This window comes from Oncorhynchus mykiss, chromosome 1 (assembly GCF_057628025.1).
Source record: "Oncorhynchus mykiss isolate SJ-2025 chromosome 1, ASM5762802v1, whole genome shotgun sequence".
Lineage (NCBI taxonomy): Eukaryota > Metazoa > Chordata > Actinopteri > Salmoniformes > Salmonidae > Oncorhynchus > Oncorhynchus mykiss.
In genome coordinates this window covers 86,841,785-87,114,284 of record NC_143022.1, presented here as the reverse complement: position 1 = coordinate 87,114,284, position 272,500 = coordinate 86,841,785, and the positions used below count along the sequence as shown (strand labels likewise).

Below are 272,500 nucleotides of genomic sequence, written 5' to 3'. Positions count from 1 at the left end.
ATACCCTCCCTATCTCTCACAGTGATCCAGACAGACATACCCTCCATCTCTCTCACAGAGACCCTGACAAACCCTCCCTTCCTCTCACAGAAACTCAGACAGACCAACCCTCCCTCCCTTTCACAGAGACCCAGACAGACCCTCCCTCTCACAGAGACCGACAGACCCTCCCTCCCTCTCACAGAGACTCAGACAGACCCTCACTCTGTCTCACAGAGACCCAGACAGATCGACTCTCCCTCCCTCCCTCCCTCTCTCCCTCCCTCTTTCCCTCCCTATCTTTCACAGAGACCTACACAGGCCCTCCCTGTTACAGAGACACAAACCCTCCCTCTCACAGAGACCGACAGACCCTCCCTCCATCTCACAGAGACCCAGACAGACCCTCCTGCCGTCTCACAGAGACCAGACAGAGGTACAGTGTCCCTCTCACAGACACCCAAACAGAGGGACACTCATCCTCTCACAGACACCCAAACAGAGGGACACTCACCCTCTCACAGACACCCAAACAGAGGGACACTCACCCTCTCACAGACACCCAAACAGAGGGACACTCACCCTCTCACGGAGACCCAAACAGAGGGACACTCACCCTCTCACGGACACCCAAACAGAGGGACACTCACCCTCTCACAGACACCCAAACAGAGGGACACTCACCCTCTCACAGACACCCAAACAGAGGGACACTCACCCTCTCACAGACACCCAAACAGAGGGACACTCACCCTCTCACAGACACCCAAACAGAGGGACACTCACCCTCTCACAGACACCCAAACAGAGGGACACTCACCCTCTCACAGACACCCAAACAGAGGGACACTCACCCTCTCACAGACACCCAAACAGAGGGACACTCACCCTCTCACAGACACCCAAACAGAGGGACACTCACCCTCTCACAGACACCCAAACAGAGGGACACTCACCCTCTCACAGACACCCACTGCCTTCAGTGAATCAACAGATTAACCTGTTGACTGAATACAAATCTACATATACATTTCTCCAATGTATCCCCTCTCGCTCTCTCTCTCAATTCAATTCAAAGGGTTTTATTGGCATGGGAAACACATGTTTACATTGTCAAAGAAAATGGAATAGACAATAAACAAAAGGGAAGTAAACAATCAGTAAACATTACACTCACATTACAAATGTTTTAAGAGAATATAGACATTTCAAATGTTATATTATTGTCTATGTACAGTGTTGTAACACACACACACACACACACACACACACACACACACACACACTGTTGTAAATGGTGAAGGAAGTCTGTTGTGATTTATTTTACCACACCCTCCCAGGGCCTCTTCTTCTTTGCCTTTGTGTCGTTGCTGGGTTTACAGGGCTCCCTGCCACACCCTTTAGTGTGTGTGTGGTGTGTGTGTGGTGTGTGTGTGTGTGTGTGTGTGTGTGTGTGTGTGTGTGTGTGTGTGTGTGTGTGTGTGTGTGTGTGTGTGTGTGTGTGTGTGTGTGTGTGTGTGTGTGTGTGTGTGCGTGCGTTTGTGTGTGTGTTTACGAGCAGAGTGTCTGTGTCTACCATGGAGAACACAGATGTGGAGCCAGCAACAGTAACCACAGACCCATAAAGACATTGAAAAGAGTCCTTCTACCAGCCAAGAACACACCAATGTCACCCCATCTCAGTCTCTCTGTGGGGCCCTTGGGTTCTTCTTTTCTCAAAGACTAAAGGCGCATCTCAAACATCTGAGTGACATCCTCTCCTTTTTTACTGATGTGAAAGAGTAGCTGAATAGCTGAAAGCAAAATCCCAGTAGACATCATCCACCATACTGTTTTCACTAACCCTGTGTTTTCAGATGACATTGATACACTATTTCTTATTAAGAGTGCAAAAAAAGTGCAGAAAAAAGTGCAACATTTAGTTAAGGTGAAACAGTAGGAACCATTGCTGGAATGTCCATCTACACCAGGGATGTTTTTTTAAGTATTTTATTTCCCCTTTATTTAACCAGGGAGGCCAGTTGAGAACAAGTTCTCATTTACAACTGCGACCTGGCCAATATAAAGCATAGCAGTGCAACACAAACAACAACACAGAGTTACACATGGAATAAACAAACATATAGTCAGTAACACAACAGAAAAATAATCATAAAAAAGTAGCAAAGTAATTACAGTTTAGCAGATTAACACTGGAGTGATAGATGAGCAGACGATGATGAGCAGATGATGATGAGCAGATGATGATGAGCAGATGATGATGAGCAGATGGTGGTGTGTAAGTAGTGATACTGGTGTGCAAAAGAGCAGCCAAGTAAATAAAAACTATTTGGGGATGAGGTAGTAAGATTGGGTGGGCTATTTACAGATGGACTATGTACAGCTGCAGCGATCGGTTAGCTGCTCAGATAGCTGATGTTTAAAGTTAGTGAGGGAAATGTAAGTCTGCAGCTTCAGCGATTTTTGCAATTCGTTCCAGTCACTGGCAGCAGAGAACTGGAAGGAAAGGTGGCCAAAGGAGGTGTTGGCTTTGGGGATGACCAGTGAGATACACCTGCTGGAGCGCGTGCTACGGGTGGGTGTTGTTATCGTGACCAGTGAGCTGAGATAAGGCAGAGCTTTACCTAGCATAGACTTATAGATGACCTGGAGCCAGTGGGTCTGGCGACGAATATGTAGCGAGGGCCAGCCGACTAGAGCATACAGGTCGCAGTGGTGGGTGGTATGAGGCGCTTTGGTAACAAAACGAATGGCACTGTGATAGACTGCAACCAATTTGCCGAGTAGAGTATTAGAAGCTATTTTGTAGATGACATCGCCGAAGTCGAGGATCGGTAGGATAGTCAGGTTTACTAGGGTAAGTTTGGTGGCGTGAGTGAAGGAGGCTTTGTTGCGAAAAAGAAAACCGATTCTAGATTTGATTTTGGATTGGAGATGTTTAATATGAGTCTGGAAGGAGAGTTTACAGTCTAGCCAGACCTCTAGGTAGTTGTAGTTGTCCACGTATGGGCAACTGGTGCCTTTTGAAGGCCCGCAGATCAATATATAGAATTCATCTGTTGACAGGTAGAATAATAGAATACACAAGGTGAAATTTCGAAATTTGGTTGTGCATTAGCAGTTTCTCTTGTTACATTATGTCAGTCACTGACAGTCACTTAATTAGCCCATCGAGAGCTTGGGACTTTAAGGTTCGATCTGGATTTTTGTCCATTTGTTACTGACATGGCCTTGTTCTGTTCAGTGTTCTCTACCTTCATAAAGTATTCAGACACCTTGACTTCTTCCACATTTTGTTACTTTACAGCTTTATTATATATATATATATATATATATATATTTTTTTAATCCTCAGCAATCTACACACAATACCCCATAACGACAATGCGAAAATAGGTTAGTTGATTTTTTTTGCACATTTATTTTAAATAAAAAACAGAAATACCTTATTTACATAAGTATTCAGTGGTAAATTCAATTGATTGGACATGATTTGGAAAGGCGCACACCTGTCTCTATAAGCTCCCTCATTTGAAAGTGCATGTCAGAACAAAAACCAAGCCATGAGGTCGAAGGAATTGTCCATAGAGCGCCAAGACAGGAGTGTGTCGAGGCACAGATCTGGAGAAGGGTACCAAAACATTTCTTCAGCATTGAAGGTCTCCAAGAAAAGAGTGGCCGCCATCATTCCTGGAAGCCAGCTCACCACCTCTCACCAGCTCACCACCTCTCACCAGCTCACCACCTCTCACCAGCTCACTACCTCACCACCTCTCAGCAGCTCACCACCTCTCACCAGCTCACCACCTCTCACCAGCTCACCACCTCTCACCAGCTCACCACCTCTCACCAGCTCACTACCTCACCAGCTCACCACCTCACCACCTCTCACCAGCTCACCACCTCTCACCAGCTCACCACCTCTCACCAGCTCAATACCTCACCACCTCTCACCAGTTCACTACCTCTCCAACTCTCACCAGCTCACCACCTCTCACAAGCTCAATACCTCACCACCTCTCACCAGCTCACCACCTCTCACCAGCTCACCACCTCTCACCACCTCACCACCTCTCACCAGCTCTCACCAGCTCACCACCTCTCACCACCTCACCACCTCTCACCAGCTCTCACCAGCTCTCCACCTCTAACCAGCTCACCACCTCTCACCTCTCACCACCTCTCCACCAGCTCACCACCTCTCTACCTCTCACCAGCTCACCAGCTCACCACCTCTCACCAGCTCTCACCAGCTCACCACCTCTCACCAGCTCTCACCAGCTCTCCACCTCTAACCAGCTCACCACCTCTCACCTCTCACCACCTCTCCACCAGCTCACCACCTCTCTACCTCTCACCAGCTCACCACCTCACCACCTCTCACCAGCTCACCACGTATCACCAGCTCACTACCTCTCACCAGCTCACCACCTCTCCACCTCTCACCAGCTCTCACCACCTCTCACCAGCTCACCAGCTCACCAGCTCACTAACTCTCACCAGCTCACCACCTATCACCAGCTCACCACCTATCACCAGCTCCACCACCTCTCACCAGCTCACTGCCTCTCACCAGCTCACCAGCTCACCACCTCTCACCGGCTCACCACCTCTCACCAGCTCACCACCTCTCACCAGCTCACCACCTCTCACCACCTCTCACCAGCTCACCACCTCTCACCAGCTCACTACCTCTCACCAGCTCACCACCTCTCACAAGCTCACCACCTCTCCACCTCTCACCAGCTCACCACCTCTCACCAGCTCACCACCTCTCACCAGCTCACCACCTCTCACCAACTCACTGCCTCTCACCAACTCACTACCTCTGTTAAATAAGACACAGACTACACAGTGAGATCAGATGAACCTTCACCACAGGATGGAAAGGGGAAAGGTCATTAAAACAGCATACAGGGGCACTGGGGAGGGTGAGAGCCACCCAGATTGAATCCTAAGAAGGCCTTGCTGTCATGGAGAACACCAACAGACAGACAATGGGAGCTTGGGCATAGCCTATCTGTCAAACTGACAGAGACACCCACAGACAGCTTTGGCTATCTGAGAAAATAGTGAATAAACCAGACTAAAAGATTAGAAACCAGACTAAAAGATTAGAAACCAGACTATTTCTATGGATGCCTGACTCATACGCTACATCCCTTTCAGATTCAAAACATCACTGAATCAAAGGAACATTTGAACTTTTGCCAAAAGTTAGGTACATTTTCTTTAGCAGCAGCTATTGGCTAGTGGCTAGTGGGAGAGAGCTAAAGAGAAACATGAGAATTACATTTCCAGGGGAAACCACCGTCACTATTTTTCTGGATGTGCCACTCTTGGCTGCAATGACATCACAGAAGTTGGTACATTTCACACAAGAGTTCTGAGTCGGAACAGAAGCACGCTTTGTTAGGAGTTCCATCACCATAGAAACACATAGAACTACGCCACACACTCTGACTTCAGGTCAGAAATCAGAAGGACCCGGTGGTACAGAGAAAAAAGTCCCAAAATCAATACATTACTTTCATGTTTTGAAGTTTAAAAGATAGGAGTCTGTGAAGTGAACATCTAACCACGTTTGATGACCAAAGACCCAGACAAACAGACCCACGGTTGTATTGGGATGCCAAGGTTGCTTTACGGAATAAATAAGAACATTGTGTGAGAACTGAAAAAAAAGCATAATCGTGACATGGACACTCCTGTGCCTTCAGGATAAGAGCTGTGAAGATGCTGACCTAGTTAGACACCAGGCTTACTGTCCATTCGTTTACTCCAATTAGGGGACTGGTAATAGGGTTAGGGAAAATAATAAAGGAGAATATATTAAAATATATACAGTAACAGTCAAAAGTTTGGACACACCTACTCATTCAACATCAACTTTTCAGAGGCGACTGCGTGAATCAGGCCTTCATGGTCGAATTGCTACAAAGAAACTAATACTAAAGGACACCAATAATAAAAAGAGACTTGCTTGGGCCAAGAAACATGAGCAATGTACATTAGACCGGTGGAAATCTGTCCTTTGGTCTGATGAGTCCAAATTTGAGATTTTTGGTTCCAACCGCCGTGTCTTTGTGAGAAGCAGAGTAGGTGAACGGATGATCTCCGCATGTGTGGATCCCACCATGAAGCATTGAGGAGGAGGTGTGATGGTGTGGGGGTGCTTTGCTGGTGACATCGTCTGTGATTTATTTAGAATTCAAGGCACACTTAACCAGCACGGCTACCACAGCATTCTGCAGCGATACGCCATCCCATCTGGTTTGGGCTTAGTGGGACTATAATTTGTTTTTCAACAGGACAATGACCCAACACACCTCCAGGCTGTGTAAGGGCTATTTGACCAAGAAGGAGAGTGATGGAGTGCTGCATCAGATGACCTGGCCTCCACAATCACCCAACCTCAACCCAAATGAGATAGTTTGGGATGAGTTGGACCGCAGAGTGAAGGAAAAGCAGCCAACAAGTGCTCAGCATATGTGGGAACTCCTTCAAGACTGTTGGAAAAGCATTCCAAGTGAAGCTGGTTGAGAGAATGCCAAGAGTGTGCAAAGCTTTCATCAAGGCAAAGGGTAGCAACTTTGAATAATCTAAAATACATTTAGATTTGTTTAACACTTTTTTGGTTACTACATGATTCCATATGTGCTATTTCATAGTGTTGATGTCTTCACTATTATTATACAATGTAGAAAATAGTAAAAATAAAGAAAACCCCTTGAATGAGTAGGTGTGTCCAAACTTTTAACTGGTACTGTATATACAGTATTTACAAAAAATGTATATGGGGGATTGGAAATGACACAGCCATTGATGGAAGCCACAATCTATCTGCAATATTAAAGCTGATCTACCCGCTAAAAAATATATACAGTATATAAAAAAATATATATATATATATTATGCGATATGATAAGGGGTGGAGCATGGGTTAGGCCTAGTCGTTAAAATGGCATGTTATGGTTCTAAAGCACAGTGCCTCTGTCCTCTCTAGCATGGCCTCCTAGTGACCACCAAGCACTGAGGAATACCCGTCTTCCCTTCCTGGGAAGTGTGGAAGTTCCATGTGTTTCCAGCTCCACCCAAAGAGCCTTAACCCCACTGAGAATTAGTGATGGTTCACACGCACACACAGGCACGCAGATGTGCGCGCACACGCACACACACACACATAAACGCATGCACTCTCTCACACCACACACACTTGCGCACACATACACGATCATGCTCGCACAAACAGGCACGCAGACACACACACAAACATAAAAGCATGTACACATGCACACACACACAGTCCTAACCTTACCCCTGGGAGAGATGGATGGTTTACAGTACTCCCACCCCCTCTAATCAAGAGTGAGCTAGTGTGGCGGGTGGGTCATTGAGCCCAGATGAAACCCATTTCCTCTCTAGTCTAACCCAACATGAGCTACGGCAGATTCCTGGTCTTGTTACTGTGTGTATATGTAGGCTAGCAGACAGCCCTCTAATGCTCCAACCAACTGAGCCATCAGAACCAAAGACAAAAAATTGTATTTTTCAATAAATTCTTAATTCATAATCTGATAATATCAAGCTGTGTTTTTATCTCTGTGATCAGTGTTTATGAAGCTAAGACAACCTCCCACCAGGAAGTTGACGCTTCAATAATACCAGAAATACTGCAATATTACATCACCCGAGGACCTGTCCTTAGTGCTGAGTGATTTGCTTTTTGAGGTCGGTTTGGATTCGGTTCAATTATTAAAAAATAATAATGGTTTCTATTTTGATCTTTTTTTAAAGATTTTTACATTAAATGCACAATGCATTATGTGCATCTGCTTATCACTTCAATACACTTCAATACAGATGCACCAATATGACATTTTTGGCCGATACCGATATCCAATATTTTCCTTGCCAAAAAACCTGATACCGTTAACCAATATTACAAATTTTAGCAGCCTTTTAAGCATTCTAGTACAGTTAAATAGTAGAAACACATACACACACTGACCAACAAGTTATTTTGTTGGCATATACGTATGTCCATCTTGTCCAGCTGTGTCTGTAACATTTCACGTAAACCCTGTTTCTTGTCTGCATGGAAGTAGCGGTCCTTGTACCTAGCATTGAGCATGTAAGTAGCGGTCCTTGTACCTAGCATCAAGCATGGAAGTAGCGGTCCTTGTACCTAGCATCGAGCATGGAAGTAGCGGTCCTTGTACATAGCATTGAGCATGTAAGTAGCGGTCCTTGTACATAGCATCAAGCATGGAAGTAGCGGTCCTTGTACCTAGCATCGAGCATGGAAGTAGCGGTCCTTGTACCTAGCATCGAGCATGAAAGTAGCGGTCCTTGTACATAGCATTGAGCATGGAAGTAGCGGTCCTTGTACCTAGCATCGAGCATGGAAGTAGCGGTCCTTGTACCTAGCATCAAGCATGGAAGTAGTGGTCCTTGTACCTAGCGTCGAGCATGGTGGCGACACAGTAAAGAGGCTCAGAGAGAATGCCACCGAATCGCTTGTTCACAGCCTCTAGTAGAGTACTTTTGCAAGTTTAACCCCACAGTCTGTGTCGGCAGTTTTGTTGAGCAGGTGTTTCAATGCCACGACAGAGGGTATCACGTCTGCTGCAGACGGAGTTGATGAGCTTATTTCTCCAGTCAGTTGTTCGAATGGAGCTAGCTAGTGTGTTCATGTTTCCAAGTTTAAAACATGTTCTCAAATGCTATTGAAATGGCAGCAGCGGTATGAGAACCAGCACATTCTTTAGCATGCAATATGGCTTTCCTCAGTATGAAATCCTCGTCGACCCACTGTGCTGTCAGGCTCAGCATGCTCATTGGGCTGACATCGCTGGTCCAGATGTCAGTCGTGAAGCTAATAGCAGTGACGCCCATAGCAAGTAGCTCATGGATGTGCGTTCCAAGAATACTGTGTAACTCCGGTAGCACAACATCTGAAAAAGAGTGCCTACTTGGTAGTGTGTACCGGGGCTCGAGGTGCTCGGCCAGTCGGCGAAAGCCAACATCATCCACGACAGAGAACGGTTGATTGTCAAGGGCAATGAATTCCAGTATCTTGGCGTTAATGGATTTCGCCTTTGATTGTCTCGCTGAAATGTTCTTACTCTTTCAAATGACTGCTCATCTTGAGCTTGTTTAGTTGTTGGAGGTTAGTTTTTTTCTGCTTTAGTTCTAAGTAGTCTGTGGGGGATGCACTTTCAAATGAGTAATTAGGTTTGTGGTATTGAATGATTTCACTTTCTCCCCTCCCCGGGAAATAATAGCAACACAAACGTTGCATTTGGCCTTTTTGTTATCTTCCTTTGAAACTTCCAGATAGATCCACACAGCAGACATTGTGGGCTAGGTTAGGAATGCTGTGTTGCACGTGTAGCGCAATATTTTTGGTGACGTCGTTACGTCATCTACCTACGTTATATAGGTATGCATGTCAGCTTTGACATCGGTTTTGTACATTGGGGTTAATCTCGACATCAGACCGATGCCGATGTTGGCATTATTAGCTAATATTGGTCCGATATATTGTGCATCCCTACTTATTAACCACCATTTATTCACATTATTTTACTTTATTAAAATATTTCAGTTGTTGTGTATATTTAATTTGTTTTTTGACTTTATTATTATTATTATTTCATTCCAAGTCATCATCATCTCATCTCTATAGAGCTGCTGCCTGACAAAATCAATACTTTTGTGATTCTTCAAAGTAAAATAAGACATACTTTTATGACTGCTGAATACCTCTAATCACTTAGATCATATATTTTCAGGTAGAGATACCTCGCAAAGCAACTGCCCTCTACATCTATTTTCTGTCTCTTCTGTCCCACTCAGTGTCTGCTCCGCACTAACCCAACATAGCAGGTGTAATAGAAACACACAGACCTGACCAGTAGGCACGCAATGGATTATGGTCATTGTAGTTAATTACCATGTTTGACACTAAACTATGTAGAATATCGTCCTGTTGGAAACAACTCCCTACTACACCGCATAGTTCGGGCTTGATCTGATTTATCTCTAGAGAAACTGCACATTGAGCTCACAGAAAATAACAAAATGGAATTCTAATAATTGAACCGACATCGGTCAATTAGTTGTTTAAAAAAGAAAAAATAAGCGGAATATCGGTTGATAGCAGTACCTATCCTCCATCTCTGAACAGCAGTGAGAGAATAATGTTACAATCTAATAAAAGCAGTCGACACACACACGCACGCACACACACTCTTACGCACACACACACACGCACACACACACGCACACACACACGCACGCACACTCTTACGCACACACACACACACACACGCACGCACACACACTCTTACGCACACACACACACTCTTACGCACACACCCACAAACACGCCAGTGTGAATAAGCTGAGGAGTGCTGGTTGATGTGGTATTGTTGGCTGTGATCCAGTGCTGTGGGTAAACTCTACAGGTCAATAAATGGGCCAGTCTGTGTGATTCTCACCTAGGGAGAGTTTCCTGCTGAATGGGAAGAGGATGTAGCTAACAAACGATCAGGGACAAAGACAGAAGCATGCACACACAGCTAGAGAGTCTCACAGCGAGGGGTCATGTTAGAGAATGGAGGGCGGGGTTGTCTCCTCTCTGGACTCATAACAAGCAACTGAGGAAATAGCTATCAAGACACCACACACAGTCATGCACACACACTGTTTCCTTTCTCCATTTCTCACACTATGGGTCTCCATGACCTGTACTGAGATTAAGTCAGATAGAGAGAGAGACAGACAGACACAGACAGATGGGCGGACATGTTTACGGACATATTCAATCAATCCTTATCCCAGTCTGCTGTCCCCACATGCTTCAAGATGGCCACCATTGTTTCTGTTCCCAAGAAAGCTAATGTAACTGAACTAAATTACTATCGCCCCGTAGCACTCCCTTCTGTCATCATGAAGTGCTTTGAGAGACCTGTCAAGGATCATATCACCCTAGACCCACTTCAATTTGCTTACTTCCCCAATAGGTCCACAGACAATGCAATCGCCATCACACTGCACACTGCCCTATCCCATCTGGACAAGAGGAATACCTATGTAAGAATGTTGTTCATTGACTACAGCTCAGCATTCAACACCATAGTACCCTCCAAACTCATCGATAAGCTTGAGACCCTGGGGCTCGATCCCGCCCTGTGCAACTGGGTCCTGGACTTTCTGACGGGCCGGCCCCAGGTGGTGAATGTAGGAAGAAACATTTCCACTCCGCTGATCTTCAACACTGGGGCCCCACAAGGGGGCGTTCTCAGCCCCCTCCTGTACTCCCTGTTTACCCACAACTGCGTGGCCATGCACGCCTCCAACTCAATCATCAAGTTTGCAGGCGACCCAACAGTGGTAGGCTTGATTACCAACAACGACGAGACAGCCTACAGGGAGGAGGAGAGGGCCCTCAGAGTATGGTGTCAGGAAAATAACCTCTCACTCAATGTCAGCAAAACAAAAGAGATGATCGTGGACTTCAGGAAACTGCAAAGGGAGCACCCCCATCTCCACATCGACAGGACAGCAGTGGAGAATGTGGAAAGTTTCTCTGTGTACATATCACCGACAAACTGAAATGGTCCATGCACACAGACAGTGTAGTGAAAAAGGCACAACCGCGCCTCTTCAACCTCAGGAGGCTGAAAAAATGTGGCTTGTCACCTAAAACCCTCACTAACTTTTATAGGTGCACAACTGAGAGCATCCTGTCGGGCTGTATCACCGCCTGGTACGGCAACTGCACTGTCCACAACCACAAGGCTCTCCAGAGGGTGGTGCAGTCTGCGCAATGCATCACCAGGGGCAAACTACCTGCCCTCCAGGACACCTACAACACACGATGTCACAGGAAGACAAAAAAGATCCTCAAGGACAACAACCACCCGAGCCACTGCCTGTTCACCCCGCTATCATCCAGAAGGCGAGGTCAGTACAGGTGCATCAAAGCGGGGACCGAGAGACTGAAAAACAGCTTCTATCTCAAGGCCATCAGATTGTTAAACAGCCACCAACAGCACAGAGAGGCGGCTGCCTACCTACAGACTTGATATCATTGACCACTTTAATAAATGGAACACTAGTCACTTTAATAATGCCACTTTAAGAATGTTTACATATCTCGCATTACTCATCTCATATGTATATACTGTATCCTTCACTATCTATTCTTTACTATCTATTGCATCTTAGCCGCTCTGTCACTGCTCATCCATATATTTTATACTTACAGTTGAAGTCGGAAGTTTACATACACTTAGGTTGGAGTCATTAAAACCCATTTCTCAACCACTCTACAAATTTCTTGTTAACAAACTATAGTTTTAGCAAGTCAGTTAGGACGTCTACTTTGTGCATGACATGTCATTTTTCCAACAATCTTTTACAGACAGATGATTTCACTTATAATTCACTGTATTACAATTCCAGTGGGTAAGAAGTGTACATACACTAAGTTGACTGTGCCTGTAAGTTGACTGTGCCTTTCCTCTAGAGATGAACGTACTTTGGTGCGAAAAGTGCAAATCAATCCCAGAACAACAGCAAAGGACATTGTGAAGGAAATAGGTACAAAAGTATCTATATCCACAGTAAAACGAGTCCTATATCGACATAACCTGAAAGGCCGCTCAGCAAGGAAGAAGCCACTGCTCCAAACCCGCCATAAAAAAAGCCTGACTACGTTTTGCAACTGCATATGGGGACAAACATCATACGTTTTGGAGAAATGTCCTCTGGTCTGATGAGGAAAAAGGAGGAAAAAGGGGGAGGCTTGCAACCCGAAGAACACCATCCCAAATGTGAAGCACGGGTGTGGCAGAGTCATGTTGTGGTGGTGCTTTGCTGTAGGAGGGACTGGTGCACTTTACAAAATAGATGGCATCATGAGGTTTGAAAATTATGTGGATATATTGAAGCAACATCTCAAGACATCAGTCAGGAAGTTAAAGCTTGGTCGCAAATGGGTCTTCCAAATGGACAATAACCCCAAGCATACTTCCAAAGTTGTGTCAAAATGGCCTAAGGACAACAAAGTCAATGTATTGGAGTGGCCATCACAAAGCCCTGACCTCAATACTATAGAAAATTTGTGAGCAGAACTGAAAAAGCATGTGCGATCAAGGAGGCCTACAAACCTGACTCCGTTACACCAGCTCTGGCAGGAGGAATGGGCCAAAATTCACCCAACTTATTGTGGGAAGCTTGTGGGAGGCTACCTGAAATGTTTGACCCAAGTTAAACAATTTAAAGGCAATGCTACCAAATACTAATTGAGTGTATGTAAACTTCTGACCCACTGGGAATGTGATGAAAGAAATACAAGCTGAAATAAATCATTTTCTCTCCTATTATTCTGACATTTCACATTCTTAAATTAAATTGCTGATCCTAACTGACCTAAAACAGGGAATATTTACTGGGATTAAATGTCAGGAATTGTTTAAATGTATTTGGCTAAGGTGTATGTAAACTTCCGACTTCAACTGTATATATTCTTATCCCATTCCTTTACTAGATTGTGTGCATTAGGTTTTGTTGTGGAATTTGTTAGATATTAAGTTTGTTTGTTTGTTGTGAAATGGTTAGATATTACCTGTTAGATACTGCTGTCAGATCTAGAAGCATAAGCATTTTGCTACACTCATAATAACATCTGCTAACCATGTGTATGTGACCAATAAAATGTGATTTGATTTGACACAGATAGACACACAGACAGTGTGTTTGGTTACCTCTAAAAAACATTCCTCTGGTGCCATTGGTGGAAATCAGATCCAGGTCGACTCCATGAGAGACATAGATCCAGTCATACAAACCTCAGGGTGCCTCTGGGTTCAAATGTCAAACAGCATCCATATACGGTCACACTGGACTGGTTGCACAAAAGATGAAGCTTCATAACAAGGCCTATTTTCATTGTCAGAACTCCACTGACCCAGCCAGTCTGGCTGAATCTGTATGGAACAACAGGGAATAGCTAGGCCTGTTCTGACAACTCCTGGAGGAAAATGGTATGTGTTACTTCATTCACATTTCAACGTTAAGAATCGTCCTCAGGGTGCTTGAACGTTAGAGAAGCCATGCCAAGCTAAGCCCGACCTACCTTATGTTGCATGCTGTGTTGAATGAACAGCCACGGCCACTTGAAATAACATGTAGTTTGGAGCTCATCAACCCTCATCTCCACTCAGGAACACTCCCTCTGCACTGTACTAATGGGAGAGAGAGTGCTCTGCTACAGGCATTGATGGTGGCTGAACTGGGCCTCCTCTGTGTGCGAAAAACACCTAGAAACTAAGCTTGTGCAGAGACACAGAGAGCTTCTTCAGTATATAAGGAACACCTAGAAACTAAGCTTGTGCAGAGACACAGAGAGCTTCTTCAGTATATAAGGAACACCTAGAAACTAAGCTTGTGCAGAGACACAGAGAGCTTCTTCAGTATATAAGGAACACCTAGAAATTAAGCTTGTGCAGAGACACAGAGAGCTTCTTCAGTATATAAGGAACACCTAGAAATAAAGAACACACACAGAAGTGTAAGGATGGAACACCTGGAGACGCTGAGATTATGTGTGCCGGTTGCCTTAACAACGACCCCTGTGAAGCCCGGTGATTAGCCCAGAGGTCACAACCTTTGACCTTAGCCAGTTGATCATGACAAGCTGGCCGTTCAACACCCCACCGCACACACACTTTCTCTCTCTCTCTCACACACACACACCAGAACAACAAGGTGGACAGTTTAACCCCAGTAAGTCCCAGTGAGGGGATGTCGTGGCTAATAAACTAACATCTGGGAGAGTTACAACCATTAGTTGAGCTCTGAGACTCGGACCAAAAAACCCAATGAAATCAGACTCCCTATGTCTTAAAGTGTACAAACACTTTCATATCCAAGATGTGAAGGAGGAAAACACGTTGTCTGTATTGAGATCAGGATTCAAGGGAAGGGAAGCATTTGAGAAATGGGCTGGAAGCAACGTAAACCCTCTCACCATATCAAGTTATAGGTCTAACACAATATTTCTCCAATTACTTTTTTCTTTATCTATTTTTTATTTTAAAAAGGTATAATAAATTGACAACACATTCTAATTTGTTGAGAAGAGTTTCATTAAAACAAATGCTTAAATTGAAAGCTCCACATTTAAAATCAATACCACATCAATGACAGTGACAACATCCAGTCTCTTGTTGCCCATGATGGTGGAAGAGGAGGGCTCAATTGTGTAGGAGGACACAGGATACCTCATTACACCACAGGGCGACTCAGCGTAAATGTTTTACCCTGCGTATCCCTCCGCCTGACTTAGCCTCATACCAGGAACTATATCCACAGCGAGTGTGCATCCAAAATGGCACCCTATTCCCTACCCTATTCCCTACATAGTGCACTACTTTTGACAAGAGACGTATGAGCCCAGAACAAAAGTACTACACTATAGAAAATAGAGTGCCATTTAGGATGAATGTTATCCTTCTCAATTATGCAAAGGCAGCTAACAGACATTTTGATGGTTGAGGGAAGCCTCCTATTTCACCTGTGGAGAAGAGTAGAACAATAACTATATCCTTCCACAGTGGAGACCCATCATTCAGACAGAGCCCCACCTGTTTTGAGCCCCACATTTTTTGGATGGGAGGCTTTCCTGTTTTGCATGTTATTTTGGCATTAATAGGTGTCACATATCAGTTTGCAAACAATGTAAAACAAATATATAATTGAGTTAATAAAGCCGCATAGAAACATGGTCTCTTTTTTTGTTTTCTTGAGTAAGGCAGCTCCAAAATGCAGGTGTTTCAGCCTAGCGCAGTGCTTTCTGTGTTGGTGGGGCAAGCAGAAAATATGGAGCATTGCGCCGTGATTGGCTCAGTGTTCTGTCACTCATGGGGACACTACTTCACCGCCAAGAGTAGAGATAGAAATTTCAAGCCCCTTGGGTGCTGCCATAGAGTTACATTAGAAGTGCGCATCCAAGAAGGCTCAAGGTCAATGGCCACAGATAAAGTGATGTCAAATCATGTTATATGTACAGTGGCTTTGATTGGACATCATACTTTCAAAATCTTAGCTATCAGTCATCATCATGAATCAAGTCGACAATCTAATGGCAAATTCTTTTTAATCCTTGTCATGTGAAGATAAATAATGGAGAGAAATTATAGATAAAACGTATCGGTGCTCATCGGCCATTGAACAAACACTACACAACAAGTTGGAAATAGTAAATTCAACAATGAGTGGGTTGGACGGAATCAGTGGCTAACTGCAAGCATTGAAAAGCAATCATTAGCCTGCTATTCAGTGGACTGTCTGTATGGTCGCAAGTCCAAGATTAAGGGTCTCTTTTCCTAGTTAAAAATTATAAACATTCAACATTGGCCATGCTGTCAATAAAGCATGATTTTTGCCTCGCTCAAAACAACTGTTAACTCGGAACTGAAAAATGTGACTTTAGTGAGTTCAAGACAACTGGTATCTCGGGAAAAACGAGCTACGACTGGGAAAATACATTTTGAACTTTCATCCAACTCGGAATTGTAAATCCGGAACTCTGACCTCTTTCTAGAACTACGGCCTGAAGATCACTGACGTCATCATGATTAAGCCTTGTTTTTTTCAGAGTGTCCAAATCCAGAGATTGCCAGAATTTGATGACAAAGTTTGATGACACAATTTGCTGACGAAGGACAGCCTCGCCCCCTAACCTGTTCAAGTGAGCACAGCACAACAAGGTGAGTCCAAAAATGTATTCTATGCTGCTACATAAATTATGTAATATGCTAGGGAGATATGTATACTGTAGCTAAGAAAGTAATACTAAGGGTATGTTGTGTAGTAAGCTGTTCGTATCACATGTGCCTCACCCTAATAATTTGGTCTATTTTCACCTCTTAATTTCGTCTACTGTTCTGACTTGGTAGGGCACATGTGGCCTATAACCTGTTTTTGAGAAATGTAATCATCGAATATTGTAAGAGCTTTCATTGTCTGCTTATATGCCCCCTTTATTTATCCTAAAGTTCTGACTTGGTGTACCGGGAGTACATTGTAAGAACGGCCCATGCTATGAATTCTGTCGCTGTACATTTCAAAAGTGCTGAACAAATAGTTATATTGAGTACGTCCGTCCTAGCTCGCTCATTAATGTCTTAATCTAAATTACGGATTGCCTTTTATCCGCTTGTTGTCCCATTATGCCATAGTTTGTACATCTCAATTGTCAGTAGAAACCACATATTTTTAAGCAAGTCAGCCATATCAACTATGTTTTTTTAAAGGCAGTAAATGAGGCTGAATGAACTGTTTCTCTGCCAGACAAGGCTCCGCTGATAGCCAGGTGTAGCAGTGGTAAGATGTTGAGACTGCTGTTGGGACAGCTTTATGTAGGCCCTAACAGTTTGTCGACACAGTTTGTCACCGTTATAGTGCAATTAATGTATTGTTTAGTGTTGCGTTGTGTAGTGGCTTTGCTGGCATGCATCCCATATATTTTTCTGCCCCACCAAGATGTACATGCTAAAATCACTCCTGTCCTTCCATGACAAGGCTATTAAGACATAAGACTCTGATTAACAGTATAGTTACACCATATTCTATTTATATGGTGTACTGGCACCATTCTCTCAAAATACCTTCTTCCCTACAACTTCATATCTTAACTTGAATACAGTTCAGGATCCCTGAGGTCTAGCTAACACCAGCTCTAGCCACTCTTCAGCACTCTCCCGAAGTTCTGCTCTGATAAATATAGATGTCCATTACATCAATCATTCACTAGAATGATCTAGACCAGTGTCGTTCTCTAAAGCACCAAACACTGCAGACTAGCCTATATCTCATCCTTATCCAATTTCTAACAATCTTTCTTCAACAACTCTATTAAAACCCTCTACAGAGTTTGTACCCCTTGGAAAGAAAAACCTCATGATTGCATACGCCTCTAGCCTGAATCTATGAAAGAGAGAGAGACAGACAGAGAGTGAGAGACAGAGAGAGACAGAGAGAGAGAGAGGGAGAGAGGGATAGAGACAAACAGACAGACAAAGAGAGAGAGATATGACATTTGAAATGTCTTTCTTCTTTTGGAACTTTTGTGAGTGTAATGTTTACTGTTCATTTTTATTGTTTATTTCACTTTTGTTTATTATCCATTTCAATTGCTTTGGCAATGTTAACATATGTTTCACATGCCAATAAAGCCCCATAAATTGAATTGGGTGGGAAAGAGAACGAGAGATTCCAGTGTGAGAGGTCAACTCCAGTATCAGGGGGCCCATTCCCAGAAAGGCATAACAACAGAGCCTGTTCATCCTCCTAGTCTCACAATCCACCCCGTCTCCCTCATCATTCCTTCACCCAGTGTCTCCCTCACCTCATCCCCTCCAAACACCCCACCTCCTCAATTCCACTCCACATCCACCCCAAGCCCCTTATCTCCTCACCCATTCCCGTTCATCGTCCGTCCGTCCCCCCTCACTCTCTTCCTCTCCTCCTCTCTCCCCTCATCCAAAGAGTGTCGGCCCCATGAACCATCAGTCTTCTCCCTCCATTAGCACTGACACAGTGATAATCAGACAGACAAAATGAGGAAACTAACGCAGTCTTATAAATGACTGTGCTCATAGTCTCTATCTATCTCTCAATTCAAAGGGCTTTATTGGCATGGGAAACATATGTTTACATTGTCAAAGCAACTGAAATTAACAATAAAAAAAAGGAAAATGAACAGTAAATGAACAGTAAACATTACACTCATAAAAGTTTTAAAAGACATTTGAAATGTTATATTATTGGCTATGTAACAGTGTTGTAACAATGTGAAAGTAGTTGAAGTATGAAAGGGAAATAATAAACAGTTGGTGTTTGTGCTCCCTGTTTGGGTTCTCTCTCTCTCTCTGACAGTTCGGCATATCAATTTCTACCTCTCCCTCCTTCCCTCTCAACCCCCTTACCTCTCCACCTCCCCCCTCCCTCCCCACGACCTCTGTCCTGCCCTCTCACCTTCACCTCTCTCCACCTCCGTCCTTTCCTCTCCACCTCTCCTTCACTCCTCCCTACCCTTCCCTCTTCCCTTCCCTCTTTCCCTTCCCTCTCCCCTTCCCTCTCCCTACCCATCCCTCCTTCCTTCTCCACCTTTCCCTCCTTCCCTTCAATCTCCACTTCTCCCTCCTTCCCTTCCCCTCCCTTCTTCCCTCTCTACCTCTCCTTCACTCCTCCCTACCCTTCCCTCTCTACCTCTCCCTCCATCTCCCCTTGTGTGGTTTTCTCTCCCTTTTCCTCTAATTCCTGTCCTCTACCTCTCTCCACACAGTGCACCTTGACATACAGACTGAAATGGGGAACAGCTCTGAAGCACACACACACTGCTGACCTGTGACCTGCCACCTGACCATGTGTCCAAGGCCAACAAAGCAGGCTGTATTGAAAGTGACTATACTTTGTGTGTGGGTGTGTGTTTTGGACCTGCATGCTGCATAAACCTTGTTTCAAATCTCTCAATTCAATTCAAGGGCTTTATTGGCATGGGAAACATATGTTTTCTCTCTCTCTCTCTCTCTCTCTCTCTCTCTCTCTCTCTCTCTCTCTCTCTCTCTCTCCCTCTCTAGTATCTTCTGAGCTTACCATAATTAGGTGTAAAATCCACACAGAGCTGTCATTTACACCTACTAGAACCAGTCTTCACTGACATTGTACAAGCCATGAGATCATGTTGTCATAGATACGGTATGGATGTTGCACAACATAGCTGCTTGAAAAGGATCAAATGATATCTTTCTGAAACTCATAAGGGCTTTTTGAATATTGACAAATTGCAAATAAGTACAAAATTAGATTTAAACACCTGTTGTTCATTTAATTTGACTACCTAGTTAGTTTTTACACCAATGTGCACACTGTCCACAAAATGAGGTGGAGACTGAGCTGCACTTCCTAACCTCCTGCCAAATGTATGACCATATTAGAGACACATATTTCCCTCAGATTACACAGTCTCACAAAGAATTTGAAAACAAATCCAATTTTGATAAACTCCCATTTCTATTAGGTGAAATACCACAGTGTGCCATCACAGCAGCAATATGTGTGACCTGTTGCCACAAGAAAAGGGCAACCAGTGAAGCACAAACACCACTGTAAATACAACCCATATTTGTTTATTTATTTTCTCTTTTGTACGTATTATTACAACACTGTATATAGACATAATATGACATTTGAAATGTCTCTATTCTTTTGAAACTTTTGTGAGTGTAATGTTTACTGTTAAATAAAAATGCAGAAATTAACTTTAGTTTATTATCTATTTCCCTTGCTTTGGCAATGTAAACATGTGTTTCCCATGCCTATAAAGCCCCTTTGAATTGAGCAGAAGAAGAGAGAGAGGTCTAATTGTAGTTGTACAGAGGTTTGTAAACAGGCTTTGCCAAACAGACAGAACGTGTCAACATGAAAGACAACACTGACTGGACTGGTCAGTCAAAAATATGTGTGAGACCACCAGGCGAATGTTTGAGCAAGCCGATGTTTATTGGACATCGCCTCTGAAGCTTTGTGACAAAGCCAATAGATAGTTTACCAAGGCCTGCATTTGAAAGCTTCGACTTCTACACCAATCACCACATGAATGAAACAGGCACGGTATGTAGGCCTAGACTTGAACATCCTCTAGTACTGAAGACAACATTCTCTTGTTGTTGGATAATGTTATATCACAAAAAAAATTATATGGTAGGCCAGGCCTATTTCTTATCATGTTAATAGACCTACTGAGTAATAAACCTCTAAATACAGTATTGAGGACCAATAGCCTAACTGCATCATATAATATTGAATATAATAAAATAACCTTAGGCTATCTTTTCTACAGGGACTATGAGCAATACATGCTCAATCTCAATGTTGTTCTTCACGTGTCCAGTGCAATAAGCTTTGAAAAAAGTATAAATTCTTCAGGAACATCGCAACAAAAAAAGGCTGACCCGAAGACAGGATCAGATCACATGTCATTGACATTTTCTCAGGCTTTTATTTTCATTATCTTACACATTTTCTCTCTCGAGGCTGCTAAGTGCTGTGTAAACAAAGCATTTCCCAAAGAGTCCCTAGAAATTCTGTCTAGAAACTCAAGTCCATACTTAACAATACTTAAACCCATTATGGGGTTTGATCATTTCTCATTAAATAATATCCTAATTTATTGTGTGCCAAGATGGCAATGAGCATTCCATTATTTATTGTTGCACGGGCAGCATGTTCTCAGACATGTCAATAAAAATAAACACATTAAAACAACTATAAATAGTGACGTTAGAATAATCATTCGTGTACATACCGACTGCTTTGATGACAAACCCTTTGGGTGACCTCAGCGCTCGGCGCATCCAAGCTTCCCTCAGCACCTCTAGGTTGTTGGCATTCCCATGGACGAACAATACCAAATTCTCCATCCATCCTTGAAAGTAAACTTCAGCTATAGCTTTCACAAGTCTTTTATTCCAAAAACTGCGCAGATTTTGCGCTTTAAAATCGGCAAAAATCTCCTGGCCGCTTGCAGCCTTGTATTTCTCTCCACCCGTGGCTCTCGAGCTCTCCTCGTCCTTGCCGAAGACCAGCGCGAGCGAGGCAGTCGACAGTTGGACGACCCGTTGTTGTGACATTTTCGTTATCTCGGATTTGCGCGATTCCAGGTGAGAAATATCATGCTACAGACACTATCAAAAAATTGAAGCTCTTCTTCCAACTCGTAAAGTGATGCTATTCCACCATACTCTCATTGGAACGCTAGAATTTGTAAAACATTCCGACAGTGGCTGTGAGCTGTGCCTGTAATTTAGCGGAGCGCAGACTGGGGTAGTTTCTCCTGCTTCCAAGGTAACCAGTGGTGACACTGGCAGAGGAGGCGGAGGGATGCTGATAATCAGCTAGTTGTGACAGGGCCAGTGGCGACCCGTCATTCAAGGCAGGCAACACATATTTAGCATTAATAGGTGTCACATATCAGTTTTCAAACAATGTAAAAAAATAAATATATATTTAATAAAGCCGCATACAAACATTCGCTTTTTTGTTTTCTTGAGTAAGGCAGCTCCAAAATGCAGGTGTTTCAGTTTAGCTCAGTGCTTTCTGTGGCGGTGGGGCAAGCCAGCAGAAAATATCGAGCGTTGCGCTGTGATTGGCTCAGTGTTCTGTCACGCATGGGGACACTACGTCACCGCCAAGTCTAAGGGTAGGGCTAGACAATTCTAGACCCTTGGTTGCTGCCATAGAGTTACATTAGAAGTGCCCATTCAAGAAGGCTCAAGGTCACTGTCCACAGATAAAATTACAAAAAAATCACATTATATCTAGAGTAGCTTTGATTGGACATCATACTTTCAAAATCTTAGCTAGTGTAGCCGATTTGGAATGGCTAGCTAGTTAGCGGTGGTGCGCGCTAGTGGCGTTTCAAATCGGTGACGTCACTTGCTCTGAGACCTTGAAGTAGTGGTTCCCCTTGCTCTGCAAGGGCCGCGGCTTTTGTGGAGCGATGGGTAACGATGCTTCGAGGGTGACTGCTGACGTGTGCAGAGCGTCCCTGGTTCGCGCCCAGGTCGGGGCGAGGGGATGGACGTAAAGTCTATACTGTTACACTAGCAGTCATCATCATGAATCATGTGGACAATATACTGGCATCATATTTAATCCTTGTCAAATGAAGAGAAATTATAGATAAAACATATCGGTGCTCATCGGCCATTGGACATAAACATTACACAACAAGTTAGAAATCGCAAATTCAACAATGAGTGGTTTGGAAGGAATCAGTGACTGTGGCAAACTGCAAGCAAGGCAATCACTAGCCTGCTATTCAGTGGAGTGGCTGTGTGGTCCCAACTCTGGGATTAAGGGGCTCTTTTCCAAGTTTAAAATGATAAACATTCAACATTGGCCATGCTGTCAATGAAGCATGATTTTTGCCGTGTTCAAAACATCTTAACTCGGAACTGCAAAATCTGACTTCAGTGAGTTCAAGACAACTGGGATGTTTTGAACGGTCATCCAACTCGGAATTGTAAATCTGGCCTCTTTCTAGAGCTACGACCTGAAGATCAATGACGTCATCATGATTCAAGTTCCCAGTTGTTTTGAAAGCACCATAAATCCAAAGAATGCCAGACTTTGATGACATAATTGGCCCATGAAGTACCGCAGGGCAACCTTCCTATTCAAGTGAGCACAGCACAACATGGTGAGTCCAAAAATGTATGCATAAATTATGTAATATGCTAGGGAGATATGTATACCATAGCTAAGAAAGTAATACTAAATGTATGTTGTGTAGTAAGTTGTTAGTAGCCCATGTGCCTCACCCTATTAATATTGTCTATTTACCCCTCTTAATATGGCCTACTGTTCTGACTTGGTGGTGCACATGAAGCCTAGAGAAATGTAATCATCGAATATTGTAAGAGCTTTCATTGTCTGCTTATATGCCCCCTTTATTTATCCTAAAGTTCTGACTTGTGTACAGGGAGAACACTGTAAGAACGGCCAATGTTCTGAATTCTGTCGCTGTACATTTCAAAAGTGCTGAACAAATAGTTATATTGAGTACGTCCGTCGTAGCTCACTCATTAATGTCTTAATCTAAATTACGGATTTCCTCTTATCCGCTTGTTGTCCCCTTATGCCATAGTTTGTACATCTCAATTGTCATTAGAAACCACATTAGTTTAAGAAAGTCAGCCATATCAGCTATGGTTTTTTTTAAAAGCAGTAAATGAGGCTGAATTAACTGCTTCTCTGCCAGACAAGGCTCTGCTGATAGCCAGCTGTAGCAGTGGTAAGATGTTGAGACTGCTGTTGGGCCAGCTTTGTGTATGCCCTAACAGTTTGGCACCGTTATAGTGCAATTAATGTATTGTTTAGTGTTGTGGCATTCATCCTACTTCTTTTTTTGTTTTGCCCCACCAAGATGTACATGCTAAAATTGCCAATGGACAGGGCCAATAAAATGAGTCTCAGGTTGGCTATTGAATAGGCCCTTGCTATCCAGGATCCTTGGGAGTTGGGACATCCCTACCTCATTGAAGTTAAAATGATTAAAGTAAGGGTTAGGGTGGGGTTTAGGGGCAAGGACGTCCCAACGATTGACTATATCACTATCCCTATTGAATAGCCATTCAACTGGAACCTGACAGACAGGTGTGAATCTCAACTGTTACCTATAGGCCTAATACGGTCACATTGCCATTCAAGCATAATAATGTGCGTATAATGCGTGGCTAGTCTTACACGCCAACAGCACACAAACCCAATTAAACTTGCCATGTTGTATATAATAAATAAACCATTAAATTATTTCACACGTATTACATAATAACACATGTAGACTATGTCTATTTAAATAGGGCTGGTATCAAAATTATATTCTGGATGAGATTGAAATACACATGGGCCAACCAAGGGGCTTTTCTGAAGTCAATATCCAACAGTTCTTAGTTGGTATGTAGAAATTAGACAGGCCGAGCCATTTCATTCTGTAGGCTCCATAATTAGATCATGAATGTAAGACTTTATGCAAGAAAAAATATGTGCAAATGCCCTTGCTCACAGAAAACACAAGACAGATATTGTTTGTTGAGTATACATCAGTAGTAGCAGGTTAGGGTTTGGAATCAGACCAGCTCCAAGGTTCCTGTTCAAGGTTTCTCTTATAAATGCTTCCTACGTCAGAAAAGCACACGGGATAGCTCATAGAGCCTGGTTTGAAAGCAACTTTTGTTGAGGGCTAGGGTCTTTTAAATGAGGGCACCTCTTTCCTCTCTCACTAGACTGTGTTGCTCTGGGTTACTTCTTCGAACAGCCAAATAACTTGATGCCAATAAGAACATTTTAGCAAAAGGTTGCCATAGGTCTCTAGTTGTGGTACATGGAATTGACATGCAATGCCACAGGAAAAATATACACTTGAACACTGGCTCTAAAGAAGGTTTGGTAACCAGTAACCACTGCCCTTTATAGATAGGTAGCTATAATGAGAACCATTCCCTCCCATAGGTTTTTACTACAGACACCTCATTACACCAGGCTTTTTCTGCAGCCATAACAGACAGACAGACAGACAGACACCTAATTACACCAGGCTTTTTCTGCAGCCATAACAGACAGACAGACAGACAGACACCTCATTACACCAGGCTTTTTCTGCAGCCATAACAGACAGACAGACAGACAGACAGACACCTAATTACACCAGGCTTTTTCTGCTGCCATAACAGACAGACAGACAGACAGACACCTCATTACACCAGGTTTTTTCTGCAGCCATAACAGACAGACAGACAGACAGGACACCTCATTACACCAGGCTTTTTCTGCAGCCATAACAGACAGACAGACAGACAGACAGACAGCTCATATATCATAGTCTCAGAGAGCCCCTCAGGTCTATAGTTTCAGGAGCACTCAGAGCCCTGTACAAGTCGAAGGGCCACCCTGACTCCTTGTGGTATTAAGCCCAGTGCTTGAACAGGATATTGCGTTTCCTCTGTACATGAAAATAATACATCACCCAGACTACATGATGAATTATATGCTGTGTTTAACCGGTGGTAGAGGAAGGGGGGGGAGGGGGGGGGGGGGGAGTCTGTTACTCACTTGTTGGTATTGACGTGGTGAGATGTAATTACAAAGTAATTACCTAATGAAAAGGGGAGGGATCTGTTATTCACTTGGTATTGATGTGGTTAGATGTAATTAGAAAGTAATTACCTAATGAAACGGGGAGGGGTCTGTTATTCACTTGGTATTGATGTGGTTAGATGTAATTACAAAGTAATTACCTAATGAAAAGGGGAGGGGTCTGTTATTCACTTGGTATTGATGTGGTTAGATGTAATTACAAAGTAATGACCTAATGAAAAGGGGAGGGGTCTGTTATTCACTTGGTATTGATGTGGTTAGATGTAATTAGAAAGTAATTACCTAATGAAAAGGGGAGGGGTCTGTTATTCACTTGGTATTGATGTGGTTAGATGTAATTACAAAGTAATTACCTAATGATTACCCTTTTATTTCTATTGGGACATCTAAAAACAAGTAGCATTACCATTTGGTAACAGATAGTTAGTTACCAATTACCCTGAATTATTTGAAGTAACTAATTCACTGCTACCAGATCATTTTAGAAAACAGCATGCAAATACCAGCTGAATAGGAATGTTAATTAAAATCATATTTTCCCCTCAATCATTAACCCGTGATTCAGTATCTGAAATGCTTCTCTGGCTGACCCAGTACGAAACATAAACACTTTCTTTACATTGCACTGACATAACGTGTTTTTCTTAGTTTTTTACAAAAATATCACCAATGTCCATCCAATTCAATAGAATCCCTGATGGACAATTATTGTGTAGCGTGAAAAATATGTTGATGTTGAATTCCCTGATAAAGATAGTTGGCAGACTGGGGGTAACTTTGTGGGAAGGTAACAATGGTAGTTGGAAGCCCCTCCTGATTCTTATTTAGAAGTACCGGTGGAACTGATTATCGACGCAGACTTCAAGTTACTAGAATGAAATACTACGTGGGTGCGTGCGTCATTGTGTGTGCGCATGTGCGTGCGCCAGTGTGTGCATGTGCGTGCGTGCGTGAATCTGAAACAATTTCGCCTGAGTCAGTGCCAGTTGTCTCTCCAGGTTTGTGCATGTCAGATATCCCAGATTATATTATAGCCTACTGTATGTTTTCAACCAGATGTGTCAATGAAGTGAATGTTTAAGCACAATGTCTGAATTTCCCCTTGCATGCCAATACATCGGTTACCGCTACAGCTGCTCTGGCTTTGGGAAAGATTCGGACTAAACCCCAGAAAGGATTTCCCGAATCCCCTATCCCTCCCTGACCCGATTCATTCCAAAACCACAGCAGGACTCATCACATATGGAACTACCTCCCACAAAACCACAGCAGGACTCATCACATATGGAACTACCTCCCACAAAACCATAGCAATATGGAGACACTCAATTGCGAGTTAAGCTGAAATGGTACCCAGAGCATTCATTTTGGCCAGAGATACTTGAGTCCATAGAAAAATAGAGCACGACATAGGAAACAGGGAGCCATTTGGCACAATGTCAACCTATTTATTGTTAATTGGACTCCTTCATTCCAAATCTCTTCATTGCTGGTTGGGTTGTCTCAATATGAATCAGGATTGACCCAGCCCTTGTCGTGGGCAGTGACCTGGATGGAAAGGAGCTGTCAGAATCGGAATGTTGGAGTTAATTGGAAGGGGCCATAGAAGAGAGGGGTCAGGCCAGAAGAGGTCAGGGTGAGGGTTAGAATGTCTGGTCTGAGCAATCCATTCTCCTGCCTGCCAGAGACCACGATAGACAGCAGGATGTCTGTCTGTGGGGCTGGAGTTTTTCCTGGTCAGGACACAGGGTCAGTGTCCCTTGACTCTCTTTCCCTTCACAACCAGTCAGAACAGAGATTCCAAATGCATTTAATACACCTAGATATTTACAGAACATTAGTAACATGAGACCACAGGCATATACCTTTGTAATAGTGACCAGATAATAACACCCTTTAGTGGCCTATATCCTTCCAGATGGGTTCTATACATGTGTAGACGGACTCCCTGTGGAGAAAATGACCTGGAATTCATGGTCTTTACAGGCTGGACACAACACTGCAAGGCTGGTGGGGGACCAGTAATGTATACAGTTTATTGTTTTAATGTAAGAAACGTTGTTAGTCATCACCACATACATCAGACAGAGTTGACTGGATTATTACGTAGAATCGTCCCTCAATTAGTATAGAAAAGTATTTTCATTACGCCTTTGCATTTCCAGTCTTCTTCATATAGAATATTGGATTCCATATGTCAGTGTTTAGACTGTTGTCTGATGTATCAGCATGAGGAGAGGTGGTGTCCCAACCCACAGGCATTCTCTATTCTAATTACTGTTCTATTCTTATTACTATTCTATTCTTATTACTATTCTATTCTTATTACTGTTCTATTCTTATTACTGTTCTATTCTAATTACTGTTCTATTCTTATTACTGTTCTATTCTAATTACTGTTCTATTCTAATTACTGTTCTATTCTTATTACTGTTCTATTCTTATTACTGTTCTATTCTTATTACTGTTCTATTCTTATTTCTTATGAAAGATTACTCCTCCAGCCCACTCCCTCTGCTACCAAGATCAAAGCAGCCTGGACCTGGTTCCTATTCAATCCTAACGGTGTGTATTGATGTTCATAAGACAGAAACGAGCATGCCCGAGTGATTTAGCAGGAAAAAAATCTATTCACTTCCTAATTCAAGTCTGGATTAGGCTTTGTTTCATTTTATCACACACACAAGGTGCAGACAGCCACAGACAGGTCGTAAAACTTGATTGCTGAAGTCAGATCCTAAATTGGGTCTTGTTTTAATAACTTGTGGATAGGAGAAGGTTTCCAAAACAGAACTTAACTCTGAGCATTATGTTCTCCCTGCTTTTAGATTCTCCTGGGTGGTTTTTACACAGCAAAGAAAATACATGGGGATATATGGCCCATTGAGGAAATCAATCTCACTGAGAAATCTATTTCAGCCAAGTCTCATTAAGAAAAGGAATGTGATGGTCACGTCGATGCGTGTTGAGGGATTTGTGTGTTTGTGTATGTGTGTGCGTGAGAAAGGAAGATTCAGGAAGGTCCATACTGAGCAGAAGGCAAGAAGCCAGGAATTCTCTTAGAACAGTTAAGTTAACAACGTTCCCTGAGAAAAGCTACAAACTTCCAGTCAGATTCCTGTCATTATTCCCAACGATCTGTACAGTCACTCACCTAAAGGGCCATACCATCTCCGACTCCTATGCACACAGCTCAGAGCCTAGTGCGAGGTGTCCACAGCTCAGAGCCTAGTGCTAGGTGTCCACAGCTCAGAGCCTAGTGCGAGGTGTCCACAGCTCACACACAGCTCAGAGCCTAGTGCTAGGTGTCCACAGCTCAGAGCCTAGTGCGAGGTGTCCACAGCTCACACACAGCTCAGAGCCTAGTGCGAGGTGTCCACAGCTCAGAGCCTAGTGCGAGGTGTCCACAGCTCAGAGCCTAGTGCTAGGTGTCCACAGCTCAGAGCCTAGTGCGAGGTGTCCACAGCTCAGAGCCTAGTGCTAGGTGTCCACAGCTCAGAGCCTAGTGCGAGGTGTCCACAGCTCAGAGCCTAGTGCTAGGTGTCCACAGCTCAGAGCCTAGTGCGAGGTGTCCACAGCTCACACACAGCTCAGAGCCTAGTGCTAGGTGTCCACAGCTCAGAGCCTAGTGCGAGGTGTCCACAGCTCACACACAGCTCAGAGCCTAGTGCTAGGTGTCCACAGCTCAGAGCCTAGTGCGAGGTGTCCACAGCTCACACACAGCTCAGAGCCTAGTGCGAGGTGTCCACAGCTCACACACAGCTCAGAGCCTAGTGCTAGGTGTCCACAGCTCAGAGCCTAGTGCGAGGTGTCAACAGCTCACACACAGCTCAGAGCCTAGTGCGAGCTCACACACAGCTCAGAGCCTAGTGCGAGGTGTCCACAGCTCAGAGCCTAGTGCGAGGTGTCCACAGCTCAGAGCCTAGTGCGAGGTGTCCTCAGGTGGGTGGGTCTCCTTCCTCTCATTGCCATGGGCAGCACTGAAACTATCAACGTGGACAGAAACCACCATTGTGGAGCTCACAGCACAGGTGCACTGTCAGGTGGTGCAGTGCAGATAATAAAATGTGATTTCCCAATGTCTAAGGACTCGGTGTTATCAAGTTGTCCTCTGGTAGTCTGTACTGTGCTACAGTACTCAATCAAATTGATTTCATAACGCACTTTTTACATCAGCAGTTGTCACAAGCTGCTTATACAAAAACCCAGCCTAAAACCCCAAACAGCAAGCAATGCAGATAAAGAAGCACAGGGGGTAGGAAAAACTCTTTAGAAAGGCAGGAACCTAGGAAGAAACCTAGAGAGGAACCAGGCTCCAAGGGGTGGCCAGTCTAGTCGAAAGGGTTTGAACGATACACTGATTCTTTGGATTAGTGACATAAAGTAGAACAGGAGGATTCAATATGTGGAATCACAGTGACAGTCACACGTGGTCCTTCTGACAATGTGTACTGGGAAAGAAAACCTTTTATACATGTAAAAAATATATACATCCGTCTCAGTATGACTGAAACCTGAAGACATCGGAGTGATTGGCTAACTACACAAAGATGAGCTGAGAATCAGCCCTGAGTAGATCTGTTCTCCATTACATGCCGTCTGCATCACCTGTCACCATGTTACCACAGGGCTTACTGCAGAGCCTTAACTACATTACAGCCCAGGTCTAAATGACTGTTACAGGCTTTTGGTTTATCCATTTATATTTCAAGGTTGGACTTTTAGCACGTTAGCAGAGTAGGGCGCACCGACTGGTGTCACCTCATTAGTCAGTATGTGTTACAGCTCTGCTGGCTTGACCATCTCGTTAGTCGGAAGGTGTTTTACCCGTGCTAGCCCAGGTGATATTTAAGAGTGGCTGGGCCAGTGCTTCAGTTGTCTTGAGAGATGTGGAGGGCCAATAGTTTTAGTTGGCTCTCCCTATTTGATTTCTAGAAAAACATCCATCTCATCTTCCCGTTTTGCTCTGCTTCCTGTCTAAGTTTGGTGTGGGTTTTTCTTTTGTTTGCCTCTTAGTAGGCGCTCATGGTGGGTGTCTTTCAGGGTACAGCTATTATTGCTAGTCAACTTTCAGTAGACACCCACATGAGTGTCTTTCAGAATCCCTCCTAAAACCCCACCTGTTTTGTTTTAGTTGTTGTGACTCTTTGTTAGTTCCCCTTTCTGTTTGAGCAACATTTTTCTTGCTGGGGAACGTAACAATGACCAAGGCTTTGTACAACCGGAGCCTGAAAACTGCTGTGGCAGCGACATCAAACATCAGCCACGGGTTCAATAAGGGACAAATACACACACGTCCTGACACACACCATGATCGGCAGAGAAGAGAACCTTCCCACTTTTCCCAGTGACCCCTGCACCAAGGTGAACTGAAGCATACAGGAAATACCTTGCTGCGACTTTCTGGTTCGGGTTTAGAGCCTTACACTTCAATGTCGGAGCGGGAGGGACAGGGGGCGAGAAGGAGAGAGAGAGAGGAGAGAGCTGTATTTGCATTATTATACCAGCTGATAGAATGATAGAAGAAAAGTGAAATCTGAAAAGATGACTGAGCTGCAGGTTGTTTTTAATCAGGCTAGTGGCAAGATGATGCGGCTTTAAGATTTGTGAATGACTGACTAACAACTGGCGTGAACGGAAATGTGTTTTCCTGCGTTTGTTCTCGTAAATGTTGCTTGCTGTATGTTTTGACCCGTTTGCATGCAAACCACAACTAAGGCAAAGCCAGCTATGTAGTTTCACAATGGAGATGTTTGTTTTTTCACATTGCAGGCTAGTACTGGCTCACTGTATGATTATGTTATTGACTGAAACGCTTTCCTTCAGGCCAGCTTACTGCAGCGCAATTAAACCAACATCTGCTTTTGCCCCAAAGTGTCAAACACAGATGAATGCTAAGCTTTATGTGCATATTGTCTGTGAAATCTGAAACACGCTATTAAATTCACTACTAGCGCTTTATGTCAGGTTTGACTTTGAGTTCATTTTGAAGGAGATTATAACATGTCAATTGTGGATAAGAAATGTTTTGCAACCTCAATGTCTATGTTTAGTAAATGGTCCATATCTATAGCAATGCAGGCACACAGAGAATGAAGTCACTCCTGTGTAGACTGCTTGTTATTTAGGTAGAGGTCGCCCAGACGACAACTCAGGGGCGTTCCGACATTCCCAGTGGGATTCTACGCCCCCAGAGGGAATGTTGTCAAAAGCAGCGGTGAAACGTTCTCACACTGTAACCCAGTATTGCCAGGTCCTCCAGGCCAGGAAAGAGCATCATTTCCTCAACAACCACACCACTCTGTCCCGCTCAGGAGAAACCAGGGGTGCCGGATCGGCTACGGAGGAGCTGAACATAAAGCCCTTATACATAAGGGTGTGTGCATGTGTGCGTGCATGTGTGCAGGGGGCCTTGGGTGTCGATAGGACAGGGAGAGGCCAGGGAGGACTAAATCAATGGGACCACTCATGTATCAATTACTTAAAGTATCAAACAGCACTGAAGTGGACGGTTCACCTGTTTGACAGGCGTCTTCAGGTGTGAGTGAGTGAGAGAGAGGGGTAGAGGGGTAGAGATAGAGAGGAAGAGAGAGAACCCAGAGAATCCCTCCAGTTCAATATGCTCCAACAAAATTCTGTGCGAATATGGTTTCGATTTCTTAATGCAGGCAATACAAGGTGCAGATTTTAACTATACAGGGCTGTTACAAGTGTTCTGGGGAACACCAAACTTCCATTGCCAATCTAATGGAGTCTCATACCTCCTAATCTTGCATGCCAGCTTTAACATAAAATATTCACACACTCGTTTGGTTCAGCAAGATGGCTTCCCCAACACTGTCTTGCCATAACTACTGGCAAGAAATCAAGATGACAACCCAAAGTAAACAGACAGGAAGTTGGGGCGAGTTATGAAAAGCAGACACATCAGGCCACTAACGGCTGTGAGCGAAGCTGGGGGGGGCAGACTTTGTCATGATAATCACCACACTGAACTTTAGACAGAGAGAATGGGATGCTTTGGGAGTCAGGGGGAGAGATCAAGAGTGGAGGGAAACCTTCTACAACTGTTGCATTATGTCTGTGTGTACGCGCGCATTAATGCTCTCCCTGACATGGGGGAGGTGTTGATGGTTGACGGGGGATGTGTTTGACTCCCAGACTGACACAGAGGGGACAATGGACCCCCATCAGGCCATACAACTCTACACAGCATAGCTGGAGGACGGCCATCAAGCCCTATAGACAACCTGCCAGTTACTATACACATCTATAAGAACTCTGACTGAGCTGAACACAGGAGACAAAAGAAAGGGTAATGATAGGCAGATCAGATGTCAAACTTCATAAAGCATGTTCTGACTATATCCAACCATCAATGGAACCAGTGTAGCACCATACCCAGATCAACATGTTTATCCCCTGGAACTCTAAAGTCCTCCATATTCACAACAAACATCAAGGGAGACGAAAATGCAACTTCATCTGTAAAAAGGCCTGCTCCTCTCCTCTCCCAATTTACCCTCACAACTTGATCTGTAAAAAGGCCTGCTCCCCTCCTCTCCCAATTTACCCTCACAACTTGATCTGTAAAAAAGGCCTGCTCCCCTCTCCCAACTTACCCTCACAACTTGATCTGTAAAAAGGCTTGCTCCCCTCCTATCCCAACTTACCCTCACAACTTGATCTGTAAAAAAGGCCTGCTCCCCTCTCCCAACTTACCCTCACAACTTGATCTGTAAAAAAGGCCTGCTCCCCTCTCCCAACTTACCCTCACAACTTGATCTGTAAAAAAGGCCTGCTCCCCTCCTCTCCCAACTTACCCTCACAACTTGATCTGTAAAAAAGGCCTGCTCCCCACCTCTCCCAACTTGATCTGTAAAAAGGCTTGCTCCAATCCTCTCCCAAGAGTCCCCTTCCCCCATGGGTAAAACCTACGGGGGAGGCAGAGAATTCTAAACTTGACCCTACCAGAAAGGAGGGAACTCTGACCCTACCGGAAGGAAACTCTTGACACTGCAGGCAGGGAAGAGAACTCTGACCCTACCGCAATGTAAGTTAGGCTTTGTATTGTTGGAGATTTATTATGCTGTTAAGTGGACTAATTACAATTGCTATTTTGCTACATTTGTAACTTATTGGTAATGCCATTAGCTTGTAGCCTTGTTGACTAGTTAAGTTCAGACATGTCATCTCCTAATTACTGGATTGCCAACCCCTGTAACTGTCGCATGTTTGTAGCTATAAACTCTCCCTTTATAAACGCAACCTGGCTACACCTGAAAAACTCCAACCCTGCATTGAAATGGACTGATTGTCCACAAACTAGCTTGTGTGTGTGGCCCTTTGATACAGGGGGTTAAAGAGGGGAGAGGGGCAGAGGCCACAAAGGTACTCTGTCTGAGTCTGGGAATGTGGTTACCTGCATCACTCTGTGGCAGGGGTCTGATTTCACAACACGCACGCATACATGCACGCAGAGAAGCTGGATGTGATGGGGGTGTCCCTAGGGGGAATGGGGTTTGTGTGCTACCCATTCAGACCAGGACAGAAGGGACAAAAGCCCTGACAGGCAGTCACATAATATACTGATGAATTTAGGATAGTTATTGTTCCTCTGACTGTTCCCTAGGAAATTACATAGAGCTGTTGAATAAATGGCAACAAAATGTAGAGACATTTCCTGCTAAGTCATAGGTAAAAACAAACAGGTCTATGGTCTTGTTAAAATAAATAAAAATGTCTATCTTCTCGTGACCCACCATGTAAGAAATACAACTGTTCTAGGCAGGATACAGTCTGTGACTAAAAAGGAGTCAGCTGCAACCCCCCACCAGTGGTCTCTTCCCACCATTTGGGAAACATTGGGTGAAATCCTTCATACAATATGAGCTTATGCAGTACAGAGAATTTTCTGAAATCCCGAGCATCCGAAAAGTTCTGTGTGTAAATATCTGCGAGACGAAACAAAAAGGTCATAGTTTCAGTTAACAGTGGACCCCTGAAATGTTAAGATTCCTGAGAGGTCTGAGGTGACCTTCGTGAATGGCGGACAGAGAGAAGTTCAGAAATGTCTCACTGGCTTCCCAGAGAGCTGACCACTGGCCACACCGACAGGAAGACAGGAAACAATCCTACACGTGTCACTGTATTGTCTATTCCCAGAGGTAGACTTTACCATAGACCAAGGTTTCCCAAACTTGGCCCTGGAGCCCCCCCCCCCCCCGGTGCCCATTTTGTTTTTTTCCCAAGCACTACACAGCCGATTGAAATAATCAACCTTATTATTTGAATCAACAGTGTATTTTTTTATTTAACTAGGCAACCATGTAGTGCCTGGGCAAAAACTAAGAAAGTGCACCCCTGGAGTTTGGGGTTACTCTGCCATAAACAATGAAGCTGAAACCAATGTCTTATTATGTGTTCTCGGTTACACCTGGAGTCCTGACCTCGAACCTCCAGGACACCATTTCTGATTGATTCATCTAAGGACATGCCTGACAGCCAAACTGATATTTCAGGTTAACGAACGGTTGGTTTAAACGTCAGCTGTGTCCTTGTAGTCTTTCCTTTCTAAAGCAGTACTATGGGTCAGGGTGAGCCACTGCTCACATGGTTCAAAAGTGGAAAAACATCTATGATTATCTACTGTTGCCTCCTGGTGGTTTATTCAGTCTATTACATTTTTCTAGATTCTAAATCTCTTAACACAGACATCACACGCAGAATTATAATAATAGTTTAAATACACTTCCAGCCAATAAGCATTTTCCATACGTTTCTACCTTTCATTGCAATATTAATAAGCATTTGTATATCAATGTTAATCAAAATATCTAGTACACGTTTGTTTTTGTTTTTATACACAAAAGGGCTCTAAAGATACAGGACAAAAAGGCAATAAAACAATAAAATTGACCACTTTAATTCTGCAAAGGACAACCATAGTCAATTTTCAATAGAAAAATTAAATGCACTAGGCTGCTTTGGGCTCATTTCTCAAGTTTCTCTCTCATCCAGGAATTCATCACCACCATCATCATCCCTGTTGCACAACCTTCATCTGAGAAGAGAGGGACAGAATCATAGCTCCTCACAGTTCTACAACAACCCAATAACAGAAAACACAGCACTTCTAGAACATCCAGAATTTTACAACAGAACTCTAGAATCATTATATATGTGGTCAAAAGGCAGGACCAGACCTGAGGCTGCATTTCTTTTGATGTTAGTGGAGACAGTCAGTTTATGGTTTGGCTATGCATTTACTTCCCTTAACAATAAACAAAAACACTAAACAATCCCAACGTGGACTTAACACTTACTACCATGGTCTCACAACTCCTGGGATAAAACAAGCTTGTTACTGGAATAGGCCTCAGAGACTGAGGTTTCACATAAGGAGCTGCATGCAAAACTATGGTCGTATTTATTGGGCACCAAACGGAAGCAACCGGGCTGAAACGGGGAGATACTATCTGAACATGTACAATAAGAATCGCATTCTCGTGTTCCGTTTCAAAACGCTTTGCTACGTTGTTCCCTAATGAATACGACTCATGTCTCAGAACAATTGCAGTCAGTCAGTTACAAAGAATAACAGTAGAAAATACAGAATAACTCATGAGTTTTATGATCAGCCGTCAGTAGAACAGAGTTAAGAGAGAAGAGGAACATGTGATAAAGCCATTCTGTTGACTCATCAAAAACAGTTTCTTCAAGGTCCTAATCCCTGAAACCTCCCCTTCAAATATATCATTGTTTATTTATTTTAAATATATTTTTTATGAATCCACTTGAACATAAATAACACCATTATTGCTAATTAGAAGTACGTACAACCAGGGTTCTCCCCTAAGAATGTAAGAGGGGTGCTGTGCCACCTTGTAGACTGGTTGCGCCATTATGTAAATTCTCTTTATTTGTTGTAATTTAAGCCAATTTTTTCTCTCTTGATTACAGAAAATGGCAGTTCGAGGTGTTAAAAAAAGCAAAAATCTGCCCCCCGCCACCATACTCAGCAGTACAACCTTGTTCAAAAATCATGGAGAGAACCCTGTAACAAGTCACACATACTGGGATCAACGTTGTGGTACTATTTGGGCAAGGCAATGAACGGGCAATACAGAATAAAACAAAACATTCAAATGATCATCAATTGAGGAAGCGACTGAAATCTAAAACGAATACCGTAAACAAAGAAGCACTTCACAACGCCATGCACACAATTTCTAACAAAAATCATTTTTTAAATATCACTTTTAGAATGCATTATAATAACAGAGAATCAAACTGTAATTGATATCAAAACAATTAAACATATTTCTTATTTTCAGGTGAAAACAGTGAGGTTACATGAAAACATTAGAACCAATTAAGTGAATGCCTGTCCCAAATGGAACTACATTCCCTATAGTACACTACTTTTGACTAGAGCCCTATAGGTTCCAATCAAAAGCAATGAAATACAAAAAGAATAGAATGCCATTTAGGATTCAAACAATGAGAATCTATACATGGTCCTGGTGGGGGAAAACAACAACCATGGGTCCAAATGAAACTCAATCAAATTATGCTTGTTTTTAGCGCATATTTACAAGGTTGGTAAGAAACGTGTCCGATTAGACAACTCACTCACTGTCCAACTCCTTCATTAATTCATCTGAACCATTGGTTGTTTGGGATATTTGGTCAGGGGTGGCTTCTGTGGGAACCTCCTGGAATGAGAGAAACAATAATTCCTCAGTTCATTTCAACATACAAAAACACAACAGCATTTGGCGGCATTGGACAAGCTAATGATTTGGGGCGAAGTGACTATGCATAGATAATAAACAAACAAACAGCGAGTTTGAATGGGCAATACAGAATAACAGCAAGTAGCAGCAGTGCACAAGAGGGGGGGGTCATTGTAAATTGTCCAGTGACGACTTTTATCAATTGTTCAGCAGTCTAATAGCTTGGTGGTAGAAGTTGTTGAGGAGCCTTTTGGTCCTAAATATAACTTGGGTGACTGGAGTCTCTGCCAATTTTATGGTCTTTCCTCTGACACCGCCTATTATATAGGTCCTGGACGGCAGGAAGCTTGGCCCCAGTAATGTACTGGGGCCGTTCGCACTACTCTCTGTAGCACCTTACAGTCAGATGTCGAGCAGTTGCCATACGGTGATGCAACTGGTCAGGATGTTCTCGATGGTGCAGCTGTAGAACCTTTTGAGGATATGGGGACACATGCCAAATCTTTTCAGTCTCCCGAGGGGGAAAATATTTTGTCGAGCCCTCTTCACGACTGTCTTGGTATGTTTGGACCATGATAGTTTGTTGGTAAGGCGAACTCCAAGGAACTTGAAACTCTCGACCAAGGCTCCACTACAGCCCCATCGATGTTAATGGGGACCTGTTCGGCCCGCCTTTTCCTGTAGTCCACAATCAGCTCATTTGTCTTGCTCACATTGAGGGAGAGGTTGTTGTCCTGGCTCCAGCCTTCCAGTTCTCTGACCTCCTCATATCATCGTTGATCAGGCCTAACACTTTTGTCATCAGCAAACTTGATGGTGCTAGAGTCATGTTTGGCCACGCAGTCGTGGGTGAACAGGGAATACAGGAGGGGACTAAGTACACACCCCAGTGTTAAGGATTACCGTGGCAGACGTTTTGGTGCCTACTCTTACCACCTGGGGGCTGGATCCAGTTGCAGAGGGAGGTGTTTAGTCCCAGAGTCCTTAGCTTAGTGATGAGCTTCGTGGGCAATATGGTGGTGAACACTGAGCTGTAGTCGATGAACAGCATTCTCACATAGGTGTTCCTTTTGTCCAGGTGAGAAAGGGCGGTGTGGAGTGCGATTGAGATTGTGTCATCTGTGGATCTGTTGGGGCGGTATGCAAATTGGAGTGGGTCTAGGGTGTCCAGGAGGATGCTGTTGATGTGAGCCATGACCAGCCTTTCAAAGCACTTCATGGCTACCGATGTAAGTGCCACTGGGCGGTAATCATTTAGGCAGGTTACCTTTGGGCACAGGGACTATGGTGGTCTGCTTGAAACATGTAGGTATTACAGACTCGGTCAGGGAGAGGTTGAAAATGTCAGTAAAGACACTTGACAGTTGGTCCGTGCATGCTTTGAGTACACGTCCTGGTAATCTGTCTGGCCCAGCGGCTTTGTGAATGTTGACCTGTTTAAAGGTTTTGTTCACATCGGCTATCGAGAGCGTTATCACACAGTTATCCAGAACAGTTGGTGCTCTCATGCATGCTTCAGTGTTGCTTGCCTCGAAGCGAGCATAAAAAGGCATTTTGCTCGTCTGGTAGCCTCGCGTCACTGGGCAGCTCGCATCTGGGTTTCCCTTTGTAGTCAGTAATAGTTTTCAAGCCCTGCCACATCCGACGAGCCTCAGAGACGGTGTAGTAGGATTCAATCTTAATCCTGTATTGACACTTTGCTTGTTTGATGGTTCATCTGAGGGCATAGCGGGATTTCTTATAAGTGCTCGGATTAGTCTCCCGCTCCTTGAAAGCGGCAGCTCCAGCCTTTAGCTCGATGCGGATGTTGCCTGTAATCCATGGCTTCTGGTTAGGATGTACGGACAGTCACCATCATCGATCCACTTATTAATAAAGCAAAACAGTCCAGTAGTGTAGCATCCGCGTCATCGGACCACTTCCGTATTGAGCAAGTCACTGGTACCTCCTGCTTTAGTTTTTGCTTGTAAGCAGGAATCAAGAGGATAGAACTGTGGTCAGACTTGCCAAATGGAGGGCGGGGGGGAGCTTTGTATGCATCTGTGTCTGTGGAGTAAAGGTGGTCTAGGATTTATTTTTCCCAGGTTGCACATGTGACATGCTGGTAAAAAAATTCTAGAACTGATTTAAGTTAGCCTGCATTAAAGTCCCTGGCCAATAGGAGCGCCGCTCATGTCTACGAAAAAATCAGTTAACCAGTCAATCAATCGTACCTTCTTGAGGACTCCCTGAAGTTCATTCATGGCATTGCCCAGGTTGTTAAGTGTCTTGCTAAGCTGGTTGTAGTAGACCGTGTTCTGTTCCTCTGTGGTCCTGAGGTTGTTCTCTGTCTGGCCCAGGGTTCCCTTCACCTCCTCCAGATCTTTAGACAGGACTCTATTAGCAGATACCAGCTGGAGGATCTGCTTGGTGTCCTCGACTGGAACACACACACACAAATTAATGAGAAAATGTATTTAAAATCTCAATGTCTAGGCTTACTTCAAATTCAAGAACCTTATGCATTGTCAATGTTTATTTACATTTCAAGACATTTCTACAAGTAGTTTTCCGAGAGCGAGTGAGCAAGCGAGAGAAAGGAGTAGTATTGCCACCACCTTGAATAAAGGAGCAAAATGCTGTACTTCTAGTTGAACTACTACAAATATCAGGTCTGAATCCTAACTTAAGACACACTACTGACGTCAATAAGGGAGTTGATTAAAGTCTGAATTTTGTGTTTTTAAGTTGGGATTGTGTTGGAGATAAGTGGATTGTCCTACCCATTTTGGAGTCCTGCACCATTAGTTTCTGCTCAATCTCCTCCCTGGCCTTCTCACTCTTGTCCAGTTTCTGCATCATGCTGCCCACATCCACCATGGCTCCATTATACACTATCAGACTGCTGCCTCCTCCTGACTCACTAGCCTCTGCTAGCGCTGCCTGGCCACGAGAGACAAACATGGGCAGCAACGCACGGTTACCTGAGGGAAGGGAGAAATAGGGAAAACAAGGGGAGAGGTAGAAAGGAAGAGAGAGAGGTGGAGGGAAAGAGTCGAAAGTATAGGACTCAAAATAAACCACACTCCGTCAGTTCTTACTATGTTAGATATTCACCTAAATCACTGGTGAAGGAATAGATTATTCTGTTCAACATTAGTGAAGATTTAAAATGCTTTGAGACGAGTCATAAAGAGAACTATTAACCCACTCCAGTGTCTCCTTCACTCACCTAGCAGGTTGTCCAGCAGGCCTTCACTGAAGGAAGGAGCCGCCTCGTCTTTAGCTGCGTCTGTTAGTTTACGGTAGTAACACGACTCTCTTACCACTGGCTTGTTCAACAACTTCTTTACCTGCAAATTAATCAACATTATAAAAAGGGCTAAATATCACTCGTATATATTGTGACAAATATATTTTAAAAAAGGGTAAGACTGGCGTGTGTAACCTTCAGCTCTAGACAGGTATAAGCCCCTGTGTGTGTGTGTGTACCTGAGCTCTGGACAGATGTAACCCCAGTGTGTGTGTGATATATATATATCTATCTATATACACTGCTCAAAACTGCTCTAAAAAATACACTGCTCAAAAAAATAAAGGGAACACTTAAACAACACAATGTAACTCCAAGTCAATCACACTTCTGTGAAATCAAACTGTCCACTTAGGAAGCAACACTGATTGACAATACATTTCACATGCTGTTGTGCAAATGGTATAGACAACAGGTGGAAATTATAGGCGATTAGCAAGACACCCCCAATAAAGGAGTGGTTCTGCAGGTGGGACCACAGACCACTTCTCAGTTCCTATGCTTCCTGGCTGATGTTTTGGTCACTTTTGAATGCTGGCGGTGCTTTCACTCTAGTGGTAGCATGAGACGGAGTCTACAACCCACACAAGTGGCTCAGGTAGTACAGCTCATCCAGGATGGAACATCAATGAGAGATGTGGCAAGAAGGTTTGCTGTGTCTGTCAGCGTAGTGTCCAGAGCATGGAGGCGCTACCAGGAGACAGGCCAGTACATCAGGAGACGTGGAGGCCGTAGGAGGGCAACAACCCAGCAGCAGGACCGATACCTCCGCTTTTGTGCAAGGAGGAGAAGGAGGAGCACTGCCAGAGCCCTGCAAAATGACCCCCAGCAGGCCACAAATGTGCATGTGTCTGCTCAAACGGTCAGAAACAGACTCCATGAGGGTGGTATGAGGGCCCGACGTCCACAGGTGGGGGTTGTGCTTACAGCCCAGCACGTTTGGCATTTGCCAGATAACACCAAGATTGGCAAATTCGCCACTGGCGCCCTGTGCTCTTCACAGATGAAAGCAGGTTCACACTGAGCACATGTGACAGACGTGACAGTCTGGAGACGCCGTGGAGAACGTTCTGCTGCCTGCAACATCCTCCAGCATGACCGGTTAGGAGGTGGGTCAGTCATGGTGTGGCATTTCTTTGGGGGGCCGCACAGCCCTCCATGTGCTCGCCAGAGGTATCCTGTCACTAGGTACCGAGATGAGATCCTCAGACCCCTTGTGAGACCATATGCTGGTGTGGTTGGCCCTGGGTTACTCCTAATGCAAGACAATGCTAGACCTCATGTGGCTGGAGTGTGTCAGCAGTTCCTGCAAGAGGAAGGCATTGATGCTATGGACTGGCCCGCCCGTTCCCCAGACCTGAATCCAATTGAGCACATCTGGGACATCATGTCTCGCTCCATCCACCAATGCCACGTTGCACCACAGACTGTCCAGGAGTTGGCGGATGGTTTAGTCCAGGTCTGGGAAGAGATCCCTCAGGAGACCATCCGCCACCTCATCAGGAACATGCCCAGGCGTTGTAGGGAGGTCATACAGGTACGTGGAGGCCACACACACTACTGAGCCTCATTTTGACTTGTTTTAAGGACATTACATCAAAGTTGGATCAGCCTGTAGTGTGGTTTTCCACTTTAATTTTGAGTGTGACTCCAAATCCAGACCTACATGGGTTGATACATTTGATTTCCATTGATAATTTGTGTGATTTTGTTGTCAGCATATTCAACTATGTAAAGAAAAAAGTATTTAATAAGAATATTTAATTCATTCAGATCTAGGGTGTGTTATTTTAGTGTTCCCTTAATTTTTTTGAGCAGTGTATATACCTGGGCTCTGGACAGATGTAACCCCAGTGTGTGTGTGTGTGTTTGTGTATATACCTGGGCTCTGGACAGATGTAACCCCAGTGTGTGTGTGTGTGTGTATATACCTGGGCTCTGGACAGATGTAACCCCAGAGTGTACATGATGTCCTCCAGGTCTTTCTCCAGTAGGTAGCCACAGTGGCTCTGGTCAAAGTAGACAAAGGCCATGAGCAGGTCCTTGTTGTAGGTCACCATCTGCTTCTTCTCCTTGTCTTTAGAAGACCCCTCTTTGGACTTCCTGTCGTCTCTCCTGTCCCTGTCGTTAGAGTCCTCATCGTCTTTATCTGAGAGAGGGCAGGAAAGGAGCGCGTCAGTGGAGAATGAGAGGAGAGGAAAGTGTCAGTGGAGAATGAGAGGAGAGGAAAGTGTCAGTGCAGAATGAGAGGAGAGGAAAGTGTCAGTGGAGAATGAGAGGAGAGGAAAGTGTCAGTGCAGAATGAGAGGAGAGGAAAGTGTCCGTGCAGAATGAGAGGAGAGGAAAGTGTCAGTGCAGAATGAGAGGAGAGGAAAGTGTCAGTGGAGAATGAGAGGAGAGGAAAGTGTCAGTGCAGAATGAGAGGAAAGGAAAGTGTCAGTGCAGAATGAGAGGAGAGGAAAGTGTCAGTGCAGAATGAGAGGACAGGAGAGGAAAGTGTCAGTGCAGAATGAGAGGACAGGAGAGGAAAGTGTCAGTACAGAATGAGAGGACAGCAGAGGAAAGTGTCCGTGTAGAATGAGAGGACAGGAGAGGAAAGTGTCAGTGCAGAATGAGAGGAGAGGAAAGTGTCAGTGCAGAATGAGAGGAGAGGAAAGTGTCAGTGGAGAATGAGAGGAGGAAAGTGTCAGTGGAGAATGAGAGGAGAGGAAAGTGTCAGTGGAGAATGAGAGGAGAGGAAAGTGTCAGTGGAGAATGAGAGGAGAGGAAAGTGTCAGTGGAGAGGACAGGAGAGGAAAGTGTCAGTGGAGATGAGAGGGCAGGAGAGGAAAGTGTCAGTGGAGAATGAGAGGGCAGGAGAGGAAAGTGTCAGTGGAGATGAGGGCAGGAGAGGAAAGTGTCAGTGGAGATGAGGGCAGGAGAGGAAAGTGTCCGTGCAGAATGAGAGGGCAGGAGAGGAAAGTGTCAGTGGAGATGAGAGGGCAGGAGAGGAAAGTGTCAGTGGAGATGAGAGGGCAGGAGAGGAAAGTGTCCGTGCAGAATGAGAGGGCAGGAGAGGAAAGTGTCAGTGGAGAATGAGAGGGCAGGAGAGGAAAGTGTCAGTGGAGATGAGGGCAGGAGAGGAAAGTGTCCGTGCAGAATGAGAGGACAGCAGAGGAAAGTGTCCGTGCAGAATGAGAGGACAGCAGAGGAAAGTGTCAGTGCAGAATGAGAGGAGAGGAAAGTGTCAGTGCAGAATGAGAGGAGAGGAAAGTGTCAGTGCAGAATGAGAGAGGAGAGGAAAGTGTCAGTGGAGAATGAGAGGAGGGGAAAGTGTCAGTGGAGATGAGAGGAGAGGAAAGTGTCAGTGGAGAGGACAGGAGAGGAAAGTGTCAGTGGAGAGGACAGGAGAGGAAAGTGTCAGTGGAGAGGACAGGAGAGGAAAGTGTCAGTGGAGAGGACAGGAGAGGAAAGTGTCAGTGGAGAGGGCAGGAGAGGAAAGTGTCAGTGGAGAATGAGAGGGCAGGAGAGGAAAGTGTCAGTGGAGATGAGAGGGCAGGAGAGGAAAGTGTCCGTGCAGAATGAGAGGGCAGGAGAGGAAAGTGTCAGTGGAGAATGAGAGGACAGGAGAGGAAAGTGTCAGTGGAGATGAGAGGGCAGGAGAGGAAAGTGTCAGTGGAGATGAGAGGGCAGGAGAGGAAAATGTCTGTGCAGAATGAGAGGGCAGGAGAGGAAAGTGTCAGTGGAGATGAGAGGGCAGGAGAGGAAAGTGTCAGTGGAGATGAGAGGGCAGGAGAGGAAAGTGTCAGTGGAGATGAGAGGGCAGGAGAGGAAAGTGTCCGTGCAGAATGAGAGGGCAGGAGAGGAAAGTGTCAGTGCAGAATGAGAGGACAGGAGAGGAGAGTGTCCGTGCAGAATGAGAGGACAGGAGAGGAGAGTGTCAGTGCAGAATGAGAGGACAGGAGAGGAGAGTGTCCGTGCAGAATGAGAGGACAGGAGAGGAGAGTGTCCGTGCAGAATGAAAGGACAGGAGAGGAAAGTGTCAGTGCAGAATGAGAGGACAGGAGAGGAGAGTGTCCGTGCAGAATGAGAGGACAGGAGAGGAGAGTGTCAGTGCAGAATGAGAGGACAGCAGAGGAAAGTGTCCATGCAGAATGAGAGGACAGGAGAGGAGAGTGTCCGTGCAGAATGAGAGGACAGGAGAGGAGAGTGTCCGTGCAGAATGAGAGGGCAGGAGAGGAAAGTGTCCGTGCAGAATGAGAGGACAGGAGAGGAAAGTGTCAGTGGAGATGAGAGGACAGGAGAGGAAAGTGTCCGTGCAGAATGAGAGGACAGGAGAGGAGAGTGTCAGTGGAGATGAGAGGACAGGACAGGAGAGTGTCAGTGGAGATGAGAGGAGAGGAAAGTGTCAGTGGAGAATGAGAGGACAGGAAAGGATTGTGTCAGTGGAGATGAGAGGAGAGGAAAGTGTCAGTGGAGAATGAGAGGACAGGATTATCATGTGTACCATCTTCATCGTCGTCGTCTTCGGCCTCAAGAGGGTCGTACTCCTCAGCATTGGTGTTGTTGCTCTCATCCTCCTCCTTCTCCTCTATAGACTCCTCCTTTTTCAGCACCTCCTTCTCTTCCTTCTCACCCCCCTCCTCGCCCTCCTTCTCACCCCCCTCCTCGCCCTCCTCCTCCTGGGTTAGGAAAAGACATAACAGGAACAAGTTTGAACTAGCAGACCGTTTGAAAATCCAAGCATTTGAATCATGGCGTAAGCTTGTATTTTAAGTAAGCTACAATGTAAACTGCTTCATGATCTAGTAAAACTGTCAATATAAATACAATTCATCTTCAAGAGCTATGAGCCACCCACCTTCCTCTCCTGTTCCTCTTCCTTTGCCTTCTTCATCGCCGGCTCTCCGTTCTCCTCCTCGCCTTTCTTCACTTCCCCCTTCTGCCCCGCCTCTTTCTGCCCCGCCTCTTTCTGCCCCGCCTCTTTCTGCCCCGCCTCTTTCTGCCCCGCCTCTTTCTGCCCCGCCTCTTTCTTGGCCTTCACCTTCTTGTCTTTCTTGTCATCCTTGCAGGGCACAGAGGCCAGGGCCTTGAAAATCCTGTAGCCAAAGTCTCTCTGTAGCATCTCATTAAACAGCTCCGCAAACAGAGACACCTGGAAAGAAGAGAAGACAGCAATATTTGATGCAAATCTGTACTTCTAGGCATCTAAATGAGTGTTCAAGTGTGTATGTCCTGAATGTGTGTGTTGTCTCACCTCGAAGGAGTGTTCCTTGTTGTCCTCCAGTCTGTAGTCCAGCAGCACGCTCAGAGACATGACGCTGCAGTCAAACTTTCCGCTCTTGGCCGCCCAGTTGGGGTGAACGATGATGGTGGGCTCGTCTGGCAGGACGTACCGCTTCTCTCTGCGCTGGCGCTCCAACTCCTCCTGCTTCTTCCTTTCCTCCTCCTGATGGACAGACAGACAGAGGGAAGGAGAATCAGAAACAAGTAATCAGTCGATCCATTCTAGTAAACCAGCCATAGTGATGCTGTTGGTAAGTGTGTTAACTGTAGCTAAGTGCATTAAAAGCATACCTCTGTCCAGCTTTTGTGCTTCTGTCTATAAGTACATACACTAGCCGAAGTGCCCAAACCTCCTGTACCTCTCTGTCCTCCTCTATAAGTTGAGGCGCCTCCTCCTCCGGGGCCTGGCTCTCCGGTAACTCGGGCTCCTTGGCCTCCTCCACCTGCTCTTCCACCTTCAACTGCTTGGTGAGACGGGCAATCAGCTGGGACTTTAACCCCTTAGAGCTCAGGGAGCGGGACTCTAACTCCTTACGAAGGTCATTCACCTACAGCGGAGAGAGGTGGTTGGTCAGTTCAACATTAAGCATTATGACACATTTTGAAAAGTTACGAACTTGCCCATTTACAATGTCTCTTGCATATGGATTGGATATACAATGTGATTCAAATTATTTTGTGCTGAACAAACGTTGCAAGTGAGCAGTATGCAGATTGCGGAAGCCGCTTCTTTTGTATCACTTTACGACGCAGCAACACGTCAGTCAACACGTCAGTCAACACGTCAGTCAACACGTCACTACATCAACACAGGAATGAGCCACACAATACATAAGTGCATAACAAAAAAATATATGCACACCAGGGAACTTCCTGTGGAGAAGCTAATTATATACAGGAATGTACCGTCATGACTTGTGATTAGTCTATTGTTACGATGGTTGTGAAGTTGCATGGCTAGAGAGATGAGGATGTGGGTCCTGCCTCTGACTCGCTAGCAGTGCCACGGTTATGGTATTTCCTGCAGTGATCATCACCATACACATACAAAAAACATGTAGACTATGTACTTACACTAATGTAAATCTCTTTAAATATAAATATCTGCTAGGTGTCTTTGAAAGTCAAAGTAATTCACTTTATATTGACTGAGTAATATTCAGTCATTTCTCAAGTATAGGCTATTCAACAATCAAATACTTGAGAACCCTACCTTCATTGATTTCGGATCAAGCTTAGCCCAGTGTGTTGGAGTGGTCACCTCCTTCGAATCTTCTTCATCCTTCTCCTCTTCCTCCTTTGAGAAAGAACCATCCAACCGAGACAGAAACAAAGAAAGAGAGGGACAGCAAACCATTAAATCACCACTTCTTCTGTCGTTTTAAGTAGTAAAAAAAATAATAATTGATCCGTGCAAGAAGCAAGGTTCACATCCTGTGTCTCTGATAGTTTCTCTGGTCCTAGTGAGTAGCTCTGGGATGATAAAGTAGTCCTCTGCTACTGCAGGGTGGGTAGGTAGGTAACACAGGGATACCACCCTCTAGTTCTATATAATAAAACCTTTATCAAACCAACGGAAAACCAATGCCCCCGCCCCCCAGCGGCCAATCAATCACGTTCTGTGGAACACAAAAAGGTAAATCAATGACAGTGGGTTCCAAAGGGGCTGTGGTCTGTGTAGTGGAAGATTCATCAGGTTCAACTCAAAGCTGGTGCCCCCAAACTCAGTGTGTAGCTTAACTGTCTGTATGGAGTTCCCTAGCTAGCCATCCTAATCTAACATGAATTCTGATTAGGGATAGTTCTGGATTCTGCATTCTTTTGGTTCAGTTTAGGTTCTAGAACATCATAGAAAACCTTATGTCAAACCAACTGCCCTGGAACAAACCAAGCTCTAGATACAGTCCAATCAAAAACAGGGACAGACAAGAGACAGAACTTAGGGGAGGGGATTTTCTCTCCTTTCGAATTCAGCAGATGTTGAAGTTAACAAATTATTATAAAAAGGAAACAAAATCTAGAACATACACACATCAACGCAACTGGCTCTGCAGGTTCCAGTAGAATCCTCAGTGGTTCCAAGCAAAGAATCAAATGTCATTTTAACCACCCCACTTGCAAGTAGACAATTCCAAGCAGGGTCATTTTTGATTAAATGTGATAATAACACAAGCAAATTAAAACTTAAGCTATATCCAGTTTGGTACCCAATTATGAGACATTTCTAGAGCTGGAAGCTGATTGGCCAGTTGCGGCGGTATCGATCAGATACAACCTAGTCTCCTTCCACTGTGTGTCTGCCGAGTGTGAGGGCAGGGAGGGGTGTAGGGCGGGGAAGGTGGGGGTAGGAGCAGGTAGCAGGACGGTAGGAGAGGAACTGAACCTAAAGGGGGTATGGTAGTTCAGGATTCTGCCTGCATTGTGTGTATTTAGGTGTGTATAACATATGTAGTGTGTGTATCTGGGGTTGTTGTGTCTAGTGAATATCCTGTGCCTGTGTTGGTCCTGTGAGAAGCAGGGGAAATGAGAAGAAAGGGATTAGCGGTTCAGTGCCTGTTCTCCATCAGCCTCCTTCCTCTCGGCGGACAGCTTCTCAGCCAGCTGCTCCCGGAGTCCCCGCGACAGCCCCTCCCACTCTGAGCGGGTAGGAAGACAATGCCAAACATCCGGGAGAAACAAAACCACTGTCTCCACATGTGCGGGCACTGTCCGCCCCTTGTGAGTCTCCTCAGGGCGATGATAGCGAATCTCTGCAAAACGATACCTGTCGCAAAGGAAGAAGGCGCATTGGAAAGAAACATTCCAGTCAGGGACACACATCTCTTAAAAACAGGGCTAGGGCTAGCCTAGGCTACATTCCCCCAAATGACTTTTGAACTTGTTACAGTATCCCCCCAACACACAGAACACACAATTAGCATAACGGAACCCAGTCCGCAGCTCTCCATTGGTTGTCAGGGGTAACGGTGGCCATTTTGGTCAATTTAACAGAAAAACATCACCCCTGGTAACACCCCCAAAACCGCCCCAACCCTCGCCTTCAGCCAATTAAAGCTCAGTATTTCTCTGTTGCGACTTCGCGGAGGGGAGTTTTTGAGAGAAGACACAGAATCATAGGACAGGACAGTGAAAGCAAGAAGTTAAATATGTAAGATATTTAACAGAATGAAAGGGGGAAAAAAATCAACACAAAAAGGTTATTGTGGTGTCTTCTGGTCCGGGAGACTGCTCTTTGAGCCACAGAATCAATCACTCATTCATCCGCCCACATAGATATACAAAGATGGAGAAAAGCAGGACGTCATCATACCGTAGCCAACGGGACATATTGCGAAACAAAAAATTATTAAGAGGCAAATCAAATGACAGAATCATAGTCATTAACGTCCAAAAAACAAACCAACAAAAAAAAGCACCCATCCAAAGTGTCAGATATCGATATTAAGCGTTGGAAGGTGAGAAAACCATCACGGACCGTCACCATTTGTATTTTTTTGGTAATGATATTACCACAGGTCTAGTTATATAGAGAAAAACCACAGAGACAGAAAAGAGAGAAGGGAGGTTGAAGAGGAGAGCAGGACTTACCACTGAGTGCAGAGACTCAGGTCTATGCCTGTGAGGGCCTTACAACAGCGTATGGCTGTCTTTATGAGCACAGCCGGGTCCTTCTCAGGGTCCACTCCATCCAGGGAGGGGGACCAGTGGCCCCCGATGGCCATAGCCTCGTCCTTACCCCGCATCCCCACCAGGAACTGAGAGAGAAACAGAGACAGAAGGACAGAGAAATTGGAAAGAGAAACAAGAGAAGTAAAAAAAAAAAGAAGCCTAAGCTATGCAACTTACTCATAACTACTACGTACTGTACGAACCAGTGGTTGACACCTAACTGACCTTGATGAGGCGGGCGGGGTGCTGGAAAGAGTCTCTAAGTTCTTGGGGGTCCTCAGCCAGAGCACAGGACTTATGGTAGAGCTCCTCTAGACTGGGGTTGGCCAGCAACATCACCTATTCAACACAAGACAACAGACAGGACAAGTCAAGGTGTGAACGTTTGTGTGTGGACTACCTTATTGCTGTAAGTGGTATTAGGTGTGTGTATCACAGCATAGCGCTGAACAGGTGTGTGTGTCGGGGTTTCCGTTAGCCAGTAATAGCCGGCTTTCGTCCGCATAAAAAAAAAAAAAGCAGATAAAATTGCTGCCGGCGAATTGTCTGGGAGAAGAAGACTGCTTTATATCCTCTTCATTGATGGAAATAAATTTGACTGGTCATGCTTATCGGTCTATAGATTAATTTGCATTATTTAGTGGAATTAAATTAGAGCTTGTGTACAGTATATTGGTTATGCATCTTATTTATCACACTCGTACAGCATACAGATACAGAGCCTTTTAGTGGAAAATCTGTCAGACAGCGTAAGAGCTGCTGCTGCATCTTGTGGTGCTTTCAAGACAACTGGGAAATAGATCAAATCATGATGCCAGCGATCTTCAGGTCGGAGCTCTAGAAAGAGGCCAGAGTTCCTGAGTTGGATGACCGTTCAAACAGATTTTTCCCAGTAGGATCTCGTTGTTCTTTTCTCCAGTTCCCAATTGTCTTGAACACACTAAGGTCACAAGACTTCAGAGTTCTCAGTTGTTTTGAACGTGGCATCAAATGGCAACAGAAGGCAAGCTTCAGCGGGTCACACCACTTTGCAATGAGCTGGAGGCAGTATGCAATTAGAAAACATTTAATACATATGAGGCATGTCTTACCTTGCTTCAAAGTAGCCTATTAGAGCTCCTCTCTTTCAAATCAAATCCAATTGTATTGGTCACATACACATGGTGAGCAGATGTTCATGCGAGTGTAGCGAAATTCTTGTGCTTCTAGTTCCGACCGTGCAGTAATATCTAACAAGTAATCTAACAATTTCACAACAACTACCTTACACACACGTGTGTAAAGGAATTAATGAGAATATGTACATATAAATATATGGATGACCGATGGCCGTGCGGCATAGGCAAGATGCAGTAGATGGTATAGAGTACAGTATACACAGTTGAAGTCAGAAGTTTACAAACACAGAGATAGCCTTGAGATTGAAAAACAGCTTCTATCAGACTGTTAAACAGCCACCACCAGCACAGAGAGGCGGCTGCCTACCTACAGACTTGATATCATTGACCACTTTAATAAATGGAACACTAGTCACTTTAATAATGCCACTTTAAGAATGTTTACATACCTCACATTACTCATCTCATGTAGAGGTCGACCGATTAATCGGAATGGCCGATTAATTAGGGCCGATTTCAAGTTTTCATAACAATCTGGACACAATTTTTTATATATTTTTTTACACCTATATTTAATCTTTATTTAACTAGGCAAGTCAGTTAAGAACGCATTCTTATTTTCAATGACGGCCTAGGAACAGTGGGTTAAACTGCCTTGTTCAGGGGCAGAATGACAGATTTTTACCTTGTCAGCTCTGGGATTCAATCTTGCAACCTTACAGTTAACTAGTCCAACGCTCTAACCACCTGATTACATTGCACTCCACGAGGAGCCTGCCTGTTACGTGAATGCAGTAAGCCAAGGTAGGTTGCTAGCTAGCATTAAACTTATCCTATAAAAAACAATCAATCATAATCACTAGTTAACTACACATGGTTGATGATATTACTAGTTTATCTAGCGTGTCCTGCGTTGCATATAATCGATGCGGTGCGTATCGTTGCTCCAATGTGTACCTAACCATAAACACCAATGCCTTTCTTAAAATCAATACACAGATGTATATGTTTTTAAACCTGCATATTTAGCTAAAAGAAATCCAGGTTAGCAGGCAATATTAACCAGGTGAAATTGTGTCACTCCTCTTGCGTTCATTGTACGCAGAGTCAGGGTATATGCAACAGTTTGGGCCGAATTTTCATTTTAATTTGCCAGAATTTTACATAACATTGAAGGTTGTGCAATGTAACAGCAATATTTACACTTATGGATGACACCCGTTAGATAAAATGCGAGTGTAATAAACGTCTTGTTTTCGAGATGATCGTTTCCGGATTCGACCATATTAATGACCTACGGCTCGTATTTCTGTGTGTTATCATGTAATAACTAAGTCTATGATTTGATAGGGCAGTTTGACTGAGCGATGGTAGGCACCAGCAGGCTCGTAAGCATTCATTCAAACAGCACTTTTGTGCGTTTGCCAGCAGCTGTTTATGACTTCAAGCCTATCAACTCTCGAGATTAGGCTGATGTGAAATGGCTAGCTAGTTGGCGGGGTGCGCGCTAATAGCGTTTCAAATGTCACTCGCTCTGAACCTTGGCGTGGTTGTTCCCCTTGCTCTGCATGGGTAACGCTGCTTCGAGGGTGGCTGTTGTCAATGTGTTCCTGGTTCGAGCCCAGGTAGGAGCGAGGAGAGGGATGAAAGCTATACTGTTACACTGGCAATACTAAAGTGCCTATAAGAACAGCCAATAGTCAAAGGTTAATGAAATACAAATGGTATAGAGAGAAATAGTCCTATAATTCCTATAATAACTACAACCTAAAACTTCTTACCTGGGAATATTGAAGACTCATATTAAAAAAACACCAGCTTTCATATGTTCTCATGTTCTGAGCAAGGAACTTAAACGTTAGCTTTCTTACATAGCACATATTGCACTTTTACTTTCTTCTCCAACACTTTGTTTTTGCATTATTTAAACCAAATTGAACATGTTTCATTATTTATTTGAGGCTAAATTGATTTAATTGATGTATTATATTAAGTTAAAATAAGTGTTAATTCAGTATTGTTGTAATTGTCATTACAAATAAATAAATAAAAATAGGCCGATTAATCGGTATCAGCCTTTTTTGGCCCTCCAATAATCGGATTCGGCGTTGAAAAATCATAACCGGTCGATAAATTGAAAGAAATTGTGGACCTCCACAAGTTTGGTTCATCCTTGGGAGCAATTTCCAAACGCCTGAAGGTACCACGTTCATCTGTCCAAACAATAGTACGCAAGTATAAACACCATGGGACCACGCAGCCGTCATACCGCTCAGGAAGGAGACGTGCAAATGGGTCTTCCAAATGGACAATGACCCCAAGCATACTTCCAAAGTTGTGGCAAAATGGCTTAAGGACAACAAAGTCAAGGTATTGGAGTGACCATCACAAAGCCCTGACCTCAATCCTATAGAAAATCTGTGAGCAGAACTGAAAAACGTGTGCGAGCAAGAAGGGCTACAAACCTGACTCAGTTACACCAGCTCTGTCAGGAGGAACGGGCCAATATTCACCCAACATACTGTGAGAAGCTTGTGGAAGGCTACCCGAAATGTTTGACCCTAGTTAAACAATTTAAAGGCAATGCTACCAAATACTAATTGAGTGTATGTAAACTTCTGACCCACTGAGAATGTGATGAAAGAAATAAAAGCTGAAATAAATCACTCTACTATCATTCTTACATTTCACATTCTTAAAATAAAGTGCTGATCCTAACTGACCTAATACAGGGTATTTTTACAGGGATTAAATGTCAGGAATTGTGAAAAACTGAGTTTAAATGTATTTGGCTAAGGTGTATGTAAACTTCCGACATCAATTGTACATATGAGATGAGTAATGTAGGGAATGTAAACATTATATAAACTGGCATTGTTTAAAGTGACTAGTGATACATTTATTACATCCAATTTTTTATTATTAAAGTGGCTAGAGATTTGAGTCAGTATGTTGGCAGCAGCCACTCAATGTTAGTGATGGCTGTTTAACAGTCTGATGGCCTTGAGATAGAAGCTGTTTAACAGTCTGATGGCCTTGAGATAGAAGCTGTTTTTCTTTTTTTTCTGCCTTTCTAACGGGTATATTTTCATATTCGTCACATGAAACCGCTCGCATGTGCAGTGCCCTTTTGACATTGACGGTTTCCCGCTAATTGCATTATTGAACGAACAGTCGCGCTTATAATGTGTAGAAATAATAGTTTGAGCTAAACATTGTGATCTGTTGCATCAGACTCATTGCTTTTTAACATTTCGTTTTTTAATGTAGCCTAGGCATACTGGTTGGATGAATTTGGGATTTATCATCCCATAACTGTCCCAGAGTCTGTTTGGAATAGGCTATTTGTTTCTCGACAAGCTGACAAATAGATTAGGTAGACTAAACATTTGTACTTTAGTAGATTGACATAGGCTAGTGATGCATGTGTGTCCGTTAAATTTCTCAAATGTCTGGTCAATTAAAACGCTGCCGGTCAAATGTCCGGTCAATTAAAATGCTGCCGGTCAAATGTCTGGTCAATTAAAACGCTGCCGGTCAAATGTCTGGTCAATTAAAACGCTGCCGGTCAAATGTCTGGTTAATTAAAACGCTGCCGGTCAAATGTCTGGTCAATTAAAACGCTGCCGGTCAAATGTCTGGTTAATTAAAACGCTGCCGGTCAAATGTCTGGTCAATTAAAACGCTGCCGGTCAAATGTCTGGTCAATTAAAATGCTGCCGGTCAAATGTCTGGTTAATTAAAACGCTGCCGGTCAAATGTCTGGTTAATTAAAACGCTGCCGGTCAAATGTCTGGTTAATTAAAACGCTGCCGGTCAAATGTCTGGTTAATTAAAACGCTGCCGGTCAAATGTCTGGTTAATTAAAACGCTGCCGGTCAAATGTCTGGTTAATTAAAACGCTGCCGGTCAAATGTCTGGTTAATTAAAACGCTGCCGGTCAAATGTCTGGTTAATTAAAACGCTGCCGGTCAAATGTCTGGTTAATTAAAACGCTGCCGGTCAAATGTCTGGTTAATTAAAATGCTGCCGGTCAAATGTCCGGTCAATTAAAATGCTGCCGGTCAAATAAAACGCTGCCGGTCAAATGTCTGGTCAATTAAAACGCTGCCGGTCAAATGTCTGGTCAATTAAAATGCTGCCGGTCAAATGTCTGGTCAATTAAAATGCTGCCGGTCAAATGTCTGGTGCCACATTTTCCTAACGGAAACCCTGGTGTGTGTACACTTGCATGCAGCCCGTCTGTGTGAATACCCCACCTTAGCGCTGTATGTGTGGTTGGCATCAGGTGGGTCCAGCACAGCAGTGTTCTTGACCAGAGAGTCCACCTCCTTGTGCATGATGTGGAAGTTACAGTAGTTGCCGAACTGGAAGGGACGTTGCAGGGGGAAGCCATCCACCCAGGTGAACATAGCATTAAAGAAGTCACTGGGGATGTACAGGCTCTGGTAGCGTCTCCTCAGCTCCATCATGTCACAGTTAGAACTGGAGGGGAGAGAAATAGTTCTGTCAGAACAGGGAGAGAAAATAGTACCTTTCTCCCTAATGTACAGTCACTGCAAATGGTTCTAGAATGGACGAAGAGCACCTGGGATCCGCTTCCATGCAGCTACAACACACATTGTTTGTTTGATCAATTACCAAACATATTTTATACAAACTTAGTTGACCTCATATGCACTTTCTTTATAACTATCAGAAACAGAATGAAAGCTGTATGAAAACTGTAAGAAAGGCCCAGAGAGGTTTCCAATACCCCTTGAATATATACAGTTCACTAGACACAAAGTTCTGAAGTAAACTGACCCCTGACTCAGAGATAGTATCAAATCAAAAGCTGCAAGTGATCAATCATCATAATGAATGGCTGACCCACCCGTCCAGGCTGAACTTGGAGAACTGGACAGTATAGCGAGGCACCACCTTGCGAGGGCGGCGGGGGGAGCGGTCACGTCTCGGAGAACGGTCCCTGGAGCGTTTACGTGTAGGAGAGCGCTCTCTGGACCTCCTGCGCTCACGGTCTCTTTCACGACTGCGTTCATCCTTGGTCCTGAGGATGAGTTCAGGGCGGTCGTTGCGGTTGGGGAAGCGGGGGGAGGGGTCCAGGCGCCTGACTGGCTGAGGCATCATCCTCCTTGGGGGCTGGAGCAGACCTCCTGAGAACACATCTAGAGGGACGGGCAAACACACATTAAAAATCCAAATGTCTTTATTTTCTGCAGAAGTAGCAAGCTAGCAACTCAAAGCAAACGCAAGGGAGAAACACTAATCGTCATCATAGAGCCCACTACCTTTGGGTGGTGGCTGTGACAGCAGGGGCGGAGGGGGGTTCAGGAGGAGCGGGGCCAGGGAGGCAGCAGAGAACTGGGCCTGGAGCAGGGGAGGGGGTCCCTGGGCCTGTACACTGAAAGTGTTGGGGGGAGGCAGAGACTGGGGCATGTTGGGACCCGGTTTCATCATGTTGGGGCCTCCAGGCTGACTCTGGAGAGGGGGGGGAGAGAGGAGAGATTAGCATTATCCCAGGGCTGTTCCATGACGTATGCTGTTATCAGAGTAAGGTTTTTTTGTTTTGATTTCTTGTCCCAAATAGGAGCTTTTAGTTTAAGAAATATGCTTCATTATGCATAGAGGACATGCACCAAATGAACCAGAGGTTTGTGCCGCTCCCAACAGGTAACCAGGTGCTAAAGCAAAACAGAACTAGAGGAGTGAGGTTTGGTTAGACGTCAATGAAGTACAATGACTAAATTCTGTCAAAAAACGAGAAAACTTCTGCCGAAGTAGCATATTTTCGGTCAGCATTATCGACAAGGACAAGTTCCATGAAGAAACAAGGCAACAGTAAACATGTTGTCTCCCACAAATGATGTAGCGCCCTACCCTCCCTTGGGCAAATTAATGCTATTTTCTAAATGGCGGATATCTACGGCAAGACTCATCATTCACGTTTTGTAAAAATCGGGCCAGTGGTGTCAGATATAGCGTGGGTTAGCATCACATCTCCCTGAGCATGTGTTGCCAAATTTCTGCACTCCGAGTCAAATAGATTAAGAGATATAATCATGTGCCCTTTATATAGTGCCACCAGGTGGTTGATATGAATATTCTTGCAATATGTTGAGTCTTGACAACATGTGTACCAAATTGTGTTACAATACGAATACCCTTGACTGATTTATATGCCAGACCACACTCACGTGAATGTTTATTGGTTAATAGCGGCCTTCTTGTTTTAGGTACTAGTCTGGAAAATATTGAGGTGAGAGACCTTTGTCCATAGATGTCACATATCAAGTTTTGAGTAGATCATTCGGTGTCAAAAGTGTAGCGTTTTAAGTGTATTTCTCAAAATACTAAATGGTGAAAAATCCTGAGGCAAATGTATTTATTGTGAGGAAAGGGACCTATGTACCGAATTTCATTGCTTTAGGTCAAACGGTGTGATGGTGACCTTTCAAAGTTAGCATTTTCAATCTCTTGTCATAGTGGCACCATCTGGCCAGTCAGTATACTTTTTTTATATGCCGGATCTTTATCGCAAGACTCAAGTTCCATCAAAATCTGGCCAGTGCTGTCTGAGATATTGTGTGTGACTAACATACAAACGAATGTATGGACGGAGACAGATCCACTGTCCCCTCCCCGATTTCATGGAAGGGGACAACTACAAAATGGTCAAGTTCTAAAACATCTGTGAGATGTATGGAGAATCTTTCCAATTTTGATAGGTCGTTCCTACCCTGTTCGTATGGTAAAAAAGTGCATATCATGTATGAAAATCATGTATTGATCATAACATTGAGAAGGAAAGGGTTAGAAGCGAAGAAAAAGTATGTCAAAGTGCCTTCTGTAAGAAATCCAAGAAATCTTAGTATTTGTTCCTTTAACTACTGTAAAGTCTCAAAATGTAAGAGAAAAACACAAAAAGCATTACTATCTCAATGGGACTCTCTCATTAGCCTAAATGAACAATGACAGGACATCTTATGGATAGCACCTTGAAAAAAGCACTCTCCCCCGTTGAGAGATTGACGGACGTCACCGTTAGAGAAGCCCAGTGTAAAGAGAAATGTAGATTGGGATTAATTTGTGTTTCTGAAAAATGTTCTGAAAGACAATAGGCCCAAAGATAAAAAAGAAAATGTATTTCTAATACTATTCAACGATATATCATATGCACTTTAAAAGATCAGGAAGCCATCCTGGTCCAAAACAACAAATTAATACTCAGAGAGAAGACGGAAGAGAAGAGAGAGATAACAGAAGGAGAAAAGAAGAAGATGGAGAAGAACGGGCATCAGAAAGGACAGAAGAGAGGAGAGAGAGAATAGGAGGGGGCAGCCCATAGAGAGGTGTGTGAGACAGGACGAGGGTTACATTTTGTCTGCTGTCCATGCCAACGGGGTGCATGTCTGAGTAGCGCTGATGCATCCCCGGGTCAGCATAGAAGCTGCTTAGCTGTGGGGGAACTGGAGGTAAGGACTGGGGCTGCTGCTGAAGCTAGGAGAGGAGGGTGGAGAACAAAATGGTTAATAACAGATACACAACCATAGGGCTGGATTCCAATCTGATCACTTTCAAACTTCACTTCTGCACTAATTGAGGCCCCCCCTCTAAGATCAGGGGGTGAATACAGCAATGGTGCCATCTATACTGTAGGCTTACATTACATTTCCATTTGAGAGATGGAGTCAACCAGGGCAGACGGGAAGACAGACAGGGATGCAAACTGGCAAGGGCCCAAAAAGTTGACATGGAACATGTAGGTGCAAAGGTGCAAGCAGGACTGTCACTGCTCCTACTCTGTTCAACCTTTATGGAAGTCAGAGGCTGCGTAACAGCGAAGTCAGACTGGACTGTGCTCTTACAGGTGGAATTACAAGATAGTGTATCTACTTCACACGCACTGCGAGCCACTCCAATAATTAAATGTAACAGAAGTATTTAAATCAATGTCTGCATACTCCAGATTGTCATTACGGCTAAATGACATATTAAACCTGATGGATGCGGACGGAGAGAAAGAATATCTGAACTCTGAAATTCTCATTGTAGGAAGTGTAGGGAAGCAATCTGTGCTTAGTCAATGATTTCAATATGAGAAACATACAATCCCCACCCACATTCGCGATTTACGTGGATTACCCATCGCCGAAAAGTGATGAGTTTGCATCCCTGAGAGAGAGCTAATGATCAAATTGGAACCAAACCCTGGAAGCACTCAAATTGAGGTGTAAGATGTCACTGGCTAAGGGCCACCAGCATCATGTTCAGTGGGGTGACAAAAGTTTTCTTCAGTTTCACTTCAAGTCTACTGAATGTGACCCAGGTGGCTGTGGAGGCTAAGGTGAGGCTCACCGATTGGTTGGCCAGCTGAGGTAAGGTCTGAATGCGCTGGGCATTCCATTTGAAGGGCATGTTGGGGTTATACACGGCCTCCACTAGGACCCTGTCGCCCACCTGGGGGGTCTTCCCCTTCACCGCACTGTGGAGACAACACCCATTATTCACCCACTTGGAAATGCTTTAGAAACTGCAACATATAGAGGCTTGAAACAAGACATTTATGCTTTGAATAATGGTACACAAATTAGGGATGCAACCAGCAAAATATAGGAAACCCACCAAAAAAAAGGAAACTATTAATGAGACACTTGATGTGAAACATCTAGCTAAATTTTCTGTGGCCCAATCCAAAATGGACTTCTAGACCCTATGGACTTGTGGAGATCTGAGAGGAGTTGGGCTAGAGGCAGAGACTGGACACTTACCTGAGCTGGAAGAAGACGTCCTCGTCCACAAAGCCAAAGGTGTCATGCAGCTTGTTGACCACGCCGGTGAAGACGCGCTGCTTCTGGGGCTGGCTTTGCTGCTGGCTCTGCTGCTGGCTCTGCTGCTGGTGGCTGGAGCGAGGCGTGGGATAGGACACGGTGATCTGGGCTGTCTGCTGGGGGTTGGACAGAGAGAGGCTGGTGGGGAGAGCCACAGGGGGCTAGGGAGGAGGAAAGTTATAGGTCAGAATCAACTTCACCCTACTCCTACTTTCTCTATGGCTGCGGTCCAAACACTTAAAAGACACACCCTCGCCCACTTACCCTCGCCTTATGCCCTTGGGCGAATCCCCACCTCCATCTTGGAGGGCGGTCCAAATGATTAGCCAAGCAAGGGAAGTTTGTAACGTAAGCCCCTCAGCCCTCTTTTTTAGTCGGCTTTACGAGTGTACAATTATGTTCACGCCAGGGCCTGAAACTCCCCATAATTCAATTTGCGACGATTGTACATCCGCTAAGAAAAGTCAGCGAAAATTTCAAAACAACATCGAAGGAGAAGTCGAAAGAAGTAAAAACGAATGTAAATAAGTTAGAAATGGTGCTACTAATGCACATAACGGCACAAACACGTCTCGTAAAAAGTATATATGTTTTTGTTTGGTTATCTTTTGGAAATTGTAGAAATAAAACATTTCCATTCTTCAGAAGTTCCAGCTGGACAGGCTAACGTTAGTTAGGTAATTAATTATCTAGCTGTCATGCAATCACATATTTAATATTAGTAAACATGCACTGATAATTGACTGTAGAGCATATAAAGCACCCACAAGCTACCAGTGGCTGAAAACACAATCATTGCGGGATCAAAGAGTGACGAATTTCAGGCCAAGAGTAGTCCATTTAAAAATAATTCCTTCCTCCCTCGACCTGCAAGTGTATACTCATCAGACGTCATGATACGTCATCAGAATTGTCCACTTAATTTGAGGGCTGAGGGGATAGGGTGTTTGGACCGCTGCCTATTAGTCCTAAATGTGTGGATTGTATCACGCCAGGACTGCAAAACTATGCTAACTTTCCAACATTATCAAGGTTTTCCAGAAAACCTGGTTAGAAGATTCGTGGAATCAGGAGGGATTAAGCAGAAAAGCTGGAATCTTCCAGCCAGGATTTCTCATAAAACTGGAATTTTGGGTAAGTAACCAGAATTTTGCAACCCTAATCAAGCCCACTAAATTCAAAACGTGTGTCTAACAATGGAACTGCTGGAAGTGTCTATTCTAATCAAATGTCCCATAGCGGGTCTTCTCATTTACCAGAGGTGTTAATTATTACTGTGGCCATACACGTCCCATTGTATTTGGCTGTATGCTATGAAGAAGGTCCATGGGGCGACGCACAATTGGCCTAGCGTCGTCCGGGTTAGGGAGGGATTGGCCGGTAGGGATATCCTTGTCTCATCGCGCACTGCGACTCCTGTGGCGGGCCGGGCGCAGTGCACGCTAACCAGATCGCCAGGTGCACAGTGTTTCCTCCGACACATTGGTGCGGCTGGCTTCCGGGTTGGATGCGCGCTGTGTTAAAAAGCAGTGCGGCTTGGTTGGGTTGTGTTTCAGAGGACGCATGACTTTCGACCTTCGTCTCTCCCGAGCCCGTAAGGGAGTTGTAGCGATGAGAAAAGATAGAAACTACTAACAATTGGATACCACGAAATTGGGGAGAAAAAGTTTTTTAATTTAAAATAAATAAATCAATAATAAAATTAAAAAATGGAACTTGTAAAGTGATGCCTACCGGGAATTTGTTTTCACCACTCCAGTTCTTTCAACATCAGCGGAGGCATCAGAAAAGGAGGCAAGGAGAGAAGGTGGCGTTAGGATGTTGTCACAATTCTTTCCCCAATAGCTTTGGGTTGTATTGTATCGCATTATTCCAAAATCACCACCTACGTATAACAAGAGAGCTCTTGGAATTTTCATGACAAAATGGCATCTTCTTAGACCTATTATGTTGGACTAAATAATTACCCTCAAGACAAGCTGACGTCAGTGGCATTACTTTAGCTAAAAGCTGCAATAAATGTACCAGAGACTAGTTTGTTCCTAATTATCCTACCTGTGAAATCAGCGCTTGCTGGGGCTGGGGGAGCTGTGGAGAAAGGAAGAGAGAGAGAGACAGGAGAGAGGAAGAGAGAGAGAGACAGGAGAGAGGAAGAGAGAGAGAGACAGGAGAGAGAGAGACAGGAGAGAGAGAGACAGGAGAGAGGAAGAGAGAGAGACAGGAGAGAGGAAGAGAGAGAGACAGGAGAGAGGAAGAGAGAGAGACAGGAGAGAGGAAGCGAGAGAGACAGGAGAGAGGAAGAGAGAAACAGGAGAGAGGAAGAGAGAGAGACAGGAGAGAGGAAGAGAGAGAGACAGGAGAGAGGAAGAGAGAGAGACAGGAGAGAGGAAGCGAGAGAGACAGGAGAGAGGAAGAGAGAAACAGGAGAGAGAGGGCGAGACAGAGGCAAAGGAGAGGAGAGTGAGAAAGAGGAAAGAGGAGAGAAAGACAGAGGTTGAGAGAAGTCGAGAAGTTAATACTGACAGAATCTGTAGAACAGAGTACATTCCCCATCCTAGCACCAAGCATGAAGGGCATTGTGATTTGACTGTGCTGCGGCTGTGACCTGCTGCTGCTTACCCCGTATAAGTCTGTGTGTTGTTGATGTTGCTAAAGAGATAGGGTACACAAACAAGACTTTCAATGAGTCAACAGTACAGTGTTGATTGATACACATAATGATTATGGCCTTTCTCAAATCAAAGCGATTCAGAGTTGTCTGTGTGAATTGCAAACATCAATTTACCCCGTATGAGTCTGTATGTTGTTGATGTTGCTGAAGAGACGGAGTACACACAAACACGTAGAAATTGCAATAAGTACTTAATCGAGTAAACAGTACAGTTGATTGATACATATGAGTATAGGGCTGGGTGATATGTCCACACTATCATATCACTGAATTTCTTATTTTTGACTGTATTTGATGTTTCTGAATAATAAAATATATAAATATGCATTATGAATAATATAGACCTGACAAGAGGGTAAAATACACAGATGCGAAACAAAATATTGGCACCATTCACAATTTTGTCTAAAATAAGTAACACTAACTGCACAGGACCATTAATTAATTTTCCTTTCTTGTCTATCTGTCCATACCAGTACCTGCTGAACGTATTGTACGTCTGTCTATGTTTTATTTTGCAGGTTATTGTTTCGTTTTTCTGTTTTTTACTCCAACTCACATCAGGTTAATAGGTTTGAGTAGGTTAAGCCAGGGAAGCAGTTGGCCAGGGATGGAGATTAAGATGGGGGTGTGGGAGGACTCAAGGGACAACCAAGGGATTGTTGGCTAGTCGGAGCAGCTCCACTTCTGTTGCTTTCAAAATTTCAATCATTTTTTTGTAAAAATAATTATACCAAAAAGAACAAGACAAAGTTGACAGTGAATCCTATTTGTAGAACTTTACATAGGAATATAAATGATATTTTGTAGCCTCAAACTCTGGTACACAACCAACGGTTTCTATTTGCATAGAACATTTGATATAGTCCAGCATTTTCATACAATTCTTATTTTCTTGGACTAACTTGTTTTCATTTACACACTGTTCCACATTTATTTTGTCTTAGCATGCCTATATTTCGTTTTAAAAAATCTTTAATTATTCTCACTCTCCTCTTATACCCTGACAATACCGCTCACGTCGCATGCGAGAGCGTTGCAAAATAAATGTAGAAAAATATGTTATTCAATTATTGCACCCACACTGCTCACAAGCGTCTGAGTTGCCATGGGCTAAAATAGAAGTCCTTTCTATTTCTGACGCAGACCGCGCTGCAAGTCCTGCATCTCCAATCTCCTCATTGGTTTATAGAAGCAGGTACCCACGTGCCATCTCGTCATTGGTTATACCCACGTGGGTGACTGAAAGACGAACTGTGTTGCCAGTCGTTGTAGTAATACTATGAAAGTTTAGATGCCAATCACCATGTACATACAAATAAATTCATTAAAAATCCTACAATGTGATTTTCTGGATTTTTTCCCCTCATTTTGTCTGTCATAGTTGAGGTGTACCTATGATGAAAATTACAGGCCTCTCTCATCTTTTTAAGTGGGAGAACTTGCACAATTGGTGGCTGACTAAATACTTTTTTGCCCCACTAAGTTCAAAGATGAAAAAGCCTGGAAGGAGAGGTGACTAGAAACGATTCGGTTGACCGTTTTATGTGTAGATTAATTGGAGGAGTAGAGGACCTTGTGCATTTCAGGTAAAATAACTCAATGTTTATATTCCAGGATAAATTAGCTAGCAACAGCAAGCTAGCTAAATAGGACAAATTAGCTAGCAATTGTAAGCTAACCAGCTAAATTGCCATAAATGTTTAATGCTTTTCGACCTATCCCCAAATTAATGGAATTGGTTCAGAGTTTGTTTTGATATTTTAACCTGAGTGTCGTGATCGCGTTTGGTGTAGGGGGACAAAATAAATGTATGCACGATGGCGCACGCACGCAGCCGGTTTGGGTTCCGTGTTAGACTGTATTATCAGCTTCAGCTGCAGTTGTTACTTTCACCACTAGGGGTAGTCGGACAATTTCCGAGGGTATATTTGGCACGGTTGCCCTCCCGAAGTTGTTGACTTGTTATGCTAGCAAGTTAGACAGCAGTTCTCAGCTGTCAGAAGTTTCTTACTGGTGCTTAAAACAGATTGGCAAAACAAAATTTGAGTGATTATGTAAAGTAAAAATCCAAAAAGGTCCGTGAATGAAGTGGCGCAGCGGTCTAAGGCATCTCAGTGCAAGTGGCATCACTACAGTCCCTGGTTCAAATCAGGGCTGTATCACATCCGGCCGTGATTGGGAGCTCCATAGGGCTGCGCACAATTGGCCCAACGTCGTCCAGGTTTGGCCGGGGTAGGCCGTCATTGTAAATAATAATTTGTTTTTAACTAACTTACCCAGTTAAATAAAGATTACATTTATAAAAAATATAAAAAAATAAGAATACCGGTATCTTTTTTTACTGTTTGTCGTCCAGCCCTACATGAGTATGACCGTTCTTAAATCAATGCGATTCAGAGCTGCACATAAATAATTTACCCCGTATAAGTCTGTATGTTGTTGCTGAAGAGATGGGGTACACACAGATATTGCAATAAGTACACTATATATACAAACGTATGTGGACACCCCTTCAAATTAGTGGATTTGGCTATTTCAGCCACACCCGTAGCTGACAGGCGTATAAAATCGACCACACAGCCATGCAATTTCCATAGATAAACATTGGCAGTAGAATGGCCTTACAGAAGAGCTCAATGACTTTAAACGTGGCATCGTCATAAGATGCCGCCTTTCCAAAAAGTCAGTTCATCAAATATCTGCCCTGCTACAGCTGCCCTGGTTAACTGAACGTGGTGTTATTGTGAAGTGGAAACGTATAGGAGCAACAACGGCTCAGCTTCGAAGTGGTAGGCCACACAAGCTAACGGGGAAGGCCAGGTAAAAAGGGTATGTTCTCGATTGCAACACTCACTACCGAGTTCCAAACTGCCTCTGGAAACAACGTTCGCACAATAACTGTTTGTCGGGAGCATCATGAAATGGGTTTCCATGGCCGAGCAGCCACACAAAAGCCTAAGACCACAATGCGCAATGCCAAGCGTCGGCTGGAGTGGTGTAAAGCTAGCCACCATTGGACTCTGGAGCAATGGAAACACGTTCTCTGGAGTGACGAATTACGCTTCACCAGATGCCAGGAGAACGCTACCTGCCCCAATGCATAGTGCCAACTGTAAAGTTTGGTGGAGGAGGAATAATGGTCTGGGGCTGTTTTTCATGGTTCGGACCAGGCTCCATAGTTCCAGTGAAGGGAAATCTTAACGCTACAGCATACATTGACATTCTAGACAATTCTGTGCTAACTTTGTGGCAAAATTTTTGGGCTGGCCCTTTCCTGTTTCAGCATGAAAATGCCCCTGTGCACAAAGCGAGGTCCATACAGAAATGGTTTGTCGTGATTGGTGTGGAAGAACTTGACTGGCCTGCCTGGCTCTGACCTCCACCCCATTGAACACCTTTGGGATGAATTGGAACGCTGACTGCAAGTCTGGCGTAATCGCCCAACATCTGTGCCTGACCTCACTAATGATCGTGGCTGAATGGAAGCAAGGCCCAGCAGCAATGTTCCAACACCTAGTGGAAAACCTTCCCAGAAGAGTGGAGGCTGTTATAGCAGCAAAGGGGGAGCAACTCCATATTATTGCCCATGATTTTGGAATGAGATGTTCGACGAGCAGGTGTTCGACGAGCAGGTGTCCACATACTTTTGGTATTTCATTGAGTAAACAATATATTTTTTGATTTGATACATATCAAGCGACCAGCATCATCAGCAAGGTCTTTTTCAAGATAAGTTGGTGATTCAGAGTTGTACATCAATAATTTGCCCCTATAAAAATATATCAAACAAATACTACATTGGACGAGGTCAAAGAGAATAAAAGGTAAACTGTGCTCCAGCCTAAAACAAATCTGATTTAACAAAGTGAGGCAAATGTATTTTACTTAAGTGAAACCCATTGAGTGAGTGAGTGGTCTACCTGACGTGATATGAACTGGCTGCTCTGGGTTAGAACATTCAGTGTTCTTAAAGTTCTGACACTGACAGTTTTGCTGACAAGCTCTAATTCATTTACAATCCAAGCAACAGTATTTCACTTGGTGTATTGGCCATGTCTCACCTGATGGGGTACATTATAGAGCTGTTGAGGAGGAGGCTGCTGTGGAGGAGGTTGTTGCTGCTGCTGTTGCTGCTGCTGCTGTTGCTGCTGCTGCTGCTGCTGTTGTTGTTGCTGCTGATACTGCTGCAGGGCCGAGTTCATTTGAGACTGAAACAATAGGAGAGACGAGACAGAGAAAAAGTTCAATGACAGGAATGGCAGGCAGCCTAGCAGTTAAGAGCGTTGGGCCAGCAACTGAAAGGTCGCTGGATTGAATTTGTGTCGACTAGGTGAAAAATCTGTCTGTGCCCTTGAGCAAAGCACTTAACCCTAATTGCTCCTGTAAGTCGCTCTGGATAAGAGCATCTGCTAAATGACTAAAACGTACATGTAAAATGTTGATGCTCTGTCTGGATAGACAGACTCAAGAGCGTAAGGTACGACTCAGATGTGACAGGTGATACATCGATAAAAACACTAGCTAGTCTAAATGTGTCAGCTTTTTCTTTGAATTCAATTTCAGGAAATGGCCCTTGAGTTCTGTTGTGGTTAATTTGAGTGATGTCAATTTGAAGGGAATACTATTTACTGAACAGTTAAGTGACTCCATGCTCAACTACATGTGATTTCAAGATGGTGTAGCAGTCAGGCGTCTTTGTCTTGTGTATATATCTTTTCATATATATTTTTTCCTCGCAAATATTTATATTTTCTTAACCTCTTAGAGCTCTAGGGGCGCTATTTCATTTTTGGATAAAAAACGTTCCCGTTTTAAGCGCGATATTTTGTCACGAAAAGATGCTCGACTATGCATATATACTTGACAGTTTTGGAAAGAAAACACTCTGAAGTTTCAGAATCTGCAAAGATTTTGTCTGTAAGTGCCCCAGAACTCATTCTACAGGCGAAACCAAGATGATGCATCACCCAGGAATTAGCAGAATTTCTGAAGCTCTGTTTTCCATTCTCTCCTTATATGGCTGTGATTGCGCAACGAATGAGCCTACACTTTCTGTCGTTCGCCCAAGGTCTTAGCAGCATTGTGACGTATTTGTAGGCATATCATTGGAAGATTGACCATAAGAGACTACATTTTCCAAGTGTCCGCCTGGTGTCCTGCGTCGAATTCGGTGCGCAATTGCCAGCTGCTTCCACTTTACCATTTGATTCAGGGGAGAAAGCATGTGTCCAAGAACGATGTATCAATGAAGAGATATGTGAAAAACACCTTGATGATTGATTCTAAACAACGTTTGCCATGTTTTCAGTCGATATTATGGAGTTAATTTGGAAAAAAGTTTGCGTTTTGAGGACTGAATTTATGGATTTTTTTTGGTAGCCAAATGTGATGTATAAAATGGAGCTATTTCTAATACACAAGGAATCTTTTTGGAAAAACTGAGCATCTGCTATCTAACTGAGAGTATCCTCATTGAAAACATCAGAAGTTCTTCAAAGGTAAATGATTTTATTTGAAGGCTTTTATGTTTTTGTTAATGTTGCGTGCTGGATGCTAACGCTAATGCTAACGCTAAATGCTAACGCGAAATGCTAACTCTAGCTAGCTACTTTTACACAAATTATTGTTTTCCTATGGTTGAGAAGCATATTTTGAAAATCTGAGATGACAGTGTTGTTTACAAAAGGCTAAGCTTGAGAGATGGCATATTTATTTCATTTCATTTGCGATTTTCATAAATAGTTAACGTTGTGTTATGCTAATGAGCTTGCTGATAGATTTACACAATCCTGGATACAGGGGTTTTTTCATAGCTAAACGTGACGCAGAAAACGGAGCGATTTGTCCTAAACAAATAATCTTTCAGGAAAAACTGAACATTTGCTATCTGAGAGTCTCCTCATTGAAAACATCTGAAGTTCTTCAAAGGTAAATGATTTTTTTGAATGCTTTTCTGTTTTTTTGTGTAAATGTTGCTAGCTGAATGCTAATGCTAAATGCTACGTTAGCCATCAATACTGTTACACAAATGCTTGTTTTGCAATGGTTGAGAAGCATATTTTGAAAATCTGAGATGACAGTGTTGTTAACAAAAGGCTAAGCTTGAGAGCTAGCATATTTATTTCATTTCATTTGCGATTTTCATGAATAGTTAACGTTGCGTTATGGTAATGAGCTTGAGTCTGTATTCACGAACCCGGATCCGGGATGGGGAGATCAGAAAGGTTAACATCAACTTCAACCCGCCTCACCCAATGTGGTATGGATCTGCTATTTTCTTTACTTTAGAACCGAAACCCCCCAACAGAAGCTAACTAGATACTAGTCAGCTAGCCACTGCTTGCGGTCGTCAGCTAACCTTTAGCCCGGACAACTGTCTACACAGCGCGATTCCACATGTCTGATTTCTTTCTCTCCATATCTCCAGATTCCTACCATAAGCTCTGAACCTTTTCACCTGGATCATCACCGCTAGCTAGCTGCTATCCGAGTGGCTACTCCTTGCTAGCGTCTCTGTCCCGAAGCAAGCACCAATTAGCCTGGAGCTAGCCTATGCTAGACCCATCTCCCGGCTAGCTGAAGAGGTCCATCAGCTAGTCCCAAGGGCTACATTACCGATTTTGCCAATTGGCCTGGACTCCTTTTATTGCCGATACGGAGCACCGCCGATCCATCACAACTGGACTACCGACGTAATCCGCCCGAGGGGTTTTTTCAACAGGCACCTCCGTTGCGACGTCCCCTGAATGCCCATCTGCTATCCGCGGCCCGCTAGCCATCTAGAGCAGAATGTTAGCTGAAGAGGTCCATCAGTCAAATTCTTGGGCTACTAACAATATTATGCCAATTGGCCTGGACCCTTTTACTACACGGACCCCTTCTGATCCATCAGAACTGGTCTGCCGACGTAACCGCACGAGGGGGCTTCTTCCGTCGCGATGTCCGAGTAAGGCCCTTCTGCTAGCCCCGGCTCACTAGCTGTCTGAATCGCCATGTCCCCAGCCCGCCTAGCTACTCAGGTCTGTGCCCAAACAGAAGCTATGTCGCTCTTGCTGCTGGTGATTCTCTGATCCACCTTTATGCAGACACCATTCTGTTTACTTCTGGCCCTTCTCTGGACACTGTTAAACCTCCAGACGAGCTTCAATGCCATACAACTCTCCTTCCGTGGCCTCCAATTGCTCTTAAACACTAGTAAAACTAAACGCATGCTCTTCAACTGATCGCTGCCCGCACCTGCCCGCCCGTCCAGCATCACTACTCTGGATGGTTCTGACTTAGAATATGTGGACAGCTACAAATACCTAGATGGTTAGACTGTAAACTCTCCTTCCAGACTCACATTAAGCATCTTCAATCCAAAATTAAATTAATCTCATGCTGCCAAACATACCCTCGTAAAACTGACTATCCTACCGATCCTGGACTTCGACGATGTCATTTACAAAATAGCCTCCAACACTCTAATCAGGAAACTGGATGCAGTCTATCACAGTGCCATTCGTTTTGTCACCAAAGCCCCATATACTACCCACCAATGCGACCTGTATGCTCTCGTTGGCTGGCCCTCGCTACATATTCGTCACCAAACCCACTGGCTCCAGGTCATCTATAAGTCTTTGCTAGGTAAAGCCCCGCCTTATCTCGGCTCACTGGTCACCATAGCAGCACCCACCCATAGCATGCACTCCAGCAGGTATATTTCACTGGTCACCCTCAAATCCAATTCCTCATTTGGCCGCCTTTCCTTCCAGTTTTCTGCTGCAAATGACTGGAACGAATTGTAAAAATCCCTGAAGCTGGAGACTCGTATGTCCCTCACTAACTTTATGCATCGGCTGTCAGAGCAGCTCACAGATCACTGCACCTGTACATAGCTCATCTGGAAATAGCCCATCCAACTACCTCATCCCCATACTGTTTTTTCCCCTCTCCTTTGCACCCCAGTATCTCTACTTGCACATTCATTTTCTGCACATCTATCACTCCAGTGTTTAATTGCTAAATTGTAATTATTTCGCCACAATGGCCTATTTATTGCCTTACCTCCCTTACCTAATTGACACACACTGTATATAAACGTTTTCCATTGTGTTATTGACTTTGTTTATTCCATGTGTAACTCTGTTGTTGTTTGTCGCACTGCTTTGCTTTATATTGGCCAAGTCGCATTTGTAAATGAGAACTTGTTCTCAACTTGCCTACCTGGTTAAATAAAGGTGGAGGGAAAAAAAAAAAAAAAAAAAAACTAGAGTAGTGAAGAAAAAAAATGGTTATTTTGGTCAGACTTTCACTCAGCATCTAAAGTGTTCACACAGGTCTGTCTGATGGTGGGGGATTTTACAAGTTGAATCAGTTCATCACTTCACCCACAAATCAGAACAGGCTTTACAACAACACAGCTTCTTCAAGTCTAGTGAGGTATGGCCTCTCACCAAGCTATGTAACTCACTGTTTCCCAAATCTGTTTGTCTGACCCAAATTAGGTTTTATCATTGAGAATGTTTCTTCAGTAAACAAAATCAAAAAAGTTTATGTAAAATTAGCTGTGACCAACCAATGGGGTATCTCCCCACCATTTTGGGGACTCTTGGGTTGTGTTCACTTGGTGCGAAAACAGAGTTACTACCTGAGCTTATTCAATAACAACAAATGTTAACATATTCTGTTTGAGAATGTTTAGCTACATTGTGCCAAACTGAACACTGCCCTGCTGATCCTAGTGTAGTTCACCTGTTGCAGTGCTGCAGCGGCGGCGGCTGCGGCTTGCTGCTGCAGGGCTGAAGCCTGCTGGGACAACTGGTAGTTAGCGGCAACCGACTGGGAGTTGAGGGAGGCTGCAGCCAGGGCTGACTGCTGGGAGTACATAGAGGGAGACGCACCCAAGAGAGATGGCTGTTGCACACCTAGAGCTGCAGGAGAGAGTAGGGCGCGGAATAGAATAATTCAGAAAGAGGATGGAGTGAGGAGGTAGAGCAAGCGAGAGGAATGGAGTGATAGAAAGACGGGTTGAACGAGAAACAAGAGTACTTTTAACATCTTTGAATGTCCAGTTGACCACTGAATCTCCTCCACAACAAACTTTGCCAAACAGATCCAAGTCCGAGATGCCGTTTCCTTCAAGCACTGTACCCTCAACCACACTTTCATTTTATCCCACCAATGAGCACAGAGTATAGTATTCAGCAAGGTGTCAAACTCACAGTGTATGCTGTTGAGGTCCAGGGACTGTCCTGAGTGGCCGGGCTGGGACACCACTGTGGCAGCAAACTGGGCCGCCCACGGAGGGTTCTTCTGTCCCCCAAACTGTGCCATGAGTCAAGGCTCGAGCTTAGGTGTATTGACAGAACCAATTTAAGTTTATATCCTGTCAATACAACAGGAAATGGGCCTGTTTATATAAGGCTTCTTCATTTGACATGTAGCTTTGCTTTGAACACAAACATTGACAGCCAGCAACAAAAACAAACTATACCAGGAGAAGATTGTTACAGATTTACTTGCAGCTAATAAAATACTTAACTAGCAACACATAACCAACGAAAACAACGTTTGGCCTCTTGACAGCTGCCTCTACTCAGCAGGATAGTAGTGGGACGAGCAACAACGGAATGGGCAAACAAGCAATTCGTAGCAAGCAAAACGTTATAGTAACTGCTGGCAACTGTCGCTAACTACTGTTAGTTGGTTAACTAACCGTACCTAAGTTATCCCTATAAATAGTACGCCAAATTCATGATATTCATTTTTTTTAAATTACTAGAAGCATTATAATTCAAATTCACATTCATGAATTTGGCGTACTATTTGGGTTACTAGCGAGTTTAGATCCCTGTAGAGTTCAGTAAACGTACTTGTTGCTAAGCTAGCTATGTTAATGCGTTTGCTCGACACTTGCCGATATTAATAAACGTTAACGTTACCTGGTTAGCAGTTAATAAATAGCTATAGGCTAGCTAACATGCTTACTTTGGCTGGGTTTACTTGCTAACGGAGATTATAGTTAGCTAGGTACCCAACTTGCTAACTAGACGTTAGTTAACTATAATGACTACTCATGGGTTTTGTTTTCAAAATAACGTTAGCTAGGTAATTCATTTGCCGATTTTAGCTAGCGTTAGCTACCTGGTTAGCCTTTAGCTATAAATAGCCACAGGCTAGCTAACATATTGTTGGCTTGTTAACGGCGATATATAGCTAACTTAGCTAGCTATAATGACTCCTGCGTTGTGTTTTCAAAGCAACGTTAACAAACGTCGCTAGCTTGAGGCCTAAGCAAGGCAAAACACACATAATGCTGTCTGAATGGTAGCAAACAGCAAGGCTGATGGAGATTCAAATTTTGCACCAATAATTGCATTCTGCAGTACCAAAACCATCAGAACTGTACCTGTAAAATTTTAATTACATTAACGTTACAGAAACAAATTGTCCTCACTGCTGTTCCACTTTCCTGCTCTGTGAATGCACCGGCGACGATAGATGCAAAACTGTCACCGCGCATGCGTATCAGTGGCGCGCACGCGTATTACATACGGGTACTTTTTTTTTATAAATATCAGAGAAACTGTATATAATGATGAGACATTCTTGTCTCCCCCCTAAAAATGTGAGTCGTTGTCCCAAAGGCGGGAAGCCATGCAGTCTGCTTATCACTATTCCCGCGTGGACAGACTGACGGGAGTGGACCCTTTCGCTTCTTCCTCTCTGGTTATATGTTCAGGTTTAGGGGTCATTTACGGTCACGGTAACAAGATTCATCATAGACCTGTGGCTAAACATGAATCATGAAAAGCTTGAAATATAACTGCTGCAACTTGGAGAAAATATTAAAGATAGTGTGTGATAATATACCGTGTGAGAAATAATATATGGAAAATATTGCATAATATACATTGCCTATGTCCATCCCTAGCCAGCTACCACCCGGTTACTCAACCCTGCACCTAAGAGGCTGCTGCCCTATATCCATAGAATCACTGGTCACTTTAATGATGTTTACATACTGCTTTACTCATTTCATATGTATATACTTTATTTTAGTCAATGCCACTCCAACATTGCTCATCCTAATATTGATATATTTCTTAACTCCGGTATTTTACTTTTGGAGTTGTGTGTACTGTCGTGAATTGTTAGATACTACTGCACTGTTGGATCTAGGAACGCAAGCATTTTGCTACACCAGCAATAACATCTGCTAAATATGTGTATGTGATCAATCAAATTTTATTTGATAAATCTGATTATTGAGTTGATGTTGGAAACAAAGACAGCAAAGCTATATCAAAAGGTTATTCCCACAAGTTTTGGTTTCTGAAAACAAGAGCAATATAATAATACAACGAGATGATTCCACGAATGGGACAAAATAACCATTACATTTTCCTTTGTGATACTAGTATGATTCGGACTTCTGTATCAGCCATATGAGATTGCAGCTGGAACTGTTACAATTGCAATGCATATACAAGTGAATGGGTGATTAGTATCCATTCAAAGAACTTGAATCATTGCGCAACATTTATCACAGTATTTCACATAAAGCTTTCTTTAAGAGTAGATGTACTGCAATCTATATGATGAATATAAATTAATCTTGGTTAACCCAGAACTAAAGTATTGTGGAATTGGTCAGATGCTCGATTAAGTTCTGGGTCCATACGTATTAGGAGAAGATACAGAACGAGAATCGGAACGAAGAGCTCCACTCTCTCTGCAATTTACAGGCAAGTCAAAATGGGCCGAATGTCCCCTCTCCTTCCAAAATGTGAAAGATGCCAACACCTACAAAATCGTGATGTGTCCAAATAACCAGTGAAGAAAAACCCAAGCAACAGAATTAATGCTGCTCGTTATGTCATGCATCCCGTTGACATATCTATGATACCATTTGTTTACGTCGTCTCTCCACGAGAGATTAAATATAAATGAGCATGTGCCCATGCCATAAATGTAAATGTGTTAATGTGATTACTATGTGTAGACTCCTGAACAATGCATTCACAAAGAAACATATACAGCTAAATCATTTTGTCGTTTTAACTGTGCCATATCTTGTGATCATTTCATATAAACAATTGGTCATGCTTGGCCTAGGGATAGATTTAAACCATATCCCTTAACTCAAACCATCACAGAATGTCCTTTCATCAGAGAATATATATATTTTTTTAAACATATGAGGGTAAATTTGTAACTCAACCTGCAAAGAAATAAATATAAAATATATAACATAACTGCCTTCTTCAGAGTTTTCGGCCTTTACAATGGAAGAGAAACAGTATAAATGTGTCAGTGTGTGGCCTGGCTTCATTGTAATAGTAATATACAGTATTTGAGTAAATGAAAGACAAAAACAACAGCCTACAGCACACTACAGTTGGTATTTTGAAAGGGCAATGCTGAATATTATTTTAAAACATGAACATTGCACTAAGGTAGCGGAAGCAGTATCTACCTGGTTTGCAAGGCTTCTATACAACAGACTTTATCTATAGGCCTGGGGGCTGACAGAAGTTTTATATGTCTCCTAACTTGCGTTCCAACTCGGTGAAAACCGTTGCATTTACATGATCCACTTCATCTTCCACCTACAGAAACCAAACAAAAAGAACAGCTATAATTGACACTTTATACACACTGCATATTTATTTATATACTGCAGTTGACATAGCTCACTCTACTGCTGTACATATTCGTAGTATATATTATATAAATGAATCCGGTGTATATACATAAATATTGCATTTGGATTACTGTTAGTGTTATTTGGGTTGTTCATTGGATTCTTATGACATTACTTGATTTCTTTTTTTAAATTATTGGTAATTTTTGAACTTGTTTGACATTTTACTGCATTGTTAGGAGTTAGTAACATAAGCATTTCGCTGCACCCGATTATATAAGCTGCTAAGCTGTGTACGTGGCCAATACACTTTGATTTGACATCACAAAGCAGATGCTGTTCCAACTTCATGATTTAGTACTCACTCCATTCCCCTCTAACTCCTACTCCTCTCTCTCCATTCCCCTCCAACTCCTTCTCCCTACTCCACACTATTTCTGCCTCTGTGCGTTTCTCTCTCCTCCTCCTCCTCTTCTCCTACTCCCTCTTTGTATTCACCCTCTCACCTGTTCCACGTCATCCACCTCAGGGATGTAGAACTGCAGCATGTTCTGGATGCCATTCTTCAGGGTGACAGTAGAGCTGGGGCAGCCGGTGCATGAGCCAACCAGCTTCAGCTTCACCGTGCCGTTCTCAAAGCCCTTGAAGATGACATCACCGCCATCCTCCATCACCGTGGGCCTGTGTGTGACAGGAGGGCTTATCAGGTTAGTTTGTCATTCAACAACATAACAGGTATTATTACAATTGTTATTAAAAACTAGGAGGGACAGAAGAATGGAGAGGAAGATGAGGAGTTTAAGAGGGGAGGGGATAGGAGAAATCCTTGACAATAGCATTATTATAGTCTATATTTCATATCAACATCACTTCTATCATTTGTTTGTGGAACAACTTCAGTGCCCAAACAATCTGCCAGATTGCATTTAGCTTGAAGAGCTTCTGAGCCAAAACATCTTTATCATGACTGTGGACAAAACTTTCCTAGGATGCCTCTAGGGCTCAGATTCCACAAATGGGTCATATTGTACTAGATCAGCGTTCTCCAACTCCAGTCCTTCAGGACACATTTTTGTTGTAGCACTGGACAAGCACACTGGATTCAACTTGTCAACTAATCATCAGGCCCTGAACTGGCGGGTTTGATTTTACTGAGCCGCAGGGCACTGGTCTATGGCCCATGGCCCATGGCGTGAGGAAAAGAGGTGAGGGAGGGGCACCCTGCTCAAATGGAACAGTAATCTATCCTTCATGTTTGGCCCTGTCCGGGGGTGTCCTCGGATGGGGCCACAGTGTCTCCTGACCCCTCCTGTCTCAGCCTCCAGTATTTATGCTGCAGTAGTTTGTGTGTCGGGGGGCTAGGGTCAGTTTGTTATATCTGGAGTACTTCTCCTGTCCTATTCGGTGTCCTGTGTGAATCTAAGTGTGCGTTCTCTAATTCTCTCCTTCTTTCTCTCTCTCTCTCTCGGAGGACCTGAGCCCTAGGACCATGCCCCAGGAATACCTGACATGATGACTCCTTGCTGTCCCCAGTCCACCTGACCGTGCTGCTGCTCCAGTTTCAACTGTTCTGCCTTATTATTATTATTCGACCATGCTGGTCATTTATGAACATTTGAACATTTTGGCCATGTTCTGTTATAATCTTCACCCGGCACAGCCAGAAGAGGACTGGCCACCCCACATAGCCTGGTTCCTCTCTAGGTTTCTTCCTAGGTTTTGGCCTTTCTAGGGAGTTTTTCCTAGCCACCGTGCTTCTACACCTGCATTGCTTGCTGTTTGGGGTTTTAGGCTGGGTTTCTGTACAGCACTTTGAGATATCAGCTGATGTACGAAAGGCTATATAAATAGATTTGATTTGATTAATCTGCACCACTCGGTCATGTTGTCAACAAGGCAGCACGGTGCATTGTCCAGAAACATACATCTCTTTAATATGTATATATGTTTGAATGTTCTAGTTTTCATTGGGAAGACAGTGTTTTTATCAAAAGCAATCACTTTTGCATTACTCAACATGCTTAATTACTCACAGTGCATTCGGAAAGTATTCAGACCCCTTGACTTTTCCACATTTTGTTATGTTACAGCCTTATTCTAAAATGAATTAAATACATTTGTAAGACTAACGTAACAACATGTGGAAAACGTCAAGGGGTCTGAATACTTTCCGAATGCACTGTAACTTTTGTTTTGAGCCGAATTCGCCGATGGCTTTAAACGCTGCACCTGGCTCACGCTGGGAGGCAGCCCGGTTCCAAAATAAATGCAATCAACTTTCACCCGGTGCAAAGCACGCCTACCCGGTCACCCGGTGCAAAGCACGCCCACCCGGTCACCCGGTGCAAAGCACGCCTAACCGGTGCAAAGCACGCCTACCCGGTCGTCGGTATCAGGGGCTACAAATATGTGTGCTATTGAGGTGGTTCTGGAGGACCAGAGTTTGAAAACTCTGTACTAGATTAACAAAATATTGTCAGTAAAACACATTCATCATACTGAGAGAATGTGCGGATTTTACCTGATCCATGTATCTACAGCAAAACATGATGAGAGTGACAGACGGATCATACTAATAGCATGTGGGGATTTTACCTGATCCATGAATCTACAGCAAAACATGATGAGAGTGACAGACTGATCATACTAATAGCATGTGGGGATTTTACCTGATCCATGTATCTACAGCAAAACATGATGAGAGTGACAGACTGATCATACTAATAGCATGTGGGGATTTTACCTGATCCATGTATCTACAGCAAAACATGATGAGAGTGACAGACTGATCATACTAATAGCATGTGGGGATTTTACCTGATCCATGTATCTACAGCAAAACATGATGAGAGTGACAGACTGATCATACTAATAGCATGTGGGGATTTTACCTGATCCATGTATCTACAGCAAAACATGATGAGAGTGACAGACTGATCATACTAATAGCATGTGGGGATTTTACCTGATCCATGTATCTACAGCAAAACATGATGAGAGTGACAGACTGATCATACTAATAGCATGTGGGGATTTTACCTGATCCGTGTATCTAGAAGCTCCTTTATCATTGAAACAATTTCATCATCATCTTCAGAGTGACCTAAGACAGGAACAGCATGTTGAAAAGTTCATAATTCCAAGAAACAAACATGCAAAAAAAAAATCGGTTGGCGGGTAGAATGAAAACATTGTATCAACCCACGGGTCGGCTGAGCACAATTATATTGCGGTCGGAAACGTTTTAAATCAAGATACTCTCTTTTTTTTTTTTTTTTACCAATCCATGAACTTGTGTTGAATTGTGTTGTGAATTTCATTAGGCTATGTTCACAGTGAGGCAGACATAGCGAAGGTTACCAGCCACGCAGCGAGACAGTGGAGCAGGTAACTCTCCCCATTAGTAGCCTATTTGTGTGGTGTTGAAACATAATTTGTCCACGTGCAGAGTTTATATTCCCTTCTGCCACACAACAATACGTTGTCAAGTTTATTTTCCCTGACTCCTAGCTCATGTGAAAATGGCAAACCTAACAGTAGAAATAATAAGAACGTTTATGATGATGAAATACAGGTGCTACCCGAGTCAAATCCAGTTTGGAAGGATTTTGTAGTCATTGTGGACAAGAAGGACAGCACGGTAGATGGACACAGTCTACAAAAGTGCAAGCAGGCATTTGTTTACAATAATTCTGTTAATCATTCCATTCATTCAGGCATCCATTTAGACCAAACTTAGGCCATATCAAATATAATCCAGTGCAGCTTTTAAAAGTTTGAGTAGCCAATAGCCTACCTAATAATAGACATAGGCTATTTTTGCAGCCTATAGCCTATGAAATTATGGGAATTGTTTAAGTTTTAATTAAACTATTGGATTATTTAAACAATCTATACACAATACCCCATATGACAAAGCAAAAAAAAGTTGCTATGAGACTCAAAATGGAGCTCAGGTGCATCTTGTTTCCATTGATCATCCTTGAGATGTTTCTACAACTTGATTGGAGGAGTCCACCTGTGGTAAATGTAATTGATTGGACATGATTTGGAAAGGCACACACCTGTCTATATAAGGTCCCAGTCTATATAAGGTCCCAGTGCTTGTCAGAGCAAAAACCAAGCTATGAGGTCAAAGGAATTGTCCGTAGAGCTACAAGACAGCATTATGTTGAGGAACAGATCTGGAGAAGGGTACCAAAAAATGTCTGCAGCACCGATTGTTCCCAAGAACACAGTGGCCTCCATCATTCTTAAATGGAAGAAGTTTGGAACCACCAAGACTCTTCCTAGTGCTGGCCGCCAAGCCAAATTGAGCAATCGGGAGAAGGGCCTTGGTCAGGTAGGTGACCAAGAACCCGATGGTCACTCTGACAGAGTTCCCCTGGAGATGGGAGAACCTTACAGAAGGACAACCATCTCTGCAGCACTCCACCAATCAGGCCTTTATGGTAGTGTCCAGACAGAAGCCACTCCTCAGTAAAAGGCACATGACAGCCTGCTTGGAGTTTGCCAAAAGGCACCTAAAGGACTCTGACCATGAGAAACAAGATTCTCTGGTCTGATGAAACCAAGACTGAACTCTTTGGCCTGAATGCAAAGTGTCACGTCTGGAGGAAACCTGGAACCATCCCTACGGTGAAGCATATGGTGGCAGCATGCTTCTTTTTCAGCGGTAGGGACTGGGAGACTAGTCAGGATTGAGGCAAAGTACAGAGAAATCCTTGATGAAAACCAGCTCAAGAGCGCTCAGGACCTCAGACTGGGGCAACGGTTCACCTTCCAACAGGACAACGATCCTAAGCACACAGCCAAGACAACACAGGAGTGGCTTCAGGACAAGTCTCTGAATGGCCAAGCCAGAGCCCGGACTTGAACCAGATCGAACATATCTGGACAGACCCGGAAATTGCTGTGCAGCAACGCTCCCCATCCAACCTGACAGATTGAGCGGACCTGCAGAGAAGAATGGGAGAAACTCCCAAAATACAGGTATGCCAAGCTTGTAGCGTCATACCCAAGAAGACTCAATGCTGTAATCGCTGCCAAAGGTGCTTCAACAAAGTACTCAGTAAAGGGTCTGAATACTTTTGTAAATGGGACATTTCCTTTTTATTTTATACATTTGCAAACATTTCTAAAAACCTGTTTCTGCTTTGTCATTATTGGGTATTGTGTGTAGATTGATTGAGGGGGAAAACAATGTAATAGATTTTAGAGTAAGTCTAATGTAACAAAACGTGGAAAAAGTCAACGGGTCTGAATACTTCCCGAAGGCACTGTATTGTTTTTTGGCGGGTCACGGATCGGCTTTCGGAACAATTCTATGCTGGTGGCGGAGAAAAAAATCTGTCCTGATGTCAGATATTGGGTGAGACTTGGAATTGATGTGGCCGGAGCGGGTGCGACTCCAAAAAGCACTCCACACTCAAACATATGAAGTATGAAGAATATGAAGAAGATCTTTGTTCCTGTCATACTCACTGCTCTCATGGTGGGTAACCCCAGTGGTTATGGGGTCTCCACTGTCAAAGAACTTAGTGATAGCATCCATGGCATGGTGCTTGATGTCCGTCCACTCCACATCATCATCTGCCTGGGAAGGGCAACACAAAACATGCAAAGGCCTGGTAAATGAACATGGCTGGGCCCCGATTCACCACCCCTCTCAAAATGTACCCTTGCACACTTTCTTGCATGGATTTAGCAATAGTGAAAACTCCCTCCTGTCAATGCTTATACAGTACTAATCCTATGCTTTTAAATCCACAACAAGGAGTGTGCAAGTGCACACTTTGGAAGAAGGGTGGAGAATTGGGACATGTATTGAATCATAAAGTTAAACTTTTGTGACATGATACATTCAGTTATTATGGTCTTATAATGGCACACCATATCCCAGAGTAAGTGGATAGGGTTGGTAAAATGAAAGGGAAGGTAGATGAGGTTTATTTATTCTGTACCTTGGTCACTGTGATGAAGTCAGGACCATAGAACACACTTTTCACTCCTTCGATTCCAAACAGGTCCCTGTGCAACCAAGGAGCGGCAACCAAGAATGGTCCATGTCAAACATTTCATGATGTTAGTATGTACAGTAATATCTATGATCTATAATCCACATGGTGCTCAGAACAAAGTGGAGATGCTCATTGCACTTTTATTTATTCTGACTCGAGGCACGCAAATAACTAACTTAGGCTAATCAGTACAGTAAACCAATACAACTAAGAAATAAATTCAGAAATGGGGTTAATTTCTCAAATTTCATTTTATTCCCTCTCCCTTGTAAATTCAATTTATTTCCATTCAAATTCCCGGTCAGTCTTTGAATTCAGAGATAATTCCAATGTTAGGTAAATTAGATTTATTTTATTCACAATTCAATACACAACAATTCCTCAAATTCCTAATCAAATCAAATTCCCTTGGGCTTTCAGGCTGACCATGTCACTGTTCAGACAGCCTAGTTATACAGGAAATGATTTAAGTCAATGATTTAAAACAAATCCTGGAGAATTTAGATTTCTTATACAAAGTGCATTAATTACATTAACCTGTTGAGTGTAGGGGGCAGTATTTTGATGTTTGGATGAAAAACGTACCCAAATTAAACTGCCTATTTCTCAGGCCCAGAAGCTAGAATGTGCATATAATTGTCAGATTAGGATAGAAAACACTAAAGTTTCCAAAACTGTCAAAATATTGTCTGTGAGTATAACAGAACTGATATTGCAGGCGAAAACCTGAGGAAAATCCAACTAGGAAGTGCCTCTTATTTTGAAAGCTCCCCGTTCCATTGCATAACTTCCTTCCATTTAAAAAGGGATATCAACCAGATTCCTTTTCCTATGGATTCCACATGGTCTGATCAGTCTTTAAACAGTGTCAGGTTTCTATTCTGAAAAATGAGTGAAAGATCCCACCGCGTCAGTGGATGGCTGGTTGTCGGCAGCGTTTTGCATGCGCCAACAGAGTGGAGCAGACATTTTCTCTCACTCCTATTGAAAAAGCTAAGGTCCGGTTGAAATATTATCGATTATATATTGTAAAAACAACCTGAGGATTGATTATAAAAAACGTTTGACATGTTTCTACGAACTTCACGGATACTATTTGGAATTTGTCTGCCCCGTCGTGACCGCTCGAGCCTGTGGATTTCTGAACATAACGCGCCAACCAAATGGAGGTATTTTTGATATAAAAATTCTCTTTATGGAACAAAAGGAACATTTGTGTAACAGAGTCTCGTGAGTGCAAACATCCGAAGATCATCAAAGGTAAGCAATTAATTTTATTGCTTTTCAGACTTTTGTGACCAATCTACTTTGCTGCTAGCTGTTTAATGTTTTGTCTGATGAAAGAGATGTCCTTACATAAACGCTTGGTATGCTTTCGCCGAAAAGCTTTTTTGAAATCTGATACGCCAGGTGGATTAACAACAAGCTAAGCTGTGTTTTGCTATATTGCACTTGTGATTTCACAAATTAAATATTTTTAGTAATTTAATTTGTATTTGGCACTCTGCAATTCAGCGGATGTTGACGAAAATGATCCCGCTAAAGGGATGGGTGCATCAAGAAGTTAACTGGGAAATGTAAAATTGAATTTCAATTCCATATATAGATATACACACATACACACACAACCATTCAAAGGTTTGGGGTAACTTAGAAATGTTCTTGTTTTTGAAAGAAAAGCAAACTTTTTGTCCATTAAAATAACATCAAATTGATCAGAACTACACAGTGTAGACATTGTTAATGTTGTAAATGATTATTGTAGCTGGAAACGGATGATTTTTAACATAGGCGTACAAAGGCTCATTATCAGCAACCCTCACTCCTGTGTTCCAATCGTACATTGTGTTAGCTAATCCAAGTTAATTATTTTAGAAGGCTAATTGATCATTAGAAAACCCTTTACAAATATGTTAGCACAGCTGAAAACTGTTGTGCTGATTTAAAGATGCAATAAAACTGGGCTTCTTTAGACTAGTTGAGTATCTGGAACATCAGCATTTGTGGGTACGATTACAGGCTCAAAATGGCAAACTTTCTTCTGAAACTCATCAGTCTATTCTTGTTCTGAGAAATGAAGGCTATTCCATGCGAGAATTTGCCAAGAAACTGAATATCTCGTACAACGCTGTGTACTACTCCCTTCACAGAACAGTGCAAACGGGCTCTAACCAGAATAGAAAGAGAAGTGGGAGGCCCCGGTGCACAACTGAGCAAGAGGACAAGTACATTGGAGTGTCTAGTTTAAGCATCCTGGAGTCGCCTCTTCACTGTTGACGTTGACTGATGTTTTGCTGGTACTATTTAATGAAGCTGCCAGTTGAGGACTTGTGAGGCGTCTGTCTCAAACTAGACACTAATTTACTTGTCCTCTTGCTCAGTGTATAAGCGTCACTGGTTCTCACACACTCTGAAAAGTTTATTCACACTGTCTGGTTTCGTCATGTTTACAGGTCATTGTTTAGACTCTTGCTACTATCATATTTCAATAGCTAAAAAAATACAATTCCTGTTATCCAACAGTACTAACCTGGCTAAGGAGGAGCACTCTGCAGAGCTTGGAGAGGGGAAATCCAGGGTCCCCACCCCCAACACAGGCTTACCAGGGATGAACTTCAAGCTCCGTGGGTTTGGTGTGTCCTGTGTCTGAATGGACAAGTGTCGCACTGAAACATAATGGTATGGTCAATCTTCAAGCATATTGTTCCACTAGTAAGCTTATAGGACTACTCTGAATATACTACAGGAAAAACATGACAATTGTATTATTTGAATGTGGTTGTTAAATGGTTCTTGTGTAGAAAAAAATAAAGGCCAGTTTCTCACCTACGAACTGTGGGGGTCCAGTCAGAGGCAGAAGTTGAACTTTTCTGTAGTTCGGGCCAATGCATTGTGTGTGGAACTGGTTTCTCGTGTTGATTGGAAACCTATATCAGACAGTACATGTCAGGTCATGTAGTTAGATGGTTGGAGATAAACCCACTCAGTTGAATTAATCTCAGGTTTGTCCTTACAAACCTGTCACTTCGGGATGGCCTTGAAGCGTCATGAATTTGCGACCTTGTCAACAAGCAAAGAAAAAAGATAACGTATCTAACGTTGGCTAGCTAGCTACCTATGGTTGTCTAATGTCACTGATTAGGCTTGACTATGCCGCAATGACCCGACTGCAAAACTGGTAACTGAGAAAGGTTTTAGCTAGCTAACGTTAGCTAGGTTCTCAGAAAGTTAGCTAGCTACTTCAAACTTTAAGTAATCGAGTTGATAACAGGTTTAGCAAGCTAACGGAACAATAGCCAGGCAAACAGTTGTTAAATGCGTTACTTCATATGCTTTAATATGTATACAATTTGGGAAATATAGGCTGCGCAACATGATGGCGATTAAGTTTGACAACGATGTCGCAGTTAGCTTGGCTAACTAGCTAGGTCAAGCATAGATTCCTAACGGAAATTGGCAGCCACTCGTGTTGAATTCACAGCAATACCTTCATTACGTTGACATACACAAGTAGGAATGTTATATTAGTAGAAGCTCAAACCTAAAATGTGATGTATTTCGTGACTGAATCAACCGTTGAAGACTCCATCTTATGCGGGCAGCCATTTCATTTGTTTTTAAAGTGAGGACCCAAGACACAGCTGGCTTCACATATCCTGTTTGAAATAGATTCCAATTGCTCCACAATTACCTTTTTAATCGTTAGTTTGATAAGTAAATGTTCTTATTCATTACAATAAACAAACATCAATTCAAACTATATAGCTTATAGATACTCTCGAAGTACAAATATTGTCTCCCGAGTGGCGCAGTGGTCTAAGGCACTGCCTATGTGCTAGAGGTGTCACTACAGACCATGGTTTGATTCCAGGCTGTATCACAACGGTCATGATTGGGCGGCGCACAATTGGCCCAGCGTCGTCCAGGTTATGGGTAGGCCGGCATTGTAAATAAGAATTTGTTCTTAACTGACTTGCCTAGTTTGATAAAGGTTAAATAAAAAATCTAAATGGCCAGCCACTACTGAGAATGAATCAATGATCTGTTTGTGCTGTATGCAATGATAAAAGGGGGATTTTGTTGCTGCCACTAGAGCAAAACATAGCCTATCTCATTATTTTGTAAGTGTTTCATGTAAATGTCCATTGAAGTTGCAATGTGTGTCATAGTTGGGTAAATAGTAAATTGGGTAAATAGTGTTTTGTGCTGTATTTTGGATCATTCAAATTTGCCACTACAGTTCTGGGAATTTCCAACCAAGATGTTAGACACACACATGGATGACAAGACATATGCATTCAAGGCATGACTTACACATCCATGTCCTGCAAAGCTGCAGTTCTCTCTCTGTCTCTCTCAATTCAATTCAAAGGGCATATGTTTACATTGTCAAAGCAAATTAAATAGATAATAAACAAAAGTTAAATAAACAGTAAACATTACACTCACAAAAGCTCCAAATGATTAGAGGCATTTCACCTGTCATATTATGTCTTGAAACTGTGTTGTAATGATGTGCAGATAGTTAAAAAGGGAAAATAAATCAACATAAATATGGGCTGTATTGACAATGGTGTTTGTTCTTCACTGGTTGCCCTTTTCTTGTGGCAACATGTCACAAATCTTGCTGCTGTGATGGCACACTGTGGTATTTCACCCAGTAGATATGGGAGTTTATCAAAAATTGATTTGTTTTTTCAAATTCTTTGTGTGTCTGTGTGATCTGAGGGAAATATGTGTCTCAAGTATGGTCATACATAGGAAGTGCAGCTCAGTTTCCACCTCCTTTTGTGGGCAGTGTGCACATAGCCTGTCTTCTCTTGAGAGCTATGTCTGCCTACGGAGGCCTTTCTCAATAGTAAGGCTATGCTCACTGAGTCTGTACATAGTCAAAGCTTTCCTTAAGGTTGGGTCAGTCACAGTGATCAGGTATTCTGCCACCATGTACTCTCTGTTTAGGGCCAAGTAGCATTCTAGTTTGCTCTGTTTTTTGTTAATTCTTTCCAATGTGTCAAGTAATATTTTATATATATATTTCTCATGATTTGATTGGGGCACTGTGGGATCTGTTTGTGTTCGTGAACGGAGCACCAGGTCCGCTTCTCCAGGTTCATCTCTCTTTGATATGGAAGGTTTGGGAATCATTTCCTTTTAGGTGGTGGTAGAATTTAACAGCTCTTTTCTGGATTTTGATCATTAGCGGGTATCGGCCTAATTCTGCTCTGCATGCATTATTTGGTGTTTTACATTGTACACGCATATTTTTGCAGAATTCTGCATGCAGTCTCAATTTGGTGTTTGTCCCATTTTGTGACTTCTTGGTTGGTAAGCAGACCCCAGACCTCACAACCATAAAGGACAATGGGTTCTGAAAGTTCAAGTTTAAGTTTCCAGTTCAGTAAAGCAATGTACAGGAGAGCTCTGAACTGCCACTGGGGGAACATGAGTTTATCAGCTATGTGCAGGGTGTGCTATGTAACTTAAAACAAACAGTGAGATGGCGTCAAGCGGGCCCTCCCTGTGTTTCCTCACATCTGCCCTCTGTCAGGACAAGGTGGTGCCATTTGTGTGGATGACTGACTCTGCTGAAGGAGGAATCTCACAGTGCCAGACTGAGACCGACAGTGTCTGGACCCGGAGCGTCCCCACTGTACTTCTACTGCTGCTGGTCTCTCTCACCAAACTACCAAGACATGGTCCTCTGGAGTCTACTCCCCATCTCCCTCTCCTTAGTGTCTCTCATTGGAACCTGGGTGACGTAAGTTAAACAAGAATATATCTATATTTTCTTTCTAATCTTTTATAAGACCTTAAATAACATGTACTTGAGCTACTTCACTTAGATTTGTCACATGTAAATACTGTGCAATTTTTTTTTTATAAAGTGCATTGTATATGCCAGTATTTAGTTTTTCCATTAATCTCATAATTCACACGGTCTCATGATTACTATAGCTAGGTTGACATCCAATTGGCGACAGATTTTCATGTGAATACTCAAAAATGTGCATAAAAACATTTTCCCACTAGATACAGTTGAAGTCGGAAGTTTACATACACCTTAGCCAAATACATTTAAACTCAGTTTTCACAATTCATTACATTTTATCCTAGTAAATATTCCCTGTCTTAGGTCAGTTAGGATCACCACTTTATTTTAAGAATGTGAAATGTCAGAATAATAGTAATAATAATAAAGATTTTATTTGATTTAAGCTTTTATTTATTTCATCACATTCCCAGTGGTTCAGAAGTTTACATACACTCAATTAGTATTTGGTAGCATTGCCTTTAAATTGTTTCATTTGGGTCAAACGTTTCAGGTAGCCTTCCACAAGCTTCCCACAATAATTTTGGTGAATTTTGGCCTCCTTGCTCGCACACACTTTTTCAGTTCTTCCCACACATTTTTTATAGGAGTGAGGTCAGGGCTTTGATGGCCACTCCAATACCTTAACTTTGTTGTCCTTAAGACATTTTGCCACAACTTTGGAAGTATGCTTGGTGTCATTGTCCATTTGGAAGACCCGTTTGCGACCAAGCTTTAACTTCCTGACTGATGTCTTGAGATGTTGCTTCAATATATCCACATAATTTTCCTCTCCCATGATGCCATCTATTTTGTGAAGTGCACCAGCTCCTCCTGCAGCAAAGCACCCGCACAACATGATGCTGCCACCCCCGTGCTTCACGGTTGGGATGGTGTTCTTCGGCTTGCAAGCTTCCCGCTTTTTCCTCCAAACATAACAATGGTCATTATGGCCAAACAGCTATATTTTTGTTTCATCAGACAAGAGGACATTTTTCCCAAAAATTATTTTTTTGTCCACATGTGCAGTTGCAACCCGTAGTCTGGCATTTTTATGGTGGTTTTGGAGCAGTGGCTTCTTCCTTGCTGAGTGGCCTTTCAGGTTATGTCGATATAGGATTTGTTTTACGGTGGATATAGATACTTTTGTACCTGTTTCCTCCAGCATCTTCACAAGGTCCTTTGCTGTTGTTCTGGGATTGATTTGCACTTTTCGCACCAAAGTATGTTCATCTCTAGGAGACAGAACACGTCTCCTTCCTGAGCGGTATGATGGCTGCGTGGTCCCATGGTGTTTATACTTGTGTACTATTGTTTGTACAGATGAACTTGGTACCTTCAGGCATTTGGAAATTGCTCCCAAAGATGAACCAGACTTCTGGAGGTCTACAGTTTTTTTCCTGAGATCTTGGATGATTTCTTTTGATTTTCCAATGGTGTCAAGCAAAGAGGCACTTAGTTTGCAGGTTGGCCTTGAAATACATCCACAGGTACACCTCCAATTGACTCAAATGATGTCAATTAGCCTATCAGAAGCTTCTAAAGTCGTGACATAATTTTCTGGAATTTTCCAAGCTGTTTAAAGGCACAGTCAACAAAGTGTATGTAAACGTCTGACCCACCGGAATTGTGATACAGTGAAATAATCTGTCTGTAAACAATTGTTGGAAAAATGACTCGTGTCATGCACAAAGTAGATGTCCTACCCAACTTTTTTTTTTTTTTTAATAAGAAGTGGTTGAGAAACGGGTTTTAATGACTCCAACCTAAGTGTATGTAAACTTCTGACTTCAACTGTATGTTTCCATCAAATTGACTTGTTGCAGATAAAAATCTGTGTGTGATGATGTGGTGCACATAAAAACAACTTTTGCGATTCAATTCCCATGTAGGGCCTACCGAATAAAAAATACAAGTTAAATGTGTTTCCATCGCATTTTCAACTCTATTGATGGTATTCTCACAAAAATTGTTGCGTCATATAGCGAGTGTGCCTACTCCGGTATTGGCACCTGTTCTCTAACCAACAGCAAACGTATAGCCTACATTATGAGATTATTATGGATTGAAGAGCAAGATTATTTTTATTTGTCAAACGGCAGCCAAGCCTCGATGATCATGTCACCAAAATAATACCCCTCGCTATTTATTGGAAAGGATCATCAAGCTCATTACTTTGCACTTTCACCACCCTGTGAAGTTATTTCATCATGTCTTTAATCTGCGTGCTTTCCTGAGGAGTCTGTGATTTACTTCGATATGATGGTTATTATAACAATATTTGTGTTCTGTTTCCATCAGGCCTGTCATGTTTTATTCCAACATGTACTTTCTTTGCATATATTTATACTGACTCTACACACTCACATACAAGCTGCTACTCTATTTTATATCATGTCACCTTACCCCTATACATATCTACCTCCATCAGTCCAGTATCGCTGCGTATTGTAAATATGGTATTGGAACTGACCCTGTATCATATGCTAGCGTGCTTACTCGGTGTTCTTCATATTTCTGCTTATTTCTCGTGGTTTTTTTTGTATGACATTGTTATTGATTATTGCATTGTTGGGTTTTGATTTCGCAAGAAAGGCATTTCACTGCACTTGTGCATGTGACATTAAAACTTGAAGGTTGGATGAAAACCTAGTTAGTGTGGGAAAACTTTTTTATTTTTATGTTTCTTATAAAATCACCTTCATGGTGATACTGCCACCTTCTAAGCACACAGAGTCTATCATGACACAAGGCGAGACCCAGATGCAGACAATCCTATTGGATTATTAAATATTGTAAGGCAAGAGAATGGCCGTGGACAAACAAAAAGTCAAAACCAGTTCAGAGTTCAAAAGGTACTGAAGATCAGTCAGGTGGGAAAGTAGTCCAAAACCAGGAAGACTAGCAAAAGGAGAATGGGAAAACACACTGGTTGACCTGACAAACATACAAGACGAACTGGCACAGAGCAACAGGAAACACAGGGATAAATACACTGGGGAAAATAAGCGACACCTGGAGGGGGTGGAGACAATCACAAGGACAGGTGAAACAGATTAGGGTGTGACAGATGCGTGATTATTAAAACCAGGAAGTGATTGTTGTTCTAGTGATTCCAATATAAATGTCATAACCTCATCAAGATTTGTTGAAAGTGTTGTGAAAATACCCTTAGACCACCTGCATGTGACAAACAGAACTTTCCAGAAAGAACATTTAGGATACCTGTAGAGTCAGAGCCACCACCTTAGAGCCCACCTCACAACGTGCAAAACATAAACCAATTGTTTCACTTCCTACATTGTGAGACATGATTTAACCTTCATTATAAACTGGGTGGTTCATTTGAGGCTTGAATGCTGATTAGCTGACACCCATGGTATGTCATACCATATACCACGTGTATGACAAAGCATTTATTTTTTACTGCTCTAATTACGTTGGTAACCAATTTATTATAGCAATAAGGCACCTCGGGGGTTCGTGGTATATGGCCAATATACCACAGCTAAGGGCTGTTCTAGGCACTCCGTGTTGGGTTGTGCTTAAGAGCAGCCCTTAGCCGTGGTATATTGGTCATATACCACACCTCCTCGGGCCTTATTGCTTAATAGTCACTGCACAGTTATGTCTATTGTTACTAGATGTGCAGCATAAAGGAAAAGGTTCTATTCGTTCATGTAGAGACATTTGATTCAACCTTTGTTTGTCCTCAGAGGGCACACACAGTACAGTCTGGTACTTTCTTATTGACACTGGTTGACTGCCTGTAAAGGCATTCACATATATGGAAATGAGTGGCTTTGTAACAGGGCTGCTAATAATATTCTAACCACGTACATCTGTGTACTTTTGCTTAGTCACCCACATCAGTTCCTGGTTACTTATTGATCCTCAAGGTATTCAGTGTTCATTAATGGGAGCGTATATTATATCATATTATACATTGAAAAACCATACATGCTAAGAGAATTAGGCACTTTAATCATATCAAATGAGTGTGTTTGTTTTGTTGTTTCAGGTATGGCCTGGCGTACAGCTATGACCATGTGTGTTCCCTCAACAACTGGTGCGTTGTGTTCTGTTTGTGAGATTTCCTACAGACCATAGTGATTGGTTCTTTCAGCCAATTCCATATCAATGAAATACATTGTTTTAATGTAACACAAGCATACAGATGTAGGATCTTAATTTGATCACCTTGTTGCAGGAGAACTTTCCTGCAGTGCAGGAAATGATTAACATGTAGTGTATTTGAGGTATAAATAGGCTTCGAAGTTTGTCATTTCCACTTTTACATTTCCGACTTGATTTTCTCTTACGAAAAATATATCAATCCCTACATAAATGACCATTAATTATAATCCACATAATATTTCACATTTACTGTTGCTGCAGGATTATTTTCCTGCTGTAGCAAACTGGCTCAAATTAAGATCCTATACATCCGTATTTCTAAAGCAGCGTTGTTCAACCCTAGTCCTGGAGATCCACAGGGTATGCAGTCTATTTGTTTTAGCCTAGCACCAACACACCTGATTAAAACTAATCATCAACTTAATTAGTTGAATCAGGTGTGTTGCTGCTATTGGGCTGTAACAAAAGTGTGCATGTCACACCCTGTCCCCTCCAGGACCAGGGTTGAAGACCACCATAGATAAAGAGAAGGTCTGTAAACATGATTATTTTCTGTTTTCAGGGCCCCTGGGAACCACTGCAGAGACAATACATCAATAGCTTGTTGTCAAGTCCCAACCATAAGGTAACCATAGACTACTATATCAAGGTTGGGGTCAACTAACACTATTTCATCTCATTCAGTTCAGAAAATGAAATTAAAATTGGACCTCCATTTTGAAGTTTGTGAATGTACTGAGTTCACATGGAATTTTAAATGGAATTATAATTTGTTCAATTCAACTCTGTTCAATTCACGTCAGAACACGTGTCAGCTTTTAAGAGACATTCCTAGAATGTTCTCTGTCATCTTAATATTATTGTCACTGGGTAATTTCAGTATGATGTGAAATAATGGTGTCTTACATATGCTTTGGCCTTGTGTTCTGCAGCTCGAGTGGAACAAGCTTACCAGAAAGCTCATTGTTCACAGCCACCTTTAATGCGGGTTCATTTCTGTGTAAGTTTGTAGTTGCACAGTTTGCTCACCCTACAGTAGACATCCACAGGTCATACTGGATCTCAATGCACTCTGCAGATGTCTATACTGATACAAATATTATAGTATTAGAGTATGTGCTCATAATGTACTTAATGTTATTTTACCTCAAGGTCACCCTTAAAACGGTTTGGTATGTCAGATTTCTTATCGAACGTGTTTGTCCTGCTGAGGAAACATCTACCAAAACCAAAGTTTTAACGAGTTGATTGTAATTAAATTACACAACAATAACAACCATATAGTCACATTGTTTTAGATCAGATGTGTTATTGCACATAATGTAATAATGTAATAATCATCTTAGGAACATTTGATCAATTACCCTATGTTATAGATGCATTATAATAACCATTTTTTAGTTATGGTGTTCTGTATCTTCCACCATGCTCACATCTTGGAGAGGAACAGTGTCCACTCCATGCTCAGTAGAATCGCCCTGGTGTTTGGTGGAGTGGCGGCTGTCGGGGCCTTTGTGGCTGGGAACTGCAACGTAAGTACTTTCTGCACATATAGTGTAGTTTCATCCTTACTCAGGGTGTCATGCAATTCACTATACGAATGTGCTTAAAGAAAAAACAAGGGTGTATAGTACACAATACTGCAAAAATGAATTCTGCTTGTAGACAGCGACATCGAGCAAGTAACGTTTCTGACACAGAGGCCCCTCAGGATGTTTGTTGTCATTGTCGACAGGGCGAGAGTGGGTGAAGTGTAAGGACAAACGTAGTAGTCTGGCACGCAAGGTTAGACAGAACTTCACATGTATTAAAAAATATTTTAAATCCAGGAGTATACTTAATATCTAGGTTAGAGAAAGACACAAAGGTCTATCAAGTTTAAAGTGTACTTCGAACTGACACTCTACTGACTCTGACAAAGCACGTTAAAAATATCTCCTGAGTTGCGGTTCAATTAAATCTTGAATTGTGAACAAAGAGAGGAGTGGCAGTAAAGCAAACAAACACCCATGACACAATTGGTTGGTTTGTTAGTGTGTGCAGACATACCTACGGATGGCCGAACATCAGTGGAAAGTACAATAGAAAAATAGACATGTCAATGTGTACCTTTTTGACATTATTTCATAGACGTAGACAGAATTCACGTTTTAATTATTTCAAGTTTGTCAGATGTATTCTTCAGAAGATCATGCACAGTCTTTTGTCTCTTCTTTAGGAAAGGTACTGGTAACAGCCCAGCTCGCACATTTGGTTCCTTGGAAGTTGTGGGAACGTATGTTTTTGGTTTCACATTGGTTGTGTGAACGAAGCTATATGTATGTTTCTATATGTTTCTTTACCTGTAAAATGGAACGTTTTTTTTAAATGTTCTGAGAACAGAAGTAAAAATGTTGCCTGTTCTAGGAACATTTATTTTTAGGTTGCAGGGAGGTTCTGAGAATGTTTTACTCTGGTTCCTTGAAAGTTTTCCTAGGAGGTTTTGTTAATGCTCTGAGAACTGAAATTATAGGTGATTTGGAGTTGTTTTTAAATAACTTCCTTAAAACATTCAGTGAATGTTTTAATAAGACTTTTAATAACACTGCTAGCTTATTTGGGGGTTAACTTTGTTGAACTCCAAGCACAGATAGGACACATGGAAATGAATTTCCTCTGAAATTAATCATGCAAACACATCTATTTTTGTATTGTGACACAGCATCAGTGAGATTCAAACCTATTGTATTGAAATTCCAACAGAATAACCTTGTTTCTTAACGTTGTCTGAACTATTTGAGAACATTCCTAATGTCAAACCAGTTGGGCAACGTTCCTAGAATATTACCTAGAATATTACCTAGAATATTACCAAAATTGAAATTAAATGGAACTATGTGTGAACTTTTAGGAAACATTCTGTTAGAGTAATAAAATACCAAACCAATAATGCATTTTTTTTGTCCTTCAATGTGTTGAATGTTCCAAAGTCAAGCAACCATCCTGCACCATTCTCAGAAAGTTGTGGGAAGGTTGTATGCAAAATAATCATAGGACAACCACACTCTCACCAAGCTCTAAGAAACATATGTTTCTCAGAACGTTATGTGCTAGCTGGGAGGTATTTTCTCTGGCTCAGACTTAGATTACAGCTAGCTGGAAGGTATTTTCTCTGGCTCAGACTTAGATTACAGCTAGCTGGAAGGTATTTTATCTGGCTCAGACTTAGATTACAGCTAGCTGGAAGGTATTTTCTCTGGCTCAGACTTAGATTACAGCTAGCTGGAAGGTATTTTCTCTGGCTCAGACTTAGATTACAGCTAGCTGGAAGGTATTTTATCTGGCTCAGACTTAGATTACAGCTAGCTGGAAGGTATTTTCTCTGGCTCAGACTTAGATTACAGCTAGCTGGAAGGTATTTTCTCTGGCTCAGACTTAGATTACAGCTAGCTGGAAGGTATTTTCTCTGGCTCAGACTTAGATTACAGCTAGCTGGAAGGTATTTTCTCTGGCTCAGACTTAGATTACAGCTAGCTGGAAGGTATTTTCTCTGGCTCAGATTTACAGTGAACTCTTTTCCTCTAACAGACGTTCCCAGAAAGTTTGCCGTCATTCAAACATGTCCGAATCGGGCACATAATTCCAGTGAACTGTACTCTTCCCCTTTAGCAGAAGTTCCTAGAATGTTCTGTCACCCAAACATATCCACCATTGTAGAATTTGAGTATTGTGTGACAAGTGCTTTGGCTTTGTGTTTTGCAGCTCGACTGGAACAAGTTAACTAGACTAGCTAAATGTTAACTTGTCTTAAGCCTCTCCTCCAGCCAGGGTAACTGATTACCTGATTTAAGTGTAACCTGTCTGTCCTCTCTCCTCCAGCCCGAGTACCTGAAGCTGGCCCATTACCTGGGGGCTGCGGTGAGCTTCCTGTGTATCTGTTTCTATAGTCTGCTCCTCACAGTGCTCACAAGGAAGTGTGTTCTGACCCAGATGGAGTGGTTCCTCTACCCTGCACGGGTCACCTCTACTGTGGTCCAGATCATTGTCACCATTGGCTGTATCCTTTCACCTGCACTTGTACTATAACCAAAGTCCTGAACCCAGACTCTTATAACCAGCAATGTTGTGGTAAAAACAAAAAGGTGGTTAAACACTGAAGTAAAGTAACTCTCTCTATACTTTGGATACATTTTTCTGGAAAAAGTGGATAAAAAAGGTTTGTGTTTACCCTTCACTACATAACTGCTTATAACCCCTGAATCTGTCAAATTGCTGGGTGTGCATACACTCAGGAAAATAATATGGACAATACAATGCACGAATAGGAGTGTCCACTTCCATACAACTTCAACTTTGCAAACACTCACAGGCCCTGAAAGACACAGTTCTAAGTGGTAGGGGATAACAACAAGATACAGGACCTTGACAGTGAGGATGTCTATCTGTGTGTTTACCTGTTTACTGATGTGTAATGTTTTAATTACTGCCACGTCTTTTGCCTTGTAGAGATTGTATTGCCTTGCGAAAGTATTTGGCCCCCTTGAACTTTGCGACCTTTTGCCACATTTCAGGCTTCAAACATAAAGATATAAAACTGTATTTTTTTGTGAAGAATCAACAACAAGTGGGACACAATCATGAAGTGGAACGACATTTATTGGATATTTCAAACTTTTTTAACAAATCAAAAACTGAGAAATTGGGCGTGCAAAATTATTCAGCCCCTTTACTTTCAGTGCAGCAAACTCTCTCCAGAAGTTCAGTGAGGATCTCTGAATGATCCCATGTTGACCTAAATGACTAATGATGATAAATACAATCCACCTGTGTGTAATCAAGTCTCCGTATAAATGCACCTGCACTGTGATAGTCTCAGAGGTCCGTTAAAAGCGCAGAGAGCATCATGAAGAACAAGGAACACACCAGGCAGGTCCGAGATACTGTTGTGAAGAAGTTTAAAGCCGGATTTGGATACAAAAAGATTTCCCAAGCTTTAAACATCCCAAGGAGCACTGTGCAAGCGATAATATTGAAATGGAAGGAGTATCAGACCACTGCAAATCTACCAAGACCTGGCCGTCCCTCTAAACTTTCAGCTCATACAAGGAGAAGACTGATCAGAGATGCAGCCAAGAGGCCCATGATCACTCTGGATGAACTGCAGAGATCTACAGCTGAGGTGGGAGACTCTGTCCATAGAACAACAATCAGTCGTATATTGCACAAATCTGGCCTTTATGGAAGAGTGGCAAGAAGAAAGCCATTTCTTAAAGATATCCATAAAAAGCGTTGTTTAAAGTTTGCCACAAGCCACCTGGGAGACACACCAAACATGTGGAAGAAGGTGCTCTGGTCAGATGAAACCAAAATTGAACTTTTTGGCAACAATGCAAAACGTTATGTTTGGCGTAAAAGCAACACAGCTGAACACATCATCCCCACTGTCAAACATGGTGGTGGCAGCATCATGGTTTGGGACTGCTTTTCTTCAGCAGGGACAGGGAAGATGGTTAAAATTGATGGGAAGATGGATGGAGCCAAATACAGGACCATTCTGGAAGAAAACCTGATGGAGTCTGCAAAAGACCTGAGACTGGGACGGAGATTTGTCTTCCAACAAGACAATGATCCAAAACATAAAGCAAAATCTACAATGGAATGGTTCAAAAATAAACATATCCAGGTGTTAGAATGGCCAAGTCAAAGTCCAGACCTGAATCCAATCGAGAATCTGTGGAAAGAACTGAAAACTGCTGTTCACAAATGCTCTCCATCCAACCTCACTGAGCTCGAGCTGTTTTGCAAGGAGGAATGGGAAAAAATTTCAGTCTCTCGATGTGCAAAACTGATAGAGACATACCCCAAACGACTTACAGCTGTAATCACAGCAAAAGGTGGCGCTACAAAGTATTAACTTAAGGGGGCTGAATAGTTTTGCACGCCCAATTTTTCAGTTTTTGATTTGTTAAAAAAGTTTGAAATATCCAATAAATGTCATTCCACTTCATGATTGTGTCCCACTTGTTGTTGATTCTTCACAAAAAAATACAGTTTTATATCTTTATGTTTGAAGCCTGAAATGTGGCAAAAGTTCGCAAAGTTCAAGGGGGCTGAATACTTTCGCAAGGCACTGTATGTGTAGGTTCCTATAAGCATAAACTCGATGAGGGTATGCCATAACCTGTCACCCAACAACTACTGTTCCCCCCTCCTTGACCTCTGACCCCTCAAGACACCATCTTGTTTGTACAGGAGGAATACCTGTACAAGCACTCAGCTGCCGTGTTTGAGTGGATAATGAGTGTCAATCTGGAGCTGTTTGAGCTCAGCTTTGCTGTGGAGTTCTGTTTTTTCTCCTCCTCCATGTTGTCCACGCTGCTGGTGAAAAGAGATGAGGAGAAGCCTATCCTTCTAGCCTGAGGAGAGAAGATGCTGGGCTGGCTACTGTAAGAGACACTGGGGTCTAGTTCATTAGACATGAAATGGAAGAAACCGGTCCGAAACAGAGAGAGATTAGCTGGACCTGATTGCCATTTTAAAACATTTTGTTACGGTGTGCCTTAATGACACGAGCCAGTAGTTTGCAAACTTTTCTTTGTTGTGACAGATCTAAAGCTTGTGGAATTGGACCCACCAAGTAAAGGGAACAATTGTTTGTAACCAGGACCCAGTCTGGCTGCGATCAAAAACGACTCTGAGTTGGCCACGACCCACCGTTTGGGAAACACTGACGTAGGGGCATCATGAGGATAATATATCTGACCTTTGACTTTGCTCCCGGACCAACTCTCATTTTTGAGGATTATTTATTTATTCTATTTTTTTTTATCAGGGCTGACATAGTTCTTATGCAGCCCCTAAAGAAAAACAGAAAGAGGAGTTCTTACTGTCACACCAAATCAATGTACTTCGTATTGGGGAGTATTTCTGGATGCTTTCAAAAGGGAAAACTTGATCCTACAATCTTCATTGCCACTGATGAACCAATACCAGAATACCTCAGCATTTGAGTAGTAGTCACTGTAAGCACTAAAGTCACTATTTCTGTTCCTAGGTCCTGAATTGATCAAAGTGGCATTTACCATTTGATGGGCCATGGAGAATGTTCAATGATGTTTGTTAGCTCTTTTTTCAATATGTTGTCTATTTGTGTAAAACATGACATCTTGGTGGCATCACTGTGCTATTGAAGTATACCAGTTAACAACAACATAATTACTTGTTGTATAAAAATGTAATTGTTTGCAAAGTAAAGTATTGAAGGGTAATGTTGCGACGGAATCTAAGCCCAATAATCTCTTCTGACAGCCTTAACATTAAACAGATGATCAAGTAGCTGATGTGTTTCTGGGTGGCGAGAAGAGAAGCCAGTGATGATTGTAAACCTGCGATACAACAGGTGTGAAGGAGGCAGGTGTGGCGGTTGATTAATGAACAGCCATCTTTGTATTTGTGATAGATCATTCTGAAAAGCTTTCTGGAGGCAGAACAGTTGGTTGTACTACTGCATTCCTGTCAGATGAGAGAAAAACCAAAACATAAACAATCATTTATCCAGAAACAATGTGACTGAACATTTTATGAACAGAACAAATTTCTTAGCAAGGTGTCATACTTTGTTCCCTTCTTCTTACTTATGTATTCGGTCTCCTTTTCTACAGTGTTCCTAATCAGGGCTTTTGTGCAATGATGATTGACTTTTACAACAACAACATATCATGGACTACATGGTTACATTTTAACAACGTGGTACAGCTTTATTTTTTAAGATAAAGAAAAAGTGACAAACTGACTCTCACCAAGATTAAAAATAGACAAAAGCAATCCAGCACACACTGGTTGAACCAATGTGGAATTGATGTCTGTGCTCAGTGGGTTAATTCAGTATGAAAATAAGGCTAGAAATATCCCAAGAAATGTCATTTGCCAAGCATAATTAAATAATAAAACGTGTCAAATGTGTATTTGCGATTCCTCTGCGGTACTGTCCCTTGACATTATGCACCTTATGACAAGATCTGGTCGTCACAAGCCACTGCATCTCAGTGCAAGAGGTGTCACTATAGTACCTGGTTCGAATCCAGGGTGTATCACATCCGGCCATGATTGGAGTCCCATAGGGCGGTGCACAATTGGCCCAGCGTCGTCTGGGTTTGACCGGAGTAGGCCGCCATTGTAAATAAGTTTTTGTTCTAAACTGACTTGCCTAGTTAAATAAAGGTTAAATAAAACAATGTAAATCCTTTCAAGGGATACTTCGGGATTTTGCCAATGACGCACTTTCTCTACTTCCCCAGAGTCAGAGGAACTCATGAATACCATTTTTATGTCTCTGTGTCCAGTATGAAGGAAGTCAGCGTTGGCTCGCAAAATTACTTCTAACTAGCGTTAGAGCAATGGCTGGAAGTCTATGGGTATCATAGACATCCAGCATTAGCACAACTACCTCTACCTTCATACTGGACACAGAGACATAAAATGGTATTCACGAGTTCATCTGACTCTGGGGAAGTAGATCTCGGGCATCATTGCCAAATATCAATGTATCCCTTCCAGCTGACATATCACAACCTGGTCTCAGAGCATTTCGTATTATTCTGTACGAGATACTTAGTACTATATGTTACATTTCGTATGGTATGTATTACTATGTGAATGTCCATCACACAATTAGCATAATATGTTATGAATTACAATAGCAAAAAGGGTTAGGATTAGCTAACAAGCTAAGTAGTTGAAAAGTTCCTAAAATACTTAAGTTGTCCGTGAGGAAATCCCAACTCGATACTATTATCTTTGACTCCAAAACTAACAAAACAAAAGCAAAAAAACTATAAATGATATTCAGTTTTAGTTTTTTGGGGGGGGGGTTCTAATTGGGTTTTCAAGCTTATGAATCTGGTGGGAGATTGACTTTATCATTTTAAAGGTAGACTCAACAAGATCAGTACGGCAGATAATGGGCGTGTTTGAGTGGTAAGGCTCAAGCAACCAACTGTAGGCGAAAGTCAAAGAGTGAAGTCGGGGGAGGTGCATATGCGACAGCCAAAAGTCAGACACCAAAGTGGTTTTCCAACAGCAAGGCTCAGATCAACATGACAGTGTTGCCATTGTTTATAAAAAGGTTTTCTTGATAGTATACTGTTCATGTATCTAACCCCCACATCACCTTCTCACAAACTGAAATCATAATATTTATATTATCTGTGTACACATTGTACATCAATCAGTGAGAGAGAGCCTCAAATATAAAATTTATTTGTATATATCCACTGTAAACAAAACACCCTAATGATTGCAGTCAACATGTAAAGGAAGTAATGCTGCTTGCTTAGAGAGTAACACTTCCTACTGAGTCGGCTCACGCCATGGCTAGAACCCAGGACCTCTGCCTTGCAAGCACACGTGACCGCCCTCCGGAAATGTCTTACCAGTTGTTGCCATGTGAAAAGCTAGCTATTGGCTGGTGTAAGTGGGGACACTTCAGGCATACAGTGCCTTGCGAAAGTATTCGGCCCCCTTGAACTTTGCGACCTTTTGCCACATTTCAGACTTCAAACATAAAGATAGAAAACTGTATTTTTTTGTGAAGAATCAACAACAAGTGGGACACAATCATGAAGTGGAACGACATTTATTGGATATTTCAAACTTTTTTAACAAATCAAAAACGGAAAAATTGGGCGTGTAAAATTATTCAGCCCCCTTAAGTTAATACTTTGTACTTCTGGCTGTGATTTATTTAGAATTCAAGGCATGTTTAACCAGCATGGCTATCACAGCATTCTGCAGCGATATGCCATCCCATCTTGTTTGGGCTTAGTGGGGCTATAATTTGTTTTTAAACAGGACAATGACCCAACACACCTCCAGGCTGTGTAAGGGCTATTTGACCAAGAAGGAGAGTGATGGAGTGCTGCATCAGATGACCTGGCCTCCACAATCCCCCGACATCAACCAAATTGAGATGGTTTGGGATATACACACACACACACACTCATGTGTATATATACACACACACACATTCATGTGTATACACACACACACACACATTCATGTGTATATACACACACACACATTCATGTGTATATATACACACACAATCATGTGTATATATATACACACACAATCATGTGTATATATACACACACATTCATGTGTATATATACACACACAACCATGTGTATATATACACACACAATCATGTGTATATATACACACAATCATGTGTATATATACACACACACAATCATGTGTATATATACACACAATCATGTGTATATATACACACAATCATGTGTATATATACACACACAATCATGTGTATATACACACACACAATCATGTGTATATATACACACACAATCATGTGTATATATACACACACAATCATGTGTATATACACACACAATCATGTGTATATACACACACAATCATGTGTATATACACACACACACACACACACATTCATGTGTATATATACACACACACACACACATTCATGTGTATATACACACACACACATTCATGTGTATATACACACACACACATTCATGTGTATATATACACACACACTCATGTGTAGATATACACACACACACACACACACACTCATGTGTATATACAGTGCCTTGCGAAAGTATTCGGCCCCCTTGAACTTTGCGACCTTTTGCCACATTTCAGGCTTCAAACATAAAGATATAAAACTGTATTTTTTTGTGAAGAATCAACAACAAGTGGGACACAATCATGAAGTGGAACGACATTTATTGGATATTTCAAACTTTTTTAACCAATCAAAAACTGAAAAATTGGGCGTGCAAAATTATTCAGCCCCCTTAAGTTAATACTTTGTAGCGCCACCTTTTGCTGCGATTACAGCTGTAAGTCGCTTGGGGTATGTCTCTATCAGTTTTGCACATCGAGAGACTGACATTTTTTCCCATTCCTCCTTGCAAAACAGCTCGAGCTCAGTGAGGTTGGATGGAGAGCATTTGTGAACAGCAGTTTTCAGTTCTTTCCACAGATTCTCAATTGGATTCAGGTCTGGACTTTGACTTGGCCATTCTAACACCTGGATATGTTTATTTTTGAACCATTCCATTGTAGATTTTGCTTTATGTTTTGGATCATTGTCTTGTTGGAAGACAAATCTCCGTCCCAGTCTCAGGTCTTTTGCAGACTCTTCCAGAATGGTCCTGTATTTGGCTCCATCCATCTTCCCATCAGTTTTAACCATCTTCCCTGTCCCTGCTGAAGAAAAGCAGGCCCAAACCATGATGCTGCCACCACCATGTTTGACAGTGGGGATGGTGTGTGTTCAGGGTGATGAGCTGTGTTGCTTTTACGCCAAACATAACGTTTTGCATTGTTGCCAAAAAGTTCAATTTTGGTTTCATCTGACCAGAGCACCTTCTTCCACATGTTTGGTGTGTCTCCCAGGTGGCTTGTGGCAAACTTTAAACAACACTTTTTTTATGGATATCTTTAAGAAATGGCTTTCTTCTTGCCACTCTTCCATAAATGCCAGATTTGTGCAATATACGACTGATTGTTGTCCTATGGACAGAGTCTCCCACCTCAGCTGTAAATCTCTGCAGTTCATCCAGAGTGATCATGGGCCTCTTGGCTGCATCTCTGATCAGTCTTCTCCTTGTATGAGCTGAAAGTTTAGAGGGACGGCCAGGTCTTGGTAGATTTGCAGTGGTCTGATACTCCTTCCATTTCAATATTATCGCTTGCACAGTGCTCCTTGGGATGTTTAAAGCTTGGGAAATCTTTTTGTATCCAAATCCGGCTTTAAACTTCTTCACAACAGTATCTCGTACCTGCCTAGTGTGTTCCTTGTTCTTCATGATGCTCTCTGCGCTTTTAACGGACCTCTGAGACTATCACAGTGCAGGTGCATTTATACGGAGACTTGATTACACACAGGTGGATTGTATTTATCATCATTAGTCATTTAGGTCAACATTGGATCATTCAGAGATCCTCACTGAACTTCTGGAGAGAGTTTGCTGCACTGAAAGTAAAGGGGCTGAATAATTTTGCACGCCCAATTTTTCAGTTTTTGATTTGTTAAAAAAGTTTGAAATATCCAATAAATGTCGTTCCACTTCATGATTGTGTCCCACTTGTTGTTGATTCTTCACAAAAAAATACAGTTTTATATCTTTATGTTTGAAGCCTGAAATGTGGCAAAAGGTCGCAAAGTTCAAGGGGGCCGAATACTTTCGCAAGGCACTGTAGGAGTATTTTTAACACATCCCTATGTGATACATACAGTTGAAGTCGGAAGTTTACATACACTTAGGTTGGAGTCATTAAAACTCGTTTTTCAACCACTCCACAAATTTCTTGTTAACAAACTATAGTTTTGGCAAGCTGGTTAGGACATCTACTTTCTGCATGACACAAGTAATATTTCCAACAATTGTTTACAGACAGATTATTTCACTTATAATTCACTGTATCACATTTCCAGTGGGTCAGAAGTTTACATACACTTTGTTGACTGTGCCTTTAAACAGCTTGGAAAATTCTAGAAAATTATGTCATGGCTTTAGAAGCTTATGATAGGCTAATTGCCATCATTTGAGTCAAATGGAGGTGTACCTGTGGATGTATTTCAAGGCCTACCTTCAAACTCAGTGCCTCTTTGCTTGACATCATGTGAACATCAAAAGAAATCAGCTAAGACCTCAGGAAATATATTGTAGACCTCCACAAGTCTGGTTCATGCTTGGGAGCAATTTCCAAACGCCTGAAAGTACCACGTTCATCTGTACAAACAATTGTAAGCAAGTATAAACACCATGGGACCACGCAGTCGTCATACCGCTCAGGAAGGAGACGTGTTCTGTCTCCAAGAGATGAACGTACTTTGGTGCGAAAAGTGCAAATCAATCCCAAAACAACAGCAAATGACCTTGTGAAGATGCTGGAGGAAACAGGTACAAAAGTATCTATATCCACATTAAAACAAGTCCTATATCGACATAACCTGAAAGGCCACTCAGCAAGGAAGAAGCCACTGCTCCAAAACATTATAAAAAAGCCAGACTACGGTTTGCAACTGCACATGGGGACGAAGATCTTACTTTTTGGAGAAATGTCCTCTGGTCTGATGAAACAAAAATAGAACTGTTTGGCCATAATGACCATCGTTATGTTTGGAGGAAAAAGGGGAATGCTTGCAAGCCGAAGAACACCATCCCAACCGTGAAGCACGGGGGTGGCAGCATCATATTGTGGGGGTGCTTTGCTGCAGGAGGGACTGGTGCACTTCGCAAAATAGATGGCATCATGAGGAGGGAAAATGATGTGGATATATTGAAGCAACATCTCAAGACATCAGTTAGGAAGTTAAAGCTTGGTCGCAAATGGGTCTTCCAAATGGACAATGACCACAAGCAACCTTCCAAAGTTGTGGCAAAATGGCTTAAGGACAACAAAGTCAAGATATTGGAGTGGCCATCACAAAGCCCTGACCTCAATCCGAGCAAGGAGGCCTACAAACCTGACTCAGTTACACTAGCTCTGTCAGGAGGAATGGGACAACATTCACCTAACTTATTGTGGGAAGCTTGTGGAAGGCTACCCGAAACGTTTGACCTAAGTTAAACTATTTAAAGGCAATTCTACCAAATACTGATTGAGTGTATGTAAACTTCTGACCCACATGGAATGTGATGAAAGAAATAAAGGCTGAAATAAATAATTCTCTCTGCTATTATCCTGACATTTCACATTCTTAAAATAAAATGGTGATCCTAACTGACCTAAGACAGGGAATTTTTACTAGGATTAAATGTCAGGAATGGTGAAAAACTGAGTTTAAATGTATTTAGCTAAGGTGTATGTAAACTTCCGACTTCAACTGTAGGCACCTGTCTGACTATTTTTATCCCCAGAATGCACCACACGTTGAAAGGTGGTGACCAACTTGACAAAAGTGATCCGCTCAAACTCACCCACTGAGATGAGTATGATGCAAGGCTTTTCTCTCACACTGTCACAAAGAGTATTGGATAATTTGCACAAGTGCGCTTCACGCTGCTACGTGGTAGCTACAGGACCAAAACAGAGAAGTTGAGCATCACGCTTCAATGCTCCTGGTTGTTGAGGAAATTGACCCACTACTACTACTGTTTAATTTGTGCATCTACATCATCTCACAGTCTAGCTTTAAACCTAACCTATAACATGACCCATCTCCTTATGCATTACTTCCCCACAGTGGCAAGAGGTGACATCTCAAAAACACATAAATGGCTCCTAGCATCCCAGTTCTACTTTCTGTCCCCAACACTAAAACTACATTTTAATTTTTTTTATTGATTTTTTAAAATCAAACTTAAACAAAATAAAAATGAGTAAAGTGAATTCGAAAAAACTAACAAACTAAACTGAAATTTAAAAAACTAATAGAAATAAAAACATTTAAAAAAAACTATAATACCATTGGTTTCATCAACACACCTCATCCAGGGTCTGACCTATTTATGTCATGCTTCAAAAGCAAGTACCCTGTTAATCTAATCAAATCACATTTTATTGGTCACATTTGTTCAGCAGATGTTATTGCAGGTGTAGCAAAATGCTTGTGCTAGGAGACAGCAGTAGTGGAAAAATAATGTGAACGATGATGAAGGCCAGTGAAGAAGATGAGTCTAGCGACATGCTGACACAAGCCTGGTGTGTTGATTCAATATGACATTGTCCGGATGGATGGCTGTACTAGGAGACAGTACCCTGTTAATACCTGGTGCTAGGAGACAATAGCCCTGTTAATACCTGGTGCTAGGAGACAATAGCCCTGTCAATACCTGGTGCTAGGAGACAATAGCCCTGTCAATACCTGGTGCTAGGTGACAATACCTGTCAATACCTGGTGCTAGGAGACAATACTCTGTTAATACCTGGTGCTAGGAGACAATACCCTGTTAATACCTGGTGCTAGGAGACTACCCTGTTAATACCTGGTGCTAGGAGACAATACCCTGTTAATACCTGGTGCTACGAGACAGTACCCTGCTAATGCCTGGTGCTACGAGACAGTACCCTGCTAATGCCTGGTGCTAGGAGACAATACCCTGTTAATACCTGGTGCTAGGAGACAATACCCTGTTAATACCTGGTGCTAGGAGACAATACCCTGTTAATACCTGGTGCTAGGAGACAGTAACCTGTTAATACCTGGTGCTAGGAGACAATAGCCCTGTTAATACCTGGTGCTAGTAGACAATACCATGTTAATACCTGGTGCTAGGAGACAATAGCCCTGTTAATACCTGGTGCTAGGAGACAATACCCTGTTAATACCTGGTGCTAGGAGACAATACCCTGTTAATACCTGGTGCTAGGAGACAGTAACCTGTTAATACCTGGTGCTAGGAGACAATACCCTGTTAATACCTGGTGCTAGGAGACAATACCCTGTTAATACCTGGTGCTAGGATGCATCCTGATCATGACTACATTTTCAGATATGTGTTGATGGTTAAAATCTTCATTGTTTACTGATTTTGATCAGATCTGTTGTAAACAGACAAAATCAGGATGGACGCATGTTAGCAGCAGAATGGTGCTATAGTGTGTAGGCCGTTATAACTGTGTGTGTGTGTAGGAACGCTGCAAGGTTTCTCCTGTGTACTTAACTTAAAAGACAGAGCTCTGGCAAAGTCAGTAAAACAGGATGTCAACATATCTCAACGGCGTCCGAATTCTAGCCGTTCCTGAGATATACTGTGGGTTGGGGTCAACCCTGATACTGTATAAGGAATGTTGCAAGGCAGGGGAGTTTGTTGCGTTCACAAAAACATCCCCCTTGCCTCACTCATAAGTGGCAAGATGTGGAAACAAGCACCGATGTCTCTTCACACTCGCTCAACTGTCTGAGGAAATGTGCAAACACAACGTAAAAAACAAAAGCATACCTCTGGAACAGTTAAGTGTTCTTAGAAGACAGGTGTGACTCATATCAGTGGTGTTAAGTTCAGACAGTAGTCATTGTGGGGTGTTGCCAGGCGTTGGCTCCCAGGCGGTATTTGCGTAAGGACAGGTGTGTACTGTAGATCAACAGGCAACTCAGGTGGTTTGAACCAGAGATGTTTGGGAAACCTCGTCATACTGTTGTTGACTCTAGCCTTGGACTGATAGCTGTATGAATGTAGGGGGCTTGGAAGGAATAAGGACTTGGGTGTGTGCACTGATTGAGGATTACTTGATGTTATTTTGCCTGCTATGTACAAAGGGTGCATTATAGAAACATATTTTAGTACAGATTATGGTTATGCAGTATCATGTTGATCTGGTTCACGAGTCTCATTTAGGCAACTAAGAATTTGACTATCTTGAAAAAAAAAGGTGCATCTGAAAATACCCTTTAACTCACCACTGAATTCTAAACGAGCCCCTAGTACCTAGGGACTTGTTTAGATGGGTGTGTAAGCAATATGGCAACGATGAAATCCACCCGGGAAATCATACTAAATCCAATCCTTGGAGAGCTACAAGGAGGGGCTAAGGATTTCAACACAGAGCAACTGTCAATACTGGGTGTGTTTCAGATACACAGATTCTGAGCATTTTATAGGAAGATTATGACGTTCATACAGGAAGACGTTCATACAGTAGGGTTCCTAAGATGTTATTAAACACTTCTCCAGACTTTGTCAAGATCTGATGACCTATTCAGAGCTGATCGGTGCATTATCTGCATATTGAACACACCACTGTAACCCTATAGAAAGTGATGACCTATTCAGAGCTGATCGGTGCATTATCTGCATATTGAACACACCACTGTAACCCTATAGAAAGTGATGACCTATTCAGAGCTGATCGGTGCATTATCTGCATATTGAACACACCACTGTAACCCTATAGAAAGTGATGACCTATTCAGAGCTGATCGGTGCATTATCGGCATATTGAACACACCACTGTAACCCTACAGAAAGTGACGCTAAACTGACAACACAGGAAAGGAGACGGCGTGGTTCTGGTTTTAATGCAAAGCACTTAACCTTTACTTGAAAGAAGGTAATATACATTAAGATACATTATGAGCAAAATCATTTAACGATGGATAGAGAGGAAGATATCCTTTCTTCTCCACTCGCACCAGCCCCAGAGAGTAGTGCGAAATGTTACAGGAAGAAAACGGTGAGAAGCAGACCTAAAACTTGTCCAGGCATCTTTACTTGCTATGATACACTGTAAAAAAGGTTCTATATTAAGCAGTAGTCCATGTCATTAACATCCTCAATAACAAAAAAAAAAAAAAAAATAGTGTAGAGAAATTTAGTTTTTTTTAATGGTTGCCCTCCAACTAAGTAGTTTAACCTCAAATGGATATAATCATAAATAAATAGGGAAAGGGGGGAGAAAAAAAGTTTTACAAGCAAACAATCCTCAATCCCAGCATGGCTGGAACTTCGTGGTCTTTCTTCCAAAATGTTCACACTTAAGACCGTGTGACCACTACTATTCTTTACAAACGTTTTTCTTTTTTGATACTGTTGTCTTTTCTGTAGCAGATGCATCTGCAATCCCTTATCATGCTAAACACCTCCAGGTAAAGCAGGTTAAAATGCTGGCTACCCTTTAAAATCTGAGTAAATTAATCTGGTATTTTTTCCTATCCTGGGTGGTTGGTGAGAAACGCTTTTCATAACAGAAAGTGGTAAACTCTGCATGAGAAAAGGAATTGGGTTTACAGCAGAGGAAGGTGTTTTTAACCAGGCCTTAAACATCTTCTCCCAGCTACACGAGTAGGGGGAAGCCACTGGCATTATTATTCACATATACTCACCAATTCTAAAATTAAGTCATTTATTTAAGATCTTCTAGCTCAAATCCCAACAGCTTCAGCTGTTCTCCTTTTCTTCTGTACAAGATACGTCATTTAGCCAGCCGGACAATCAGGTGTCAGGGAGGCGGCCCTAACTTTGTACACGTTTGAACAATTCTCTCGTCTGTAAAGAGGAAGGACACTAACAGTAGTTGACAACTGAAAAGTATGAATGTGTTGGTGATGCAGTGAGCTGGGACGATAAACTGAAAAGTATCAACACTGACCACTTATTGTGGACATTTGGCTGATATCGTTCATTACCCATAGGACCCTACTAGAGAAATGTGAAGTTCCAAATGAAATAAATTAGCTAATTAACTATTAATGGGACAATTGATAGCAACAACATTCAAAGTAGTAGTAGTAGTAGTAGTTGTAGGGGTAATATAAAAAATAACTGTGGTGCACATTAATGTTATAAACTTATCATTCAATTTATCGTGATAATTCAGTCAATTTATCGTGATATGGATTTTGGTCCATATCGCCCAGCTCTAGTGGGTTTGTAGTTGAGTTGGGGGTGGGTGTTGTTGATCAGACTGAGTACATGTTCTTTGTGGTGGAACCACTCTTGCTAGACGTGTCGTCATGCGACTGGTAGCCAATCAGGAGCTTGATGGGGATACTCAGGCGCTCTTTATACTGTTGTCTGGAGAGAGAGAGAGAGATGAGAGAAAAAGAGGGAATGATGAATAGGTTCTCATTACAGTCTTACACGAATTGTCGCCACCTAGTGGTGAGCTAGAAACATTGCAGTGATGTAGGAGTATACAAACACATACTCAAATATATATATATGTAAATATATATATATATATACACACACACAAACACACACATACATGCACACACACACACGTATACATACAACTAGCTACCTTTCTTTTTACATGTATTTTGGGATTCCACCCTGCAAATGTAATTTGCCTGAAGACATGCCATTTTATTTTTATATTTAATAAAACCAGAAGTAGCATGTCGTTATTTTTTAAACGTGTGCTTTTCTCCTCTAGCCCACCTGGTGTTCAACCGTCCCAAGTTTTCCCATGTCACCCGATGATTTTACTACTGGCACGGCTCCAAGGCTTGGGCCATAGATTTGTTTATATCACCCCTCTCCTCCGTACACTCCACTGGCTTCCAGTCGAAGCTCGCATCCACTACAAGACTGGAGCTTGCCTATGGAACAGCAAGGGGCACTGCCCCTCCCTACCATCAGGGTATGCTCAAACCCTACACCAACCCAAGCACTCCGTTCTGCCACCTCTGGTCTCTTGGCTCTCTCACCCGGTTTGTTATCTTAAGAAGAACACACTGTAGGTCACTCTGGGTAAGAGTGTCTGCTAAATGACTGAAAAGTAAATGTTAATTCAACACCTGTTTCAAAGGGGGTGTGGCTGAATTAAAGAACCCTCTTCTGCGTAGATACACTTGAGAATCTTCCACTGGAGAAGGCAATTGAGGATAGGATGAATTTCCAAACTGCCACACGCCTACATTTGGTGACGGTGGAGTAGAGGACGGACTTTTACCCAATGGACAAAAGGAAAGAGATGTGAACCTACCCTATCGCCACGATGGCTTCCTTGTTCTGACAGTTCCCAGTCCAGATGGATATTTTATCTCCCTTGGGTCTGACGTTGACCACCGCTCCACACACGTCTTCACTGGCCTCGTCAAACGACTCGCCAATTAAACACAACAGCTGCAACACACACAAATCAAGTACACGATACTCGAGATTAAATAACGTTATTTACCCGTTAATTCACTGTCCAGCAACCCATCCTTAACAGAAGATTATTCAATACTCTGGTAGTAGAGTCATGAAGAGTTACAGGAGGGTTGTGTTCATCAAAGAGAGGAAAACTGACTGAAAGATGGAGGCTATACCTGGACCATTGCAATGTTTTTGTTGTGCCCTAATGAATACTACACAGCCCAGGGTCAAATTCATTAGGGTACACGACTGGAAACATTCAAAAACATTTTGCAATGGAAAACAAAAATGAGCCTTTCCTTCGGTCCCGTTTGCTGCCAAATGAACAGGACCCAGGTTCAGGGTTAATGATACTTACTGTCTCCATCCAGTAGCGGTCAAGGTCGATTTGTCTCTGCTGTTTGCTGAGGGTCATCAGCCACCTCCCACCCAGCTTGTTCTTGTCATCCTCCCACATAGGCTTCACCCCATCCTGACACACAGTGGTGGAGGAATGTTAGCTCACAACTTGAACCCCAACGTACACCCTGGGTCTGTATTCATGAAGCGTATTACAGTATCTAGGATCAGTTAAGCATTTTAGACCATAATGAAAAACATTAAAAGGATAAGGGGGACCTGATCCTAGATCAGGGTTTCCCAAACTCTGTTCTGGCCCCCCAGGGTGCATGTTTTTGCGAAAGAACGACACAACCGATTTAAACAATCAACTAATCATCAAGCGTTGATCATTTAAATCAGCTGTCCAGTGTTAGGGCAAAAACAAAAATGGGCACCCCCCCTTGGGGTCCCGAGGGCCAAGTTCGGGAAACACTGTCCTAGATCATCAGTCCTACTCAGAGGGGCTTTATGTCTTAATTTAACATCCTTAACTTGACAACGTACAGAAGAGCAACATGTCCTCTGATAGGATACTGTTGGTTTCAGATGTCCACTTACCTTAAATAAGCAGTAGTCACAGCCGAAGCCTAACTTACTGGGCTGCTGTATGTGGTTATATAATCTACAACACACAACCAAGAGGCACACTTAAACACAGGCCTACAGATAAATTCATATTAGACACTGATTATAAAATGATAGTGAGACAATAGATAGTTCCATGCCATTCTCCATTTTGATTTTGGAGAGAAGTCATGAGGCACAACATTCAGGGCACAGATAGCATACATGGCATAGAACTGCCAGTTAAAATGTCCATTCTGTAGAATTCATTTCTAGCTGCAAATTAACATTCTGCTCTGCTAAACAGGAAATGGTCCCTTTTTTCAACACTGATTGTCATGATGATGCCATAAGATGGAGAGGTAGAATAAGGGGTGGTGATGTGGATTAGGAGGGAGGAGGAGGAAGAGTAGCAGAGAGAAAGAGGGAGAGGAAGAGTACTCACGCCCAGAAGTCTTCCACTGTGTCAAATTTTGCGATGAGACGGAGGTTCTCTGTCCAGCTTTTGCTCTTGTCATTTTTGAAATACCACAGGGCCCATCTGAAGTGAGAGGACACAGTCAGAGATTCCCCATCGCACTCCCCGGTCCACACAGACAGAGGCTTCTATTTGACTTTAGTGGGCAAATCTTACCATCTGCAACTACCAGAGTGACCAGTCAATGTGTCGGTCTGCATATCAACAGCAGTAACAGTTATGGAAATGCATGAATTGATATACATCAGCCAAAGCAGGGCTAAATTCTAACATAACAGCAAATGTAATGAAGCGTCCAACAGCAGACCTACAATCAATGAAGCGTCCAACAGCAGACCTACAATCAACAGCAGACCAGCAGAGCAGACCAGCAGACCTACAATCAATGAAGCGTCCAACAGCAGACCTACAATCAATGAAGCGTCCAACAATCAATGACGCGTCCAACAATCAATGACGCGTCCAACAATCAATGACGCGTCCAACAATCAATGACGCGTCCAACAGGAGACCTACAATCAATGAAGCGTCCAACAGGAGACCTACAATCAATGACGCGTCCAACAGCAGACCTACAATCAATGACGCGTCCAACAATCAATGACGCGTCCAACAGGAGACCTACAATCAATGACGCGTCCAACAATCAATGACGCGTCCAACAATCAATGACGCGTCCAACAATCAATGACGCGTCCAACAGGAGACCTACAATCAATGAAGCGTCCAACAGCAGACCTACAATCAATGAAGCGTCCAACAGGAGACCTACAATCAATGAAGCGTCCAACAGGAGACCTACAATCAATGAAGCGTCCAACAGCAGACCTACAATCAATGAAGCGTCCAACAATCAATGACGCGTCCAACAGGAGACCTACAATCAATGAAGCGTCCAACAGCAGACCTACAATCAATGAAGCGTCCAACAGGAGACCTACAATCAATGAAGCGTCCAACAGCAGACCTACAATCAATGAAGCGTCCAACAATCAATGAAGCGTCCAACAGCAGACCTACAATCAATGAAGCGTCCAACAGCAGACCTACAATCAATGACGCGTCCAACAGCAGACCTACAATCAATGACGCGTCCAACAATCAAGGACGCGTCCAACAGCAGACCTACAATCAATGAAGCGTCCAACAGCAGACCTACAATCAATGAAGCGTCCAACAATCAAGGACGCGTCCAACAGCAGACCTACAATCAATGACGCGTCCAACAGCAGACCTACAATCAATGAAGCGTCCAACAGCAGACCTACAATCAATGACGCGTCCAACAGCAGACCTACAATCAATGAAGCGTCCAACAGCAGACCTACAATCAATGAAGCGTCCAACAGCAGACCTACAATCAATGAAGCGTCCAACAGCAGACCTACAATCAATGAAGCGTCCAACAATCAAGGACGCGTCCAACAGCAGACCTACAATCAATGACGCGTCCAACAATCAATGACGCATCCAACAGTCCGTGCCACACAACGTACAGCAAATAAACTATAAAGATTTCCATAGCAACTACTTAACGGGTAGGATAAGGAAGGTTAAGGTATGGAAGGTTGATGTCATGTTGCTCTGCCTATAAAAATCCATTCTTAAATGGAAGAAGTTTGGAACCACAAAGACCCTTCCTAGAGCTGGCCACCCGGCCAAACTGAGCAATCTGGGGAGAAGGGCCTTGGTCAGGGAGGTGATCAAGAACCCAATGGTCACTCTGACAGAGCTCAAAAGTTCCTCTGTGGAGATGGGAGAACCTTCCAGAAGGACAACCATCTCTGCAGCTGGCCTTTATGGTAGTGACCAGACAGAAGCCACTCCTCAGTAAAAGGCACATAACAGCCCACTTAGAGTTTGCCAAAAGGCACCTAAGCCCCTCAGACCATGACAAACAAGATTTTCTGCTCTAATGAAATCAAGATCAAACTTTTTCGCCTGAAAGCCAAACGGCATGTCTGGAGGAAACCTGGAACCATCCCTACGGTGAAGCATGGTGGTGGCAGTATCATGCTGTGTTGATGTTTTTCAGCAGCAGGGACTAGGAAACTAGACAAGATTGAGGGAAAGATGAACGGAGCAAAGTACAGAGAGATTCTTGATAAAAACCTGTTCAAGAGCGCTCAGGATCTTAGACTGGGGCAAAGGTTCACCTTCCAACAGGACAACAACCCTAAGAACATAGCCAAGACAATGCAGGGATGGCTTCGGGACAAGTCTCTGAATGTCCTTGAGTGGTCCAGCCAGAGCCCGGACTTGAACCCGATCCAACATCTCTGGAGAGACATGATAATGGCTGTGCAGCGACACTCCCCATCCAACCTGATAGAGCTTGAGAGGATCTGCAGAGAATAATGGGAGAAACTCCCAAAATACAGGTGTGCCAAGCTTGTGGTGTCATACCCAAAAAGACTCGAGGCTGTAATCGCTGCCGAAGGTGTTTCAACAGGGTCTGAATACTTATGTAAATGTGATATTTCAGTTTTTTATTTGTTTATACATTTGCAAACATTTATAAAAAAATGTTCTGCTTTGTCATTATGGGGTATTGTGTGTAGATTGAGGGGGAGAAAACAATTTAATCCATTGTAGAATAATTCTGTAACGTAACAAAACATGGGAGTCAAGGGGTCTGAATACTTTCCCAATGCACTGTATGTTATTGCCTATGCATTCATTTCCCCATCGTGTACAACAGCAAGTGTAAGTAACATGCTTACACTAACATGTTGAACAGCAGAACCAGGCAGTTTTCCATTGTTCACCAGTCCTACCATTATTCTATCATCCCTTTCCCAGGAAGAGCATAGTGTTGTAGGGGAGGGAGGGATGGAGAGGTGGATAGGGCATGGCCTGAACCCTGTGCCCCCAGCCATACTAAATTTATACACATGCTTGGTCCCTTCCTTGGTCCCTTCCTGAAAAGTCCCCCGTGGTTAATTATCACACTGACTATCAGTAGAGAAGTAGGCTAGAGAGGAAGCACTCTAGTGTTGCCCGACTGAAACGTATGTTATAATTACACAACACCAGTGTTGAGACGAGAAAACACGTGGCGTGACTCGTCTGATGAACCAGGTTGAGGTCATAGAGATGTGTAAACAAAAACACTAATGTGTCAATTAATGTAAAGTGGTCTACACTACTGCTGTTGGGGTCCTGAAGAAAAGACAACACTAAAGGGATGTTGAGCCACGTACCCATAAACACAGTGTGTTGAAGTCCAGAACTCCCTACAACAGACTCCAGACTGTCTAGTCCCTAGCATCACCCAGAAAAACATCAACAGGAGGAAGAGGTTGCGCAAGGCTTGTTTTTTCTCTGGCGGTGGTGTAATGCCACTCCAAAGTTACATTCAGAGAGCTGAAAAGTACCAACTCCAAAACCGATGTAGATCAAAAAGAGGCTTATGTGGTGTGCGTGGCAGGAGTAGGCATGGCTGAATTTTAGAGAATCCCCCCCCCCCCATATCTTGGCAGTGTAGAATTTCCTGCAATTCTATGTATTTTTCCACGGCTAATGCGGTGCTTACACATAATAACAAAAATCAATCATTGTTTTTGGAATTTTCAAATCTCCCTGTCTATCTTTGATTTAGGTGATTGTTAGTTCTCAAAAAAAGGTACATTATCTTTCCTATATACTTTATATCTGGTTTTAGTTGTGTACGTTTTTTTATATTATACACTACCGGTCAAACGTTTCAGAACACCTACTCACTCAAAGGTTTTTCTTCATTTTTTATATTTCCACACTGTAGAATAATAACCACCAGCTGCATTAAGTACTGCAGTGAATCTCCTCCTCATGGACTGCACCAGATTTGCCAGTTCTTGCTATGAGATGTTACCCCACTCTTCCAAGGCACCTGCAAGTTCCCGGACATTTCTATGGGGAATGGCCCTAGCCCTCACCCTTCAATCCAACAGGTCCCAGATGTGCTCAATGGGATTGAGATCTGGGCTCTTCGCTGGCCATGGCAGAACACTGACATTCCTGTCTTGCAGGAAATCACTCACAGCACAAGCAGTATGGCTGGTGGAATAGTCATGCTGGAGGGTCATATCAGAATGAGCACCACATGAGGGAGGATGTCGTCTTCCCTGTAACGCACAGCGTTGAGATTGTCGTCATTGCAGGCAATCTCAGTCCGATGATGCTGTGACCCTCCACCTCCAAATTGATCCCGCTCCAGAGTACAGGCCTCGGTGTAACGCTCATTCCATTGACAATAAACGCGAACCCGACCATCACCCATGATGAGACAAAACCGCAACTCTTCAAAGAACACTTTCTGTCAGTCCTGTCTTGTGCCGCAACGGTGGGTTTGTGCCCATAGTCAACGTCGTTGCCGATGATGTCTGGTGAGGACCTGCCTTACAACAGGCCTACAAGCCCTCAGTCCAGCCTCTCTCAGCCTATTGTGGACAGCCTGAGCACTGATGGAGGGACTGTGCGTTCCTGGTGTAACTCGGCCAGTTGTTTCTGCCATCCTGTACCTGTCCCGCAGGTGTGATGTTCGGATGTACCGATCCTGTGCAGGTGTTGTTACACGTGGTCTGCCACTGCGAGGGCGATCAGCTGTCCGCCCCGTCTCCCTGTAGTGCGGTCTTAAGCGACTCTCAGTACGGACATTGCAATTTATTGCCCTGGCCACATCTGCAGTCCTCATGCCTCCTTGCAGCATGCCTAAGGCACGTTCACACAGATGAGCAGGGACCCTGGGCAACTTTTGGTGTTTTTCAGAGTCAGTAGAAAGGCCTCTTTAGCATCTTAAGTTTTCATAACTGTGACCTTAATTTCCTACCGTCTAAGCGTCTTAACAACCGTTCCACAGGTGCATGTTCATTAATAGTTTATGGTTCATTGAACAAGCATGGGAAACCGTGTTTAAACCCTTTACAATAAAGATCTGTTAAGTTATTTGGAATTTTATGAATTATCGTTGAAAGACTGTCCTGAAAAAAAGGACGTTTCTTTTTTGCTGAGTTTAGCAAGCAAAGAAGTATTAAACATTATCAAAATATTTTATATTTAAGATTCTTCAAATAGCCACCCTTTGCCTTGATGACAGTTTGGCACACTCTTGGCATTCTCTCAACCAGCTTCATGAGGTAGTCACCTGAAATGCATTTCAATTAACAGTTGTGCCTTCTTAAAAATTCCTTTGTGGAATTTCTTCCCTTCTTAATGCGTTTGAGCCAATCAGTTGTGTTGTGAGGGGGGTATCCAGAAGAACACCCTAGGTGGTAAAAGACCAAGTCCATATTATCACAAGAACAGCTCAAATAAGCAAAGAGAAACGATCCATCATTACTTTACAGTCCCTCCAGGATTTTGCAACATTTTTTTGTGATTTGTGGCCCCAAATATATATATATTTTTTTTACACATTAATTTCATATAAAACAACAAAAAGTAATGTGCTAGGCCGATTTTAAACAGAATACATAATACAAAAACCATTAGAAACATCTAAAGTACTCAATTTTATTTTTCGGAACAAACAGCTCTGTCAAAATCCATTCACACATTCACTCACATCTCTCCATCAGGCTTGGGGATTGCTACAAGATGCACTTCCCATTCCCACTCCCTCAAAAAAATAAAAAATACATTTGAGGATCGATTTGTATTCAAAATACTTCAGATTGTGATTTTTTCTGAAAGGGTTGCAATTTCATTTCAAAAAAATCCAGACAGATTGTAAAACTTAATACGGATCACAGAAGCACAGAGTTTAAACCAGCAAAGCTGACATATTGCACTTAGTGCTTTGAGCAGCACTCTCCACAGACAGACTGGGGAGAGCAGAGTGCCGACCACCCTACTAAAGCCAAGGTTAGACTGGAGAGAGCAGAGTGCCGACCACCCTACTAAAGCCAAGGTTAGACTGGGGAGAGCACAGAGTGCCGACCACCCTACTAAAGCCAAGGTCAGCGGTGTAAAAGTTTGAGGAAAACGCCACACCTTGATTCTTTCAGCGCTTGCCAGTCGTCCTTGCTACTACTTCAGTCATGGTGAACTGTCCTTGCTGTGGGAACTGTTCTGACATTCTCATATGCTTTGCTGATTCGAAGTGACTTGATTGGTGACTTTCTCTCGTTTCCAAAAAACATTTGGAAATTGTTGTGCACAGTTTTTAGCTGTTATTTTTGTTGGCAAATGAGATGGACTTCTGTTCATTGCACCGCCTGTCAGCCATCAACAATCACCTATCATCTTCGCACGTGAATAGACTGACAGCAAGGGGGATTGCTAACAGTGCAGTAAACCCGCTTTTGATTGGACCCTTTTACGTGCAAAAAGTGCGGGAATTTGTAAAAATTGCACCGTCTCACATAATATGCGCTGATTGGTTGATTTTGCATTGAATTATATGATTGCAGAATCCTGGAGAGACTGACTCTAAGGCATGAAAGTTAGTCAATATGGAAAATGTAGAGAACTTTTGAAAGTTTATTCAAGTGCAGTCGCAAAAAACATCAAGCGCTATGATGAAACTGGAGGACCACCACAGGAATGGAAGACCCAGAGTTACCTCTGCTGCAGAGGACAAGTTCATTAGAGTTACCAGCCTCATGGTCAAATTGCTGCAAAGAAACCACTACTTAAGGACACCAATAAGAAGAAAACACTTGTTTGGGCCAAGAAACACAAGCAATGGACAATTTGGAAATTTGTCCTTTGGTCTGGAGTCCAAATTTGAGATTTTTGGTTCCAACCGCTTGTCTTTGTGAGATACGGTGTGGGTGAACGGATGATCTCTGCATGTATATTTCCCACCGTGAAGCATGGAGGAGGTGGTGTTATGGTGTTTTGCTGGTGACACTGGCTGTGATTTATTTAGAATTCAAGGCATGTTTAACCAGCATGGCTATCACAGCATTCTGCAGCGATATGCCATCCCATCTTGTTTGGGCTTAGTGGGGCTATAATTTGTTTTTAAACAGGACAATGACCCAACACACCTCCAGGCTGTGTAAGGGCTATTTGACCAAGAAGGAGAGTGATGGAGTGCTGCATCAGATGACCTGGCCTCCACAATCCCCCGACATCAACCAAATTGAGATGGTTTGGGATATACACACACACACACACACACACTCATGTGTATACACACACACACACACACACACACATTCATGTGTATATACACACACACACATTCATATGTGTATATATACACACACAATCATATGTGTATATATACACACACAATCATATGTGTATATATACACACACACAATCATATGTGTATATATACACACACACAATCATATGTGTATATATACACACACACAATCATATGTGTATATATACACACACACAATCATGTGTATATATACACACACACAATCATGTGTATATATACACACACACAATCATGTGTATATACACACACACAATCATGTGTATATACACACACACAATCATGTGTATATACACACACACAATCATGTGTATATACACACACACAATCATGTGTATATACACACACACAATCATGTGTATATACACACACACAATCATGTGTATATACACACACACAATCATGTGTATATACACACACACAATCATGTGTATATACACACACACACAATCATGTGTATATACACACACACAATCATGTGTATATACACACACACAATCATGTGTATATACACACACACAATCATGTGTATATACACACACAATCATGTGTATATACACACACAATCATGTGTATATATACACACACAATCATGTGTATATATACACACACAATCATGTGTATATACACACACAATCATGTGTATATACACACACACACACACACACACATTCATGTGTATATATACACACACACACACACACATTCATGTGTATATACACACACACACAATCATGTGTATATATACACACACACAATCATGTGTATATACACACACACAATCATGTGTATATACACACACACAATCATGTGTATATACACACACACAATCATGTGTATATACACACACACAATCATGTGTATATACACACACACAATCATGTGTATATACACACACACAATCATGTGTATATATACACACACAATCATGTGTATATATACACACACAATCATGTGTATATACACACACAATCATGTGTATATACACACACACACACACATTCATGTGTATATATACACACACACACACACACACATTCATGTGTATATACACACACATTCATGTGTATATATACACACACACTCATGTGTATATATACACACACACACACACACACACACTCATGTGTATATACAGTGCCTTGCGAAAGTATTCGGCCCCCTTGAACTTTGCGACCTTTTGCCACATTTCAGGCTTCAAACATAAAGATATAAAACTGTATTTTTTTGTGAAGAATCAACAACAAGTGGGACACAATCATGAAGTGGAACGACATTTATTGGATATTTCAAACTTTTTTAACAAATCAAAAACTGAAAAATTGGGCGTGCAAAATTATTCAGCCCCCTTAAGTTAATACTTTGTAGCGCCACCTTTTGCTGCGATTACAGCTGTAAGTCGCTTGGGGTATGTCTCTATCAGTTTTGCACATCGAGAGACTGAAATTTTTTCCCATTCCTCCTTGCAAAACAGCTCGAGCTCAGTGAGGTTGGATGGAGAGCATTTGTGAACAGCAGTTTTCAGTTCTTTCCACAGATTCTCGATTGGATTCAGGTCTGGACTTTGACTTGGCCATTCTAACACCTGGATATGTTTATTTTTGAACCATTCCATTGTAGATTTTGCTTTATGTTTTGGATCATTGTCTTGTTGGAAGACAAATCTCCGTCCCAGTCTCAGGTCTTTTGCAGACTCTTCCAGAATGGTCCTGTATTTGGCTCCATCCATCTTCCCATCAATTTTAACCATCTTCCCTGTCCCTGCTGAAGAAAAGCAGGCCCAAACCATGATGCTGCCACCACCATGTTTGACAGTGGGGATGGTGTGTTCAGGGTGATGAGCTGTGTTGCTTTTACGCCAAAAAGTTCAATTTTGGTTTCATCTGACCAGAGCACCTTCTTCCACATGTTTGGTGTGTCTCCCAGGTGGCTTGTGGCAAACTTTAAACAACACTTTTTATAGATATCTTTAAGAAATGGCTTTCTTCTTGCCACTCTTCCATAAAGGCCAGATTTGTGCAATATACGACTGATTGTTGTCCTATGGACAGAGTCTCCCACCTCAGCTGTAGATCTCTGCAGTTCATCCAGAGTGATCATGGGCCTATTGGCTGCATCTCTGATCAGTCTTCTCCTTGTATGAACTGAAAGTTTAGAGGGACGGCCAGGTCTTGGTAGATTTGCAGTGGTCTGATACTCCTTCCATTTCAATATTTTCGCTTGCACAGTGCTCCTTGGGATGTATAAAGCTTGGGAAATATTTTGGTATCCAAATCCGTCTTTAAACTTCTTCACAACAGTATCTCGTACCTGCCTGGTGTGTTCCTTGTTCTTCATGATGCTCTCTGCGCTTTTTACGGACCTCTGAGACTATCACAGTGCAGGTGCATTTATACGGAGACTTGATTACACACAGGTGGATTGTATTTATCATCATTAGTCATTTAGGTCAACATTGGATCATTCAGAGATCCTCACTGAACTTCTGGAGAGAGTTTGCTGCACTGAAAGTAAAGGGGCTGAATAATTTTGCACGCCCAATTATTCAGTTTTTGATTTGTTAAAAAAGTTTGAAATATCCAATAAATGTCGTTCCACTTCATGATTGTGTCCCACTTGTTGTTGATTCTTCACAAAAAAATACAGTTTTATATCTTTATGTTTGAAGCCTGAAATGTGGCAAAAGGTCGCAAAGTTCAAGGGGGCCGAATACTTTCGCAAGGCACTGTACACCCACACACACTCATGTGTATATACACCCACACACACTCATGTGTATATACACCCACACACACTCATGTGTATATACACACACTCATGTGTATATACACACACACACACACGTATATACACACACACACACACATATATACACACACACACTCACACGCGTGTATACACACACACACACGCGTGTATACACACACACACGCGTGTATACACACACACACTCACGCGTGTATACACACACACTCACACGTGTGTATACACACACTCACACGTGTGTATACACACACTCACACGTGTGTATACACACACTCACACGTGTGTATACACACACTCACACGTGTGTATACACACACACTCACACGTGTGTATACACACACACTCACACGTGTGTATACACACACACTCACACGTGTGTATACACACACACTCACACGTGTGTATACACACACACTCACACGTGTGTATACACACACACTCACACGTGTGTATACACACACACTCACACGTGTGTATACACACACACTCACACGTGTGTATACACACACACTCACACGTGTGTATACACACACACTCACACGTGTGTATACACACACACTCACACGTGTGTATACACACACACTCACACGTGTGTATACACACACACTCACACGTGTGTATACACACACACTCACGTGTGTATACACACACACTCACGTGTGTATACACACACACTCACGTGTGTATACACACACACTCACGTGTGTATACACACACACTCACGTGTGTATACACACACACTCACGTGTGTATACACACACACTCACGTGTGTATACACACACACTCACGTGTGTACACACACACTCACGTGTGTACACACACACTCACGTGTGTGTACACACACACACTCGTGTGTGTATACACACACACTCGTGTGTGTATACACACACACACACTCGTGTGTGTATACACACACACACACACTCGTGTGTGTACACACTCGTGTGTGTACACACACACACTCGTGTGTGTATACACACACACACACACTCATGTGTGTATACACACACACACACACTCATGTGTGTATACACACACACACACACTCATGTGTGTATACACACACACACACTCATGTGTGTATACACACACACACTCATGTGTGTATACACTCATGTGTGTATACACTCATGTGTGTATACACTCATGTGTGTATACACTCATGTGTGTATACACTCATGTGTGTATACACTCATGTGTGTATACACTCATGTGTGTATACACACACACACTCATGTGTGTATACACACACACACTCATGTGTGTATACACACACACACTCATGTGTGTATACACACACACACACTCATGTGTGTATACACACACACACACTCATGTGTGTATACACACACACACACTCATGTGTGTATACACACACACACACTCATGTGTGTATACACACACACACACTCATGTGTGTATACACACACACACACTCATGTGTGTATACACACACACACACTCATGTGTGTATACACACACACACACTCATGTGTGTATACACACACACACACTCATGTGTGTATACACACACACACACTCATGTGTGTATACACACACACACACACACTCATGTGTGTATACACACACACACACACACTCATGTGTGTATACACACACACACACACACTCATGTGTGTATACACACACACACACACACTCATGTGTGTATACACACACACACACACTCATGTGTGTATACACACACACACACACTCATGTGTGTATACACACACACACACACTCATGTGTGTATACACACACACACACTCATGTGTGTATACACACACACTCATGTGTGTATACACACACACACACACTCATGTGTGTATACACACACACACACACTCATGTGTGTATACACACACACACTCATGTGTGTATACACACACACACTCATGTGTGTATACACACACACACACACTCATGTGTGTATACACACACACACACACTCATGTGTGTATACACACACACACTCATGTGTGTATACACACACACACTCATGTGTGTATACACACACACACACTCATGTGTGTATACACACACACACACTCATGTGTGTATACACACACACACACACTCATGTGTGTATACACACACACACACACTCATGTGTGTATACACACACACACACTCATGTGTATATACACACACACACACACTCATGTATATACACACACACACACACACGTGTATATATACACACACACACACACACACACACGTGTATATATATACACACACACGTGTATATATAAACACACACACGTGTATATATAAACACACAAACACCCATATAAAACACTGTGAACATAGGTGGCCCTAAATAATGCTTAGGCGGCCTGACCAAGGATGTCAATGGCAGAAAAATCCCTGCGAATAGAATCTGAAATCCACTGGTCTAGGATCAAGTTTTTCAAACAGGAAAAAGACCAGAACTATGGAGTTTTAAAGCATCAGAATGGCCCAGAATCTGTGGTTAGGGAGGGACCGCATCCACCTGAGGCAGGGACAGGACAGACAGAAAGGTCTAGAGTGGGTCTACTGAGGCAGTGTTTTATGTCAGCAGTTCTACCCGGTCCGATGTACTGCCTACAGTAGTCTATGGCCTGGTTCCCTATTCAAAAGACAGCCACTCGATTGGATGTGCTACAACAGACAAAAGTGATGACATCACAATGTCAAATCTGTAGAGAGCAAGTTTGATCAGCTTTGTTCTTCATCTAGGGTTAGGGATAAAGCTAGCTGTGAGCATGTGAATGGAAATATTTTAGGAAGCACCAAAGCGTTTTGGCCTAGTGAGCGTGACCCTAGTATCCCCATCTGGGTTATGTTAATTTAGGCACACAATAACAACACGTTTTAAAAGGTTTTGCAACTCTTAAAAAACGACTTAGTTTCTTATTGGACAAGTCCAGTTCTGATTGTCATTTCCCTTCTGTTTGGTATCTAATGAAGGAACATGACCCTGGGGTTTATTCACTAGGAACAAAACGGAAGCCAAAGAACGAAAGAGGGAGGGACCTACCTGAAATTGTTCAATAGAAACTCTTGTTTTTGTTGCAGTACCTCAGGGATGTAATCATTAGTCCAAACAATTGCGTTTTGCAACGAGTTTCTATTGGACAAATTCAGGTAGGTCCCTCCCCGTTTCCACCCCCCTCGGTTTCCCCCTAATGAATATACTCCTGGTGTCAACGCTGAGCAGCAGATGTGTTATAATCAGCAGCCAGTTGTCAGCAAAGTGGAAATATTGTACCAAACAAGCACTGCTTCCAGCCCAAACATCTACAGGACAGACATAGTCACATACAAGTCTTACACAGCACCCGGGTCAGAGAGAAAGTCTCAGCTATTTGGTGGAGGTTCCACTGTAGTGAGTCATGGGCTACAGTGGCAGAGTAAGGAGCCCCTCTCTGTATTGACCTATGGTGAATAATATGGCAGGCAGAGTAGATTCACAGAGGAGACATCTTTTCTAATCCTATCTGTTATGCTATATAAAGCTGGTATTCTGCAAAGTAATAGCCTATGTTTCAGGCTACCTGTGTTACTGATTGTTGCATGTGCTGACTACCACACAAAAAGTTGTCTCATTTACTAATTGTAATGCACAAAAGCAGACAGACACACTGTACCCATACTTGTTTTGCAGGGGGTGTTTGATGTACTGCTCGGAATCAGTGACCAAAGGTGGTGCAGTGGGGATTACTTCAGGTTGGGGCTCTTCTGTTTCAGGTGCATTCTGGATGGGATGACACAGCAAAAACATTCATCAGTACAATATTAGCTGTTTGCAGGAAATCTGACATCTTTAGACCCATCCTGCCAATAGCTCCTAACATACACAATCATATCAATATCAAGGATAATGGAAACTAACCGGGGCAGCAGGTAGCCTAGTGGTTAAAGCTTTGGGCCAGTAACTGAAAAGTTGCTAGATGGAATCCACAAGCTGACAAGGTAAAAATCTGTCATTCTGCTCCTGAACAAGTCTTAACTGACTTGCCTAGTTAAACAAAGGTTACATTTAATAAAACTACTACAGACACTAAAACAATACTACATGTATTCTATCCATGTCGGATTACATTTTAACGTTTTGAATAAAGACAAAACTAGGATTTCTGCCATTTCTACTACTGAATGATACATACAATGCCTCTACATGTCTACTGAATATCTACCAACATCTCTGTAGAAGATGCTGAAGATCTAGACTTCCACTATTGAAAGATCTAGAAAAAGGTGATGTGAGGTGACAATGGCTAGCCGGCTCTGTTTTGTCAACGTGGTTAGCTAGCTAGCTACGTTTTCTGTTCACCTGAGACTAAGCCAAACGTTTGTGTAGTTAGCCATTACTAATAGCTACTAGAGAGCCACATGTGATTGAAACTCTACCTACTACTCTGTAGCTAACTCCTAAGTAGTTAGCTAGACCGTCCATATGCTTCATCTCTGATTCATTGATTCGCCGCAAGTCATGCGCCTGCTGGATGGGGCTGATTCCAAGATATCCAGTATACTGAAGTAGTTAGCTGACTCACTCACTAGTACGTTAACTAGCCAACTAAATCACTTTTAACGTTAACTTCTACAGTTGCTAGTTAGCTAATTCAATAACGTCAGATTGTCGTATAGCTAATTGGGAACAATTTAGCTAGCTGACTAGTTACAACTAGTAATTCATTCAATTTGGCCCCAAAACAGGTTAATTTGTGCAAAATATGTGCAGATTCAAATGAGCAAGCCCCATGGCAGCAAGTTAGTTAACGTTAGCCATCAGGCTAGCTAGCTATAGTTAGCAAGGTAACGTAAAATCTAGCTAACACAGCACAGACACACGTGTCTAGATGTCACCTTTTTTATCGTGTAAATAAAAACCAATCACAAATACGATCAATAGTTTTGAAGGGACACAGTAACAGTGTAATATATTGTATTGACTCAATGAACCAAGTATTAACTACCTAGCTATGTCCAGTCACTCCCTGCCAACAGTCTCCAATGCCACCCCCTAAATCCATCGCTAGCATTGCTGAGCATGTTGGAACCAGACACCCACACTTTCACAGATCCTGGAGCAAAATATTCCGTTAAAACCTGGTAGATTTAAACCCTATAAGATGAAACTTAACCAAATAAAAAAAGGATGGGTTCTACATTCAGTTTTTATTCGTGAAATGTCCACATACCTCGATCTCGCTTACCGGCTCCGAAGTCGCCATCTTGCCTGTAGAAATGATCCTGTCCGTTCGGAGCTGGTGCGTCACGAATCACTCAAAAATATACGGAAGCCTTTTTAGTTCAAGAGCATGTGAATGGCATAGCCCGCTATCCCTGACAGTAGACTTTTCGCACGCAGGTATATTATCACTATTTATTCCAACTATAATACTACAAATATTTAAGTCTCCACTACACTGTGACAAAGGAATGGACCCGGGGAATAAGGTAAGCTATCTTTTTTGTTCTACTGGTTACCGTCTATTCCCAAAAGTACATTCTTAAGGGTCTACACACACATTTCTAATCAGGGGTATTGCCATCTGTTATGTTCACCTGAGACTACACGCACACACACACACACACACACACACACACACACACACACACACACACACACACACACACACACACACACACACACACACAGAGTATTATAGTTTGTATACCTTGAAGTCACTTATTGTCAATAAAGCAAAAAGACACACAACAAGTCCAAAATATAAATACATCTTTATTTCACCAGGGGGTAGCCATTGACAGGAATGCTGAATTTAGTATTTTCTCAAAACTGTCAAACTGATATACACCTTAGTTATTATGTACAGTCATTTTGTCAATCAGTTGCAAAATAACAAGACTGTTATCTACAAACCATGAATAGTACAGTAAAACTGTCAGTTCCACATGAAATGTGTATTTTATACAGTTTTATTCCAATAAAAACCTTTGAGTTTTAAAATGCTGGTGCTAGTTTTTCCTCCTTGATGTACATGTAGGTTACCACAGTTTTCAAGTCACACATAATGGTAGAACCAAGAAATCTTCAAGTGAAACAATTACAAAAGTTTATTATCTTACAAACTGTCTTATGTAAAGCTGGAAACATTTTAAAGTGACTGTTTTCTACCACATTATTAACTTGCAACGGCCTACATTCAATATAATGTAATAGACTATATATGTACTGCAGCTACTTTGTATAAAATGCATTCAATCTATGTGTCAACATTTATCTCAGAGGAAAAATCTAAGTATATGGTTTGACTTTGTCAATCTGTTGACAACATTATTGGAAGAAAGAGAGTTGTGTTAGGAGACTGTGTGTGCCCTAGTTGGGTTGAAGCCTGGGTAAATGAACAACCTCACACCTGAGAAACAAAGAAAAAACAGACATAAAAAAAAACATATATCCAGATCTGTGTATTACTCAAATGAAAGCACCAGTGAAATGTGCTTTATCTGCATTGAGCTGCATTAGAGCCAGCATATACTGAGACCGATCAATACAACAGATGCCTAATCAATTGCAGAATTAGTGAATGGGCCCATATTTACATGGTTATGATGGACTAATGTGAGCATTGATGAATACCCTACATGGTTGCCCCCTATTAAAGCAGGTTTATACTGTATACTGCAGAGGTCTACTGTCTGACTCAATACGTGATAGACCTAGAACTTATGATGAAAAGATGCAGAGAATTGATGCTACTCTGTAACTCTGCTCAAGTTGACCAGTGACAAGATTGAAGTACTGTAGTACATAATGCATTCAGGACAGAGATGGTAGAGCACAAAGGTATGGCAGGCCCATCCAGAAGGGAAACAGCAAATGCTAGTCATGCAAAAAGCATCATAACATCACCCCTAGAATAAACACAGGCTTTGTCAGTGCAGCATCACATTTTGACGAGTTAGCACCATCAGAAAGTAACTACATTTCCACCCTGAAACGGTATGCCACAAGCATTGAGGTTGATTCTATTTCAAAAGCCTTCTATCCAGGATTTTCAAATGAATTTGAATGAATAAGGTTGAATTGGAAAATTCTCTCTGAATATTACCGTTATTTTCTGAAATGACACGAGTTAACCCCAACCCTGTATGCCACATTCAGACACCATGTGAAACAGTTATGTAAATGGTATGTAAACAACGTTTTAACAACATTTCAACACTGTTACAGCATCTGAAATGATCTGAGGAGTGTTTTATTCTGTCAGAGCAGCTTCACCCAAAGAGTGAAGACGAGGCAATGAGAAACAACAAAGGATTTGGTTGGTTTTCTTTCCACTTGTATAATGTATTTATACCCAGTATATGGACAAACATAAGTGCCAATCAATGCCCTAGTCAGTTAAAAAGAGAGGATAGAGATGCTGTCAGCGCCTGTAAGAAACATACAGTAATATAGTCACCATTTCTGAACAGGTTTTATGTGGTCTTTTCAGCTGTGTCTGTATCAAAAACAGACAAGTCCTATTTAAAACACTCTGGAAGTTCAGACAGTGAACCAGACCTGGGTTAAAATACTATTTCAAATATCTCAATGACTTTCCCATACATTCAAAGTAATTATTTGAAAAGACAAGTAGTTGCATCTGGAAATTTGGAAAGTATTTGAAAATACTCAAATACACTGATGCAAATACATTCCCATGCATTTAACCCAGGTATTTGAAAATAGTATTTTACATAAGTATTTGAAAATACTATCAATTTGGTTTTTACAATCAACCATTAAAATATTAAAATAAAAGTACTTATTTTGGGCTGTGTATTTTGAAAATACTCAAATACATAGAAAAAAGCATTTTAAATACCAGATACTCAAATACACATGTATTTGAACCCAGGTCTTCAGTGAACATACTGTACATGGTTATCCAGATTCATAAAAATTAAGTGTCGTTGAAAACAAGCACCATAATCTGACACAATCTTTATATGCAGCATTTCATAATTGCTTAGTAAGCCAGTTTTTTTTGTGAGACTGATATGCAATTTATAATGTTACAAATTCATAGTTGAATAAAATCATTCTACAACAAAAAAACGAACAGGTTTCAAACAAGCTGTCGGATATATCTCTCTATCTGTACATATTGGAACGGGACCTTTTTCAAGTTATGAAAAATAAAAAAGTGCTTTTTCAATATGTCATCATATATCTGTACGTTTAACAAAAAGACTAAAACGATCCAGCCCAAAACAAGGTAGTAAAGTTCCTTCATGACCACCAATAGAGGAACGGGAAGAGAAGGAAAAGCACCATGCTACATGGGTACATTTTGTTCACATAAAACTAGAGTAAATGTGTGTAGTCTAGTCTTACATACTGTGTAATATGTGGTGTGTTTATCGAAAGTTGCTGCTACAGATGGCACCATTACATGATCAATCATTGATAAAACTCCTTTTGTGAAAAGAGCACTCTTGGCTGAAACAAAGACCATAGAGACTTGACATGAGTGTTTACTAGTGTAAAATGCTGGATGACAGCAAAATTGCAGTAAACAGGCTTGCATCAAGAAATAAAATAAAAAAATAGTTTTTGAAAAATGGTCAGAATAAATAATCACATCTTGTTTGTTCTTATTAATCAAGTTGTATTTAAAACCAGTTTAAAAACATATTTAAAATTGGTTCTGAGCACCATCTCTTTACATGAAAAAACCAGACCCCACAAATCATCACCAAACACTAAAAGTCACAGTTAAAAACCCACAAACGATATTCTTCCTCATCACTTTGAAAGCAGAGATGAAGAAAAACAAAAATAAACAGACATACGTTTGGAAAAAGTAACACAATGAAATAACACAGAAAAAGGAGATTAGAAGTGTAAAGTTGATTGAGGTAAGGCAGTAGCACAGGGTGGTGTGTGTGTGTGTGTGTTAAAATGTCATCGCTGTATGTGTCTGTGAGTGAATGTGTGCCTGTGTACGTGTGTGTACATAACAGTATCATGTCCAGCGGTTGTAGGGGCCCGTGACCTGTGTCAGAGCATAAGGGGACACAGTGACCACCCCATCCCGCGCTACGGTCACCGCCTGCCGGGTAGGAACCTTCAACACCCCTTTCTTCTCCTCCGGGCCCTCCTCTTCTACCTCCTCCTCAGGCTCCACACTCTCAGCCCCGGCCCCCTTCCCCCTCTTCCCCTTCCCCTTGACCGGGCTAACCTCTTCCAGGTCCAGGCCCATCCCTATCCTCTCAGCCTCCTCCTCCCTCTCCCGCTCCCTCCGGGCCATCTTTGCCTCCCACATGTGCAGGCCATGGTCAGGCTCGTTGAGGGATTTGTGCTGGTAGAAGACCAGGGAGATGCGGGTGGGGTGGCTGCGGTCGGGTCTGAGGATGGGGGTGGTGGCATGGAGCTCTCTGCGTGCGCACTCAATCAGAATGGAACCGTGGGAGGGAGCCACCGCCACCCCGCCAATGTCACTGTCCAGGAAGTTGTGCTCGCTGTCTGACCACACCTCTTCCTGTTCCTGTTTGACCTCTTCTGGGTTGGGGAAGAGAGGGGGAGGGGCCTGAAGGGGGAGATGAGTGGCACAGTGGGGGAGGTCATGACCTCCATGACCTTTAACCCCGTCCCCGATCTCCTCCGCCACCCCGGGGAGCCCGTTTAGTCTGCTGTGGAGGCCCTCTGGTTGGGGGAGGGGGGCGGAGAAGGAGGAGGAGGATGGAGGAGGAGTACTGTGGCTGTGGGGGGGTCTGACAAGAGGGGAGCAGTGCACCTCGTTGGGTTCCATTTTAAACGTCCTGGGGGGGTAGTCGCCAGGTGTCCCACATCTCTCAGTGTTCGCCAGCTGCTTTCTGATGAGTCCTGGGGAGTAACCATTTACATCCTCTCCCATTGTCTTGTAATGGAGGGGGGAACCATTGCACTGGGCCCCTGGTGGCCCTCTGTATCCGTACTGGGTGGAAGGCATGCCGGGACGATGGGGGGAAAGAGCCTCCATCCCCGGGGTGGATCTTCCTGGAGGAGTGGGGTAGGTGGGAGTGCTGTGGTGGTAAGGGCTAGGGGAGTTAGACTCTGGAGCATAGGCACCCACACTTCCTGGTGTGAAAGAGCTGTAGAAGGACTGAGGCTCTGCTTTGAATGAGGAGGACTGATCCACTGATGAAGTGCTTTTGGAACCTGGAAGGTGAAATATACAAACAGGGATCAAGCATTTTATTGGAAGAAAAATGCAGAAAAATCAATCAACCAATTTATCAATGAATCAATTAGTAAATCATTAATAAATGAATTAATCTACCAACCAACTGATTAATCATTCATTCAACCAATCAATCAACCAACCAACTAATCAAACAACCAATCAACCAACCAGAGGTCTCTACCTTTGTTGGTGCTCTCGGTCTTGACCTTGCCCGGGGTTAGTGGACTCTGTCCAGGCTTCCTGTCCTGAGCTGCAGCCTGTTTGTCAGCCTGGACCTTCAGCTTGGCCTCCTGCTTCCTCTTACGGGCTGATTTCACCGGCTCAGCCAGCAGACGCACCTGGTGATGATATAAACATGGTCATTTAGTAAAAGCTTTTATCAAGTGGTTTGAAGTAAACACGCAAATACAGCACATCCCACTGGGCACAGACATCATTTCAATGTCTGGTTTGGATTTACATTTGGTTGAATTTCACCATGTCAATGGATTTCGGGTTAAAAGTTGGTTGAAAAAAAAAAAGAAATTCCTTTATGTTGATGACTTTTTGCAAATCCAATCAGTTTTCCACGAGAATTCAACACCATCACATAGATTTATTTATTTATAATGACATGGAAACAATGTTGATTTTGCCCAGTGGGATGTGACTTGTGCAAGATCAAACCCAAAACTCTCCAATTGACATGGTCTTGACGCCAACTAATTTCAATCCCGTAGATTGCAAGGCTAACCAACCCTCATCCGGGTGAGCAACTGGAGGTTGATTAGTAGAATCAAGTGTGTTAGAGCAAGGCTGGAACAAAAGCCTGCATACCCAGTAAGCACAGGAGGAGGATTGGCCACCCCGTGTAACAGCCCCTGCCTCCTGGTTCTCTACAGGGGATAAGAACCGATTTAGGGTGAAGTAGACGCTGATCTCTTGGGTCAGTTTCATATTTTCCCCAGTAATGGTTACTGTTAGGATTAGAGGAGAGGAAGCTGCTCCTAGATCTGCACCTAGGGGAAACCTAGGAAAGCGTAGGAACCTACCTCTCTGGGGAAGGCTGACAGCACCTGCAGGGCCCCAGTCTGGATCTTGTCCCACTGGCCATCGGCACGGCCAAACTCATCCCTCTGTGAGATCTTATAGAGGGGTAGGACGTGGAGCTGTTCATCCTCAGGGATGTTACGCACCGCACGGTTGTCCTCCTTGGTTAAAGTGCAAACCTGCAGGAGGGTCAGACAACAATACATTTTACATGAATGGAAAAGACTAGCAAAGTATCTGAGAGTTTCTGGGATAAAATGCCTACGGTATCTTGGTTGAAGTGAAAACGCGTGAGGTGACCAAAAAGTGCATGACATCTCATATCGATTTTTGTTTCCACTATGGATTTAAAAAAATGATTTGATAGTGACATTTGTCTAAGCTAATGTTGAATTCTGCTTCCAATGGCCCAGTTACAGTATGTCCATTAACGCACAAAACACGACCACAACACTAACTCTCAACGGTGTTGTCCATTAAAATGCTGGCACAAAAAGCAAGTGTGTGTAAGTATTTGTGTTTCTCTGTGTGTGCGCGAGTGAGCGAGCGTATGTATGTATCAACAAAAATGAGAAAGCCTACAGGGAGGAGGTTAGAGCCCTGGCGGAGTGGTGTGTGGAAAATAACCTCTTCCTCAACGTCAACAGAACTAAAGAGCTGATCAGGGACGACAGGAGACAGAAGAGGGAGCACACCCCCATCCTCCTCGACGGGGCCGCAGTGGATATGGTCAAAAGCTTAAAGTTCCTCAGCATGCACATCACAGAAGACCTGAAATGGTCTCCCCACACCAACATTGTGGTGAAGAGGGCGCAGCAGTGCCTCCAGAACCTCAGGCGGCTGAACAAATTCCCTCACAAACTCCTACAGATGCACCATTGAGAGCATTCTGTCAGGCTCCATCACTGCCTGGCACGGAAACTGCACAGCAATCAAACGCATGGCTCTCCGGAGTGTGGCTAGGTCAGCTGACAGCATCACCAGCAGTAGACCATCATTACCAGACCATCAGACTGTTGAACAGCTTCTATTACCAGACCATCAGACTGTTGAACAGCTTCTATTATCATCAGACTGTTGAACAGATTATATTACCATCAGACTGTTGAACAGCTTCTATTACCATCAGACTGTTGGACAGCTTCTATTACCATCAGACTGTTGAACAGCTTATATTACCATCAGACTGTTCAACAGCTTCTATTACCAGACCATCAGACTGTTGAACAGCTTCTATTACCATCAGACTGTTGAACAGCTTATATTACCATCAGACTGTTGAACAGCTTCTATTACCATCAGACTGTTGAACAGCTTCTATTACCATCAGACTGTTGGACAGCTTCTACTACCATCAGACTGTTGAACAGCTTCTATTACCATCAGACTGTTGAACAGCTTCTATTACCATCAGACTGTTGAACAGCTTCTATTACCAGACCATCAGACTGTTGAACAGCTTCTATTACCATCAGACTGTTGAACAGCTTATATTACCATCAGACTGTTGAACAGCTTCTATTACCATCAGACTGTTGAACAGCTTCTATTACCATCAGACTGTTGAACAGCTTCTATTACCATCAGACTGTTGAACAGCTTCTATCACCAGACCATCAGACTGTTGAACAGCTTCTATTACCATCAGACTGTTGAACAGCTTCTATTACCATCAGACTGATGAACAGCTTCTATTACCATCAGACTGTTGGACAGCTTCTACTACCATCAGACTGTTGAACAGCTTCTATTACCATCAGACTGTTGAACAGCTTCTATTACCATCAGACTGTTGAACAGCTTATATTACCATCAGACTGTTGAACAGCTTCTATTACCATCAGACTGTTGGACAGCTTCTACTACCATCAGACTGTTGAACAGCTTCTATTACCATCAGACTGTTGAACAGCTTCTATTACCATCAGACTGTTGAACAGCTTCTATCACCATCAGACTGTTGAACAGCTTCTATCACCAGACCATCAGACTGTTGAACAGCTTATATTACCATCAGACTGTTGAACAGCTTCTATTACCATCAGACTGTTGAACAGCTTCTATTACCATCAGACTGTTGGACAGCTTCTATTACCATCAGACTGTTGAACAGCTTATATTACCATCAGACTGTTGAACAGTTTCTATTACCATCAGACTGTTTGACAGCTTCTATTACCATCAGACTGTTGGACAGCTTCTATTACCATCAGACTGTTGAACAGCTTCTATTACCATCAGACTGTTGAACAGCTTCTATCACCATCAGACTGTTGAACAGCTTATATTACCATCAGACTGTTGAACAGTTTCTATTACCATCAGACTGTTTGACAGCTTCTATTACCATCAGACTGTTGAACAGCTTATATTACCATCAGACTGTTGGACAGCTTCTATTACCATCAGACTGTTGAACAGCTTATATTACCATCAGACTGTTGAACAGTTTCTATTACCATCAGACTGTTTGACAGCTTCTATTACCATCAGACTGTTGGACAGCTTCTATTACCATCAGACTGTTGAACAGCTTCTATTACCATCAGACTGTTGAACAGCTTCTATCACCATCAGACTGTTGAACAGCTTCTATCACCAGACCATCAGACTGATGAACAGTTTCTATTACCATCAGACTGTTGGACAGCTTCTATTACCATCAGACTGTTGAACAGCTTCTACTACCATCAACTGTTGAAAAGCTTCTATTACCATCAGACTGATGAACAGCTTCTATCACCAGACCATCAGACTGATGAACAGCTTCTATTACCATCAGACTGTTGGACAGCTTCTATTACCATCAGACTGTTGAACAGCTTCTATCACCAGACCATCAGACTGATGAACAGCTTCTATTACCAGACCATCAGACTGATGAACAGCTTCTATTACCATCAGACTGTTGGACAGCTGCTATTAACCGGACCATCAGACTGTTGGACAGCTTCTATTACCATCAGACTGTTAAACAGCTTCTATTACCATCAGACTGTTGATCAGCTTCTATTACCAGACCATCAGACTAATGAACAGCTTATATTACCATCAGACTGTTCAACAGCTTCTATTACCAGACCATCAGACTGTTGAACAGCTTCTATTACCAGACCATCAGACTGTTGTACAGCTTCTATTACCATCAGACTGTTGTACAGCTTCTATCACCAGACCATCAGACTGTTGTACAGCTTCTATCACCAGACCATCAGACTGTTGTACAGCTTCTATCACCAGACCATCAGACTGTTGTACATCTTATATCACTATCAGACTGATACACAGCTTCTATTACCATCAGACTGATGAACAGCTTCTATCACCAGACCATCAGACTGTTGTACAGCTTCTATTACCATCAGACTGTTGTACAGCTTCTATTACCATCAGACTGATGAACAGCTTCTATTACCATCAGACTGATGAACAGCTTCTATTACCATCAGACTGATGAACAGCTTCTATCACCAGACCATCAGACTGTTGTACAGCTTCTATTACCATCAGACTGTTGTACAGCTTCTATTACCATCAGACTGATGAACAGCTTCTATTACCATCAGACTGATGAACAGCTTCTATTACCATCAGACTGATGAACAGCTTCTATTACCATCAGACTGTTGGACAGCTTCTACTACCATCAGACTGTTGAACAGCTTCTACTACCATCAACTGTTGAAAAGCTTCTATTACCATCAGACTGTTGAAAAGCTTCTATTACCATCAGACTGTTGAAAAGCTTATATCACCAGACCATTAGACTGTTGGACAGCTTCTATTACCATCAGACTGTTGAAAAGCTTATATCACCAGACCATCAGACTGTTGGACAGCTTCTATTACCATCAGACTGATGAACAGCTTCTATTACCATCAGACTGATGAACAGCTTCTATTACCAGACCATCAGACTGCTGTACAACTTCTATCACCAGACCATCAGACTGTTGAACAGCTTCTATTACCATCAGACTGATGAACAGCTTCTATTACCATCAGACTGATGAACAGCTTCTATTACCAGACCATCAGACTGCTGTACAACTTCTATCACCAGACCATCAGACTGTTGTACAGCCATCAATAATCGTCTACTAGGTGATGCACAGACAACACACACACACAAACTATCACACACACACACACATACAGACACAGACATACACACTCACAGCCAACAATAATGTCCAATGTTATACAGACATTAAGCCACTGGATACTACCGGTTTACACTGTGTATTTAAATACTGTATTCTCGACATACCTGTAGCTCATTGTAATATTTCTACTATTGTACATCACATTTTAGTGACACTTTATACACACAGCAGGTCACTCTAATATATCTACTGCTGTACATATCATTCTTAGTATATATTGTCTAAATGAAGCTGGTGTAGATGTAGATTGCATTTGGACTACTGTTACAGTGTTATTTGGGTTCTTAATCAGATCCGTTCCAATTATTTCTTAATCATTTTTATTATCTGTGTACTTGTTCGACATTTTACTGAATTTAGGAGCTAGTAACATAAGCATTTCACTAAACATCTGCTAAACTGTGTACGGGACCAATCAACTTTGATTTTATTTGACCTGTGTCTATGTCTCTGTTTGTTTGACAGCAAATATGTGTGTGCATGTGAATCCAGCCATGTGAGGAGCATACCACAGTGCTGCCGTTGTTCATGTTCTGTGTGTCTTTGTGAGCGTGGGCGCAGAAATCCACACATGCCGTGACCCCGGAGAAAGGTCGGCCCGCCCTCCGACCCAGCCTGCAGTCCTGGCCCGCCTGCTCCAGATCCACCTGGTTTTGGAAGGCCTCCGGGGCCAGTCTCTGGTAGACAGGACCCAGGTCTGTGGCCAGGTTCTGCAGACGATGCTCCAGTTTCACCTCCTGAACAACACACAGACAGACAACACACAGATCAGAGGTAGAGTGGGACAAATACGAACAGTAACAGATGAGGGAAAAGCTGTGTGAAATTAAAGGAGAGCCCCGGGAGAATCCTTGAAATCCCAGTAATGTTTCAGCCACTGTTGTCCTTGTCAGACTTTGGCTGTCATACCCACCTGAGGCCACTAGGCGGTGTCTATTAGCCATTTTAACATGCCAAGAAGACTATTCACTGAGGAATATCTATTCTAAACCATTGTTTGTGAAGCTATAACAAGACTTACATTAGCAAAGTAGAGAGCTAGGGTTTAGGCATATAGGGAAGGGGCTAAGGTTTATTTCCCGACCAGTCTCTCAAATCTAAGTAAGGGTGCCAAACTCAATTTCTAGAGCGCCACAGTGTCTGATGGTTTTTCCTCTCTTTCCCTTAAGATAGCTCTGACCCGACCAAATGTACATAGAAATGTGAGTTATAGATCTGTCATTCTCATCAAAAGCAAGTCTAAGAAGCAGTAGATCTGTTCTATGAGCGCTATTTCTATGCTTCCCGTTCTTAAGTTTCATTTTAGAGTCTTTTACTTTCAGTTTTGTAAGCCAGCTTAAAAGGGCTGAAAATACAAATATCAAATCAAATTGATTTATAAAGCCCTTCTTACATCAGCTGATATCTCAAAGTGCTGTACAGAAACCCAGCCTAAAACCCCAAACAGCAAGCAAACAGCAAGCAATGCAGGTGTAGAAGCAGGGTGGCTAGGAAAAACTCCCTAGAAAGGCCAGAACTTAGGAAGAAACCTAGAGAGGAACCAGGCTATGAGGGGTGGCCAGTCCTCTTTTGGCTGTGCCAATATGTTTGTTAATGGAAAATATATTTCACAGCGGTTTAGATGGTATAATGATTATCTACACTATACTGGCTTGTTTTGTCACAAACTAATTAGAATTTTAGCAACCAGGAAATGGCACAGCGATTTCTATATTGTGTAGCTTTAATTAGGAAAATAGGTGCAAGGGAGGGATGAAGATCTGCTGACACTGTGGCTGGCCCTAGAGGAATGGAGTTTGACACAGTTTGACTGGAGCGTCCTGGTCCTCACCTCCTGCGGCATGTCTCCCAGCAGGCGGAACTTGCGGGGGATCTTGCTGCGGGCGAACTTGCAGCCGTTGAAGTACATACTCCAGGAGCAGCCAAAGGAGAAGGAAGCGCCGCAGGTGTTCGGGTCCACACCCTGGCAAGCACACGTCCGACTGGAGAGAAACGGAGGGAGAGAGATGGGGAGAGGGAGGAGAGAGAGCAGGGAGGAGAGGGATGAGAGAGGGAAGGAGGGAAAGAGATGGGGAGAGGTAGGAGAGAGAGCAGAGAGGAGAGGGATGAGAGAGGGAGGAGAGAGGGAGAGAGATGGGGAGAGAGGAGGGAAAAAGATGGGGAGAGGGAGGAGAGAAAGAGATGGGGATAGGGAGGAGAGAGGGAAGGAGGGAGAGAGATGGGGAGAGGGAGGAGAGAGGGAAGGAGGGAGAGATGGAGAGAGGGAAGGAGAGAGAGAGATGGGGAGAGGGAGGAGAGAGGGGGAGGATGAGGTGAGACACTCAGTAGATCCTGGCACACAACTGAAGAGAGTGGGAAAGAGAAGGTGACTATCTAGAAATGCTAGAAAGAATATAACTCACTCCTTTGTTATGACAATAATTAGTTCTATGAATGTAAATATGTATGTGTAAGCCTATTATTAAATAATAGGTAAAAGTCTGTTCTTTCAGTAACTCACTCCTCGTTGAGTGCACAGCGCCGGCTGGTGGGGGAGCCGTATTTACAGAGAGTCTGGGTGAGCTCCTGGTACAGACTGTCTGCCACACCCCGGGGGATGCCCTCCCATGCCAAGATGAGAATCACCACCACGGCACTCTCACAGCGGTGCCCTGCCCGGTGTCTCACCAGACACAGCAGCTTCTCCTCCTCACTGCCCCGACGGATCACCTGGGGGAGAGAGAAGGGTTACTACACAGACATGAAGATGTGTGTATACACACACACACAGCCACATACACACACACACTAGTGCATACAGTGAAGGAAAAAAGTATTTGATCCCCTACTGATTTTGTACGTTTGCCCACTGACAAAGAGATGATCAGTCTATAATTTTAATGGTAGGTTTATTTGAACAGTGAGAGACAGAATAACTGAATAACAGAATAACAGAATAAATCCAGAAAAACGCATGTCAAAAATGTTAGAAATTGATTTGCATTTTAATGAAGTACTTGACCCCTCTGCAAAACAATACTTAGTACCTGGTGGCAAAACCCTTGTTGGCAATCACAGAGGTCAGACGTTTCTTGGCCACCAGGTTTGCACACATCTCAGCTGGGATTTTGTCCCACTCCTCTTTGCAGATCTTCCCCAAGTCATTAAGGTTTTGAGGCTGACGTTTGGCAACTCGAACCTTCAGCTCCCTCCACAGATTTTCTATGGGATTAAGGCCTGGAGACTGGCTAGGCCACTCGAGGACCTTAATGTGCTTCTTCTTGAGCCACTCCTTTGTTGCCTTGGCCGTGTGTTTTGGGTCATTGTCATGCTGGAATACCCATCCACGACCCATTTTCAATGCCCTGGCTGAGGGAAGGAGGTTCTTACCCAAGGTTTGACGGTATTTGGCCCCGTCCATCGTCCCTTTGATGCATGCGGTGAAGTTGTCCTGTCCCCTTAGCAGAAAACCACCCCCAAAGCATAATGTTTCCACCTCCATGTTTGACGGTGGGGATGGTGTTCTTGGGGTCATAGGCAGCATTCCTCCTCCTCCAAACACGGCGAGTTGAGTTGATGCCAAAGAGCTCCATTTTGGTCTCATCTGACCACAACACTTTCACCCAGTTGTCCTCTGAATCATTCAGATGTTCATTGGCAAACTTCAGACGGGCATGTGCTTTCTTGAGCAGGGGGACCTTACGGGCGCTGCAGGATTTCAGTCCTTCATGGCGTAGTGTTTTACCAATTGTTTTCTTGGTGACTATGGTCCCAGCTGCCTTGAGATCATTGACAAGATCATCCCGTGTAGTTCTGGGCTGATTCCTCACCATTCTCATGATCATTGCAACTCCACGAGGTGAGATCTTGCATGGAGCCCCAGGCCGAGGGAGATTGACAGTTTGTTTCTTCCATTTGCGAATAATCGCACCAACTGTTGTCACCTTCTCACCAAGCTGCTTGGCGATGGTCTTGTAGCCCATTCCAGCCTTGTGTAGGTCTACAATCTTGTCCCTGACATCCTTGGACAGCTCTTTGGTCTTGGCCATGGTGGAGAGTTTGGAATCTGATTGATTAATTGCTTCTGTGGACAGGTGTCTTCTATACAGGTAACAAGCTGAGATAAGGAGCACTCCCTTTAAGAGTGTTCTCCTAATCTCAGCTCGTTACCTGTATAAAAGACACCTGGGAGCCAGAAATCTTTCTGATTGAGAAGGGGTCAAATACTTATTTCCCTCATTAAAATGCAAATCAGTTTATAACATTTTTGACATGCGTTTTTCTAGATTTTTTTGTTGTTATTCTGTCTCTCACTGTTCAAATAAACCTACCATTAAAATTATAGACTGATCATTTCTTTGTCAGTGGGCAAACGTACAAAATCAGCAGGGGATCAAATACTTTTTTCCCTCACTGCACACACACACACACACACACACACACACACACACAGTACTTACCCACTTGGCGATGGGACAGCCCTGGGAACTGCGTCCTTCTTTCCCAGTGTACACCACCACCTCCACCCTTACCGCCTTCCCTTTCTCTCCATACCTTTGAACACACACAGCGATAACATACATCATATATTAACGGTTTTTCACAAGTCTCACCTTAGAACATAAAAACACAATCCTTTCAGCAATGTCATCTCTCCCCATATCTGCGACCATCAGCACTAAAATCTTGTAATGACTGTCAATACAGCCACAAATCACATTTTGAGAACTTTAGCAAAAGACAGTGGGACTACATCACTAGCCAAAATGCAGCAAAAGTTTTTGGAACAACTCAAAACAAGTAAAAACTGTTTAAAACTAAAGCACTGATGTCATTCAGCAGAAACTACAGAGCAGAGACTCTCCTCATGGGCCCCTCGACTAGGCCCAAGAGGTTTCCTGTTCTAACATGCAGGGTGTGTGTGTGTGTTTTTGTATGTGTGAATATGTATCTCCGTGTGTGTGTGTGTGTGTGTGTGGCAAGCTTGGTGCTGCTTTCCTTCAGCGACAGCCTCTATAATATAATATATGAGCTATAATATGACTGTAAGCCCCACCTCATTCCATGAACACCACGAGCCCTGTGGGATACCAGGCCTTTGGCAGGGCAGGTGGTTCACCGAGTACACTGATAGGACAAAACATTAAGAACACCTTCCTAATATTGAGTTGCACTCCCACCCCTTTTGCTCTCAGAACAGCCTCAATTCGTTAGGGCATGGACTCTAAAGGTGTCGAAAGCGTTCCACAGGGATGCTGGCCCATGTTGACTCCAATGCAGCTACATACAGTAGGCTAGTAGAGTCTGGCAGTTATATATATTGGCTTAGCCCTATAATCCTACTGGTAAACCAACCTGTTAGGCACTGAGCCCCTCCTGTTTTCATATCAACTCTATTATCTTATCAGTATTACACACCTAATAGATTTGTCATGAAAACAGAAGTGGATTAGCAACTCACAGGTTTGCCATCCCAATTGGACTATGAACACATCAAGTAAAATGTCTGGGCAACAACAAACACTTTTCTTCTCCCCCAAGCTTGTTTATGGAATGGAGTTAAATAACTGATACAGTTTGTGTTATTTGAGGTTGTTACCTGTTCTCCATCATCTCTCTGACGGCTGACACACTGGGTCCAGCACCAAGGTGAGTATAATATGGACCCTCCTCCTTCTCTATGATTTGCTCTGTGGAGAGAGAGTCGTTTGTAGAACGCAGCTTCAGCTAATTTCAGGCAAATACAGCGCCAGTTAAGCACAGTAGAGCATGTGGCATACTGTATCACACTAAATAACTTCCCAATGGATACAAAGAAAGCCATCATCATCTTCATCATTATCATTATTATCCTCATCATTATAATCAGCATCATTATTATCATCATCCTCATTATCCTCATCATTATCATCCTCATTATCCTCATCATTATCATCCTCATTATCCTCATCATCATCATTATCATCATCATCATTATCCTCATCATTATCATCCTCATCATTATCATCCTCATCATCATCATCATCAGGGTGACTCACTCATGCATCCACAGGAGGGGATCTCAGATAGTTTCTTGGAGGGGGTGTTAAGCAGATTCTTAGTGGGCGTGTCCAGGAACCTGAGGGGCGATTCCAGGAAGCTGTTCACGTTGTGTTTGGTGGGTGTCGACTCCTCCGATAGATCCAAATCGCCATTAGCTGACGTGGACAAGACGGTGACCGGACCGGACCTCTCCACTTTGTAATACCCCTGCTGTTGACCCCCAGAGGAGTAGCCATTGGATAAACCATGGTTCAACCCGGTTCTGTGGTTGTTAGAGTCTATGCTGGTGAAACTGGGGATAGTGGAGCTAGCCTTTAGGTTAGCACCGTGCTGCTGCCCAACGTAGGGCTGCGATACCTGAGAATACAATCCTCTTTCACAATCATGTCCTTGTCCAACTCCTTGTCCTTGTAAAGGGTCCAGGTGACCGTTGAAATGCGACCACTGTTGGTTGTCATGACCATAACCTTGACTTCGACCACGATCGACGGCTCCAGAGGTTTTGTGGTATTTGACCCCACTGTGGGCGTTACTGTAGTAAAAGAGCTGCCGTCGTTCCTCCTGAGCCTCAGTCAGGTACCTCTTCAGATCCATCTGGGCCTGAGGCAGGAACAGGCTCCTCTTGTGGCTGAGCGATGATGTCTTCGGCTGGGGCAGAACCTTCTGGACCCTGGCTCTGTGGGGGGTCTTGCCGTTGGGTATTCGTTTGTACAGGGGGGTACGGTTGTTGGGTTTGCAGCCCTCCTCTTCCAGCCCCTCCGTTCCCTTCTTCTTCCTAGGTTTAGAAAGTGTGGTCCTGGGTTTCTTCACAGGGGTCTTCTTGTGGTTGGGTGGTGCTTGTTCAGAGTTGTAGTTGTACTTGATGGCTGAGACTGGAGTTCCTCTGGGAGGGTTGTTCTCTGAGTGCTGGGAGGGGTGGAAACCCTGCTGCTTGTGACGTGATTGGATGATGAACGCCAACTCGGCAAGTTGAGCCGCCACCTCTTCCTCATCCCTGTTCCTCCCGCTCTTACCCACCGTCCTCTCTATTGTTTCCTTGCTGTTCCTCTCCATGTCTTTCCGCTGTCTGAAAGTGCCTTCGCCCCTGTTATGTTGAGAACCAAGGCCTTGGTCTGCTCTCCTGTACAGGTGTTGTCCTGCTCTCTCGGTGCTGTCGTAGGGAAGTCTGTCACAGTCCGAGCTGGCTTCTAGCAGGTCCTGTAGGGACAGGTTGCCAGTGGCTGCGGGGCTACGGGAATGACACTGGATGACATGAGCTTGTCTGGCCACTGGGGAGCGTATGACTGAGGTCTGGTGCAGAGGGGAGCGTATGACTGAGGTCTGGTGCAGAGGGGAGCTGATCACTAGAACTTTGTTGGAGCCCTGGAGAGGGGTGTTTCTATTGGATAAGTGCATGGAAGATGTTGTGGGGTTTTCACCCTGTGCGTTGGTTCTAAAGGGTTCTGGGGAGTTTTGTGGGATAGCTGCCAGTAAGGTTAGCGCCTCGATAGCGATAGCCTGGTCATTGCTAATATTCCTCTCTTCTACCAAAGACTGGATGCTTGGCTGAGAGAGATCTGGAGAGGGTTGCTCTCGTTTGACAATAATGTCGAGAGCTTTTCGTGGACTGATGGGAGCACTTTTCAAGCAAATATCCACCTTAAAGTCCTCCGGCTCTGTTTTGAACGAGCGTAGCACCGGGGAACGGGAGCTACACAACTTCTCCTCCAGACCCTTCCTGTCTGTGATAGAGAAACACACCACGGCTGCTAGCGTGGACAGAGCGTCCTCATAGACATCGTCATCATCGCCCCCTAGTGGGGCGGAGGACTGGTCCATGGACCACACCCACGGTTCCTCCACCTTTATCTTTTTCAGAGGAACAGCTATGCTGTCGTCCAGAAGTGCATCCTTCAGCTCAGAGCTGCCTTTGGGGTACGTAGATTTTGTAGTACTTTGGGACTCTAATTGTATTGTGGTATTTTGGGACTCAGGTGACAACTGATGTGATTCCGGACCAGCAATCAGTTGAGCACCGTTGGTTTTAGCCATGTTTTCGTTAGCACCGTTGGTTTTAGCCATGTTTTCGTTAGCACCGTTGTGAAAAGTCCCAGAAGAAGAGCAGTGGTGCTGTAGAAGAAGTCCATCATTGGTGTCCTCCAGGCCAGGCTCTCTCTTGATAAGTGCTGCTGGTCGTCCATCTCGGATTGGGGCAAGAGTGTGGACGTGGGGAGGGTGTGTGAAGTGGTGTGTGTGAGGTATGTGACCCTCTTCGTCGTCCTCCGCTGCCGTATAGGTGTCCTCTGCCATCTGGACAGGGCCTCTTCCATTAACTGAGCTGTCCTCTGGAACCACCTGGGAGAGAGAGAGAGGAGAGAGAGAGAGAAAGAGAGAGACATTTAACATTTTAAACCAACCTCTCCAACCTGAACCTATTGTGTGTGTAAGTGTGTGTTTGTGTGTTTCCAGCACAGCATAGCACAAGAGCCAGAACAGAGAAGATACAGTAAGGTAGACTTTACAGTAAGGTAAACTTTACAGTAAGGTAAACTTTGTTTACTTAATTAACTAAATACTGTTTACCTAACAAAAATCTGTTTTTAACTAAATACTGTTTACCTAACTAAATACTGATTACTTAACTAAAATCTGTTTTTAACTAAATACTGATTACTTAACTAAAATCTGTTTTTAACTAAATACTGATTACTTAACTAAAATCTGTTTTTAACTAAATACTGTTTACCTAACTAAATATTGATTACTTAACTAAATACTGATTGCTTAACTAAATACTGTTTACCTAACTAAATACTGTTTACTTAACTAAATACTGTTTACCTAACTAAATACTGTTTACTTAACTAAATACTTAACTAAATACTGTTTACTTAACTAAATACTGTTTTTAACTAATACTGTTACTTAACTAAATACTGTTTACCTAACTAAAATCTGATTACTTAACTAAATACTGCTTACCTAACTAAAATTTGATTACTGATAACTAAATACTGTTTTTAACTAAATACTGTTTTTAACTAAACACTGTTTACTTAACTAAATATTTTGTACCTCCACAGTTTGGAAAGTTATAACAAGGCAGAAGACATTATGAAGGTCATTTTTTGTGCTGGGCTATAGCCTGAGTTTTGGCTAACTTTCATACCAGAGACTGTACCATAACAACTGTACTCTACCAAAACCAAACCAAGACAACATATGGGCTATATCATCTATGAACAGTAAGAGCTTCAGTGCTTAACAGACTTCTCCCTCCTGCCTAAGTCACAGATACAGTTCACTGTCACATCACTGTTCATGGTCACTGATGGTGCATGTGTGTGTGAGTGTGTGTGTGTGTGTGTGTGTGTGTGTGTGTGTGTGTGTGTGCATGGAAGGAAGATTGAGAGAAGGTGAGGGAGGAACATTGAGAGAAGGTGAGGGAGGAAGCTGAGAGAAGGTGAGGGAGGAACATTGAGAGAAGGTGAGGGAGGAAACATTGAGAGAAGGTGAGGGAGGAACATTGAGAGAAGGTGAGGGAGGAACATTGAGAGAAGGTGAGGGAGGAACATTGAGAGAAGGTGAGGGAGATAAAACACTGAGAGAAGGTGAAGGAGGAACAGAGAGAAGGAACATTGAGAGAAGGTGAGGGAGATAAAACATTGAGAGAAGGTGAAGGAGGAACAGAGAAAAGTTAGGGGAGGAAACATTTAGAGAAGGTTGAGGGAGGGCCATTGAGAGAAGGTGAAGGAGGATCATTGAGAGAAAGTGAGGGAAGAACAGAGAGAAGGTGAGGGAGGAACAGAGAGAGAAGGTGAGGGAGGAACATTGAGAGAAAGTGAGGGAGATAAACATTGAGAGAAGGTGAAGGAGGAACAGAGAGAAGGTGAGGGAGGAACATTGAGAGAAAGTGAGGGAGGAACATTGAGAGAAGGTGAGGGAGATAAACATTGAGAGAAGGTGAAGGAGGAACAGAGAGAACGTGGGGACGGAAACATTTAGAGAATGTTGAGGGAGGGACATTGAGAGAAGGTGAGGGAAGAACAGAGAGAAAGTGAGGGAAGAACATTGAGAGAAGGTGAGGGAGGAACAGAGTGAAGGTGAGGGAGGAACAGAGAGAGAAAGTGAGGGAGGAAGATTGAGAGAAGGTGAGGGAGGAATATTGAGAGAAGGTGAGGGAGGAAACATTGAGAGAAGGTGAGGGAGGAACATTGAGAGAAGGTGAAGGAGGAACAGAGAGAAGGTGAGGGAGGAACATTGAGAGAAAGTGAGGGAGGAACATTGAGAGAAGGTGAGCGAGGAACATTGAGAGAAGGTGCGGGAGGTAAAACATTGAGAGAAGAACATTGAGAGAAGGTGAGGGAGATAAAACATTGAAAGAAGGTGAGGGAGGAACAGAGAGAAAGTGAGGGAGGAAACATTTAGAGAATGTTGAGCGAGGGGCATTGAGAGAAGGTGAGGGAGGATCATTGAGAGAAGGTGAGGGAAGAACAGAGAGAAGGTGAGGGAAAAACTTTGAGAGAATGTGAGGGAGGAAACATTGAGAGAAGGTGAGGGAGGAACAGAGTGAAGGTGAGGGAGGAACAGAGAGAGAATGTGAGGGAGGAACATTGAGAGAAGGTGAGGGAGATAAAACATTGAGAGAAGGTGAAAGAGAAACAGAGAGAAGGTGAGGGAGGAAACATTTAGAGAAAGTGAGGGAGGGACATTGAGAGAAGGTGAGGGAGGATCATTGAGAGAAGGTGAGGGAGGAAACATTGAGAGAAGGTGAGGGAGGTAAAACATTGAGAGAAGGTGAAAGAGGAACAGAGAGAAGGTGAGGGAGGAAACATTGAGAGAAGGTGAGGGAGGTAAAACATTGAGAGAAGGTGAAAGAGGAACAGAGAGAAGGTGAGGGAGGAAACATTTAGAGAATGTTGAGGGAGGAACATTGAGAGAAGGTGAGGGAGGATCATTGAGAGAAGGTGAGGGGAGAACAGAGAGAAGGTGAGGGAAAAACTTTGAGAGAAGGTGAGGGAGATAAAACATTGAGAGAAGGTGAAAGAGGAACAGAGAGAAGGTGAGGGAGGAAACATTTAGAGAAAGTGAGGGAGGGACATTGAGAGAAGGTGAGGGAGGATCATTGAGAGACGGTGAGGGAGGTAAAACATTGAGCGAAGGTGAAAGAGGAACAGAGAGAAGGTGAGGGAGGACACATTGAGAGAAGGTGAGGGAGGTAAAACATTGAGAGAAGGTGAAAGAGGAACAGAGAGAAGGTGAGGGAGGAAACATTTAGAGAATGTTGAGGGAGGAACATTGAGAGAAGGTGAGGGGAGAACAGAGAGAAGTTGAGGGAAGAACATTGAGAGAAGAACATTGAGAGAAGGTGAAGGAGGAAACATTGAGAGAAGGTGAGGGAGGAACAGAGTGAAGGTGAGGGAGGAACAGAGAGAGAAGGTGAGGGAGGAACATTGAGAGAAGGTGAGGGAGGAACATTGACAGAAGGTGAGGGAGGAAACATTGAGAGAAGGTGAGGGAGGAACATTGAGAGAGTACTTGAGTAAATCTGGAGTACTTCTCCTGTCCTATTCGGTGTCCTGTGTGAATTTAAGTGTGCTCTCTCTAATTCTCTCTTTCTCTCTTTCTTTCTCTCTCTCGGAGGACCTGAGCCCTAGGACCATGCCTCAGGACTACCTGACATGATGACTCCTTGCTGTCCCCAGTCCACCTGGCCGTGCTGCTGCTCCAGTTTCAACTGTTCTGCCTTATTATTATTGGACCATGCTGGTCATTTATGAACATTTGAACATCTTGGCCATGTTCTGTTACCATCTCCACCTGGCACAGCCAGAAGAGGACTGGCCACCCCACATAGCCTGGTTCCTCTCTAGGTTTCTTCCTAGGTTTTGGCCTTTCTAGGGAGTTTTTCTTCTACACCTGCATTGCTTGCTGTTTGGGGTTTTAGGCTGGGTTTCTGTACAGCACTTTGAGATATCAGCTGATGTACGAAGGGCTATATTAATACATTTGATTTGATTTTGATTTGAAACATTTAGAGAAGGTGAGGGATGAACAGAGAGAAGGTGAGGGAGGAAACATTGAGAGAAGGTGAGGGATGAACATTGAGAGAAGGTGAGGGAGGAAACATTGAGAGAAGGTGAGGGAGGAAACATTGAGAGAAGGTGAGGGGGGAAACATTGAGAGAAGGTGAGGGGGGAAACATTGAGAGAAGGTGAGGGGGGAAACATTGAGAGAAGGTGAGGGGGGAAACATTGAGAGAAGGTGAGGGATGAACATTGAGAGAAGGTGAGGGAGGAAACATTGAGAGAAGGTGAGGGATGAACATTGAGAGAAGGTGAGGGAGGAAACATTGAGAGAAGGTGAGGGAGGAAACATTGAGAGAAGGTGAGGGGGGAAACATTGAGAGAAGGTGAGGGATGAACATTGAGAGAAGGTGAGGGAGGAAACATTGAGAGAAGGTGAGGGAGGAAACATTGAGAGAAGGTGAGGGGGGAAACATTGAGAGAAGGTGAGGGATGAACATTGAGAGAAGGTGAGGGAGGAAACATTGAGAGAAGGTGAGGGATGAACATTGAGAGAAGGTGAGGGGGGAAACATTGAGAGAAGGTGAGGGATGAACATTGAGAGAAGGTGAGGGAGGAAACATTGAGAGAAGGTGAGGGATGAACATTGAGAGAAGGTGAGGGAGGAAACATTGAGAGAAGGTGAGGGAGGAACATTGAGAGAAGGTGAGGGAGGAACAGAGATAAGGTGAGGGAGGAACAGAGAAGGTGAGGGAGGAACAGAGAAGGTGAGGGAGGAACAGAGAAGGTAAGGGAGGAACAGAGAGAAGGTGAGGGAAGAACAGAGAGAAGGTGAGGGAGGAACAGAGAGAAGGTGAGGGAGGTAAATGATTGAGAGAAGGTGAAGGAGGAACAGAGAGAAGGTGAGGGAGGAACATTGAGAGAAGGTGAGGGAAGAACATTGAGAGAAGGTGAGGGAAGAACAGAGAGAAGATGAGGGAGGAACAAAGAAGGTGAGGGAGGAACATTGAGAGAAGGTGAGGGAGGAACAGAGCGGAGGTGAGGGAGGAACATTGAGAGAAGGTGAAGGAGGAAACATTGAGAGAGAGAGAAGAGAGAGAGAGAGAGGGAGAGGGAAAGAGAGAGAGAGACAGAAAGAGAGAGAGAGAGAGAGAGAGACAGAGAGGGAGAGAGAGAGAGAGAGATGGGGGAGAGAAAGAGAGAAAGGGAGAAAGAGAGAGAGAGAGAAAGCGAAAGAGAGACAGAGAGCAAAGAGTGAGAGTAGAGAGAGAGAGAGTGAGAGAGAGAGAGAGAGAGAGAGAGAGAGAGAGAGAGAGAGAGAAGGCGAGACAGAGACAGTGACAGAGACAGAGAGAGGAAAGAGTGAGAGTAGAGAGATAGAAAGTGGCAGTTGGGAGAGCTTTGCCTCTGGAGATCTTATAGAAGCTGTGGAATTTCTTTCTTCAGTTGTTAAAGTTATTATTCTAATATACTGTATATGCTGTATGATCTGATTACTACTAACTGACATTTACTGTACCGTACTGCTTTGTGTGTGTGTGTGTGTGTGTGTGTGTGTGCATGGGCATGTGTCACCGATCTGTTTTATGTAAAGCTAATGAAGTGTTCTAACTACAGAGAGCCTGGAGGTGGGTGGATGTACGCTACTTGATTACCTCATCTGAACTGCCATTTAACTCACCGTTTATACACTCTTTATAGACTACACTACCCAGCATGCTCACTCTGTTTGATAAACTCCAGGTCTACAGTGAGAAAGGACAGCTGCCACCAGCCCTCTGGTCTAGGTCACATCCTTGTTCTCACCCACTACTAACACAACTGACTCAACCCTAGTTGAATAAGTTGAATTAGGTGTGTTAGTACAAGGCTGGAACAAAAATGCAAACAGGAGTTGAGAAACACTGCTGTAGAGTCTAGGGGATTGATTGGGCCATTAAGACACACTAGGGTGTGTATTCCTGCTGTTTCTGGCATAGCTTTAGCACACATCATCATCACATCTCTGTTCCTGTGCAAAACCAGACTTGCCTATCCAATGGTGAAAGGATACCCTTACCTGAAAAGCATATGGTTGATTGTACTCAACAACCTTACAAACCCTACAACAGGGTTTGTGATATATGGTCAATATACCTAGCTGTGTCCAGTCTCTCTGCGTTGCGTCGCACGTAAGAACATCCCTTAGCCGTGGTATATTGGCCATATACCACACCTCCTCTGGCCTTATTGCTTAATGAACCTCCCAATGCATATAGTAAAACCACTATTCTATTTACAGTCATATAGTATTCAGAACAACACCCCTCCTCTCCTCCTCGTCTCGTGACCCTCCCTTACTACTAAGAACATACAGCTGCAGCTGCTGCTGATGGTGGGAGAGGAGGCTGAGGCAACATCTTGGCTGCTGCTGAAATCAGAAGAGAGAGAGAGATAGAGAGTGTGAGAGAGAGAGAGAGAGAGAGAGAGGGAGGGAGGTAGGGAAGGAAGGAAGGAGGGGGAGAGAGAGAGAGACATCACAGAACATGTGGGAGTGAGCTACTATTGAGAGAGAGGGGGGGAGAGAGATAGAAAGGGAGAGAGAGAGAGAGAGGTGTCTTCCTATCTGTCTTTCTGCCCGCCCACCCATCTGTCTGTCTGTCTATATGGGGTGGACTGTTGCTTTGTTCTGTGCTTGTTGTCTGCCTCACAGACTCTGAAAGGCTCTCTAAACTTTGACACACACAGACACACACACGTTGTGACTCCTGTCCTTGCAACAGGACTGTGATTGCTCTCTGACTCCTAACGACCCTCTCAGATGACAAGGGTTTCCAAGGAGGTTTCAACCGAGGGACAATGCATCCCTAACACACACACACACGCACACACACACACACACACACACACACACACACACACACACACACACACACACACACACAAATACACAAACACACACAGCTCCACAGAGTGAGAATCCATCCCTAGCATCCCCAAACAGAAGAGAAAAAAAGTGTCTGCATCTCACCAAAATATTAGACACATCCTAACGATGTGCCTCCCCACAATGCACCTCTGAAAAGAAGGGACATTAGAATCTACACACGACGTTCTCACATCCTCGTTGAATGTCACAGACAGCAAACAGGTGCTTCTGCTGTCAATACTGTCAGTACTTTCTCCTGAAATCATGAGTCATTTCTCAACAGAGGGAGAGTGCATGACTTATTTGAAAGTATTTTAAAAGTCATTCCTGATAAAGTAGCTCTTAGGCTGCTTTCAGCTCTGATAATCCTCAAAAACATCTTCAAAACCAGACTGACTACAGTCTTACTAAAACTGTCCCACGGTGTGCTGCGCTTACGATAAGACATAAAAAAACAGGCTTCCTTCCTGATCTGTGTGTGTGTGTGTGTGTGTGTGTGTGTGTGTGTGTTTCTCTGAAGTTCTGTGCATAGTATTCTTTTCATTCATAGAGCGCAGCCTTCCTCTCAGTCTCCTCGCTGAACTCAACTTCAAAGAGTCACACACACCGACTAAACAGAGCGAAGCACAAATACTATAACTACAACAAACACTGCAGCTACTAATAATACTATAACTACAACAAACACTGCAGCTACTAATAATACTATAACTACAACAAACACTGCAACTACTAATAATACTATAACTACAACAAACACTGCAACTACTAATAATACTATAACTACAACAAACACTGCAACTACTAATAATACTATAACTACAACAAACACTGCAGCTACTAATAATACTATAACTACAACAAACACTGCAACTACTAATAATACTATAACTACAACAAACACTGCAACTACTAATAATACTATAACTACAACAAACACTGCAACTACTAATAATACTATAACTACAACAAACACTGCAGCTACTAATAATACTATAACTACAACAAACACTGCAACTACTAATAATACTATAACTACAACAAACACTGCAACTACTAATAATACTATAACTACAACAAACACTGCAACTACTAATAATACTATAACTACAACAGACACTGCAACTACTAATAATACTATAACTACAACAAACACTGCAACTACTAATAATACTATAACTACAACAAACACTGCAACTACTAATAATACTATAACTACAACAAACACTGCAACTACTAATAATACTATAACTACAACAAACACTGCAACTACTAATAATACTATAACTACAACAAACACTGCAGCTACTAATAATACTATAACTACAACAAACACTGCAACTACTAATAATACTATAACTACAACAAACACTGCAGCTACTAATAATACTATAACTACAACAAACACTGCAGCTACTAATAATACTATAACTACAACAAACACTGCAGCTACTAATAATACTATAACTACAACAAACACTGCAACTACTAATAATACTATAACTACAACAAACACTGCAACTACTAATAATACTATAACTACAACAGAATCAAACAGGTTCACACAAACACTATGACTACTACTACAACTACTACTGCTACTACTATTACTAATACTACTACTGCTTATGCTACTACTACAACTACTACTACTGCTACTACTATTACTACTACTACTGCTGCTGCTGCTACTACTACTGCTACTACATCAACAACTACTACTATTACATCAACAACAACTACTACTACAACAACAACTACTACTACAACAACAACTACAACTGCTACTACTACAGCTGATGCTGCTGCTACTACATCAACAACACCTACTACAACAACAACCACTACAACTACAACAACTACTACTACTAAAACAACTACTACTACAACACCAACAACAACAACTACTACAACAACAACAACAACTACTACAACAACTACTACTACTACTACAGCTGCTGCTACTACTACTACTACTACAACAAAAACAACAACAACAACTACTACTACTACTACTACTACTACTGCTACTACTACAACTACTACTACTACTACTACTACTGCTACCACTACTACTACAACTACTACTACTACAACTACTACTACTACTACTACAACTACTACTACTACTACTACTACTACTACTACTAGTCTAGCCTGTTAATGACTACCAACACTCTACTTCTCCCCTCTCTCTGAGGAACAGCAGGTGCAGACACATGACTGTAAAAAAAAAATGAGAGAGAAAGAAAGAAGGACACAGAAGGACCCTTGCACTACCATGGCTAAAAAAGAGAAGGGTGTCTGTTACCGTGGAAACTGGTTTCTTTAATGCTGGTTTGGCCACCTCCTTGCACCCCACCTGGAAACACAACCCCACCCCACACAACACACACACACAGATATACACACAGACACACAACACACACACACACATCGTTTGTGATTTAGAGGTTGCACAGCCCAACACAAATAGTAATAATAACAATCAACTCTACTTGTATCAAATCTTTCATTCAATGTTTGTATTCTAATAGTTGTATCCTGAAACTGTTTCCAAATACAAACACAGTACACAAAACACAGCTAAACAGCAGAGATAGTCATCATAATAATAATACATTCCACTGTAAAGCACCTTTCATACAGTACATTGTTTGTATCCTGGCATCCTGAAACCAGCAGCCCAACAGCCAGGGCTCGTCTCCTGCTAGGCTACTGTACTGTATCACTATCTGTCTGGAGCTAGACAATAGACTCCAGGGCTAACGGCTCAGGCAGCTTTACCTTGTCTGTCCTCAGAGACTGAGCCTCCAGTTTGGGTAGCATTATATTCTACAAGGTACCGGTGGCCATCTTGATTTGCTTTGCTCCCCTCAGCCTCTAGATAGAAGTATAGCTGACTACTACTACATCAGTCTCTGAGAGGAGAGCTGAGCTCTCTACTACCATCACCAGAGCAGAGAGAGGCTGCCTGCCTGCCTGCAAGACAGACGCTGTGTCGAGAACAGTTGCTGCTGCCGCAGACACGCACACATACACACACATAAACACACAGACATACACACACAGACACACGCTCACACTGCATGCCTCTCGCAGACGCAGACTGAGCCCCGTCAGCCAATGGGGTGAGGGCGTTAGCGGCTTGTAAATGATCTCCCATGCCTAGTCCCTCCTAAACAAAGAAGCTGCTATGTAGGCTTTTACCCTAGCCCCTACACATGGAGAAACACGCAAACTGTGGACCGGACTCTACACACGCATCGGACTGGAGCTGAGGACAGACAGTTCTGAGCTGGGTCTGGCTGTGATAATAACCCTTTAAATGCCATTCACACACTGGGTGCAGTAAACAAGTTATTTAAAGAGCTGTTTATAAATGGATAATACAACATGATGGAATAGTTTATTCATTAAATGAGGCCTAATGCATGTATTCTATTCTATTCATATGGTGGTGGAAAGGATCAACGTTAGACAGAAAATCTAATTACCCTGAGATGACATCGCATGAGAGACAAGTACATATCCCTGGATTAATTGTTTTGCATCTTAATGAACCCTGACTGTAATGCAAAGCACACACCCCTGTCTGCTAGCATCAGTCACAGCTCCAACGATTCCTCCAAGTCACCTGATATCAGTTCAAACTGCAAACACTTGTCAAGCCTCTGTAGTCTCCTTATGCTTGCTTTTTATCAACTCTTTGTCATAAAGCTGTGAGAAAGCGTCTTTGTTAAAAAAAAACAATTCAAAGTATTTGTTTTATAACGATATTATCTAAAAAATATATTATCATATTATCTAAACTGTGTTTTCTGGCTGTGATTTCTCTAAACTGTTACTTCTCCAACCAATATACACAAAACATGACAGAATCCACCCTAAACCATAACATGACATAATCTAATCCACCCTAAACCATAACATGACAGAATCTAATCCACCCTAAACCATAACATGACAGAATCTAATCCTCCCTAAACCATAACATGACAGAATCTAATCCACCCTAAACCATAACATGACAGAATCTAATCCACCCTAAACCATAACATGACATAATCTAATCCACCCTAAACCATAACATGACAGAATCTAATCCACCCTAAACCATAACATGACAGAATCTAATCCACCCTAAACCATAACATGACAGAATCTAATCCACCCTAAACCATAACATGACATAATCTAATCCACCCTAAACCATAACATGACAGAATCTAATCCACCCTAAACCTTAACATGACAGAATCTAATCCACCCTAAACCATAACATGACAGAATCTAATCCACCCTAAACCATAACATGACAGAATCTAATCCACCCTAAACCATAACATGACAGAATCTAATCCACCCTAAACCATAACATGACATAATCTAATCCACCCTAAACCATAACATGACAGAATCTAATCCACCCTAAACCATAACATGACAGAATCTAATCCTTTCTAAACCATAACATGACAGAATCTAATCCACCCTAAACCATAACATGACAGAATCTAATCCACCCTAAACCATAACATGACAGAATCTAATCCACCCTAAACCATAACATGACAGAATCTAATCCACCCTAAACCATAACATGACATAATCTAATCCACCCTAAACCATAACATGACAGAATCTAATCCACCCTAAACCATAACATGACATAATCTAATCCACCCTAACCCATAACATGACATAATCTAATCCACCCTAAACCATAACATGACAGAATCGAATCCACCCTAAACCATAACATGACATAATCTAATCCACCCTAAACCATAACATGACAGAATCTAATCCACCCTAAACCATAACACACTTTTCATGCTTGGTCGTGTTCATTAGGCACCATACGGAAGAAAACGGACTGAAACAAGTAGGGACAAGCTGCACTTGTACAATGAGCCATCATTTTTGTTTTCCATTGTAAAATGTTTTCAGGTGTTTTCTGTTGCATATCATAAAGAACATGACCCAGCAGTGTGAAACGCCAAAAACAGTCAGGTGGTTGACTTCAATTCTAGAAGTGTAGCAGCACTTGGATCACCAATCCACAAATGTAAATCACCAATCCACAAATGTATATCACCAATCCACAAATGTATATCACCAATCCACAAATGTATATCACCAATCCACAAATGTAAATTACCAATCCACAAATGTAAATCACCAATCCACAAATGTATATCACCAATCCACAAATGTATATCACCAATCCACAAATGTATATCACCAATCCACAAATGTAAATTACCAATCCACAAATGTATATCACCAATCCACAAATGTAAATCACCAATCCACAAATGTATATCACCAATCCACAAATGTATATCACCAATCCACAAATGTATATCACCAATCCACAAATGTAAATTACCAATCCACAAATGTATATCACCAATCCACAAATGTATATCACCAATCCACAAATGTATATCACCAATCCACAAATGTATATCACCAATCCACAAATGTATATCACCAATCCACAAATGTATATCACCAATCCACAAATGTATATCACCAATCCACAAATGTATATCACCAATCCACAAATGTATATCACCAATCCACAAATGTATATCACCAATCCACAAATGTATATCACCAATCCACAAATGTAAATCACCAATCCACAAATGTATATCACCAATCCACAAATGTATATCACCAATCCGCAAATGTATATCACCAATCCACAAATGTATATCACCAATCCACAAATGTATATCACCAATCCACAAATGTATATCACCAATCCACAAATGTATATCACCAATCCACAAATGTATATCACCAATCCACAAATGTATATCAACAAATGTATATCACCAATCCACAAATGTATATCACCAATCCACAAATGTAAATGACCAATCCACAAATGTAAATTACCAATCCACAAATGTAAATCACCAATCCACAAATGTATATCACCAATCCACAAATGTATATCACCAATCCACAAATGTAAATCACCAATCCACAAATGTAAATCACCAATCCACAAATGTAAATCACCAATACACAAATGTATATCACCAATCCACAAATGTATATCACCAATCCACAAATGTAAATCACCAATCCACAAATGTAAATCACTTTCCACAAATGTATATCACCAATCCACAAATGTATATCACCAATCCACAAATGTAAATCACCAATCCACAAATGTAAATCACCAATCCACAAATGTAAATCACTTTCCACAAATGTATATCACCAATCCACAAATGTATATCACCAATCCACAAATGCATATCACCAATCCACAAATGCATATCACCAATCCACAAATGTAAATCACCAATCCACAAATGTAAATCACCAATCCACAAATGTAAATCACCAATCCACAAATGTAAATCACCAATCCACAAATGTATATCACCAATCCACAAATGTATATCACCAATCCTCAAATGTATATCACCAATCCAAAAATGCATATCACCAATCCACAAATGTATATCACCAATCCACAAATGTATATCACCAATCCACAAATGTATATCACCAATCCACAAATGTAAATCACCAATCCACAAATGTAAATTACCAATCCACAAATGTATATCACCAATCCACAAATGTATATCACCAATCCACAAATGTAAATCACCAATCCACAAATGTAAATCACTTTCCACAAATGTATATCACCAATCCACAAATGTATATCACCAATCCACAAATGCATATCACCAATCCACAAATGCATATCACCAATCCACAAATGTAAATTACCAATCCACAAATGTAAATTACCAATCCACAAATGTAAATCACCAATCCACAAATGTAAATTACCAATCCACAAATGTAAATTACCAATCCACAAATGTAAATCACCAATCCACAAATGTAAATCACTTTCCACAAATGTATATCACCAATCCACAAATGTATATCACCAATCCACAAATGTAAATCACCAATCCACAAATGTAAATCACTTTCCACAAATGTATATCACCAATCCACAAATGTATATCACCAATCCACAAATGTAAATCACCAATCCACAAATGTAAATCACCAATCCACAAATGTAAATCACTTTCCACAAATGTATATCACCAATCCACAAATGTATATCACCAATCCACAAATGCATATCACCAATCCACAAATGCATATCACCAATCCACAAATGTAAATCACCAATCCACAAATGTAAATCACCAATCCACAAATGTAAATCACCAATCCACAAATGTAAATCACTTTCCACAAATGTATATCACCAATCCACAAATGTATATCACCAATCTACAAATGTATATCACCAATCCACAAATGTATATCACCAATCCTCAAATGTATATCACCAATCCACAAATGCATATCACCAATCCACAAATGTATATCACCAATCCACAAATGTATATCACCAATCCACAAATGTATATCACCAATCCACAAATGTAAATCACCAATCCACAAATGTAAATTACCAATCCACAAATGTATATCACCAATCCACAAATGTATATCACCAATCCACAAATGTAAATCACCAATCCACAAATGTAAATCACTTTCCACAAATGTATATCACCAATCCACAAATGTATATCACCAATCCACAAATGCATATCACCAATCCACAAATGCATATCACCAATCCACAAATGTAAATTACCAATCCACAAATGTAAATTACCAATCCACAAATGTAAATCACCAATCCACAAATGTAAATTACCAATCCACAAATGTAAATTACCAATCCACAAATGTAAATCACCAATCCACAAATGTAAATCACTTTCCACAAATGTATATCACCAATCCACAAATGTATATCACCAATCCACAAATGTAAATCACCAATCCACAAATGTAAATCACTTTCCACAAATGTATATCACCAATCCACAAATGTATATCACCAATCCACAAATGTAAATCACCAATCCACAAATGTAAATCACCAATCCACAAATGTAAATCACTTTCCACAAATGTATATCACCAATCCACAAATGTATATCACCAATCCACAAATGCATATCACCAATCCACAAATGCATATCACCAATCCACAAATGTAAATCACCAATCCACAAATGTAAATCACCAATCCACAAATGTAAATCACCAATCCACAAATGTAAATCACCAATCCACAAATGTATATCACCAATCCACAAATGTATATCACCAATCCTCAAATGTATATCACCAATCCACAAATGCATATCACCAATCCACAAATGTATATCACCAATCCACAAATGTATATCACCAATCCACAAATGTATATCACCAATCCACAAATGTAAATCACCAATCCACAAATGTAAATCACCAATCCACAAATGTAAATCACCAATCCACAAATGTATATCACCAATCCACAAATGTATATCACCAATCCTCAAATGTAAATCACTTTCCACAAATGCAATTCCCTATCCACAAACAAACACCTTTTGATTTGTATTTGTAAATCGAGGGCCTTAAGTAAAATGACTGCCATAATGGTTTGCACATAGGAGAGATATGCGCAAACATGACCTGCAACTCCATATTGGGAAGCGCTTAGGTCACCTGACTTTTGGCAGGGATTTGAAGACAAGAAAAAGACAAAAAGTTATCACATATAGAAAGCGATTTGTATTTATAGAAGTTCCAAAAGAATAAAGACATTTCAAATGTCTATATACAGTGTTGTAGAGATGTGCAAATAGTTAAAGTACAAAAGGGAAAATAAATAAACATAAATATGGGTTGTATTTACAATGGTGTTTGTTCTTCACTGGTTGCCCTAAACTTGTGGCAACAGGTCACAATTATTGCTGCTATGTTTGCACACTCTGGTATTTCACCCAGTAGATATGGGAATTTATAAAAATTGGGTTTGTTTTTGAATTCTTTGTGGATCTGTGTAGTCCAATATTGTCACACATTGGGCAGGAGGTTAGGAAGTGCAGCTTAGTTTCCACCTCATTTTATGGGCAGTGTGCACATAGCCTGTCTTCTCTTGAGAGCCAGGTCTGCCTACGGCGGCCTTTCTCAATAGCAAGGCTATGCTCACTGAGTCTGTACATAGTCAGTTTTCCTTAAGTTTGGGTCAGTCGCAGTGGTCAGGTATTCTGCCACTGTCTCTCTCTCTCTGTCTCTCTCTCACTTTCTCTCTCTGTCTCTCTCTCACTTTCTCTCTCTCTCTCTCTCTCTCTCTCTGTCTCTCTCACTTTCTCTCTCTCTCTCTCACTTTCTCTCTCACTTTCTCTCTCTCTCTCTCTCTCTCTCACTTTCTCTCTCTCTCTCTCTCTCTCACTTTCTCTCTCACTTTCTCTCTCTCTCTGTCTCTCTCTCTCTCTCTCTCTCACTTTCTCTCTCACTTTCTCTCTCTCTCTCTCTCTCTCTCTCAATTCAATTCAAAGGGTTTTATTGGCATTGGAAACATATGTTTACATTGCCAAAGCAATCTCTCTCTCATTTCTATCCATCTCTCTCTTCTTTTCAAGTTCAATTTCAATTTAAAGGGCTTTATTGGCATGGGAAACATATGTTTCTCTCTCACTCAGATCCTCCCCTTTTCTCTCTTTCACTCTCTCCCAGAAACTTATCTTCCTTTCCCCTCACTTTCTCAGCCCCTTCTATCCTCCCTCTCTCCTCTCTAAAGACAACCATGTGGTGTCGGCCTCTCTCCCCTCTAAAGACGACCATGTGGTGTCGGCCTCTCTCCTCTCTAAAGACGACCATGTGGTGTCGGCCTCTCTCCCCTCTAAAGACGACCATGTGGTGTCGGCCTCTCTCCTCTCTAAAGACGACCATGTGGTGTCGGCCTCTCTCCCCTCTAAAGACGACCATGTGGTGTCGGCCTCTCTCCCCTCTAAAGACGACCATGTGGTGTCGGCCTCTCTCCTCTCTAAAGACGACCATGTGGTGTCGGCCTCTCTCCCCTCTAAAGACGACCATGTGGTGTCGGCCTCTCTCCTCTCTAAAGACGACCATGTGGTGTCGGCCTCTCTCCTCTCTAAAGACGACCATGTGGTGTCGGCCTCTCTCCTCTCTAAAGACGACCATGTGGTGTCGGCCTCTCTCCTCTCTAAAGACGACCATGTGGTGTCGGCCTCTCTCCTCTCTAAAGACGACCATGTGGTGTCGGCCTCTCTCCTCTCTAAAGACGACCATGTGGTGTCGGCCTCTCTCCTCTCTAAAGACGACCATGTGGTGTCGGCCTCTCTCCCCTCTAAAGACGACCATGTGGTGTCGGCCTCTCTCCTCTCTAAAGACGACCATGTGGTGTCGGCATGGCGGAGGCCATACCAGGACAGGGGAACAAACTCAGGCAGCCTCCCTCTACCACTCTGACACCTCAGCCAGCCAACCCTGTGTGTGTTGTGTGTGTGTGTTTGTGTGTATGTTTGTATGTGTGTGTGGCGTAGCTCAGGTACTAAGACAACAGCTGATCAGTGTATTCATAACAGCCGCTAGCAACAGGCAGCATGCCAACCACAAACAAACACACACGGATACTTCTCGTGATGGGTAGACCAATGAATTAAAAGGACAACATCGCAAGTACAACTACGATATGTCAGTGTTTAACAGACTACTGTTCTCATTTTCATAAGAATCATAATTCTACTTTAACAGTCCATACAATAACATTAAAATATGCTTTATAATATGCTGTTAACTTCATCAAGGTGCAGAGGAAAATAAAAATAGTTATAGTTATAGTTGTACAATTACCTTGAACTACAGGCGGTTTTTGAGGCAGGTTAGGAGAGGTGTAACATTTCACAGAAGAGGAGAGTCTAGATGCAGACAAGGCTAAATTGAAGTCTGGACTCAATCACTGATTACAGAGCTAGTGCTATAGGTAGATTGTGACAGAGAGAGAGAGAATGATAGAAAGAGGGAGAGAGAGAGAAAGAGAGGAAGAGAGAGAGGGAGCGAGAGAGAGAGAGAGAGAGAGAGGGAGAGGGAGAGAAAGAGAGGGGGAGAGAGAGAGAGAGAGACAGAGAGAAAGAGAGAGAGAGAGAGAGTGTGTGTGTGTGTGTGTGTGTGGGAGGGTGACTAATCAGAGCAGTCTGAGGTAGTTGGACAGGTTTGTCTATTTAGGTCAGTGACCGACTGTGTGTGTTCAAAACAGGTCATGTTGTTTTCTAGTCACGTTTACTATGCATCACACACACCTATCAACTGCCATCTGGTTACACTAACAGTCATTTTCTCCATGGATCTTACTAGTTACACAATGCAAAACCTTCTGACAACACCAGCCAGCACAAGCCCAAATCAGATCATCTGCAACGGGTTGGACTGGTTACCACTACAACATATAGCCTAATGCTTTCTCAGTTGTTCACCAACACTCAGATCTTTACAGTCACAATGACATGTAGCCTACAGCTGAAGATCGATTTCATAAAGTCTGAAGCCTTTGAGGGTATGGACGACTTTAACTACTACTACACACACACACACACACACACACACACACACACACACACACACACACACACACACACACACACACACACATGCACCCTAAAACTGCAAATTAACCCTGAGACACCAGGCGAGAGGAAAAGTGAAGGCCTTAATTCTGCACGAAAGGCAGTGAGGCAGAAAAGCCATGTAGAGGATGAACACAAGACATTGGCTCAATTCAGAACGTCCTTGGGACAGATCATACTACATAGTAACTACAGAACGTCCTTGGGACAGATCATACTACATAGTAACTACAGAACGTCCTTGGGACAGATCATACTACATAGTAACTACAGAACGTCCGTGGGACAGATCATACTACATAGTAACTACAGAATGTCCGTGTGACAGATCATACTAATATAGTAACTACAGAATGTCCGTGGGACAGATCATACTACATAGTAACTACAGAACGCCCGTGGGACAGATCATACTACATAGTAACTACAGAACGTCCGTGTGACAGATCATACTACATAGTAACTACAGAACGTCCGTGTGACAGATCATACTACATAGTAACTACAGAACGTCCTTGGGACAGATCATACTACATAGTAACTACAGAACGTCCGTGGGACAGATCATACTACATAGTAACTACAGAACGTCCGTGGGACAGATCATACTACATAGTAACTACAGAATGTCCGTGGGACAGATCATACTACATAGTAACTACAGAACGTCCTTGGGACAGATCATACTACATAGTAACTACAGAACGTCCTTGGGACAGATCATACTACATAGTAACTACAGAACGTCCGTGGGACAGATCATACTACATAGTAACTACAGAACGTCCTTGGGACAGATCATACTACATAGTAACTACAGAACGTCCTTGGGACAGATCATACTACATAGTAACTACAGAACGTCCGTGTGACAGATCATACTACATAGTAACTACAGAACGTCCTTGGGACAGATCATACTACATAGTAACTACAGAACGTCCTTGGGACAGATCATACTACATAGTAACTACAGAACGCCCGTGGGACAGATCATACTACATAGTAACTACAGAACGTCCTTGGGACAGATCATACTACATAGTAACTACAGAACGTCCTTGGGACAGATCATACTACATAGTAACTACAGAACGTCCTTGGGACAGATCATACTACATAGTAACTACAGAACGTCCTTGGGACAGATCATACTACATAGTAACTACAGAACGTCCTTGGGACAGATCATACTACATAGTAACTACAGAACGTCCTTGGGACAGATCATACTACATAGTAACTACAGAACGTCCGTGGGACAGATCATACTACATAGTAACTACAGAACGTCCTTGGGACAGATCATACTACATAGTAACTACAGAACGTCCTTGGGACAGATCATACTACATAGTAACTACAGAACGTCCTTGGGACAGATCATACTACATAGTAACTACAGAACGTCCTTGGGACAGATCATACTACATAGTAACTACAGAATGTCCGTGGGACAGATCATACGACATAGTAACTACAGAACGTCCTTGGGACAGATCATACTACATAGTAACTACAGAACGTCCGTGTGACAGATCATACTACATAGTAACTACAGAACGTCCGTGTGACAGATCATACTACATAGTAACTACAGAACGTCCGTGTGACAGATCATACTACATAGTAACTACAGAACGTCCTTGGGACAGATCATACTACATAGTAACTACAGAACGTCCTTGGGACAGATCATACTACATAGTAACTACAGAACGTCCTTGGGACAGATCATACTACATAGTAACTACAGAACGTCCTTGGGACAGATCATACTACATAGTAACTACAGAACGTCCGTGTGACAGATCATACTACATAGTAACTACAGAACGTCCGTGTGACAGATCATACTACATATTAACTACAGAACGTCCGTGGGACAGATCATACTACATAGTAACTACAGAATGTCCGTGGGACAGATCATACTACATAGTAACTACAGAACGTCCTTGGGACAGATCATACTACATAGTAACTACAGAACGTCCTTGGGACAGATCATACTACATAGTAACTACAGAACGTCCTTGGGACAGATCATACTACATAGTAACTACAGAACATCCTTGGGACAGATCATACTACATAGTAACTACAGAACGTCCTTGGGACAGATCATACTACATAGTAACTACAGAACGTCCTTGGGACAGATCATACTACATAGTAACTACAGAACGTCCTTGTGACAGATCATACTACATAGTAACTACAGAACGTCCGTGGGACAGATCATACTACATAGTAACTACAGAACGTCCTTGGGACAGATCATACTACATAGTAACTACAGAACGTCCTTGGGACAGATCATACTACATAGTAACTACAGAACGTCCGTGGGACAGATCATACTACATAGTAACTACAGAACGCCCGTGGGACAGATCATACTACATAGTAACTACAGAACGTCCTTGGGACAGATCATACTACATAGTAACTACAGAACGTCCTTGGGACAGATCATACTACATAGTAACTACAGAACGTCCTTGGGACAGATCATACTACATAGTAACTACAGAACGTCCGTGTGACAGATCATACTACATAGTAACTACAGAACGTCCGTGGGACAGATCATACTACATAGTAACTACAGAACGTCCGTGTGACAGATCATACTACATAGTAACTACAGAATTCAACTGAAACGTTACAGTGGGAAAAATACCTAGTCACAGCCAAACCCTCTCCCTGGGTTTCTGTCTGTCTAATAAACTTGGCTCTCTGTTTCTCTTTCTCTCTCTCTCAGATGTGTTGGCTGAGTAGGTTAGTTGTTACTCATGTCATCCTTCCCAGTCGAAACAGTTTGGAAAAGTGCATATATTATGCTGAGATTTTGTGACGTTTTTGTTCATTTTGGACTTCAAAGGGTTTTGATGCAAGTTGCACCAAACATCTTAGTTAGATGTAAATTTGAGCGACTAAGATCTCATCGTTAAAAATGTCAAAATTAATTACAGATTTCTTGAGTTATCTTAGATGAATTCTGACTATTTTGAGGAACTGTATCCTGGCTACGGCATCTCAAAACGTACAAACAGTACTACTGCTGCTTCTTTGTCGTTTTTCAAGCGAAGGTCTTTTATTCAGCTAGCCACCAGCTGAACTGAACCACGCTGACGCTTTAACAACCTACACACACTCTACGGACAGATTACATCATAAATGCACAGTTGCAGACACATTCTGAGTCATTTGTGAAAAGTGCCATTAATTGGTGGATTGCTTAATTGATTGCTTATTTATTGATTAATTGATCCATTCATTATAGCAAAGCTGGACATGTCTCAGGCTCTCTTCCCCTATTCTCATTGATGAAAGTTGAAGGAGAGGCAGCGCGACAACATTTCCATTGACATAATACAGCGCATTTGGAAAGTATTCTGACCCCTAGACTTTCCCCACATTTTGTTACATTACAGCCTTATTCTAAAATAGATTCAATCCTTTTATTCTCTCATCAATCTACACACAATACCCCATAATGGCAAAGCTCAAACAGGTTTTTAGAAATGTTTGTACATTTATTAAAAATTAAAAACAGAAATACATTATTTATATAGGTATTCAGACCCTGTGCTATGAGACTCGAAATTGAGCTTAGGTGCATCCCGTTTCCATTGATCATCATTGAGACGCTTCTAAAATTGATTGGAGTCCACCTGTGGTACATTAGTTCACAAGTCTCAGTCTCTCCTCTCTAACTCTCTAGTGGGTATCAGAGACCCTGGCTGGATGGTACATTAGCTCACAAGTCTCAGTCTCTCCTCTCTAACTCTCTAGTGGGTATCAGAGACCCTGGCTGGATGGTACATTAGTTCACAAGTCTCAGTCTCTCCTCTCTAACTCTCTAGTGGGTATCAGAGACCCTGGTTGGATGGTACATTAGCTCACAAGTCTCAGTCTCTCCTCTCTAACTCTCTAGTGGGTATCAGAGACCCTGGCTGGATGGTACATTAGTTCACAAGTCTCAGTCTCTCCTCTCTAACTCTCTAGTGGGTATCAGAGACCCTGGCTGGATGGTACATTAGTTCACAAGTCTCAGTCTCTCCTCTCTAACTCTCTAGTGGGTATCAGAGACCCTGGCTGGATGGTACATTAGCTCACAAGTCTCAGTCTCTCCTCTCTAACTCTCTAGTGGGTATCAGAGACCCTGGCTGGATGGTACATTAGTTCACAAGTCTCAGTCTCTCCTCTCTAACTCTCTAGTGGGTATCAGAGACCCTGGCTGGATGGTACATTAGCTCACAAGTCTCAGTCTCTCCTCTCTAACTCTCTAGTGGGTATCAGAGACCCTGGCTGGATAGTACATTAGTTCACAAGTCTCAGTCTCTCCTCTCTAACTCTCTAGTGGGTATCAGAGACCCTGGCTGGATGGTACATTAGTTCACAAGTCTCAGTCTCTCCTCTCTAACTCTCTAGTGGGTATCAGAGACCCTGGCTGGATGGTACATTAGTTCACAAGTCTCAGTCTCTCCTCTCTAACTCTCTAGTGGGTATCAGAGACCCTGGCTGGATGGTACATTAGTTCACAAGTCTCAGTCTCTCCTCTCTAACTCTCTAGTGGGTATCAGAGACCCTGGCTGGATAGTACATTAGCTCACAAGTCTCAGTCTCTCCTCTCTAACTCTCTAGTGGGTATCAGAGACCCTGGCTGGATGGTACATTAGCTCACAAGTCTGTCTCTCCTCTCTAATTCTCTAGTGGGTATCAGAGACCCTAGCTGGATGGTACATTAGCTCACCTTGAGATGAGATAAGCAAGGTGAGTGCTCCATCAATTACTGTCAATGTAGATGCAAGCACACGCACGCGCGCGCACGCACACACGCACACACACACACACACACACACACACACACACACACACACACACACACACACACACACACACACACACACACACACACACACACACACACTGATGCCTGAAAGCACATACAAATTACCACACACACCACAGATATGTGAGAGCTTCATAGTAAATCAATCTCCACACACACACAGACACACACACACACACACCGGTCCCTGCCTGCCTGTGTGTATACCGCAGCCTGGGGGCCCACCTCCCTCTCACAGGAAGCAGCTTGCCTCAAGCTTGCGTAAATCTAACATGCTGAGTCAGGGAAAGAGAGGCCTGAGTGCTGGCAAACACAAACACATGCATGGACACAGGAAGGCAGACACACACACACACACACACACACAAACACACACACACACACACACACACACACACACACTGTGTACACAGAGGAGAGATCAGACATGGGAAAGAGAGAGAGAAGGGATATATAACAGTAGAGATAGCTAGATCCCAGATTTTATTTTATTTCACACGTAGCCTAACTCAATAGGGGGCCTCACGAGGATAACGATCCCATTAATGGATAGCAAGCAATGGAAAAGATTATGAAGGGAGATTTACATATTCTTAACTTTATCTGTGAGTCTGATGCTTGAACTGCCCTTGTCTGTTTCCAGATGGCTATCGTTTGATGGTTTGAATCAGAGTGGAGTTTTGTATTTTGGGGCAAAGGGACAATTTCTCATTTCTATTCACCAAGGCAAATCAAGCACGGCTTCAAAGCTTCCCCCGTGACTAAAAACATTTGCACAGAACTGCTCAGAACACACTCACATAAACTCATGCACCCACGCTCGCACACACACACACACACACACACACACACACACACACACACACACACACACACACACACACACACACACACACACACACACACACACACACACACACACACAGATGTAAAGTAGCCTGGACTTTTGAGGGAATGAAAGTTCAACTTAGAAACTTACCGAGCTCACAGTTTTGGGCTTATTCCGAATGACTTCCAGTTGATTGCAAAGAGAAACAATTTTGAGCCCAAGAGAAACAAATTTGAGCCCCAATCAAACAAGTGGACAAATTGTAAATTAAAACTAAATGAGGGAAATATAGAGAGGGATTTCACATGATGTTACGGCTGTCGTCGGAATGAGACCAAGATGCAGCGTGGTAGGCGTACATTTAGAATTTATTAAATTAACACAAAAAAAAACAAGAAAGATAAACGACACGTAAAGTAATGTAGAGCTAAACCAGCAACTAACAAAAACAAGATCCCACAACAGAAAGTGGGAAAAAGGTCTGCCATAGTATGATCCACAATCAGAGACAACGATAGACAACTGCCTCTGATTGGGAACCATACTCGGCCAAAAACAAAGAAATAGACAACATAGAATGCCCACCCCAAATCACACCCTGACCTAACCAAATAGAGAAATAAAACGGCTCTCTAAGGTCAGGGCGTGACATGATTATTACCATCGTCATGGGTATGATTACAGTACATCAGGTATCTTAATTATCTGTATTGTCTACTTGTTGAATGTTTGTGAAGTCTTGATTGTGGTTGTTAGTAATATCTTGTTAATTGGTGTTGGACCCCAGAAAGATTAGCTAGCGTTACAGCGTTAGCTAATGGGGCTCCTAATAAAAATGACAAATGACAAAATTACATTAGACTTGGTTCAAGTGTTCCAAACTATTACTCCCTCCACATCAGAGGAGGCTGGTGAGGGGAGAACGGCTCATAATAATGGATGGATTGGAGTGAATGGAATGGTATCAAACACATTTAAACCAAGTGTTTGATGTGTTTGAGACCATTCCATTCATTCCGTTCCAGCCATTACTATGAGCCCGTCTTCCCCACCAGCCACCACTGCAGTACATGCAACATACATACAACCTCCCATTGCCTAGCCCTAGATCATTATATAGACTGCCTGGCACAGAAACCATGCTACCAAAGCTGGCACAGGCCGTTGGCTCCTCTTACATGTGGAGCCTAGCTGGCCATGCAAATTAACACAGATTAGATGGAGTTAAATTAAGTTGCCTGCCACTGATCTAAGGTCATTTCTGTTTCTTTCACCCTTAATGGTTACATTCCCAAGCTCTCCAGCTGTATTTAAACCTAGACATTAAACCTGGCTCAGTGTAGAGGCAGATAAATCTCCTGTAATGGAAGATGGACGGGAGCCAAATCACCACCAAATGAAATAAAATAGACATTTCCTGACCTGAACATCCCAGAGTTTCTTTTTGGAGCAAAACCAAGTGCTGCAGCTCCACTACTGCTGCTGTTACTGCTAGCTGTTACTACCAGGGGTTACTGCTAGCTGTTACTACTAGCCGTTACTACTAGGTGTTACTGCTAGCTGTTACTGCTAGCTGTTACTGCTAGCTGTTACTACCAGGGGTTACTGCTAGCTGTTACTACTAGCTGTTACTACTAGGTGTTACTGCTAGCTGTTACTACTAGCTGTTACTACCAGGGGTTACTGCTAGCTGTTACTACTAGCTGTTACTACTAGGTGTTACTGCTAGCTGTTACTACTAGCTGTTACTACCAGGGGTTACTGCTAGCTGTTACTACTAGATGTTACTACTAGGTGTTACTGCTAGCTGTTACTACTAGCTGTTACTGCTAGCTGTTACTACTAGGGGTTACTGCTAGCTGTTACTACTAGCTATTACTACTAGGTGTTACTGCTAGCTGTTACTACTAGCTGTTACTGCTAGCTGTTACTACTAGCTGTTACTGCTAGCTGTCACTACTAGGTGTTACTGCTAGCTGTTACTGATAGGTGTTACTAATAGGTGTCACTACTAGGTGTTACTGCTAGCTGTTACTGCTAGGTGTTACTACTAGCTGTTACTCCTAGGTGTTACTGCTAGTTGTTACTACTAGCTGTTACTACTAGGTATTACTGCTTGCTATTACCTCTAGGTGTTACTGTTACTGATAACTAATAGTGGTTACGACTAGCTATTACTACTAGGTGTTACTGCTAGGTGTTACTACTAGCTGTTCCTACTAGCTTTTACCACTAGCTGTTACTACTAGGTGTTACTACTAGCTGTTAATATTAGGTGTTATTGCTAGCTGTTACTGCTAGCTGTTACTACCAGGGGTTACTGCTAGCTGTTACTACTAGCTGTTACTGCTAGCTGTTACTACCAGGGGTTACTGCTAGCTGCTACTACTAGCTATTACTACTAGGTGTTACTGCTAGCTGTTCACTAGCTGTTACTGCTAGCTGTTACTACTAGCTGTTACTGCTAGCTGTCACTACTAGCTGGTACTGCTAGCTGTTACTACTAGCTGTTACTACTAGATGTTACTGCTAGCTGTTACCAATAGCTGTTACTGCTAGCTGTCACTACTAGGTGTTACTGCTAGCTGTTACTGCTAGGTGTTACTACTAGCTGTCACTACTAGGTGTTACTGCTAGCTGTTACTGCTAGGTGTTACTACTAGCTGTTACTCCTAGGTGTTACTGCTAGCTGTTACTACTAGCTGTTACTACTAGGTATTACTGCTTGCTATTACCTCTAGGTGTTACTGCTAGGTGTTACTAATAGTGGTTACGACTAGCTATTACTACTAGGTGTTACTGCTAGGTGTTACTACTAGCTGTTCCTACTAGCTTTTACCACTAGCTGTTACTACTAGCTGTTACTACTAGCTGTTACTGCTAGGTATTACTGCTTTCTGTTACTACAAGTTGTTACTGCTAGCTGTTACTATTAGGTGTTACTGCTAGCTGTTACTGCTAGGTGTTACTACTAGGCATTATTGCTAAGTGTTACTACTAGCTATTACTACTATCTGTTACTGCTAGCTGTAACTCCTAGATGTTACTATCATGTGTTACTACTAGGTGTTACTGCTAGGTGTTACTAATATGGTGTTACTGCTAGGTGTTACAACTAGGTGTGTTACTGCTAGCTGTTACGGGTAGCTGTTACTGCTAGCTGTTACTATTAGGTGTTACTACTAGGTGTGTTACTGCTAGCTGTTACGGCTAGCTGTTACTGCTAGGTGTTACTGCTAGCTGTTACTGCTAGCTGAAACCTTCTAGGTGTTACTGCTAGCTGTTACTACCAGCTGTTACTATTAGCTGTTACTATCAGCTGTTAATACTAGCTGTTACTGCTAGCTGTTAATATTAGGTGTTACTGCTAGCTGTTAATACTAGCTGTTACTATTAGGGGTTACTACTAGGTGTTACTTCTAGGTGTTACTGCTAGGTGTTACTACTAGGTGTTCCTACTAGCTGTTACTATTAGGTGTCACTACTAGCTGTTACTACTGCTGCTGTTACTACTAGCTGTTACTACTAGGTGTTACTACTAGCTGTTACTACTATGTGTTACTACTAGCTGTTACTACTAGGTGTCACTACTAGCTGTTACTATTAGGTGTCACTACTAGCTGTTACTACTTCTGCTGTTACTGCTAGCTGTTACTACTAGGTGGTACTACTAGCTGCTGTTACTACTAGCTGTTACTACTAGCTGTTACTACTGCTGCTGTTACTGCTAGCTGTTACTACTAGCTGATGTTACTACTAGCTGTTACTACTAGGTGTTACTACTAGCTGTTACTATTAGGTGTCACTACTAGCTGTTACTACTAGCTGTTACTACTGTTAGCTGTTACTACTAGCTGTTACTACTGCTGGTGTTACTCCTAGCTGTTACTACTAGGTGTTACTACTAGCTGTTACTATTATGTGTTACTACTAGCTGTTACTACTGCTGCTGTTACTACTAGCTGTTAGTTTTAGCTGTTACTTATATAGTATAGGCCTTTATACACACACACACACGGACACACGCACACTGGCTGGAGTGTTGAGGCTCACAATACTAACGGCTAGCTGTTACTATTAGGTGTTACTGCTAGCTGTTACTGCTGGCTGTTACTATTAGGTGTTACTACTAGCTGTTACTATTTGGTGTTACTGCTAGCTGTTACTACTAGGTGTTACTACTAGCTGTTACTGCTAGCTGTTACTGCTAGCTGTTACTACTAGCTGTTACTATTAGGTGATACTACTAGGTGTTGCTACTAGCTGTTACTACTAGCTGTTACTACTGCTGCTGTTACTGCTAACATTGACTACTAACTGGTACTATTAGCTGTTACTATCAGCTGTTACTACTAGCTGGTACTACTGCTGCCGTTACTACTAGCTGTTCCTACTAGCTGTTACTACTAGCTGTTACTACTAGGTGTTACTACTAGGTGTTACTACTAGATGTTACTACTAGCTGTTACTACTGCTGCTATTACTACTAGCTGTTACTACTAGCTGTTGCTGCTAGCTGTCACTACTAGCTGTTACTACTAGCTGTTACTATTTGGTGTCACTACTAGCTGTCACTACTGCTGCTGTTACTCCTAGCTGTTACTACTAGCTGTTACTATTAGGTGTCACTACTATCTGTTACTACTGCTGCTGTTACTACTAGCTGTTAGTTTTAGCTGTTATACATTATATAGTATAGGCCTTTATACACACACACACGGGCTGGAGTGTTGAGGCTCATAATACTAACTGCTAGCTGTTACTACTAGCTGTTACCATTAGGTGTTAATGCTAGCTGTTACTGCTAGCTGTTACTATTAGGTGTGTTATCTGTTACTGCTGGCTGTTACTACTAGCTGTTACTATTAGATGTTACTACTAGCTGTTACTATCCGATGTTACTGCTAGCTTTTACTACTAGGTGTTACTACTAGCTGTTACTGCTAGCTGTTACTGCTAGCTGTTACTACTAGCTGTTACTATTAGGTGTTACTACTAGGTGTGTTACTGCTAGCTGTTACGGCTAGCTGTTACTCCTATGTGTTACTACTAGCTGTTACTACTAGCTGAAACCTTCTAGGTGTTACTGCTAGCTGTTACTGCTAGCTGTTACTGCTAGCTGTTAATATTAGGTGTTACTGCTAGCTGTTAATACTAGCTGTTACTATCAGAGGTTACTACTAGGTGTTACTACTAGGTGTTACTGCTAGCCATTACTATCAGCTGTTCCTACTAGGTGTTACTACTAGCTGTTTCTACTAGCTGTTACTACTAGCTGTTACTACTAGCTGTTACTATTAGGTGTCACTACTATCTGTTACTACTGCTGCTGTTACTACTAGCTGTTAGTTTTAGCTGTTATGCATTATATAGTATAGGCCTTTATACACACACACACACACTGTCTGGAGTGTTGAGGCTCACAATACTAACTGCTAGCTGTTACTACTAGCAATTACTATTAGGTGTTACTGCTAGCTGTTACTGCTAGCTGTTACTATTAGGTGTTACTGCTAGCTGTTAATACTAGCTGTTACTATCAGAGGTTACTACTAGGTGTTACTTCTAGGTGTTACTACTAGGTGTTACTGCTAGGTGTTACTACTAGGTGTTACTGCTAGCCATTACTATCAGCTGTTCCTACTAGGTGTTACTACTAGCTGTTTCTACTAGCTGTTACTACTAGCTGTTGCTGCTAGCTGTCACTACTAGCTGTTACTACTAGCTGTTACTATTAGGTGTCACTATTCGCTGTTACTACTAGCTGTTACTACTGCTGCTGTTACTGTTAGCTGTTACTAAGAGCTGTTACTACTACCTGCTGTTACTACTAGCTGTTACTATTAGGTGTCACTACTACCTGTTACTACTAGCTGTTACTACTGATGCTGTTACTGTTAGATGTTACTACTGCTGCTGTTACTAGTAGCTGTTACTACTAGCTGTCACTACTGCTGCTGTTCCACCTTGCTGTTACTACTAGGTGTTTCTACTAGCTGTTACTATTATGTGTCACTACTAGCTGTTACTACTGCTGCTGTTACTACTGATGCTGTTACTGTTAGCTGTTACTACTAGCTGTTACTACTGCTGCTGTTACTCCTAGCTGTTACTACTAGGTGTTACTACTAGCTGTTACTATTATGTGTTACTACTAGCTGTTACTACTGCTGCTGTTACTACTAGCTGTTAGTTTTAGCTGTTACTACTAGCTGTTACTACTAGGTGTTACTACTAGGTGTTACTAGTAGCTGTTACTACTAGCTGTTACTACTGCTGCTATTACTACTAGCTGTTACTACTAGCTGTTGCTGCTAGCTGTCACTACTAGCTGTTACTACTAGCTGTTACTACTAGCTGTTACTATTAGGTGTCACTACTATCTGTTACTACTGCTGCTGTTACTACTAGCTGTTAGTTTTAGCTGTTATACATTATATAGTATAGGCCTTTATACACACACACACACTGTCTGGAGTGTTGAGGCTCACAATACTAACTGCTAGCTGTTACTACTAGCTGTTACTATTCGATGTTAGTGCTAGTTGTTACTATCTGTTACTGCTGGCTGTTACTATTAGGTGCTGTTACTGCTAGCTGTTACTACTAGGTGTTACTACTAGCTGTTACTGCTAGCTGTTACTGCTAGGTGTTACTACTAGGTGTTGCTACTAGCTGTTACTACTAGCTGTTACTCCTAGGTGTTACTACTAGCTGTTACTACTGCTGCTGTTACTACTAGCTGTTACTACTATGTGTTAATACTGGCTGTTACTACTAGGTGGTACTACTAGCTGTTACTATTAGGTGTCACTACTCGCTGTTACTACTAGCTGTTACTACTGCTGCTGTTACTGTTAGCTGTTACTAAGAGCTGTTACTACTACCTGCTGTTACTACTAGCTGTTACTATTAGGTGTCACTACTACCTGTTACTACTAGCTGTTACTACTGATGCTGTTACTGTTAGCTGTTACTACTGCTGCTGTTACTAGTAGCTGTTACTACTAGCTGTCACTACTGCTGCTGTTCCACCTTGCTGTTACTACTAGGTGTTTCTACTAGCTGTTACTATTATGTGTCACTACTAGCTGTTACTACTGCTGCTGTTACTACTGATGCTGTTACTGTTAGCTGTTACTACTAGCTGTTACTACTGCTGCTGTTACTCCTAGCTGTTACTACTAGGTGTTACTACTAGCTGTTACTATTATGTGTTACTACTAGCTGTTACTACTGCTGCTGTTACTACTAGCTGTTAGTTTTAGGTGTTACTACTAGCTGTTACTACTAGGTGTTACTACTAGGTGTTACTAGTAGCTGTTACTACTAGCTGTTACTACTGCTGCTATTACTACTAGCTGTTACTACTAGCTGTTGCTGCTAGCTGTCACTACTAGCTGTTACTACTAGCTGTTACTATTAGGTGTCACTACTAGCTGTCACTACTGCTGCTGTTACTCCTAGCTGTTACTACTAGCTGTTACTATTAGGTGTCCAGCAAACTTAAACATGTGTAAATATTTGTATGAGCATAACAAGATTCAACAACTGAGACATAAACTGAACAAGTTCCACAGACATGTGACTAACAGAAATTGAATAATGTGTCTGAACAAAGGGGGGGGGAGTCAAAAAGTCAAAAGTAACAGTCATTATCTGGTGTGGCCACCAGCTGCGTTAAGTACTGCAGTGCATCTCCTCCTCATGGACTGCACCAGATTTGCCAGTTCTTGCTGCAAGATGTTACCCCACTCTTCCACCAAGAAACCTGCAAGTTCCCTGGACATTTATGGGGGGAATGGCCTTAGCCCTCACCCTCTGATCCAACAGGTCCCAGACGTGCTCAATGGGATTGAGATCCGGGCTCTTCTCTAGCCATAGCAGGACACTGACATTCCTGTCTTGCAGGAAATCACACACAGAATGAGCAGTATGGCTGGTGGCATTGTCATGCTGGAGGGTCATGTCGGGATGAGCCTACAGGAAGGGTATCACATGAGGTAGGAGGATGTCTTCCTTGTAACGCACAGCGTTGAGATTGCCTGCAATGACACCAAGCTCAGTCCGATGATGCTGTGACACACCGCCCCAGACCATGACGGACCCTCACCCTCCAAATTGATCCCGCTCCAGAGTACAGGCCTCGGTGTAACGCTCATTCCTTCAATGATAAACGCTAATCCAACCATCACCCCTGGTGAGACAAAACCGCGACTCGTCAGTGAAGAGCACTTTTTGCCAGTCCTGTCTTGTCCAGCGACGGTGGGTTTGTGCCCATAAGCGATGTTGTTGCAGGTGATGTCTGGTGAGGACCTGCATTACAACAGGCCTACAAGTCCTCAGTCCAGCCTCTCTCAGCCTATTGTGGACAGTCTGACCACTGATGGAGGGATTGTGCGTTCCTGGTATAACTCGGGCTGTTATTGTTGCCATCCTGTACCTGTCCCGCAGGTGTTATGTTTGCATGTACCGATCCTGTGCAGGTGTTGTTACACGTGGTCTGCCACTGCGAGGACGATCAGCTGTCCGCCCTGTCTCCCTGTAGCGCTGTCTTAGACGTCTCACAGTACGGACATTGCAATTTATTGCCCTGGCCACATCTGCAGTCCTCATGCCTCCTTGCAGCATGCCTAAGGCACGTTCACACAGATGAGCAGGGACACTGTGCATCTTTCTCTTGGTGTTTTTCAGAGTCAGTAGAAATGCCTCTTTAGTGTCTTAAGTTTTCATAACTGTAACCTTAATTTCCTACCGTCTGTAAGCTGTTAGTGTCTTAACAACCGTTCCACAGGTGCATGTTCATTAATTGTTTATGGTTCATTGAACAAGCATGGGAAACAGTGTTTAAACCCTTTATAATGAAGATCTGTGAAGTTATTTGGAATTTTATGAATTTTCTTTGAAAGACGGGGTCCTGAAAAAGGGAAGTTTTTTTTTTTGCTGAGTTTATTATTGTTGAAATTAATTGACCATAGAAATGCAAATTCCACAGTACTGTGCAGACCACTAAACCCTAAGCAAGTTACAACAAATTGATAGTGTGTTTTTATGATTTGACATTACTATGCAATTGCTGTTGAACAGAAAAAATATCACTTTCAAATCTACCATTTTGACATTTATAAGGCTACAGATGTTTGATCTTAATTTGAGCCAGTTTGCTACAGCAGGAAAATAATCCTGCAGCAAAAGGAAATGTGAATTATTATGTGGAGTATAATTAATGGACATTTTTGTAGGGGTTGATCAAGTCAGAAATTTCAAAGTGTACATTTTATTTTATTTTTACCTCAAATACACTACAAATTGTACATTTCCCGCATTGCAGGAAAGTTGTCCTGCTACAGGGTGATCAATTTAAGATCCTACATCTGTACATGTTTGACAGTTGGGACGGTGATACTGGCCTTTCATTACCTGGGTGTGGAGGCTGGATTATCAAAACTAGTCTGCCCAGTGACATTCAGCTATTTACACACACACACTCACTCACTCACTCACTCACTCACTCACTCACTCACTCACTCACTCACCCACCCACCCACCCACCCACCCACTCACTCACTCACTCACTCACTCACTCACTCACTCACTCACTCACTCAACCGTACGCACGCACGCACGCACACACACACACACACACACACACACACACACACACACACACACACACACACACACAACTTTGGGTTGTGTGGTTACTCCACGTAGGGCTCTATTCAATCCGTATCGTGGAAGTTCAGCATTACAGAGTGATTGAAATGTAAAGGCAATGTTCCCACGTTAGCGGAGACTGCATTCACGGTAAACACTGCATATGTCTGCTCAATCGCTTAAGCAATCCAGATTGAACAGAGCCACTAACGTGACTACACCTGTTTAGCCTGTCCTGGTTTGGAATATAATCAAACACACACATCATCCTTCCTCCCTACCTCCCTCAATCTCCCTCCCTTGCTCTCTCTCCCTCCACCCCCCCCCCCCCTCCCTCTCTCTCTCTCTCTCTCTCTCCCTCCAACCCCTCCCTCTCTCTCTCTCTCCCTCCAACCCCTCTCTCTCGCTTTCTCTCGTTTACTTTGTCTTTCTGTTCCTCCCTCCCACTCTCTCTCTCTCTCTCTCTCTCTCTCTCTCTCTCTGTCTCTCTGTTTGACCTGGCCCTGCCATGCAGACTGTCTATCTGTAATAGGACAGACGTAACAGAACACTGACCTACATTCCAAACGATATGTTTAAAAATCTCTGTCCAACATAATCCCATCCCTCTTCCTCTCTCTCCCACACACACAAACACACACACATGCACATAGACGTACACGCACATGGACGCACACACAAACACACACACATACAGAAATGTAACTGTACTCACACTCCAAGACCAGCCTATTGATCCTACTCCACAAACCAGTCAGACCAGCCTATTGATCCTACTCCACAGACCAGTCAGACCAGCCTATTGATCCTACTCCACAGACCAGTCAGACCAGCCTATTGATCCTACTCCACAGACCAGTCAGACCAGCCTATTGATCCTACTCCACAGACCAGTCAGACCAGCCTATTGATCCTACTCCACAGACCAGTCAGACCAGCCTATTGATCCTACTCCACAGACCAGTCAGACCAGTCTATTGATCCTACTCCACAGACCAGTCAGACCAGCCTATTGATCCTACTCCACAGACCAGTCAGACCAGCCTATTGATCCTACTCCACAGACCAGTCAGACCAGCCTATTGATCCTACTCCACAGACCAGTCAGACCAGCCTATTGATCCTACTCCACAGACCAGTCAGACCAGCCTATTGATCCTACTCCACAGACCAGTCAGACCAGCCTATTGATCCTACTCCACAAACTATTCATCATGAATCATGATTCCACTCGTTCGCAGAGAGGCAGGCGCAATTAGAACTCAGATCAAGAATATTAGTGTTCTGATGTTTTACAGCAGCAGGGAATGGGAGACTAGTCAGGATCGAGGGAAAGATGAACGGAGCAAAGTACAGAAAGATCCTTGATGAAAACCTGCTCCAGAGCGCTCAGGACCTCAGACTTGGGCAAAGTTTCACCTTCCAACAGGACAATGACCCTAAACACACAGCCAAGACAAAGCAGGAGTGGCTTCGGGACAAGTCTCTGAATGTCCTTGAGTGGCCCAGCCAGAGCCCGGACTTGAACCCGATCGAATATCTCTGGAGAGACCTGAAAAATGCTCCCCATGCAACCTGACAGAGCTTGAGAGGATCTGCAGAGAAGAATGGGAGAACTCCCCAAATACAGGTGTGCCAAGCTTGTAGCATCATACCCAAGAGTAAAGGGTCTGAATACTTATGTAAACGTGATATTTCATTTTAGATTTTTTATAAATTTGCCAAAATGTTTTTGCTTTGTCATTATGGGGTATTTGAGTGTGTCGATTGATGAGGCTGTAATGTAACAAAATGTGGAAAAGGTAAAGGGGTCTGAATACTTTCCGAATGCACTGTATATACACACACACACACACACACACACACACACACACACACACACACACACACACACACACACACACACACACACACACACACACACACACACACACACACTGCAACCGCTCAACTGAAGGCACTGTCTCTTTTTCAATCACACATGTTCAACAGCAATGCAACAGGGAATTGTCCGACTCTGAACACTCTATGAGGGAGCGATATATTCAGCACTGAAGCTCTTACTATGCATAGATGTGACATCATGTGAAAGTTCCACACACACACGCATAAACACACATCCCATTCTACAGAACGTATCTTATCGATGTTCTTTAGGAACATGTTTAGCCAGCCAGCCAATTTCTTGTCCTCAGGCTGAAATCATCCGTTCGTAAAAGTTGTCACAACCTTCACAAAGCTTTATAATAAGTACTGCAAATCAGCCAGGAAGTGTGTTATTATGAAGGTGAAACCATCAGTTTAAACTGTCAGAGAGAGGCAGAGCAGATCACGCCACCCACCCATCCACCCACCCACACACACACATACACACACGTACACTGGGTGGGTAAAGATAAGACGAACAACCACCGGTATAAACCAGAACATATGACATTTTCAAAACTGTATTGTTTGACTGCATTTTCATGCAGTTCTATAGGGAAGGCCTAATGTAATTTTCAGCAGTAAAAAATGACAAAATGCACATCAAGTCATCCCTATCAAAATAGTTAATTTGGACTGGACACTAGAAAAGTCCAGAAAAATATTTTTAATCACGTTCATGTTCTTGGTATCTCATGTGAGCTGCATTGCAATTCCGTTTTCTGTATTGTTAGCTGCTAAAGTGCACCAGTGTAAAAGGCCCTTAGTTAACTCTAAAATCTTGTTTTCTATACCCATTTGAAGAGAAACAAGTTATTGATGTGTTTGATAAGATTACAGATTCTCTCATGGGACCCCAAGTTTGGGAACCACTATACTACTAACCTTCTCTCTCTGCTTGGTTCCTCTCTCAGATTCCGTGTGTTTCCTCAGCCTCCTGCATTGCAGCCTGCCTCGGCCTCACAGCCTGCCTCGGCCTCACACTGTCTGCCACACCACTATCTGTCTCACTACTCTCTGTAAAGCAGTTTTAAAAATATATATTTTATATACATGACAATAATATTAAATTGTCTTTATGTTTAAATTGTCTTTGTACTTCACTAAATTTTAAGTCCCACTGGCTATCCCAACACATATTGACATGAAAGTGCATTCTAACAGTGTAAAAGGCCTTTGTTGACTCTAAAATGTTGTTTTCTATACCCATTTGAAGAGAAACAAGTTATTAATATGTTCAATAAGATTGAGGATTCTCTCAGGGGATCCTATTTCAATTTCAGGGGACCTCACAAGGGTCCCCGACCCCAAGTTTGGGAACCACTGTACTACTAACCTTTTTGATTGGTTTCTCTTTATAAAGCAAAGTTATTTTGTTATTGGAACTTATAGTAGCCTATCTTTTGTTAAGATTATAGCTAGTTTAATTAATTTCAGTCAACTGCTCCTGCTGAGGTCAGGTTCCGTTTAACTTCAGCTTCTAACTACATCCTACTAGCCAGCAAGTTAGCATGCGAACATAACGAGCATACCTGAATCATGATTCCACTCGTTCACAGAGAGGCAGGCGCGATTAGAACTCAGATCAAGAATATTAGTGTTCTGAGTGTTGATCAACACTGGGAACGCAATAATAAGTGGGTAAACGGTCATGAACAAAATAAAAAGGTGAGTAAACGGTGCTTACCATCCACTACATTCCTGCCTGCACTGCTCTGTTGTCTCACCCAGAACTTAAGAGTCACTACTACTCATCAGTAAACTAATCTTGCCAGATAAAGAGCGACCAATGCCCCCTCTAGCCTCCAGAGTCCCAGTCCTGCTCCACTGCCCCCTCTAGCCTCCAGTCCCAGTCCTGCTCCACTGCCCCCTCTAGCCTCCAGTCCCAGTCCTGCTCCACTGCCCCCTCTAGCCTCCAGTCCCAGTCCTGCTCCACTGCCCCCTCTAGCCTCCAGTCCCAGTCCTGCTCCACTGCCCCCTCTAGCCTCCAGTCCCAGTCCTGCTCCACTGCCCCCTCTAGCCCTCTAGCCTCCAGTTCCAGTCCTGCTCCACTGCCCCCTCTAGCCTCCAGAGTCCCAGTCCTGCTCCACTGCCCCCTCTAGCCTCCAGAGTCCCAGTCCTGCTCCACTGCCCCCTCTAGCCTCCAGAGTCCCAGTCCTGCTCCACTGCCTCCTCTAGCCTCCAGAGTCCCAGTCCTGCTCCCTCTAGCCTCCAGAGTCCCAGTCCTGCTCCCTCTAGCCTCCAGAGGCCCAGTCCTGTTCCCTCTAGCCTCCAGAGGCCCAGTCCTGCTCCCTCTAGCCTCCAGAGGCCCAGTCCTGCTCCCTCTAGCCTCCAGAGGCCCAGTCCTGCTCCCTCTAGCCTCCAGAGGCCCAGTCCTGTCCACTGACTCCCAGGGATAAATGGAGATAATGGGAAATATACAGTACCAGTCAAAAGTTTGGACACACCTACTCATTCAAGGGTTTTTCTTTATTTTTTACATTGTAGAATAATAGTGAAGACATCAAAACTATGAAAACCACATATGGAATCATGTAGTAACCAAAAAAGTGTTAATCAAAATATATTTTATATTGGAGATTCTTTAAAGTAGCCACCCTTTGCCTTGATGACAGCTTTGCAGACTCTTGGTATTCTCTCAACCAGCTTCACCTGGAATGCTTTTACAACCGTCTTGAAGGAGTTCCCACATATGCTGAGCACTTGTTGGCTGCTTTTCCTTCACTCCAACTAATCCCAAACCATCTCAATTTGGTTGAGTTCGGGTGATTGTGGAGGTTAGGTCATCTGATGCAGCACTCCATCACTCTCCATCTTGGTCAAATAGCCCTTACAGAGCCTGGAGGTGTGTTGAGTCATTGTCTTGTTGAAAAACAACTGATAGTCCCACTAAGCACAAACCAGATGGGAAGGCGTATCGCTGCAGAATGCTGTGGAATCCATGCTGGTTAAGTGTGCCTTGAATTCTAAATAAATCACTGACAGTGTTACCAGCAAAGCACACCCACACTAACACACCTCCTCCTCCATGCTTCACGGTGGGAAATACACATGCGGAGATCATCATTCACCTATGCTGCGTCTCACAAAGACATAGCAGTTGGAACCAAAAATCTCAAATTTCCATCGGTCTAATGTCCATTGCTCGTATTTTCTTGGCCCAAGCAAGTCTCTTCTTATTATTGGTGTCATTTAGTAGTGGTTTCTTTGCAGCAATTTCACCATGAAGGAATGATTCTCGCAGTCTCCTCTGAACAGTTGATGTTGAGATGTGTCTGTTACTTCAACTTCGTGAAGCATTTATTTGGGCTGCAATTTCTGAGGCTGGTAACTCTAATGAACTTATCCTCTGCAATAGAGGTAACTCCTTTCCTGTGGCGGTCCTCACGAGAGCCAGTTTCCTCATGGTTTTTGCGACTTAACTTCTTTGCGACAAAGTTCTTGAAATTTTCCGGATTGACTGGCCTTCATGTCTTAAAGTAATGATAGACTGTAGTTTCTCATTGCTTATTTGTGCTGTTCTTGTCATAATGTGAACTTGGTCTTTTACCAAATAGGGATATCTTCTGTATACCAACCCTACCTTGTCACAACACAACTGATTGGCTCAAACGCATTAAGGAAAGAAATTCCACAAATGAACTTTAATTGAAATGCATTCCAGGTGCCCAAAGTGTGCAAAGCTGTCATCAAGGCAAAGGGTAGCAACTTTGAAGAATCTCAAATCGCAAATATATTTTGATTAGTTTACTACTTTTTTGGTTACTACATGATTCCATATGTGTTATTTCATTGATGTCTTCACTATTATTCTACAATGTAGAAAATAATACAAATAAAGAAAAACCCTGGAATAAGTAGGTGTGTCCAAACTTTTGACTGGTACTGTATATTCCCTTTCGGTGATTCTTATCAGCACCTCACAACCCTTTCAAGTTGCACACTCCACTCCCCATCTCCCGGGAGCAGTGCCTGAGAGTCTAGGGGTACCATAAACCGGCCTCTCAAACCCTCTCTGACCTGTGTGACTTGGCCCTGATTGGTTGACATGGCAGTTGCTATGGCAGTTGGTAGGGGTCGACACCCTTCTGACTCTCCAGGTCACACACCTCTCAGTATCCTTCAAGCAGTTGCAGAGACAGCAGCAAGCTAGAGATCTTCTCGGATCCCAAAATTGAGATCCAAACCTAATTGAATCCGTTAAATTCCTTACCCGACCCAAACAGGATCCGGTCATTGTTTTAGAAAATCTATGTCCGATTCGGATACAAGGTTGACCAGATTTGACCAAAAACATATCTGAGCTGAGAAAAAATTGGATCCAAATTGGTCTGTATCCAACCCAAATTGGTCTGTATCCAACCCAAATTTGTCTGTATCCAACCCAAATTGGTCTGTATCCAACCCAAATGTATCTGTATCCAACCCAAATTGATCTGTATCCAACCCAAATTGATCTGTATCCAACCCAAATTGATCTGTATTCAACCCAAATTGATCTGTATCCAACCCAAATTGGTCTGTATCCAACCCAAATTGGTCTGTATCCAACCCAAATTGATCTGTATCCAACCCAAATTGATCTGTATTCAACCCAAATTGATCTGTATCCAACCCAAATTGATCTGTATCCAACCCAAATGGGTCTGTATCCAACCCAAATTGGTCTGTATCCAACCCAAATGGGTCTGTATCCAACCCAAATTGGTCTGTATCCAACCCAAATTGGTCTGTATCCAACCCAAATTGGTCTGTATCCAACCCAAATGGGTCTGTATCCAACCCAAATTGGTCTGTATCCAACCCAAATGGGTCTGTATCCAACCCAAATGGGTCTGTATCCAACCCAAATGGGTCTGTATCCAACCCAAATGGGTCTGTATCCAACCCAAATTGGTCTGTATCCAACCCAAATGGGTCTGTATCCAACCCAAATTGGTCTGTATCCAACCCAAATGGATCTGTATCCAACCCAAATTGGTCTGTATCCAACCCAAATGGGTCTGTATCCAACCCAAATGGGTCTGTATCCAACCCAAATTGGTCTGTATCCAACCCAAATGGGTCTGTATCCAACCCAAATGGGTCTGTATCCAACCCAAATGGGTCTGTATCCAACCCAAATGGGTCTGTAGCCAACCCAAATTGGTCTGTATCCAACCCAAATTTATCCGAAAGATGAAAAATGCAGCTTTATTGCGGCGCAAGCCAACAAAATTGTTTTGACGTGTATGGCAGTGAAATTTAACATGCATTTTCGGTTGTATCTAAAATAATTGATTTGTGTTGTACAGCTTAATATTTTCATGACATCCCTATAGTATGACGGAGAACATTATGACGTTTTCTTATTTCTGCTGACCAAATATTTGAGCAGGATGGATTTTTTATGTAATGATCATAGCCTGACTGAGAGCAGCGAATAGTTCAGTTTTGTCTGTAACCTAATACTCTGTAGGCCTAATATTTTACTGAGCAACATTACAATCTAGCCTATTTAACAGTATTAATAAATACTGATTTAGACTAAAGGTAGGCTATAACCTGTTTGACCAGCATGCTTCAAATTCAAAATACATTTTGAATAGGCTACGGAAAGATGGAGACTCCCATCTGCATTCTCATGTCATTTTCAACAATTGGGATTTGTAGGTCTAGGTAAGTATTCCTGCTATGACAACACTATAATTGGATGTAGAATAGTGTGAGGTTTTCAGAGATCTCTGTTAATTTTGTTTCTGTTGACCACATGTTTTAGATTAGAGGATTGTTATGTGGTGATTTTAGGATGCAAGCAAGTGCTGTGTGTTAGACATATTTTGGTAGGCTATTTCAACAACTCAAGTCTAACTCATCAAATCAAATCAAATTGTATTGTCACATGCGCTGAATACACCTTACAGTGAAATGCTTACTTACGAGCCCTTAACAAAAAATGCAGTTTTAAGAAAAATAAGAGTTAAGTAAAAAAATAAAAATAAAAAATTATTGAAGAGCAGCAGTAAAATAACAGTAGCGAGACTATATAAAGGGGGCACCGGTACAGAGTCAATGTGCGGGGGCAAGGGTTAGTCGAGGTAAATGCAAATAGTCTGGGAGGCCATTTCATTAGCTGTTGAGGAGTCTTATGACTTGGGAGTAGATGATGTTAAGAAGCCTTTTGGACCTAGACTTAACACTCCGGTACCGCTTGCTGTGCGGTAGCAGAGAGAACAGTCTATGACTAGGGTGGCATGAGTCTTAGACAATTTTTAGGGCCTCACTCTGACACCGCCTAGTATAGAGGTCCTGGATGGCAGGAAGCTTGGCCCCAGTGATGTACTGGGCCGTATGCACTACCCTCTGTAGTGCCTTGCAGTCAAAGGCCAAGCGGTTGCCATACCAGGCTCTCGATGGTGCAGCTGTATAATTTTTTGAAAATCTGAGGACCCATGCCAAATCTTTTCAGTCAACTGAGGGGGAATAGGCTTTGTCGTGTCCTCTTCATGACTATCTTGGTGTGTTTGGACCATGGTAGTTTGTTGGTGATGTGGACACCAAGGAACTTGAAGCTCTCGATCTGCTCCACTACAGCCCCGTCAATAAGAATGGGGGCGTGCTCGGTCCTCCTTTTCCTGTTGAACACAAAAATCTCCTTTGTCTTGATCACGTTGAGGGAGAGGTTGTTATCCCGGCACAAAAAGTTAATCGTTGTCGGTGATCAGGCCTACCACTGTTGTGTCATCGGCAAACTTAATGATGTGTTGGAGTCGTGACTGACCATGCAGTCATGAGTGAACAGGGAGTACAGGAGGGTACTGAGCAAGCACCCCGGAGGGGCCCCCGTGTTGAGGATCAGCGTAGTGGATGTCTTGTTACCTTACCCTTACCACCATCATGTCAACTGTAATATCTGTCAGCATAAAGATGAGTGGCAAATGTATGTGTTAGTTTCGTGGCATTCGTTCAAAATAAATAATACATAAATGCAGAGTTAACAACACATTAGGTTAGAGCATGGGACCAATAACCGAAAGGTTGCAAGATCCAATCCCTGAGCTGACAAGGTAGAAATCTGTCGTTCTGCCCCTGAACAAGGCAGTTAACCCACAGTTCCTAGGCTGTCATTGAAAATAAGAATTTGTTCTTAACTGACTTGCCTAGTCAAATAAAGGTTAAAAAAAAAACTGACCATTTTGTTGCTCCCAGCCTATAGACAGAAACTAAAACAGGAAACGCCGGTGCTCAGGTCTGTTCAACGCTGGTCCGACCAATCTGATTCCACGCGGACTGGGATATGTGGACTGGGATATGTTCCGGATAGCGTCGAACAACAATATTGATGTATACACTGATTCGGTGAGGGAGCTTATTAGGAAGTGCATCTGTGATGTTGTACCCACGGCGACAATTAAAACATCCTCAACCAGAAATTGATGAATTGATTGATTGATGGCAACATTCGCACAAAACTGAAACCGCGAACCACTACTTTTAATCAGGGCAAGGCGACCGGAAACAGGACCGAATATAAACAGTGTAGCTACTCCCTCCGCAAAGCAATCAAACAAGCTAAACGTCAGTATAGAGACAAAGTAGAGTCGCAATTCAACGGCTCAGACACGAGAGGTATGTGGCAGGGTCTACAGTCAATCACGGACAACAAAAAGAAAACCAGCCCCATCGCGGACCCCGATGTCTTGCTCCCAGACAAACTAAACAACGTCTTTGCTCGCTTTGAGGACAATACAGTGCCCCCGACACGGCCTGCTACAAAAACCTGCAGACTCTCCTTTACCGCAGCCAACGTGAGTAAAACATTTAAATGTGTTAACCCTCGCAAGGCTGCCGGCCCAGAAGGCATCCCTAGCCGTGTTCTCAGTGCATGCGCAGACCAGCTGGCTGGTGTGTTTACGGACATATTCGATCTATCCTTATCCCAGTCTGCTGTTCCCACATGCTTCAAGAGGGCCACCATTGTTCCTGTTCCCAAGAAAGCTAAGGTAACTGAGCTAAACGACTATCGCCCCGTAGCACTCACTTCGGTCATTATGAAGTGTTTTGAAAGACTAGTCAAGGATCATATCACCTCCACCCTACCTGACACCCACTCCAATTTGCTTACCGCCCTAATAGGTCCACAAATTACACAATCGCAATCACACTGCACACTGCCCTAACCTATCTGGACAAGAGGAATACCTATGTAAGAATCCTGTTCATTGACTACAGCTCAGCATTTAATACCATAGTACCCTCCAAACTCGTCATTAAGCTCGAGACCCTGGGTCTCGACCCCGCCCTGTGCAACTGGGTACTGGACTTCCTGACGGGCCGCCCCCAGGTGGTGAGAGAAGGAAACAACATCTCCACCCCGCTGATCCTCAACACTGGGGCCCCACAAGGGTGCGTTGCCAGCCCTCTCCTGTACTCCCTGTTCACCCATGACTGCGTGGCCATGCACGCCTCCAACTCAATCATCAAGTTTGCAGACGACACTACAGTGGTAGGCTTGATTACCAACAACGGTGAGACGGCCTACAGGGAGGAGGTGAAGGCTCTCGGAGTGTGGTGTCAGGAAAATAACCTCACACTCAACGTCAACAAAACAAGGGAGATGTTCGTGGACTTCAGGAAACAGCAGAGGGCGCATCCCCCTATCCACATCGTAGGGACAGTAGAGGAGAAGGTGGAAAGTTTTAAGTTCCTCGGCCTACACATCACGGACAATCTGAAATGGTCCACCCACACAGACAGCGTGATGACGAAGGCGCAGCAGCGCCTCTTCAACCTCAGGAGGCTGAAGAAATTTGGCTTGTCACCAAAAACACTCACAAACCTTTACAGCTGCATAATCGAGAGCATCCTGTCGGGCTGTATCACCGCCTGGTACGGCAACTGCTCCGCTCACAACTGTAAGGCTCTCCAGAGGGTAGTGAGGTCTGCACAACGCATCACCGGGGGCAAACTACCTGCCCTCCAGGACACCTACAGCACCCGATGTCACAGGAAGGCCAAAAAGATTATCAAGGACAACAACCACCCGAGCCACTGCCTGTTCACCCCGCTATCATCCAGAATGCGAGGTCAGCACAGGTGCATCAAAGCTGGGACCGAGAGACTAAAAAACAGCTTCTATCGCAAGGCCATCAGACTGTTGAACAGCCATCACTAACATTGAGTGGCTGCTGCCAACATACTGACTCAAATCTCTAGCCACTTGAATAATAAAAAATGGGATGTAATAAATGTATCACTAGTCACTTTAAACAATGCCACTTTATATGATGTTTACATACCCTACATTACTCATCTCATATGTATATACTGTACTCTATACCATCTACTGCATCTTGCCTATGCCGTTCGGCCATCGCTAATCCATAAATGTATATGTACATATTCTTATTCATTCCTTTACACTTGTGTGTACAATGTAGTTGTTGTGAAATTGTTAGATTACTTGTTAGATATTACTGCATGGTCGGAACTACAAGCACAAGCATTTCGCTACACTCGCATTAACATCTGCTAACCATGTGTACAGTCGTGGCCAAAAGTTTTGAGAATGACACAAATATTAATTTCAACAAAGTTAGCTGTATTTAGATATTTTTGTCAGATGTTACTATGGAATACTGAAGTATAATTACAAGCATTTCATAAGTGTCAAAGGCTTTTATTGACAATTACATGAAGTTGATGCAAAGAGTCAATATTTGCAGTGTTGACCCTTCTTTTTCAAGACCTCTGCAATCTGCCCTGGCATGCTGTCAATTAACTTCTGGGCCACATCCTGACTGATGGAAGCCCATTCTTGCATAATCAATGCTTGGAGTTTGTCAGAATTTGTGGGTTTTTGTTTGTCCACCCCCTCTTGAGGATTGACCACAAGATCTCAATGGGATTAAGGTCTGGGGAGTTTCCTGGCCATGGACCCAAAATATTGATGTTTTGTTCCCCGAGCCACTTAGTTATCACTTTTGCCTTATGGCAAGGTGCTCCATCATGCTGGAAAAGGCATTGTTCGTCACCAAACTGTTCCTGGATGGTTGGGAGAAGTTGCTCTCGGAGGATGTGTTGGTACCATTCTTTATTCATGGCTGTGTTCTCAGGCAAAATTGTGAGTGAGCCCACTCCCTTGGCTGAGAAGCAACCCAACACATGAATGGTCTCAGGATGCTTTACTGTTGGCAGGACACAGGACTGATGGTAGCGCTCACCTTGTCTTCCCCGGACAAGCTTTTTTTCGGATGCCCCAAACAATCGGAAAGGGGATTCATCAGAGAAAATGAAATGACTAACCCAATCCTCAGCAGTCTAATCCCTGTACCTTTTTCATAATATCAGTCTGTCCCTGATGCTTTTCCTGGAGAGAAGTGGCTTCTTTGCTGCCCTTCTTGACACCAGGCCATCCTCCAAAAGTCTTTGCCTCACTGTGCGTGCAGATGTACTCACACCTGCCTGCTGCCATTCCTGAGCAAGCTCTGTACTGGTGGTGCCCCGATCCCACAGCTGAATCAACTTTAGGAGACGGTCCTAGCAGTTGCTGGACTTTCTTGGGCGCCCTGAAGCCTTCTTCACAACAATTGAACCGCTCTCTTTGAAGTTCTTGATGATCCAATAAATTATTGATTTAGGTGCAATCTTACTGGCAGCAATATCCTTGCCTGTGAAGCCCTTTTTGTGCAAAGCAATGATGACGGCACATGTTTCCTTGCAGGTAACCATGGTTGACAGAGGAAGAACAATGATTCCATGCACCTCCTTTTGAAGCTTCCAGTCTGTTATTCGAACTCAATCAGCATGACAGAGTGATCTCAAGCCTTGTCCTCGTCAACACTCACACCTGTGTTAACGAGATAATCACTGACATGATGTCAACTGGTCCTTTTGTGGCAGGGCTGAAATGCAGTGGAAATGTTTTTGGGGGGATTCAGTTCATTTGCATGGCAAATAAGGATTTTGCAATTAATTGTAATTAATCTGATCACTCTTCATAACATTCTGGAGTATATGCAAATTGCCATCATACAAACTGAGGCAGCAGACTTTGTGAAAATTAATATTTGTGTCATTCTCAAAACATTTGTCCACGACTGTATGTGACCAATAAAATTTGATTTGATTTAACCCTTACTCTAACCCTAGCCCTAACCCTTACTCTAACCTTAACCCTAACTCTAAACCTAACCCTAAACGTAACCCTAACTCTAAACCTAACCCTAACTATAACCTTAGCCAAGCAATTGCTTATGAACAGATAGTTTGTTGATAGTATGACCATCTGTAGAGCATCTACAGATGGAAAATCCGGACTATCCAAATAAAGTGTGACCTTGAACTGTGTACAGTGCATTCATTACCTCTGTTTCTGTTCATTACAGAACCACTACCATTCCACTACAGCCCCATGTACCTGAAAGTTCCTGTGTGTGAATAAAGTTCCTGTGTTAACTCTTGAGCTGCATTATTCCCCCTTTAACCAGAGGTGATGTCAAATACACTACAAGTTTTCCTGCAACAGGGTGATCAAATTAAGATCCTACATCTGTATGGAGTATCCACACACTCGTTTCACTTCTTTGAAGTACACTGCAAGAAGTGTTACATTCACAGTGTTAATGTTTTTAACTTGTATTTTTTTAGAATTTGTTTGTTTCAACATCTGTGTTTTCGCATGTACATTGATTGTTATTGATCTTATGCTATGCAAAGATAAATAACACAATATTCTAAACCATTGCAATCTGTAAGTGGTTGGATTTACAAAGCAAACAGCAAGAGTAAAAATGTACTCTGACGGAGTTGTTAATTCAAAACAACACAAGAAAAGTGTAAAATTGCATGGGAGTGAATTAAAAACGACACTGAAAGGGTGAAATGGCCATAAATGTAATAATAATCAACCCTATGACCAGAGTAGTTTTAACTGAAAATGGGGGTGGGATCATATAAACCCCAAAATGCTGTTGAATTTAAATCCATGGGAGTTGAATTACCTCTTATTGCGATTTTACTATGTGGACTAGACTGGCACACATGAAACATTAGGCTCCATGCTGTCGTGGGGCCAGAGTGGAAAGCAGAGGACAGTAGAGGGTTAAGACCCCTTGGCCCTGGTCTCTTTGGCCCCTGTGGGTGGAGGACAGCCGCAGGGACCCGTGAATCCCTCCTTATGTCACCTCCTTTGTTGACCACAGTTGTCAAGCACAGTACCCTTTTATTTCTCATATAGTAGTAAATCAATCCAATCTCACCGTCCAGAACATTCTACCCTCTCCAACTGAGCCCGTTCTTTTCTATCCTCAGCGGTTTACATGCTCTCTCTCCTCCCACTTCATTTCACCACATATTTTGGAGAACCCAGAGCGCGCGCACACACACACACACACAAACACACCATAAATTGTCACAGACCAACAGACTACACCTCACGTATCCTCTCAGTCAGTCCATAGCATAGCATCGCCACAGGCATATGACAACTTAGAGAAGTAGTGACAATAACAAGCTGGCTTTAGACTCTCTGTGGCTTTGGGGTCAGTTGCAGTTAGGTGACTTTCTCAGCACGTACAGTATTCTCTAAAGAAGGGTCAATTGACTTGGTCAAATTTACTTTAAGGTCTGCTTTTAAACTCCTTATAATGGTTATACACAAGTGAATAACACAACGTTAAAAAGTTATGAGGTTTATAGGGAGTTTATAAGCAGCCTTTTCCAGTTTTAGCCTAAAGTTTACGCTACGCCTTAGAGAAAACCTTACCTGAGTAGATGTTAGTGTGAGCAGTGACATTGGCCTCCTCTTCCTCAGCTCCATACACTTCCTCAGTTTACAGATCTGGTGTCCAGTCCTGCGGTTCAGACAGCAGCTACACTGGCCACAGTTGATCTTCCTTAGGCACGGCTCACACCCTCCACACCTACTCCTCTTCTTCCTCTCCCTCCTCTGGATGATCCGTGGGGTTCGGGGCAGAGATGTGGCCCCGTCCAGGTGTCCCAGGTCCAGGCTAGGGTGTCCAGGGGGGCTAAGTTCCCCATATCCAGTCTCTGACTCAGTGTCGAAGGAGTAGGAGGATTGGGTGCTCTCAGAGCTGCAGGAGAAGGAGAATGAGAACTTGGAGCTAGAACTCTCCTGGTTAGGGATGCAGGAGGTCTTTGGCACTGAACCCAGATCAGATACAGAGACAGATGCAATATCTGTGTTTGGTTCAGACCCTGTGTTTGGTTCAGACCTTGTGTCTGTGTTTGGGAGTGAGGGTTGTGGCTCATCTTGGTTGTACTTGTTGTGAGTCATTGGACCAGAACCCAGGTCACAATCAGAGACAGATACAATGTCTTTGTCTGGTTCAGACCCAGTGGTGAAGACGTCTTTCTTTGTGTATGGGAGTGATGATGATGATGGTGGTTCTTCTGGGTAATTGTTGTGGTTGTTTGACAATGGACCCAGGTCAGGTACAGACACATTGATGGGGACCTCCGCGTTGGTGTACAGGTCTGAAGATGATGATGCAGACGATGAAGATAATTTTACATTGGGTTGATTGGATGACTCTTTGGTCTCTTTGTCCACTGGTCTGAGAAGTTGTCTAGCCTCTGGAGAGACAGGGCTCTCTGGGCTCTGACCGGGTGCTGGGTTTGCTGGGATTACACACAGAGACTTGTGGGGTTCACTGAGGAAGGCAACTGAGAGACTTAGTGATACTGGGTGCACTGAGGTCGTCTGTGATGTCTCATGGAAAGTAGTTGGGACTTTTAAAGGTTTATGGATTTCAACAGTTTGGGTAGGTTGGATTAGTTTTGCACCTTGGTTCAGAACCTTAATGTCATGTGACATTGTAGGGTGAAGTGTAAAGGTCGGGTGAGGATGAGGGAGAGGGGGTGACACCAGGTCTGAGGTAGCTGGTTCAGCGACAGATGGGGGATGGACAGGTGATTGCATCATCAACACATCATCCTGCAGAGGTGGCTTTTGGGGCTGAGAGACAGAAATACTGGCGCTTGTGTCTGGAGGTCTGCTGAACTCTCTCTTCTCCAGTCTCTCGTCTTTCTCCTCTCTTTCCTTGGTCTCCTTCACCTTGACTATCTCCACTCTCTCCTCCCCCTCTGCTTTCTTCTTTTCTTCATCAGTCTTCTCTCCTTCCTCTACTGCTTCCTTTCCGTCCTTCTCCAACCTCTCCCCTCCTCTCTGCTCCTCTGCATGAGTATCTCTCTCTCTCTGCTCCATCTCAATCTGCTCAGCTCCAAGGTTAATCTTGGCTTTGTCTTCACCTTTAGGGACGACTGACACTTCCTGCCTCTCATCACTGGTAGAGTCACCAAGCTCATGGCTCCGGTAGAATTGCGCTGACTTGCCCTCACTAATATTATTGACTAGCTTTTCCTGTTGTTGGTCAACACTGATGGGGACATTGAGCTCAGAGTGTTTGCCCTCACCACTATGGCTGAAAGGCTTATCGTGTGGGTCAGTACCAACCGCGTCACCATTATGGGCAACTAACTCTTCATGTTTGTCATCACTAGCTGAGTCATCAGTTCTCAGGTTAAGAGGTTTGCCCTCACCATCATGGCCGACTCCTGGCTCCTGCTGGTCAATACAGGAATGGTCATCAAGTTCAGTCCTCTGGTTAGGTTTGCCCTCACTATCATGGCTGACTCCTGGTTCCTGCTGGTCAACACAGGAAGTGTCATCAAGTTCAGTCCTCAGGTTAAGAGGTTTTCCCTCACATTCATGGCCAACTCCTGGTTCCTGCTGGTCAACACAGGAAGGGTCTTCAAGTTCAGTCCTTAGGTTAAGAGGTTGGCCCTCACTATCATGGCTGACTACCTCCTTCTCTTGGTCAATCATACTAGGGTCTATACTACCAGGGTCAGACTCCTCAGGTCCTTGCTCAATCCCTCTTTCGCTCCATCTCTGACCCCTTGCTCCCCTCGCCCCCCTCCCTCTGGCTTTCTTCCCTCCCCTGCTAGGCTTTACCGTCAGGGGAGGAAACTTCTTGGAGCACCCCATGCCCCGTAAGGACATCCTGCGCCCCGGCGGATCCTCTCCCACCCCATGCTGGAGCAGAGGATTACCCCGGCTCCTTAGCCTCACTGATCCTGTTACATGCACAGGGGCATGGTTAACCCTACCAGGGGACCCCCCCGGGACCTGACTGCCAAGCCTGCCAACCCCACTCCTCCCTGGGCTTCTGGCCGGCTGGGCCTGGGTCCTGGTTGTGGATCTTCGGGGTGGTTTTGGTGTCGACTGTGGGCTCTCAAAGGCTTTTCCTCTAAACTTGCTGGAGTTGGAGATCTGCCTCTTGGCGGTGGTGGTGGTGGTTGTTGTTGTGGGTATCACCTTGCAGCCATTCCTTGTCTGTGGTGGGGGTTGTCTCTTAGGGGGTTTGGGAGTAGGAGGCATAGTGGAGGATGTGAGAGGGCAGAGATGAGGCAGTCGGCATGGGAACCAGGTGAATGGTTGTTCTCAGCTGTGCTCCAACTTCAACTTTTTTTTCTCTCTTCCTTAATTTTTTGGGGAGTAGATTACTGGCTTACACTGACACTCATATGTTGATTTATTTTCCCACCATGTTGAAAACCTGTGCAAGGACCTGGAGGGAATTGATAAAGAAAATAAAAAAATATGTTAAAATAACTGTCTGTTTCTCTATTATATAACACACCCAAACACGTCCGTGTTTGACTGACAACACTAAGGAGAAAACGTTTTTATTTTCCTAACAAAACATGCCTGGTCACACGTTTTTTTTTGTATGTACTGGGTATAATAGAACCCAATTGTATAATTTGTAGCAGATGTTTAGAAATCTTGAACTGCATGGTGTTGCATTCGGGCAATGAAGCGTGTGACTGCAAATAGAACATGTATGAGGTATCAGGTGTAACTATATGGGTTAGTTGTATAGTGTTGAAGATTGTCGAGTTACCAGCCGTCTTTCACTTTCAACTGATCATGTTCAATAAACTCGCCTTGTGAGCCCACTTTAGGCTACTGCAGTTTTCCCTACTGTGTCCCTTTAACGAAAGGAATGGCGCCGGGCCTGCCGTGCCAAATACGTCCGTATTTGGCTTAGCCGACTAAACAGTTTACAACACACAACACCTTGTCAAAGCAATGATCCGTGAAGTAGAGACATGCTTATTACCATGTAGTTAACAGATTACACAATAACCCTTTCCTATAAATAAATGATTAATTGCAATATCAATAATATATTTGTATTATTAATCAATATGCTATAATCTCCAAACGCTCCTTCTTCTTCCGCATGGCGGTGGTATTTATTTTATATTTAGGCTAAGCCATTTAACAGTTAAAAGGCAGAAGTGAAGCCCTTTAAAAAAGTATAGGCTGCCACACAACACCGGACTTGGCTCGCGGCCTACTTTTTTACTGCACGAGTTTCAGACGGAAGCGTAATGACAATGTTGTAACCAGCTTGCAACACTTTTGCCGCGTCGAGTAGATTTTCTTGCACTTGACCGAATGTCCGAAAAATATCGAGTATTTGACACTCGTGGCATTGGATGGCTGGCTAAGCTATTCGTGAATGTCACAAATAACATAAGTGTTGTTGGTTTAGATGTTATTTACACGTTGACTTTAAAAGGCAGCTCAAATACTTTACATACCAGAGAGACAGTTGCACTGTCTGAATTGCTAATAATATTCCACTCCTGATAGACACTGACGATCATTGTATTGGTTTCACACGGAAAATATGGCTGGTTAGTAGCTCTTCTTTACAACGCTGATACATTGACACAATCTACCAATACTGTTTTATCAACACGTATATAGCCATACTGAATAAAACACCATTTAAAGCGTAAATCCTTCTTGTGTCAATCCATTCGGGGAAGCCCTCTCTCCCTCCTCTCCCAGACGCGACCTACGGTCTCGAGTCAACTCAGCTCTGGAGTGAAGGGTCATTGGGAAAACCTGGAATGGAGCATTTGTCTACTTTCTCTAATGAGTAGAGGTAACAAACTACTATCAAACTACTTCAAACCCTAGATAACCTTTAACAAGCTAATGTTTTGCTTCATATTCTGTATGGTTTACAACTGTGTAATAATAACTGCTTTAAAAATATGTTTTAGAACTGTGTAATAGTAACACCTTAAAAACACTAACCTGCTACACAAAAGTACTATTTGACCCTATATGTAGGAAATTATTAAGTGTTTAGGAAGTTGTTTACATATTATTAATTGACACATTTATGGTTTAATTATGCCGTTTTTATTATTTGCCAATGACGTCATTCGCATGAGACAGTGGATCTGTGCACATGAAGGGCACCAGTTGTTAGTGATCATAAAAACATGTGCCTTAACCCTTCATACATACATTTAACCGGTAGCCAGTTGTTTTTTGTATTGCTGTTTGCCTAATCACATTTCGCTATTCTTTAGCTACGCATTTCTCGCAAAAAATAGTGACCAGAAACTGAACTCACAATTGTCGCTCGGTGAGGTTGTCTCCACGAGTGCCCGCTAGGCAGGTTTCTTCGGGGAATCAGGAAGCGACGGAGGCTACCTGCAAATGCTAACGCTGGCGTGATATTTTTTTGCAACGGTTGTTCATCTGACAGTGTTGACCTAGCAGTGGGTAAGATAGCTAATATAAGTTATTAGTACAGCAACTGTGAGTCAGTGTTTGAACAGTCCATTCAATAGTAGAGATTCGAAATTGTAGCTAGTTGACTATTTAACGTTCATCTGCTAGTAACGGTAGTACGATAACTCGACTTCAATGACAGCTAGCTACTACTAGCTATTGTTTTGTTTTGACACGTGACTAGCCAGCTAACCAAATTATGTATTGATTATACATTGTTTTAGTGATCAACAGGTTGCGACGTTATGCCTCACATAGTTATGTGCCTCTCAAGGCAAGACAGAATGTCAGTGTTAGTAAGTTATATTGTTGGTCTGATAATGACGTGGAGCGTTGTCCTTTTTAATGCTGGGTGAGAATGCAATGTAGCTGTTGTGTTTTTTTCTTTGCATAGTTATGGATACATTCGGTCCTGATTGAACTCACACATCATGGCAACGGACGATGCAGTCTCACCCGTGGTCGTCCTGTGATCCCCGACCACACTCAGGGGGACTATCACTTTGTCCGCTCCTTCGTAGCTGGAGGTAAGGGCGGAGGTAAGGCTGGAGGTAAGGGCGGAGGTAAGGGCGGCTGCAGACTTCACTAGTGATGATAATGCAGAAATACAATACAGAACATACAGTAGTACACATCCAGTGACACAAGCCCTGGTTCTGATGAGCTGCATAGTGTGCAGGCAATTCATCTGGCAATAACAGACTACTATCATCTAAATTAAAACTCACCAGAGATCCAGAAGAAATGGGTATATGTCTACAGAGTTCTGACAACTTAAACACCTAGACCTTGGCAGAGCGATATAGGCATAATGAGTTTGTGAGTAGGTTTCACAGACCCAGATTAAGCTGATTTGTCTTGGACCTGGATTAAAAAGCATGCTCAATGGCGATTCTTTTTAGTCCAGGACTAAGCTTAAAGCTGAAATCCGCACCACTGTTCAGTCAGCATCAGGTGAAACAGCACCACTGTTCAGTCAGCATCAGGTGAAACAGCACCTCTGTTCAGTCAGCATCAGGTGAAACAGCACCACTGTTCAGTCAGCATCAGGTGAAACAGCACCTCTGTTCAGTCAGCATCAGGTGAAACAGCACCACTGTTCAGTCAGCATCAAGTGAAACAGCACTGTTCACCCCCAGCGCATTTGTTATTGTTTTTGTGTTGTTGATGAAACGGAGGAGAGGAGCATCCAGAATTCTGGGAAAACAAAATGGCGTGCAATGATGTCCGAGGGAAAGAAACGGTGTTGGTTGTTTGTTGCATAAACGTCTGGATACTAGCTTTAATGCAGGTTAGGGAGACTGGCACAGAATGTGCAGGTTATTATTTATATACAAATATAGATACGGTGCCTGGAGTAGAGGTCGACCGATCATGATTTTTCGATACCGATTATTGGAGGACTAAAAAAGCAGATACCGATTAATCGGCTGATTTAAAAATAAATATTATTTTATTTTGTATTTATTTGTAATAATGACAATTACAACAATACTGAATTAACACTTATTTTAACTTAATATAAAACATCAATAAAATCAATTTAGCCTCAAATAAATAATGAAACATGTTCAATTTGGTTTAAATAATGCAAAAACAAAGTGTTGGAGAAGAAAGTAATATGTGCCATGTAAAAATATGTGCCATGTAAAAAAGCTAATGTTTAAGTTCCTTGCTCAGAACATGAGAACATATGAAAGTTGGTGGTTCCTTTTAACATGAGACTTCAATATTCCAAGGTAAGAGGTTTTAGGTTGTAGTTAATATAGTATTTATAGGACTATTTCTCTCTATACCATTTGTATTTCATATACCTTTGACTATTGGATGTTCTTATAGGCACTATAGTATTGCCAGTGTAACAGTATAGCTTCCGTCCCCCTCCTCGCCCCTACCTGGGCTCGAACCAGGAACACATCGACAACAGCCTCTGCTCCACAAAAGCCGCGGCCCTTGCAGCGCAAGGGGAATAACTACTCCAAATCTAAAAGCGAGTGACGTTTGAAACAGTATTAGCGCACACCCAGCTAACTAGCTAGCCATTTCACATTGGTTACACCAGCCATTAGGCTGATAGGCTTGAAGTCATAAACAACGCTGTGCTTGCGAAGAGCTGCTTGCAAAACGCACGAAAGTGCTGTTTGAATGAATGATTACCAGCCTGCTGCTGCTCAGTCAGACTGCTCTATCAAATCAGACTTAATTATAACATAATAACACACAGAAATACGAGCCTTTGGTCATTAATATGGTCGAATCCGGAAACTATCTTTTCGAAAACATTATTATTATTTCAGTGAAATACGGAACCGTTCGGTATTTTATCTAACAGGTGGCATCCCTAAGTCTAAATATTCTTGTTACATTGCACAACCTTCAATGTATGTCATAATTACGTAAAATCCTGGCAAATTAGTTCGCAATGAGCCAGGCAGCCCAAACTGTTGCATATACCCTGACTCTGCGTGCAATGAACGCAAGAGAAATGACACAATTTCACCTGGTTAATATTGCCTGCTAAACTGGATTAGTAGTTATAACTAGTGATTATGATTGATTTTTTTTTATAAGATAAGTTTAATGCTAGCTAGCAATTTACCTTGGCTTCTACTGCATTCACGTAACAGGCAGGCTACTCGTGGAGTGCAATGGTTAGAGCGTTGGACTAGTTAACTGTGTGGTTGCAAGATTGAAACCCTGAGCTGACAAGGTGAAAATCTGTCGTTCTGCCGCTGATCAAGGCAGTTAACCCACCGTTCCTAGGCCGTCATTGAAAATAAGAATGTATTCTTAACTGACTTGCCTCGTTAAATAAAAGGTATAAAGAATAATCGGAAATCGGCGCCCAAAAATACAGATTCCTGATTGTTATGAAAACTTGAAATCGGCCCTAATTAATCGGCCATTCCGATTAATCGGTTGACCTCTAGCCTGGAGAAGTCACATGACGGTGGTCAAGGTCTGTTGTCTATACAGTAGATACGGTGCCTGGAGAAGTCACATGACAGTGGTCAAGGTCTGTTGTCTATACAGTAGATACGGTGCCTGGAGAAGTCAAATGACGGTGGTCAAGGTCTGTTGTCTATACAGTAGATACGGTGCCTGGAGAAGTCACATGACGGTGGTCAAGGTCTGTTGTCTATACAGTAGATACGGTGCCTGGAGAAGTCACATGACGGTGGTCAAGGTCTGTTGTCTATACAGTAGATATGGTGCCTGTAGAAGTCACATGACGGTGGTCAAGGTCTGTTGTCTATACAGTAGATACGGTGCCTGGAGAAGTCACATGACGGTGGTCAAGGTCTGTTGTCTATACAGTAGATATGGTGCCTGTAGAAGTCACATGACGGTGGTCAAGGTCTGTTGTCTATACAGTAGATACGGTGCCTGGAGAAGTCACATGACGGTGGTCAAGGTCTGTTGCTATAACTGTTTGTGTGTATCATCATCCATCTGCCAGTTATATTGAGGCTATTACTCTGTTCTATCTGTAACTAAGATTGTCTTATTAGTCAGATGGTGAACATGCCAAATACACCATCGCTTCTCTGGACAGAGTGAAGATCTTACTGCAAGCCAACAGTCCCCACGACAAAGACCTGGGTAAGAACTGGATAACTCTGCTGCGGTGGAAGTGTTACTGAACATGTAAACATGTCAGTTGGTTTGTCAGTGTCACTCATGTATCACCCCTCCCATGGACATCTGACACAGGTTTTCCTTCTTCTACCACCTGGTTGCAGCGAAAACTAAACTATGACATCCCTCCACACAATTATCTCATGCTTATTTCTCTCCTTCACTCTCTCTCCCCTCCCTCTCTCCTCGAGGTGTGGTAGCTACTCTCCGTGTCGTGCCAAGAGAGGAGGGTTACCTGGGGCTCTATAAAGGCAATGGGGCCATGATGGTCAGGATATTCCCCTACAGAGCTATCCAGTTCATGGCCTTTGACAAATACAAGAAGATCCTCAGTAAACAGCTGGGCGTCTCTGGACACATCCACAGGCCCGTGGTCGGTGCTATGGCAGGTGAGAGAAGATCAGTGGTGGAAAGGGCCTCTTTCATGGCAGGGAGGGAGAATCCAGAAAATACAAACAGAGGCTTGTATAATGCAGAGAAGATACTTCCTTACTCCTGATTATTTTTCAACAAAACACCAACAGTTGTTGGTTAGTATATTTTATCTTACCATGTTATTGTTACTCAGGGATGACAGCAGTGATATGTACGTACCCTCTTGACGTGATCAGAGCCTGTCTGGCTTACCAGATGAAAGGACACCATCGCTACACGGGCATCAGAAATGCCTTCCAGACCATATACCTAAAGGTATGCTATTTCATTTATTCTGACCTATCCCTTTATTTGTCTTTCAGTTTCACATTCAACCTGTTACCTGTGTTTGTGTTTCTCATTAACTGATTCTCAGTGGTGGTGTTTATTTGTAATTTTTAAAGGAAGGAGGCATCCCTGGCTTCTACAAGGGACTGATCCCAACCCTTATAGGCATGACTCCATATGCAGGTGAACACACACACACACACACACACACGGTGTTGTGACTAACTTTTTGTCCACTTCATTGTGTGCCTCATTTGTTTTGTCCTCCTCTGCTCTCCCTCCCTCCCTCCCTCCAGGGTTCTTGTTCATTACCTTCAGCACGTTGAGGACTTCCCAGAGATACTGGGACGACCGTCCTCAGACAACCCAGAGGTGCTGGTGCTGTAGACCCACGTCAACTTGCTCTGTGGAAGGGGTGGCCGGAGCTGTCCACAGACCATATAGTAGGTTGATTGATTGACTAATTGGGTGTTTGACTGATGAATTGATTGATTTTAAAGACCTACCCTCTTCTCTTCTCCCTGTTACCCTCCTTTCTTCTACCTCTACATGTTCCCCTCTTCTCCTCTCCCTGTTCCCCTCTTCTCCTCTCCCTGTTCCCCTCTTCTTCTCTCCCTGTTCCCCCCCTACTCCGTCTCCTCTCCCTGTTCCCCTCTTCTCTTCTCCACCCCCTTTTCACCTCTCCGTCGTCTCCTCTCCCCGTTCCCCCTTCTCCGTCTCCTCTCCCTGTTCCCCCCTTCTCCGTCTCCTCTCCTTGTTCCCACCTTCTCCGTCTCCTCCTTGTTTCCCCCTTCTCCGTCTCCTCTCCCTGTTCCCTTCTTCTCTTCTCCACTCCCTGTTCACCTCTTCTTTGTCTCCTCTACCTGTTCTTCTCCTCTCCCTGTTCCCCCCTTCTCTTCTCTGTCTCCTGTCCAGAGTACTCCTGTTCTCCGTCTCCTCTCCCAGCTATCCTCTAGATGTTGCCTGGAGAAGGATGCGGTTAGGAGTGGTGCTTCCTGAATCTGACAAATGTCGATAAGTGGCGCCATTTAACCCTTCCTCTCCAAACACAGGGCTCTTATTAAATAAAAAGTATATACCCCTGCACATATAATCTAATGTATTACGATCTGAAAGGCAAAAGGACCCTGTTTGAATACTCAGAAAAATCGCTTGGCAATAGGAGTTTTGTGGAGTGTGGGTATTATTGAGTCGTGCCTTGCCGTGCAGTCATGAGTGAACATGGTTGATCCTCAAGGAGACTACAGCATACCAGGCCTGCCTTTCACAGTTCACCCTGCTGCACCGTGGCAGTGGAATTACTCCAGCACCTGATACTCTGTAATGATTTACTAGACAACCTCCTCACTTAGAGTAAGACTGTTGAGTTACTATGTTCTACTCCATACAATGAGGGCTTGTGTGTCTGATGATGTCATTCCCGAGCCTGTGTGTATGTCTCTGTCTGTATTAACCAGCCAAACAGACTGGCAGAATAACCTCTTCCAAACATCTCTAACTGATTTTTATATTTTATTATCATGTAATTAACATATTACAATGTAATTGATAAATACGTTCCTGCTAAGCACTGTAAAATAAAGCATAACTTTGTCTTCCCACTTGACTCCCTCTACAGTGCCCTGACCAAGACTCTTGTATACAGTCAGTATGGGGTGAAGAAGGGTCTGTACAGAGGCCTGTCTCTCAACTACATCTGCTGTGTGCCCTCACAGGCTGTGGCCTTTATCACCTATGGGTTGATGAAGCAAACCATCCACCTCAACTAGCTGCTCCCTCACCATCCATCTCTACCCTTCATCGTTGCATAGCGGGACTGAGGCACGTTCACTGGGGATAAACGTTCTGAAAGGTTTAGAAAGATCCCTAGCAGCTGTCTATCTCAAAACAGCCTGAACAAGAGCGTTCTCTGGGGCTATATGTTCTGTAATGTTAAGGGAATATTGCCTATTAGATATGTTAATTTGCCCTAGTAAACGTTTTCAGTTTTAAGGAAGTCGAAGGTGTTGACCCCTTCTACCAGAGGCGGCCATTGTGGCTCAGCCACTGGAGCCGAGCCTAGTAGCTGCTTACCCCAGTCGGAAAGCAGAGGAATGCTAGGCACTGGGCCCCATGGCAGTGCTAATCCAGTGCCCATGTCTGTGTCTGCGCCTATAATGTTGTGCTGAAACCATCCGCCAAACCTGTGGCTTGGCTTTGGACAACACCCTGGCAACTATTGCCATGGATACCTATAGACAATGGCTTCCTCTGCTTCGATGGGCAGCTATGGGCAATGAACCCCTAACAACACTCGTTGGTAATGCCATAGAAACCCAATTATGTACACTGCTCCCCCATCCTACCCCACCACCCGCCCGTCACCCAGCCAATGACGGAAGGGAAAGTCACACCGGACAATCTGGCTTATCCAATCGGAGGCCTTCTTTTCCTCATGTACCTACAAATCTAGACCCATAATCAATGAGACAAGGATTTAAATGTGTAGTATGTCAGTTATAAGAGTCCAGATTCAACTATCGAACATTTTATGAGAATAAAGAAACACTCCCCAGGCTTGTGTTGAACACAGAACTGTACTTTTTGAGCAGCCTAAGTCTAATAGAATTCTAATGATAAAATCCCACATCAGTTTGTTGAAAACTGAACATAATTAATTTTTTATTTTGATACTCCCCCAAAAAGTCTTATTGTCTGTCTGACATCGAAACAGGTTTGCTTTCTAATTTGTTCACCCCATGCAGTTTAACAGATGTGTCTCTGTAGGAGTGTTGTCTTTGGTATTGACGTGTGTGTGTGTGTGTGTGTGTGTGTTAAAGCATCTGTTCAGGTTTCAGTGTGTAGTGTGTCTCTTGTCTATGGTGCAGGTTAGATTCAGGGAATGAGGCCGTGATTTACTATTGTAGCGTGCAGAAACAGTTATGTCTCATTCTAATGATGTTGTGTATCTACCGGGAGGATTTAGAATTTATAGAGATGTGTGTCTATGAGAGAGTCCAAGGGACTAGTATCCAGTAGGGTTGCAAAATTCAACTTTTCCAAAATGCCCAGGTTTCCCAGACATCCCAGGTACAGGATGGAAATGGAACACGTTGGAATTTTGGGAAACTTACCTACCAGAAGACTGGTGTTGACATTGTTCCTATAAGAGGACCATGAACTGATGTATGGACTGATGGCGGTGGTTCTAACATATGTTATATTTGCTCCCCGTCTACATTTCCTGTGTTTAGGTGTGTGTAGAAAGAGTTTGTCAGCTACTGAGATCTAGACACTAGCATAAATAAATACATGTAAGATGGTGCTATATAATTTGAAGCACCCAAATGGAAACCTGAGTTAAGCACTTCAGGAAGAAACTTGCACTTGGAAGATGTGGATGTCTATTAAGGCAGCCCCCCGCACCTCTCTGATTCAGAGGGGTTGGGTTAAATGCGGAAGACACATTTCAGTTGAATGCATTCAGTTGTACAACCTGCTAGTTATCCCCCTTTCCTTTGGCTCTTTTGTGTTTATTTATGATAGTGTAGTATGACTCTGTCCACAAGGGGTCAGAAACGAGTCCGTAATATGTTTACCCACAACAACAGCCTGCCCTGGATGTAACTGGACTTTACATTACCATGCTGAATCAAAATCAAATAATGTATTGATCACATGCGCCAAATACAATAGGTGTTGGCCGTACCGTTAAATGCTTACTTACAAGCCCTTAACCAATAATGCAGGGTTTTAACAAAGTAAGAGAAAATGTGCTAAATAAACTAAAGGAACGATAGCCTCATTATTGTTATTTTATTGTGTTACTATGTACAAAGCCTCCATACCCACTACAGAGGTTTCTGTAATCTTATCAGTCCATTGTTATCATGATGATCCCCACACTGGAGTGCCTTATGAATATGGGCATTGTTCTTATCTTGTTAAGACAAATGATGTAAGGAAATAGGAAGTCATGAGAATCATATGTACACTACCGGTCAAAGGTTTTGCAACACCTACTCATTCAAGCGTTTTTCTTTATTTGTACTATTTTCTACATTGTAGAATCATAGTGAAGACGTCAAAACTATGAAATAACCAAATCAAATTTTATTTGTCTCATGCGCCGAATACAACTGCTGTAGACCTTACAGTGAAATGCTTACTTACAAGCCCTTTACCAAGTTTGAAATATCCAATAAATGTTGTTCCATTTCATGATTGTGTCCCACTTGTTGTTGATTCTTCACAAAAAAATACAGTTTTATATCTTTATGTTTGAAGCCTGAAATGTGGCAAAAGGTCGCAAAGTTCAAGGGGGCCGAATACTTTCGCAAGGCACTGTACCTACCCTTACCACCTGGGGGCGGCCCGTCAGGAAGTCCAGGATCCAGTTGCAGAGGGAGGTGTTTAGCTTAGTGATGAGCTTTGAGGGCACTATGGTGTTGACCGCTGAGCTGTAGTCAATGAATAGCCTTCTCACATAGGTGTTCCTTTTGTCCAGGTGTGAAAGGGAAGTGTGAAGTGCAATATAAATTGTATCATCTGTGGATCTGTTGGGGCGGTATGTAAATTGGAGTGGGTCTAGGGTTTCTGGGATGATGGTGTTGATGTGAGCCATGACCAGCCTTTCAAAGCACTTCATGGCTACAGACATGAGTGCTTCGGGTTGGTAGTCATTTAGGCAGATTACCTTAGTGTTCTTTGGCACAGGGACTATGGTGGTTTGCTTGAAACATGTTGGTATTACAGACTCAGACAAGGAGAGTGAAAATGTCAGTGAAGACTTGCCAGTTGGTCAGCGCATGCTCAGGGGTACACGTCCTGGTATCCGTCTGGCCTTGCGGCCTTGTGAATGTTGACCTGTTTAAAGGTTTTACTCACATCGGCTGCGGAGAGCGTGATCACACAGTCGTCCGGAACAGCTGATGCTCTCATGCATGTTTCATTGTTATTTTGCTTGTCTGGTAGGCTCATGTCACTGGGTAGTTCTCAGTGGAATCATGTAGCACACATGGAATCATGTAGTAACCAAACAAGTGTTAAACAAATCAAAATATATTTTATATTTGAGATTCTTCAAATAGCCACCCTTTGCCTTGATAACAGCTTTGCACACTCTTGGCATTCGCTCAACCAGCTTCATGAGGTAGTCACCTGGAATGCATTTCAATTAACAGGTGTGCCTTGTTAAAAGTTCATTTGTGGAATTTCTTTCCTTCTTAATGTGTTTGAGCCAATCAGTTGTATTGTGACATGGTAGGTGCGGTATATAGAAGATAGCCCTATTTGGTAAAAGACCAAGTCCATACTATGGCAAGAACAGCTCAAATAAGCAAAGAGAAAAAACGACAGTCCATCATTACTTTAAGACATGAAGGTCAGTCAATACAGAACATTTCAAGAACTTTAAATGTTTCTTCAAGTGCAGTCGCAAAAACCATCAAACGCTATGATGAAACTGGCTCTCATGAGGACCACCTCAGGAATGTAAGACCCAGAGTTACCTCTGCTGCAGAGGATAAGTTCATTTGAGTTACCAGCCTCAGAAATTGCAGCCCAAATAAATGCTTCACAGAGTTCAAGTAACAGACACATCTCAACATCAACTGTTCAGAGGAGACTGTGATTCAGGCCTTCATGGTTGAATTGCTGAAAGAAACCGCTAGTAAAGGACACCAATAAGAAGAAGAGACTTGCTTGGGCCAAGAAATATGAGCATTGAACATTAGACTGGTGTAAATTTGTCCTTTGGTCTGGAGTCCAAATTGGAGATATTTGGTTCCAACCGCCGTGTCTTTGTGAGATGTGATGTGGGTGAACGGATGATCTCCGCATGTTGTATTTCCCACGTAAAGCATGGAGGAGGAGGTGTAATGGTGTGGGGGAGCTTTGCTGATGACACTGATTTATTTAGAATTCAAGGCACAGTTAACCAGCATGGCTACCACAGCATTCTGCAGCAATATGCCATCACATCTGGTCTCAATAGTCTAAAGTCACTTCTTTTCCCAATCTGCTTTCCTTCAGCTGCACTGAACGAGCTGGTTAGGTAAACACTACTTCCTGGTAGGCCTCTTCCATACTGCTTTCAGCTATCCTGTGTTTTCAGATCAGTGCAGAAATGGAGAGGATTTTGTTTTAGTGGACAATTTAAAATACATAAAAAATGTACACCCGGCAACAGATACATACCATTAACTGTCAATGATATAAAAAATAAAAAAAGTTGAAAGACTTGTTTCCATTGTGGTCCACTTTTTTTTCTTACTATTGAGATGCACCCTCTAACTTCCCCGAAGGCCAAGCAACACAAGACTTACATGTACGTTACAGGGCTATAAAATGATGAGGCCATACTCTCTTTGGAGCACTGATGCTCTGTCCCAACACACATTTCTCCTATGGGAATTTACCAATCATTTCTCCCAGCCCACGCATGGCACTTAGCCCTTAGCCTTCACCTCTTAAGTCAATCTCATCAATGCTCAGACTTTATTCTCTATGGTCTTTTGTACAAGATTTGTTATTTTGGCGCTAGGGAACTTTATGCAATCGTTTTTTTATTTAACCTTTATTTAACTAGCAAGTTGGTTAAGGACAAATTGTTATTTACAATTACGGCCTACCCCGGCCAAACCTGGGCCAATTGGGACTCCCAATTACAGCCGGATGTGATACAGCCTGGATTTGAACCAGGGAATGTAGTGACACCGCTCTGCACTGAGATGCATTGCCTTAGACCGCTGCGCCACTCGAGAGCCGTGTTTAGTTGACTGAAACCAGGGTTATGTTCAGCAGTGTAAACGTGGGAGAAAACATTTTGTCAAATGCAAATGACAGATTGAGGTAGCATCTTTTCTGTTTCACAGCGTTTCATCCCATTGAGGTGCCTGCTGAATGTGACCTTGTTGAAACAGTTTTGTGAATCCTATCATGGGTTTAAGACATGATTGTCTCAGTTAATGTATGTACTTAGGGTGAGATTGGTTGCATTGATAAGTGGAGCACCTGAGATGTCTGCATTGAATGTATTAATGTGTTTATTCTGTAGACCTAAACTATGCTTTTGAAACGCTACGGGCCAAAATCCTTAAGATCTACGCTTGTAACTCAAATGTTCATGTAAATCTTAATTTACATCATTACTTGGTTCAGAGTTAGGGCCAATTCCATTTCAATTCAGCCAATTCAGGAAGTAAACTGAAATCCCAATTCTAATTATCCTCATTGAAAAGCAATGACAAGTATTGGAATTTACATGTCGGTTTACCTGCTGAATTGAAAAGGAATTGAGCCAAACCTTGTCAGAATTCAGGCCTAAAGGGAACATATCAACTCACTGCTGCTCAATATATCCTGACAGTAGTCTACACATGACCTATCCTAGCCTGGTTAAAACAGACTAAATAAACACTGCTCACCTTACCGTATGGACAATGGTGAGTACAGCGTTATGTCTTGTGTAACCAGGCTAGAACTACCCCATCTTCAGATCCGTTTATTTATGATCAATGTTTAATGATGATATTCTAATAATATATCAGGGAAGGAATGGTTTATTTATTTTTATCTATACATCAATTCTTGTCAGTTTCTTGTTCTGATTTTATAAATGATAAAAGATCAGAATTGTGTTAACATTTTGTATTTTATTGAGTCATTTTAAATGCTGTTATTTCTCATACAGAACTTATGATTTGGTTGGTTGTTAGGAATTTTATGAATAAATGACTAAACAATATCCCCATTTTAAATATAACTGTAACTAAGTAAACTTATACTCTGTTTAATTATATCTGATGAACAATATGAGTTCATAAGTGAGGGATTGTGGAGCCTGAAACAGGGGGTAATTACATTTAAATAAATACCATTCCAGCCAGGTTGGAGGAGATTAGGAGTGAGGGTTTTTAAGTAAGCAGAAAAGGTCTTTAAACTATGGTTGAACCAACAAAACTTAGCTCTGGGGTGTTTTAGATAAGGCAGTGAGGGCATTCCTAGGTTTTCTGTTAACTAGAACTGTCAGCTAAGTGGTGGTCGATAATGGTGAGGGGTCAAGAGTTAATTCAGTTATATAGTGTGTCCTGTGTGTGCGCTAGTGAAACGGAATTAACTTTTAAACTGGCTTTGTCTCGGTCCGGAGGAGCAAATTCATTCACCAATGACGTCATATTTTGTATATAAACTGTTGTTCGTGGTTACATGGCAGCGCGCTCCGAAAATAAATACTATTATCTATTTTTGATAAGACTGGTCTCCGTCTATTTTATGCAAATAAGAATCTTACAAATTATCATTAAATAGGCTAAGTGAATTCAATTAATGAAAACATATTGGAAATAATGAAATTACAGTAACATTGGTGTAGTTTACTCATCATGTAAGAAATTTATTGTTATCTTAACAAATAGGTTACATAAAGATATCCTTTGAATATGTAGGCAAACCTGTTATTATGGTTCAGTCTCCACTTCAGTTTAACTAGAAGGACTGCTGTGGGTGTTGGTCCTGCCCTGTGCTTTACACACTACTGTCTGTAACTTTGAGATTAGATTGCTGCACAACATCTCTGAGTAAACCAGATATTCTTTTTGCTTCTCCATTCCTATGTGGCTTGAGGTAGAAGTTGCCTTTTAACTGAACTAGGATCAGCTTACCCTCCTCTAGTGTCTCTTGACAAACGGGTTGCTTCCGTTAATGTGCCATTGTTCCGGCTTAACACTTCTGTACGTAATTGAACCTCAGTTTAGCATAGAGGAACTTGGTCAATGCCTTATCTGCTGGTTGCTCACATCACATCCCCCGGACACAAACTAGTAGCTAGCTAGATGGAGATCACTGAGGTTATTTTTACTGAGTCCATTTCACAAGTAACTAGTTTGCTTCAACTGCCTTCACTAAAACCACTGCAAAGGTCTTGCCTGCTAACTTTTGGTTTAGAATCATGACTGTAGAAAAGGCCCATGGAGTTGGTGGAATACTCCTTTAATTCATTGCCATTTACTCAGCTGGGCCAGGGGCGCTTTAATTAGGTCAGGTGGAAATGTCCACAGACTACTCAGTAAATATACCACTTTATGGTTAAAGGAATTCCTGCCTCAGTCTCATCCATTCCTCTGTCACCTGACACGTGACCACCTGTTCACCTTCACTGTCAGTCATCCTACCTGTCCAGCTACCCACACAGATTCCACTAATCTTTCAATGACCTTCTGGCTGTTGGGAGAGTTGAAGAGGACCCTCCCAGGAGCAATTTTATTTCCCTTTTTAAAGTTACCAAAAGAGTCTGTCTTTAATCCCAGACCCTATTCACTGCTTTCGCTTAGGGTATGGTTTTATGAGACTACCATCTGCCAATCCAATCAACACAAGACTTTAGATGACTTTCTAGGGCAGGGGTTCTCAAACGTTTTCACTCAAGCCGTCCTTCCAGCATTGGGGAACATCTCGCGCCCCCCGTCTCTTTCTATTGGCACGGACACTGTTTATGACACAAACTGTTCACATCCCTCTTGTTGCCGGAGAGAACATTTAGCATATTTACGCTTTATTTCCTGCAATTCTATACATTTTGTCATGTCTGTCTTCATGTGATATTTCAGTGACTCAAACATTACAACAAACTCTATGGGCTAAAAAAATGTTAGCTGATATGGGCTAGTTGAGCTGGACATTTCTGTTATAAATAGCTCTCTAAGATATGCAATAACTGACATGACAAGAAGAAGGACTGATGATGCACGACCCAATTTCGAAATGGCACCTTATGCATTCTACTCAAGAGTAAGTTGAAAGCCGGACTGAGTTTTTGAAAGCTGGACCCGACCCCCCCCCCCCCCCCCCCCCAGACCAAACCACATACAGTCCTGCTTCACTATGGAACTATATTAGTACATCCTTCTGTACCCTGCAGTGAAATAGTTGGAATCCATATTTGCATATATTTTCTTGATACCAGGCTACACTGCCCACTGTTGTCTGATGTCACCTCATGATTTGACTGCTAAATATGTGTAGCCTATTAATGGATGGCTAGAGAGCTACGCTCTACCTTTCTGAGTATTCACTGTAGATGAAAACATGTTCAATTGCTTTCATTGGCTTATTTTCACACTGCCCAAGTTTAAGACAAGGGTTTAGCATTTCCAAGAACAAGCTATATTTTCAAGAATCAAATTTCTTTACTTTTGGCTTCAGGAGAAACATAAGAAATCATATTTCCAATAACCTTTTTGAGGAATAGCAACTTTGCTTAACTTTCTCCGTAAGTCTATAGTTAAGGAAAAAATTGCAGTTAAGACATTTCTTAAAGTGTTGTTAATCTAGGCCCTGCTCTCAACCCTTCTGAGCATTCATTGTCTCTGCCCCCTTGAACCCTGTTTCCCCTCCTGTATTCAACCTAGCCTGGTCTTCAATCTGCTGTCTCCTATGGTAATGCTGTATTGGCAAGACGACACAATCAGTTTTGGGACCAGGCTATGTAAGATCTGGAACTTCCTAAAAACACGCCACTTCAATACAGCTACGACTTCTCGTAGCAGGTTAGGAGATTTAACTTAAGGTCAGGAAAAAGACTAGGGTTAGCGAAAATGCTACGAAAGTCATTTGTATCGAAGTGCCGAATCGTTTTGAAACACAGCGGCATTTCCTAGAACACTGTTTCGCTCCTCCTACAGTATATACTGTATAACATATTACTAAATGGCCTATACCCATCTACCCCCATTAGTATTGGTACATTGGAAGCATTAGGAAAATAAACCCTGTCAAGTGTAAGTACTGATATTTGTTTGAATATTGACCTGGGAAGTTTCTATTGGAACCCCAGTGGTCATGAGTGTGTTGGATTGTGTGGGTGCATCCACAGAATAGTGAGCTGACCTATACAAGTCTACACTGCTCAATGATTTGGAAACCAAATAATGTAATATAAAGAAACCAACGTGACAGTGATGTTTTCATCGAACAAAAGAAGTAGGCACTTCGAAGGGGAGAGGAAGTGGATTTGTTTTATCTTATGTCTACAACTTTTTTAACTTTCTGAAGCTTTAATAAGTACTTACTCGCAGAGTCCTCTTGGTCCTGGGTAGGGCATAATGTCGCAACAATCTTCTGCCACTGGATTCTGTCTTTGGACACAGCTTGATTATATACTTATACTTAGTGTACAAAACATGAGGAACACCTTCCTAATATTGATTTGCACCCACCTTTACCCTCTGAAGAGCCTCAATTCGTCGGGTAATGGACTCTACAAGGTGTTGAAAGCGCTCCACAGGGATGCTGGCCCACGTTGACTCCAATGCTTCCCACAGTTGTCAAGTTAGGTGGATGTCCTTTGGGTGGTGGACCATTCTTGATACACACGAGAAACTGTTGAGCATGAAAAACCCAGCAGCGTTGGTGTTCTTGACACACTCAAACCGGTGCGCCTGGCACCTACTACCATACCCTGTTCAAAGGCACTTCAATATTTTGTCTTGCCCATTCACCCTCTGAATGGCAAAGATACATAATCCATGTCTCAATTGTCTCAAGGCTTAAAAATGATTATTTAACCTGTCTCCTCCCCTTCATCTACACTGATTGAAGTGGATTTAACAAGTGACATCATAGCTTTCGCCTGGTTAGTCTGTCATGGAAACAGCAGGTATTCTTAATGTTTTGTATACTTGACTTGCCTAGTTAAATAAGATTAAATATAGATTTTTTAAGTGCCAGAAACCATTATATTTACATTTGAGTCATTTAGCAGATGCTCGTATCCAGAGTGAACTACAGTTAGTGCATTCATCTTCAGATAGCTGGGTGAGACAACCACATATCACATTCATAGAAAGTACATTTTCCCTCAAAGTAGTTATCAGCAAAGTCAGTGCTTATACAAAAAAATGAGGGGGGGGGGGGGGGGGGGTTATTTAAGATACTCACAGGTGCCACTGACCACAAAAGTGCCAACGACCACTGTTTGCTAAAATAAATTGTGATGTTTCCTTATGAAATAGGAAGAAAGTTGCCAGTTATTGTTTCATCCTCCTAATGTTGAGTGTTAGAGTTGGGGATAGAGTAAACTGATCCTAGACCTATGGTTAAGTACAACTTTAACAAAATATTGCTTCAAGACTGCCTGTGATTTCTCAAGAGAAAGACGAACATGTACTGAACAGAAATATAAACGCAACATGTAAAGTGTTGGTCCAATGTTTCATGAGCAGAAATAAAAGATCCCAGAAATGTTACATATGCACAAAAATCAATTGGCATGCTGACTGCAGGAATGTCCACCAGAGCTGTTGCCAGATAATTTGTTCATTTCTCTACCATAAACCACCTCCAGTCATTTCAGACAATTTGGCTGTACTTTCAACCGGCCTCACAACTGCAGACCACGCGTTACCATGACCACGTGTTACAATGCCAGCCCAGAACGTCCTCTTCCGGCTTCTTCATCTTTGGTATCATCTGAGACCAGCCACACTGACAGCTGATGAAACTGAGGAATATTTCTGTTTGGAATGAAGACCTTTTCTGGGGGAAAAATCGTTGAAATCCCAGGCCCACCCATGACTGTGCCCCTTCCCAGTCATGTGAAATCCATAGATTAGGGCCTAAAGAATTTATTTCAATTGACTGATTTATTTATATGAACTTTAAATCAGTAAAATCGTTGAAATTGTTGCATGTTGGGTTTATATTTTTGATCAGTATAGATACCATTCTCAAGAAAGTAGATACCATTTCAACCTAGGAGGAAAAACCCTGAACCACACCACCAACTATATTTACCTTGGTCTGACTAGAAGTTATACTGAGCAGTTTGACATGGCCATAATGTCTCTAACAGATAAAACATGCAGAACATATTTAGCCATTAGAAAGACCCTGTATAAATTAACCCCCAATTAGAATTAAACTTAAATTATTTGACTATGTCGTAACTCCAATCATTCTATATAGCAATGCAATTCGGGGACCTCAATACAATTGAGGAAAATACATCATGGGATAGAAGCCCCACCAACATTTTACACCTGGAATGTTGTTCTTCTGGACTCACCTCACCTAAGAGAGAGAGAGAGGGAGAGAGAAATAAGGGGGAGAGAGAGAGGAGGGGAGAGAGAGAGAAGGGGGAGAGAGAGAGAAGGGGGGAGAGAGAGAGAGAGAGGAGGGGAGAGAGAAATACGGGGGAGAGAGAGAGAGGAGGGGAGAGAGAGAGGGAGAGAGAAATAAGGGGGAGAGAGAGAAATAAGGGGGAGAGAGAGAGAGGAGGGAAGTGAGAGAAAAGGGGGGAGAGAGAGAGAGAGAGAGAGGAGAGAGAAATAAGGGGGAGAGAGAGAGAGAGAGAGGAGGGGAGAGAGAGAAGGGGGAGAGAGAGGAGGGGAGAGAGAGAAGGGGGAGAGAGAGGAGGGGGGAGAAAGAGAGCGAGGAGGGGGAGAGAGAGAGAGGAGGGGGGAGAGAGATAATGTGAATAGAAGATGATCTTCAGGCATGATACAGGGGTGGGGTCAAACAGAACACCAGCCCACATGAAACATTATCACATGCCTCTGCCTCTAGCTAGTTGTTTAAATGCTTTTACATTGCATGTGTGGTGTCAGTACATTAGGGGTTGTTTATGAGAGAGAGAGAGAGCGAGAGAGAGAGGTCTACGTATATTCATGAGCAGAAAGGGGAACTCTAATTTGGTCCAGACTCTCTCAAAGTGAACAACCAACACACTTGTAGTAGGTGATCATAGAGTTAACCAGTGGATATCTCCTGCCTATTCTGTGTGTGTTTACCACCATGCCATCCTACACAGTGACGGTGGCTACAGGGAGCCAGTGGTTTGCAGGGACTGATGACTACATATACATCACCCTGGTGGGAACAGAGGGCTGCAGTGAGAGGACTTTACTGGACAAACCACTCTACAATGACTTCGAGAGAGGGGCGGTGAGTTGAGTTACAGTGGCTTGTGTGGTTAGGGTTTTGTCTGTCGTGCTCACTAACCAGAGTTAGTGTTAGAGTAAGATTGAAGGTTTCACAGTGTGTGCATTACTTGAAAGACAGAGTTGACCTTGTTAATGACAATCATTAGAAATATTGTACCTTCATCAGACTTGAGACCGGATATGTACTTAGTAGAAAGCTTCCTCTGGTATTTGTCCTGAAGACTAAACTTCAAAAGAAAGGAATTGATTGTGCTCTTTAGGATGACTGATTACTAGTTGTGTAGACAATTACGTACACAAAAGTATGTGGACACCCCTTCGCATTAGTGGATTCGGCTATTTCAACCACACCCATTGCTGACAGGTGTATAAAATTGAGCACACCGCCATGCAATCTCAATAGACAAACATTGGCAGAAGAATGGCCTTAATGAAGAATAAGAATTCAGTGACTTTCAACGTGGCACAATCATAGGATGCCACCTTTCCAACAAGTCAGTTCGTCAAATTTGTGCCCTTGTAGAGCTGCCCCGGTCAACTGTAAGTGCTGTTATTGTGAAGTGGAAACGTCCAGGTGCAACAACGGCTCAACCGCGAAGTGGTAGGCCACACAAGCTCACAGAACGGGACCGCAGAGTGCTGCAGCCTGTCCTCGGTTGCAATACTCTCTACCAAGATCCAAACTGCCTCTGGAAGCAACGTCAGCACAATAAATGTTTGTCAGGAGCTTCATGAAATGGGTTTCCATGACCGAGCACCCGCACACAAGCCTAAGATCACCATGTGCAATGCCAAGAGTCGGCTAGAGTCGTGTAAAGCTCGCCTCCATTAGACTCTAGAGCAGTGGAAACATTCTCCGGAGTGATGAATCTTGTGGATGCCATGAGAACCCTACCTGCCCCAATGCACATTGCCAACTGTAAAGTTTGGTGGAGGAGGAATAATGGTCTGGGGCATTTTGTCATGCTTCGGGCTAGGCCCTTTAGATCCAATGAAGGGACATCTTAACTCTACAGCATACAATGACATACAATGGAAATTTCCTGTATTTACCAAATCATGAGAGCAAACCACACACAAGTCAGCGTTAGTTATCACAAAGTCCATCTTTAATTATATGAGCTCCATCACAACCCTGTGACTCTCAGATCAATTCAGTGTCTATAAATGAATTCTCTGAGAGTCCCTTACACATTGCAACTGAGATCCTTTACAGCAAAGACACACATAGCCAGACAGCATTGGCATAATTTATCGTTCAGCTTTGTCTCCTAAACTATGTTATTTTCTCAAACTCAGAACCATAAACAAATCCTCCATATCAACAGGCATATATCAAATCCATCCTATCTTGACAAGATCACAGAGACACACTGACTGGCACACAGACATTGTGGAGCCAAGAGATACACGCTTGACCTCCCCTCTTTCCGGCCCAAGTAACTTAGTCTTGACATAGAACAGATAACTGCAACCCCGGCCACAGTATATACATTCTGATGAGAAGTAACTTACAAACATATGATGAATATAAAACATCTTACCTATGTTACCAACTAATTCAGATTATTCCCCAACACAACAGTTGGGGGAAAGTCCCTTTGTAGGCCTCCTTGCTCGCACACGCTTTTTCAGTTCTGCCCACAAATATTCTATGGGATTGAGGTTAGGGCTTTGTGATGGCCACTCCAATACCTTGACTTTGTTGTCCTTAAGCCATTTGCCACAACTTTGGAAGTATGCTTGGGGTTACTGTCTATTTGGAAGACCCATTTGCGACCAATCTTTAACTTCCTGACTGACGTCTTGAGATGTTGCTTCAATATATCCACATATATTGGATATATATATAATTTTCCACCCTCATGATACCATCTATTTTGTGAAGTGCACCAGTCCCTCCTGCAGCAAAGCACCCCCACAACATGATGCTGCCACCCCCGTGCTTCACAGTTGGGATGGTGTTCTTCGGCTTGCAAGCCTCCCCATTTTTCCTCCAAACATAACGATGGTCATTATGGCCAAACAGTTCTATTTTTGTTTCATCAGAACAGAGGACATTTCTCCAAAAAGTACGATCTTTGTCCCCATGTGCAGTTGCAAACCGTAGACTGTTTTTTTTATGGTGGTTTTGGAGCAGTGGCTTCTTCCTTGCTGAGTGGACTTTCAGGTTATGTCGATATAGGACTCGTTTTACTATGAATGTAGATACTTTTGAACCCGTTTTCTCGAGCATCTCCACAAGGTCCTTTGTTGTTGTTCTGGGATTGATTTGCACTTTTCGCACCAAAGTACATTCATCTCTACGAGACAGAACGCGTCTCCTTCCTGAGCAGTATGATGGCTGCGTGGTCCCATGGTGTTTATACTTGCATACTATTATTTGTAAAGATGATTGTGGTACGTTTGGAAATTGCTCCTAAGGATGAACCAGACTTGTGGAGGTCTACAATTTTTTTTCTGATGTCTTGGCTGATTTATTTTGATTTTCCCGTGATGTCAAGCAAAGAGGCACTGGGTTTGAAGGTAGGCCTTGAAATACATCCACAGGTACACCTCCAATTGACTCAAATGATGTCAATTAGCTTATCAGAAGCTTCTAAAGCCATGACATAATTTTCTGGAATTTTCCAAGCTGTTTAAAGGCACAGTCAACTTAGTGTATGTAAACGTCTGACCCACTGGAATTGTGATACAGTGAATTAGAAGTGAAATAATCTGTCTGTAAACAATTGTTGGAAAAATGACTTGCGTCATGCACAGTAGATGTCCTAACTGACTTGCCAAAACTATAGTTTGTTAACAAGAAATGTGTGGAGTGGTTGAAAAATGAGTTTTAATGACTCCAACCTAAGTGTATGTAAACTTCAGACAACTGTATGTACACAATGACATTCTAGATAATTCTGTGCTTCCAACTTTGTGGCAACAGTATGGGGAAGGCCCTTTCCTGTTTCAGCATCATTTTTTTTATTTTACTGTTCCCCAGTGTAAGATCTGCCACAGAATGTGTTGCAGGATCAAGCCCAGCCCTGTAGAAACATCTGTCATCAGGTTCACACTGCAAGCTGAGAAAAGAGGAACCACTCCGTCAGTCAGTGAGGTTACACATAAACTTGATGAGCTCTATTCTCTTAAATAAATTGTGCCTGAAATTGTGTTCCAATATGAGTCAAGGGGAGTAATCCATAGAGATGAAGTAAAGAGACTTTACTGTGATTCGTTCCATTTACACACGGCTATTTACCTGGGTGTCACCTGGAAATACAATGGATTGGATTATATAATGCATTTTTTAAGGCTCAAATCTCTTTACATTGATTGTCCTGTAGAAACTTGCCTTTACCACTGCACAGTACAGTACTAGATAAAAAGGGTTACGCTCCGGTGCAGAGTGAGTCCTGGAGGCGTCATCACCACCATCGCTGTTACTTTTTATGAGGGTGGTCTAAAGGAATCAGATTACTAAATTCAATGCTCTGCTCTTTCACTCTAAGGAAGCAAAATAACAACATAAGGCCAATTGACAAACGTCTTCTACAGCCAATAGCTGATGAGTGACCTGATCGTGACCTCATGGCCCATGAACACCACATGGAAGTTACATAAAAAGCTTCCCTATCTGATCAAAATTGTCAACTCATTCAGGCATTAAAAGCTTCACCAGTGTCTGAATCGTGTTCACTAGATCCAGTTGTACTCTTTAGTTCAGGATGCATCGGCTGTATACTTCCTCTACTGCACTAACCATCAGTGAGTGACTCATGAGCTCGTATCAACCTCATGCTGTTTCTTTCTGACTGTTGTATCTGGACCCCAGAAAGAGAACCTGGTGCAAAATGAACAGCTATGGGGATCCCAACAAACACAATAAACATTGTTCAGTATAAGTAATTCATTTAATCACTTTCCGTAACAGTGATAACCTGGTAATGACTATTGTCCGTCCTCAGGTTAGGCTGAATCTGGGTCCGGGAATTAGCCCATTATGTTTACTCTACACAGGATGAGAGCAAGCGCAATCGCTCTAAACCTGGTTGTCCATCTTCAGGTGGACTCGTATGATGTGACGGTGGGGGAGAACCTGGGAGAGATGGAGCTGGTGAAGGTAGAGAAGAATAAGTACTGGGTTCATGATGACTGGTACTGTAAGTACATCACAGTGAAGACTCCCTCTGGAGACTACGTAGAGTACCCCTGCTTCCGCTGGCTGGTGGATGACAAGGAGGTGGTCCTTAGGGACGGCAGAGGTACTGTCTGTCTGTTGGTCAGTCACATCTGTCTGTTTGTCTGTCTGTCTGTCTGCCAGTCGGTCTGTCTGTCTGTCTGTCTGTCTGTCTGTCTGTCTGTCTGTCTGTCTGTCTGTCCGTCTGTCTGTCTGTCTGTCATTAAACTGTCTCCTCTCCTTATCTTAAGGAACACATAAGTCAATCCAGAAACATCTTCATTACGGGTTTTCACTTTTTTTTCAGCACGGTTGCCAAAGGATGACAAGACCAGACTGGAGAAGCAGCACCGACGTAAAGAGCTGGAGAGCAGACGGAAAACCTACAGGCAAGAGCTGGGTTTATGGTGTAGCACACATCTACATCACCAAGATGCGTTACACAAATACATGTATTCAATGTATTGAACTAGTCAATGTTTTCTAGTATCCAATGCACTGACTTTATAAAGTGTAGCCTAACAGTAAAATATCTGTGCACAGTGTTATGTAGTGTAGTCCTAATTCAGTAGAGCTGCTGAACGTGCTAGTGATTCTGTGATGTCCTGCTGTGTATAGATGGAGTGAGTGGCAGCCTGGGTTTCCTATGAGTATAGATGCCAACACACACAAGGAGCTTCCCAGAGACATCCAGTTTGACAGCGAGAAAGGAGTGGACTTCATTCTCAACTACAGTAAGGCGTAAGTACTGCATCCATACTACACTCTGTAACCATTGTCCTATCATTACAGGGTTACAGGTTCAAACCCTGCTACCACTGTTTCCCCTCATCACTGTTTCCCCTCATCACTGTTTCCCCTCACCACTGTTTCCCCTCACCACTGTTTCCCCTCATCACTGTTTCCCCTCATCTCTGTTTCTCCTCATCACTGTTTCCCTTCATCACTGTTTCCCCTCATCACTGTTTCCCCTCATCACTGTTTCCCCTCATCATTGTTTCCCTTCATCACTGTTTCTCCTCATCACTGTTTCCCTTCATCACTGTTTCCACTCACTACTGTTTCCCCTCATCACTGTTTCCCCTCATCACTGTTTCCCCTCAGCACTGTTTCCCCTCAGCACTGTTTCCCCTCATCACTGTTTCCCCTCATCTCTGTTTCTCCTCATCACTGTTCCTCCTCATCACTGTTTCCCTTCATCACTGTTTCCCCTCATCTCTGTTTCTCCTCATCACTGTTTCCCCTCATCACTGTTTCCCCTCATTACTGTTTCCCCTCACCACTGTTTCCCCTCATCACTGTTTCCCCTCATCTCTGTTTCTCCTCATCACTGTTCCTCCTCATCACTGTTTCCCTTCATCACTGTTTCCCCTCATCACTGTTTCCCCTCATCACTGTTTCCCCTCATCACTGTTTCCCCTCATCATTGTTTCCCTTCATCACTGTTTCTCCTCATCACTGTTTCCCTTCAACTCTGTTTCCACTCACTACTGTTTCCCCTCATCACTGTTTCCCCTCAAAACTGTTTCCCCTCATCACTGTTTCCCCTCATCACTGTTTCCCCTCATTACTGTTTCCCTTCATCAATGTTTCCCCTCATCACTTGTACACTCATCACTTTACTGTTCTTTATTTTACTCTTATTATTATCTATCCTGATGCCTAGTCACTTTACCCTGTCTTCATGTACCTATTTACCTCAAATACCGTATTATTATCTATCCTGATGCCTAGTCACTTTACCCTGCCTTCATGTACATATCTACCTCAAATACCTTATTATTATCTATCCTGATGCCTAGTCACTTTACCCTGCCTTCATGTACATATCTACCTCAAATACCTTATTATTATCTATCCTGATGCCTAGTCACTTTACCCTGCCTTCATGTACATATCTACCTCAAATACCTTATTATTATCTATCCTGATGCCTAGTCACTTTACCCTGCCTTCATGTACATATCTACCTCAAATACCTTATTATTATCTATCCTGATGCCTAGTCACTTTACCCTGCCTTCATGTACAGTGGGGCAAAAAGCATTTAGTCAGCCACCAATTGTGCAAGTTCTCCCACTTAAAAAGATGAGAGAGTCCTGTAATTCATCATAGGTACACCTCAACTATGACAGACAAAATGAGAAAAAAATCCAGAAAATCACATTGTAGGATTTTTAATGAATTTATTTGCAAATTATGGTGGAAAATAATTATTTGGTCACCTACAAACAAGCAAGATTTCTGGCTCTCACAGACCTGTAACAGCTTCTTTAAGAGGCTCCTCTGTCCTCCACTCGTTACCTGTATTAATGGCACCTGTTTGAACTTGTTATCAGTATAAAAGACACCTGTCCACAACCTCAAACAGTCACACTCCAAACTCCACTATGGCCAAGACCAAAGAGCTGTCAAAGGACACCAGAAACAAAATTGTAGACCTGCACCAGGCTGGGAAGACTGAATCTGCAATAGGTAAGCAGCTTGGTTTGAAGAAATCAACTGTGGGAGCAATTATTAGGAAATGGAAGTCGTAAAGACCACTGATCTGGGGCTCCACGCAAGATCTCACCCCGTGGGGTCAAAATGATCACAAGAACGGTGAGCAAAAATCCCAGAACCACACGGGGGGACCTAGTGAGTGACCTGCAGAGAGCTGGGACCAAAGTAACAAAGCCTACCATCAGTAACACACTACGCCGCCAGGGACTCAAATCCTGCAGTGCCAGACGTGTCCCCTTGCTTAAGCCAGTACATATCCAGGCCCGTCTGAAGTTTGCTAGAGAGCATTTGGATGATGCAGAAGAAGATTGGGAGAATGTCATATGGTCAGATGAAACCAAAATATAACTTTTTGGTAAAAACTCAACTTGTCGTGTTTGGAGGACAAAGAATGCTGAGTTGCATCCAAAGAACACCATACCTACTGTGAAGCATGGGGGTGGAAACATCATGCTTTGGGGCTGTTTTTCTGCAAAGGGACCAGGACGACTGATCCGTGTAAAGGAAAGAATGAATGGGTCCATGTATCGTGAGATTTTGAGTGAAAACCTCCTTCCATCAGCAAGGGCATTGAATATGAAACGTGGCTGGGTCTTTCAGCATGACAATGATCCCAAACACACCGCCCGGGCAACGAAGGAGTGGCTTTGTAGGAAGCATTTCAAGGTCCTGGAGTGGCCTAGCCAGTCTCCAGATCTCAACCCCATAGAAAATCTTTGGAGGGAGTTGAAATTCCGTGTTGCCCAGCAACAGCCCCGAAACTTCACTGCTCTAGAGGAGATCTGAATGGAGGAATGGGCCAAAATACCAGCAACAGTGTGTGAAAACCTTGTGAAGACTTACAGAAAACGTTTGACCTCTGTCATTGCCAACAAAGGGTATATAACAAAGTATTGAGATAAACTTTTGTTATTGACCAAATACTTATTTTCCACCATAATTTGCAAATAAATTCATTAAAAATCCTACAATGTGATTTTCTGGATTTCTTTTCTCATTTTGTCTGTCATAGTTGAGGTGTACCTATGATTAAAATGACAGGCCTCTCTCATCTTTTTAAGTGGGAGAACTTGCACGGTGGCTGACTAAATACTTTTTTGCCCCACTGTACATATTTACCTCAAATACCTTATTATTATCTATCCTGATGCCTAGTCACTTTACCCTACCTTCATGTACATCTACCTCAAATACTTCTTACCTCTGCACATTGATCTGGTACTGGTTCTCTCTGTATATAGCTCCACGTTGATCTGGTACTGATACTCCCTGTACATAGCTCCACGTTGATCTGGTACTGGTACTCCCTGTATATAGCTCCACATTGATCTGATACTGGTACTCCCTGTTTATAGCTCCACATTGATCTGGTACTCCCTGTTTATAGCTCCACATTGATCTGTTACTCCCTGTTTATAGCTCCACATTGATCTGATACGGGTACTCCCTGTATATAGCTCCACATTGATCTGATACTGGTACTCCCTGTATATAGCTCCACATTGATCTGGTACTGGTATTCCCTGTATTTAGCTCCACATTGATCTGGTACTGGTACTCCCTGTATATAACTCCATTCTTGTGTATTGTATTTGATTCCTCTTGTGTTACTATTTTATAAAATGTTTTTAACTGCATTGTTGGGAAGGGCTCGTAACCAAGCATTTCACGGGAAAGTCTACACCAGTTGTATTTCGCGCATGTGACAAATAACATTTGATTTGATCAGATTTAAAACATTATCCAGCCAGTCTAACACTCGGTTTAATTTGTACTCTCTATAGTGCTGAACCTACAGTAGGTTTAATATTTCAATGTGGAGATTTACACTCGGTTTAATTTGTACTCTCTATAGTGCTGAACCTACAGTAGGTTTAATGGGAGATTTACACTCGGTTTAATTTGTACTCTCTATAGTGCTGAACCTACAGTAGGTCTAATGGGAGATTTACACTCGGTTTAATTTGTACTCTCTATAGAGCTGAACCTACAGTAGGTCTAATGGGAGATTTACACTCGGTTTAATTTGTACTCTCTATAGTGCTGAACCTACATTAGGTCTAATGGGAGATTTACACTCGGTTTAATTTGTACTCTCTATAGTGCTGAACCTACAGTAGGTCTAATGGGAGATTTACACTCGGTTTAATTTGTACTCTCTATAGTGCTGAACCTACAGTAGGTCTAATGGGAGATTTACACTCGGTTTAATTTGTACTCTCTATAGTGCTGAACCTACAGTAGGTCTAATGGGAGATTTACACTCGGTTTAATTTGTACTCTCTATAGTGCTGAACCTACAGTAGGTCTAATGGGAGATTTACACTCGGTTTAATTTGTACTCTCTATAGTGCTGAACCTACAGTAGGTCTAATGGGAGATTTACACTCGGTTTAATTTGTACTTGCCTGAGTGGTGCAGCAGTCTAAGGCACTGCATCTCAGTGCTTGAGGTGTCACTACAGACACCCTGGTTCGAATCCAGGCTGTATCACAACCGGCTGTGATTGGGAGTCCCATAGGGTAGCGCACAATTGGCCCAGTGTTGTCTGGGTTTGGCTGGTGTAGGCCGTCATTGTATGTTAGAATTTGTTCTTAACTGACTTCCCTAGTTAAATTAAATTACATTTAAAAAAACTACAGTAGACCTCTTTCCAATGTGGAGATTTACACTTGGTTTAATTTGTACTCTATACAGTTCTAAACCTTCATGAGGTCTCTTTCCAATGTGGAGATTTACACTGGGTTTAATTTGTACTCTATACAGTTCTAAACCTTCATGAGGTCTCTTTCCAATGTGGAGATTTACACTGGGTTTAATTTGTACTCTCTACAGTTCTAAACCTTCATGAGGTCTCTTTCCAATGTGGAGATTTACACTGGGTTTAATTTGTACTCTCTACAGTGCTGAACCTACAGCAGGCCTCTTTCCAATGTGGAGATTTACACATGGTTTAATTTGTACTCTCTACAGTGCTAAACCTACAGCAGGCCTCTTTCCAATGTGGAGATTTACACTGGGTTTAATTTGTACTCTCTACAGTGCTAAACCTACAGCAGGCCTCTTTCCAATGTGGAGATTTACACATGGTTTAATTTGTACTCTCTACAGTGCTAAACCTACAGCAGGCCTCTTTCCAATGTGGAAATTTACACTGGGTTTAATTTGTACTCTCTACAGTGCTAAACCTACAGCAGGCCTCTTTCCAATGTGGAGATTTACACTGGGTTTAATTTGTACTCTCTACAGTGCTAAACCTACAGCAGGCCTCTTTCCAATGTGGAGATTTACACATGGTTTAATTTGTACTCTACAGTGCTAAACCTACAGCAGGCCTCTTTCCAATGTGGAAATTTACACTGGGTTTAATTTGTACTCTCTACAGTGCTAAACCTACAGCAGGCCTCTTTCCAATGTGGAAATTTACACTGGGTTTAATTTGTACTCTCTACAGTGCTAAACCTACAGCAGGCCTCTTTCCAATGTGGAGATTTACACATGGTTTAATTTGTACTCTACAGTGCTAAACCTACAGCAGGCCTCTTTCCAATGTGGAGATGTCCATGTAGAAGACCCATGCTTGTCATAATAGGGCATTTTCTGTTTTTAGGGGCAGTATTTGTTTATTGCATTGACACTTATGCTCTAAATGTCAGGTTGTCCAGGATGGAGCTGTCATCTAGTGAGGTGTTCCTCGAAATGTTTTTTTTTGTATTGTTCTCAAAGGGACTTCATGGTTTGAATAAAGGCTAAATGGGAAACAGAAATCCATTGTTGGCTCAGCAGGTGGGTGGTGAGTAGTATGTAAATGTGACTAAAAGGTAACCTGTTTTAAAGCTATGTATGAAAGCCTGTGGAATAGGATAGTTCATGTATGAGTAACCAGGGACATTTGCATGTATCATACACATCACCAGACCTAAACACAAACACATACTGTTTACATTTGTTGTTTTATTTTTTTTATTTAACCAGGGAGGCTAGTTGAGAACATGTTCTCATTTACAACTGCGACCTGGCCAAGATAAAGCAAAGCAGTGCGAAACAAACAACAACACATGGACATGGTATAAACAAACGTACAGTCAATAACACAATAGAAAAAAATGGCGTGAGGAGGTAAGGCAATAAATAGGCCATAGTAGCGGAGTAATTACAATTTAGCAAATTAACACGGGAGTGATAGATGAGCAGATGATGATGTGCAAGTAGAAATACTGGTGTGCAAAAGAGCAGAAAAGTAAATAAAAATAATATGGGGATGACGTAGGTAGATTGGGTGGGCTATTTACAGATCCGCTATGTACAGCTGCAGCGATTGGTTAGCTGCTCAGATAGCTGATGTTTAAAGTTATTGAGGGAAATATAAGTCTCCAGCTTCAGTGATTTTTGCAAATCGTTTCAGTCATTGGCAGCAGAGAACTGGAAGGAAAGGCGGCCAAAGAGGTGTTGGCTTTGGGGATGACCAGTGAGCTATACCTGCTGGAGTGCATGCTACGGGTGGGTGTTGTTATCGTGACCAGTGAGCTGAGATAAGGCAGAACTTTACTTAGCATAGACTTATAGATGACCTGGAGCCAGTGGGTCTGGCGACGAATATGTAGCGAGGGCCAGGCTAGAGCATATAGGTCGTAGTGGTGGGTGGTATAAGGGGCTTTGGTGACAAAACGGATGGCACTGTGATAGACTTCATCCAGTTTGCTGAGTAGAGCAGCTATTTTGTAAATCAAATATCATCGCTGAAGTTGAGGATCAGTAGGATAGTCAGTTTTACAAGGGTATGTTTGGCGGCTTGAATGAAGGAGGCCTTGTTGCGAAATAGGAAGCCGATTTTAGATTTCATTTTGGATTGGAGATGTTTAATAGGAGTCTGGAAGGAGAGTTTACAGTCTAGCCAGACACCTAGGTATTTGTAGTTGTCCACATATTCTAAGTCAGAACCGTCCAGAGTAGTTATGCTAGTCGGGCGGGTGGGTGCGGGCAGCGAGCGGTTGAAAAGCATGCATTTGGTTTTACTTGCGTTTAAGAGCAGTTGGAGGCTACGGAAGGAGTGTTGTATGGCATGGAAGCTTGTTTGGAGGTTAGTTAACACAGTGTCCAGAGAAGGGCCAGATGTATTCAGAATGGTGTCGTCTGCGTAGAGGTGGATCAGGGAATCACCAGCAGCAAGAGCGACATCGTTGATATATACAGAGAAAACAGTCGGCCTGATAATCGATCCCTGTGGCACCCCCATAGAGACTGCCAGAGGTCCGGACAACAGGCCCTCCGATTTGACACACTGAACTCTGTCTGAGAAGTAGTTGGTGAAACAGGCGAGGCAGTCATTTGAGAAACCAAGGCTGTTGAGTCTGTGGATAAGAATACGGTGATTGACAGACTCGAAAGCCTTGGCCAGGTCGATGAAGACGGCTGCACAGTACTGTCTTTTATCGATGCTGGTTATGATATTGTTTAGGACCTTGAGCGTGGCTGGGGTGGACCCATGACCAGCTTGGAAACCGGATTGCACAGCGGAGAAGGTTCGGTGGGATTCGAGATGGTCGGTGATCTGTTTGTTAACTTGGCTTTTGAAGACTTTAGAAAGGCAGGGCAGGATGGATATAGGTCTGTAACAGTTTGGGTCCAGAGTGTCACCCCCTTTGAAGAGGGGGATGACCGCGGCAGATTTCCAATCTTTAGGAATCTCAGACGATACGAAAGAGAGGTTGAACAGACTTGTAATAGGAGTTGGCGGCTGATACTTTTAGAAAGAGAGGGTCCAGATTGTCTAGCCCAGCTGATTTGCACAGGTACAGGTTTTGCAGCTCTTTCAGAACATCTGCTATCTGGATTTGGGTGAAGGAGAAGCTGGGGAGGCTTGGGCAAGTAGCTGTGGGGGGTGCGGAGCTGTTGGCCAGGGTTGGAGTAGCCAGGAGGAAAGCATGGCCAGCCGTAGAGAAATGCTGATTGAAATTCTCGATTATCGTGGATTTATCGGTGGTGACAGTGTTACCTAGCCTCACTGCAGTGGGCAGCTTGTAGGAGGTGCTCTTATTCTCCATGGACTTTTCAGTGTCCCAAAACATTTTGGAGTTAGAGCTACAGAATGCCAATTTCTGTTTGAAAAAGCTAGTTTTTGCTTGTATTGATTCCTGACTTCCCTGAAAAAGTAGACAAATACTTTGGTTCAAACCTATCAGCTTACTGTGTGCTTTTAAACTACATTATGAAATAAGGTGAATATGGGTGATGATGAGGTCCAACTTTCCTTTGATTGCTTAGGAGGGATAGCAATCTTTGCTCTGTAGTTCCTCTGTAGTTCAGTTGGTAGAGCATGGTGCTTATAATGCCAGGATAGTGGGTTCGATTCCCGGGATCACCCATATGTAAACACACATGATTATAATGCCAGGATAGTGGGTTCGATTCCCGGGATCACCCATATGTAAACACACATGATTATAATGCCAGGATAGTGCGTTCGATTCCCGGGATCACCCATATGTAAACACACATGATTATAATGCCAGGATAGTGGGTTCGATTCCCGGGATCACCCATATGTAAACACACATGATTATAATGCCAGGATAGTGGGTTCGATTCCTGGGATCACCCATATGTAAACACACATGATTATAATGCCAGGATAGTGGGTTCGATTCCCGGGATCACCCATATGTAAACACACATGATTAAAATGCCAGGATAGTGGGTTTGATTCCCGGGATCACCCATATGTAAACACACATGATTATAATGCCAGGATAGTGGGTTCGATTCCCGGGATCACCCATATGTAAACACACATGATTATAATGCCAGGATAGTGGGTTCGATTCCCGGGATCACCCATATGTAAACACACATGATTATAATGCCAGGATAGTGGGTTCGATTCCCGGGATCACCCATATGTAAACACACATGATTGTAAGTCGCTTTGGATAAAAGCGTCTGCTAAATGACTTATACACTCAGTGTACAAAACGTTAATGACAGCTGCTCATTACATAGCCTGGTCAGTTGATGATCCCTTGTTCATGTCACTTCAATCAGTGTAGATAATGGGGAGGAGACAGGTTACATTTAAATAATGATTTTCAAGCCTTGAGACATGGATTGTGTTTTCAAACTTTGAGACATGAATTGTTTATGCATGCCATTCAGAGGGTGAATATCCAAGACAAATAATTTAAGTGCCTTTGAACGGGGTATGGTAATAGGTGCCAGGCACACTGGTTTGTGTCAGGAACTGCAACACTGCTGGGTTTTTCACGCTCAAAGTTTCCTGTGTGTATCAAGAATGGTCCAGCACCCATTGGAGTCAACATGGGCCAGCATCCCTGTGGAACGCTTTTGACGCCTGTATAGTCCATGCCCTAACGAATTGGGGGGGTGGTGCAACTCAATATTAGGAAGGTGTTCTTAATGTTTGGTCTACTCAAAGGCGTGATGAGGAACTAGAGGAAGTGGCTGGTGTTAGCATGCCATGTATTTATAGTCCTGAGAAGTGTTGGTGTCATCATGACTAACTGTGTTGCTATGGCTTGTTTGAATAACGGAATTATTTGTGCAGCTGAATTATTTGTGCAGCTGAATTATTTGTGCAGATGATTTATTTGTGCAGATGATTTATTTGTGCAGATGATTTATTTGTGCAGATGATTTATTTGTGCAGATGATTTATTTGTGCAGCTGAATTATTTGTGCAGATGAATTATTTGTGCAGATGATTTATTTGTGCAGATGAATTATTTGTGCAGATGAATTATTTGTGCAGATGATTTATTTGTGCAGATGATTTATTTGTGCAGATGAATTTGCATTGATACCACCTTATCTGCAGAGAGCACAGAGTACAAAAGACTACATACAGTACGTGCTATTAAGACATTGCACAATGCTTGATGTAGATTCCCCAGACTGGTGATGGGTAGGATTACACTCAAAGCATGATGACTGACCTACATTGATAGTACCAATGTAGTAGACTAGTAAACATTACTCACCACGACGTGAGTAGCAGCATTCTCAGTATCCCAAATGTTGTTGCCAAAGTACTGCACACATCATAACAAGGAAGGGAAGCGGTAAACTCTATCCATAACAACCAACGCTGCTAACGTTCTAATATTTTTTTACCTTTATTTAACCAGGCAAGTCAGTTAAGAACAAATTCTTATTTTCAATGACGGCCTAGGAACAGTGGGTTGACTGCCTGTTCAGGGGCAGAACGACAGGGGGTTTGAACTTGCAACCTTCCAGTTACTAGTCCAACGCTCTAACCACTAGGCTACCCTGCCGCCCCGAGGTGGATAAGTGTGTAAAGAATGTGTACATACATCAGCAACTCCTGAATTGTCTTGTTTGCTGATCACTTTGAAATGATAAGAAAATAACTCAACATAAATCTTAGCTTCGCTTGACCATCCTGATCTCCCGAGATTACATTTTGTTTCTCTACATGGTATTGCAGAGGTCAGTCAGGAGGGTGGATCAGGAATCATAAATCTCCTGCAGCTAGATGATGTTGTCCTTTCCTCCCCAGGATAGAGAACCTGTGTGTGAACCAGTTCATGCACATGTTCCAGTCCTCCTGGAATGACTTTTCTGACTTTGAGCGGATCTTCGTCAGGATCAAAAACACCATCTCAGGTGTGTGGTCTCTGTTTTTTCCATAGAATGTGGTCACTGTTTTCTCCATAGAATGTGGTCACTGTTTTCTCCATAGAATGTGGTCACTGTTTTCTCATTAGAATGTGGTCACTGTTTTCTCCATAGAATGTGGTCACTGTTTTCTCCTTATGTAAGACCGGCACTATACTAGCTGTTTCTGCAATCATTCTCTTCTCCTCTCCTCTCCTCCTTCTCCACTCTCCTTCTCTCTTCTCCTCTTCTCCTCTCTTCCTCTTCTCCTCTCCTCTTTTTCTCCCCCTCCCCTCACCTCCCCTCCCCTCCCTTTTCCTCTCCTCTCCTCTCCTCTCCTCTCCTCTCCTCTCCTCTCCTCTCCTCTCCTCTCCTCTCCTCTCCTCTCCTCTCCTCTCCTCTCATCTCCTCTCCTCTCCTCTCCTCTCCTCTCCTCTCCTCAACCTATTCCTATCCTAGAGTATGTGATGCAGCACTGGAAAGAGGACTTTATGTTTGGATACCAGTACCTGAACGGCTGTAACCCAGTGATGATTCAGAAGTGCACCAAGCTGCCAGAGAAGTTCCCCGTTACACACAACATGGTGGCAGACTGTCTGGAGAGAGAGATGACTCTGGAGGAGGAGATCAAGGTAGAGACTGAACCCATAGAGATCCTATTCAATCATTCTAATTCCTAATTCTATGACTGATACACACACATGTCACATGTCACCTGCACGCAGTTGTGCAAGTATATACACATGCATGCACACATCACATCCACTCACTGTACCTGTGACAGATTGTACACACAAAAAGACAAGGCATTCAGAAAGACAGACTCGGAGGTTAACTTTAAGACATTCACCCCTTGTATTACTTGTTGTTTGCAGGCTGGTAACATCTACCTAGCAGACTATGAGTTGATGGAAGACATCAGTCCCAACAGTACAGACCCCTGTACTCTACAGTACCTGGCTGCTCCTATCTGTCTGCTGTACAATAACAGCCAGAGCAAGATCCTGCCTCTGGCCATACAGGTAGGCTACTCTGTGTGCTTAGAAAAACACTAGGGAGCAGCTGGCTTGTGTTAACCCTAGCCATTAGCCAAATAGCTCAGCTGAACAACTGTCTGTATCATAATAGTGTAAAGTTTAAGTCCCTTTGTCAATTGTTATAAGGGTCGTTCCACAAAATTAGTGGCTTTTGCATTCCTTTGATATCTTAAGTAGAAACTGTGCACAAATATTGCATAAAAAGTTATAAAAAAGGCTAAAGTGTCCCTCTGTCAACCCTTTGTCACTTCTAGGAAGATTTTAACCAACTTCATCCCAAAAGTTATCCAAGTTTCACCATCATTGTAAAGCCCTAGTTATTTTGTTGCTTTTATAGTAATTTCTGACGATTATTAGTTATTTAATGTGAATAGTGATTGGCTTGGGGGTTCAAGCTGTTTAGAAGCATCTTGGACCTAGACTTGGCGCTCAGGTACCTCTTGCCGTGTGGTAGCAGAGAAAACAGTCTATGACTAGGGTGGCTGGAGTCTTTGACAATTTTTAGGGCCTCACTCTTGACTCCGCATGGTATAGAGGTCCTGGATGACAGGAAGCTTGGCCCCGGTGATGTACTGGGCCTTACGCACTACCCTCTGTAGTGCCTTGCGGTCAGAGGCCGAGCAGTTGCCATACCAGGTAGTGATGCAACCCGTCAGGATGCTCTCGATGGTGCAGCTGTAAAACCTTTTGAGGATCTGAGGACCCATGCCAAATCTTTTCAGTCTCCTTGTGGGGTAATAGGTTTTGTCGTGCCCTCTTCACGACTGTCTTGGTGTGCTTGGACCATGTTAGTTTGTTAGCGATGTGGACGCCAAGGAACTTCAACCTTCAACCTGCTCCACTACAGCCTCGTCGATGAGAATGGGGGCGTACTCGGTCCTCCTTTTCCTGTAGTCCACAATCATCTCCTTTGTCATAACCAGGTTGAGGGATAGGTTGTTGTCCTTGCACCACCTTGTCAGGTCTCATCGTTGTCGATGATCAGGACTTCCACTGTTGTGTCATCTGGAAACTTAATGATGGTGTTGGAGTCGTGCCTGAACGTGAGTGAACAGGGAGTACATGGGGGTGACTGAGCACGCACCCCTGAGGGGCCCCTGTGTTGAGGATCAGCGTGGCGGATGTGTTGTTATCTACCCTTACCACCTTACCACCTGGAGGTGTTTAGTCCCAGGGTCCTTAGCTTGTTGATGATCTTTGAGGGCACTATGATATTGAATGTTGAGCTGTAGTCAATGAATAGCATTCTCACATGGGTGTTCCTTTTGTCCAGGTGGGAAAGGGCAGTGTGGAGTGCAATAGAGATTTCATCATCTGTGGATCTGTTAGGGCGGTATGCAAATTGGAGTGGGTCTAGGGTTTCTGGGATAATGTCGTTGATGTGAGCCATGACCAGCCTTTCAAAGCACTTAATGGCTACGGGTCGGTAGTCATTTAGGCAGGTTACCTTAGTGTTGTGTTCTTGGGCACAGGGACTATGGTGGTCTGCTTAAAACATGTTGGTATTACAGACTTGGACAGGGAGAGGTTGAAAATATCAGTGAAGACACTTGCCAGTTGGTCAGCGCATGCTCACAGTACACGTCCTGGTAATCTGTCTGGCCCTGAGACCTTGTGAATGTTGACTTGTTTAAAGGTCTTACCCACATTGGCTGTGGAGAGCGTGCTCACACAGCCATCCGGAACAGCTGGTGCTCTCATGCATGTTTCAGTGTTATTTGTTTCGAAGCGAGCATAGAAGTAGTTTAGCTCATCTCACTGGGCATCTCTCGGCTGTGCTTTCCTTTGTTTATCCGTTATTTTACCAGGTAAGTTAACTGAGAACACATTCTCATTTGCAGCAACGACCTGGGGAATAGTTACAGGGGAGAGGAGGAGGATGAATGAGCCAGTTGTAAACTGGGAATTATTAGGTGATGGTTTGATGGCCAGATTGGGAATTTAGCCAAGACACCGGGGTTAACACCCCTACTTTACGATAAGTGCCATGGGATCTTTAATGACCTCAGAGAGTCAGGACACCCATTTATTAACGTCCCATCTGAAAGACGGCACCCTACACAGGGCAGTGTCCCCAATAACTGCCCTGGGGAATTGGTATATTTTTTAGACCAGAGGAAAGAGTGCCTCCTACTGGCCCTCCAACACCACTTCCAGCAGCATCTGGTCTCCCATCCAGGGACTGACCAGGACCAACCCTGCTTAGCTTCAGAAGCAAGCCAGCAGTGGTATTCAGGGTGGTATGCTGCTGGCTTGCTAGTCTGTAATGGTTTGCAAGCCCTGCCACATCCGACGAGCATCAGAGCCGGTATAGTACGATTCAATCTTAGTCCTTTATTGACGCTTTGCCTATTTGATGGATCGTCGGAGGGCATAGCGGGATTTCTAATAAGCTTCAGGGTTAGAGTCTCGCTCCTTGAAAGCAGCAGCTCTAGCCTTTAGCTTAGTGCGGATGTTGCCTGTAATCCATGGCTTCTGGTTGTGGTATGTACGTACGGTCACTGTGGGGACAACGTCATCGATGCACTTATTGATGAAGTCAATGACTGATGTGGTGTACTCCTCAATGCCATAGGAAGAATCCTGGAATATATTCTAGCAAAACAGTCCTGTAGCTTAGCATCTACTATGGCCTATTTATTGCCTTTCCTCCTCACGCCATTTGCACACACTGTATATAGACTTTTTCTATTGTGTTATTGACTGTACGTTTGTTTATTCCATGTGTAAATCTGTGTTGTTGTTTGTGTCGCACTGCTTTGCTTTATCTTGGCCAGGTCGCAGCTGACCACTTTTTATTGACCGAGTCACTGGTGGTTCCTGCTTTAATTTATGCTTGCTAAGCAGGAATCAGGAGGATAGAATTATGGTCAGATTTGTCAAATGGAGGGCGAGGGAGAGCTTTGTACGCGTCTCTGTGTGTGGAGTAAAGGTGGTCTAGAGTTTTCTTTCCCTCTGGTTGCACATTTAACATGCTGATACTTTTTGTTTTTACCTCTTAAGATGGGAAAACGTGTTTTTTATCAAGTTGAACATGTGCTCTTTACGACAGAATGTTAAAATAAGTCAGAATTCGTTAAACTTCTCAAAAGGAACCGAATTTATGTAAGCTTACATCACGTTTCTTCACCATCTAGTAAAACATACCTCTCCTCTCCTCTTGCCATGTTCTTCCTCTCTCTCTTCCTCCCCTTCATCCTCCTCCTCCTCATTCTCCCTCTCTTCCTCCTCCTCCTCTCTGTCTCCTAGCTGGGTCAGACTCCAGGGAAAGACAACCCTATCTTCCTGCCCAGTGATGGTCAGTATGACTGGATGCTAGCTAAGATCTGGGTCCGCTCCTCTGACTTCCACATCCACCAGACAGTCACACACCTGCTGAGGACTCACCTGGTCTCGGAGGTGTTTGGAGTGGCCATGTTCAGACAGCTGCCTGCTGTACACCCTGCATATAAGGTACACCAACTACACGTCGGTCTGTGCTTGAGTTTTGTTTCTGCTAATGTGACTGAATAGTTGATTCATTGATAGGTTGATTCTTTAACTCATTGATTCATGGATTGGTTAGTTATATATTTACTGATTGATTGATTGGTTGACTGACTGATGGTCTGTCCTACTCTAGTTACTCCTTCCTCACATTCGTTTCACCATCGCCATCAACACCAAGGCCAGAGAGCAACTCATCTGTGAGTTTGGCATCTTCGATAAGGTGAGAACGTGTGTGTGTTTGAGAGTGAGAGCGAGAGAGACAGAGACAGAGACATAGACAGATTCAGTTAATGTGTCTGTCTCTCCCCAGATCAACAGTACAGTTAATGTGTCTGTCTCTCCCCAGGCCAATGGTACAGTTAATGTGTCTGTCTCTCCCCAGATCAACAGTACAGTTAATGTGTCTGTCTCTCCCCAGATCAACAGTACAGTTAATGTGTCTGTCTCTCCCCAGATCAACAGTACAGTTAATGTGTCTGTCTCTCCCCAGGCCAATGGTACAGGAGGTGGAGGTCATGTTGAGATGATCCAGAAGGCCATGAGGTCACTGACCTTCAGATCTTTGTGTTTCCCTGATGCCATTAAGGCTCGCGGGGTGGACAGCCCTGAGGACCTACCCTACTACTATTACAGAGATGACGGGAACAGGGTCTGGGATGCCACCAAGAGGTCAGAGGTCATAGGGGGTGTGTGTGTGTGGGGGGTGGGGGACCAGACCAATCACCAGGAAGAGATACCAGGTGGTGGCTAACCCTCACCCTAGCTTCATGTCCACATCATTGATCAACTCTAAACCTAGCTTCATGTCCACATCATTGATCAGCCCTAACCCTAAACCTAGCTTCATGTCCACATCATTGATCAACTCTAAACCTAGCTTCATGTCCACATCATTGATTAACCCTAAACCTAGCTTCATGTCCACATCATTGATTAACCCTAAACCTAGCTTCATGTCCACATCATTGATCAGCCCTAACCCTAAACCTATCTTCATGTCCCCATCATTGATCAGCCCTAACCCTAAACCTAGCTTCATGTCCACATCATTGATCAACCCTAAACATATATTCATGTCCACATCATTGATCAGCCCTAACCCTAGTTTCATGTCCACATCATTGATCAGCCCTAACCCTAAACCTAGTTTCATGTCCACATCATTGATCAGCCCTAACCCTAAACCTAGCTTCATGTCCACATCATTGATCAGCCCTAACCCTAGTTTCATGTCCACATCATTGATCAGCCCTAACCCTAAACCTAGTTTCATGTCCACATCATTGATCAGCCCTAACCCTAACCCTAAACCTAGCTACATGTCCACATCATTGATCAGCCCTAACCCTAGCTTCATGTCCACATCATTGATCAGCCCTAACCCTAAACCTAGCTACATGTCCACATCATTGATCAGCCCTAACCCTAACCCTAAACCTAGCTTCATGTCCACATCATTGATCAGCCCTAACCCTAACCCTAAACCTAGCTTCATGTCCACATCATTGATCAGCCCTAACCCTAACCCTAAACCTAGCTTCATGTCCACATCATTGATCAGCCCTAACCCTAACCCTAAACCTAGCTTCATGTCCACATCATTGATCAGCCCTAACCCTAAACCTAGTTTCATGTCCACATCATTGATCAGCCCTAACCCTAAACCTAGCTTCATGTCCACATCATTGATCAGCCCTAACCCTAACCCTAAACCTAGCTTCATGTCCACATCATTGATCAGCAATAACCCTAAACCTAGCTTCATGTCCACATCATTGATCAGCCCTAACCCTAAACCTAGCTTCATGTCCACATCATTGATCAACTCTAAACCTAGCTTCATGTCCACATCATTGATCAACTCTAAACCTAGCTTCATGTCCACATCATTGATCAGCCCTAACCCTAAACCTAGCTTCATGTCCACATCATTGATCAACTCTAAACCTAGCTTCATGTCCACATCATTGATTAACCCTAAACCTAGCTTCATGTCCACATCATTGATTAACCCTAAACCTAGCTTCATGTCCACATCATTGATCAGCCCTAACCCTAAACCTATCTTCATGTCCCCATCATTGATCAGCCCTAACCCTAAACCTAGCTTCATGTCCACATCATTGATCAACCCTAAACATATATTCATGTCCACATCATTGATCAGCCCTAACCCTAGTTTCATGTCCACATCATTGATCAGCCCTAACCCTAAACCTAGTTTCATGTCCACATCATTGATCAGCCCTAACCCTAAACCTAGCTTCATGTCCACATCATTGATCAGCCCTAACCCTAGTTTCATGTCCACATCATTGATCAGCCCTAACCCTAAACCTAGTTTCATGTCCACATCATTGATCAGCCCTAACCCTAACCCTAACCCTAAACCTAGCTACATGTCCACATCATTGATCAGCCCTAACCCTAGCTTCATGTCCACATCATTGATCAGCCCTAACCCTAAACCTAGCTACATGTCCACATCATTGATCAGCCCTAACCCTAACCCTAAACCTAGCTTCATGTCCACATCATTGATCAGCCCTAACCCTAACCCTAAACCTAGCTTCATGTCCACATCATTGATCAGCCCTAACCCTAACCCTAAACCTAGCTTCATGTCCACATCATTGATCAGCCCTAACCCTAACCCTAAACCTAGCTTCATGTCCACATCATTGATCAGCCCTAACCCTAAACCTAGTTTCATGTCCACATCATTGATCAGCCCTAACCCTAAACCTAGCTTCATGTCCACATCATTGATCAGCCCTAACCCTAACCCTAAACCTAGCTTCATGTCCACATCATTGATCAGCCCTAACCCTAAACCTAGCTTCATGTCCACATCATTGATCAGCCCTAACCCTAAACCTAGCTTCATGTCCACATCATTGATCAGCCCTAACCCTAACCCTAAACCTAAACCTAGCTATTATTCTAACCCTAAACCTACATTTTCTTTTGACCCTAGTTTTGTGTGGGACGTGGTGTGTATCTACTATGACAGTGACAACACAGTACAGAAGGATGAGGAGATCCAGGCGTTCGTTAAAGATGTCTGCAGCTTTGGGATGCAGGACCTTGATTGCTGTGGTGGGTACAAACACATAATAACCACCAAACACTACAATGGCATAGCCCACTTTACAATATTTGAGTTATCTGCAATACAAATACACACTTCTTATTTCTCTGGGTTTTGTTGAAAGACGTAGCTGACCACGCAGTAACATTATCGACATTTAGCTACGCAGACACCCTTGTATACAGACATGTACTTAACTTTTGAGTTGGCCAATAGCCTCTCTGTCAGGGACTGGTTAGTGGCTCACTGATGGAACAAGTGTCAAAATAAACATCCTGTGTTGCGCCCAAAAACTTGTTAAACATCCTGTGTTGGGCCTTTTACTTAACTTGGCGTTAAGCAAGGGCTGACCACTGCACTCTAAGGCTCCCGAGTGGCGCAGCGGTCTAAGTCACTGCATCTCAGTGCTTGAGGCATCACTACAGACCCTGGTTCAAATCCAGGCTGTATCACAACCGGCTGTGATTGGGAGTCCCATGGCCCAGCGTCTGTTGTAGGCTGTCATTGTAAATAAGAATTAGCTGTTAACTGACTTGCCTAGTTAAATTAAGTTTAAATTCAAAATAAATAAATAAAATGACATGGAGTCATTGTTGGTATTCACCTGTTGTTTATGAAGCATGTGACAAATAACATTAGATTGGATTATATGGAAACCTTTTCTGCAGAGTTTCCCAAATCCCTGAAGACACGTGAGGATCTCACGGAGTACCTGACTGTCATCATCTTCACTGCCTCTGCTCACCATGCTGCTGTCAACTTCGGACAGGTAACATTTAGGGCTAGATTCAATCAGATTGACATCTGCATAGCGTTGTTTTGGCGGTCTAACTGTAGGTTTGTAACTTATAACGCAGTAGGGATCATACGGGAGTGGTTTGTAACTTCTAACTCAGCAGGAATCATAAGGAAGTGGTTTGTAACTTCTAACTCAGCAGGAATCATAAGGAAGTTGTTTGTAACTTCTAACTCAGTAGGAATCTTTAGGGAGTGGTTTTCAACTTCTAACTCAGTAGGAATCTTTAGGGAGTGGTTTGTAACTTCTAACGGAGAAGGGTTATTAAGGAAGTGATTCGTGACACACAAGAGTAGCTGCTCACCGATATGTCAGATCATACCGCTGTTACCTCCAACACCGCCAAAACATCTGTTATACAGATGTCAGCCAACGCTGGATAAGGCTGGTCAATGCTCGATCTGATTGAATCCAAGCTTTGGTTAGATTTTGTAAGGTAGGCTTTAGACAGGTATGATTTGCTCAGGTAGGCTATTTAGTCAGGTAGGGTTTGGACAATTGGTCCACATTATTCAATGGGTGGGTCTAATCTTGAATACTGATTGGTTAAAACCGCGTTCCAGACGGTATCTATTCCACAAGTTACCACCGGCTACATCTATGACGTTACAACGATTATTTACTCTGTTCCATCTGACTGCACAATCCACTGTGTCATCATACGAGAGCACCACCTAGCTTCCCTTAGATGTTAATGTCTGCCTACTCTGTGTATTTCAGTATGACTGGTGCTCGTGGATCCCCAACGCGCCCCCCACCATGCGGAAGCCCCCTCCCACACAGAAGGGGGTGGTAGATGTGAAGTTCATCATCGAGAGTCTCCCTGACCGCGGCCGGTCCTGCTGGCACCTAGGGGCTGTCTGGGCCCTTAGTCAGTTCCAGGAGAATGAAGTAAACACACCACACACAACACACGCACACAACACACACACACTCACACACATAAGACACACATGCACACACACATACGTTTGTCTGCTTTTATTCTGAATGTTAAAGAATGCCCTCCAACCTCTCCCCCCCCCCCCCCCCCACCAGCTGTTCCTGGGGATGTACCCAGATGAGCACTTCATAGAGAAGCCTGTGAAGGAGGCCATGGAATCGTTCAGGAAGAGACTGGCAGAGGTCAGCAGTGCCATCAAGATCCGCAACGAAGGCAAGAAACTACCCTACTACTACTTCTCTCCTGACCGCATCCCTAACAGTGTGGCTGTCTGAGAGAGGGATGGAGGAGGGTGAGAGGAAGGATGGGAGCGAGAGCGAGGGAGTGATGGAGGGAGATATTGTGAACAGTGATTTATGGTGTTGTTTCTTACACACAGGGCTGTATGTATATTGTGCTATGATAAGCACATACCCACTGATGCAAGTCATCTTTTTTTGCCAGTGATTTTTAGAAACAGAAAGTGAATCATCATTGTTGTACAATTCAAATGTCAAATAAAAATTCTCAAAATGTGCTTTTGTATTTATCCTTATATTATTGTAAAACTGTTGGTGACAATGAAAGTATATGAGACGCATATTCACAAGCTAAAATGAAAGACTGTATTCATAATAACAAACCGTTTAAAGGTTGTCATTTTTATTTGGTTGGTTTTTCAATCTACATACTTTATTCAAACATGGGAAATGAAACAAATCAAAACACATCAATATTTCTTTTTTTAAAACATAAGTCATTTTTTTCTTACCAAAATTCTATACAGTTACTATTGAAAGGTAAACTCACAGACAAACATGTGGAATGATATATGAAGGAGGGAAACAGTCTTATGTTCAAGTCCAGTCAGTAGTAAAGCACTGTAGTTTTATGCAAGTAACACTTTCTCAGCACAAGGGTTATCATTCTGATGATGGGGGACGGAACGGCTTTCCTCAATCAATGGCTGTTTAAGCTACATATGTTCAGCAGGAGAAATGCGTGTTCTCTTACATGTTAAATGATTTTGAATGAACAGACAGACCTCTGCCAGAGTAACGTTACACAGTGTGGTTTAGGGGTTTCAGTATTCCAGGAACTTTCCCAAAATGGTCAGGTTTTCCAGAAATCTGTGAATATTCCAACCGGGACATCTGGAAAAGGGTGGAATTTGGGGAAAGTTGCCAGAATTGTGCAAATGCTGGGGAAAATGGAAGGGCGCCGTTACAAAGTTATTATAGAGCTTGGCAGTAAAAACTGTTCTCATCAAATAGATAAGCAAAGCCCTGTACATAAAAGTCTGAGGTGAAACATGAAAGGTCAACATCAACAAGTCAACAGGTATGTTCTCTCAAAGAGAGAATTATAGGAGCCAGCTATACATCATTATAAAATCTATAATTTCAATTAATTTATCAATCATGTAAATGTTAATATTTGAAAATCTCAATAATTCTCTGACTAAAATAAACGGATGTATCATTTGTATCCATTGTATTGATCGGGTAAAAGCAGTGGTTGTAAATGCAGGTTGAATAACTTATAGAGGGTAGAACTATAGACGTACTGCTAGTATTAGATGAATAAAATCACAATTTGAAGGGGTCTCTTTTGATGCAACAAATATTTTTCTTAAAAATAAATAAATACCACACAGAAAATGTAGAAATAATCATCATGTCTCCAGAGAGTCAACCTCTGGATGAGAGCGACAGTACTAGAGAATTGACCAGGTCAGCTAAGGTAATTGCACTTTTTCTGTCTTATCGTAAAGAGCATCTTGGGGACTGTGTGAGGGTGTCCTAAAATGTACACCGTACAGAGGACTGTGTGAGGGTGTCCTAAAATGTACACCGTACAGAGGACTGTGTGAGGGTGTCCTAAAATGTACACCGTACAGAGGACTGTGTGAGTTCACAGCTGTATAATACAATAATAATATGTATTAATACATATTTGTGTGTGGTTCTGAGAAAGCATGAGGCCCTTTATAACCAAACATGATTCTCAAATACAAAAAAACATGTTTCATTGTCATACACCAGATAGGTGAAGTGAAATGTGTTGTTTTACAGGGTCAGCCATAGTAGTACAGTGCCCCTGGAGCTAATTAGGGTTAAGTGCCTTGCTCAAGGACACATACAGATTTTTCACCTTGTCGGTTCAGGTATTCTAACCAGCAACCTTTCAGTTGCTGGCCCAACGCTCTAGCCGCTATGCTACCTGTCACCCAAAACTCTAATCCCAACTTCTATACAAATTAAGACACCAAATCCCAGAATACAATGGGGCTTTACATGACAGGAAATCAGATGTTGAAAGAACAATGCTGATTTTAGTTTTGTTTGTCGTCATTGTACAAGTGTCATGGTTGGACCTCTGTTGTTGTCGTGTGTATGTTTACACTAGTATCAAATACGCTGTTGATAAAAATGTGTGTTTGCTGGAATGGTTGTAAAAGGTCAGAGAGGACCCTGGCATTGCTGTTCTCCCACAGATACAAAAGCACTTACAACAGACTGTAAGCCCAGAACACAGTGTTGCCTTGAGGAAACCACAACACCCGTGTTCAGACTGCACTTCCCTACTCCAAACACTAGATGGTGACCCAGTCAGCTCCTCACCGCCAAACTGCTCTGCTGACAGTTCCAATTGTACATGTTCATGTTCTGTCACTGCTCAGCATTTAGATTTTAGTATTGTAATTAAGTCAAGAAATCATGTTCTTGCAATTCTGCGCAGATTGAATTTGACACTATATTAGACTCTTACCAAGTTACATTTGCCTGATATCATTGATGACAACATAAGGTTTTGGCTCTGTGAAACAAGTGTCTCTATTGTCAACATATGGCAACTTTACTGGAGAGAAGCATCAGACATTACTTTTGGAAAAATGAAATCGAAAAATGTATAAATGTGTCTAATCAAAGCCTCATTATGCCAGATGTGAGAAAGAACGATACATCAAGTTAAATAGAATAATAATTAGTCAAACAACAGGTGAGTTAGGGACTGATCATTGTAAAGGGAAGGTTGTCTGACTGTGCAATAGAGACTTTAGCTCGACTGAAAAACTTTATGTTGTGTTGCAGGTGTTTGTCTCTCTCTCACACCGGAGTCTCAATAACTGACTGTACAGCAGGAGTGGCTTCCACCATAATTTGCAAATAAATTCATTACAAATCCTACAATGTGATTTTCTGGAAAAAAAAGCTAATTTTGTCTGTCATGGTTGAAGTGTACCTATGATGAAAATTACAGGCCTCTCTCATATTTTTAAGTGGGAGAACTTGCACAATTGGTGGCTGACTAAATACTTTTTTGTAAACCAGTAGAGTCCAGGTCAACCAGTAGAGACCAGGTCAACCAGTAGAGTTCAGGTCAACCAATAGAGGTCAGGTCAACCAATAGAGGCCAGGTAAACCAGTCGAGGCCATGTCAACCAGTAGATTCCATGTCAACCAGTAGAGACAGGTCAACCAGTAGAGGCCAGGTCAACCAGTAGAGGCCATGTCAACCAATAGAGGCCATGTCAACCAATAGAGGCCATGTCAACCAATAGAGGCCATGTCAACCAATAGAGCCCATGTTTTTGAAAGCTGTATCCTCTGAAGATAGAGAGGGTCAGTTCATGGCTTGAGGTGAGGGAGCTGGTCAGGGGATGGTGGATGATGGTGATTGGTTGTCTCATAATAATAGGCCCTATACTCCATGCCTTCTGCCTCTGGACCTCTCATTGGAGGAAATAAACAGCCAATGATCAAATTAATATAATCTTATGTAAATGAGGATTTTAATAATTCCATCTGCATTTTCCATCTACATTATCATTATCAGTGTGATCAGAGAACTCAATTGGCCCACTATAAACTGCCTTGGGAAGAGAGGAGAGGAGGATGACAGGATGAGATAACAGTCTAAATATAGCAAGCTGTAGCTTCCTCAAGGCATCATAAAACCCATGATTACACCAACATAATTAACAACAGATTATTATTAAAAACTGCACATGGAATACCAGAAGTACTGTATAATTCACACAATAGAAAAAACATGACTGATTGGTTGGTTTTCCAAAGGTCATGTTAAGATGATGACTGACATGGGAGATTATCTAGCAATTTCCTGTGACTGAATGGTTGGTAGAAAATGGTTTTAAAAACGTTACATTCTTCTCAGAGCCTTTAAAGAGTTCCAATGGTAGAAGGAGGTAATGTCAGGTGGATGGCTGGATCTGATGTTATCCCAACGTTGTGTTTTGGTTGTATCAACGCTGTATCAATATTGTACCAACCCAACCCAAACTAGATGTAAAAACCCCAGAGCTTGAATAACCAGTAGGCCATATATAGCAATGACTTTCAGTGTTTGTTTTTCTAGATGAAAAGGGAAACGATCATTTTGGCAAAATTCCATTCCCCCCATCATTCATTGCTTTTCTCGATTCCTTTTTTGTCATCCAAGGGAGGGCAGGTGTGTATGTGTCTGTGTGTTGGACAGAAATATCAAATGTAAAACAAAAGATTTTTCCATAAATCTTCCTGTTTTTGTTTCTGTATAATTTCCCACATTTATACTGCAAAAAAAAATGTGTCCTTAGGACTTCCCGGGAACATCACGACATGGTCGTCAAGACATTGCGTCATGGTCCTGTGGAGGTTTTGTTTAGTTCCCGGTTGCCAGAACCAAACAGGAACCTGTTCATAAAGTTCCCTAGTGGACATAAAAAAAAAACGTACTATAACGTTACACTGCGACCAAACCGGGACCTGCACTGATGTCCCCTTATGGATAACGTCTTGCTGAAACCCTAAAAATAACCTAATGGGAACATCGCTTAATGTCCTAGAGATGTCCTCTGTTTGCTGGGATATACTATAAAGAACTTGACTCATATTAAAAGAGAAAAGGGTTGAGAGGGATGTTGGTGGGAACTAAAAAGTGCTTCAATGCATGGTCAGATCCGATACAATCCAGTACGATCCGGTCTGATCTGGTCCAGACTAGTACAGACCCAAACCCAGAGGGGCGGGCATGTAGACCTTAGCGGGCTCTCTGCTGTCAGCGGTATGGTGGCAGTAGTTGGAATGTTCAATGTTCCAAAATGTTCCAAAGTGTTCTAGAATGTTCCAGAGATCCGGCGGCGCTTTAGCCCACGACTCACAGGAAGTACAACCAATAAACCAAACATACAAGCTAACAAACAAACAACGAAACAGAAACACTGAAACCTCTGAAGCAGAGTAAGTTCATCTGACTCTCTGTGTGTGTGTGGTGAGAGAGAGAGAGAGAGAGAGAGAGAGAGAGAGAGAGAGAAAGCGAGAGAGAGAGAGAAAGAGAGAGAGAGAGAGAGAGAGAGAGAGAGAGAGAGAGAGAGAGAGAGAGAGAGAGAGAGAGAGAGAGAGAGAGAGAGAGAGAGAGAGAGAGAGAGAGAGAGAGAGAGAGGTGTCTATGGGCTCATCGGGCCCCATTGGAGAAAGTCCTGGGAAAAAGAAGGAGGGTTGTTGGTCCGTAGTCCTGTCTTAGACGGTGTGGAGACGGTGGGGTCAGGGTGGGATGGTCACACCTCAGGAGAACATCCATACTATAGTATTTTGTATATCTGCGTGTATGTGTGTATCACTCTGTGCGCTGATCAGTGGAGGCTGCTGAGGGGAGGACGGCTCATAATAATGGCTGGAACGGAGTGAATGGAATGGCATCAAACCATGTGTTTGATACCATTCAAATGATTCCACTCCAGCCATTACCACGAGCCTGTCCTCCCCAATTAAGGTGCCACCATCCTCCTGTGGCGTTCATGTGTGTGTTTATATACGTTGGTCAGACATGATGTGTCCCTTTTCATGTGTATACGTAGGTCAGAGATGGTGTGTCCCTGTGTGTCAGTATTCATACCTCCTGGCTTATTCCACATTTTGTTACAGCCTGAATTCATAATGCATTAAATATGTTTTTTCTCACCCATCTACACACAATACCCCATAATGACAAAAACATGAAATATAGAAATCTCTCATTTACATAACTATTCACACCCCTGAGTCAATACTTTGTAGAAGCACCTTTGGCAGTGATTACAGCTGTGAGTGTTCTATGTAAGTCTCTAAGAGCTTTCCACACCTGGATTGTGCAACATTTGCCCATTTCTATTTAAAAAATGTATCAAGCTCTGTCAAATTGGTTGTTGATCATTGCTAGACAACCATTTTCAGGTCTTGCCATAGATTTTAAAGTGGATATAAGTCAGAACTGTAACTCAGCCACTCAGGAACATTCACTGTTATCTTGGTAAGCAACTCCAGTGTAGGTTTGGCCTTGTGTTTTAGGTTATAGTCCTGCTGAAAGGTGAATTAATCTCCCAGTGTCTGGTGGAAAGCAGACTATCCCAGGTTTTTCTCTAGGATTTTGCCTGTGTTTATCTCCATTCCATTGTTTTTTATCCTGTAAAACTCCCCATCCTTAATGATAACAAGAATACCCATAACATGATGCAGCCACCACTATGCTTGAAAATATGAAGAGTGGTACTCAGTAATGTGTTGTATTGGATTTGCCCCAAACATAACATTTTGTATTCAGGACAAAAAGTGAATTGCTTTGCCACATTTTCTGCAATATTACTTTAGTTAGTACCTTGTTGCAAACAGCATGTTATGGAATATTTTTTATACTGTACAGGCTTCTTTCTTTTTGCTCTGTCAATCAGGTAAGTATTGTGGAGTAACTACAATGTTGTTGATCCATCCTCAGTTTTCTCCAGTCATAGCCATTAAACTCTGTAACTTTTTTAAAGTCACCATTGGCCTCATGGTTAAATCTCTGAGCGGTTTCCTTCCTCTCAGGCAACTGAGTTAAAAAGGACGCCTTTAACTTTGTAGTGACTGGGTGTATTGTTACACCATAAAAAGTGTAATTCATAACTTCACCATGCTCAAAGGGATATTTAATGTCTGCTTTGATTTAAAAAAATGACCAATTGGTGAACTTCTTTATGAGGCAAAATGGTTGAATCTGTGTTTGAAATGCACTGCTAGACAGAGACCTTACAGATAATTGCATGTGTTGGGTACAGAGATGTGATAGTAAATAAATTAATTAATTCTTATTAATCTACACACAATACCCACAATACCCCATAAAGTGAAAACAGGTTTTTAGAAATGTTAGCAAATGTATTAAAAATAAAAAACATATTATTTACATAAGTATTCTGACCCTTTGCTATGAGACTCGAAATTGAGCTCAGGTGCATCCTGTTTCCATTGGTCATCCTTGAGCTGTCTATACAACTTGAATGAAGTCCACTTGTGGTAAATTCAATTGATTGGACATTATTTGGAAAGTCAAATAACCGGTTTATAAAAAGGACACAGAGTTGATAGTGCATGTCATAGCAAAAACCAAGCCATGAGTTCGAAGGAATTGTCCGTAGAGTTCCGAGACAAGATTGTGTCGAGGCACAGATCTGGGGAAGGGTACCAAAAAATGTCTGCAGCATTGAAGGTCTCCAAGAACACAGTAGCCTCCATCATTCTTAAATGGAAGAAGTTTGGATCCACCAAGACTCTTCCTAGAGCTGGCCGCCCAGCTAAACTAAGCAATCGGGGGAGAAGAGCCTTGGTCAGTGAGGTGAACAAGAACCCGATGGTCACTCTGACAGAACTCCAGAGTTCCTCTGTGTAGATGGGAGAACCTTCCAGAAGGACGAACCATCTCTGCAGCACTCCACCAATCAGGCCGTTATGGTAGAGTGGCCAGACGGAAGCCACTCCTCAGTAAAAGGCACATGACAGCCCACTTTAAGTTTGCCAAAAGGTACCTAAAGGACTCTCAGACCAAAATAAACAAGATTCTCTGGTCTGATGAAACCAAGATTGAACTCTTGAGGAAACCTGGCACCATCCCTATGGTGAAGCATGGTGATGGCAGCATCATGCTGTGGGGATGTTTTTCAGCGGCAGGGACAGACGAGACCCGTCAGGAATGAGGGAAAGATGAACGGAACAAAGTACAGAGATCCTTGATGAAAACCTGCTCCAGAGCACTCAGGACCTCAGACTGGGGCGAAGGTTCACCTTCCAACAGGACAACAACCCTAAGCACACAGCCAAGACAACACAGGAGTGGCTTCAGGACAAGTCTCTGAATGTCCTTGAGTGGCCCAGCCAGAGCCCGGACTTCAACCCGATCAAACATCTCTGGAGAGACCTGAAAATAGCTGTGCAGCGACGCTTCCCATCCAACCTGATAGAGCTTGAAGGATCTACAGAGAGGAAGGGTATAAACTCCCCAAATACAGGTGTGTCAAGCTTGTAGCATCATACCCAACAAGACTCAAGGCTGTAATCGCTGCAAAAGGTACATCAACAAAGTACTGATTAAAGGGTCTGAATACTTATGTAAATGTGATATTTCTGTTTTTTTTTATATACAATTGCAAAAATTTCGAAAAACCAGATTTTGCTTTGTCATTATCTGGTATTGTGTGTAGATTGATGAGGGGGAAATCAATGTAATCCATTTTAGAACAAGGATGTCACGTAACAAAATGTGGAAAAAGTAAATTTATCTAAATACTTTCTGAATGCCTTGTATGTTGGTCAGACATGGTTTGTCCCTGTATGTGTGTATATGTGGGTCAGACATGGTGTGTCCCTGTATGTGTGTATATGTGGGTCAGACATGGTGTGTCCCTGTATGTGTGTATATGTGGGTCAGACATGGTGTGTCCCTGTATGTGTGTATATGTGGGTCAGACATGGTGTGTCCCTGTATGTGTGTATATGTGGGTCAGACATGGTGTGTCCCTGTATGTGTGTATATGTGGGTCAGACATGGTGTGTCCCTGTATGTGTGTATATGTGGGTCAGACATGGTGTGTCCCTGTATGTGTGTATATGTGGGTCAGACATGGAGCACTTCCATACTGTAGTCTTCTGTCTCTGTGTACTGGGAGGAGTTTGTGTCTGACTGGGTGGGGGCCAGAGCCTCCTTGTGCTCCACATTGGGCTCCATGAGGGGAGGCTTCTCCAACATCTGCTTTTTACACGTCTCCGGGCGATTCTGTACGTAGATCACCCGGTTGTAGGCCTTGAGTCTTCGCCACAGCTGGATGTAGACTTTACACTGGATGTACATGAAGACCAGGCCGCCAGTGAAGCCGATGGCTACCACCACCAGTTTGGTCCAGAATGGCCACTCCAGGATACCTGTTGTTAGGGTTAAAAAAGAAAAAAAGAAAGAAAGAAAGAAAGAAAGAAAGAAAGAAAGAAAGAAAGAAAGAAAGAAAGAAAGAAAGAGAGAAAGAAAGAAAGAAAGATAGAAAGAAAGAAAGAGAGAGAGAGAGATGTAAAATACATTGCAAAGAGTCACAGCCATAGATCCAGTTGAAGTCGGAAGTTTACAAACACTTAGGTTGGAATCATTAACACTCCAAAAATGTATTGTTAACAAACTATAGTTTTGGCAAGCTGGTTAGGACATCTACTTTGTGCATGACACAAGTAATATTTCCAACAATTGTTTACAGACAGATTATTTCACTTATAATTGACTGTACCACAATTCCAGTGGGTCAGAAGTTTACATACACTAAATTGACTGTGCCTTTAAACAGTTTGGAAAATTCCAGAAAATATGTCATGGCTTTAGAAGCTTCTGATAATTGACATCATTTGAGTCAATTGAAGGTGTACCTGAGGATGTATTTCAAGGCCTACCTTCAAACTCAGTGCCTCTTTGCTTGACATCGTGGGAAAAATCAACAAAAAAAATAATTCAGTTTTTTTTCAAATTTTCAAATTGTAGACCAGCACAAGTCTGGTTCATCCTTGGGAGCAATTACTAAATGCCTGAAGGTACCACGTTCATCTGTACAAACAATAGTACGCAAGTATAAACACAATGGGACCACGCAGCTGTCATACCGCTCAGGAAGGAGACCCGTTCTGATGAAACATAAATAGAACTGTTTGGCCATAATGACCATCATAACGATGGTCATTATGGCCAAACAGTTCTATTTATGTTTGGAGGAAAAAGGGGGAGGCCTGCAAGCCGAAGAACACCATCCCAAACGTGAAGCACGGGGGTGGCAGCAACATGTTGTGGGGTGCTTTGCAGCAGGAGGGACTGGTGCACTTCACAAAATAGATAGCATCAACGGGGGAGGAAAAATGTGTGGATATATTGAAGCAACATCTCAAGGCATCAGTCAGGAAGTTAAAGCTTGGTTGCAAATGGGCCTTCCAAATGGACAATGACCCCAAGCATACTTCCAAAGTTGTGGCAAAATGGCTTAGGACAACAAAGCCAAGGTATTGGAGTGGCCATCACAAAGCCCTAACCTCAATCCCAAAGAACATTTTTGGGCAGAACTGAAAAAGCGTGTGCGAGCAAGGAGGCCTACAAACCTGACTCAGTTACACCAGCTCTGTCAGAAGGAATGGGCCAAAATTCACCCAACTTATTGTGGGAAGCTTGTGGAAGGCTACCCAAAACGTTTGACCCAAGTTAAACAATTTAAAGGCAATGCTACCAAATACTAATTGAGTGTATGTAAACTTCTGACCTACTAGGAATGTGATGAAAGTAATAAAAGCTTAAAAAATCATTCTCTCTACTATTATCTTGACATTTCACATTCTTACAATAAAGTGGTGATCCTAACTGACCTATGACAGGGAATGTTTACTAGGATTAAATGTCAGGAATTGTGAAAAACTGAGTTTAAATGTATTTTGCTAAGGTGCATGTAAACTTCCGACTTCAACTGTATGTGCTTATCTAGGATGACGATGCTATAATAATCATTCTGTCAGGTTAAGAGATGGTGAATGGTGAAAGATGAAAGAAATGGGAGTAGATAGGGTCATGTAGGAAGTAAGAACTATCTCAATGAGTCTTTCCACAATTCCTTGTCCTATGTCCTTACCTCCTTCCCAAACAGATTGGAGAAGAAGGTCCAACGTTTGTCCACTCTGGCCTTCTCCAATGCGTTTTAAAAACATTTGACGTTATAGTAATTTAGCAGAAACTCTTATCGAGAGCGACTTAGAAGTTAGTGCATTCATATCAAGGTATAGACAACCACATATCACAGTCATAGTAAGTCAAACTTTCCTCGCTATCAGCAAAGTCAGCTATTAAGAAAAGTGCAAGAAAGGCAAGGGTGGGTTTTCTTTTTGTCCTTGTGGGGAGGAGGGGGATTATTTGAGATGAAGGCGAGGAGAAAGGTTGAGAGGAATCAAGGAAACATGAAATGAGAATGGCACTTGACTTTTTTACGGCCTCGTAACCAATTATGCTTTGTACATAATGTTTCCACCGTCGTTTCCTATGAGTGAAAAGGGCTTCTGGACATCAGAACAGCAATCACTAACCTCAACTTGGATGAAGATTTCAACTTCAATGAGTCGGCGGCACAGGACATACTGCTCATTTCGGACCAGGCCTTAATCCCAGACACTTGCTAGAGAAAGAGACGGCTATATGTGGCTCGTTTTAGGAAAGTAGGCATATGTCGCACATCACTACTTCACAGGAGAGCCATTTCAAGGTAAACTTTTTAATTTTTTAACTAAATGTGTTTTTGGGAGAAATGCCTTCCGGAACATGTGAACTTCCATGTGCCTTAATAACAAACTTGTTAGGAGCCTAGTTTATTTATTTTTATATATATTTATTTAAAATTTTTATTTTTACCCCTTTTTCTCCCCAATTTTGTGGTATCAAATTGTTTTAGTTGCTACTATCTTGTCTCATCGCTACAACTCCCGTACGGTCTTGGGAGAGACGAAGGTTGAAAGTCATGCGTCCTCCGATACACAACCCAACCAAGCCGCACTGCTTCTTAACACAGCGCGCATCCAACCCGGAAGCAAGCCGCACCAATGTGTCGGAGGAAACACCGTTCACCTGGCAACCTTGGTTAGCGCGCACTGTGCCTGGTCCACCACAGGAGTCGCTGGTGCGCAATGAGACAAGGACATCCCTACCGGACAAGCCCTCCCTAACCCGGACGACGCTAGGCAAATTGTGCGTCGCCCCACGGACCTCCCGGTCACAGCCGGTTATGACAGAGCCTGGGTGCAAACCCAGAGTCTCTGATGGCACAGCTGGCGCTGCAGTACAGCGCCCTTAACCACTGCGCCACCCGGGAGGCTATTGGAGCCTAGTTGGTTTATTATGACTGGGGGGCATTATTGAGTAGCTTGGATGAATAAGTTGCCCAAAGTAAATGGCCTGCTCCTCAGTCTCAGTTGCTAATATATGCATATCATTATTCGTATTGGATAGAAAACACTCTAAAGTTTCTAAAACTGTTTGAATGATGTCTGTGAGTATAACAGAACTCATATGGCAGGCAAAATCCTGAGGAGAAATTAAAACAGGAAGTGAGAAATCTGAGCTTGGTATGTATTCACCACAGTTCCCATTGAAATCCCCTTGAGATATTAATGATGTTGCACTTCCTAGGGCTTCCACTAGATGTCAACCGTCTATAGAAATTTGAATGAGACTTCTACTGTGTTGTGGGACTGAATGAGAGCAGAATGTATCAGGTGACTGGCACTCAGCCATTTTCTGATCACGCGCATTCCTCATGGTATCCACTTGCGTTCCATTACTCATCAAGACACAAAGGAATACTCCGGTTGGAACTTTTTTGAAGCTATATGTTAAAAACATCCTAATGATTGATTCTGTACTTAGTTTGAAATGTTTCTTCGACCTGTAATATAACTTTTTGAAGTTTTTGTCCGACGTAACGCTGACCAGAATGAGCGTTTGGATATCTATACCAAACGCGCTAACAAAAGGAGGTATTTGGACATAAACAACGGACATTATCGAACAAAACAAACATTTATTGTGGACCTGGGATTCCTGGAGTGCTTTCTGATGAAGATCATCAAAGGTAAGGGAATATTTATCATGTAATTTCTTGTTTATGTTGACGCCAACATGGCGGCTATTTTGACTATTTTTCTGAGCGCCGTCTCAGATTGTTGCATGGTTTGCTTATTCCGTAAAGTTTTTTTGAAATCAGACACAGCGGTTGCATTAAGGAGAGGTATATTTATAATTCCATGTGTATAACTTGTATTATCATCTACATTTATGATGAGTATTTCTGTTGAATGATGTGGCTATGCAAAATCACTGGATGTTTTTGGAACTAGTGAATGTAACGCGCCAATGAAAACTCATATTTTGATATAAATATGAACTATATCAAACAAAACATACATGTATTGTGTAACATGATGTCATATGAGTGTCATCTGATGAAGATCATCAAAGATTAGTGATTCATTTTATCTCTATTTTTGCTTTTGTGACTGCTATCTTTGGCTGGAAAAAATGGCTGTGTTTATTGTCGTTTGGTGGTGACCTAACATAATCGTTTGTGGTGCTTTTGCTGAAAAGCATATTTGAAATCGGACACTGTGGTGGGATTAACAACAAGATAACCGTTAAAATGGTATTAAATACATGTATGTTTGAGGAATTTTAATTATGAGATTTTTGATGTTTTGAATTTGGCGCCCTGCTGTTGTCATATCGATCCCCTTAACGGGATTTCAGCCCTAAGAGGTTTTAACTACAGAAAAAGTCAGCAACCTTCCCGCTAGTCATGATTGGCTGGCATTTGGAAAGTTTGAGTTGAGGGAAAAAGTGTGGTGGAACAAGTATTAGCATTTTTAAGAATCTTGCTAGCTGGATCGAATTCTCTGTTAGATAGCCAGAGAAATGTTGAGCATAATTAGCCAACTTATCTGATCAAATAATTTAGTTTATGGTGTGAAAATTAGCTTGCTAATAGTCAGATAGCTAACGTTAGCTAGCTAACGTTACAACATCAGATGAGCTAACATTAGTAACCTAACCAATTCACCATAGTATTAACTGGTATAACGACTCAAGTTATAACGCGTTAGTTGCTTACGGACCCTGGCAATCTGTGTGAAATGTTAACGAACTAACCACTAGCTGTTAACTAATGTTTTCCCTCTACAGTATATGGTTATTTTTTTAGACTGAGAGAATTAGGTGAAATGAGGCGTTGCTTGTTAAACTAGTGGATTCAGGGATAAAGTGTAGCTGGAGCTGGGCCTGGCTTAAGCTGGTGCCACTATAGAACTGAAAGGAACACCACACACTTTCCCTCTTTCTCACTTTTGCTGGCACATTGCAGAACAGATGTCCACAGGCAATGTCTATAGTGTCTATAATGGCCACCATGTGTGCACTATTGATGTCTATAGTGGCCACTATAATAGAGCAAAATAGAATGCCTGTTTGTTTCGTTCTATTTCTACTTTATGTTTTTTTCCCAAGTGCAATATTTATGTGTGCGGTCACAAGTGTTCTATTATAATGGCTGTCATTGCTAACTGAAATATTATTTTCAGTTAGAAATCAGTTATTTCTCAAGACTTGAGTGTCATTTGCAGTAAAGTCTAGACAACAAATAACATTGGATTGCTTGCTTTACATTTTTTAGCTGTGAGTTGGGTTCACATTAACCACTTTTTATTTTACACAGAGAGACTGATCATGTAGATCATATTCTTTGTTGTTTAATTAGTTAACCTGCATTTCCCCCTAGCATGGATTTTTTTGCATGTTTCAGTGCAACAAAAAACAGTGTCACCTTTTTGGGCCCTCAGCAGTTTGCATCCCTGCTGAGTGTACCAGAGCGCAGAATAACTGACAAAGTTACGAACAGTCAACACCTGTTGAATATGGCCAGTGTCAGTAAACGTTGGCAAAAAATACTAATTCAATTGTTGCCAGCCGCACAGTTACAGTCACCGACGCTCTGTATAACATAAAAACAGCCTAACCAGCTCTGTTAGGGCGAGTAAAATGGTCAGTGAGCTGTTCTCTCATTTGTGTGGAAGTAGCTAGCAAGCTAGCCAACATTAGCCAGTTGGTTTGGGTGTTGACTGCAGTATTTTGACGTCTGGATGAAAAGCGTGCACAAAGTAAACTGCCTGTCACTCAGGCCCAGAAGCTAGGACATGCATATAATTGGTCGAATTGGACAGAAAACACTCTAAAGTTTCTAAAACTGTTGAAATTATGTCTGTGAGTATAACAAACTAATATGGCAGACTGAGTTTTTATGGATATAAAGAAGGACATTATGGAACAAAAGGACCATTTGTTATGTAACTGGGACCTTTTGGAGTGCCAACAGAAGAAGATCATCAAAAGTAAGGCATTTTTTATATCACTATTTCTGACTTTCGTGGATTTCACCGGATGTTGGCCAGGTGGGACGCTACCGTCCCACCTGCTCATAAGAAGTTTTAAGTCAGAACGCTCGGATCAACCTTACTCCTCGGCCAGAGTGTCCAGTGTGCACTCTGAATGCTCTGATAGCAAAATGCTCTGAATTTATGAACGGACAATCTGACAACGCTCTGAGTTTCCAAATGCCCAGAGCACACTCTGGCATTCCAGTCTAAATTTTACGAAAACACCCATTGTATAAACCATTGTATAAAGTCTTGAAATCTTTGGTTGTTCAATACATAACCTCACTAAAGCTTAAGAGGATGTGAACGATGCTTAATGGGTGTAGACAAAGAAGAGCTCTCCAGTAGGCACCAAAACATTGAAGGGACATTTTCTGCAGGTCGTTCACATATAGAGGCCGACGTGCAGGTACCCTGGTGAAACCATGGCAACGAGTAAATAATCCGCCTCTACCCTCTGTTTTATTGGCAAATGTATAATCACTGGAGAACAAACTGGACGAGCTCCGTTCGAGAATATCCTATCAACAGGACCCGAAGTACTGTAATATCCAATGTATTTCGGAAACTTGGCAGAACAAGGACGTATAATAGACTAGCTGGTTTTTCTATGCATCGGACAGAACAAGGTTCTGCTTGCCTGAGTTAGAAAACCTAATGAAAACCGTTGATGAGAAATTACACTGAACAAAAATATAAACGCAACATGTAAGGTGTTGGTCCCATGTTTCATGAGCTGAAATAAAACATCCCAGAAATTTTCTACACGCAAAAAAGCGTATTTCTTTCAAATTTTGTGCACTAATTTGTTTACATCCCTGTTAATGAGGATTTCTCCTTTGCCAAGATAATCCATTTACCTGGCAGGTGTGGCATATCAAGAAGCTGATTAAACAACATGATCATTACACAGGTGCACCTTGTGCTGCGGACAATAAAAGACCACTCTAAAATGCGCAGTTTTGTCACACAACACAATGCAACAGATGTCGCAAGTTTTGAGGGAACGTGCAATTGGCATGCTGATAATTAAATATTAATTTCTCTACCATAATGTTGTTTTAGAGAATGTGTCAGTTCGATTAACTGACCTCATAACCACAGACCACGTGTATGGCGTTGTGTGGGTGAGCGGTTTGCTGTGTCAACGTTGTGAACAGAGTGCCCCATGATGGCATTGGGGTTATGGTATGGCCAGGCATAAGCTATGGACAACGAACACAATTGCATTTTATTGATGGCAATTTGAATGCACAGCGATATCGTGACGAGATCCTGAGGCACATTTTCATGCCATTCATTTGCCACCATCACCTCATGTTTCAGTATGATAATGCATGGCCCGATGTCACCCATTGAGCCTGTTTGGGATGCTCTAGATCGACGTGTACGACAGCGTGTTCCAGTTCCCGCCAAAATCCAGCAACTTCGCAAGCCATTAAAAAAGAGTGGGACATCATTCCACAGGCCACAATCAACAGACACTCTATGCGAAGAAGGTGTCGCGCTGCATGAGGCAAATGGTGGTCACAACAGACACTGACTGGATTTCTGATCCATGCCCCTACCTTTAAAAAAACAAGGTATTTGTGACCAACAGATGCATATCTGTATTCCCAGTCATGTGAAATGCATAAATTAGGGCCTAATGAATTGATTTCAATTGACTGATTTCCTTATATGAACTGTAACTTGGTACAATTGTTGAAATTGTTGCATGTTGGGTTTATATTTTTGTTCAGTATACTTACCAAGAGAGTTTTATCTATATTTTTTGTAGCTGCCTATTTACCACCACAAACCGATGCTGACTCTAAGACCGCACTCAACTGTGCAACTAGAGGTGAAAAAAACTCTAGATCATCTTTACTCCACACACAGAGACGCATACAAATCTCTCCCTCGCCCTCCATTTGGCAAGTCTGACCATAACTCTATCCTCCTGTTTACAAGCAAAAACTCAAACAGGAAGTACCAGTGGCGCGCTCAATGCGGAAGTGGTCCGATGAAGCGGATGCTAAGCTACAGGTTAGTTTTGCTGGCATTGAATATAGTCCGTTACAAATGGCTACCCAGCCATGAGCTGCCCAGTGATACAAGCCTACCAGATTAGCTAAATGCCTATCTATCTTAGTTTCAAGGCAAGCAACACTGAACCATGCGTGAGAGCACCAGCTGTTCCGGCTGATGTGAGTAAGACCTTTAAACAGGTTAACATTCACAAGGCCGCAGCGCTAGACGGATTACCAGGCCACACACGGCTCCAATACCATCATGATGTTTGCCGATGGCATGACGGTGGTAAGCCTGATCACCGACAACGATGAGACAGACAATATGAAGGAGGTCAGAGACCTGGCAGTGTTGTGTCAGGACAACAACCTCTCCCTCAACGTCAGCAAGACAAAGGAGCTGTTTATGGACTACAGGAAATAAAGGTCGAGCACGCCCCCATTCACATTGACAGGGATATAGTGGAGCGGTTCGAGAGCTTCAAGTTCCTCGGTGTCCACATCACTAAGGATCCATCATGGTCCAAACACACAAACACAGTAATTAAGAGGGCACGACAACAGCTCTTCCCCCTCAAGAGGCTGAAAAGATTTGGCATGGGTCTTCAGATCCTCAAAAAGTTATACAGCTGCACCATTGAGAACGTCTTGACTGGCTAGATCACCGTTTGGTATGGTAACAATTTGGCATCTGACACAAGGCGCTACAGAGGGTAGTGTGGACTGCCACCCAGTACCTCTATACCAGAAAAAGGCCCTAAAAATAATAGACTCCAGCCACCATAGACTGCACCAAGTCTGGAACCAACAGGACCCTGAACAGCTTCTATTCCCAAGCCATAAGACTGCTAAATAATTTATTAAATAGTTAACCAAATACTGTAGCTTCCCGGACAATCTGCATTGACCCGTTTTGCACTAACTTTTGTTGACGCATCACATAGCTGCTGCTACTGTTTACTATCTGTCACTTTATTCCTAGTTATATGTACATATCTACCTCAATTACCTTGTACCCCTTCACATCGACTCAGTACTGGTACCCCTGGCATATACTCAAAAAAGTTCTGGGACACTGTAAAGTCCATGGACAATAAGAGCACCTCCTCCCAGCTGCCCACTGCTCTGAGGCTAGGAAACATTGTCACCACCGATAAATCCGCTATAATTGAGAATTTCAATAAGCATTTCTCTACGGCTGGCCATGCTTTCCACATCGCTCCCCCTACCCCGGTCAACTGCCCGGCACCCTCCACAGCAACCCGCTAAAGCCCCCACCCTTTCTCCTTTACCCAAATCCAGATAGCCGATGTTCTGAAAGAGCTGCAAAATCTGGACCCCTATAAATCAGCCGGGCTAGACAATCTGGACCCTCTCTTTCTAAAATGATCTGCCAAAACTGTTGCAACCCCTATTACTAGCCTGTTCAACCTCAATTTCGTATCGTCTGAGATTCCCAAAGATTGGAAAGCTGCCGCGGTCATCCCCCTCTTCAAAGGGGGTGACACTCTAGACCCAAACTGCTACAGACCTATATCTATCCTACCCTGTCTTTCTAAGGTCTTCGAAAGCCAAGTTAACGAACAGATTACTGACCATTTCGAATCCCACCATACCTTCTCCGCATACAATCTGGTTTCAGAGCTGGTCATGGGTGCACCTCAGCCATGCTCAAGGTTCTAAACGACATCATAACCGCCATCGATAAGAGACATTACTGTGCAGCCGTATTCATTGACCTGGCCAAGGCTTTCGACTCTGTCAATCACAACATTCTTATTGGTAGCCTTGGTTTCTCAAATGATTGCCTCGCCTGGTTTACCAACTACTTCTCTGATAGAGTTCAGTGTGTCAAATCGGAGGGTCTGTTGTCTGGACCTCTGACAGTCTCTATGGGTGTGCCACAGGGTTAAATTCTCGGGCCCACTCTCTTTTCTGTATACATCAATGATGTTGCTCTTGCTGCTGGTGATTCTCTGATCCACCTCCACGCAGACGACACCATTCTGTATACTTCTGGCCCCTCCTTGGACACTGTGTTAACTAACCTCCAGACGAGCTTCAATGCCTCCAACTGCTCTTAAATGCAAGTAAAACTAAATGCATGCTTTTCAATCGATCGCTGCCCGCACCTGCTCGCCCGTCCAGCATCACTACTCTGGACGGCTCTGACTTAGAATATGTGGACAACTACAAATACCTGGGTGTCTGGTTAGACTGTAAACTCTCCTTCCAGACTCACATTAAGCATCTCCAATCCAAAATTAAATCTAGAATCAGCTTCCTATATTGCAACAAAGCATCCTTCACTCATGCTGCCAGATTCCAAGAACACAGGATGAGATGTTACTATCCTTTGTGCAAGCACTTCCAAGAGTTAATGAACAGTGAGCCTGGTGAAATTTGGGGAGCGCATCATCAGTAGTGTACCTTTGGTTCCTAGGGTGTTTCGGCCTTTCACACTATACACCCTCCCCAAAGGCGGCCAGCGACAGGGTGATCAATCCTACGCTTGCGTCCCATTCCCAATTAGTCATAGGAGTTGCCTTGTTGATGATAGCCAACATCCCATGGGACTATGCATGGCAGGGGCATCCTCCTCCCTGAGTCAAGCATTGTTGACCGCATACCTCCTGGCCCTCTCACTTCGGGGCCCAGCTGGGGTCTTTCCTCTTCATCCAGAGCCACTGACTGCTGCCTTCTGCCGCCTCCGATACAGCTTTGATTGCCGAACGCTGGCTCTGGCCCTTAATTCCAAGGTCTCTAAGCAGTCTGGTTGTAGATGTTGCCACAAAACCTCTGCAGCCCACCTCCACTGGTCGGACTTCTGTGTTCCAGCCATGATGCCGTGCTTCGGCAGCTAGATCGGCATAGCGCAGATGCTTTCGCTCATAAGCCTCATCTACTGAGTCCTCCCAGGGTACTGTGAGCTCAATGATGAAGACCTTCTTGAGTGAACGGGACCAGAGCACCATGTCAGGTCTTAGGGTGGTGGTCGCGATCTCCGGAGGAAACACAAGTTGCCGGCCAATGTCAGCTAGCATTTTCCAGTCGCGGGCCAAGCGCAGCTGGTCTCGCTCTAATGGTGTCGAGCCGCGCTTCGGTGGTTTAGCCCCTTCGCGGACAAAGTTTGTCCGTAAGGGGTGTGATGCTGCTGGGGGTGGTAGGGAGTTGGTGGCAGCTCGCTTGTCCTCCAGGGCGGACGCAAGGTTTTTAAGGACTTGGTTGTGACGCCAAGTGTAGCGTCCTTGAGTGAGGCTTGTTTTACACCCTGTGAGAATGTGCCTGAGGTTGGCTGGCATGGAACAGAGGGCACAGTCCGGATCTTCACCATACCATTGGTGAAGATTAACTGGTGTTGGAAGGACGTCATATGTTGCTCTGATGGAGAAGCTCAACCGCCTCGCTTCCATGGCCCACAGATCCTTCCAGCTTATCTTCCTCTTCTCCACACTGTCCCATCGAGTCCCCTGTCCCTGTTTGGAAAGAGAGACTGCCTTGGCCCACCTTGCAGCCTCCTCCTGATGGCGTACTTCCTGCACTACCATCTTCCGCCGCTCTGGTGCAGTGGCCTTACTCCAAGCAGCACGGCTAGTTAGCCCAAGGCCTCCTCTCCCTTGCTGAACATGACCCACAATGTCAGCATGTCTGAGGGCTGCTGTTGCCTCCTGGACTGCTTTTCCTGGCCTCCATTTGCGCCCAGTTGCCAAGGTCGGCGCGTTGTTGCTCACCACTGGGTCTCGAGATTCATTCAGTGTCATCTGGAGCCTGGTTTTTGAACACTTGAATTCCTCTGTTAGACTGGTGAGGGGCAGCTTGAGGACACCATCTCCATAGAGGCCTATGGTGGTAAGGCATCGTGGAACTCCGAGCCACTTCTTTAAGTAGCCTGTGACTCCTCTTTCCATCTTCTCCACTGTTGAGATTGGAACCTCATACACTGCTAAGGGCCACAACACCCGGGGTAGGAGACCAAACTGCAGACACCAGGCCTTTAACTTTCCAGGTAGCTGGGTGTTGTCGATGGACTGTAGGCTACTACTGATGTCTTTGCGCAGCTGTTGCACCTGGTCTTTGTCCTTCAGGCTTGCATCATACCACCTTCCAAGGCTTTTTACCGGCTGCTCAGACACTGTTGGGATTTGGTCATCTCCGATGAAGAATTTCAGGTCAGAGAGTACTCCCTTCACAATCGAGATGCTGCGTGACTTGGATGGTTTAATCTTCATACGGGCCCAGCTGATGTTCTCCTCGAGTTTTCTGAGCAGTCTCCTGGTGCATGGGACAGTGGTGGTCAATGTTGTAATGTCGTCCATGTAGGCTCTGAGTGGAGGGAGGCGGAAACCAGAGTCGACCCGCTGTCCACCAGCAACCCATTTTGAGGATCTGATGATAACCTCCATTGCCATTATGAATGCCAACGGAGAAATGGTACATCCCGCCATTATACCTACATTCAGGCACTGCCATGAGGTGGTGAACTCTGAGGTGGTAAAGCAGAACTGCAGATCCTGGAAGTACGACTTCACCAGGGTTGTGATGGTGTCCGGTATGTGGAAAAATCTGAAGGCAGACCACAGGAGTTCATGGGGCACAGAGCCAAATGCATTGGCGAGGTCAAGAAAGACTACATGGAGGTCCCTTTTTTCCACCTTGGCCATTTGGATCTGGTGCCAGATCATGCTGGAATGTTCCAAGCAGCCAGAGAACCCTGATATTCCTGCCTTCTGTACAGATGTATCGACGTACGCATTCCTTTGCAGGTACTCGGCCATCCTCTGGGCAATGACCCTAAAGAAGATTTTACCCTCGACATTCAGTAAGGAGATTGGGCGGAATTGGCTGATGTTCACTGCATCCTTCTCCTTAGGGATCAGGACCCCGCCTGCCCTACGCCACACTTTGGGTATTATCTTATTTTTCCAAGCTGTTCTCATAAGCCTCCAGAGGAACCTCAGGACGTCTGGTGCGTTCTTATACACTTTGTACGGGACTCCATTTGGCCCCGGGGCTGATGCTGTTCTTGCCCGTCGAACTGTGTTTTCCACCTCTTTCCATGTCGGAGGGCTGGTCTCAATATGATGTTCCGGGGGTTCAATGGGTGGGATATCTGATGGGATGGCCAGATGTTCATGTCGCTTTGAGTCAAAGTTTGTTGTTCTCAGGTGCTCCTCTAGGTCTTTCTTTGTTGTTTTTAGAGCTCCACTTTTTTCCTTCGTGAAGAGACTTTTAAGGAACTTCAAACATACCCTCGTAAAACTGACCATCCTACCGATCCTCGACTTCGGTGATGTCATCTATAAAATAGCCTCCAACACTCTACTCAACAAACTGGATGCAGTCTATCACAGTGCCATCCGTTTTGTCACCAAAGACCCATACACTACCCACCATTGCGACCTCGTCGCCAAACCCACTGGCTACAGGTTATCAACAAGTCTCTGCTAGGTAAAGCCCCACCTTATCTCAGCTCACTGGTCACCATAGCAGCACCCACTCGTAGCATGCGCTCCAGCAGGTATATCTCACTGGTCACCCCCAAAGCCAATTCCTCCTTTGGTCGTCTTTCCTTCCAGTTCTCTGCTGCCCATAACTGAAACGAATTGCAAAAATCTCTGAAGCTGGAGACTCACATCTCCCTCACTAGCTTTAAGCACAATCTGTCAGAGCATTTTACAGATCACTGCACCTGTACTTAGCCTATCTGTAAACAGCCCATCTATCTACCTACCTCATCCCCATTCTGGTATTTATTTATTTATTTTGCTCCCTTGCACCCCAGTTTCTCTACCTGCACATTCATCTTCTGTCGATCTACCATTCCAGTGTTTAATTGCTATATTGTAATTACTTCGCCACCATGGCCTATTTATTTCCTTAACTTACCTCATTTGCACTCTAGCTAACATTGAACCTGTTTGGTTAGCTATCTGCAGATTCAGACTTTTCTTTTGTTCTACTGTATTATTGACTGTATGTTTTGTTTATTCCATGTGTAACTCTGTGTTGTTGTATGTGTCGAATTACGCTTTATCTTGGCCAGGTCGCAGTTGCAAATGAGAACTTGTTCTCAACTAGCCTACCTGGTTAAATAAAGGTTAAATAAATAAAATAAATAAATAGCCAAGTTATTACCTCATACTCCTTCACATCGACTCAGTACTGGTACCCCTGGCATATAGCCAAGTTATTACCTCGTACCCCTTCACATCGACTCAGTACTGGTACCCCTGGCATATAGCCAAGTTATTACCTCGTATGCCTTCACATCGACTCAGTACTGGTACCCCTGGCATATAGCCAAGTTATTACCTCGTACCCCTTCACATCGACTCAGTACCGGTACCCCTGGCATATAGCCAAGTTATTACCTCGTACCCCTTCACATCGACTCAGTACTGATACCCCTGGCATATAGCCAAGTTATTACTTCGTACCCCTTCACATAGACTCAGTACTGGTACCGCTGGCATATAGCCAAGTTATTACCTCGTACCCCTTCACATCGACTCAGTACTGGTACCGCTGGCATATAGCCAAGTTATTACCTCGTACCCCTTCACATCGACTCAGTACTGGTACCCCTGGCAAATAGCCAAGTTATTACCTCGTACCCCTTCACATCGACTCAGTACTGGTACCCCTGGCATATAGCCAAGTTATTACCTCGTACCCCTTCACATCGACTCAGTACTGGTACCCCTGGCATATAGCCAAGTTATTACCTCGTACCCCTTCACATCGACTCAGTACTGGTACCCCTGGCATATAGCCAAGTTATTACCTCGTACCCCTTCACATCGACTCAGTACTGGTACCCCTGGCATATAGCCAAGTTATTACCTCGTACCCCTTCACATCGACTCAGTACTGGTACCCCTGGCATATAGCCAAGTTATTACCTCGTACCCCTTCACATCGACTCAGTACTGGTACCCCTGGCATATAGCCAAGTTATTACCTCGTACCCCTTCACATCGACTCAGTACTGGTACTCCTGGCATATAGCCAAGTTATTACCTCGTACCCCTTCACATCGACTCAGTACTGGTACCCCTGGCAAATAGCCAAGTTATTACCTCGTACCCCTTCACATCGACTCAGTACTGGTACCCCTGGCATATAGCCAAGTTATTACCTCGTACCCCTTCACATCGACTCAGTACTGGTACCCCTGGCATATAGCCAAGTTATTACCTCGTACCCCTTCACATCGACTCAGTACTGGTACCCCTGGCATATAGCCAAGTTATTACCTCGTACCCCTTCACATCGACTCAGTACTGGTACCCCTGGCATATAGCCAAGTTATTACCTCGTACCCCTTCACATCGACTCAGTACTGGTACCCCTGGCATATAGCCAAGTTATTACCTCGTACCCCTTCACATCGACTCAGTACTGGTACCCCTGGCATATAGCCAAGTTATTACCTCGTACCCCTTCACATCGACTCAGTACTAGTACCCCTGGCATATAGCCAAGTTATTACCTCGTACCCCTTCACATCGACTCAGTACTGGTACCCCTGGCATATAGCCAAGTTATTACCTCGTACCCCTTCACATCGACTCAGTACTGGTACCCCTGGCATATAGCCAAGTTATTACCTCGTACTCCTTCACATCGACTCAGTACTGGTACCCCTGGCATATAGCCAAGTTATTACCTCGTACCCCTTCACATCGACTCAGTACTGGTACCCCTGGCATATAGCCAAGTTATTACCTCGTACCCCTTCACATCGACTCAGTACTGGTACCCCTGGCATATAGCCAAGTTATTACCTCGTACCCCTTCACATCGACTCAGTACTGGTACCCCTGGCATATAGCCAAGTTATTACCTCGTACCCCTTCACATCGACTCAGTACTGGTACCCCTGGCATATAGCCAAGTTATTACCTCGTACCCCTTCACATCGACTCAGTACTGGTACCCCTGGCATATAGCCAAGTTATTACCTCGTACCCCTTCACATCGACTCAGTACTGGTACCCCTGGCATATAGCCAAGTTATTACCTCGTACCCCTTCACATCGACTCAGTACTGGTACCCCTGGCATATAGCCATGTTATTACCTCGTACCCCTTCACATCGACTCAGTACTGGTACCGCTGGCATATAGCCAAGTTATTACCTCGTACCCCTTCACATCGACTCAGTACTGGTACCCCTGGCATATAGCCATGTTATTACCTCGTACCCCTTCACATCGACTCAGTACTGGTACCCCTGGCATATAGCCAAGTTATTACCTCGTACCCCTTCACATCGACTCAGTACTGGTACCCCTGGCATATAGCCAAGTTATTACCTCGTACCCCTTCACATCGACTCAGTACTGGTACCCCTGGCATATAGCCAAGTTATTACCTCGTATGCCTTCACATCGACTCAGTACTGGTACCCCTGGAATATATCCAAGTTATTACCTCGTACCCCTTCACATCGACTCAGTACCGGTACCCCTGGCATATAGCCAAGTTATTACCTCGTACCCCTTCACATCGACTCAGTACTGGTACCCCTGGCATATAGCCAAGTTATTACCTCGTACCCCTTCACATCGACTCAGTACTGGTACCCCTGGCATATAGCCAAGTTATTACCTCGTACCCCTTCACATCGACTCAGTACTGGTACCCCTGGCATATAGCCAAGTTATTACCTCGTACCCCTTCACATCGACTCAGTACTGGTACCCCTGGCATATAGCCAAGTTATTACCTCGTACCCCTTCACATCGACTCAGTACTGGTACCCCTGGCATATAGCCAAGTTATTACCTCGTACCCCTTCACATCGACTCAGTACTGGTACCCCTGGCATATAGCCAAGTTATTACCTCGTACCCCTTCACATCGACTCAGTACTGGTACCCCTGGCATATAGCCAAGTTATTACCTCGTACCCCTTCACATCGACTCAGTACTGGTGCCCCTGGCATATAGCCAAGTTATTACCTCGTACCCCTTCACATCGACTCAGTACTGGTACCCCTGGCATATAGCCAAGTTATTACCTCGTACCCCTTCACATCGACTCAGTACTGGTACCCCTGGCATATAGCCAAGTTATTACCTCGTACCCCTTCACATCGACTCAGTACTGGTACCCCTGGCATATAGCCAAGTTATTACCTCGTACCCCTTCACATCGACTCAGTACTGGTACCCCTGGCATATAGCCAAGTTATTACCTCGTACCCCTTCACATCGACTCAGTACTGGTACCCCTGGCATATAGCCAAGTTATTACCTCGTACCCCTTCACATCGACTCAGTACTGGTACCCCTGGCAAATAGCCAAGTTATTACCTCGTACCCCTTCACATCGACTCAGTACTGGTACCCCTGGCATATAGCCAAGTTATTACCTCGTACCCCTTCACATCGACTCAGTACTGGTACCCCTGGCAAATAGCCAAGTTATTACCTCGTACCCCTTCACATCGACTCAGTACTGGTACCCCTGGCATATAGCCAAGTTATTACCTCGTACCCCTTCACATCGACTCAGTACTGGTACCCCTGGCATATAGCCAAGTTATTACCTCGTACCCCTTCACATCGACTCAGTACTGGTACCCCTGGCATATAGCCAAGTTATTACCTCGTACCCCTTCACATCGACTCAGTACTGGTACCCCTGGCATATAGCCAAGTTATTACCTCGTACCCCTTCACATCGACTCAGTACTGGTACCCCTGGCATATAGCCAAGTTATTACCTCGTACCCCTTCACATCGACTCAGTACTGGTACCCCTGGCATATAGCCAAGTTATTACCTCGTACCCCTTCACATCGACTCAGTACTGGTACCCCTGGCATATAGCCAAGTTATTACCTCGTACCCCTTCACATCGACTCAGTACTGGTACCCCTGGCATATAGCCAAGTTATTACCTCGTACCCCTTCACATCGACTCAGTACTGGTACCCCTGGCATATAGCCAAGTTATTACCTCGTACCCCTTCACATCGACTCAGTACTGGTACCCCTGGCATATAGCCAAGTTATTACCTCGTACCCCTTCACATCGACTCAGTACTGGTACCCCTGGCATATAGCCAAGTTATTACCTCGTACCCCTTCACATCGACTCAGTACTGGTACCCCTGGCATATAGCCAAGTTATTACCTCGTACCCCTTCACATCGACTCAGTACTGGTACCCCTGGCATATAGCCAAGTTATTACCTCGTACCCCTTCACATCGACTCAGTACTGGTACCCCTGGCATATAGCCAAGTTATTACCTCGTACCCCTTCACATCGACTCAGTACTGGTACCCCTGGCATATAGCCAAGTTATTACCTCGTACCCCTTCACATCGACTCAGTACTGGTACCCCTGGCATATAGCCAAGTTATTACCTCGTACCCCTTCACATCGACTCAGTACTGGTACCCCTGGCATATAGCCAAGTTATTACCTCGTACCCCTTCACATCGACTCAGTACTGGTACCCCTGGCATATAGCCAAGTTATTACCTCGTACCCCTTCACATCGACTCAGTACTGGTACCCCTGGCATATAGCCAAGTTATTACCTCGTACCCCTTCACATCGACTCAGTACTGGTACCCCTGGCATATAGCCAAGTTATTACCTCGTACCCCTTCACATCGACTCAGTACTGGTACCCCTGGCATATAGCCAAGTTATTACCTCGTACCCCTTCACATCGACTCAGTACTGGTACCCCTGGCATATAGCCAAGTTATTACCTCGTACCCCTTCACATCGACTCAGTACTGGTACCCCTGGCATATAGCCAAGTTATTACCTCGTACCCCTTCACATCGACTCAGTACTGGTACCCCTGGCATATAGCCAAGTTATTACCTCGTACCCCTTCACATCGACTCAGTACTGGTACCCCTGGCATATAGCCAAGTTATTACCTCGTACCCCTTCACATCGACTCAGTACTGGTACCCCTGGCATATAGCCAAGTTATTACCTCGTACCCCTTCACATCGACTCAGTACTGGTACCCCTGGCATATAGCCAAGTTATTACCTCGTACCCCTTCACATCGACTCAGTACTGGTACCCCTGGCATATAGCCAAGTTATTACCTCGTACCCCTTCACATCGACTCAGTACTGGTACCCCTGGCATATAGCCAAGTTATTACCTCGTACCCCTTCACATCGACTCAGTACTGGTACCCCTGGCATATAGCCAAGTTATTACCTCGTACCCCTTCACATCGACTCAGTACTGGTACCCCTGGCATATAGCCAAGTTATTACCTCGTACCCCTTCACATCGACTCAGTACTGGTACCCCTGGCATATAGCCAAGTTATTACCTCGTACCCCTTCACATCGACTCAGTACTGGTACCCCTGGCATATAGCCAAGTTATTACCTCGTACCCCTTCACATCGACTCAGTACTGGTACCCCTGGCATATAGCCAAGTTATTACCTCGTACCCCTTCACATAGACTCAGTACTGGTACCGCTGGCATATAGCCAAGTTATTACCTCGTACCCCTTCACATCGACTCAGTACTGGTACCCCTGGCATATAGCCAAGTTATTACCTCGTACCCCTTCACATCGACTCAGTACTGGTACCCCTGGCATATAGCCAAGTTATTACCTCGTACCCCTTCACATCGACTCAGTACTGGTACCCCTGGCATATAGCCAAGTTATTACCTCGTACCCCTTCACATCGACTCAGTACTGGTACCCCTGGCATATAGCCAAGTTATTACCTCGTACCCCTTCACATCGACTCAGTACTGGTACCCCTGGCATATAGCCAAGTTATTACCTCGTACCCCTTCACATCGACTCAGTACTGGTACCCCTGGCATATAGCCAAGTTATTACCTCGTACCCCTTCACATCGACTCAGTACTGGTACCCCTGGCATATAGCCAAGTTATTACCTCGTACCCCTTCACATCGACTCAGTACTGGTACCCCTGGCATATAGCCATATTATCGGTACTCATTGTGTATCTATTATTACTTGATTTACTTTTCTATTATTTCTCTATTTTCTCTTTCTCTGTATTGTTGGGAAAGGCTCGTGAGGAAGCATTCCACTGTTAGTTCACATGTTGTTTACGAAGCATGTGACAAATAAAATGTGATTTGAAATGAGAGAAAGACCTACACACCAGAGCCCAGTCTCACAGGAAATGACATAAAACAGGGTTAAAGGTCAAAGGTGAAAAATTTACCTGGGATTCTTCCGGCTGCATGGGTGAAGAGGTTGTCATTACAAAGTATTACCAGTGACAGAGAGAGAGAGAGAGAGAGAGAGAGAGAACAGATGATTGAATGTACACTATACAGTATAACATGCCAGTATACTCCCTAGTCAAACTCGTGAAAACAGATGGTGGTTCTCTCTCTCCCATCCTTTCTCCTTTTTTAAATTGAACCTTTATTTAACTAGGCAAGTCAGTTAAGAACAAATTCTTATTTACAATGATGGCCTAGGAACAGTGGGTTAACTGCCTTTTTTACCTTGTCAGCTTGGGGATTTGATCTAGCAACCTTTCGCTTACTGGCCCAACACTCTAACCACTAGGCTACCTGCCGCTCCTTACCAGTACAATAACATCTTAACAGACCCAGAAAAAACATCCTAATTGTCTTGCGCCATGCTGAGAGTACTAGCTGCCATATGACTTGATGTAAGAAGACAGTGAAAGAGATACACTGGCCTGTTATTACGGATGGGTACTAACTATTATAACGATCAGAGCAGAAACACAACATGTCAATCTGTGTGAACGGGCATGACCCGAGAGAGTGTGTGTATATGTGTCATTTTGTACGGTACTAGAATTGTGTATTGTGTTTTTGCCGTCACTGTATTAAGTGAAGGGTGTTGTGGTGCTTTTGGCGTGCACTGTCCATGCTGAGGGGTGTGTGGCTGTTCTAAGGTGTGTAGTGGTGTTTTTAGCATGCAGTGAAAGAATTGAAGAGTATGTGGTGTGCAGTGTCCATGCTGAAGGGTGTTATGGTGGTTTTGTGCTAACCTGCTCTGATCTCGTCTGCAGTGCGGTCGATGAGCACGTAGAGGGACCACACCACGCAAGTGATGGCGATGACATGGAACGTCACAGAACAAATGATCTTCCTCCTCTCACTAGACGTCATCTGGAGCTTCTCCCACTGAGAGAGGGAGAGAGAGAGAGAGAGAGAGAGAAACAAAAGCGGTCAAGTCAGACCCACACATGCACACACACTCAAAGACTCCATTGTGTTCTTTTAGACAGGGTTTGGGCGATTGACTATCAATGGACTTTTGCAGTCTGGCAAAGAATTCCCTCTTCAGAAGCTGCTTAAACTGAGTGCTAAATATTTGATGGCCATCATTCAGTCAGTGTAATGTGGATCATTCAGTTACACACTGATTCTGGTTAACAATTTATCAGCTGTCCAGTACCACTCAACCACATCGTTAGACCTCTCACAGATCCAACACCCAGGAGGGTTTCTTTATTGATCCATGAAACCAATGGTCAAATTCAAATACATATTGGTACATTACACATCTGAATATCTAATGCAATCTCTCAATAACCTTCATAGATGTCGACATGCTTTGAAATTCTTTAGAACAAGCATGAAAGGCCAATGGCCACAATGTATTTTTCAGCTTTCTGGTATTGATTTGATGAAAAGAAGGAAAGGGAGCCCTGAGAGGGATGACTGAATGGGGAACAGGGAGAGGAGCACTCTGCCCATCCACTCTTCTTTGTCAGAAAGGGGGTATAAGATGTGTGTGTGTGTGTTTAACTATTCTTGTGGGGTCGAAGTCATTTGACCAACTGGGGACATGTTGTT

At 43.1% G+C, this 272,500-nt stretch overlaps 9 protein-coding genes across 78 annotated transcripts in view; 3 read left to right on the top strand and 6 right to left on the bottom strand.

Moving 5' to 3' along the window:
- LOC110530893 (storkhead-box protein 1-like) overlaps positions 1-21,921 on the bottom strand; it is a 46,458-nt gene extending 24,537 nt beyond the window's left edge. The window contains exon 1 of the mRNA XM_021614192.3: positions 21,365-21,921. Within this exon, the coding sequence (XP_021469867.2) occupies positions 21,365-21,689 (325 nt within the window). The 5' untranslated portion in view covers positions 21,690-21,921. The remainder of the gene's footprint in view (positions 1-21,364) is intronic.
- A 13,699-nt stretch (positions 21,922-35,620) lies between these two features.
- On the bottom strand, positions 35,621-72,994 carry LOC110530876 (cell division cycle and apoptosis regulator protein 1). 15 transcript variants are annotated; one of them, XM_036987259.2, is made up of 28 exons: positions 72,694-72,994; positions 71,507-71,670; positions 71,037-71,215; positions 66,365-66,511; positions 62,415-62,444; positions 62,249-62,278; positions 61,685-61,717; positions 61,364-61,390; positions 59,570-59,790; positions 59,157-59,283; positions 58,176-58,298; positions 56,090-56,279; positions 55,675-55,966; positions 55,058-55,283; positions 49,906-50,019; positions 49,600-49,766; positions 48,565-48,775; positions 47,225-47,308; positions 46,371-46,559; positions 45,983-46,174; positions 45,587-45,880; positions 45,233-45,407; positions 42,678-42,895; positions 40,666-40,786; positions 40,217-40,417; positions 39,668-39,873; positions 37,355-37,433; positions 35,621-35,779 (listed from the first exon to the last, which is right to left on the bottom strand). In XM_036987259.2, the coding sequence occupies exons 2-28, from the start codon at positions 71,616-71,618 to the stop codon at positions 35,709-35,711; spliced, it is 4,059 nt and encodes a 1,352-aa protein (XP_036843154.2). In that variant the 5' UTR covers positions 71,619-71,670; positions 72,694-72,994; the 3' UTR covers positions 35,621-35,708. The 15 variants fall into 15 exon arrangements, with proteins under 15 accessions (XP_036843154.2, XP_036843167.2, XP_036843175.2 ...); XM_036987272.2 differs by having other exon boundaries at positions 72,742-72,839; XM_036987280.2 differs by having other exon boundaries at positions 71,507-71,633; positions 72,694-72,817.
- Positions 72,995-73,512: 518 nt separating this feature from the next.
- Positions 73,513-84,841, bottom strand: zgc:110319 (NifU family protein). Its single transcript, XM_021614180.3, has 8 exons — positions 84,493-84,841; positions 83,778-83,878; positions 83,482-83,617; positions 80,895-80,961; positions 80,416-80,527; positions 77,971-78,034; positions 75,438-75,612; positions 73,513-74,896 (listed from the first exon to the last, which is right to left on the bottom strand). The coding sequence occupies exons 1-8, from the start codon at positions 84,555-84,557 to the stop codon at positions 74,825-74,827; spliced, it is 792 nt and encodes a 263-aa protein (XP_021469855.1). The 5' UTR covers positions 84,558-84,841; the 3' UTR covers positions 73,513-74,824.
- Positions 84,827-98,838, top strand: LOC110530866 (transmembrane protein 150A). The gene is made up of 7 exons (XM_021614159.3): positions 84,827-86,709; positions 90,782-90,829; positions 91,460-91,522; positions 91,830-91,897; positions 92,299-92,429; positions 94,756-94,933; positions 97,109-98,838. Exons 1-7 carry the CDS (start codon positions 86,645-86,647, stop codon positions 97,294-97,296), a joined length of 741 nt encoding a protein of 246 aa, XP_021469834.1. The 5' UTR covers positions 84,827-86,644; the 3' UTR covers positions 97,297-98,838.
- Positions 98,839-107,879: 9,041 nt separating this feature from the next.
- Positions 107,880-127,246, bottom strand: LOC110530850 (eukaryotic translation initiation factor 4E). 2 transcript variants are annotated; one of them, XM_021614140.3, is made up of 7 exons: positions 126,998-127,246; positions 125,447-125,547; positions 111,847-111,942; positions 111,396-111,459; positions 110,815-110,928; positions 110,302-110,441; positions 107,880-109,385 (listed from the first exon to the last, which is right to left on the bottom strand). In XM_021614140.3, exons 1-7 carry the CDS (start codon positions 127,028-127,030, stop codon positions 109,271-109,273), a joined length of 663 nt encoding a protein of 220 aa, XP_021469815.2. In that variant the 5' UTR covers positions 127,031-127,246; the 3' UTR covers positions 107,880-109,270. The 2 variants fall into 2 exon arrangements, with proteins under 2 accessions (XP_021469815.2, XP_021469822.2); XM_021614147.3 differs by having other exon boundaries at positions 127,013-127,095.
- A 276-nt stretch (positions 127,247-127,522) lies between these two features.
- Positions 127,523-197,814, bottom strand: LOC110530841 (methylcytosine dioxygenase TET3). 4 transcript variants are annotated; one of them, XM_036987134.2, is made up of 12 exons: positions 197,685-197,814; positions 193,629-196,455; positions 154,418-154,468; positions 143,190-145,527; positions 142,751-142,841; positions 141,612-141,705; positions 139,673-139,881; positions 139,004-139,154; positions 137,682-137,909; positions 133,009-133,185; positions 132,159-132,315; positions 127,523-131,952 (listed from the first exon to the last, which is right to left on the bottom strand). In XM_036987134.2, the coding sequence occupies exons 2-12, from the start codon at positions 196,263-196,265 to the stop codon at positions 130,778-130,780; spliced, it is 7,308 nt and encodes a 2,435-aa protein (XP_036843029.2). In that variant the 5' UTR covers positions 196,266-196,455; positions 197,685-197,814; the 3' UTR covers positions 127,523-130,777. The 4 variants fall into 4 exon arrangements, with proteins under 4 accessions (XP_036843029.2, XP_036843023.2, XP_036843038.2 ...); XM_036987128.2 differs by having other exon boundaries at positions 197,498-197,796; XM_036987143.2 differs by lacking the exon at positions 154,418-154,468 and having other exon boundaries at positions 197,498-197,796.
- Positions 197,815-198,038: 224 nt separating this feature from the next.
- LOC110530770 (mitochondrial coenzyme A transporter SLC25A16) lies at positions 198,039-206,607 on the top strand. Of its 35 annotated transcripts, none has more exons than XR_016497657.1 (9): positions 198,126-198,479; positions 198,883-199,015; positions 202,001-202,091; positions 202,328-202,516; positions 202,696-202,817; positions 202,946-203,012; positions 203,126-203,272; positions 203,745-203,900; positions 204,545-205,386. XR_016497657.1 is itself a non-coding variant. In XM_021614050.3 (8 exons), exons 2-8 carry the CDS (start codon positions 198,933-198,935, stop codon positions 204,453-204,455), a joined length of 672 nt encoding a protein of 223 aa, XP_021469725.2. In that variant the 5' UTR covers positions 198,039-198,479; positions 198,883-198,932; the 3' UTR covers positions 204,456-206,607. The 35 variants fall into 35 exon arrangements, 23 of the variants coding, with proteins under 23 accessions (XP_021469725.2, XP_090099021.1, XP_090098965.1 ...); XR_016497639.1 differs by having other exon boundaries at positions 198,128-198,479; positions 202,045-202,091; positions 204,545-206,607; XR_016497638.1 differs by having other exon boundaries at positions 198,129-198,479; positions 202,045-202,091; positions 202,319-202,516; positions 204,545-206,607.
- A 9,548-nt stretch (positions 206,608-216,155) lies between these two features.
- Positions 216,156-241,919, top strand: LOC110532793 (polyunsaturated fatty acid 5-lipoxygenase). 2 transcript variants are annotated; one of them, XM_036987115.2, is made up of 14 exons: positions 216,156-216,749; positions 220,800-220,998; positions 221,221-221,302; positions 221,532-221,654; positions 231,949-232,055; positions 232,506-232,678; positions 232,922-233,068; positions 236,333-236,536; positions 236,706-236,792; positions 237,063-237,241; positions 239,550-239,671; positions 240,332-240,432; positions 241,180-241,350; positions 241,498-241,919. In XM_036987115.2, exons 1-14 carry the CDS (start codon positions 216,600-216,602, stop codon positions 241,675-241,677), a joined length of 2,025 nt encoding a protein of 674 aa, XP_036843010.1. In that variant the 5' UTR covers positions 216,156-216,599; the 3' UTR covers positions 241,678-241,919. The 2 variants fall into 2 exon arrangements, with proteins under 2 accessions (XP_036843010.1, XP_090098763.1); XM_090242637.1 differs by lacking the exons at positions 216,156-216,749; positions 220,800-220,998; positions 221,221-221,302; ... (5 more) ...; positions 236,706-236,792; positions 237,063-237,241 and having other exon boundaries at positions 237,254-239,671.
- Positions 241,920-242,010: 91 nt separating this feature from the next.
- LOC110530763 (E3 ubiquitin-protein ligase MARCHF8) overlaps positions 242,011-272,500 on the bottom strand; it is a 166,187-nt gene continuing 135,697 nt past the window's right edge. For 8 of the 17 annotated variants that reach the window (XM_090242646.1, XM_090242667.1, XM_090242699.1 and 5 more), the window contains 3 exons: positions 271,690-271,825; positions 270,883-270,897; positions 247,993-250,596 (listed from right to left, as the gene is read on the bottom strand). In XM_090242646.1, the coding sequence (XP_090098772.1) occupies positions 250,292-250,596; positions 270,883-270,897; positions 271,690-271,825 (456 nt within the window). In that variant the 3' untranslated portion in view covers positions 247,993-250,291. Of the gene's footprint in view, positions 250,597-270,882; positions 270,898-271,689; positions 271,826-272,500 lie in introns of all 17 variants that reach the window. The other 9 variants (XM_090242657.1, XM_036987108.2, XM_090242718.1 and 6 more) reach the window with 2 other exon arrangements.

What these genes read in the sequence shown, in the direction of transcription:
- LOC110530841 (XM_036987134.2), bottom strand. Translation starts at nt 196,265, where the DNA reads ATGCCTCCTACTCCCAAACCCCCTAAGAGACAACCCCCACCACAGACA. An exon ending in TCACACTAACATCTACTCAG is followed by an intron (nt 154,469 to 193,628) that starts GTAAGGTTTTCT and finishes TTGTGTTTCCAG; the next exon opens with GTGGGGTGCAAGGAGGTGGC. An exon ending in TGTCAGCCTTCCCCAGAGAG is followed by an intron (nt 132,316 to 133,008) that starts GTAGGTTCCTAC and finishes TATCATCACCAG; the next exon opens with GTGCGTCTGCTGGCTGAGCC.
- LOC110530770 (XM_021614037.3), top strand. Translation starts at nt 198,933, where the DNA reads ATGCAGTCTCACCCGTGGTCGTCCTGTGATCCCCGACCACACTCAGGG. An exon ending in CGTGGTCGGTGCTATGGCAG is followed by an intron (nt 202,517 to 202,695) that starts GTGAGAGAAGAT and finishes ATTGTTACTCAG; the next exon opens with GGATGACAGCAGTGATATGT. An exon ending in AGGCATGACTCCATATGCAG is followed by an intron (nt 203,013 to 203,125) that starts GTGAACACACAC and finishes CCCTCCCTCCAG; the next exon opens with GGTTCTTGTTCATTACCTTC.
- zgc:110319 (XM_021614180.3), bottom strand. Translation starts at nt 84,557, where the DNA reads ATGGCTGCCCGCATAAGATGGAGTCTTCAACGGTTGATTCAGTCACGA. An exon ending in CGAAATACATCACATTTTAG is followed by an intron (nt 83,879 to 84,492) that starts GTTTGAGCTTCT and finishes TGTCTGATATAG; the next exon opens with GTTTCCAATCAACACGAGAA. An exon ending in AGGTGGATGACGTGGAACAG is followed by an intron (nt 74,897 to 75,437) that starts GTGAGAGGGTGA and finishes TGGTTTCTGTAG; the next exon opens with GTGGAAGATGAAGTGGATCA.
- LOC110532793 (XM_090242637.1), top strand. Translation starts at nt 237,340, where the DNA reads ATGTCCACATCATTGATCAACTCTAAACCTAGCTTCATGTCCACATCA. An exon ending in CTGCTGTCAACTTCGGACAG is followed by an intron (nt 240,433 to 241,179) that starts GTAACATTTAGG and finishes TGTGTATTTCAG; the next exon opens with TATGACTGGTGCTCGTGGAT. An exon ending in GTCAGTTCCAGGAGAATGAA is followed by an intron (nt 241,351 to 241,497) that starts GTAAACACACCA and finishes CCCCCCCACCAG; the next exon opens with CTGTTCCTGGGGATGTACCC.
- LOC110530850 (XM_021614140.3), bottom strand. Translation starts at nt 127,030, where the DNA reads ATGGCGACTTCGGAGCCGGTAAGCGAGATCGAG. An exon ending in GTGACTACTGCTTATTTAAG is followed by an intron (nt 110,929 to 111,395) that starts GTAAGTGGACAT and finishes ACTGTGTGTCAG; the next exon opens with GATGGGGTGAAGCCTATGTG. An exon ending in GAAGCCATCGTGGCGATAGG is followed by an intron (nt 109,386 to 110,301) that starts GTAGGTTCACAT and finishes CTCTCTCTCCAG; the next exon opens with ACAACAGTATAAAGAGCGCC.
- LOC110530866 (XM_021614159.3), top strand. Translation starts at nt 86,645, where the DNA reads ATGGTCCTCTGGAGTCTACTCCCCATCTCCCTCTCCTTAGTGTCTCTC. An exon ending in TTGTGGCTGGGAACTGCAAC is followed by an intron (nt 92,430 to 94,755) that starts GTAAGTACTTTC and finishes TCTCTCCTCCAG; the next exon opens with CCCGAGTACCTGAAGCTGGC. An exon ending in GATCATTGTCACCATTGGCT is followed by an intron (nt 94,934 to 97,108) that starts GTATCCTTTCAC and finishes TGACCCCTCAAG; the next exon opens with ACACCATCTTGTTTGTACAG.
- LOC110530876 (XM_036987259.2), bottom strand. Translation starts at nt 71,618, where the DNA reads ATGGCACAGTTTGGGGGACAGAAGAACCCTCCGTGGGCGGCCCAGTTT. An exon ending in GTGGTGAAAACAAATTCCCG is followed by an intron (nt 59,791 to 61,363) that starts GTAGGCATCACT and finishes CCTCCTCCCTAG; the next exon opens with CCCCCTGTGGCTCTCCCCAC. An exon ending in GGTGCAGGACTCCAAAATGG is followed by an intron (nt 39,874 to 40,216) that starts GTAGGACAATCC and finishes TGTGTGTTCCAG; the next exon opens with TCGAGGACACCAAGCAGATC.